This window comes from Phalacrocorax carbo, chromosome 1 (assembly GCF_963921805.1).
Source record: "Phalacrocorax carbo chromosome 1, bPhaCar2.1, whole genome shotgun sequence".
Lineage (NCBI taxonomy): Eukaryota > Metazoa > Chordata > Aves > Suliformes > Phalacrocoracidae > Phalacrocorax > Phalacrocorax carbo.
The window spans coordinates 709,960-985,004 of record NC_087513.1 but is presented as its reverse complement, the minus strand read 5'-3'; the positions used below and the strand labels follow the sequence as shown (position 1 = coordinate 985,004).

Here is a 275,045-nt window from a genome sequence, read left to right as displayed (position 1 = left end):
CCAAAGCTCCGGCCTCGCCGGAGATACTGCGCTGCACAGGGCCAGCATGTCGTTTTTGCACGGCTCCTAAGCAACCTGAGTAAATAGAACATTTCGCAACCTTAACCACAGCGGTTGCTACACTTTCATCTATAATTATCTTTTGCATCAGAGCTCTCAAGAGCAACCGGCCTACCAGATTTTGCAGGATATTTTGCATTCAGCTTCAGTTTGCCTGCCTTTTTTCTTGCATTGCCAGCTAGGATAATATTCCCCAGACAAGAGGAGAAACATAAATACCCTGCAGACTAGAGGAACGTGCAATGCGCTGTAAGCCAAGAAATGTTAGCTCGCCAGCCTCACTTCTGATAGCTGTTTATATTCTGCGCACTTCAGAGCTTTGTTATTTGAACAAGGCCTTGTAACTTGCCCCAAAAGGCAGCCAAATATAATTCTTGGTGTTTGGAAAACCTAACACACAAATTATATTTAGGAAAAGAGCCTATGACTCCAGCAGAACAGACTAAGGCTCTTCCCCTCCTCCCTTCAGTGTTTCTCAGAATTAATGTCAAACTGCAGCTTGGCAATACTGATATGATGTCTGTTCTAGGCACTAGATCACACTTCATTTCTAAGCCAAGAATAGAGCCCAGCATTCTTGGTCATCGACATCCTATTTCTGGTCGTGCAGCCTCCTAGCCAAACGTGTGCCAGATCCCACTCTAGGTGTGAATCTTAGGGAGGATCAGGCTTATTCCTCTGGTTCCAGACCTGGGGAGCTGCGCTCAGGGCCTGAAACCTGAAATGTTCCTTGTGCTGTGGGTCTGAAGACATGAATATCCATACCCTGCCCAGGTCTTCACTGCAGCAGCCTTTGGATTCCTGACAAAAATCTGGTTTTTATGCTTTTTCACTGAACTTCAAACTCAGAATCAAAACTTCCTTAGAACAGGGTTCAGCGCGTCAAAGAAACAAATGAACTAGCTAGTAGTACAGCAGGTCACACAACAAAACACCATCCTGACTGCTTGATGTGTAAATCAAGTTATTTCAGTTAAAGAGTGGCAGCTTTTCAAGTTCAGAGGTGTATGTTAATGACATAGTTTTGGTTGTGAAATACACACTCGCTGTGTAGTAAAAACAGCGAGACGGTGCTCACCAGCCTTGTGGTCCAAAGACCGAAAGTTTGTGTGCGGGACGGAGATGCAAGTACGTGTGCTGATACTGGGGCGCGGGGCTCACCGCCCCGGGGCTGGACGTGGTGGTGGCCTGCAGCCAGGGCTTTAGGTCTGGGTCTGCAACAGCGTCGGTAACAAGCTCACGGTGACAGGCCGTCCTCGTCGGGGGCAGTGGGGCGAATTCTCGTTGTGCCACCTGCGAGAATGAGTTGTACACGTTGCGTGCTTACACGGTTGGGGTTGTTTCTAAATTGTCCGTGTCTGTTGCTGTTAGCGTCAACAATATGCTAAATGACATACAAATTGGCACGACGACAACTTTGCTATCTCAGAGAGCTTGCGGCCGAGCTGCTGTTCGGCCTTTTGACACGGCGCAATGGCAGGCAGACTCAGCTGCTGCATCTCTCTCCAAGACAGGGAGAACTGAGGTCACTGGCCAGAATAGCGGCTCCATCCCAGCGCTTGAGTTACTGTTAATTTAAGCAGAGCTGGCACGGTTGTACCTTGCTCCTTTCTGTTCATTCTGTGTGACTTTTGAAACGATCGGTGGGGAAACCAGGCTGGTAGAAAACACCGTGCAAACGGCAAAGCTTTTCCTTACTCGCAGGCGCTAGGATTTAAAAGTAAATTCACGTTTTTGTAACCGGGCGACGTCACCGTACTAGTTTAGTACAAAATGGTAAAAATCTTTGGGCATTTTACAATAAAACTGTGAAAGAGGCAGCCCTTTTCGGAATATATTTTTGCTGCATTGGAAACTAAGTGATCGTAAGATCATTCAAGTAACCATTGGACTGAACACGGGCAGCATGAATGCCAATGCACAGTTGCCCTGGGAGTGCTAAAGCCGTTGGAAGGACACTAAACCATCATCCTCTTCCTGCGTAGGACAGCTGAAACGTTGGTGAGAGGACCGTGACATGATAATATTTTACATTACTTACATCCCAGGGTGGATTTTAACAATAGCAAAAGACATGAAACCTAAAATTATGGAGTTTTCATATGTGCACAAGTAGGCGAACACTGATTTTTGTATCTGTTTGAACAGGCAAGAGGTCGTACCTGTCTTCAGCATCTGCATGTCAGCACGAGTAGCCGCAGGAGGGACCGACAGTTTGTTCACAGTAGGATATAGCTGCCCTCGTAAAACAACCAGGGTCTCGGACCCGCGGGTTATTTTCCCTGCTTAAGGAGCTCTCCCTGTTCGTGTACCTGCCTGCGTCCTGGCCGGGAGAGGTGAGCTGGCAGCCCGAGCCTGTGCTCGCTGCCAAGCCCAGACAGTTCAGCTGTATTTTTATGTGTTTCATAGGGCTGGAGGAGAAAAGAAGGAAGCTGTTCCAAGGCTGCTACTCTAGAAATCAGCTGGAGAAGGCAGGTCTACAGCCCCGGCCCTCCTGCGCTACGCGGGGAAGTGAACACACTCTGGAGATGGCTGGAAGACTTGGGAATTTGCTTGGACAGCCATCGTTGTGTCCCTGGGAGCCACAACACGCCACGAAAACCGCTTTATAATCTCACTACCCTCCAACAGACAAAGCAGAGAGATGAAACTTCTGAGGTTGTACTATTTTTTTTCTTGTTAATGGCCAACAAGGTGTTAATTACCACATCCAGGAGCCCTTGCCTTGTTGAAAAAACACATATAAACTGGATATTTTGCCTGTTTAATTATGGGTGAAATTTTTGGTGGCATTTCTATGGCAAAAGCCCCAAACCTTATAGTGTAAACAGGGTGGTATAAAACCGTGTAATTTTTCACACGCTGTGCTGGCAAACCCCACCATTTCCCTTGCTGTCACCTCCATCCACGGGGCACGTTTGCCACCAGCGCTGCGCCAGCAGGCGCTTCCACGGCCGATCCCTCCGTCCGTAGGTTCTGAAGCAGACATGCACGCGTTAAACTTTACCCACACGTATTAATATTTGCAGGGTCAAGGCCTAAATAAGACCAGTGAAGAAGGACGTAGCGGTAAATCTAGTGGCAGGAGTTCACTTTGGAATCGAGAGAAGTGGTGGATCGGTTCCTGTCGGGTTCCTGTAGGATGTTGGCACATAGAAAGGAGTTTATTCACGGAGGAAGACAAATCTGGGCAAGGCAACAATGAAATCTACTTAACCCAGCAGCAGGCATGACTAAGAGGTATCTTTCTTCCCGGTCCTGTTTTCTTCTATCTTTTGGGTCGTCCCCTCCTCCCGCCCCCACCACCCTCCCGCCCGTCTCCCCCACGCTGATCCCCACCGCCCAGGACACTCCGTGCCACCCCAGCCCCCAGCCCCACGGCAGCGCCCACCCCCGCCGGCCCCGCGCCCCCCGGTCCCGGGGTCTTGCCCTCCTCCCGGTCTGGGCCTCCGGGGCCGTGAGCCTGAGCAGGGCCGGGGTCCTGCCCGCCCCCCGCCAACAGCCGTCCCGGGGGTCGGGGGGCCCGGGCCCGGTCCCCCCGCCGCACACTGCTGTCCCGGGGCCTGTGGGCTGTCCCCCTCCCCTTCAACCCCTTCCCTGCCGCTGGAGCCGGACCCCCCGGACCCTCCCCGCCCCCACCAACAGCCACCCCGGGGCTCGGGGGTCCGGTGCCCCCACCGCACACCGCCGTCCCGGGGGCTGTGGCGTGTCCCCACGGCCGGGGCCGGACCTCCGGATCCCGCCGCCTTCCCGCCGCCCCCGCCCCCAACCAACAGCCACCCCGGGGCTCGGGGGTCCGGTGCCCCCACCGCACACCGCCGTCCCGGGGTCTGTGGCGTGTCCCCGCTGTCGGGGTCGCTCCCCCGGCCCCCGCCGCCCTCCCGCCGCCGCCCCCGCCCCGGGGCTCCGCCCCGCCGCCCCCGCCCCCGCCCCGGGGCCTGGCCCCGCCCCCGGCCCCGCCCCTCTCCCCCCGCCCGCCCCCCCCGCGCGGCGCTGGGCAGCCCCGGGGCCGCCGCCATTTTGGAGGCAGCCGGAGCGCCCGCAGCTCGCCGCCTCGCCGCCCGCTGTCAGCGCAGCCCCGGCCGCCGCGCCCCGCCTCGGACGCGGCCCATGCCCGCCGGGCCGCCGGTCCTCGCAGCCAGGCAGCGCGCCAGCGGCCTCGCCGCGGGGCGGAGGGCAGGCCCGGACCCCCAGCAGGTGAGACCCGCCGTCGGGCCCGCCGCCCGCCCCGCCGAGCTGTCACCGCCGCCCGCCCGCCCGCCCTCCCTCCTTCCCGCCGGGGCCGGGCCGCGGGCCGCTTCCCCCTTGCAGCGCCGTGGCCGGGGCCTCGGGCCCGGCGGGCCGCGGAGGCGGTGCGCGGCCTGCCGCCCCGCCGGCCCCGCCGCCTCCTTCCCCCGCCGCCGTTTCGGCCTCCTCGGCCGCAGCGACGCCCCCGCCGCACCCCGGTTCCGCGGAGCTGCGGGGCCGCGGCCGGCTGCCCCCGGCTTGTTTTTCCGCTGTTTTTGGGGGGTTTTAGCGAGCCCGGAGCCCCCCCCCCGCAGCTCGGGGGTCCATTTTCGAGCCTTGCTTTCGGCCGTGCTGGAGCCCCACCGTGTCGTTTCACGCCGTATCTGGCTGAAATCGAACTTTCTGCGTGTGTCACAGTTTGTTTTATATATTTTGTTTTTTTGGGGGGGTGGGGTCGGCTGGTGGGGAACGCGGGGACCCGGGTGTCCGTGACCCACGCCTAGCCGGTGGCTCCGTGCCGAAGCAGCCGGGAGAGGTGGTGTTGGCAAGGTCGGAGGCGGGGGTCGGCGTCCCGGGGACCCGCCGCCTTCGGGTGTGCGGGGCCCGAGCCAGGGACCCCGCCGGCCTCGCGTGTGCAGCCGGTGAAAATAAATGTCACTGGGCTGGGGTTATTAACGTGCAGGAACTGGGGTAGGGGTTGCACCCGCGAATGGACTCGCTGCAACACGTAATCTTGCAGAAAAACGACTTCTTGACGAGTCTAACGAGGGCTGCCTGCCTAATTTGAAGGCCTTGTTTTGCACTAGTTAAAAAAAAACCAAAAAAACAACAAACACAACAAACCAGGAACAAACTAGGAAGTGAAAAAGAGAAACTGAGAGAGCTTGGAGGGACCTGAGATATTTTTCATATCTTGATCTCCCACTTAAAAATTAATATTTTGAAAACTGAAGCTTGTTTTCATAATGTACTTTCTCTCTCAAAAAACAAAGGCGAAAGTGGTGATTCCAGTCCTGTCCAGAGCTACACGTTTGAAGCCAAGCATGTAATCACTTACTAGCAGACTTTTGTTATAAAGCACTGTTTTAAGAATGGTGGGAGAAGAAACATTTATGATGTCTCTTGTTAATCTGACGCTTAAAAGCAAACAGTCTGCCAAAATACTTCAGTGGTAAAAAAATCGGGTGGATGGTAATATAGCGATTTCCATAGCAACCAATGGCGATATTGTGGTAAGCAGAGTTAAATTTTGGAATGTGCAACAGGAACACATAATGATCCGTACTGGTTTGAGTGATACCGGTAAACATTTGCCTGGGAGAAGATGACCGAGGATTGGATGAGAACAAAATGGTTTGAAATTGAAGGCTGGCTTTGTTTTTTGTGTCTTCGATATGCAAACATTCCTGGTGACTTTTGTACTTTCTTTGTATTATGCTGCAAATGCAGGGACCTATGACAACGTCCTGTCTAGAAATCGTGGAAGGCTTGTGGCGCTGCAGCAGCTTTCTGGGAAGAGCTCGGTCTGTAGCAGAATGGTATCAGACAGGTGGTGCGGAACACAGCGCTGAGGTTTTTGGGAGGTTCCTGCAAACCTCAGACTGAGAGAGCGACTGATGTCAAGCGTTTGTTCTGGGGATGGCAGGGAGCGCTGGAGCATCCTCCTCTGAGCCTGGTACTCGAAGTCTTGGCTGTGTTGTAGGAGGGACAGGTTGAATGTCTAAGTTCATAGTTTAGAAATTGGAGAGTGTCAAAAATGTGTAACAAAAAGAAAACCATTTTTGAGAGCTCATCTTCTTTTTTTTTTTTTTTTTCCCCTGGTAAGCAAGCATCTTTAGTCTGTGGGCTTAAATTATTTTTAGAATACTCCAGGCCGCTGTCATGAGCAACATAGCCTGTTTTGTGGTGCTTTTCTGTGGGGGAAGGCTCAAGCCCTCACAGCCCCCCTTCTGCAGAGGGGGGGCCAGCAGTGCTTCTGAGTGGGGCTCCCCCAGTCCTTGACTCAGTTTGCTGGTTGGACTGGGAGTCAGCTGGAGTGAATTAAATCCTCGCTGTCCCCAGACAGCGTGATGCTGAGCTAGAAGGAGAAATCATTTAGTTATGCCTCCGTTCCTCTTTGGTGGGGAAATATCCCAGCCGCAGCTGATCGTGCTCTTCCGTGCTGTGCGGAAGGAGCGCTTCATGCGTGTTCTCCCCTGAGTTTCACTGGCTGTGGCTGCGGTGTCCCAGGGACACCAAAACTTGTTTCCTTCCCCGCGATGCAGAAGGGCATTAGTGGTGCAGAAGTATTTCAGCAAAGAAAGGTGTTACGTTTGAGGAGAGCTCGGGGCGGGGGGAACAGGTTGAGCTTTCTTACTCTGTGTTTCTGATGATGAGGTGTGTAGAAGTGTAAGTGCAAAAGCTGTAGATTACATGTTAGGGAAAATGACTTCACATACATAATCAAGTAGTATGTTTTTTTAACACAGTGGCTTGGAGTCTGAAGTGTTAGTGCCTGAAGGGCAGTAGCTAGAACAGCGTAATAAGCTCAGCCATAAAAATGGGCAAACTGGAATGCCAAGAAATAGAAGAGTATCTTGTTATAGTAAATGTTTCTGAAACAATAGTGGAATGACAAGAATAACTGGGAAACTTGAGTGTAAATGACATGGGAAAACGGATGAGGTCAGTGAGTTGAAAGGGAAGCAGGAGCTGGGTAGTTGACAGAACTTTTGAGAACTTTGTAGGGAGGAATATTTGTGGGAGGTCTTCTTTTGCTAGATGTAAAATGATTGAAAAACTAATTGAAGAGAGCAAAGTTAACAGACTGTATTCATGAATGATGCCAGCGCTCCATCTGAGCACTCAAATATGGAGCCACGGTTCAGAGCAGCAGTCTTTTACCCTATAAATAGGGCTGAGACAGTTCTGTTCTTAATTACATTTTATGGGCTGGGGAATCAGTTTGACTGTTTGTTACCTCCTTTTCACAGAAAATCTACAGATGTGAGTGGGTTTATATAAGGATCAGGGAAAGAATGTGGCCTCTGTGTGACCAATAGTAGCAACAAAGGAACTTAAGTGTCTTCTTTGATTCAATATTATTAGAAGCAAAAGTATGTTGTCTTTTCTGTCCACTGCTATGTTTCTAGGGCACTTGTTTCTTTAATTGTGCTTTTCTCTTTCTCTCTCCCTGTCTATATTCCTCCCACCACCCTCCCCTCCCCCGTGATGGACTTCTCTGCTCCTTGTTTTGGTCTGTTAAAACAGTCAGCAGTGCAATAACCAACATTGACATTATTATTACAGGCCTTGGCTATTTTTACTTGCCTGTTAACTCTGGTATGGGGGGAAACTCGGGCAAATAAATACTAGTTATCTTGGAAATGAAGCTTTCTTAGCCAAGGTTAAAAATCTGAGACTGAAAAAGCTTGGATTTTTGTGGAATTGGAATGGCACATGCACCGCGTACGTGGTGTTCGGATCAGGTCTGCAAATGGGAAGTTTGACATCGGTGGCTGAATTAACAGTGACGTTCCATCTCTTTGCTTATTAATGCCATTTAGTCTGAGATAAAGCTGAGAGAGTGCAAGTAGCTGCAGTAACAAATGGCTGCATTGCAATGCCTGAAGCCGAACTAAAATTGTCATCTTTGGCAGGGGTCGCTTCAAACTAAACGCCATGTGGCACTGAGCTTTTGAAAGGAGGTTGTCAGCAAAATTAGGATGAGCTGGCTTAGGAGAACGTCATGTCGAAAGAAATAATTTTAAATGTTAAAATCATTAGCCTGAGCACAGAGGTTCTGCAGCTGTTGAGGTGTGACTGCTGACCGCTACTAATTTTCCCTCTCAATTTCTCGTTCTGTACCTGTTTGCTGCTTCTGTGCGCAGACTGTAAGCTCTCCAGGGCAGTGGCCGTGCCGTCGGCGTGCGTGGTGCCTGGCGCGGGGGCGGCCCGTCCCTGAAGTGGTGCCTCTGGATGTCACTGCGTTGCAGACACCAAACTTCTTACCGTTGTGTCAATGCTGTGTGCTTAAGGACGCAGTCTTATCTCGACAGCAGGGGAAACAGGAAGGGCTGAGAAAATAACATAATGGTTAAATGGCAAAGCTCAAGACATTTATTGGAGACAAACAAGCAGAGCTCAGACCTCCTTACCTAGGCAAAATAAGAAGCTTCCACCAGCTGTTGTTTTGGTAGGTGGCATGGTAGGCAATCGACGTGGTTTGCAAGGAAAACCTTCCAAGTGTGTTGATTACTTGAATTCAAGGTTTGTGTTCAGTTGGCGAAAGTCTCTGCTGTTCTTTCCAGTATGCCTATGCTAGTTATCTTTTTTTTTGTTTTTAAATTTTATTTCTGCAGTTTGCTGCTATTCAGAGCGTTGTGGCCTGCAGTGACACTGATAACTATTAAGTCACTTTGATTCTGATTTTGTTTGGCAGAATTAGGCGCAATAGCAGCAAAGGAGAGACTGGCACTGCTTGCTGGGAGAAGGACAAAAAAATGCAAAGACTACTATAGTGGAGATGGTCTTTCTTGCTGCAACCTACAGGAAGGAAGAAGGAAATAGAACACAAGATATTTCAGTTTCAGTTTTGTCTTTGATATTTTTCTATGGGAGACTTAATTATGTTAGCTGAGAAAACGCATGACAGGTATGCCTTGACATTTTGTGATAAGCAACTTAGATTGTCTTCTGCATAGCAGTTTCTTCCTCTCTTTTCCTCGTAGTCTCACAAAACCTGTGGATTGTTTCAGCTTCTTACTTTCATGTGCAGCGGGGTGGGATGAGAAAGGTGGTGTTTCTTTAGCTGTTTTTCATTTTCTTCCTCCAGAAGATCCTCTGGTATGCCATTGAACATAATTATTTTCTGTTAAGATGGATTTCTTTTTTTTGGAAGGATAATTGAGACTATAAGCTAAACAGGTTGAAAACTGTATCCCGTCTCCCCGAGCCAGAGGGCTAAGGGCGCAGTTCCACAGTGACATCAACGGGCCCGAGTCCAGGTTGCCATGTGTTGGCAGTAATATTTGTGTAACCGTGTGGTACGCCACCGCGGAGAGCTGAGCGGGCTGAACGCTAACCCTGCTTGGAGGGAGTAGTTTTCAGCTGGATCAGCTCCCTCAACCAGCTGGATCTGTAGTTGCATAAGCAAGCGCTGACACAAGGGAGGATGCAAGAACGTGTGACCCAGGAAGGAGAAGAGTAAAAGAGCAGGTCTCTTGCCGGCTGGATTTAAGTGGGGTGTGGTTCCATGTCACTTATCCGGGTTTGCAGTGCAGCACCTTCCTGGTTTGTCCCTCTGCGTTAGCACTGGTCCCGAACTTACAGGGAGCAGGTTTGCCAGAAGCCTGTCCCCAGGGCCCCTGCTCATTTTCTCCTGGTTTGGTTTATTTAACAGGCATGGTAGGAACAGATGAGCACCGCTGCCGGACAGTTTAAATGTGAAGGGATTGGGAATAGTGGGGCTGCAGCAGTGTTAACAAAAGCCACGATCCCGTGTTAGGTTAAATCAAACTAAGCCGAGCGACTAGAATGTCCAGGTCACCCTCAGAGGCCCAGGTCCCATCGCTCGTTCCTGAGCCAGAGTACCCAGCTAATGGCCAACAGATGCGCAATCACCACTCTGTTTGACTAATTGGAAAATACTACATGATGGATTTCAACTTAGTTCTGTTGCATGTTATCCTTTTTCTTTTTTTAATACAGAAGCTTGTTTTTCTTAGTGCTCAGTTGTTTTTTACTACTTCTGCATTCTCCCAGTCCTTTACTATATTACTTTTTAAGATTACGTCATCCATGGTATATCCGAAATTTTATCTTTTTCTATTTTCTTCCATAACTTTCTAAGCTTTTTTTTCTTCCCCTGCCCCCCCGCCCCCATTGTGTTGCAGACTCTGCCTTCACTTTCAAGTGGCTGGAGACCTCTCACCGAAGTTCACATATCTATGCTGTAAATGCCTACATCTGAGGTAATCATTTAGGATTCCTTTTTTAGTCGATGGAGAGAAAGAGATGCCTATTTTCTTTTGATGCAGAAGTCTGAAATAGAGATAAGTTTTGCTGTAGAAGTGCTCATTTCTCTCCTACTGCAAAGGGAGCCTGGGTGACTAATTCAGATTAGTCATCCATAGTATAAATATCTACACGTTAGGTGAGACAGATCCTGTTGCGGAAGACTCTGCTTGCTAGGCAGAGATTCTGATAGGGACCTCCTCACCTCGCTGAGGTTGCCTTCTTGCCCTGATGGGTTGTAAGGGGAATGAGACATGGGATATGTTTTGCGGTGTGCTGGGTTCTTAGCTCTGCTTGATGAATCTTCTTCCTCTTTCATAGCTGACTGACAAGTTTGAGGTTGAAAGCACTGTCTATAAATGATTCAGAATCATATAGCTATCTCTTTAAGACCAATACAAGAAAACATACTTAAGTTTTTGTCATATACGTGACCAGCACAGTTGGTTTTCCAGATTCTGTTTGAGACATACGGGTGCTAGCCAGAGGAGTAGCATTACGTTGTGATCGTCTGCCTCGTGAATAAGCAGTAAGTTCCGTGGTGCAGAAGACAGGATTTCTCCATGTTTCTTCAGTGCTTAGCATGAAGAGGACCCTGAGCTGAGAAGTTGTTTATCGCTGTTTTAGTAACTGTAAATACTGAGTTTTTTAACTTGTACTTTAATTATGGCCAGTCCTAGAGACCGCTACACGTGTCTGAGTTTTGTGAAGACTTGGAGATGAAGTAGCAGAGTAGTTTACAAAAAATACGAAGGGGCTTGAGGGTGCCAAATTTTGCAGAAAGGCGCAGAATGTTTTAGGGATGCAGTGCCAGGAATAAATGCATATTCGACTTCATTGATGTTACACTGTACCCACTGTTTCCTCTTACAAAATAAGCAGCTAATTTCATTACTACTTTTTCCTGTTACTTTTGTCATCTTTGTTCTTAGCTGGCTGTAGTCCCTATAAAGTAACTGCTACAAGTAAGTAGTGTTAATATCTGTAGTGCTTTCAGTGTGGCAGCTTTCATCCGGTGCGTCCATGGCCTCCGCGGTCCTGTTTTTCCCCTCCATTTTACATAGCAGCGCTGCTAAAGAATGTTGTATCTTGCAGAAAACCTCACTGCTTCGACTTCATTTTTCATGAGCGAAATATTTTGACTCCATTGAGGTGAGCTTGTACGCACTGGTTTTTGAAATACCCAGAAGAAAATGTTGGAATGAAGCGGTGTGGTTCCCAAGAACAAAACTGTTTAAGCATTTTTAGTCTTAGAAGAGAACAGCAAGTAAAAATATTCGGTGTACGCTTGGGGTTTGGATATATGCTTGAGTTTTTACAAGGCACTGTGAAGTGAAACCGGATCACCTAGTAGTCACGGTAGACATTTGCCATGCAAGGAAAATGCTGTTGCATAATCATGGTTTGTTGTTAGAGCTGGTGGACTGTGCCCCGGTCATAAATATACTATTTGGGGAAAAGCAGAAACTTTACTAACCCACTCACAATGAAACAGCAGACCCAGTGTTTGGAGAAACAGGAGGATCTCAATGGCCCTTGATAAAAAGAAGCAGTCTTCTGCTGACCTATGTGTTTAATTTCTAATCCAAGGCAGGCAGTTCTTGCTGGAAGGAAATCACTACAGTTTTTGTATATTGGCTGGTTTAAGCTCTGGCTGCCTCATGGGGAAGAGATGGGGGAGACCAGGCAGCGTTGATGGAAGGTCTGTGAAAAATCATGTCGGTGTGTGAAGTAATAAGCCAAAATAACGTTGAAAGTATAATTATTGGAATGGATGCTGTGCCTGAAAATGGCAAAATATTATGTGTGTTAGTGTTAGAGACAATTTTGAGGTATGTGATTAAAGAAAATAGCAGGGCAGAGAAGATAAAAACCATACTGGGTAATCTGCTATATTTAAAAAAAGCCAGGGGAAGTCCAATGATACACGTAGAATTCTACATGTATTTCTTGGTTGCGATTTTTGGTGTGTGTATAACTTGTGAAGCTGTCAGTTGATTAGGCCAGGAGTTAGTGTGGGTGTTTTACCTGTTAAATAAGGGGAAAACACCTGTTTATGCGTAATGCCGGACACCACCTTAGTATGCTGGGAAGTATACTGGTGGAATTGAGGAGACCCTCCCGCGTTTTCTCTTATTCTTCAGCACATTATACTCCCGTAGTCCCACGTGGGGTTTTCTGTACCTGAGACAGCTGATGCTGCCTGCTTTCAGGGACTGAGTGCCGCACGCTGTTCCTCTATAGCGATATTTCTTACTTGAGACCTTTCCCGTACCACTTCTTTGTTCTTACTGGACTGTTAATGCAGCAGCAGAGGGCAACGGAGCATAGGCTCCTGAAGTGGTGTCTGCACCGCGCGGCTGAACGCGATGCAGAGAGCTGTGGAGGAGCTGTAGGGCTGGAAGGAGTCCGTCCCGTTACATCACCTCCAGCTTGGTGCCGGGCTGCTGCCTCTTCTGTTTTCGAAACTTGAGCTGGTGTCTCTGTGCGGCATTGTACTGCACATGTAAATGTACCAGCCTACTGAACTGGGAGGGGCGTCTCTTAATATGGCACTTTCTGTGCTGTTCGGATACAGAAGTGACAAGAACCTGATGATCTTAGAGGTGTTTTCCGTCCTTAATGATTCTATTTAAAATGTCACTATGGTATTTCCCAGCTGGGAGAAAACCCCACACTTTACCTCCAGAAGCTGTAGAAAAGAAAAAGGAACACTCTCGTCTTCAGAAGGGCTTGATAGTCTTCTGTGTTCTTCAGAGTTTGAGAAGTCAGGTTTTCAATTAACTGGGGGGGATTTCACTCGAGCCAAGTTGCTTGTCAGGCCCATCGGGACGCACGGTGGCGAGCGCTTGGCAGTGGAGAGGGCACTTGTCTGCAGCAGCGGGGCAGGCGTTTCTGTTGCTGGCAGTGTGCTTTGCTTGCGACTGAGTTTCTGACTTGGGAATTGTTATTCAAATAGACTTTGAGTGTTATATGCAAATTAATATTTCATGAATGACTCCTTGTAACTGAATATTTAGTTGCAACAGCAAGCAAGCTTGAGTACAAGGTTTTATGATAGAGATGGTCGTTAAGATGATAGCTGCAGGAACAGAGTATCATAATTTGCATTCTCTGAGGTATTTATAGAGACTGAGAGTACTTACTGATGATCTTTTGTGCAAGGCTGATGTTAATTTAGTTTCCCAAAGTTTATACAATCCCTAGAATTCTTTATTAAACTTGGAAAAGTAAATGTAATCCTTTTCAGTTACTTGAAATCACCTTTTCTGTTACAGATTCTGTGCTTTTTATTAGTGGTTTTGGTTATGATTAAGGCTATTCAGTTAGTGTGAACCATTTCTTAGACTTTGTGCTTAAAGCCATAGTGCGACGTGACTTAAGCTGGCCCTACTGCTGAATAGCTGTCCCCTTCTTGTTGCTCATACCTATTCTTTGTCACTTCTCTACCCTCCCTCCTTGCTGGCACAAGCATTTGTGCAGATGCGTTGGGAACCCGCCTGGGAGAGCGATCCAGCCAAACTTTTTTTCTGCTAATATTGTGTGGAAAAGGAGAACAACGTTTTTCTCAGCAGCGCGGGTTTAAATACATGGCAAGCTATGGCCTGACACCATCAGCGCTTAATTCTGGTTTGTGATTTCAAGAGCAGCCTGAGCTTTAGTGTCTGTTTGTCCAGGTAAAGCCTGTTGAACCCTAAAGGGTGGGTCTGAGATTTCCAAATGACTGTTTGCCCTTCAATGTTATTTTATGATGAAGTAAGCTTAGCCTGTAAATATAGTTTAAGTGGTGCTGTGCGGACAAACAGGCTGGTGGTCTGCTGTCATATATAAGATTTTTATTCTGAAGCATCTTAATATCTGTTTTAACTGTAGAACTACATAAACTTTGTGTGGACTGTGTCTACGTGATGTCTTGAAAGATTAAGGAAATTAAAATGTGTATATTGTTTACTATCCTGTTTTAAGGCACTGATTTGTTATGGTTTTGGCAAAGCAGTATTGTGCCTCGTTTCCATGTAGGTTGGTTGGTAGAACAACGCAACATCAGAATATTCTGGTAAAAACTGCAGCGTGCAAGAACTGTAGGGGCATAAACGTAGTTTTGAAGCTTTGAACTTGGACCATGAAAGGCACATAAGCTGATGTTTTTCTTGCTTGTTTGAGAACATCGCGGTACTGATAAAATAGGTGTATCTGAAACGTGCAGTTCTTGATCTTCTTGTAAAGTGCAACAGGAAATCTTAGTTTGCAAATGCTGCTGCTTTGCCACCTAATAGTCTGAGCGGTATGTTGTGTCTTTTGTAATACCACCTTATTCTGTGCGCAGCAAAAATAAAACATCCAGGGTCCAGAGATCAGTGTGGTGCATGACTTTGACAGACTGGGGTTTCTGAAAAATGCTGCTTGTGCGCCCCAGTAAATACCAGCATCATAATTAGTTCTGAAGGGTTTAACTGTGGTGACCCAGGAAGAAATTGAATTTGTTGCTTAAACAATGTGAAGTAAACAGTCTAAGTGGCTTCAAAGCCTTGTTTGTTAATGTAAGCAGTGCAAGTGAATGAGGAGTGGAATGTCTGAGGAGTCCGGCGAGAGATGTGAAGCGACACTTAAAACCCCCCCTGGTTTTGTTTTGCTTGTTTTAACAGTGATTGTGTGCTAGCTTTTTAATATTCAAACCAAGTTGCAAACCTGTTAATCTTTCAAGTGAAGCATGGAAACCCCCCCGGCATTCCTTCTAGATGCTGCTGATGCCTGCTTCCATGGGGGAGCTACGTTAACAGAGAGTAGTAGCTGAAAGTGTTTGACTATTAATCTTCTTAAATTATTCGTAATGGAGTGAAATACACGTTAAAAACGTGGAGATAACGATGCCCTTGTAGATGACAGTTGGACTTGATGATCTTGGAGGTCTTTGCCAACCTTAATGATTCTGTGATTCTATGACTTGAAGCTGGTAGGCTGTGAACTTTAATTCCTTGGGCTGTGTTTAGCTCTGTATGCTTTTGACTGACCTAGAAAAAAAGACCTTTTTTGTGCAGTTAAGTTCATAGCGCATTTGGTATATGTTTCTGGCTACCTTTTTCCTGCATTTTTTGAAGCACTGCAATTTCTTCAGTGTCTGGGTGTGTTGAATTTAATTAAAAATGTACCATTTAAATAAAGAAGCTGTGCAAATTTTGTCCTTAGCATGGGGTAGGGCGTCAATTAGAAGGCTGTTTAACTAGATACTAGATGAGGATAAGGTTGATCATCAAAACAAAGTACTTCTTGATATCATCTCTTTATTAGGGAACTTCAGAAGCATAGAATAATTAGAAGTAGCTCTTAATTTTGTGTGCATATTTGTACAACAGACAGGCCTTCATCATTTTTTGCCTGCAGCAGTTTTTTATTAAAAGAAAAAAACTCAGTGCAACCCCTTACTGCGCTGGTATACCAGCCTCTCCCCTGCAGTACTTGAGATTTACTCTGCGTGTCCAAGGAATGTAAATGTAGATGTCTTTCATTTGCCAGTTAGATGTTGAGAAAAAAAGGAGAAATTCATATCGCTGACCTAGAAGAGGAAAACAAAAGGAGGCTCTTGGCTAACTGGTGAAATACTGTTTTGGTTAAGAATAAATCCTGAGAGTTGTAAGTGTATCTAAGGGTTTCCAAACCAACAGCTCGGGCTAAGCAATCTCTCAAGAAGCTGAAACGCATCTTTAGTTATATGGTAATGTTTGAAGATTAACAGAATCCTCTGTTCAATGTTTCCATCTTCTTCCTTGCATGTTTGCTGTGGCCATGGAGTGATACGAGTGCCTCCTGAGGCTCGGGAGCCCTCAGAGGTGGTGCGCAGTTTCTGAGCAGATTAGGATCCGGGACAGAGATTTTTCTCTACGGTTTTCTGACGGCAGGGGTGGAGAGAGTCACAAGGCAAACCCTGAGCAATGTGGCAGGAGAATGCTGTGGCAAAATGCTGTGCCAGAACGCTGTGAAGAAAAAGTTAGGGGAAAAGGAGCTGGTACCGTGGCAAAAGGAGGAGCGGGAGTTCAGAGCTGGCTGGTGCTGCTGGGCTGCAGGGTGGATTTCGGCACTGCTGCGTAAGGCACGGCTCCCTCCGCCTTGGGGAGCGTGACTGTGGCTGAGTACTCAGTGCTGGATTCGGTAGTGCTGAAACATTGCCGTTCAGATCCTAAATCTTTGCTGAAAATGCCATTAACACTGTGTGTTGTGACTGCTGCTTTATTATACCGTGGGGCTGAGGTACCAGGTTGATGTGGTGTGAAAAATGTCAGTTGGGAGATCGGACCCCTCTCCTCTTTGTTCCAGAGGTGTTTGCCCGTGTCTGGCAGGACGATAACCTGTCGTTCCCTTCTTGAAGCAGCCGAAGCTCGGGAGGCAGAAGCAGATGCCTGCACTGGAGCTCTGGGGTGCGCTCGCTAGACGAAGCCGTTTCTGCTCTGTAACACCTTGACAAACCATTCTGCCATTCGCACGAAGCTTTGCTGGCCTTCTGAAGTGGCCTACGGGCAAAATACTCTTCTCCCCCGAGACGCATCCTTCACCTGTACAAAACAGAGGCTTCTGAGCGTTTGACTGTTCACCTCTGAGGGTTATGAGACTCTGAGGGGGTGGAAGAAGGATGAAGTAATGAAATAATGATAAACTAAGTCAATTTTTTTACTAAGACTGAAACATGGTATAAGATACCAATTTTCACAAGTTTTAAGTATTTAAGTTATCCCAATGCTACGATAATAGCTAACTACAAAGCTAGCTGAGTACAACAGAGACAATTTCTAATTCTGTGTGCTGGGTTGTAGGAGGGAATAAAGGCTATCATGCATTTGTGTTTTATGTTCTTGAGACTGTGTGTACATGTGTGGTCAGAGCTTGGCAGAAATCGCCAAGACCGTAAGAGTTTGATGTCCAGTGGGTTGCGTGTGCTAACTGGGGTGTGCGTGGGCAGTGGCTGGAACCGTCACTGCCTCCAAGGACTCTGGTCTGTTCTGCTTTGCCTTTTATTCAGAGTTTGTAAAAAAGAATCAGGCAAATGAATGAGGGAAGGGAACAAAGAGAATAGTCATGAATGCGAATCCACTTATGTAAAATTTGGATGTTAAAGTAGTTGTTATTTATGCATGTCCTGCAACTTCCAAAGGTGTCCTGAAACTGCAGCGATGCCTCTTGCAGAGTTTCATAGATAACCCTTCATAGATAATGTCCCATGGATTTATTTTCACTAAACCTATAGCCAGCTGTTCCGAGCGAGAATCGGCTCATGGCATGATCTTAATCTGGGAACAGAGAAGGCTGGTTTGGACTCAGGCTGCTGTATTAAGGAAAGCTGCTCGTTTCCTCTTAGTTCCTTAACCTACTGCAGCTATTGCTTGTAACATTGCGTTTTTACACCTAAGGCCTACATTGGTTTGCTACGTGATCGATTATTTATTTCACAAGCTATAACCAAAATCTTGGTTTCTGTGTTTCTCATGGCTTTGTGCTTAGTCTTTCATTGTAGTATTAAGCTACAGTTTCAGCATGGCACCAAAGTTGGAACAGGTTTGCCCAAATGTTTGATCTTGGAAGATTAAAGCTCTGTGTACCAGAAGACAGATTTGTATCTTCCTATTTGACTCTTATGCTTTGGGCTTTATTGCTTGCAACAGACTGTACTTAAAATAATGCCTACCCATGTTAGCATTACTTGTGAAAGCACGTGGAGCATGTCAGATAACACTCCATAATGTCTATTTTTGTTGTTGTTGGGCTGATGTGACACTCTTGTGTATGGGGAGGGGCTGATTTAAAGCCTGCGAAGGCTTGGCTTTCAAAGGGTGTCTGCAGGTGGGTTTCTAAAGAGAAAAATATTCTGCCAGGTAAGAGAGGCTCCTCTGTAATAAGGTTGAATTTTTGATTACCGTCAGAGAGCATGGCTACCAAGGGCAGACATGATACCAGTTTGAATTTGGAGCAGTGCGTTTTAATGAAGTCTAAGTCCTTCCAGCTTACAGATGAGGTGGGATAGAAAGAAGAAGGTTGGTGAAGAGGCGTTCTGCATTTCCTGCCTTTAACTTTCTATTTTTAATTTTGCCTTCTTGTGGCTCCATGGACAGCTACTTCCCAGGAGAAATAGAGCTGGTAGGAAGGAGATACGTGACTGCCTGAAAGGCGGTTTGCCATATAGTGGTGGGCTTCAGCAGCTCCAATGCTTATTAGATATGGCAGGAAATCCCCAGTACTGCTTTAGTTTGTCTGGAGAACCACAGACCTCTTGGGTATAATTTCATAATAATCGGGGGGGGGGAATCTCTCCTCTTGAGCTATAGTATTTATTTACATAGCAAGCTTTTCCTTTTCTCCATTGGGGTTTTTCATCATTCTTCATGCCTTGTGTGAACGTAAGAGGAATCAATACGGATCTTTGATTTAATCCTGGCTATGTTATAAGATGAATGAGGAAATTTTTTATCAGTGTTGTTTTGTCTTGGAAACAAGCACTGAGTGCATTCCTAAAGAGTCTGCAGTCGGATCCTAAAGAGATTGAGAGCGAGCTCTAGAAGTAATTGAGTAGCTCAAGATTCTCTTCCCCTGGCAGGCTGAAACGTAGAATCTGAGCGTTTTGAACCCAAAGGAGAGAAGGCTGCTGTAAGTCATCTGTTACCTATATTGCGGGTGTACTTTAGGAGCACGGCATGGTGCTGGATCCAGGCTCTGCCGGACCGGGGCCTGTAACATCTCCCCTGTAACAGGTTTCTGGCTGTACCGAGGGGTGGGAGAAGTCCAGCTGCAAGCGATGGGGTCATGGAGCTGGCAGATAACAGTGGGATGGTGATGGGACTGGAGGTATTGGTCACAATGAACTGCTGAGACAGTGAGAGGCAGCAGGTAACGGCCAGTAACCTCGTACTGGGGACAGGCGATTGCAGCGGGGTTTGAAGGGATGGCAGCCTGGGGTGTGGATGTGCAAAGAAGCAGCACAGCATTGATAACAAAAGGTTGGAAGCAGTGGAATACAGAATACTGTAACGTAGGTAGTCTGTGTATTGCAAGCAGTTGTCTTTGACAGGTCACAGCAGTTAAACTCTGTTTGGCTGGACAGGGTGCTGGGCCAACTTGTTTAGGCTGTGGTCTTCCTAGAAAAGTTGGACTAGATGATCTCTGAGGTCCCTTCCAACCTGGTATTTTGTGAACCCTCAAGATTCACCACAGTGGTGCGTGCAACAGCAGAAGAAAAGAGGTAGTTGAGTGCTGTTAGCGCGTAGGGCCTTAGCAGCGGGAGAGAGCTTCAGGCATTAAAATACAATGGGAGGATGCTAACATCTAATTCGTGCTCTGTGCGGTGTAGGTTAAAACATCATCGAGATTTACATTGGTCTGACCGGGCTAAAATCCCTTCAAATCCAACAGCTGGTGGTTGGTAGGAGCTGGAGAGAGAATTATTTCAAAGAGATTGTTTGTGTGTCTGGAGCGTATTTTTTCAGTTGTTTTGAACAGATTCACTAACAACTCTTTCCTTGTTTCCGCTCTTAAATGCGTAATACTATTCCGGTCACCTCCAATGCAGAACTGCAGTTCTGAAGCGCTTGCATCTTCAAAAGCTTGAGGTTCCTGCCCACCCCATTTTGAATGATGCACGTTTACCTGTCCTTTAACAAATAACAGCAGATCTTCTGAGAGGATGGAATGAATCACATGGATGCGCTGTATGACACGAAACTGGGAGGAGTGCTCAGTAGACCCGTACAGAGGGACGCCAGCAGACTGATGGGCCAGTGGCGGTCTCATGAAGCTCAGCCAGGGGAACCGCCAAGCCCTGCCCCTAGGGAGGCATAACCCCGTGCACCAGAACAGGCTGGGGCTGAGCAGCTGGGAAGCAGCTCTGCCGTGAATGACCTTGGAGTCTTGGTGGACACAAGGCTGGCCGGGAGCCAGCAGCGTTCCCTTACTGCAACAGTGACCGGCGCAGCCTTCTGGGCTGCGACGTGCGGAGTGTTGCCAGCAGGTCAAGGGAGGTGATCCTTCCCATCTGCCCGGCACTGCTGGGGCCGCATCTGGAGTTGAGTCCAGTGCTGGGCTCCGCAGGATGAGAGACACGGACAGAGTGGAGCGAGTCCAGCAAAGAGCCACAAAGTTGATTAAGTAATTGGAGAATTTGCCACGTGAGGAGAGCTGGGGCTGCTTATCCTAGAGAAGATACAGCTTGAGGGGGATCTCGTTAATGTGCATAAATCCCTCATGGGGGAGTACAGAAGATGGAGCCAGGCTCTCCTCGGGTGTACCCAGGGACAGGACAAGAGGCAGTGGGCACAAGTTGAAATACGATAAACTGAAAGAAAACAGTTTTTTTGCTGTGAGAGTGGTTGAACGCAGGCAGAGGCTGCCCAAAGAGGTGGTGGAGTCTCCATCCTTGGAGCCGTTCAAAACCTGCCTGGACGCGGGCCTGGGCAGCCAGCTCCAGCTGACCCCGCTTTGCAAAGCAGCAGCTTGGGTTGGATGACCTCCGGAGATACCCTTCCGCCTGCTCCATTCTGTGACCGCTGCTGTTACAGGAAACTGCTGGCTCATATCCTTGTTAAGGTAAAAGCTGTTAAACTGTAAACGGTGCTGTGCACGCCTGTCCTTAATTTGCATGAAGCTGCCACATCTTTACTTTGTCTTCAGGAGTCTCTCAAACTGTACTGTGCAGGGCAGCAAGCGCTGGAGGGTTGTTCCATGCCCCAAGACCGCTGTCAGGCTGCAGTCCTCGACAGGGACAGCCTGTTGACTTTATTTGCATTGTTATATTTTGGCACAGGAGTCCGCAATGCTTCTAGACACACGTGTGTTGTGTCCCCTGTCGCAGCGCGAGCCCTGGCACCCGCTGAGGATGGTCTGTGAGCCGGTCAGCGTGGCTGTCACAAGCTCAGGGTTACGCAAACATCAGGGTAAAAGCATCCAGTGCTGTGGGACGCACCACACGCCACAGCTCATAAACCGATGCAGTTTCTCTTTACTTACATCTGCTTGCTCAAAAGGGTCTGAATCATTCTTCTGATCCAGAGTTCCAGAGATTGCAGTCAGTACAGCAGCGCGTGGTTGATGGTATTTTTGCTTTCTGTTTCCTGCCTCGTGCAGAGTTAGCTTTAGCTGTGCTGTCATTTGCCAATCAACTTCTTATCGGTTTCATTTTTGGATTACATTTAATGGACTGGTTCTAGTCCATATGCTTGCTGATTTTCTTTTAAGCTATCTCAGGTGAGAAATACTCTTCCCAGAAAATGGGGAACTGAGTTTTCTCTCTGCATGTGCCCTGACCTGACCATCAGAGGGAAAGTGAAGAAGGCGAGAATGTTGAAAACGGGAACAAGCAGAACAGACCCTTCACCCAGAAGCATCTCGTAATGGGCATGCTGTTTGTCCGGGCTGGTGCTGGACGTTTTTGCATCTACAAATAGCAATAGTGGTGTTTGGCCTCTGTGTCAGCCCTGTCGGGTAGGTGGTGGAGGATGTTCTGCAGCGTTGGGCGAGGTCTGGGCTTGGCACCGTTCTCAGCCTTCCAAAGGCTATGCTTGGCATGGCGGGGGGGCTCTGGCTCTCCAGGGGCTGCTGGGGTGGAAGTGTGCTCTGTGGCTGCTGCGGGCTGGCACGGATGCTTTGAAACTGTCCTCCGAGATGTTACACAAATTTCTATAGAGAACTTGCTTCCAGCAGGAGCATGTGCTTTAAAATACTGCTGGAAGCAAGTGGAAAAGAGCCTTAAAGGAGCTTGTGAACGCTCAAGGGAAAATGCCGAATTTCTGTACAAACTCCATGCGTTCAGGATGGGGGAACGTAGCGAACCTTGACCTTCCACCTGCCAGCTGTGGTACTGGCTCAGTTTCAGTTGCAAACAACATGGAAACACCCTCACTATCCCTGTCCCCCCTGTCCTTTTCCCCTTAACCCAAAATACCCATTTGAGTAATACAAAGACTTTCTTCAGGAATGGAGACTTCCTGGTCGCTGGGCGATGCTTCCTCCTCCGGGCTGTTCTGTGGCGTGGGGGTGATGCTTATGCACTGATCTTTTTAAATCGTGAAAGGCTTTTTAAAATCAGTGATAACAAAAGAATGGGAGAAAGTAAAAATGGGACCGATTATCTTTTTAGTTGGTAAATTTACTTATTGCTGATTCCTTCTGGCAAGTTAGGCTTCCGTGGAAGACTGCCCAGGAGATCTGTAGCGTTTTTGTTGGTGCAGAACATGTTACTGTCGGAGCTTGCCAGACAGATTTCTTCTGGCTGGTTAGTCAGTAACTCTCTTAATAGGTACCAAACAACTCCGTGGTGCTCCTTTTTAAAATTTTTTTTTCTTTTTCATTCCCACCCCCAGCTTCCTATGGACCTGAGGCCTAGGAGCATGCTACTTGTCAGCAGTGTGCTGCCAAAGCCGCCTTGGAGGATTTGGAACCAGACGCTTTTTCCATTTACTCTGCAAAGTTGTTTCTCTGGTAGTACAAAAAGATGTTCTCAGAGTTCTTGTTATGCAAGTTGGATTTCAGAGAAAATGGCCTGCAAATAGGTGTCAGTACAGTTGGGAAGCTCCTTTTTTCGAAAAGCGTTACGCGGGGGTTAAGTGGTAGCGCACATCAGGAGACTTGTAGTTTCACTGATCTCAGAAAGAGCATTGCTCTTGCCACATGCACAGCTGCTGTACCTTCAAAGTACGACTTCTGGAAAGAATGTGCTTCTCTCTCTCTTCTCCCCCCTCCTTCCTTTCCTGTTTGCAACACGGTTTCTGTGCATGCTCTTTATGGTATTTTCGTAATTTTGGTACTGTGCGTGCAACTAACATGGGAACATCCGATGGCATCTTAAAATACTTATGTAGAAGTAAATAAGACATTCCGGCATCTTTCTGTTTAATTCTTAAAAATAAAACCAAGCAAGAATAGGGGTGATACTCTAGAGCTGTAAGTGGTGTAGCATGTTTTTTTCCTCCGAGGAGTTTTTGACTTTCTGTTGGAGGCATCCGTTCACAGCAGCTCATTTGAGCCGTCACTGGAAGCACCTTTCCAGGCAGTGCTTGTCCATTTGTAGCGTGTCCAGTGAGGCTTATTTCCTTTCAGTTGCAGGCTTGACCACTAAATTAGTGTGTGCTGTACCCTGTAAATGCACTTCTGGGGAGGAGTGAAGAGTCGTGAAAATTGACAGTAGCTCCCGAGCTCCCAGGTGTAGCGGTGGTGCGAGCGCGCTCAAATGTTCTAATGCCTCTGCCTCCTTAGGCCAGGTCTTATTTTTTTATAAGTCTTTTAGGACTGGGGAAGTTAAGTCGAGCAGTCTTTGGTTGCTGTCAGTGAACTCAATGCTGCATTACACTGTTCAGATTGCGTTGTCGGTTGGTGAATGTAGAAATACAGTGTGACTGCAGCTTGGTGTCCGTGTATTTGTTTAGACTTAGCCTGGTTTCACAGCAGTTTGCACCTTTCTGGCACTGTTCTTTTTTCCTTCTGAACTCTTGGTGAGGTCCTGGGCACTAAACCAGCCCACAGCCTGCGCTGTTTACTGCCTCACTGGGTTTGTCCTGCCCGCTTGGCACCCGAGACTGGCATGCCAAGGGCTTAGGCGAGCAGTGGTGCTCGTCCAAGGGAAGAGACGTGGCAGTGTGAATTACAGATTGGCTTGAGCTGTTGTAGAGCTGTAATTCAGAAGTGCTCGTTGTAGCTGAAGCAAATAACTGATACAGGATTACATTTTCTGATGTGCCTTTTTCCTCTTGCTGTGACAAATGTAAGGCTTTGTGTGTGCTATTGAACAAATAGGTGGGAGCCACTGACAGCCCTGGTTTTTTTGCAAGTGATGGCAGAGGTGAGAATCGAGGTGAAGAGACCCTGACCGCTGCTGGCAGCAAGGCCTGAAATGTGGAAAATGTGTGAGAGATTATGGTGACATGTACAGAAGCTTCAATACTCCTAGGTTTTATTGGGGTTACTTCTAGACTGCCTAGTGCGCACGCTCTTAAAACTGCATGTTTTCATTGAAATAGATTCTTTTTGTGCCTTGAGTCAGGAGCATGGTAAGTTTTAGGTAGTATTTTTATGCATGTGTGCCTTCTAGAAGTAGATGTTGTCAGCCTTGGGTTCCGTGTGTTTGTTATTTCTTTTTCTAGCAAGGAATTTTGTACGGTGTGGTGACAGTCTTTGTCCTGTCCCCATGGCCTGTGCATAGGTGTTTGTCACAGTGTACCTGAGGAGTTTAGCAAGCTTGGGTTTTAGCACCGCAGGTATGAACAAGTGTTAGTTTTTAATACGTTGTAGATTTTGTACATTAAAACTAAAAATTTAAATTCTTAAGTAGAATTAGTTTAATCTGCTTGCTTTTCCTTACCGCTCTACCGCTGCGTGCACACCTGGTGCAATGCCCGTGACTACTTAACTGTGGTCTGGGGTTGGTTGTAGCTGTACCTGGACTCCCTTCGGTCTGCCTGAGAAGCAGCAACGGGGAGCACGAGGGGAAGGAGGCAGGCCGCTCCGCAGCGGGAGCAGCAGCCAACGGGTTCCCATCGTGGAGCTTTGCAGTAGTTGAACAAATGTTGGCCTCGGATTATGTTGCTGAAGTGCAGAGCTCATCTGTTGTTTTATCTGTTGACTTTAAATCAACTTTTGGTCAGAATAGAGTAGCAGATGACTTATGGTTTTCTGGAACAAGAGCTTGGATAAACCAGGGTGATTCTCAAGGGTGTCTTGTGCCTTTTTCGATATGAGCTGGGTCTGGGGTGATGGCCTTCTGTCTCTTTTCTCCAGTGTTCACGGGAGGAAGACTTTCAGGTGTGCCTGCAGACTTCGTCATGGATGACTTGAGAAGTTACAGTGTGCTCTGACTTTTGGAGGGTGTTCGCTTAACTCTCCTGGAAAGTTGGGCCCTTTTCAGGCAACTTAAGTTGTGCAGTCAAAAAAATCTTGATAACCCAAATGATCAAATTTTCTTGGGAAGGTTTTGGTGATAAAAATACTGAAAATGTAAATTCTTGTGAGGCAACAGCGTGGTGTTATGTATTAAACTGGCAACTTTCCTCAGCTTGTTTAGTTACCGAGTGGCATGACAGATTCTTAAAATGGATTATAGCTGACTTAAAGTATCAGCTTGGGAGTGTGAAAGAGCAGCGCACTACATTGCCAGTAGGAGAAAAACTGGCTGAAATGGCAATGTCCCCTGCCTCGTGTGTCGCTGGGCTGTAGCGTGACGCCTCCGTTGTTGTTAATGCTCGGTAAGAAGCAGCAGGGTGTGTTGTGGGGCCTTCCACTCTGCTGCAGGTGATTTATTGTGGACTCCAGCTTCTTTCCAGCCAGCTCGTTTGGCAATAAAACACTCTCCTTGATTTCTTTCCCTGGTGCCGTTTGGCCGTTCGTTGCCATAAATAACTGCACTAGATAACTAAGGGCATGCTGAAGATTATCTGGTTATGCCTGGCCTCGTGGATGGGGCCTTCTGTGGTCTTCGTTTTCTGACTCAAAAATCCACCAAGACTTCACTTCCATCCTGTGTTGTACTGAAGAGACTGGAAAAGGTTTCATGCAGGCTGTCACCATAACGCGCTGTTTGTGTGGATGGGCCGGCTTCTGTGAAAGATAGTCACAGTGCTTGGCCTGAAGTTTAAAATAGTAACCGGTCTCGGTTACTTCTATAATTACCGGTATCATTTCATGTATCTTATGATTTGCATATCATTTTGCAACTGTCCAGATGGAGGGGAAAATAAATTTGCAGTTGCTCTGAACCTGAATTTATGAAGGATGTGTGTGCGAAGTCTGGGAAATGAGTCGCGGAGGGTGGGGGCAGAAATCGGCGTTTGGGTAGAGGGGAGCAGGCTGTCTGCCCCTACGGTTAGGGTAGAAAATGAATTCCAGGGGGAGTGGAAAAGGCAAATATTTTTTAATCTCTTGAATGGGAGGGTCTATACCTACACTAATTATTTAAAGGAATTCTTCTGTTATCAGACAATAATATTAAAATGCTGATCTAAGATTAAAGTTGTTGCTGACTCTTTAAATGGTATTTCATCCCCTTTATGTGACTGAAGGCCTGCGGTAAAATAGCTGAGGTTGGACTGCAGACAGTACTGCCGCTGCAGAGATACTGTCGATACGGGGAGCGATCTGAAGGGGCTGATAAAACCCAAAATTACTGTTTTGCTCTCTGTGGGAAGTATTAAAAACAAACCAGCTCTTTGCATGAGACACCAGGTAGTCCTCGTTGTTGTTGGAGAGAAATGTGAAGGCAGAGGCCCCTCGCATCTTGTGCTGTCAGTCTGCAGCCTGTGAAGATGCAGGAAGAGGCATCTTGTTTAATCTCCTTCCAAAACTGCCATTGATTACTTCAGATTCAGCAAGGACTGCATTAAGTCTCTAGTGAGGCATGCACCTTTTGCTTCAAAACTACCATCCTTTTTAACAATGTATGATCACTTTGGTTTTGTCCGCAAATGAAATTTTGTTTCTTGGGTTTTTTTTGTTTAATTTCAGCAATTTCTATAAAATGTCAAGTGCTTTGAAACTGTGCAGGGAGCCAAATTCTTTTCTGAAAGTGAGGTGACATGGCAACGGAAGTTGGAGAAAGATTCCCTATAACTTTGTTTACAGCACAGTTTCTGAAAAAACAGCACCATGCCTATGCTCGATGTATAGCAGTACGTGCCAGCAGCCTCTGTTAACCGTACAGGGGTTCTTTGTGTGAGCTGCTGTATTTATTTACTGTTGCAGCTGGTGTCTATGGGAATATTTAACTTCCCATATTACGGTTGAGTCTCAGAAGAGTTGGTGGATGGATGTTTTTGATTTTTTTTAATTTTATTTTTTTGTTTTTGTTGGGAAGTGAGCAGGAAAGGCCAAACATCGTCTAACTGATCTCGGGGCTGCGTGTAGGTTAGCAGCAGGATGCAGGATTTTGTGGACTAAAATTAGAATATCTGGAGTAATAATCTTGGTTGTTTGCTGCTTGTCTTAACTTTGCCATTCTAGCTGAGGATTAGCGTGGCACCCATGCTCAGCAGAATCCTCCCAGGGAGCCTCTTCCTTAGTGCCTATGAATTTCCAAATAAGATATCAACGCTACGCACGAGGCCACGGCTTTTTCAAACCGTCTTGACGCTTGAGTGCCCGCGGGGCGATGCGGATACTAGAGCTGACAGCAACGCCGTGAAGACCTGAGGACAAACATTTGTGGAGAGTGAACTCTTGACAGCTTTCTAGAAGGCGTAAAAAGGATCCTGACTTTTCACCCATCTTTTGGAAAGAATAAAGAAGGGGTTTTTTGTTATTCTCCTTGACAATTTTACTGCTATTCCACCCTTTTATCCCTGAATTCCTGGCAGCGTTATCTTGAGAGAAGTGGGGCTAAGACAGAGTTGATGATCGCAGAAAAGCCCAATTTCAGAAACTTGAAGCAAGTGTTGATGGTATAAAATCCCATGAATGGGCAAGCCTCCGGACTGACTTAATAGCACTTGCATTTCTCACTTGTTGCACTGGAGGGGAAGAGATGGGAAGGATGCCTGCTCTGTACTGGGCTTTTTTTTCCTTTGGATCATGATAATTTTTTTGGTGACTGCTCTTAAAGTAGGTGGGAAGTGGCTGAATGAATTCCAAAATATATGCAAGTGGAGATAAAATTCACTAGAGAGTTTTCTGTGCCTGTTACTGCTTTTATGTAAGCTACCTGCTCCCTTGCTTAGCTCTTTAACTGCAGTGGAGATACCCTGTGGAAATGCTTCCCCCCCCCCTTAGTTTAGATAACTAAAATTCTAACTGTACTAATAAAGTCCTGAGGTATGTTATAGCTTATATAAAAGGTTGAACTTAAGTTAATCTTGCTTGATATTTCTGATCAACCATATGAAAGTAACTAAGGCAGTGGGAAGGCTTTAAATTTCTTTAAAAATAGCTGCTTTTTATATAGTATTATAAAAACGCGCACATCCTTTTTCGATACACTTTCATCCTGCTCCTGACTATTGTGAGGTGCTGCTGGTACATCTGGGGAAGGCAAGTCTTGTTCTTCCCTTGCTAGAATAGCTAGCCAGAGATGCTCTTTTTTACAAGTTAAATATACCTTTTGATTATCATTCTCCTCAATATTTTCCTCTTAAAATGCCTTTTCCAGGTAAACACTCCTCCTAGACTAGTGGTTAACAGAAACTGCGTATGGATTCACTGCAGGGAAGCGGCGTTCCAGCCTCCGGCTGCCTCGCTGCAGCTCGATCACTTCTCCCTGCTTCCCCCGTAGTAGCAGGTAGCAAAGCAGGAGGAGCCCAAGGAGAGTTCTCTGCTTACCAACGACCTCCTTACGCGTGCTCTCTTTTTAACATCTTGCTTTTTTTAAGCAGAGGAGCGCTACAAGAAGCATCCGAGCTCTCCGGGTGCCCGTGCTGCAGGCGTGCTGCTGTCTTGGCGGGATTCAGGCTGACTTCTGCAGGCTCGCAGGGCTGGCTCTGAACGGCCCTTCTCCAGCAGAGGTGTCGGGGAGCCTGTCCCCTCCGGCCTGAGCTAGTGCTGGGCCGCCCTCGGGAGCCTGGGCAGCTGGGCACAGCCAGGGGATGCTGGGCTAGAGCTGCCCGGCTCTGCTGGACCCGGCTCAGCTCCCAGAGAGGGGCTGAGCTGTCAGTGTACAGTGCCAGTCCTTCCCACATAATACCTGCAATGTCTCTGGTTTTCCATTATTATGTACGTTGTCTTGGCATATGCTACCTAAAGTAATAGAGGGGCACGTATAATAGGTTGTGCAGATCCTTCAGCAGCTCGCTTCTCAGGTGGAAATTTCCTGAAGAGGGCTTGGAGGTGCTTGAGAAGCTGGGATATTTTAACGTTTTTGTTTTTCTTGCTTTGCTAAAGTGTAAATGCTCTTCCAAAGGCATTGTAGAGGTTTATATAGTGCATTTTAGACGGCTTGTTAATGAACATTTCTTAGTTATCAGAGTGGATTCCATAAAAAGTCTGTGGAATATCTCTCAAAACCCCACTGTCTTAAGGACTGCAAGGAGAAGCAGTGGTAGGGAAGGTGGGCTCTACTCACAAGATGTTTGAAGAGATGCCTGGAAAAGCTGCGACACGCTTTAGTCTCATAGTGACTTAGAGCTAAACTATACACAAACTGGACTTTCACTCTTGATTGGATTTTAATTTGCATCTTAGAGTTAATATGTTTGGAAGCATGTCTTGCTATATGAAAGACACGCAGCTATTTTTAGTTATTCTGGATATTTGGAAACAAATGCTGGCTAATGAAAGGAGCTGTAAATCAGCAGTCTCTTGAATTCCTTTAGATTTTGCTTGCACTAGATTTCGGGCAAGTCACTTGGGCGTTCTGCCAACGTTCTTTCATAAAGCGAAAGTGGTTCAGTTTTTTTTATCCTGCCTTGTTGGTTCTAACAAGTATTTGAAAGGTTGGCTGGTGCGTGACTGCTTTGAAGCTGGAAATCATTAAGTGGTGCCGCACAGTAGGCTGATCAGCCTCTCGTTCTTTGTACAACTTCGCCGGTTGCTTGCATAATGAAGAGTATTCCGTTTTTTTTCAGGGATATATGATAAGACAGGTAGGCATGACGAAGTAATGACACCACATGGTGGTGTGAAATGCTGAGCTCAGCACGGAGGTGGTAATGTGCAGGTAAGCGTCAGTCGGTGGTGCTTGGCCCTCGGAGGCTCTTCGGAGTGCTGCTGTGGCTTTCCTGCGCCAGAACGTGCGCGCAGGCTGTGCCGTGCCGGCAGGTGCCCCCGCAGAGGAGCACAGGGGTTACTAGGATTCACCAGGCTGGGTCTCTTCACGTCCTGTCTCGGGTAGTGCCCTGTAGCATGGGTGAAAAACTCTTCTTTGTGGAATACGGAGTTTAACGTAAAAGGACAAGAGAACTTCTCCCAGCCCCTCTCCCCGCGTCAGCTACCTATCGACAGCCACTGTGCAGCTGGCTTGTTCTGCACGTCAGGAGGATTTGTGTTTGCTCTTCCAGAGTGTTTCCATCTGCATCTTTGAGCTGCCCAAAGCTTCGTTATCCATTTAAACCAGAGATCTGTAGAATTTTACAAAACTCTTGGCTTTTATGGCATGGCAGTGAATTCTTTTGATTGTCATTCAAAATAATCAGTTTCCTATTGATTGTTTTTAGGCACGTTGCCTTACCAGTACGTGCTTTCACTGCGGGCTTAATGTGGGATGCGTATGCTGGGGGTCTGAGGGATAGGAGCAGGTCTAGCACAGTAGATTCTTACAAATATTTGATTTCCAAAGAATCAGAAATGTGCTGTTGGCACAAGGAAGGTAGTCAGCTCAAATTTAACCCAATTCAACTTCGCATCCCCCAAACTGAAGAGCTGTATCTTACTCTTGGGTTAGCGGGGCGCTAGTCCGTGTTTAGGTGTCTCTGAAGCGGTGTGGTGTTCCCAGAGATGAGAGCTGCTGGGGCACCAGTAAGACTTGGGGTGGTTCGGCTTTTCTGAAGCCACACGTGCTCAGTTATTTCCTTGGGGAACCCGGGAGTGCTTCTGCCTCTGTAGACGGGCTTTTAAAAAGAATTTGCTAACAGCTGCCCAGTCACCTTGCTGCTGCTGTGTCTGTACTGGGGGGAATCACGGCGTGCTCTGTCTGGAGTGTATTTGGAAATTCATAGCCTCGGTTAGGTTACATCTCCTCTGAAATCTGTGAGTACGGGCAGTTTGTTTGATCTGCTGTGTTTATTCTCGCTACCCTATTTCAGGAAATCACTGGAGATACTAGGGGTATTTTGAGGTGGGTGATCTCTCCTGTTAGAGATGAGACGCTTTGTTTTTGACGATATAGGAACCCCTGCGTGGTTTGACTTCAAAACTGAACTTCTGTATGGGCATGCTATGCTAAATTTTTGAACGTGTCTCTGTGTGTAGCTGGTTAACGTGCAGTGAGTTGAGCAAAAAATTTAAAATCACTAGGGGAGAGGCTAGAAAATATAAACTCCTATTTACTTTAGCTACTTTATTGTGCTTTGTTTCAAATTGGTTGTCAGATAAAATGAAGTACCTGCCTCAGAAGAGAATAAGGCTGAAATCTCAGCAGTGTGTGTTCAGAATGGAAGAAAGTCATTTACCACATCATCCAAATCTGCGTTTCAACTGTGGTGAAATACAGCAGATCCAGTTGTCCTACCCCTCTTATTTGGAAATCCATTTAGTAACTACTTCAATTAAAAAATAATTGAGGAAACTGAAGAAAAATTGAGATGGATGTAGCATAAAGACTGAAGGTGACAGGTCTGAGGCTGATGTCAGTCACTTGAGATGTTAAATTCTTACTCTTTTTCAAGTTAGGACAACAGCGTCCCATAGGCTTGTTTCTATCTTCCCGTAATCCGGGAAGGCTGTTTCAGTAAGGTGTGACTTGATCGTGGCCTTAAGATCTGCTGCTGTTAACGCCCTTTGAGTAAGAACAAGATAGGTGCTTGTTCCTGTTCTTCCTGGGTCTCGCTGCATCGGCTCGGTGTTGCAGGAAGCACTGAGGGAGCGCGGGAGCTCTGTGCGTGGAGTCGGCGTGCTCTGCCCACCACCTGCATGCAGACCACGTGGACTTTAAACACGTGCTGGTTTTCGGGCTCAATAAGTCCAGCAGGACTGGCTCGTTGTGGATTTAGGCACAAGCTTAACAGAACTGGGGCTGAGGTACTACTATGTATCTTGTGGAGTCGGGGAGCGAAGCCCGGTTTAGCTTGACCACAAGCACAACAAACAGAAGTGTCAGAACAGCGCAGACGTTTTGATTTTCCATAATAAAGTAGCTTCTAAGTACTAACTGCACTCTGCTAAACTTAGTCATTATTCAGAGGTTTTCTTCTCACCCTTTGCTTTTAAGCAAATATCCGGAACTACAAAATAGAATCAAGCCAGCGTAGCTTTTTCTCAGGCTCTGTCTCGGAGTATTCCTGCTGTGCTCTGACTACATGTGAGGTGTGCACAGAGATTTCTCTCGGAGACAATTCGGTCTGTTTTTTGATCAGCACTTTAATTGTTGGGCCTCAGGTTATGATTTTATACCTATGCCGCACTGTTCTACATCCATTTTATAATCTATAGCGTTAAAAAGACCTTGGAGGACAAACACTGAGGAAAAAAGAGGCATCAAACTTAGACCTTAAATAGGCACGATAAAATCATGTGCACTGTCCATTAGAATTGATGCTTCAGTTTTGGGTGACAAAACCCCACAGGACAAAAGGAGTACCAGCGTTCCGAGAGGGGCTTGGTTAAAACCCAGCTCCGCCAATTGTGGCGGGGTCTCGGCAGGCTAAGCCCAGCTTAGTTGTCTTGCCTGCTTCCCTTCTGCACGTCACCTTCTGCAAGCACTGTGAACTCTCCTCTGGAGGCAAGTGCCTGGCTGCCTCCCTAAGGTGATGGGGGGCCCCAGACCGAAAGTGAAATACGGGTATTGTTGCTGCAATTATTCTTGGAACAAGTGAAAATGACCGTTAGGTTTCCTTGACAACCTATAGGTTTCTTTTGAAGCGATGTCAAGAAAACAAAAGTGCTCTTGAATGAGGTACAAGTCTCACAGCTGAGTCGGAGGGCGGTGAAGGGGAAGGGGCTGTTAACCCCTCTGCTGTCACGACGTGGTGTGACGGTTCATGCTTGCCTGGTGCTACCGAAGGGGTGGGTAACTGAAAGGCCTATGTCTGCTGTGGTGGTGGCTTTGCAAAGAGCCTTAGTCACCTACGGTCCTGCTGAAACTGGTCTTTGGGCTGAAAGGTTATGTGGAAGTTTGCTTAGGGAGAAAAATCTTTGGCCTTCAGTTACCATTGGTTAATAGTAACTTTAAAAAATATTTTTCCAGGATAGCAAGCTTGAGAACAAATTCACACTGGATGAAAATAATTTTCTGAAGCTGGGTGTATTCCAGGAACCGTAACCCAAATGTTTCTCTGTCTGTGGAGATTTCACGTTTGAAATAACTTCTACTGAAGGTATGCACATCTACCTTTCCTTTTTAAGCTCAGTAATGACGGCGTGCTTTATAATGCAGTATTATGTGTTCTGGTGGCTGCTGGTGAGATTGTTCTTGGTGTGTAATACCTGGAGTCACTTGAGAGGGGACTGTAGTGTCACTGGGATGGTCCTGCTGAGGAGATTCAGAGCGGGGGACACACAGTTCAGAAGCTCAGTTTCTCTGCGGTTGGTGAGCCTGCAGTCTAGTCATGACGTATTGGTCAGGCTGCTCCCTAAAACCAGATTTAACTGGTAAGTGCTTCTCAAAACTTGAGGACTAATTTAATGTACGTAATTGATGGGAAGAAGGTGGAACTTCTTTTTTTCTTCCTGGTGGGTACCTGTACTTCTGGGAACTGCTTGTGGCTGTTCCAAGAAGTCACACTATGGAACTGACCCATGGTATGTTTTGTCATTGGGGTAGTGAAAGCGAATAAGCCATGATTACTCACTGCTTTTCGTAAGGTGACAAACTGGAAGCATCCAACAAAGTTACCAAGCAGGCAGTCTAAAGCAAACAAGAGGAACTGCCCTTTCACGCAGCATGTAATCACACTGGGGATTTGCTGCCTTAGGATTATTTGGAGATGGCCGGGCTGCCTGTGGGAGCACTGCGATCCGCCCTGGTGCCGGCAGTGGAGCTGGCCGACTCGGTCATTTTCCCATCAGTAATTCCGTCAGGAAAAGCTTTCTTAATGGCACAGTGGCAAGAGATTTTACATAACGCAGGGCATCCTGGGTTAGTAGGTTATGAATTAAGGGCATTCTTAAAACTCGTAAAAGAAAGAGATCCTTCAGATATTTATAAGCACTGATGAGATCCCCCTCAGCCTTCTCTTCTCCAGGCTGAACAAGCCCAGGTCTCCCAGCCTTTCCTCACAAGGGAGATGCTCCAGCCCCTGATCCCCTTGGCAGCTCTGCGCTGGCCTTGCTCCAGCAGTTCCCTGCCCTTCTTGAACTGGGGGGCCCAGAACTGGATGCAGCCCCGCAGGTGTGGCCTCACTGGGGCAGAGCAGAGGGGGAGGAGAACCTCCCTCGCCCTGCTGGCCACACTCCTTTTCATGCACCCCAGGACACCGCTGGCCCCCTTGGCCCCACGGGCCCGGTGCTGGCTCAGGGTCACCTCGCTGCCCCCCAGCACTGCCAGGACCCTCTCAGCAGAGCCGCTCTCCAGCAGGTCCCCCCCAGCCTGTACCGGTGCATGGGGTTGTTCCTCCCCAGGGGCAGGACCTTGCATTTGCTCATGTTGAATTTCATGAGATTCCCCTTCGCCCAGCTCTCCAGCCTGTCCAGGTCTCGCTGGATGGCAGCACAGCCTTCTGGTGTATCAGCTGCTCTTCCCATCTCGGTATCATCAGTGAACTTGCTGAGGGGACACTCTGTCCCATCGTCCAGGTCATTGATGAATCTGTTGAACAGGACTGGACCCAGCACAGACCCCTGGGGAACGCCACTAGTGACAGGCCTCCATCCAGACTCTGCCCCATTGATCACGACCCTCTGAGCTGTTGCTGAGCCAGTTCTCTGTCCAGCTCACCGTCCTCTCATCCAACCCACGCTTCCTTAGCTCACCTGTGAGGGTGCTGTGGGAGACAGTGTTGAATGCCTTACTGAAGCAAAGATAGACAACATCCACTGCTCTCCCTTCGTTGACCCAGCCAGTCACACCATCCTAGAATGTTCTCAGGTTGGTCAAACAAATCACCCTATGACTCTGTGAAAATTGTTCTGGAAGCCATCTAGGAACTAGAGCATGTGGATGGTACCCAGACATCCATAGTCATCTATGCCAGTGAGAGATACGGAAATAAAAAAAATAGTAGTTGGAAATACTAGTGTAGCCCAGTCTGGTAAATGAGTCATCCTTGAGGTGCAGCTGGCTCAGGACCATCCGATACCTGCTCCTGCTAACCATGGATTTGGGGGAAGTTCAGAACAGTCTAAATGTGGGGTAGGCACTCCCACTTTCTGGCAGTCACCCAGGTTAGCGATTTTTCGGAAACAGCAGTGGCTGTAAAACATTTGAGGGTCCTTTACAAACCTGGCTTTTGTGAACTGGTGTAACCAGCTGAGTTTTTGAGCTCAGCTGAGCCTTGGACTCCATAACCATCCTTGGCAGTAGGTTCCGCAGGGTTTCTTCTTCCCATGCAGAACACAATTAGTGTTTCATTCTGCCTGTTTCTGAGTTGGCTGCTTGATAACTTTGTGAGGTGTCCCTGTTCTTGGGCTTGTAGGAAGCTGTAAATAGCTGTCGGTTCACCTCCTTAATGCCGTGCATGCCTTTCTGTATCTGTTGTCTTTTTTGAGCCGTAGCCATGTATCAAGTCGTTTAATGCATCTTCCATTAGAAGCTGTGCTGTTTCATGTTCTGCTCAGTCTCTCTTAAGAGAAGCTAATTAGAGCAGCTGTACTTGTTTGAGCTCTGCTGTCCCTTCCGAGAGAAGCTAACCAGACCAGTGCTCGAGATGCAAACACACGATAGTCAAATGATGTCATGCCTTCTGTTTACTTGCTTATTCTTTCTGTAATAACTTTTGACATTACTTTTACCTCTTTGGCTGCTGCTCTATTTTGAGATCCTTGAACGGTGGCTCCAAGATAACTTCCAAGTGGCTGTAACGAGCAGGATCTGCTCTATTTGTCTGTTAAAATGTCATGTTTCTTCAGAAGGTTTGCCGTGGGTCACAGAGGAGGGCTGCTTGTTTGCTGTGTCCTGGCTGTGGCACTCAGGTCAGACAAAGCCCTCTGGAAGGAGGGGAGATGGCTCCTTCCTGGGATCATCTGAGCATACTTGGGGGGAGAAGTTCCCAGAACGTGGGATGGAGCAGGCAGAAGAGTGTGAGTGCGTGGAAGTTTAGCACGAAAGGAACTAGCGGTGCGGGACAGCGTGGGATATGTCTCAGATGAGCAAGGGGCAGGTGGACAGCCTGGCTTTGGAGCTGATGGAGAATGGGAGACTTCCTGAGGATCCAGAGGACGCTGCAGACATTGACTGGTCCCAGAAAGCTCCTGCATTAGACCGAACCAAGCCCAGAGGAAAGGATTTGCCAGTCAGGACGTAGTGGGCAGGGGCAAATTGCTTATCCCCTGCTTTTCCTCTTTCAAAAATACAAATTCACCTGAAGTGATGCAGTTGCTGCTCAAGTACCTGTTGGTGATGTTTATAAGCGCTGCAAGTAGTTATTTTCCGAGTGTGCCCATAATAAAGATTTGGGCCGTTCTGTCTGAATGTACTGGGTGGGGAGAGGTCCCTGGTCAGAGCGATGTTGACTGACTCAGCGGTCCTTGTTCAGTGGGGGTTTCTCACGTCCTTAGTACTTTGCTTTTGTCAGCACTGAGTTAAATCTGCAGTTGCATTGACTGGCTACTTACTCGCATGAAATCCTTCTGCAGCTGTTTGCGACAGCTTTTGTAGGTTTAAGCTAAATAATTCTTCTGTCACTAGCAAATGTTGCTACCTTGCTATTCATCTTCCTTCTGAGATCACGTATAAATACATTGAGCAGCGTGGTTTCTTTTGGGACCCTACTTGCTGCCTCTTTCTATTTTTGTTCATTTGCTTTTATTTCTGGTGTTTTAACCACCTGCTGACTCACAAAAGAAAGTGAGCTTTTCTTTAAAGTTATTTAGAAAAGGCTGTGCAAAATACTTCTGCGGGAATTCAGATGAACTATCGATTGTACTGTCCTTCTCTGTCTGTATGTTTTCGTTGTGGGTTTTTAAAATTGTGCAACAGTTGGCTTAAAAAGCTAGTTTTAGGCTTCAAGTTCACCAGGTAAAAGAAAGCGATACTTTATTCCCTGCAATTAGTTGTTCAGTAGCTGCATTTTAAAGGTGTAGAGCTCTTGGGTGAATGCCATCTAGTCCTGGTGACCTGTTGTCATCTGACTTGCAGGTGTGTTCTAAAACTTTCTCAGATACTGCAGTTCGAGAAAATTACCTAGGGTTCTTTTACTTTTGCTTGTGTAGCAAAGCTTAATCATTTATGCTTAGAGGAAATAAAGGAGATTTTTGTATTAAAACTTAGAAAAAAAAAAAAAAACCAACATAAAATAACCTTAAAATCCACGTCTGCCGAGACTAAAGACACAGACTGAATTCAGTAGAACCCAGGAAGACTCTTCAGCTGTGACACAGCTGCTGAAGTTATGTTTGCCCTTTGTATAACAAAAAGGATGTTACAGGAAAGTCAGAAGGATTCAAAAATACTTTCTTTTTGGAAGCAAGTAGGATAATGTACTTCTCTCAGCATTTCCATGTGTTTCCACTTAGTTACTAAGTGGAAAATCTTAAATGTTTCATTTTATCAGGAATGGGTTTAAATAGGCTTACATAAAAATCAGTAAATCATGGCAATTTCCTCCAGTTTCCAGGAGGAGTTGCCTGTGGTCATTGCTGGCCCTCTGTGCTGGTTTTTACTGGTCGAGGAGTACTGAGAGCATCGGAAAAGATTGGAAAATGCTGTGGGCTTTTTGTACGTGTGCCCATGTTCGGTGAGCTCGGGGTAGCCTTTGGTGACTGCGGAACTGACTGCAGTGATGACGCAAATAGAGGATTCAGGTAATAGAGAGTAAGACACAAATTCACCCAGAGCTTTAGGGGAAGAAGGAGGCGCAGTGTATTTTTTCATGGTAGCCAAAGAAGCCTTGCGAGATGCTGTAAGTTTTGTGGTACGTAGAACGACTGCTCTTTTGGTGAATTTTAATCACCTGCTATTTTTACAGACTCCTCCTGACACTCTCTAGAAAAGGTAGAGGCCTTTCTACCAAATGGAGTGGCACTTGGGTGAAGGCTTTAAAAAGATCCCCTGGCCCCCATGCAATTGTTCACTAAAATAAAATCCAGGCCACGAAGTGGAAATCACTGATAAGTGGAGGGACGAGATGAAGTGAGACAGAAGGGGTGAACCCGTCATTACAGGCCTCACAGAGAAGGGAGGCTTCTGACAGTCTACTTGTAGAAGGAATAAGGCAAAAAGTAGTGACTACTTTGAAATGTACATAGTAAGAGGAAATATATACTTTTTTTTTAAGTTTAAGTTTTCAAACCTCTACCCCAGAATCTGTGTGCAGCCAGGGATTGCCTTGTGTGTTCTGCTTCGTGACTGAAGCCTCTGCATACCTTCTAAATATTAAAAAATTCCTGCAGTGCGTTGTTGGCAAATAGCAGGTGTTTGAATGACAGGTTAATTCTACGTGTATCAGATTTAGAAATGCTTGCCATAAAGCAGTTAATCCTCAAAAATGGCAGCATATAGTTACAGAAAACTTGTTTCCTTAAATCCTTGTGGTTTTTTCCTTTAATTAGATCCTCCAGTTCAGAAATAAGATGAGCAACTTTGAGATGTCCGCCTGAAAAAGCAAAAGATATTTCCCTGTTGACATAGGTGAGCTAGACGACATGCCGCGACCTGAGATGCGGCAGATGTTGGGGAAAGGCACTTTCTGTGGTATCTGCTTGTGCCTCATCTGGATTGAAACCTGAATGAGCTGGTGCTTTAGGCAGTAGCACAGGTTTCGAGTACCTACCATTAATTCATTTTAGTAATAATACGGAAAGGATGTGATATTGCACTTGTTCAGAAGAAGGTAGGAAATGTTTCATCTCCCCGTTCCTGTGCGCAGTTACAAGGCTACCAAACCCTGCCTCCTCAGAGTTGTGTGTATTATATTTCTTGCTCACAAAGGATGAGGATGAAAGGATGTGTTGTTGGTTTGAATGCACTGAGGAGAGCAACCACCGCTGACAAAACCGTCCTCCGTGGCTCACACAGGCGAGCACTGTTGTAGCCTAGGCTTAAAGATGAGTTTACTAAAAGTCGCAATAATTAATCTACTTACTGTTTAAAAATATCCAACAAGAAACACCTTTTGCCACCTCTGTTCTGTTTTCTCTCCTGTTCTCCGTCTGCTTAGTAGCCATGGGGTGTTTTATTTTTTTCCATACTCCTAGAGCAAGGATGGTCCTCCTCCGTACGTGTCTGGAAAGCACCCGCCTTCCTTAAAATCTGTTCACTGCCATAAATGAATGAATTCTATCTTCTATACAAAATGTTTGGAACCTGGCTTTTTTTGCTACGAATTGTAATATGAAATTTGTCCTTCTAGTTATTTTTTAAGGGCACAATTTGTCGGAGCTGCCTGCCGGTGGCAGCCTTCAGTGAAATGCCTTGCCCCCTCAGCATGGCAGAGCACACCTAGCTTTCACAAAGTCTTGTTTTTCCAGCTCCAAGCAAGAGCAGAAGAAAGCTCACAAACCAGGGGAATAAATTGAGAATTTTATTTCAGTTGGACACCACAGATGATTTCCGCAGGAGAGCAGAGCACGTCACAAGTTGTAAGACCGTTTCTCCCTGCTACTAGTTTTTCTAGGCTGCAGCTTGCTCCTGCCCAGGCCGGGCTGTCAGACCCTCCTCCTTTGCTCCGTAGCTGTCCTTCAATAACAGTTTTCTAGCACTCTGTGGTATCACAGTGTTGAAGATGCAGAGACAGGGAAAGTGCTACTTATGCATAAAGACTGAAAATATACCTGGATTATTTTGGGTGTAAATCAAAATACGATCTGAAGGAAGCTGTTCAGTAAACGGGTTTGCCCAGACAAAATTACCTGCAGCTGGGTATTTACTGTGCCGCTGGGACTGAATTAGCTGCTTTGAAATAAGCAACTTGGAGCTTTTATTTTACATCTATAAAAAGCCTGAGTCAAAAGCTAAGTGATTCTTTAATGTAATTTGGAGACAGTTGGGAGGTGTTAAAGGTCAGTACCAGTAATTGCTTCACAGCTGATGAAAGCGTTTGGGAAAATGCCGGCCTTGTCCCTTGCAAACGGCTCTGAGCAGCGCGCCTCAGCTGATCGGGAGGCAGGGTTGCTCGACAGGCTTCTGTCAGCTCCGTCCACGTTCCTCTGAGCCGTCCTTCCGTAGAGACGCCTGGTCACCACAGATTGAGCTGTCCATGTAAAACCGAGCTGGGCTTCCAAGCCTGCGGAGCAGCCCGGGCTCCTGCTGGAGCAGGGCGCCTTTTAGCCTCTGCGTTGGCTAGATGTAAGCTGTGTTTGTGCCTGCTGTTTCTTGCTGCCTGTTCCACTGCTGAAGAAAACTTGCAGGCTGGACAACCGTCACCGTAGTGCTTACAATGAGTACGTTTGATTATTTTTTTTTTTTTTTCCCCCAAACACAAGCGCTAGAAACAGCTTTAAAAGAAAAAATATCCGGAGTTATCTTGAGCAGCAAGAATGTGAACCTTGACCCTAACATGTTTATCCTCAAGTTCTCATATTCTGATTTAGCTCTTTTTTACTTGTTGTTTAAGGAAGGAAAGTGAAACTTGAGAAGCTGTGTGACAGGGATTGTTTTGGATGTCTACATGGCTGTAAGCAGCCCGTTGGTATCTCAAACGAACTTTGCCGTGGCTACAAATAAAGCCAGGCTGGTGGTGGGGGATAACAGCTCAGTGAGGAAATACCCAGTTATGGAAAGCTTATTTTAAGCTGTTCACAGCTGTTAATCTCTGTAACATCCCCGTGCAGCTCAGGACTTCCCCAGTTTTACAAAACTGGAAACTTAAATACGGGGAGAATAAGTGAACCATGGTAGGTGGCAGGGACAGGCTTTTTGTAGTGTGAGGTTAGGGGAAAGAGACAATGACATAGTTGGAAAGGAATATTGTTAGTTATCATTCCAAATGAATTTGAATTTTCTAATTTTACAATTTAGTTATGGAGCAGCAAGCGCTTGCACCTCTGTTCTCTTCCTTGAGCTTATCCAGGGAACCTACCCATCATCTTTAAGAAAAAGTTACCACTTTTACCAAATGCTCCTTTTTGTTTGCACCCTTTTGTTTTTAAATAATTTTTATAAAGATACTGGCTATTTTAGTGCAGAGATTAGAGTAAAACAAAGAGACTTAACTCTAACTCCTTATGTACAGAAAAAACTATATTACAGCTTTCCAATTTCATATTTCCTAAAAACCACCTTGCAGAGCAGCTTTCTCTGAATTAATCTGCTATATCCAGCCCGAAGTTTTTAACTTCTGCTCCTTAACTTGTACAATCCTCACGTACTTCCTTAACGATTTTAACTTAACGCAGTGATTGCAAGGCGTGCAACGTAGCCACTGCAGACAGACAAAACTATTTGCTTCCTGCACTCTAACCTTGTGATTGACGTTGTCTTGATACTTTTGCTTTACTCCCTTCTTCTGCTTTTAATAGAGGATTAGTTTTGCAGACGTGGCTGGTGTTGCTTGATGGGTTTGTATTCCATTCCATGTCTGAGAGAGATGGTATGGAGAAAGCGAAGGTGAGGCAACCGTATTTTATAACTGAGCATGGGTGGGAGGAGGAGTGATACGCAGTGAATTCACAACAGCTGGTTTGAAAAGTACTCTTCCAGACAGTTTGAAACTTTGGTATGCTTTAAGGTCAGAGAACACTTCTGACTGCAAGCCCAAACGGGTTTAAAAAGATCAGGTGTATCCATAGGATACATTCACTGATGATTCTCAAACATAGTCAGGTGTGACTTAAGATTATCTGCGGAGAGCTGATAACAGAAGGTTGAGGCAGTTTACCAGAACAAGCTTGCTCTTACCTTGCTTTTGAGCGTTCAGGTCCTCTCCTTCGGGGAGGGGGCTGTTCTCGCTGAAGACTAAAACAGCGTATTGCTTCCTGTGTTGATAGGGTGTCCCGGTGCTAATTCAGGCCTTTTTTTGAGGCAGTGCTTTGCTTTTTCTGAGAAGATCTAAGAAATTAAGAAATCCTGACCAAAGAAGTTACTGTATATCAGGAAAAGATCATAAAAGCCCCTTAATTTACACAAGGGGAGATTGTCATCGGCCAAGGGCTGAGGTTGGAGGCTGAGGCTTGGGTTCTGTTTGGCTTCTTGCCTCCCAGGTTAATAAATGCTTCCCTGCCCTTCTCAGCCCTATATCGAGGGTAGGAAAAAACAAAAACACATCCGGTGTGCCTGGAAACGTAAGCTTCCCTCTCTGGACTAAGTTGATGCAAAGTAGTGGTGGTTTCAAAGTAGGGTAAGCAAAGACTTTGCAGAAGGATAGTTTGGAACTCTGGCAGTACTTGAAGGTGCTTTCAGCACTGGAGACGTGTTCATGAAGCAGGATGAAAGGGTGAATCAAAAGTCCACCCCAAGCTTTTATATATTGACAACCTGGGGGTGGAAATGGGTGATCTTTGTTTGGCAAACTTTTCCCTCCTAACTTCAGAATGGAAAGCTCTTTCACAATGGAAGCTACTGTACTGCTGTTAATGCCAGAATAGGCCCTTTCATCACCTAGACCTAAGGAAAAGCAGTTTATTGAAATGTAACAATTTGAAGGATTTTGCTCTTATTAAAGATACTTGTAAAAACCAGTCCCTGAGTATGTTCTCATCCCTCCAGCACTCTAGGTGAGGCTGCTTCTTCTGACACTCCTGCGCTTGGCCTTGCTGCTTATTGTTACATCCCTGAAACTCCCAGCCCGTTGGAGTCTTGTCATGTTATACTCTAATGCTTTTCTGGGTGTAGAATAAAAACCTTAAATCATAGACTTATAGAATGGTTTGCGGGGGAAGGGACCTTTAGAGCTCATCTAGTCCAACCCCTTGCTGTGAGCGGGGCATCTTCAACTAGATCAGGTTGCTCAGAGCCCCGTCCAGCCTGGCCTTGGATGTTTTTAGGGATGGGGCATCGACCACCCCTCTGGGCAACCTGGGCCAACGTTTCACCACCCTCATTGTAAAAAAAATTTCTTATACTTACATATGCTTTATATTTATATATACCTTATATAAATACTAAGAAGGCTTTGTGAAGGGCAATAGTATCTGTTCCATGACCATAAAGGAGCTGGTAAGTGTTTGTTTAGCAGACTTCTGTAAACCTTAAAGAAATGTTTCTCCATACTGCTTTCTGATGTGTCTTAGTGTTCAATCTGTATCTCCTGACTTCTCTGGCTTTTGTGGAATGCTCAGGCATTGCTCGAGACCTGAAGCCCAAGTCTTCTTCACTTAAAGATGAAGGTCAAATAGTTCGGCAGTTACAGTCAAAGAACGAGAGAAGTAGGATGATCCGATGGTGACAGAGATTCAGCGTCTGTTGTGGACGAAGCAGTTATTCTGTTCCTGTCTAGTTTGTTAACTGTGACTTGTGCCAGGAGGGTGTGAGGGAGGTTAGTGATTATCAGGGAAAGAAGGCAGGAGAAATCACACAACTGTATGGGTACGCTATATTGCTTTTCTGATCAGAAATGTCAGTAACGGATCTTGTTAGAATCTGCTAGAGCTGTGCAGCAGCCTTCCCTTGCGTGGGGACCTGATCAAAGGTGAATACATTCTGAGTCCTCTCAGCAGACTACTTAGTTGTTTCTTACCCGGGTAACTGAAACTCTCCATGAGATGATACCGCATCATAAGGCGTAAGGCCAAGGGTCAAAGTTGTGGAAAAAGTGTGCTTTCTTTGGAGAAGAGAGATGCTCATCAGCCTTGCCACGGAGGTACATATTAATCTAAGCGCACCTGGCTAAATTGGTCTTCCAGATCTCCACAACGGACTAAAAGGTACTGCAGAAGCATGGGGAAAAAGCCCAAATTCCGGCTGGCGGAGGGGTGGCTAGTTGTGTTTACCTCCTTTGTAGGGTTCCCTCCTCTTTGCTGCTGTACAGATGTAGGTGGCTTGCATGTGGTAGTTGTTGGATGTTGGACATGGTCACGATGCTCTTGTTGGCAGGTTTTTGGGAATACCAAGAGGCCACTGAGGCCCTGCTGTTTGGAGCACTGGGACCTCCTCAACGCGAATGCAGGAGTGAATGCAGGAAGCAGTTTGCACTTAAAGGACATAAAGACCAAGCTGAGCTCTCTAAGAAGATTTGGCAATTCTGCAAGAGGAAACAATGCAGACCACAGAATTACTCAGTGTAGATAGGATGTTCCTTCTCCTGCCCTGACCAGCAAGCAGTGCCTTACCCGTTGGGGATGGGGCACAGGCTCTGGAGAGGGCCTCCTCTGCTTTTGTCCCCAGTCAGCTACGGCTGCGCCGTTGGCCGCGATAGTGACCAACTTGCTTGTGGTGAACAGAGTATACTTCGTTTCCTCACCTCTTACTACTGACTTCCCTCACGGGTCTGTTTGCTGCCATTTCCAAAACCGGCTTTTGCAGGAGGGAGTAAAACGTGCCTTTCAGCTGCAGCGAGCCCTCCCGTTCATGCTGGGTGAAAAGGCCCAGGAGAGCCCAGCTTTGTTAGGTGGTTGGGAAGTGGCGTTAACTGTGCCCACCAGAGCCTGACACCAGAGAACAGAACTCTGCTTAATGCTCGATAATTGGAAACGTTTGACGTTGGTGGTTAGCATCCACTTCTCTGTGGTCTGTTGTCCTGGAAATCTGCAACTTTTTTTTTTTTTGCCATTGGATGCCTAAGATACCCTGATTTGATTTAACTTCTGGGTTTTTTTCTTTACTGGTGCGTGCAATGCAATAAATTGCTAGAGAAAGTAGGATATTCTTTCATATTATGTTTTTTTATCTACCTCTTCTGCTGTGCAGTTACCTTGTGTTCTTTAACTTTATTAGTGATTTCTGGTGTTTAATGTTTTAGTATTTAGAAGTTCCTCAGGTTTAAGGAGGTGTCTTAGACAGCAGAAACAGGAAATGGTGTTGAATCTTTGTAAATCACATATCACAAGAAGAAATTGTATTTACCATTTATTGGGCTCATCATACTCAGCAACTCTGTAGCTGTTTTCAGTTTCTCTTAGCCCATTTCCTGTTATTCAGTAGTTGTGTGTCCTTATCAACGTTTTGGAAGAAGGTCAGGGGTGCTTTTTGAGTTACAGAAAGAAGGTGGGTTTATATCCTAATGCCAAAAGAAGGGCTGTACTCATTCTGGGCTCCTGGTACCGTGAGGCGATACCATCGTCGTGGGAGGTGGATCGCTCTGGTTTCTGTTTCCTGTGGTAGGTCCCGTTGGATGAACTGCGGTGTGGTGGTTAATGCTGCTGAAGTTTTTGCAGTAGCTCAGGTTCTTTATGGGGGACATCCCATGTCTTACCAGTGCTTCTCTTCAAGCTCTACGTAGCTTGTAGAGAACAAGTACCTTGTTAGTTCTGATGGCTTACCTACCGTGAAGCAGGTTAAAGAAAATGAATTAGCTAATCATTGCAGAACAGGGCAGTTACTTGTCTAGATTATCAGTTTTTTTTAAAGTAATCATGATTGTTTTTTATTATGTTATAAACATACTAGTTTGTTTCTTGATACAACTCAAAATGGAACATTCCTAGGGGTGTAATTTCTATCATGTAGAACTTGTTTCTGTCCCTCTGTCCTGTTTTTTTAATATATTTTCATGTGTTTCAGCAGTTCTGTTGTGTATTGTAGTAGATTGCACATGCTTCATGCAAAAACAGGTGTACTGAAATCAGCACGTGTGTTGTGCGCGTGCCTGTAGGTATGTGTATGTGTACGCATCCTGCTGCTTCCACAGATGGGGTAGCTGGGTTTCACCATGAGCTCCTCTATTCTGTCTTGTTGGTGCTGCCTGGGTATGGGTAGTGGTGTGCCATTGCCCTCGCCGTTGGCGGCAAGCACCCTGGTGTTGGGTGTGTTGATGGTTGTGTGGAAAGGGGTGTGAAGAATAGTAAGAAGGGCTTCTACAGGTACGTCGGCCAGAAAAGGAGGATTAAAGGAAACCCACAGCTTCCCCCCCAGTAAGTAGGACAGGAACTGGTGACAGCTGATGTGGGGAAGGCTGGGGTGCTCAATAATTTTTCTGCCTCAGTTTTCAATGGTAATCGCTCTTCCCACATCTCTGGAGCCCCTGAACCTCAAGGCATTCCCTCCCGTTGTAAGGGAAGATCAGGTCTGAGACCACCTGAGGAATGTACGTAAGTCCATGGGACCTGACAAGCTCCATCCCAGGACTCTGAGGGAGTTGGCTGATGTGGTTGCCAAGCCACTCTCCATCATATTTGAAAAGTTGCGGCAGTCAGGAGAAGCACCCAGTGACTGGAAAAAGGGAAATGTCAGGCCCTTTTTTAAAAAGGGTAAAAAGGAGGGCCCTGGGAACTATGAATCAGTCTGCCTCGCCTCTGCCTGGTGAGATCATGGAGCAGATCCTCCTGGAAGGTGTAGAAACGTATGGAAGACAGGGAGGTGATGAGGCAGCCGACAGCTTCACCAAGGGCAAATCGTGGCTTTCTACAATCTAGTGGCTTTCTACAATGGAGTGACTGCGTCAGTGGACAAGGGAAGTGCTACAAATGTCATCTGTCTGGACTTCTGTAAGGCCTTTGACACGGCCCTACACAAGATTCTGGCCACTAAATTGGAGAGATACGGGTTTGATGGATGGACTGCTAGATGAGTAAGAAATTGGCTGGATGATCGTGTCCAAAGAGTTACAGTCAATGGCTCAGTGTCCAAGCGGAAACCTGTAATGAGCGGTGTCCCTCAAGGGTCCCTACTGGGACCAGTACTATTTAGTATCTTCATCCGTGACAGCGGGATTGAGTGCACCCTCACCACGTGTGCAGATGACACTAAGCTGAGTGGTGCAGTCGATGTGCTAAAGGGAAGGGATGCCGCAGAGAGGGACCTTCACAGGCTCGAGGAGCGGGCCCATGCGAACCTCATGAGGTTCAACAAGGCCAAGTGCAGGGTCCTGCACCTGTGTCAGGGCAACCCCCGGTATCAGCGCAGGCTGGGGGATGGGGGGATGGAGAGCAGCGCTGCGGAAAATTTGGGGGTGCTGGGGGGGCTGAAAAATCTGGACACGAGCCGGCCATGTGCACTCACAGCCCAGAAGCCAGCCGTGCCCTGGGCTGCATCCCCCAGCGCGGGCAGCAGGGCGAGGGAGGGGGTCCTGCCCCCCTGCCCCGCTCTGTGAGACCCCCCTGCAGCGCCGCCTCCAGCTCGGGGCTCCTCAGCACGGGACAGACACGGGGCTGTGGGAGCGGGGCCAGAGGGGGCACAGAAATGCTCTGAGGGCTGGAGCCCCTCTGCTGCGAGGCCGGGCTGGGAGAGCTGGGGTTGTTCAGCCTGGGGCAGGGGAGGCTGCGGGGAGACCTTACTGTGGCCTCCCAGTGCTTAAAGGGGGGCTGTGGGAAGGGTAGGGGCGACCTCTTTAGCAAGGCCTGTTGTGACAGGACAAGGGGTGAGGTTTTAAACTAAAAGTGGGTAGATGTAGGCTAAACAATAAGGAATGAATCCTTTACTGTGAGGGAATTGAAACACTGGCATAGGATGCTCAGACAGGTGGTCAGTGCCCCATCCCTGGAAGTGTTCAAGGCCAGGTTGGATGGGGCTTTGGGCAACCTGGTCTAGTGGAAGGTGTCCCTTCCCACAGACAAGGTGATCTTTAAAGGTCCCTTCTCACCCAAACCATTTGGTGACTTTGAACTCACTAGCGCTAGGAGCTGCTTGTTCAGCCTTTGCTGTACTTCTCTGCTTCCAGAGACACGGTCATTCAGACCCTATGGACAGTGTTACGGCAGCGTATTGTCTCTCATGCCTGGCTTGTGGCCGTGACAGCTCGTCTGGCTCCTGAGGGTTGTGACTCATTCTGCTCGTCTTTAAGTGGTGTGTATGTCCCTTTGGGTTTTCTCTGTGTGGTACCGTTCCACCCTCAAGCTTGCAGAGATGCCACGTGGATTATAAAACCTCACTTCATTGCCTGGACACCTGCTTTGGCCTGTCTGTTGGTTTCAATACGCCATGAACGAGCATTTCCAGGTCTCATTTGCTGCATTTTACTGAGTAGCCTGTAAGATCAGTGTAGGTGAAAGATTTTTTTGGCTGGAGTGAGGGCAAAGAGTCGTCTCGTGTTGTTGCATGTGGTTTGGGCAGTGTGGTAGGAGAATAACTGCTGCAGGGCAGCCTCCCTTCCCCGTGGCAGAGCTGCACCCAGCCCCATGATGCTGGGAATTGCATCAGCGTCTTCCAGAGGCTCGGTTCCACCAGCGAGGACCGGGAGAGGCTGAACTTCTCAGCAGTTCTCCTCAGCCTTGTTTTAAGAACGAGGTTGGGAAGGGGATCTGCTGGCTCTGTGCTGAGAAAAGAGCTGGCTCCCTTTCCTAAGGACACCTTAACAGCATGACTCCTATAGATTGGACAGATTTTCCTATAGATACATAAATTGTTTTGAAAAACTGTAGAATTGACAGATTTGTAATGGGTTTGAATTTGAAAAGTGAGATTTACGTGTGTATTCCACGTATATGTATGGAATATGTACATATTTGGGTTAACTGTGCACCCAAACATTCTTAATTTAAGGCCTTTTATGGCAGCTTTTCACTCGGTGAATTTATAACTAAGCATAGTTAGTTAAAAATATCTGGAGAACAGTTTGTAACGAACACTCTATACAGCCAAACAGCGTTACTGTCACAGAAATGTCATGTAGGTTGAAAATTCAGATGTCTGTTCCTAACTCAGAAATTCAGTTACTTGAGTGCATTTTCAGTAGCTGCATGGATGGATGGAGAAGCTCTTCCTTGCTGCTGTAATGCTGAATGTTAACTTTTTTTAAAAAAATTAATACAGTGTTGATTTAAACAGCTGAAATTAGAAACTGCTGCGCTTTCTGCCATATTTTGTGCTATTCTTTGGTGGAACTAGTTCCCAAAAGGCTAGGATCAACCTAAACTAGCTAATCCAGCAGTTCGGAAGGTTGTTAGGAAATGGCAGTGGATGGGCCGTGGGGGAGGTCTGGGTAAGCTTTCCTTTTGGACGGGGACCCCCACTTTCTTCCCAGTAACGCTGAGCTTGGGGCCATCACGAATAAAGCCTATAGCCTTGGTATTGGTAAGGAGCTTTACCAGAGATACGATGCTGTAGGTTTGACTAGGAGTGGTTGATGTTTGGAAGGAACTTTATTCATAAAGTGGCCTTCTAGATGTGACGCTTTGTCAGGATCTCAGCTCTGTTTCTGCTGGGCTCGAGGCCATGTGCTTCCCCATAACGTGTATGTGAGCTCTGCTGAAGGTCCAAGGCCAGCGAGTCAACGTGGCGTGCAGGAGGGCTGCGGGAAGACGGAGTTACGAGGAGGCTGTGCTTCGAATGGCCCGACGGTTCGTAGCTTCGATGTTCCCGTCATCGTCAAGTCTTGCAACATTAATACGTTCAAGTAGGGCTTCAACGTACCAGCAGTGCTGTGCCACAAAAGGCAAACTTGCAAAGGTTTTCTCGCTTTCTTCTAAACCTCTGAGATAAAGACATTCAAAGAAAGAATTATGTTGACCTGGAAAAAACCTCTCTGAAATAGGTTATCTGTGACAAATTTTGAAGCACTGAGTGGAGCTCCACAGAGTTTGTTATCAAATTTCATGGCTATTCCAAGAAAAAAACAGCCTTAATTTCATAAGGTAATCCTTTTGCTTTTAGAGATCCTTAAACACACGCACGCGCAAAGAGCCCTTGAACTAAGGTAGGGCAGAAAATGCATGTCAATGTTTTAATTGGTAAAAATAAAAAATTGGCATTTCTTTTAATGTGTTTTATTTAGTAGTTCCTGTAAGCCCTTCAGGAGGAGGTTCAGTGTAAAAGACGCGCTGCAAGGAACCCAGATATTTAAGCATGTAATTAAGAAAATCTGGATTTTTACATAAGCTTTTAAATTGCCCAGCTGTGGTAACGGGAAAGCAGTGCCCCCCTTCTTCGGTAAACCTTCCTGGAGGGGAAAAAAGTGGTGTTATCTGTTTGTTTTTTTTGAACAGGATAATTTCTCTCTTAGATGTAGTTATGCAAGCAGTGGAACTGGCAAAAGATCAGGCGTGGTAACATTTTTGGATGCTGGAAAAAAGCAAAATGAATGGTTGGAGCAAGTGTTCCTGCTGCTGCGGAAATAGTAATGTGGGTTAGGTTAAAAAAAGCGTTGTGATCCTGTTGCACAAAATCACATGCTTACATACAAATAACCTGGGAATGTAGCACACTGGCACCTCATCCGATTTACTTCATTTTATAACGTGTTTTAGTTAATGGTATCATTGCACAGAACATGTAGCCTGTTTGAGCTATGCTTATCGCCTTTGTCAGTGGGGAGTAACAGTTAGCCTCTTTCTTTCTTTAGCGTTAATGATTGTTTTTTTTCTTGCAACCATCGTTGATCCCCGTGGCCTGCAGCACGATGCCGTCCCTTCGTGGTCTCCCATTGCCCTGACCTTCTGCGCAGTGTACAGAGCCGGGGACGAAGGGCTCTGCCTGCGCTGGGCTCCTTCCTTCAGAAGCTCTTTTCTCCCTTTCATTAGGCTTCTGTACGTGTGGCAGAGCCGTGGGGGTTGCGTGAGGATGAGACGGCGGCTGGGGAAGAGTTTAGTCTGGAACACTAGACGGGAGCCAGAAATGAAAGGCTGTACTCAGATTCTCAGATAGTTAAGTGACTTAGCTGCCTTTTGAAGTACAAACGTCTACTGATGAGGAATTGGAGTTATCTTGTACTCTCTGAAGATACTGGAAGTGTTGCTGGGGAAGAATTAAGATTGCTCCTTATTTGCTCCCTGTAGGGAACAGAAAAAGATATGACAATAAAAAAATGAAATGAAAACCAGCAATTTAGATTGTGCCCAGCTAATCTGAGCTCTTTCTTTGGCAGCTGATACTCAAAAGAAATTCACTAAATCTTGTTTCTCTGCAGAGATCATTAAGATATTTGGCACGACAGCCAGAGCAGGATTGTGAAAGGTTATGGCTCGTTGAGGAATCCCGAGGTGAGATGGGCAGAATTAGAAGAGAAGGTATTAAGCAAGAGGAAGACAGCTGGAAGAGTGTCTTAGGGATAGTCTGAGCACTGTCGTATTTTGATATAATCAACGACTCTTCTAAAAGTTGAAGTGTATTGGGGAAGCTAACTGGAAAAAGATAATTAGTAGAGCTCACAGAGAAAAATGGTGATTAACAAAAAAGGAAAGAAAACGCATGGGGCAGGAGTAGGATGAAAATGAGTGATACAAAGTGCAATGCTCTATATTTAGCAAAAATTGTTTGAAGGGGAATATTCTTACTAATATACATGGCAATAGGGAAACCCCATCTGAAACACGACGTGTGATTCTGGTCACACGCCAGACTCCTGCGAAGCGCAGCAGATGCGGGGGGGGACGTCCGAGGGGATGACCGGAGCGGGTTTGGGGGAGCCCTGCTTGGGCAGGGGGTCCCCGAGCACTGCCGGGGAGACTTGGCGGGGGCAGAGGCTGCAGCTGGGGCAGGGTTTGATCACGGTTCACGGAAGGTGACTTCCTAGATTCTGTGGGTCTAGGCTCCATCTCGAGTCCATCTTCAGTAGTTTGTCATTCTTTGTTGTGTGCGGTATCTCAGTTTTACCACTTTGGCAGAGAACGGTATCAGCTTTTTTTTTGTAATTTCGTTGGGATGGTGCAAAATGCCCACTGAAACATCCTGTGAAGGAAGGTGATGGTGAGGAGGGTTTCCTTTCAGCGAGCATTTACGAGGACTTGAGATCCAGAACGTGTAGGAAAAGGAGGCCGTTCCTTCGGTTTCAATTTCTGGCTTTGATTTGTAGTATCCTTTTGCCATTTCTGTTACTGGTGAACACCCAGTCCCAATCCCAGGCCATGGTAAAACATGCAGACCCCTGGTTAAGAGGTGAGTGTGTGGAGACTAAGTATTGTCTGTTTTAGAATGGTCAAGAACAGAATTTGGGCATTATTTTACAGACCAAATTTTAGCTGCCCAGCCGTACACGCTTTAGGTAACAGCAACCCCCAGTCTCTAAGCCGCATTTTTCCCCCCCATAAGGTTAGAGTTCAGAATTTTGGAACTTTCTCCTGATGGTGGCATCCGGTGAACAGCTCTGTACGCTCCCGGCAGCGTGTGCCGGGCTCCTGCGGAGGTTAACGGTCCCGCGGCCTCCCGGCTCTGGAGCTGCAGATGTTACGGCTGCGGACGGCGCTCGCGCGCGCTTTTGTGCGTATGAAACCCAAATACACTCTTCTGCCCCGCAAAAGGCCGCTCACAGTTTTATACTTCTGTGGTGTCTGAGATTAGTAGCGTTTTCTAGCATTCCATAAGGTTCTGTTTATTAGCAGTCCGGCTCTGGGTTTGCTGGTGCTGTTATTGCTCCCAGTGGCCAGTAGCTTGGTTTTTTCTTGGTATTTTGTTTTTTTTTTTTCTTTCTTTTTAAATACTTTCCACTTATGGTCTGCTCTATTTATCTCTAGCTGTTATGTATACATTGGAGGCCTTTCTTCCACTTACATAAATCATTGTTGCAGAGTTTTGGCTGATGAGCATGACTCTGAAATATAAATAATACAAAAAACCCCCAAACCCTTTATGCAAACCGCTTTTAGTGCGGCGGCGTGGCTTCCCTGTCTGTGACCAGCCTTGGTTCTAATCCAGTGAAGCATTTCTGTGTATGAACACAGTCCTTGATTTTCAGTTCAAGCTTCTTGCCGTTAAAGTTAATTCAGCATATATTGTGTCCGTTGTTGATACTATACACCTATAATCTAAGTAACGTTAGTTTTCTGGTGCGAAAAGTGGTTAATTTTGTTGACAGAATTGATTTCTACGAGCTGGCTGGCAGCTGCATTTAGGTATTCTGCTCTGAGTCATAAAGGAGGAATAAATAGCGAAGGTGGGAGATTAACTCACATTCTCTTGCATTACAGCTAGTTGTGTCCCATCAACATGTTCTGGAAGTTTGATTTGAACACAACATCACATGTGGACAAGCTGCTGGATAAAGAAGATGTGACACTTCACGAGCTGATGGATGAAGATGACATCTTACAGGAGTGCAAGGCTCAGAACCGCAAGCTGCTGGACTTCCTTTGCCAGCAGCACTGCATGGAGGAGCTGGTCAACCTCATCACACATGAGCCCCCTGTGGATATGGATGAGAAGGTCCGCTTCAAGTAGGTATTTGTTTGCTGTCCTATACAAAGAAAATTGAGTGAGAGGTCTTGGTGTCGGGAACGCTCTGGGGCGAGGTGGGTGTAACCTTTTCAGTCTTGGGGAAAAGGCTTTCGAGTACTGTGAAATATTTCACGGCATTTTGTTATGTGTAATGTATTTTCAGAAGCTCGTTTCTTTATTTTTACTGGCTTGAGCTTTTCTAAAAAGAAAAAAGCTCTTGCTCTTTGTTCCAAACTTTGCGAGCAAAATAATCAGTATCTCAAAAGCACTTTAGTACGTTTTTATCAGGATTGCAAGCAAAGAGCATTCTGCTCTGAGTTACAAATTCTGAACCTGGCTGGTTTTCAGTAGTCAAGCCCACAAAAGTGTGAGCTGTCCAGGGAATAAAAGATGTGATATTCTCAGTGTGCTGCATATGCAAAACCTGCTGATTTCAGTGTCCTTATAGTCAGGGAGAGGGCCTGACTTTGTGAAGAGCCTCTTCCTTCTGGCGGAGAACTCTGGACATGGTTGGTTCTCACATCAAGCTGTGTTTATACATTTTTAACTAAACGTATACTTGAAAATGTTTACATTTTGGATTTCGGAAGTTTGTTTTTCTTTGTTAAGTTTATGTAAAAATAAAAGCCTGTTCTGTGTATAAATAAATACTGTGGGAATGGATCAGTGTTGGTTATTGCTGCTGTTGCTTGAAATCCACAGAAGAAACTCATATTGTTTAGGCTCATTACTAAGGGAGACGGTTGATAACTAGGTTTAGGTGACTGTTTCCAGGTGAGCGAGTGCTGGGAAATATGTTACGCAGTAACTTTGGATATTATATGGCTGCTTTTGCCAAGCTTCTGCTGTAAAAGGTGAATTACCAGAAGGAACCAGGAGTACTACTTTTATACTGTTGTCTACAAATGCAAATTTTGTGCAGGTTTAAACCAGGGACGGGGCACACAACAGTCCTTTGACTTTTTGTGTTTCCTGTACCGTATCAGAGTAACTGGCTTTCCCTGGGGGGACCGGCGTTGTGCTTCTGCAGCTCTTCATCGCGTTGTTTGCACGGCTGACCTGCGACAAGCTCAAACCCAGAACGCCTGGTCGAAGGTGACGGGCGGTACTTTCCTTAGTGCTGAGAGTTGATGATCAGAGGAGGCGTTGCACAGTGCGAGATGCGGTCCTTTGCTGGCCTCTGGGTGTGTTTTGCTGGAGAGGTGAGGGGTTCCAGCACCGCGCCGGTACTAATGCAGACGTGTCTGGATCGCTGCAGAATACTAACCAGGCCGTGTCTTTAAGTCCTGTTGTTTTTGAGATTTTTGTGGCTGCTCTGAGAAGACAGCTTATGTCTCTTGGTCCCGTGTGCTGAAGGGTGGAAGTGGGAACATTTTTCCTATTGTAACCAAACAGACTAAGAATAAGGAAAGGTGGGGACAAACAAATTTCTCAAGAAGCAAAATCCTTAATGCAAACCAAAATGAAGAGGGGAGCTCAGTATGAGAGTGTTTACTCCGGGCATCCTTGAATTCCACGTGCAGGGTTTATACGCCTCTTCATCAGCTTTTGAAGGTGGCGTGTGGTTGAGGCGGCTCAAGGCCAGGCTGGCTGATGAGGAGGCGCGAGGGTAGTCGGTGGTGGGAAGAGGTCAGCCTCCAGTGTTGCAGTCCCCTGTCCTGGCAAGGTAGGAGGAAGTCTTGTGCTGGGAAGGCCTTCAGTTAGCAGTCTCGTTCACCGATCTCTTCATCAGATGATGGCGTTGCATCCTCTTCCTCTCCTAAGAGCGGACCGTAAGGCGCCTGCTCAAAAAGCAGGTGTGGTGTTGGGAAGTGGGGTTACACACCAGAGAGGTGGGTGAGGCTGGTGACGAGATCTGCGTGGTGACCTGCTCACCAGGACAAACAGAGCTGATCTTCATCAAGTATTTCTTGGGAAGTGCTTCCAGCACCGTCTGTAGAGCAGGCAGAGAAACATTTTCAAAGCATGGTGAGGCACTGGAGAGGGTTTAAGCTCATGAAAATCTGGGGAAGCTTTTGGAATAAATAAAGGCTAAGCAAGAAGAATGGACTCTGTCTAACTCCAAATGGAATCTGATTTTTGGCTCTAAAGAAAAGGTTAAGAAAGTTTTTTAAACTGGAACAGGGGAGAAACTTGATAGGTTTGGAAGGACATGCAGCTCCGAATGATGCGTGCAGTGGAAACAGAATCATCAAAATGCTTTAGTCTTGAAACGTCAGTAGGATGGAAGTTCAGGAGAACTGCAAAGAGGAAAACTCGACAGTAAATCCCATCTAAGCGTAGCATGCGAAACGAAGCAACCAGATGAAGACCCGTAGCAATCAAAGAGGTGTCTAAAGTGTTTGAACTGCAGTGTCTCTTTCTAATGAACTTGTTGACATACTAGGGTGTCTCTCAAACCCACTGAGACCCCGTAGGAGTGAGAGTACCATGTATAGGAAAGGCAGAGTGGACTCTGCTAGTGTAAGAGCGGGCTGTAGGGGATAGAGAGCTGAGTGTCAAGTGAGGTAAGTTAGCTGCAGCATGGAAACCTGACGGGTTGGGATACTGTGCCTAAATGGGAAGGGTGAAGTATTAGCTCTGACTGTGTGAAACTTGGAGTCTGTAAAGGCTGCGAGAGCAGAATGTGCTGTAACAATGAGGGGTTTCATTTATCCCCCTGTTGACAGGATATATATCACAGGGAGGCACAGTGCATGAGTGTTTAGGAATTGTGAATGCCTTTTGCATGGAACAATGAGCCAGAAAAAGGAGAAATAACTCTTGATATACCCTTGGGTGCTCTACGAAATGTAACTGCTGTAAAATCACTTTGTAATAGTAACCATAATGTACTCAGATTTAACATCCTCGTAGGAGCAAAAAAGACATAAACAGCATTATCAAGGGTTTGGGGTTTGTTTTTCTAACTTTTAGGAGAGGAACTACATAAATATGAGGAGGCCAGTTAGGAAGTAAATAGCTCTGTGAAAGGGTGAAAAGCTCACAGCTGGCCTGGAAACATTTTAGTGTCTCGTGGTAAATGCAGAGCTTGTATTACAAGGTTCTTAAAAAAAAATCCTAATGTAGAAAACCGGCTTGGTTAAAAACAAATAACCCCTTCCAGGTAGAAGTACATCCTCACAAAAGGGAAGTTGTGTCCAGATATGGGAAAAAGATACGGTGGCTAGTTAATCTGTGAGACTGGAGAAGGCATTTTGAGCAGCAGTTTGCTAAAGGCAAAACCGCTAATACTCTAAACCCATCAAAATAAGGAGGCCTGAGAACGTGTAGGGCGCGTGGGTGATCCAGGGGTCGAAAGGAAGACAGGGCCGTAGGACCGCAGCAGAAAATCTAATGAAGCTGTCTGTCGGTGCTCACCTCGCAGACTTCTCAGGAGATTCCCAGGTGGTGTCTGTCTGTACAGGGGAACTGTCTCATCTTGGAGCATCTGGGGAGCAAAATCAGTAGAACAGTTGTTAGGATTGGCTGGTATTCACCCGAGCGATTTAAAGTGATTCAGATATGAAATCGCTCACCTGGTCAGCTGTAAAACTGGCGGAATGGAAGCAGCTCATAAGAAGGGTCTGTGAGGCGGTAAATCTGGGTTCTGCGTTGTGCACATCGAAACCGGCGCGGAACAGCATCGTGATTCACGGGCACCCCTCTGAACGCAGGCGCTCAGGCATCGCCGTGCCGCTCTGCGGAGGGGAGGCAGGCTCAGCTCAGCGCTGAGCTCGGTGGGGTCAGTGAAACGCATGGAAAATGGTGATACGCCTGATGTGGTGTAAGCGCGGTCCTGAAAAGATAAGGTCCCTTATCACAGACTGTTGAAAACAAGCTGTCGTGGGATAACGGAGAAGGGCTCTGTCATCCATTAGTAACGGTTTCAAGAGAAGAAATATAGATGAGGGAGAATGGCCAGTTCCAGTTTTCTGGTTCCGCGCTGCTGAGCCCTGTGCTGTTTGATATATTCACACATGAAATAAGAGGGGAGAGGGATTATAAGTGCAGAACGTTGGTAATGCAGAATGACTTGGGTTAGTTAAAAGGCAGGAGGGTTTCATGACGTGTTATGGCCAAGCAGTAATAAAGTCAGTGCTGACTGTAATGACTGGTGGCCTGAGGTACACGCGCGCAGTGGCGGGCTTCAGGTTAGCTTTCACATCGTGGGGGAGGCTTTGGAGCCTCGTGGGCAGTATGCTGGAAGCACTCGCTAAACAGTGAGTGCCAAGCTGTGTTCGTGACGGAAAGCACAAGGCTCTACGCAAAGCGATCCAGCGTACGTACTGGAAAAGTTACTGTTGTCCTCTAACGCTTGTCTTCACCCTTTATATACTACCAGGGCAAGAAGTATTTTCCATCTTAAGGACCAAATGGAACTGTGATGAGTGAAGTAAGGCTTAAATTGGGAAGGTCGGCGTGTGGGATTTCTTCCAAAATAAAAATTCTGTTCCACGAATGTAACAAAACCAAACCGTTAACAATTATTAGGGTAAAGGCGGGCATAGAGTGATGTAGAGTGATGCACTGGAAGGCATAACTGAAGGGAGGAGGCTCCAGCTTGAGCCGTGAATTGAAAAGCCAGGGCCCAGCAGAGCATCCCGCCACTTAGGCCCCCTGTACGTAACTCCGGGTACAGCTAAGGCAAAGCCATGGGAAGAAGTCAGCTGAAGGAAGAGCTGTGGGTCTTTTCACAGAAGAGGTGTAAATGCCAAGAACAGCCACGTGGGATCAACCGAAAAGATATTCTTTTCCTGGTGTCTGGTCCCCGACAGCGGTCGTAGCAGGGTCTTTGCACGATGGCGTGCTCAAACGTGCCGTGCTTGAGACACGGGCGTACTGTGAATTCACGTAACAGCACAGTGGTTTTCCTATCTGTTCCTTTCGTGTGATTGCCAGCAATCCACATGTCCGTCCTGCTGCTCCCATAACTGAGCTGAGGTTTCTGAAGACCTACAATAATTCCTCTATTCCTTCCCTGAGAGGTGGTCATTAGCTTAGGAAGCATTGCCAGAAGTATGAAACCTGCTGCGCCCGGGAAGGTGGGAGATCAAAGCTCGGAGCAGGGGTCCCAGTTTGAGTTCGGGAGGTTCTGTTAAGATTTCTTCTTGATTTTTCCCTTAATGAGGTCTAGAGCAGAAGCCTAACTAATTCCAACGGAGAGAGGAAAACACAGCGTGTAAGTGCTGCAGCCCAGATTCTGTTACGCGCTCGCAGCCCTTCCTGCAAAGGCGGTGGAGACGTGAGAGTCACCTCCCGGTACCTACTCGCCTCGCCATGTCCACAGCGCGCTCTGCCTGGCTTTTGCCTTTGAGACCGAGGCTAGGAAGGAAAAAATCTTGCTGTGTCGTAAAAGGTGGTGTCAGCTACGCTGTCCTACGGAAGTGAAGGGTATTCCCTTTGTGTTGTAGAAACAGTCATATTGCAGGAGTGTTTTGTATTGATCTTGGAGCTGGCTTGTGTGTAAAGCCACAAAAAAGTGGCAGGCCCTGCGTAATTACTGAAGGTGGGGAATCTCTTGGGTTTGTGCCCTACGGAATGGCACAATATTTATTTGGAAGGCGAAAGCGCTAAAAGAACGAACGTGCATTTGCAGCAAGAGTGTTCTGTTATTAATTTAGTTGGCTGTTATTAAAGTATATAGTAAATTCTCCTTTTGCTTTTGGAAAAAAAAAATGACCAGCTCTGCTTACAGAGGGAAAATGCTCGAACTGTGAAGGACAGGGTTTGGTTTTAATCTGTATCGCTTGATAACAAATCAAAACTGCTTTAGGAAGCGTGGATAAGAACTGGCACTCAGCGGGAGGTTCGGTGTTCAGAATTGCTGCTTTGTGCTTAGAACCACTGAAGCACTTGAGCACGCCCTGTCGGGCTTTAAACAATTGGTGGGGTAAGAGTAAATCATGGCTTAAAGTCTAGCTGCCTTTTGACTCTAGGATCGTATATATATCACTGAGACTGTGAAAATAGCGTTAAAGTTTGGTGCTAGGCTGAATTTCACAGCACCAATGGACGGCTCTTTCTGACCACAGTAACCTCAGCGTGGTGGTGAAGAGGTTGTCTTCAAAGGAGTTCTCTTAAGCCCTGTTTAGAGCTGGGCAGTAGCTAGAACATTAAATTAAGGTGCTAACAATGAAATGCTGAAATGAGGTTTTAAAATATAAAAAAAAGCTAGATGAATTTCGGTGTTGTAGCGTGCCCACAAGGCAGCCTCCCGGATGCTTAATTCCTTCATCGCGTGAGTAATGGAGAGACTGAATCAGTGAGGTGTTTGCAAACCAGTGCCATGGAGCCGTGCGTTACGGTGGGCTTTTAGCACAGAATCTCAACCTGAGGAAACTTAGTCTTTCAGCAAAATTAACAGGCCCCCAAAAGCGGCGTTTGCATTGACTTTACATTATTGCTTTGTACGTATGCGCTTTGGTATTTGAGGCTTTGTCTAATTATAAACGTAACCTTCATTATCAACATGTTTATTACCTTTTCTGATCATAAATGTGATCTATTTCTAAAAGCGCCCCTGGAAGAGCAAGAAACAAGGTCAGGAAGAGAAAAGATTTCATTAGCCATCAAATATAATTTCATATTCTGATTTAAGTAAGCAAAACTATTTAAACAAGGCACAGTAAATTTTCTGAAAAACAAGTTAGTTTTACAGCAGACTGTAGACATTACTGAGAAATCGAAACTCAAGAGATTGGCTACGAATTGTTTGTTGTTCAGAGCGTATGTTCATTTGCCAGGAGTTTGGTGTTAGATCTAATGTCCTGTCTCTAAATTCTAGTCCTCTTGGTTTAAAAAAATGTTCATGTTTAATTCAGCTGCAGTAGTGGAAAGAATAATTTACAGAAATGTTACAGAAACATGCTAAAATATGCATCCTTCACGTCAGCCTTCAATTTTGGGTTAATTTTAGTTGTGCAAATGGATTCGTGTTAAAAGATTTTAAGAGATTTTAAGTCTACTGAAACTGATTAAGCATCACGTTTAAAAACCAGACCTAACTGCAATCTGAAGGCAGCTGAGACGCGTAATTCAGTGGTTTAAAAAAAAACACATGATGCGCTACAGGAAACGGTGCTTCCTTAAAATGTGCCATTAATGTAGATGACCCTTGTTTCTCGTGTGGTTTGTTTTCTCTCCCCCCTGCCCCCTCCAGGAAGGGCAGTCCTCCTACCCTCAATTTTATAACTTTAATAAGGGAAGATTTTCTTGAGAGTTTTCATTTCACCTTTAGTCGCTCTGGTTCTGTCCTCCCAGATATCCAAACACAGCCTGTGAACTGCTGACCTCGGACGTGCCGCAGATCAATGACAAGCTAGGAGGGGATGAAGCTCTGCTGAATATCCTCTACGACTTCTTGGATCACGAGCCTCCTTTGAACCCTTTGCTTGCCAGTTTCTTCAGTAAGACTATTGGGAATCTCATTGCAAGAAAAACGGAACAGGTAGTGATTAGATTTGTCCTGATACGTAAGCGCAAATGAATTCGCTAATGTTGTTTGTGTTGTGTGGCGGTGGCGTTGCTACCCTCGTGAACTCATCGTATTCTCAGAGCTGAAAAGTAGCTCGCCGTGCTCTTTAAGGTTGGAGTTGACATGCAGGCTTTGGAAGGTTCTTCAGACTTCCTCAGCTGAGGGAGTTGATGGCTCATTTAGACACTTCTGCACAGAGTTGGTTTCAGATCTGCAGCAGCTGGATTATTCCTGTGCCACAGCTAAAGCTTTATTTTTCGTACAAAAGCATATTGATGCATCCTTTGACCGTTGCCCAGAGTCATCTCGTTACATAAACGATGCCTCAGCCTCATGCCTGTAAAAAGGGTGCTGGAAACCAGAGCTGAACAGCGGTTTAGGAGTACGTGTGTTCCAATACAAAATTGTGTTGTTTTTTTTTAAATGAAGGCTGTCAGAGAGCCTTAGTGGAATGAAAAATTCCAGAACTTCACCAGCTTCTTGACACTTATTTCTGTGGGCTTGAGTTCCTTTGTGGCCCAGAGGAAAGAAAAGATAGCTAAAAAGGTTTGATTTAGTATTGCCTCAAAATGAGAACGTTCATCGCTTCTCATTCTGTGGAGAATTTCTCAACCTAGTAGCCGTTTTGCATCAAGATTGGTCGGTTGAGACAAGGTGAAGCACAGGAGTTGTGTGCCGTGCCTGTATATTGTGCTAACAACTGACGATGACGCTTCTGTTTTCAGGTGATTGCATTTTTAAGGAAAAAAGACCAATTTATTAGCCTGGTGCTAAAGCATATAGATACATCAGCAATGATGGACCTCCTGCTTCGTCTAATCAGCTGTGTGGAGCCCGCGACTCTACGGCAGGAAGTACTGAATGTGAGAACCTACTGCTTTTTTTCTTTACAAGATCGGGAGCAAGGGGGCTTGTTTATTTGTGTCTTAAAGAAACAGAATTATTTTTGTCATTTATTATGAGGGCGGATCCACTCTTCTGAAAACTACTTTTTGTAGTGCTAGAGTCTGCACTAGGGTTACTTTGGGTACTTCAGCCTGTTTGCGGCTTGCACGGCAGAGCGAGCCCGGTTCAGTCACTGGCAGTAAAGGATTTCCAACTCATTTTTCCGTATAGCAACGACTGTTTACTCTAGCTGGTTTTGCTGGAGGGCTTTGACAAAGGAAATCTGTAATCTTTCCCAGTGATCAGAATTTTAGACTGATCGTTTGGGACAGTAATTTGTTTAATTCCATACCGTGTTCAAGGGTGTATGTGATGTTTGGAGATGATATCTCGTGCCTCCTCCTTCCCCTTCCTCTTTAATAGGCTGCCGTTTAAAATATCTCATTGAGACGCTTAGTTTGCTTTACAGGTAGGACAAGTTTTTCTTCCTTCATAGCCCAGTCTGGGTGAGGCTGCATCAGCCCCCCTTTAGTGGGCAGATGTGCAGGACTGGAGGAAAAACCCCTGCTTTAGCTCCCTCTCAGTGAACAAGAGCAGCAGTGTGCTGTATAGAGAACTGCACTCGAGTCTTTGAAGCCCACACCAGGATTTATAAGTTTGGCAAACTTCGTTGCCTAAGTCTTCGTGTCCGGAGCATTGGCCGCAGCGTAGCTGAGCTGGTAAATGTTCTTTGCAGAGACTGACGATAGACGATTGCCGTTGTTCGGTTCCTCCTCTCAGCCTTACGGTGCATTGTACAGGGCACACGCTGGTACAGAGGAGGGAAAAAATACAGGCACAGGTGGATCTTTACAGACTCATCATGGGTGAACGCCCGTGAAAGGACATCTTTGGTTTTTGACAGGAAAGTGAGCAATTCAGTTGGTTAGACATCAAATAATAACAACAAGAAAGGAGATGGGAGGAAGGAGCCTTCAGGAGATGGACTGATGGAGGATAATAATGGTGGAGGATTCACTGGAAGAGAAAGCAGCTTTGCAGGAAAGGTCCAGCCACATCCCAGGCCATGGTGGCCCGAGGGCAAGGGTTGCTGCCCTCTGCTCAGCACTGGTGGGACCCGTCGGGATACTGGGGCCAGGCTGGGGCTCACCAGTGCAGGACAGACGTTGCAGTAGTGCACCATAATGTCATTACCGAGATAAATGCAGTTATTTTTTCTGCTGATGTTAAAATGGCATTTTAACTGAGAAGCATTTCTCCTGGATGGATGGCTTCCATCCAGGAAACTTCCAACTATCCAGGCTTCCAAATATTAACCCCGTACATAAACAGGCAGATCTGGATGGGGTGTAGTTTAACCCCGTCCGATCAGGTTAATTCTGCCTGTTAAGGATTTCACACAATCAAAGAAATTAAAACAAAGTGAAAATACCAGGTGGCACTGGAGGTGCTCCTCAAGGCTTTTTTCCAAACAGTCTTGATGCAAGTATTACCCCCAAGCACTTAAAAATTGGATGGCTTAATGACTTCTGAGAAAAACAGAAAGTAGTAGCAATATTGAAATTTGGGATTGAATGTTTAGAGAAGCCACTTAGCAGCAATTTTGGCAATATATTGAGAAACTTCAGTCTCCAGAAAAGTTAAATTGCAGTCTTGATTTCGGTAGGTATTAGAAATAAAAGTTATACTTCACGGACTGCTTTACCTTTTCATCATATCAGGAAGAAAATACTGCTTGTCAGCTAGTATCTAGAACGATGTGAATGGTGTGCGGTCCCAAAGCAGTCTTCGTGTTTCTCTGGGATGCTGGGCGCCTCAGAGAGGTATCGGGCTCTTTTGAGTTTTAGCAAGAGGAAAAGCGTTATTAATTTTTCAGGAGCTCACACAGCTGCAGTTGGCTGATCTTCCCAGGCTCTCGCTCCTGCCTAGCCAGTCTCCTCCCACTCCTAACTGCTGAGATTCGGGAGAACATGGTCCATCGCGCAGTTTATTGTATGGTAACCATAAGGCTGTGCACCCATTGCAACCCGCCCAGCGGAGCCCGTCAGTCTTGTGATATGGATCTGGGCTGCACTTTTTCACAGAATCCCAGGATGGCGGGGGCTGGAAGGGACCCCTGGAGCTCACCCCGTCCCACCCCTGCTGGAGCAGGCACCCCCAGAGCAGGGGCACAGGGCCGCGTCCAGGCGGGGGGTGAATGTCTCCAGGGAAGGGACCCCACAGCCTCTCTGGGCAGCCTGTGCCCCTGCTCTGGCACCCGCACAGGGAAGGGGTTTGGCCTCATGTTCAGGGGGAACTTCCCGTGTTCCAGCTTGTGCCCGTTGCCCCTTTTAATTTCTGTGCATTTAATTAACTGCTTCTATATTGTGTCTTATAAACTCCCGTGTGTTGTAATCTTCTGTTAAAGTTTCCAGCTGATTGATTGCTCTATCCGTATGTTGACCCTGCCTGCAAACATCATCACTGACAGCACTATATGTTGACGGTCTGTCTTTACATGCCGTATTCAGGGCTTTTTTCCCCTGTCTGCACGTCTTCCTCCACGCAGAAGCTAGCCTTTTGGATAGACGTCCTGTGGCAGAGACTTTTGGCTAGCTGGTTATCGATTACTTTTGTAGCACAGTGCCAGCAATTAAACTTAGTATTTTAAGGTTTCCCTGGTACTGATGTACTCTACTACTGGACGGTGTCTAAGGAGGTCTACTATTACATCAGGGTCTCCAGGTTACGCTCCAGCTACTTCCCAAGTAGTGTATGAATGCCTTCTCTGTTGTATTTGTGTGACTTAGCAAAAGGAGAAAACTGCGCTGTCCAAGTAAAGTCTGAGAAGTCGTGTTTTTCACTAGAAAGTGCCGCTGTTGAGGGTACATCACTCTGGGGTGTGAAAAGAGCGCTTTTCCACTTGGCGTTGCTGTGCTGGCAAAATCCTTCAGTGAACCTCGGTTGGTTCGTTACGGTTCTTGCTGTCCGGAGAGGTACTCTTGTACAGCGCCAGATTTACAAAGACGGTATCTTAAGTTTTAAGTTAAACAGAATTATATTCTGCATAACGAAGCCCCACAGCACCTCTCCTCAGGGATTTGATGTCCACGTTGTTGCTTTGACTCGGTAAGCCCTAATAATGGCACTAGAGTCTTAACTCTGTGGCCTTCCATTTTAGAGATCTTAGGCTGTGATAGCTGGGCAGTGCTGGTGGCTCCATTCGCTGCTCTGTTTTCTGCTGAATGGACCTGCCAAACTGCGTGCTCGAAGCTGCCTTGTCTACCCCTTGCTCAGATCCCGGTAGCCAGGGCGGAGGGTCTCGCTGCGCTAGTGCAAGCGTTTGACTTCCAGTGCTGAGGGAAGCTGGGCCAGCAATTCCACGAGCGCTGTAAGCTGGCATTGCCACAGAGAAGGGCAGTCCTGCTTTCACCCTCTTGCTGCTTGCTCTGCCCATCCAGCTCCTCTTGAACCTTTGCCAGCTGAAGTGTTCGTGTGGCTCTAAGGTGACATGGACTAGGGAATTGATCCAACTGAAAACACCTCCCTTTTATTTCTTTTGCCAAGATTGTTTTCAGCCAGCTCAGTTCCTTGGGTTGCCTTGGGTTTGGGTTTTTGGTGGTTAGTGTGGGGTGTTTGTTTTGTTTTGTTCTGGTTTTGCTTTGGTTGTTGTTTGGGGTTCTTTTTGTGGTGGTTTGTTTTTTTCTCCATGGACTTGTGCAATGGTAGGAGAAAGGAGCAGAAGATAAGTGGATGAGATTGAGCAGAGGGAAGGTGGCAGTGTCATCTTATATGTTCTTAAACTGTTTGCAGAACTAGTTTATGGCATTTTTTCCCTTTCTCTTCCTTGATCTGTAACTAAGGGCCTCAACATGAAAATCTGATAATTCTTTATCCATTCCCTTCTGTTCATGCACGACAGAGGAATGCTTTGTTTGTGTAGCTCGGATTTTGTTGGTTTGGAGAGCTGTGCCATCAGGAAGAAACTTGGCTAGCACACGCTGTTCCTCCATACTTCTGTCCTGAGTTTGACAGAAGCGCCACTGTACAAGGAAACCTCTGGTTTCAGCAGCCCATGGGTAGGTGCGATAGAAGTGAATAATCTGTTGTCTACATAGCATCTTTACAACCCTGTCTCCTCCCTCTTTCTGGACTCTCAGAATTGAAAATACTAGAATAGTCTTCATCAGAAACCTCTAAGGATGTGCTTCCAGCAGGCTTGTCTTTCAGGCACCTACGTTTTGATATCCTTGGAGAAATCTGACATCAAACAGATGGATGACAGCATATTCGCTTTGATCGGTGTCATTTGATCCTGGAATGTCTCTGCGGATTTGTGAAAGAAATAATATCGACTTCAAATAATTTACTTCTTGTGCAGCAAGAAAGCTCACATATAGGTTGCATCTTGAAGCGGGATAGATGGCATCAAGGAAGTCTGTCCTGTGTCTGCGTGTTATTAGGATAAAATCTTACCTAGAAAAATGTGGAGAGGCACAACTGTGGGAAGACTTCCGTGTATGATTTTGCTGGCAAGTACTGGGAACATATGTGAAGCAGATCCAGTTATAGTGGCTATCTCTTCTGCACTTCATCTTCTCATGCTTGCCTTAGTGACAGAAAGTACAGCTTCTGTTGTATCGTCTTCACTGAGGAGAATTAGCCTGTCCTCCTGATTCAGGGGCAGAGGAGAAAACCCGCTCTGGCTCAGCTGGAGTCACAGGGAGCTCACCACAAACCCCACCTTTGGCCTGCAGAGTGGGTTACACCATTCGGCATACCTGACACGGTTTCCTTGGTAATCAAGAGAATGTGATCCCTGTTATTCTGAAGAGAAACCTGCTTGTCCTGGCTGGATCCATCTCCCTGGGTACTGGTGAAGAGCACCCAGGTGTCAACTATGGTTTCTGCAGAAACCCCTTGCCAGCTCAGTACCTCTGTGGTTGAGCTGATCTTCCACTTTTCACCACTTGTAGCCAGGGTGTCGTGTACCCTTTTTGTTAGGCTAATGTGGAAAGTAATCATAGCACAGGAAAAAAACCCTCCTGCATGTCACAGAATCGCAGAATCCCAGACTGGCAGGGGTTGGCAGGGCCCTCTGGAGCTGACCCTGTCCCACCCCCTGCGTGAGCAGGCACCCCCAGAGCAGGGGCACAGGGCCGCGTCCAGGCGGGGGGTGAATGTCTCCAGGGAAGGGACCCCACAGCCTCTCTGGGCAGCCTGTGCCCCTGCTCTGGCACCCGCACAGGGAAGGGGTTTGTCCTCATGTTCAGGGGGAGCTTCCCGTGTTCCAGCTTGTGCCCGTGGCCCCTTGGCCTGGCGTTGGGCACCGCTGAAAAGAGCCCGGCCCCATCCCCCTGACACCCGCCCTTCAGGTATTTATAGGCACTGATGAGATCCCCCCTCAGCCTTCTCTTCTCCAGGCTGAACAAGCCCAGGTCTCTCAGCCTTTCCTCACAAGGGAGATGCTCCAGCCCCTGATCCCCTTGGCAGCTCTGCACTGGGCTTGCTCCAGCAGTTCCCTGCCCTTCTTGAACTGGGGGGGCCCAGAACTGGACGCAGCCCTGCAGGTGTGGCCTCACTGGGGCAGAGCAGAGGGGGAGGAGAACCTCCCTCGCCCTGCTGCCCACATTCCTTTTAATGCATCCCAGGACACCGCTGGCCCCCTTGGCCACAAGGGCACATTTTTGGCGTGTGGTCAGCTTGTTGTCCACCAGCACTGCCAGGTCCTTCTCAACAGAGCCACTTTCCAGTAGCTCAGCCCCAGCCTGTACTGGTGCAGTCATCCCATTTTTTTCTGTTGCTTTCATGGGTAACAAACTGCAAGAATAAAAAGGGTGTAGTCTTCCTGCCGTCTTTACCCTACAGAAATGGTAGCTCCCAGAGCTAAATTAGCCTAACACAGGTATCTTCTTGTAACACAAGTTGTCCTACTGCAAGATTAGTCCTCAGCTGAGGAAGGCTTAATGGGAACACTTCAGTGAAGTGACTATTGATGTTGTGATCCTTGAAAGATCAGACAGCTTGGTCTGTTGATTGTTGCAGAGCCCCTTGTTTGACTACCATCTTCAGTGACAAGGCATGAACTTTCTGCTACTGTAGCTGATAAGGAAGATCCAGGACAAAGTCACACTGTTTTTAGGTATATTTTCAGTATGTTTTAGAAAATAGAATTTTGTTGAAGTCCTAATATAACAGAGTTTCTTAAGCATTGACTCTGCAAGACCTCAGAGATTCTCTTGTAGCATAATGCAGGCTGAAGGCCCCCAGGGAGGTCCGGTTGCCTCTACAGAGCAGGTCCCATTGAAGTAGATTGTTCAAGGCCTTACCCAGATGAGTGTTCAGTGTCTCCAGGAGTGCAGATGTGCCGGGCCCTCTTCCCATATTTGATCACCCTCAAGTGGAGAGTTTTCTTCCTAATACCCAGTTGGAATTTCGCTTGTTGCACCTCATGCCTCCCATCCCTTCACAGCACCTCCGAGAGTGTCCTGGCTCCATCGTCTCCCCCCACCCCAGTCGCAGACCACAATCGGGTCTCCCTTTCGCCGCCTTCTTTCTGGGCTGAGCAAACCCCACCCAGCCTCTCTGACCTCGTGCTCCAGCCCCTACCATCTTGGGGTCTCCACAGGACCTGCTGCACTATTGCGATGTCTGTCCTGCGCTGGTGAGCCCCAGCCTGGCCCCAGTATCTTGACGCGTCTCACTGGTGCTGAAAATGGAGGGGAGCAATCCCTGCTGTCATGCTGCTGGCTGCCCTCGGGCCGCCACAGCCTGGGTTGTGGCTGGGCCTTCTTTGCTGCAGGGGGACGAGGCTGACTCATGGAGTAATGGGACCACGAAGGGCCCTCTCAGCCTTTTCAGCAAGCTGTCCCTGGCTGATGGACTCCCACCCTGTCCTGCTGCGTGGCGTTATTCCGTCCCCCATGCAGGACTTTGCATTCTGCCTTTTTTGAACTTCTGAGGTTCACAGAATCCCAGGTTGGAAGGGACCTCAGGGATCATCTAGTCCAACCTTTCTGGGAAGAGCCCAGCCTAGACAAGATGGCCCAGCACCCTGTCCAGGCGACTCTTGAAGGGTCCAACGTGGCCGAGCCAACCCCTTCCCTGGGGAGATTATTCCAATGGTGACTGTCCTCACTGTGAAAAATTTCCCTCTCGTGTCCAATCGGAATCTCCCCAAGAGCAACTTGTGTCCATCCCCCCTTGTCCTCTCCATGGGACTCCTTGTAAAAAGGGAGTCTCCATCTTCTCTGTAGCTGCCCCTTAAGTGCTGGTACATGGTGATGAGACCCCCTCTGAGCCTCCTTTTCTCAAGGCTGAACAAACCCAGCTCTCCCAGCCTACCCTCGTACGGCAGCTTCCCGGTCCTTGGATCATCAAATGATCTGGGTTCTTCCCAGACCATTTCTCCAGCATGTCTAGGTTCTTCGCCTCCTGCATATCAGCTGCTTCCCCTCAACGCGTTGTTCATGAACCTGCTACGGGTGCATTTTTTTCCCATTTTCCAGGTCTTTAATGAAAACACTTAGCAGTACTGGTCGCCAGTATTGACTCATTTATTTATTTTTTTTACTGGTAACGTCTGCTGTTAGGCCAACCTGGTCCTTGAGCCTAGTAGCAGATTCTGTGGGAGGAACGTCATTGCAGAGAAAGATAAGAGCATGGAGCTTTTTGCTTAGTACTTAACTGGCGTGCAGAATGTCAAGCAGGCGTGGGAGAAGGTCCGCAGGGGTGAGCAGGGCACTCCTGCCTGAGCTCAGACAGCGCAGAGATGGTGGAGCGCTTGGGAGCGGCAGCGAGCGGCTGCCCGAGCAGGCAGGGATCTTGTTAGGAAAGCTAAAGCTCAGCCAGAGTTGAGCCTGGCAAAGGATGTGACGGGCAGCACAGGGACTGATCCAGGGCTTCACCCTGGCAGGGCCCTGTAGTAACTCGTGATACACCGGAGATGCCCCTTGGCAGTGGTATCGGTGCTCGCGTGGCGTCAGGAGGAAGGAGCGGTCATCGAAGGCTGGGTGAGCCTTGGCTCCCCCCACACACCGGGGGAGTCGGAGCTGCTGGCAGGCAGCGTGCTTGTTGGAACAGCAGATCTGGCCGGTGAGCAGGTTATTTGTTCCCTGCAGAAGGGAGTCTCCAGCCACGTGTATCTGCCGCCTCCTCTTCTGTTAGCGCGAGTTTCAGGCTCAGGTGGCTGTGATGACTCCCTTGAGGAAACCTGTTCCTCCTCGCCTGTTACCGCCAAGCATTTTGCCTGTCTAGGTGCACATCTCCTGGTGGTGGTGAAAGAGCTTTCCTCGTGTTGCAGGCGTCCAGCCACTCCCACCTTGGGAGTCTCCATCCTCTAGTTCCTGTGTAGTCTCTGGTATCCCTTCTTCCATGCAGAATTAGGGTCCAGAAAACCCTGACGGTTACCACGGCCTCTGCAAAAAAAAAAAACTGTTAAAATTCTGTTTATCCAGAACATAATAATACATTGTCTCCTCGCCTCCGCCCATAACTCCCATCACCTGGCAGCACAGCGCCTCTGTGAGTGCATCTGCTGTGGGTGAGGACCATTTTGTCCACCAAGGAGAAGCACCGGGTGCTCCCTGCAGCCTGGGGCCTGCTTGGCCATGCCCTCTCCCAGCAGCTCCCCGCGGGTTGAGGCCTCCTGTGTGCCGGGTTCCGTTGCCCCTGCCGGTGGTGGGCATGGTGCCCTCCTGCACGTCACCGCTGAGGTCGCTCTGTTCTCCCAGTCCCAAGCAGCCTCAAGCGGCACCTCCACACCCCCTTCCATGCCCACTGCTTCATTAACTGCCGAGTCCCAGTTCGGCCGGACCAGTTTGCCGTGTCCCACTTGTTCTCTGGTGCCTGAGCATAATGTGGTACAGGTGCTCCCCAGCAGCAGTTGGGCAGAAGCCCAACGCTCCCTAGTCACGAGGCAGCAAACAGGACCCTGGTTTGTTTGCAGACAACAAACAACTGCTACATCAACCACCTCCCGCTTGCTGGCCCTGCGTCTTGCAGTCTTCCTTCTCCTGTAGAATAATTCCAGTTGCACGTACGTGCAGGTTTTCTGTCCGTGAACTCCTTACGAGCGTGTCATTTCTCAGCGAGAGTAAACGGGCTGCTGAGTTGCGCGCGGTCAGAAGAGTTTCAGGTGTGACTCTTCAGGGGGATGCTGAGGGTAGCGCTGTTTGTCCTTCGGTCCAGGTAGGGAAGTCCTGCAAGTGTCACGGCTTTCGTCTGAGTCGTCAGTTATCTCTTCAGTAACAGTCCATCTCTTCAACAGCAGCCTCAGGACAGAGGAATTGATTTCTTCCAGCTTTACCAGGTGCTTCTTAGTTCACCAGATTTTGGTATTGCTCTTCTGATCTTAACAGATTATTTCAGTTGGTGTTTTTCTTTTGAATTTCATATTCTGTGTCCCTCAGTTCCAAGAAAAAGTAATTCCTTTGTTCAGATGAACGGTCCTGCTTCTCTCCCTTCAGTATTTCTCTCTGCAGCCATCCACCTCCCCCCAGAGCCCATGATTATGGCAGTCCAGGCAAAAAGAGCAAACCTCCTGTCCTTGCTTCTGGTGTAACTCCAGTTTGAATTAAAAAGACCCATAGGCTCAACCGGTGGGGGGCTTGGGGGAGGATGTCGGTACAGAATAAAGTTGAAACTGCAGTGGAGGGCTGGGATTTAACTTGCTGTGCTCTGCAAGGGAAAGCAAATACAGTGAATGTAGGAGTGTTAATAAGCAGTTCTCTCCTGGGCTGTGGGAGCCGTAAGGGTAGATGGAACTTCGAGAGGTGAAAGTTCCTCTGCTGACGCAGATTGGCAGGTAGGTTCTGCCACGAAGCAACAAACAGGCTGAAATACCCACTGTACCGTATCTGTGGAGCTTATTATTTGAAGAAAGGAAACTTGGAGGTAAAAATTGATAATTTTGGGTTGGGTTTTTTTTTTTCAATTGAAGTTGTGCAATGTGCTAATGCTGTGGGAATACCCAGACATGGCAGCCAAAACGTGGGCTTGTTAATCACGGTGCTGTGCAAACACGGGGTGTGTAACTGGTGATGCAAAATGAAGCACGCAAATGTAGCACAGAGAAAGGGAGAGGAGGGGTGGGTGATTTTATTGTTACAGAGCCTGCCGGTAGGCATAACCGAGCTGAGCAGCTGTTTTTTACAAGATATAAATGAGAATTTCATTAATCCTGATGAAGCTGTTCTGGCAAATGGCTGGTTGAGAGCTACCTGAGCTGTCAAGTCTTAGGATCTGAAAGAAGCATTTCAGTAGTCATATCCAAGCACGGGGAGATGAGAAAAGATGCTTGTAGACTAAATGAGCGGAGAGGGAACAGACGGTTGCCTTGTTAGAGGGATGGAGATGTATTGAGACGCAGCAGGGATCGGCTCTGCTGTGGTGGCCCCGATCATTTTGATGTTAGGAAACTAGAAACCAATAGAACAATCTGAAGACATGGGTTGGCAGAGAGATTGGTGAGGAAGAGTGTCTTAGGAGCCCAGTTTTTTTGAACTTTCGGGTGTACTGGATGTTGGGACGAAGAAATTGCAGAAATCAGATCTGAACATGTGGTCTTGAATGAAATACTTAGTTTCCCGGCTGTATGCTGGGAAGAGTTTTGGACAATATTAGATTTTTGCAACAATAAGGGGTACCAGAAATGAGACAGTCAGATATTTTAGACTTAGTAGGAAAACAGCAGTATTATTCATGGCAAAAATCACCAAAAAATGGTGGTCTGAATTTTTTTAAGTCAGACGTACGTCATACTCACCTCATTGGAGAGGATGAGATCTGTAGGAGGGTTATTAGAGCAAAGCTGGTAAAGAGTCAGTGTAAGGATTACAGTTGGAGTCATGTGAATAGATAACATAAAAATGAGTGTTCAAGGGGAGAAGATATGCACAGAGCCGCCTCACAGAGAAGTGGAAGGCAGGGGACTGTTGATTTTCTCCATGACTCATCTGAAGAGCGGTGGAAGATGATAACATTGCAGAAACCTCCAGAGCCTTTTTCCTTTTAATTAGCCTTTGGTCAGTCATTTCAAAAGCAACTGAGAGTGCATTAGTTTGACTGATTTGACTGATCACTTTGATTAATGTGAGACACCAGCAGCTTGCCTGGGATGAAGACTGTAGAAACTTGAGTGAAAATGGGTGGGTGGAAGTGTGTTGAGCTTGCAGGTGAAGCTGGGAAGGGAGAAGCTGAAACGTGTGACTTGCAGACGCGTACTTGGTTTGCATGTGGTCAGGAGGGGGAGATAACGTGATAGCTCGCACTAGGGAAAGGAAGTAGTCTGAAGTTGGCAAAGAGGAAGGAGACGAGGTATAACAGCAGCATTGTTATGTCATCTCAAAGTCTGAGAAATTTAGTGTAAACAGTAGTGTGACTGTAAGGATAGGGAAAGGTAGGAGAAGAACGTGTTGGTAATTATGCTAATGCTGCTTCAGATGAGGTAATACTTAGGATGGAGCTGTTCCGTGTTTTCCAAAGGTATTTGGGTTTTTGGTTCCGTGGGCAGGGCGCGCATACTGATGCAATTAAAACGCATCTCTATCTGTGCCTAGGGGAGTTTGTGCCTTGCCTGTGGCTTTGATTATGAAGTAGAAGGAAAGGGCTTCCCCTTCCTGAAAAGCCTGTGTTATGCAAAGCGTCTCGAAGATCCTCTTGTTTTGAATTCTGTGATATCAAACAAGGGTTTTCTTTTCCCCTTCCTTTTCCTCCAGTGGCTTAATGAAGCAAAAATTATTCAGAGACTTGTGGAACTGATCCATTCAAGCCAGGATGAGGATGTGAGTATGACAAGACCAAGTTTTGTCTTTGTGGGGGGTGGGTCCTGTCAGGTCCAGAAGCATCTCTCTGTCTCTTGGATAATGCCCAGGTGACTTACCCTGGGTAAGGGTAAGGAGAGCGAGGGATCTGTATGGGTGGACATCCTGTTCTCTGGTTGCCAAGCTCAATACCAAAATGCTTAGTTGCATTATTAATCTGGTTTTGGCTTATTTTACTGCCAATTTCTTAGTTCATTCTGCTGCTGCATCAGTTTGTCTCAGTATCTGCAGTCGGTGGTAACTTACTTGATCTTAAGTAGGAACCTGCTATTTAAAACTGTTGAAAAACTTTAAATTAACTGGTTCACTGTAATTTTCACTTCTCTTTACACCGTAAGTAGGTATTCAGATGTAAAACCTACAAGATGCAATTCTCTGAGCCCACAAACATGCCGAGTATTAAATTATGAGAGTCCTGTCTTTTTGTGTCACCCCCTGCCCCCCCCCCCCCCCCCTTTTTTTTTTTTCTTTCAATAATTTTCACAAAACATCTGAGCCAGGAGCTCTAGGTCTGGACTTCAGTTTCCTACGCTGTCACGTCACATTTGGGTGTTGGCTGCCATCCCTGATGCTGAGCAGGAAGAGCCCAGGCAGCGTGTTGATCTCCAGCTGGCGGGCTCCGACTTAGGTGGGGATGGGGGCCCTTGCGAACAGATTCCTGCGAGTGCCAGCAGCAAAGTGAACTGGATGGCACGGGATGCCTCTGGTGTAGTCCTAATGCTGGCAATATGATTCCCTCATCTCATCGCAGCAAAAATTGCCACTTCTGAGAGAAAAAGTGGGAAGTAACATGCTGATTTGTATGCCTTCAGCAGTGCTGTCTTACGGCTGAATGCTAAATTACAGCGTAAGATCTTACACGTACAGTAGCTACAGAGAGTCTTTGATAGCCAGAACGAGACAATCGGTTTATCAAAATACTTCTTTAAAGCCTTTTAATACATAGTAAGTAATTAAGTTGTGAAGGGTTTTATCAAGCAAGTTATTTTCCTTCATGCAGGGAACCTCCTGAGTAGTGAGAAGTAAGAATGAAATACTTGTATTTGAAATTTGCAAGTCAGCACGCTTGGTCAGGAAGATAAAAACAATCCTCGCTTTGTGAAATCTTTAACTGCATTTAATTGTTAAGTTCAGGAGGGCCTCCTCTTTGATTTTAAAATCTGTTAATGCTTCTCAGAATTCACATCAATGTTATATTTAACAGAATAATAATCTAGAGCATGGTAGCACTTGTTCTGAAAAATTGGTTTATTCAGTTTCTTGCATTTCCAGCTATGTTAAATTTTCTCTGACAGCCAGAATGAGCCAAGCTGAGACGTTAGCACTGAAATGTGCTCTATGTCGTTGTTTACAGAGGCAATCAAATGCTTCCCAGACCCTGTGTGATATCATAAGATTGAGCAGAGACCAGAGCAATCAACTCCAGGATATACCTGAGCCTGATCCACTTCTCACAGCACTGGAATCGTAAGTACCTGTCAGAGGACTGTTGCTGAACTGATTGCTTCTGAGATTGTCCCTTGCTGATGGCTCTCTAGAAACACAAACTGTGCCTGTCAAACCTTTGCTGAACTCTTGGCGTTTGGGCCAACCATTTAATACTGCTTTTAAATTGTAGCATCACGTAAGTGCTTCTCTTGAGATCTCTGGGTTTTGTAGCTCTGTCTGAAGGCAGGAGGTGGGGGTTAATGATCCCCAAGCTCACAAGGCAATGCTCCCGGGTGTGTTAATACACACTACCAAATAGTGAATTTGGAGAAAGGTGAGCTGCAGTGGCAATAGCTGAGGGAGATCCCACAAAGCCAAATCTTAACATTCCCGTGTTGATGGCATTCCTTGGTGCCAAGCGTGACCGTAGGTGCAAGGCTTCAGTCGCACTTGGCCAGTCAGTGGCTCTTATTCCCCGCTGGAAAACGTGTTGCACTGTATTTCAGATCATCCAAGTTGCTGTTCTTCAAAATTGGGAAGAAAATGCAGTGACAGAAGGAGTTCTCTCACCGTAGTAGCTCGTGTGTCACCATGCACTTGGTACGGGGCATTATCAGCTTGCCTTCCAACCTTTGCTGAGGTCTCCCTGCACACTGAGTGTCCTCTGGCGTGCTGTTTTTGGCTCCTGAGTCAAATATCAGCTGTAGATTTCTTAACTTAATGTTGGGTTGAACATTCTTCCGCAGAGATAAGGTGATGCTGAGATACTGCCCAATGCATCTCACCAAAGACTGCCTGCCTGTAACTTAGACTGAGTTGTTAATCTCCCTCGTTTTAGTCTCCACATTTGGTTGAACCCTGAAAGAAGTAAGCTTTCAATGTCTCCCTAGCCCTCCCTCATTCAAAAAGTCATTCTGTTTATTTGTGGTGCCAGGGCTAGGCGGTGACAGTTCAGATCTCCTCTCTCTGTACCATCCCCTTGAGTTCCTTAATACATTAGAGTTAGTGTCAGCTGCTGCTTTTTCCTCAAAGCCCTGTCGCCTGTGACCGTCGTGAGCTCTCACCAGGCCTCTGAAACACTGCGCAATGCTCTAAGCAGAGATGACGTATCACAATGCAGAGATATAATTGGTTTAATAATTTTCTACCTTCTGGTTGATAATCGCTGCAGGCAAGATTTGTACATAGAGATATTATTGTATTTTTTTAGCCCTGGTAATTTGGCTGGAAAAGTAGAAAATCTCTTTTGGTTCCTAAGTGTTTTGTCACGTTTGCAGATGAACTTGTGTAACCTACTTGAAGGTACTAAAATAATTGTGGGGAGGAGAACCTTGTGAATTCCATCATTTGGGAACTGTTGGGTTGTTCCAAAGACGTGATCTAGTGATAAAGCGGCACTAGTGGGTAGTCGGCAAAAAGAACATTTGTAGTATTTCAGGTTTTTTAAGGTGTGTTTGATAGAAGGTGTTGCGAAGAGGATGTAAGGATGCTTGTGATCCCACCTACCGGTGCTCAGCACTTCTTTTTGGAAGCTGCGGTCGTACGTCCAGGCAACTTGCAGTGAAACTTGGAAGAATTTTTTTATTTGAAGTTTGGTTGGGGATTTTTTTTTTTAATCCAGAGCTAACTACTACTGAGGGAATATATCGATGGGAAACTTGTCCTTTCAAAGAATACTTTTATTAGGAGTTATTTCCCAAATAATGCTAAGTACGAGTTGTGTACCAAAAAATGTTGATTGTTCCAGTTTAGTCTATTCCCTTGGCATGGTTTCTTTGCTCTTTATAATGTAGTTTTGGGTTACTCATGTTAGCGTGTTCACCGCTTCCTATATTTGCTTCAAACCTAAAAACGTTTACTGGAGATTCAACGTGAGATTAAAACCAAATAAGGCCCTTTTAGGCCTAAAGGCGCTGTTTGGACAGAAAAGGGATGAAACAAAGAGATTTGCAGTGAATAATGTAGCATCTATAACTAGGGCTTAAAATTCCTCTTTTACAACTTCTTGCCAAGCCAGAGCTTTCTTAATTTATGTGACTTTGCTGTTCTTTTCTCCTGATTCTGAACGGGCAGTTCGCCCATGAACGTCGGGGCATCTGTTGGGACGGGGGCCGATGTGTGTAGGTGAAGACAGGACATGAGTCGTGCTGCACAGGAGCGCTGAAAAGCCGCGGTCTCTGCAGGTGTGCACAGGATCCTCCGCGGGCTCGACACGCACCTCTGCCCCGCAAGGAAGTGCTCTTCCTTAAATGCTTCATTTCCTTCGCTGCACCTGCAGAAGTAAGGCGGACCTGGCCTTTTGTCCCACGCCCTACCGCAATGTTTTCTACGCGAGCAGCACGGCGTTGGATGTTCAGTGTAGACTGCGTCCCTTCGGCATCTTGTTGAGGCTGTGTCAGCTTTGAGCCCTTTGAAGTTTGGAGATGAGCATCCAGCTTGGCCACTTCACGGGCAAGGCCAGGCCCTTGAACGAGGGTCGTGGTTCGCTGCGGTGGGCCGGGCAGAACGCCGTACTTTCAGAGTTTCTCGGTAGTTTTAGAGTTTCTCAGTGGTTTTGGAGAGCGATGTGGACCCCTGGAAGTTGCCGTGATTACACCAGGGTTATACAAAGCTGCAGTTTGAAGTTTGGCTCATACTTGACTCAGATGGTCTTTAGCTTCTTCCCCCGGCCCTTCGCGCTCCCGCCCAGTCGCCCTTGCTTCCCTGGTGTTCTGTGTCTACGCTTTGCATGTTCTGAAGCACTGCCTGCAGCTTCCGTGAGGTGAATAAAAATGGTTTTGCGCTTTCGAAAAGCCTTTCTAAAAGTCGTTACGCCACTTGGCTGTTTAGAGGAAAAAGTATTTTGAACAAAAGTGATTTTTTGCAAGAGTTACCGTTCTGTCGAAGGTCACATATCTCATTGGTTTTCTTGGCCAGTTTTTCCAGGCGTTACTGGTAACCCTTTTTGATCTTTGGATAACTCTTTTTTAAATCTGTGAATCATGAATTAATGATCAGTTGGTGCAGCAAGAAGGAGCCGTGATCAGGGTTACGGAATAAATATAAAATCTAGATTTCCAATAACTGCTGGCTGTATGCAATAAAAGTGAATTCAGTTAATCATGGTAAACTGTTACTTCTTTTTCCTGACTCTGCCTTTTCTTCTTGTGCTGATGGAGTGTATTTAGATGCTACTTATTAAAATAATTCAATCTCATGCATTATTCATGTATTTTACATTTTTATCTCATATTTTATTTATACAAATGTAAATGAGATTTTTTTCAAATGTTAGAAAATAGCAAAATTTAGACTCTGAACTTGAGTAATACTGTTTTTAGCTGGTCGTGTGACTTAGCAAGTCAAGAAAGGCACTTGCTGAGTGCTGGATTTCGGAGCACCGTCATTGGCAGCCACAGAATTCGCGGGGGAAGGAATCTGACACAGGTGGCAGCAGGCACTGCTGCAGTCACCTACCTGTAGATGAGCAGCAGCACCAGCCTGAACCTCGTGTCCCTCATCTCTATCACTCATTTAGCGTGGCAAATAGTGGAGGGAGGGAAGTGGGCTGTTACCTTCGTGCCAATTATTCTTCAATTCTAAGGCCATGTTCGAGTGTCAGAATAATTTTTAATGCTGGAAAGGCCCGGTGTCGTCATTCATTCTGACTTGAGCAGTCTCGAGCACTTTGCGTGGGGATCCCTCCACCTGGCCCCAAATCTGTCAGTATTTGGGAGGCATCTTATCTTGGTTTAAGGGCTCAAAGAGATGGTGAATTGATTAAAATGTTTCAAGGGCATAACAGCCAAGACTACTAAGAGTGTGCGTATTATTTACAGTTCGCATTTGTTGGCCTCTGTTCCCAGGTCCTGGATCGTCTTCTGCCAGTAGGAAACGATAAGGGTCACCTTACACTGTTTGTCCGTCTTCTGTGACTCCGATGGATAACTTTAGGCTATCAGCTAATGCGTATTGTCTTAAATTGACTGAGTCAATGCTTCACTTGTCTTCCAGTTTGTAACTAAGGGGTATATCCTGTTGATAAAGGAGAACGACAGTTTGGTCTGGAGTGTTTGTAGCCGGGTCCTGCCTTAGTGGAGAGTTAGCAAGTAGAACCATTCTTGTCACCAAGGCTTTAGAGAGGAATGTCTTTATTCTTTCTCCAAAAAAAAAAAAAAAAAAAAAAAATTTGCAGCCTTTTTTTTCCCCAGAAAACCCAGAAGTGGATATTTTGTGATTAAAGCAACTCCCAACCATTTCTAATTCTTACACCGCTAATGTGTGTGTGTTGATCAACAGGCAGGAATGTGTGGAGCAACTCCTGAAGAATATGTTTGATGGAGAACAGACTGAAAATTGCATAGTGAATGGAACACAAGTTCTTCTGACATTGCTGGAAACAAGGCGCTCTGGGTAAGTTAGCACCTTCTTCCCTGGCAAGAGCAATTTTAGGGACTCCAGTCCGGTTTTACTTCAGCAAAAGAGGAATTTTCGTGGCCTAGCGTGAAGTGCTGTCTAGAAATGAGTGCAAGAAGAGCTGTTTAGTTGTTTTGATGCAGTAGCTGCAGCTCATGGCAGCGGTACCAGTCGGCAGCTGGGCGCTTCTGTGGGCTCTTCCAGTTCTCGCGCACGTGTATAGCGAAGTCGTCCGTAACAGCGGATCTTCCAGCGGCACGTGTGCGGAGGGGGGGAGGAAGCGGTACGTCGTGCGTAGTAGCCTCTCTGATGATGTATGCATCTGTATGGCTGTATAGTTTTAGTTTTGTTTTTTAATATTATATCCCCCTTTTATTTCTTTTTATGGAGTTAGAGGAGAGAAAAGGTGAAAGAGAGTTCTGGGGAAGAAGTGAGACACAGAAAATCTTGGTTTCTAAAAAAAGGAAAAAATGAGGAGGAGCGAAGGAGATAATGGCAGACTGGGAGGAGGTGCCGGAGAGGAGGACAGAAAGTGGCACTGGGCAAACCAGTTGCTAGTCAGAAAGTCATGTGCAGAGTTAAACTGAAAGGTCAAGATGCTAATTCTGCTGAGCCTTGTGCCCGGGGTCTCTGAAGGGTTGTGAGTGGGAGGCTGTGGGGTTCCTGTCCAGCCCGTTCCTGCCTTGCTGGAGTTACACTTCATTACTGCAGTGGAAGTGTTTCTTTCATTCCTGTGTGAGGTGCTGCTGTTGGAAGGGGCTAGTAGTAGCTGTTGTACTTCACTGCTCGCCCAGAAAGAGGTATGATTGTGAGCACAGCTTCGTGCCTGCCCCAGGTTTTCATCACTTAGTGTATTTATGCACTTCTTTTTGAACACTTGTGGAAGGTTTACAGTTTTTAACAAATGTTTGTAGGTAACTTCTGCAGTTGTAATTTACTTTTCAGATGTTTGGGAAGTTTTAAAACCAGGAAGCTCTTCAGTAATTTGTCTTTGTCAGCTCTGCAGACAGCGTATTGTCTGTCTTCCCACTCATCTCAGTCACCGTTTTGATTATGTGAATATCATCTTGTAAATGATGTATTAATATTGAGTAGTTATGTAAATATATTCAGTAGCTGGAAGTTACTGTTTTTTCATATTCGTAGTTATTTTCAACAGAAAATTACCGACGCGGTCAGTGTGACTGGAGACCATTTGAAGATTTTGTCAAATCTTAACTGTTGTGCTTTTCTCCTTACAGAGTGGAAGGACTGATGGACTCATACACTCAGGGATTTGAAAGGTCTTACACTGTCAATAGCAGCATCTTACATGGTATTGAACCACGGCTAAAGGATTTCCACCAGCTGCTGCTCAGCCCTCCCAAGGTAAAGCGCCTCACCTGCGTTCCAGGGTTTCCCTTTCCTTATGCACAGGCTTCCTGGATATTCTCTGAAAGCACCATATGCTGCAACATCTTTTCTTTCAAAACGTCTTTTGAAGAAAAATTCATGCATAAAGTTTATAATTGAAGGGCTTAGGGACTAGGCGGGGGGAATCTCGAAAGCCGTTGTATTCAAGTAAAACAGAGAAGTAGAGATACGTTGGGACTGGAGGCTTGTGGAGAGATGGTGAGGGCGCGAAGAGAAGGGAGCTTGTGGTTAGCGGATATTTTGATTTTCATCTTCGGGTTTAGAAGTGCAAGTCTCACAGGTGTTGCAGTGTCCTCTGGGAAGATGGTTTAGGTTTACCTGCGGAGTTACGAAATGAACTAGTTATGTTCCATCAAATCGTTGTGTGTACACCTCCAAGCACGTGCTGGTCTTTGAGGGGACTCACTCTGTTTCTCTGATAGAAAACAGCAATCCTGACTACAATTGGTGTCTTGGAGGAGCCACTGGGGAACGCTCGTCTTCATGGATCTCGTCTAATAGCTGCTCTGCTTCACACGAACACTCCCAGTATTAATCAGGAACTATGCAGACTCAGTACCATGAATTTATTACTTGTGAGTAAGACAGTGTGACACTGAGAACGGGGAGAGGGGGAACAACTTTAAGCTGGGAACGTTCTTCCTTTCCATTTCATCTCTTCAGTGCCAGGTGGTTTGTTTCGTGTGTGCCAGTGCCTAATTATTTTTCTAATCTGCTGAAAGTAGGAACGTCCATCCTCAGAATAGCTCTTGTAATGCAAGTACAGTCGCTTAGTATTGTGAACTGAACCTCGTGCTTCAAACTTATTGTTGCGGCAGTTCAGTAACGTGTGGGCAAAGTAGTCTGGTTATTGAGAAAGCCTGGGTATGGTGTGTGTATCAGCTTGCGTAATACTGAGAGCAGTGAACAGGGACTTGTTCTGAAAGCTGCCAGTATAACCAGGGCAGTCCTTCAGAAAATTATTTCTATACTTAAAAATTAGTCAGTTAATATTTTCCATATGATAGATTCAGCCACAGAGTAGAGAACGCTTTTTTCGGTGTGCCCGTGCTGTCGGCCCTGGCTGTGCGTGAGAGCACTTCCAGTGTGCTCAGCTGAGAGGCAGGCGTACGTTACGGCAGGGCACGTTCAGCTACGGGTGGTGCTGAGGCGTGTAAGTAACGTTAGTGGAATTGCTGATTAACTGGTTGGGCGGTGTTCTAATAGAATTTGATAAGAACGGGAAGATGTATCTAGAGTGAGTTCTTTTGTTTCTCTTTTTTTTTTTCCCCAGGACTTATTTTTTAAATACACATGGAATAACTTTTTGCATTTCCAAGTGGAATTGTCCATAGCAGCTATTCTCTCACACTCTGTGCAAGAGGGAAGAACTACTACTAATGACTTAGAAAGCAGAGAAGAGGTGCTGAATGGAAATGTGGCCACAGAGAACTTAGAGACTCCAGAAAACAATACTGAGAATATCATGGTTACTCATGTAAGTCTGGTTGTGTCACCCGAGACTTTGATTGATTCAGCCTGAATATGCATTAACAACAAAATGGCGTGGCGAACTGTTCAAGAGCATGGAGTTTGTGTGAGTGTCCGGAGAGAACTTGGTTCTGTCAGTTCTGGATGGAAGTTGGAAGTGTGTTTGCTTTTGTACATTTGTTTTTAGCATCCAATTACAAAATAAACGTACCCCCCCGTGTCATTTAATGGGCTTGTGAATCCATTTTTATTTAAATGTTTTAGTAAAGATGCATATAGTAACTACAACTAGCTGACTGCGGTTTAGCTTCCGCATTGTGGCCCTAGCGATGAAAATCTGTTGCGTTTGTAAAATGACAACAAGGTTCTTCATTGCTGCTCATGTGAAGCCCCAAAGCAGGCGGAAGATATTTATAGGTATTGCTGTTTTGCCTGGATCCTCTGAGGAAAAAAAAAAAAGAGAAAGAAGAAACTTGAGCTCTTGGGAAAGATAAGTGCTGAACTTTTCGTGTTCAGTAGGAGTGAAGGAACGAACAAAAGTAACTATAGTTCAGTACAGACTTCCTAAGGCATGAGTCTTACTTTGGCAAGCTTCTGAAATGTTCTTCCTCTCTCTTTTTTCTCCCCTCTAGCTGTTCCAGAAATGCTGCCTAGTGCAAAGGATATTGGATGCATGGGAGGCCAATGACAAAATACAGTAAGGGATTTCGGCTTCAGAAGGCCCTTGTTCTGGGGCTGCAGATTTCAAATATTGCCTTGAAATGTTCTTTCAATTATTTGGACAGTTCACAATGTAATGGTGTCTGAAATTATTTGGATTTGGAATGAGGATTATGTGCATGTTAAAAAGTAAATTCACCCAACAGGCATGTAATTTGAAAGCATAGGGTTGTTTTTTTTTTAAATGTTTATAACATCTCAACCCAAATACACAGTACGGTTCTTTCGTGCTTTCTCAGGGGATTGCCATAGCTTCTTAAGCACACTGAGTGTTAACTTTTTTTAAAAAATGCATAATTATATTCTCCCTAGAGTGAGCAACTCTATGGAAACTGAGGTGGGCAAGCATCTTTGCCCCAGATTTACCCCGCATTTAATATTCTAACTTCATAAACCGCTTGGATTTCACGCTGATTGCAATGATTATAAGAACTAAATAATTAAAAAAAAAAAAACCCTAAAACATATTAAAGCGATATTATCCAGGCTTCTGTTTCTTTGTCCATCTAAATGTTTGATCCTCCCTCGCTATTTTGAGCTCTCTGTGGCTTCAAAGTGCTGCGTAGTGCCACTGTAATTATTTTAGGCTTCCTGTCAGGCCATAATTGGTAGGTTGGGTTCAGTTCAATTTCTTTTTTGGTTGGTTTGGTTTTGTTGTTGGGTTTTTTTGTTTGTTTCCCACCTTGCAACCACTTGGGCTGTTGATAACAAATTTTGCTGATAGTTTCATTGCACAGCTATCATTGTGCTCAGTTTTGTAGGTAACAGAAATATCTGTGGCTGCTGCTTAAGAGTTTTCCTAATTAAATTAGATAGAAACTAGAGCTCATACATATTTCATGCCAAACAGTTCCAGTCACCACACTGGAAAGAATTTTAATGGCAAGAAGAAAAATACTGAGTTAACAGAGAGGTATCTCAGCTGGTGTACTTTAAGAAATTTGAGTTCATTTGAAGATCAGTGCGTGCACTCAGTGAGGGGATGGAGTCAAGCACCAGGAGCCGCAGCGTCAGGGATTCCTACCGGGAGCTTGGGGATTATTTCTTAAAAATCATCAGCAAGAACTGTGGTAATATATTTTCCTGCTGGAACATGGAATTCCTCCATGGGTTCTCTAAGTTTTAGTTATTCCAAACGTTTGTGATAAAGGACTCTGCAACTACTAGAATTTAACTTCTAGGTAACCCAGGTAGTTAATTTTACTGCGGTCCATTCGATCTGCCTAGGTAATTAGAATTTAAAATGAAGTCAGTCGGGTCAGCAATGTGAGTTTATAGGGAACGTCAGTTTACTGAGCACGTCTTTGTTTGCCTTCCCTTCGTGCAAATGTAGTAACCACCAGTTGCAGCATGGTTGATGAAAAGTATATGAAAGTACAGAAATAATTTGGATGTTTGCTGCCTACATTCCAGCAGTGCGTTAAGGACTGCTCAGCTCAGGAATGATGCTGGATCAGTCCTCCCAGAGTACGCGACAAGACGGCAGATACAGCATTGCTTACGCTGCTTTTATTGCCATACCCTTTAAATTTTTGAGAAAGCTGAGCGTTGCACGTTTGTTGAAAACCATGCATTTTTATCGAGAGCAACAGGAGAGCGCTGCTGGTGCTGTCAGGGCTGTGTCCCTTCGCCCCATCTGCCCACGGGTTTTGTCCTCCGGAGCTCTCGTGCAGCCCTTTGGCGGGGTCCTGGTGAAGTGCTGCTGTAACCCCCCTCTGGGTGTGCCTGCGGGGTCCGGGGGTACCCTGTGTTTCCAGTGGTCCCGGCAGGCTCCGGCCTGAGAACGGTGGTGCCGGGGGCGGCTCTGGGCTCGCAGCAGGACTGGTGCAGCCGAGGTGCTGGGCAGTGCCGTGGATCTGCGCCGGGGCTGTTTGTGCTCTCGTTTGCGTGGGGTGCGAAAGAAGTTGCCACGAGCCGCTGTGCAAAAGGCTGCAGCTTGGCACTGGGAGCTCGTTTGCAGGTGTTTGTTTTGTTTGAATAGTTCTAAACCCTGAATTTGGGTCAGAGTTAGTGCTGTTCTTATAGGAGGTACGTACAGATGCAGTTTGTATTGGCTGTCTACTCTGGTTTTTGGTAGGGGAGCATGTGGAGGGGTAAGGCGTTTTTTTTCCCCCAACCCATCTAGTCTCCTCACCTGCACGTGTTCAGCTCCAACATTAGGGGAAAGCCTGAGATCATTTCAGTATAAACTTATCCTTCTTAGAGATTCAGGAGGCGATGGTTACGCTTTTCAAAGGGCGTAGGGATCGTTTAAAAAAAAAAGCTTTAAAATGTAGCTGTGACTGCATGTGGTCAGGAGAGCTGATGCTGTCTGAAGATGTTGCTGTGTTCGACCCGGCGGGTGACCGCTGCCCCAGCGGGGGTAGGGAAGAACCCACACAAGCGCTGCAGAGCAGCTCAAAATGAACGCTGATGTGTTCAGTGTCCTCCTCTCTCCCAAGGAAAAATGGAAGTCTCTGTTACGCATCGGCTCGGTTAGCGTCTCGGAAAGAAAGCTTTGTTTTACAGCTGGAGACGTAACATGAGGTGGAAACTTCTTGTCATCCTGTTTGTAAGGGGTTTATTTTCTTTTACTTTGGTTCTGACACAGCAGTTCAGTTTGTGGCGGCTTGAGTCAGCCTCGCGTGCTCCTTGTGCCACATCAAGAAATAATAATTTCTGAATTGGACTTAAGGATTTGAGGTACTTTAATGTGCAGAATCTTGCAATGAATAGTAGCCTCGTAGGTAGGAATTCTGGGCTTTTTTTCCCGCACCTGCCGGTTTAAAGGCAGAAATGCCATTTCTGAACGTGGTGCTGTGAAATCTCTGACCAGGAATCCGCCAGTAGGGTTCACATTTTCCTTCCCAAATCTCATCAGTCCTTCTCTGGATACTGTGGAAAGCAGAATTAGTTCAGGCTCTTTGTCCCCTGATGTGTAGGTCGCTGCTTTGCTAGCCAGTGAAGCAGAACCAGTGAAGATCAAAGAAAAGCAACTTAGAGACTTGTTGGACTTAGTGTTGACTTCTTAGGTAATTTTTTTTTGTAAGGGGGAAATCTAACGTTTGTAGATCAGTGTCTGCTGTTCTCCTGAATTCATCTGCTAAATGCTTCAATTGCAAGCAAAACTCTAAAGCTTTTGCAGCACCAGTGGTGCAAATTCTTATTGCTGTGAGTTCTTCTTCAGTGGAAATCCTAACCAGATTCTTTAGTTCTGCACTGGTCTTTCAGTGTACCCGATCAGCTTTCTCTTTGTAACTGGCTTAAATTATACCTAGCGCATTCAAACTGGATGAGCAATCTCCACGAAAAAAGGCAGAAAGCTTCATTTGCTCTGGGTAAACTCACCCTGTGTCTGAGCGTGGCTGCGTTACCGAGGCGGCTGGGGCTGCGAGCCCCTGACTCTCGGCGCCCGGTTATAGCGCTACTGGCTGTTTCCTCTTTTCAGGGCGGAAGGTGGGATGAGGCGAGGCAACATGGGCCACCTCACGCGGATAGCCAACGCTGTGGTACAGAATATGGAGAAGGGCCCCATGCAGACTCAAATTAGTGAGTTCATTAAAGGTACGTGCTCCTTTCTGCATTCCCTTTTTTCCCCCCCTCCGTGATTAAATAACCCTTGCAGGCCTTCTGGAAAGACTTCTATTGCACGTATTTTGTGAGGATGCCTTTTATAATGAGAATAATTTTCAGTTAAATATCACAGTTTCCCATAACTTACAAAAATGTCTGGACAACATTTGGTTACTCTTTGCTTTCATACAATTACACTGAAAGTGTTGGAACTTTGTTCTTGCAGCTGGAGGCTGAAGGTATCCTTTTTGTGCTGCTTTTCCTCCAGAATTGTGTGTACCTTTATAGTGCTTAGTTACAGCATTCCAGGGTGGTGCTCGTGAGCGGGGTTTCTACACTTCCTTATTCTGACACCTGTCCGAGAGGAGGAGAGACACCAGAGTAAAGGATCACAGAGGCCCTGCGCCTCCGCTTTGTTGGAGGTATTCACACTGCCGGGCTCTGTCCGTCACGTCTTTGTCAGACTTTGTTTTGAGAACTAGCTCTGTCTGACATTTTTGTGTGAGAGGAAATAAGATTTTCCATCTGCATCTATTAAGGGAAACAAAGAGCACAAACACGACTTGAATTTCCATTGTTGGCATCTAACGAACATATCGAATGGTAACATAGTAACATGGTGCATTGTCATATCTACATGAAAATTGGGGAGTCGTAAGTGTTTTAGTAAAGACTGGAAGTTTCACAAGTCACGGCTGTTTCTCTCCGTTGTTTTACTGTACCGGGCCTGGCTGGGGTGAAGATAACTTCATTCACCGCAGCCGTGCAGCGCCGTGTCTCGGGTTTGCGACTAAAGCGGCGTTGATAACACGCCGCCGCTTGGGCTCTTGCGGAGGAGTGCCGCACAGCGCCAAGGCTCTCTCGTTTGCCCACCCCGGGGGACAGGTGGGGGTGGTCGGGAGGCTGTGGGGGGACGCAGCGGGCAGCAGGCCTGGGCTGATGGAAGGGATATTCCAGGCCTTGTACTCAGCAGTAGAAACTTGGGGAACGGCCTTTCCAAGGCAGCTCCTGCTCAGAGTCTGGCTGAGCATCAGGCTGCTGGGGGGAGGTGGTGAGTGAGTGCCTTTGCATCACTTGGTTTGGGTTTTTTTTCCTCTTTTCTCCACCTGCTAAACTTTCTTCCTCTCAGCCCATGAGTTTTTCTTGCTTTTGGTCTTCCACTCCTCTCCCCTGTCCTGCTGTGGGGTGGAGCGAGCGAGCAGCTGGGTGGGTGCTTTGTCGCTGGCTGCGGCCAACCCCCCACAAACACCATGAAAGAAAAGGAATAAAAAAGTAAAACTTAAGTCAGGTGTGTGCTGGTTTTCAGAAGGTTGTAGCAGAAGTTTTGTATCTTTAGCCCACTGTGATTCCACAAGCGAGTAATATCTTACTGGTTGGCCTAATGAAAGATGTTCCTTTTTCCGCAGAATTTACCATTTGAGGAGTAAAATGTAATTCGCTTTACAGAGCACTTACATAACGCATGCATTACTTAAGTCGTGAGCAGGTGTTTGTGTCTGCTTCAAAACTTCCAGGTAGCCAGCGAGGCTAAATGGCTGGCCTTGATCCCTCTCGTTGAGTTGTGGTAATCGTAACGGTGACCTTTGTATTACAGAGCTACCTGAAGATTGTAGAGGCAGATGGGAGAGTTTTGTAGAAGAGACGCTGACGGAAACAAACCGGAGGAATACAGTGGATCTGGTGAGAACAGTGACACTGCCTGTTTCAGATAGGCCTGCTATCTTCTGGACTTCCTGTAACCAAAAAAAAAAAAAGTGATATTGCTGGGGTTTTTTTTCTTCCTTTGCTTGTTTTTATGAAGTAGGCTCACAGGGGCAGAGTGGCTGTAGAAAACATATTCCGTAATAGTTCTTCAAGCAGCAGCAGCAGCTCTGGTACACATTGGTGAACTTGAGTCCATGTTTCTGTGTTACGCACTGGGACAGTTTCAGCCTTCTGTTTGGTCTTTGATTGTATGTGTGGAACAAAAGTATTTGAGCTTCCTTAGTTTCCACTTGTGCTTACTTTTTTGCGCTTTTTCCCAGGTGAGCACTCACCATCTGCACTCCTCCAGCGAGGACGAAGACATTGAGAGTGCTTTTCCCAATGAACTTTCTCTCCAGCAGGTGAGTTGGCAACGTGCTCTTCCCTCTTCCGGGGAAGTTTGCTTCTCTGATTTGCCCTTAATCCATCCTAGTGGAGCAGCTTCCTAAATTTTACTCTTACTCAGTGTGTTCAGCTCATGTGTTTTTCCAGTGTAGTAACTTACATGGTCTAGACTCCAGCCGGGAATGAATCTGGCTCAGACTGCTTGCAAGTCCCACGTACATGAGGAGCCTCACCTTTCTGTGAGGCACTGCCTATTCCTTGCTCTTTTCCTGGTTCTCCCCACACGAGGGGGCTGGGTGGTCCTGGTGTTGTAGCCCAGCTGCCGTGAGCTGCTGTGTTTCCCAGCCAGCGAGGGAGTGTGCATCACCTACCGGCCGCGGAACTGGAGCTGACGGAGGGCTTCTGCTTCCTCTTGGGCTGTGCACGCTTCTGTTAAAAGCTGAATGAGCCGTACTGAAATGGTAGCAGTAAAGAGCAGTAAACAGTAGCAGTAAGAACAGTAAAAGGCTTGACTTAGGAAGAAACGGAGGTAATTAAGGGTTCATTTACATTTAGCAAAGACCTCGGGATCCTCAAACTCGGAGGCACTCTGCTAAAGCTCCATCAAGTAGATGGAAGCTGCTTTTCAGGGTGAAATATTTAGGCAAGTTGTTCCAGCCTCTTTTGAGGATAAGAACATAAAGAGCATTAGCAGAACATAAGAGCTTCAACCTATTTAGTAGGAAGCTACTTATGGGGAGGGAAAAGACAATCTCAATCTGAAATCTAGGTAGGGATAAAAGTGAGCTGAAAATAGTTTGTAGTTATTCTTCTGTCCAAATACTAACTGGCTACTCTGACTTTGCAAATACCTTTCTTTTCCTCAGCCGATACTTAGAAAGCAGATTTAAAAAGGGAAAATGTCTTTGTAAAGAGAAAAAATTGTTTTGTTTTTGATTGTGACAAGTATCAGTAGAAATATTGGCAGGAGCCTGCAGAGCTCCTCAGGCAGGGACGCAGGTACTTGGTGTCACCGGCAGCGGAGCCACGACAAAGTGCAGCTGCGGGGATGCAGCTGGAGCTGGAGCGGGCTGCCTGCCAGCGTTCGCAATTACCCTCCGAACAGGAGACGTGCTCTGAAAAAAAAAATAAATGCAACGCCTAAGAGCAAGTGTGAGATTTGCTTTGGAGGCAGAAGCAATCCTTTTCATAAATAGAGAATGAGGCATGGATGAGTAGGCAGCAATGTGACCAGAGCAGATCTGGGCAATGACCCTGAGGTGCAAGCTCAAAAGCAGAAGACCCAGGCTGCTGTGGGAAACCAGACGCGTGGCGGGGGAGTGTTGCCCCAAAGACACATGCGGTAATTTTCCCGTTCTCTGAACGTCCGGTTGGAGGCGGCGAGCTTCACAAGTGATTTCTGTTAGCAAAAGGTAAGCTAGAGGATAGCAGTGGGAGTGATCAGAGGTGCAGAACGTGACATAGGAACACAAGCTGAAAGAATTGGGTCCATTTGGTCAGGAGAAGACAGGATTATGTGGAGACGTTATGCCTTATCCTACAAGGAAAAGGGATTCCAAGGAAATGAAAAGCACCTTCTCGATGTCCGTGGCGGGTTTAAGTTGCGGCAAGGTAAATTCCGTACTGCATCAGGGGAAAACAAATGAAAAAAACCCAATACAATGTTCTAATAGAATAATGAAGCCAACGGGTGGTTTCCTAGGAGAATTTGCTAACTCTCCTTGGAAAAAGGTAAGAGCAGATCAGAGCAGCATCCATCCTGGACTTGCAGAAGTCTGTTTGGGGTCCTGCTTTGAGAAAGGGGGTTGAAGTAGATGATTTCTCAAAGTTTGTCCGTTTTTCTGTGATTTTAATGCTTTTTAGAATATGTGTTTTCAGCCAACTTAATTCAATATCTTTGGACACCTTAATGATAGCTCTTTTTGGGTTCTGTTGCTCAGGCCTTCTCCGAGTACCAGATCCAGCAGATGACAGCTAACTTTGTGGATCAATTTGGTTTTAACGATGAGGAATTTGCAGACCAGGATGATAATATCAAGTAAGTCTATAAAACTTGAGGAGGCTTACATTTAGCGTTTAAGCCTCTTCGGATCTAATCTTTCTCCTTCTGGTTCAGGTGTTAAAATGAACCTCCGTTGGTTTGAAACAAGCAGAAGACTGATCAGTGGCTTGGAAAACAGCTGACAATCTTTTCTTTCTGTAGGAGCCCACCCCTGATCTCCAAAGACAGTTGTAGAACCAAGGAAAAGCATTTTTTCACTTTGAAGAGAAGCATTTTAAATAAAACACGCAACTATTATCCAGCCATAACCTAGAATAAATCTAATTGCACAGAAGGCAGAGCGTTAGAGCTAACTCTGGGCAATTATACAGATATTCTCCAGTGGCATTAAGTCCTTATTGAAACGAGGAGTAGAAAGAATAGTGGTCTGATGAAGCCCACATCAAAAAGTAGCCACTAGCTCTCTTAGGAATAAGGAAACAGAGATAAGGCAGGAGCAAATAACAGTTCAGAAAAGGCAGATTTAGGTGGATTTCGTGTTATGTGACTTTCCGAACTCCATGTTCAGAACTGGTGCTGCTTTTATGGAAGAGCCAGTGTAATCACCACCGCAGCTCATCTTCTCACCTTAGAAATCGTAGCTAAGGAAACGACCGGGACCGTAATTATCCGGCTTGTCCAGAATGGTTCAGAAATTGTAACCATTTAGTAGTCATTTATTGACAGAAGTGTCAAACCCAGTGTGTTTCCTGCTCACCAATTTTGCCCGTTCCCTTGAGGCAATGTTCGTCTCAGTCAAAGGAATTATTTGTCATCCAAGGTGACGGGCAGAGTGGGTGGCAGCTCCCGCCGTACGTGCCCTCCGAGGGGTGACACTCATGGGCCGGCAAGTGTTGGGGCTGCTCTGCGAAGAACTGCAGGATCCTGGTGTCCTGGAATTCTGGCGGGAACAGACGCTTTTAGCCCAGGAGGCGCTGGGCATGCCGCACCGCTCCCGCTCTTTGGCTGCTGATGTACCGAGGAGTCTTCTGCTGGTTCTGCTCAGACCGTGTTTTTGGCAGCTCTTGGGGTCTGTGAAAGATCTTAAATGAAATGACAATGTGGAAATAGTTTGCCTGCTTCGGAGTTGCTTTCAAGCGTGAATCAAAGTGGAGAGTCATAAGATCCCTAGGGTCGTAGGAGCTCCATTAAGGTGTTTCCCAAACAGCTGGGAGCTGGATTCTAACCTGGAGAAAGTCGCTGGAGTCCAGCTTTCCTGTCCTTTTTTTCCCGAGCATTGTAGGTGTCCAGAACTTCAATAAGGCAAAAGAGTTTCAGGCTAGAGTAGGAGCTCAACTGAACATGGGTTACTTAGTTCGACACATTTTTTAAAAATAAAATACACTTTTAACTTCTTATCAGATAGCAGCAAATACTGAACTCGCGTACGTGTGTAGGCGGAGGGGAGGAGTTGACTTGTGTGCGGAGCTGCTGAAGGTACCTAATGGCCATTTTAAAATGAATGGGAAGCGGAACAAAGCCCGTAACTGGGATGTGCTGGCCTCCGCTGTGAGGAGGAATATACTGCAGAACTGTTCTGGCATTGAAGATCCCGAGAGCGGTGCCCCCTGTCATCGGTTTTCCAGCTGTTGAAAACTGTTGCAGATATGAATTTGAATATTGTAAGAAGTATTAATGTCCTGGCGGTTTGCATGACAGTATTTTTCACTAACTGAGCAGCCTTCTTTAAAAGAAAATAATGCTGTCCAAACGTAGAGATATGGTGAAAAAACGCTGCGTTGCTCCAAACTGTGCTTGTGGGTTGGAGTTTTTTGGCCTGTAGCACCCTCTGCTGTCCTTACAGTGGACACTCTTAGGTCCAAATCAGAAATTACTGGGTTATTTAATGATTCCTGCAGTGTTCATGCCCTAATCATGCATCGGGGTTGCTGAGCCACTGGTGCACTAAGATTCTCTGAAGTTACTGTAATTGTGTTAAAAGAGGCAGGTGCAATCCCGTGAGGATATTGCTGGCTGTGTGCCGCCGTGCAGAATTCAGTCCCTCTGGGTCTTGTCTCATGCTGGGGAACCCAGCGGAGTTCTTGGGTGAGCGGAGGGCTGGGGTCCCCGAGCAGCTGGCTGCCAGCTCCTGCTCTTTCTAATTAAATGGAGTTTGGGATTTTTTTCTATAAGATTTGGTTCAGCTGGAGAGACCCAGTGAAAAGAATTAAGGTAGCCTGTACTCTGCATAGGTACCGTGAGGGCTGCAAACTAACAGCCAGGCATTGCTGTGGCAGCCGTGAAGCCTCAAAATACCGCATCAACAAGATAACAACAGAGGCTCTTCATTCAGAGCTAAGAATGGAAACCCTACGTGTTTTTTCAAATATTCAAGAATACAGAATAATCTTTCTTCTCAAGGAGTGAATATTCAGGGAACGAAGGCAGAAGGCACCGAGCGGTCCTACAGAGTGTCTCCGGTTAGCCGTCCTTGGTCTTGTGCTGGGGCTGCAGACGTGCTTCGTTACTCTGTGCCATCACTGAAGTTTCTTTCCCTTCTTTTTGCAGCGCTCCCTTTGACAGGATCGCAGAGATAAACTTCAATATAGATGCTGATGACGACAGTGTAAGTGGGTATTTTGGGATATTTAGTAGGATGGATTCCAGCAAGTTAGTTCATGCTTGAATTAACTGTTGTCATTTTGAAAGAAAAAATACTTGGTATGTCATTTCGGTGAATGAAACTGGTAACTGGACTCGTAGCTGGGTCTGGTTAAGGAACTCGGGGCATGACACGTACCCTCGGAGGATCTCCTTATGTTTTATTGTGTTGGTGAGGATCTCCAGAAGTAGTACTCTACACTGGAGGAATCTTTCCCTCTCTCTCTCTGCAGTGTGAATCTATTGTCCTTATTTTCACTTTAATAATCTTACCATACGCAGTCAAGGAAAAAATGCCAACAGAGAGGACTGGCTTTCTCACGGGTCTAAATATCGCCGCGCTGTGTCCTGCCTTCTCTGTTCTATTGACCTAGATCAGTACCCCCCGAGGGGGCGGGACAGTGGCTTAAGAGGTGATTCCAAGCTCATCTCCTGACCGAAGCTTATTTCAGTCAATACTAAGACTTAGGTTTCCTTAGTCTTAAAATACTTTCTTTTTATTTAAACAGTGCTACGGCGAGTATTATTTTCCTTCTCTTCCGGCTGCTCCAGGCAGTGCTCTGTAGGTACAGAAAACTGGTTTTCTTTTTGAATCTGCCAGCTAAGCCTGCAGCCACCAAGAGCTGTTTATATGCTTACCTTAACTCGTTTTTTTCCTGAGTAGACAATTTTTGAGTGCGATGGCATTCTAATGCAGCTGTTGGTTTGGACTGCACCATCTGAAGGACAGCACTTAGTCAGTTTTGAATTGAGAGATCCCAGAAGGCTCAAAAATAAGCAGAGCATTTGTGTATTTACAAGGATAGCGCTCTTTCCCAGTGTCTGAAAACTCATTTCCAGGATGGAAGGCTGTATGTTTTGAAGCGGGGGTTGCGCATGGGTTAAGTATTGTCATATTTGCTTAGAGGCTCCCTGCAGTTCTGTCAGGAAGAACGCCGTCTTTGAGAGAAATTGCACCGGGGCTTGTCAGTCCAAGCGGGGGGCGGTTTGCGTATGTGGCATTGCTTTATTCTCTGAGTTCCAGGCTGGTCAGTTTGCAAATGTATTCTGAAAGGAATTGTTGCCAGCCCTCTTCTACAGTGGCTTCATATCCCTGCCACTTCCGAGGGGTACAGAGAGGGTCACGTAACAGAACAGCTATGAGGCAGCGCGCGGGAGCTCCTGCTATTTTGGAAGCAGTGTAGGCTGAGATGCGGTTGTGTTTCTTCCTTGATCTATCACAGCCTTGCCGCCCCTGAGCGTACTGTGCTGTGATTACTCTTGCACAGCTGAACACCGCTTGTTGCACAACTTGGGATGTAAAATGAAATAAATGCAAACGCCTTCGTGGTATTAGCTGCGTACAAAAGCTGTTCTAGGAACTTCCTCATCATTGAAGTTCTTGTTTCTGTCACCAAAGAATGAATGGAATTTGATTTCTTTTAAATATTATTTTAGCCCAATGCTTCCCTCTTTGAAGCCTGCTGCAATGAACGGATCCAACAGTTTGATGATAACGAGGAGGAAGAAGATATCTGGGAAGAGAAGGAGATAACCTATGCAACCCAAGTTAAATCAAGAACACGGTAAGGTGAAAACAAAAGATCAATTAAAAAAAAATTTTTTTTTTAAATTCTCGCCTCCCCCAATGCTCTGAACCTGTACATTTTATTAAGTGCCTGTTTCATTGTTATTTATGTGCTATGATGCCTTTTTCGGGCATAAAATAGTGTTTTACATATCACACTTCTGCGAAAAGAGGTGGTGGTTTGTCTCGAACGTGGAACAAAGATCGGATTTGAGGGAATGCAATAATGATGGAAACACCTAATTACTGAGTGTGTTATCAAAGATTTTTAAAAAGCACACCCTTAGTTTGAAATACTTAGAACTTACTCTTTTCCTCATATCTGGAGAGGAGGAGGTTGAAAGTATTGTAAGGCTCAGGGCAATAGACAGAATATTCTTTTTCGGGGTGTTAGAAGAAGAAAAGTAAGGTTTTGCATGAGAATGAGTGACCTCCCCTGGTGCATCTCCGGCATTGCAAATCGTTTACAATTTTTCATCCCTTTCACAGACTGGTGGGGGCTGGAAGGGACCTCTGGAGCTCACCCCATCCCACCCCTGCTGGAGCAGGCACCCCCAGAGCAGGGGCACAGGGCCGCGTCCAGGCGGGGGGTGAATGTCTCCAGGGAAGGGACCCCACAGCCTCTCTGGGCAGCCTGTGCCCCTGCTCTGGCACCCGCACAGGGAAGGGGTTTGGCCTCATGTTCAGGTGGAGCTTCCCGTGTTCCAGCTTGTGCCCGTGGCCCCTTGGCCTGGCGTTGGGCACCGCTGAAAAGAGCCCGGCCCCATCCCCCTGACACCCACCCTTCAGGTATTTATAGGCACTGATGAGATCCCCCTCAGCCTTCTCTTCTCCAGGCTGAACAAGCCCAGGTCTCTCAGCCTTTCCTCACCAGGGAGATGCTCCAGCCCCTGATCCCCTTGGCAGCTCTGCGCTGGCCTTGCTCCAGCAGTTCCCTGATATAGTCAGTCGTTAAATAAAGTTACTTCTATAACACTAAGTCTGGAAATACGATGAAATGAGACAGGGAAACTGGCCAAGACTTTAGTGTTTATTTGCCTAGCATCAATAGACTGATTGTCTTGTTCAGACGCAGAATCAACACCACACTAGCGTCCCACCTCTGTGCTACTGTTTTGCCTGCTCCTATCGATCTCCAGCCCTGAGTGTGTCACGGAATCCCAGGTCAGAAGGGACCTCAGGGCTCATCTAGTCCAACCTTTCTGTCACTGCAGCGTATTTCCCGTTACAATGCAGATGCATTTCAACAGGCAGAGCGCTCGGGGACTGCAGTGGGACTTCCCTACCTAGAGGAGTGCCTGCTGGTGCCTGAGCTTTGTGTCCTTCTGGGAGATAAGCCCTGTAAAGGGCGTTCCGCATCACTTGGTCAATTCACAGTTTGTGCTTTCTCCCTGGGGCAGGGAGGGAGCAGCTGAGGCATGAACTGCCTGCTGTAAGGGCTTTTCTAATTCTGAGTTCCGCGATTTAGATTCGGAGCGTCTCAGACCTCAGAGAGTTCGTCAAAAAGTGATCTTGAGAACGGAGATCATGATGGTAGTGTGGACTCGGAAGAAGAGGAGGAGACAGAACAGCAGCCATCGCCTTCCCCAGCAAACAACAAGAATAATATTTCTGAACAGAAAGACTCCGACTCCTCTGAAGGTAAAGAGTTTAAAGTAACGTCATCCCCTCTGAAATGAGTCTGTAATCACCTCTGCAGACTAGCAGTTTGCACACTGCCAGGTTCCTGGGGCTATTCTGTAATTCCTCCTGTGCAGGTGAGAAGTGTGAACTTCCCACGCTGCTTTTTTTTTTTTTTGCCCCTGAAATACTGGTGAGATTGAGCCCTGGCCGGCTTCTTCAGACCAGCAGTGTGAGCCTTCAGTTATGGCCAGACAACCACACAGGTCCAACTACAATAATACTACTAGCCCCTGTAGTACAAATACTGATGAACAAAACTTTAGTGGAGGATTATGATGTTAACTCCGTACACTATATGCTAAGAGCATTATGCAGGCCCTTGCCAAGTATCTCCACGCTCCAGGTACCTGCCTTTTCTGCTTAATTGCCTTCCTAGTTCTACTTTGCACGTTGCAAACCCATTCTTACGATGCCTAGAGGAAGACTGTGGAGGGGCAAGGTTTTCCCACATCACAATGCAAACGGTGCTGTGTAAGTTCATGAGACACACGGTGTCGTCAGCAGAACTAACTCAGGCAGGTGAAATAAAGGAGCAAAAACATTAACGTCCGTTCCTTGTTTGGTGCAAGAGTTTTCCGTTTTAAAAGGTTTCTTGCTATAGGTGATGTCTTCGTAGTGTAACTGCGAGCATAATGCGTGTTTATTCCAGCAGTCAGCTCTCCGCACCCATTTGGCAGTGTCAGATACTTTCTGTTCTTAGTAGGAAGAACCACTATAAATGACACCAGCGGCGACCCATGGATCGTGTACCTCGGTTTAGTTACCCTTCTAGAGACTTTGGTTCAAATTTTGGTTCCATTTTTGGTGGATCTCTCCTCCTCTGTGTTGTTGCATGCAAACAGTTTGCGCAACAAACCTCTGCAGTCCCTTCTCTTTCTTGAGAAAAGGTAATGAAAAATGCTTTTAAAAATTTGTGATTTGTAGGAACAGAAGTATGTTCTAATGCGTAAGGAGTAGACTGGGACTGTAAAAACAAATTATGTTCTTAGTTTTTCTTCTGTGATCTTAAACATTTTAATCCGCGTATCGATTCCTTGCCTGTAAGTGCCACAATTAAGCAGTGAGTGATTGAAAAGGTAGAAAGCCATGCCGCTTAGCTTCTGCAGGAAACTAAGGCCCATGGAGTTCAGCTGAAAATCGCTGGCTCAGAATGAAGACGTTCATAACGTCGTTTTTCTTAATTGATGCTGCTCTCTTTTGGATAACAATAATATGAATCAGAAGAGGGTGTTCAAGCTGATTCCCTGTAACGTGTGAGGCCGGCAGCTTCCTGTAGATTTCGAAGGGCTGCCATTGGATGGTCTTTGGGGTTTTTTGTCTCTGGGATGACTTTGGAACATTTTTGGGATGGCCAAAGATTCTGAAAACTCCCAGGAATTCCAGAGTCCGTTGTTGTGTGTCTGCAGGGTCTGGATGGACAGCTCCATTCGAGCCCGTGAACTCGAAGCCCCCCACACCCTGTGTTGCCATGGATGTTGGATCGAGCGTATGGGATTCAGCAGCCCCAGAGAACACCACGCCAGAGGAGAAAGGATGGGCAAAGTTTACAGACTTCCAGCCTTTCTGTTGGTAAGAGGCACACATTCTTTCAATTTCTGTATAACTTTTGCATGAAAGAATATTTGAAATCTGCTTTGGTGGAGTACATCGACAGTAATCTTTTATTCTTCCCTTTCCCTTCCCCTTGGAGCCCCTTTTGTTTTTTAATGTCATCTGAATATTCTGCATCAGGGCTTCACACTTGCCTTTGCCTTCCAGCGCCGCTAATGGTGTTAGCGTTCATGTCTTACGATATAGGAATACTTTATGTATCATCACTTGCTGCTACACTAAAAGTATAAAATAAGTAAGTTTTTTAGAAGATAAAAATATTTGTGTAAAGAAAGAGTAAGCCCTAATGATTTCTTCTGGTGGGGGTACTTAGAAGCACAGCCAAGATATCTGTACTTCATTCTCAAGGCTTTTCCCCCCTCCACTTTAGCTCTGAATCAGGTCCACGATGCAGTTCTCCTGTTGACACAGAAAGCAGTGATTCAGTTGGAAACCTGAAGCAGAGTCAGGACAAGAACTGTAAGTGAGAATGTTACAAGACAAAACAGATGTATTATTTAAGCTGTTGGAAATTTTGCGTAGCGTGCCAAGTCTACTGGGGAGACCTTCCCTCCAGCGTCGTCTGCCTTTTCTTACTTGAAGGCTCTCTTCTGTACGGAGACCAGTCTGTTAAAACAGTGACTCAGAAATCGTGAATGCTTGTTGGGATAACACTGTTCAGCCAGAAAAGGATGAAATTTAAGTCAGTAAGAGTTGACGTCACAGAAACGATTAATTTATAAATTGTTCAAAAGTCCCATTTTAACTGTATGCTTGATTATAAAATTACTTGCCAAAAATTAAAAGGATAGGGTAAGCTATACTATTAGTAATTGTGCTGAGCCAGTCGGGTAGCTTCAGTCTGATTTAGAATCATAGAATCATCGAATGGTTTGGGTGGGAAGGGGCCTTTCGAGGCCATCCAGTCCAACCCCCTGCAGTGAGCAGGGACATCTTCAACTAGACCAGGTCGCTCAGAGCCCCGTCCAGCCTGGCCTTGGGTGTTTCTAAGGATGGGGCATCTCCCACCTCTCTGGGCAACCTGGGCCACTGTCTCACCACCCTCAGTGTAAAAATTTCCTTATATCAGTCTAAATCTCCCCTCCTTTAATTTAAAACCATCACCCCTTGTCCTGTCACAACAGGCCTTGCTAAAGAGGTCGCCCCCACCCTTCCCACAGCCCCCCTTTAAGCACTGGGAGGCCGCAATAAGGTCTCCCCGCAGCCTCCCCTTCCCCGGCTGCACAACCCCAGCTCTCCCAGCCCGGCCTCGCAGCAGAGGGGCTCCAGCCCCCGGAGCATTTCTGTGCCCCCTCTGGCCCCGCTCCCACAGCCCCGTGTCTGTCCCGTGCTGAGGGCTCCAGCATTTCTTTCCCTCCTCCTTTCTGAGCAAGGAAAAATGAGATTTAACACAGGGTGTTGATGGAACTAAATGAAACTTTTGCCTGCAGTAACCGCTGAAAGGTGGGTAATACTGGAAGGGGTGGCACAGTGCCTTTTTCTGCCCCGTGAGCGGGGCTGGCTCAGTAGAGCACACACCGCGTGAGATGATCGCTTTACGTGTGCGCACGGTTTGAGTCTGCCCAGGTAGTGATCTTCTTCAGTCAGGCACCACGCCTCGCGTCAGGCTGTGTGAGCAGCTGCCAACTTCGGGAAGAAAAACACTTCCTGAGACTGCAGCACTTCTTTGCCACTTCCGTGAGAGGCTTTCCTTGTGTGTGGGACCGAAACCAATGCACACCTCAAAGAGTATGCCTGCTTAAATTACACCCCATCGAGTTGTCAGAGCTGGGGCGCCGTCAGCAGGGAGCCCAGGGACTGCCGTAAGCCCCCGTTCAGAGCTACCACCGTCCAACAAGCGAAGAGCAGAGTCTGCTCTGCTGTTCGTGTGAAACACAGACAGGAGGTGGCAGGTGGAGACCACTGGTTCGTGGGGTTGGGATTTTTTTTCCCCCCTTACTTGCTAAAATAATGTTGCACGCTGCGGGATCTGCACAGAAACTATCATCTCAAAATTTGCAGTAGTTCTAACCACTCCATCTTACACCACCCTGCTTACTCGTGGCCGTCCCTGGGGAGTTGTTCCTGTAGTTTTTGTTCATTTTGCAATGTGAATTCTTTACTTTTTCTCAGTCGACACTGCCTCTCCCTGTGTTTGGAACGTCTGTGTCACGAGGAAAGCGCCGCTGGTGGCCTCAGACAGCAGCTCCTCTGGAGGCTCCGACAGCGAGGAGGAGGAGGATAAAGCTGATATCGTCACCGAAACCATCAGCACAGGCTCGGGCCAGGAAACCATCAAGCTGACTATGGATGCTAAAAACGAGAAGGCTGTTTTCACCAGGTGCGAAAGGAATCTCCTTGGGCCGGGGTCCTGCTCTGCCCTGGTTGCAGCCCCTCGCGTGGCTTGGGGTTAACGTATGACTTCTCCCTCTTAGACACCGTGGTTCCAAATGTCCTTTGTGAGGACGCCTTACAGCTTTCTTGTCGCAGGGGTTTTGTTTTAAGACAATGTTTGTAACGCATTTATTTTAGGAAGCGTGTGTGGCTCGTTTTAGCCACTGAGCCACGTCACAGAAGCATCGCCCGTCTGTCTGTCTGTCTGCACAAGAGATCGGGCCTGGGCTCGAGGCAGGGCTGCCAGGTCAGATCGCACGGAAGAGTCGAGCAAAGCCTCACACGACGGCAAGTGCGAGGTCTGACGTGGAAGCAGTGTGCGGTCTTGCAGGGGGAGCGTTGCAGTGTCTCAAGCTCTCATTTCCCCCTCATTGTCAAGGTAGTACTTTATGGACAAGAAATGGTAAAAAATGAAAAATGCCAGAAGATACAGCGGATCCTGAGACTTGCTAGCTTTCGGGCAGCAATTTGGTTGGAATTGCAACTGCTCGAACCTAGCCTGCTCAAATCATTTGAGAGGGGAGACAGCTTTTCTAAGCAGCAAGCATCTGGTTCACTTTGGTGCATCCAGAAATACTACCCAGTTTTAAGATATTTGGGTTTTTTCTCATACTCCTTTTGAGCATGTAGGGTATGATTTAACTAGCTGGAGTCCCTGAATTTTATGCGTCTGACTCAGGATCAGGTATTTACTACTTAAAATGTTGTGGTTATGTGACTTTTTTGGACAGCCAACGTGAGCTGCTTGGCATGTGTACACACTCCAGCAAACAGCTACTAGGCGTTAAAAAGCAGCGGCTCAGAAAACAAGTGGGGTTTCAGAACTAGGTAAAGGTAGGGGAGGAAGTTAACCAAAGGTATGTTTGCTTGGGCAGCTCTGACCCGAGTTTTTAATAACGTGACTGGTTTTTATTTCTGATGTCTACCTCAAATGGCCTTTACTCTTCATGCCTGACGTGAGTGAGATGCCCGAGATGTCTTTGCCTGCAGTGATTGCACCTGAAGAGCTGTTCGGGTAAATTGAGTTAGTTTGCATGCACAGGGATGGCATGGCCAGGCAGACGGGCTTCCCAGAAAATGAAAGGTGAGGAAAAGAACAACACTGCCTGCTGTGCTAAAAGCAGCATCTCCTTTTCCAGTTTCCATTGCGCTTGAATTACATCTAATTAAATCCATTGGCATGTGTATCTAAAACAGACTCTGTGCTCCAGATGTTCTTCCTCTCTGGATGCGTGGTGTTTGAGTAGAGCAGTATTACACACGTGACTGTCTCGATTCACACTAGCAGTGTAAATCCTCGGCATGTTCCCATGCCTTCCGTTTATTTCCTAGCAGGTAGGCAAATGTTTTCCCTGTTTGGCTGGTTAGGGGGTGTGGGCTATGCTGCTGTTTCGGGCAGTGTAGTTGTGAATGTGTTTTTCTCTCTAAATGAGTGTATATATCTCAGGCACTTCCAATGAGGACAAGGTTTCCAGAACCTGCTTGGTTTCGCATGACTGCAATTCTACAAACCTAATTCCATTTTGGCAAAGAAAGTAAATACTTGAATAACCACAGTCACCACTTCAGAGGTGTCTGTAGCTTTCCACAACTACAACCGTAGCCAAAAATCAAAATAGAAGCTGTGGGAAGACACAAACCTGTTACATAGATGGTGATTTCAGCTGCTCCAGATCTGTTTAGTAGGTTCCTCCCAGTGTATGAATGGCCATATCGACCAGTGATGGTCCAGCGACCTCCCGGTATCCGCAGCTCTCCCAAGCCAATCTGCCTCCTATTGGAGCAGATGCGGTTAAATTCACGTGGCCAGTAGCAACTGTATTCACTTCTTACCATGTTCCTTAATGGTTCCAAGGAAATGAACTGTACTAAAAGTCTAAGGATTTTTCCGATGGAACGTGTGATTCTTGATGGCTTCCTCCAAGCGCTGCCCCAGAAGTGCCGAACTTTCACCACCCCACATTCCTGTTTCTGAGGAAATGGGTCTTTCCTCCCGGCAATACTGAAATCCACAGCGCAGATCTTTAATGCTCCTTGGAGCTACACAAGGACTCTCTAGATTCTGCCATCACTGGGGTCATGAAAGATCCAGATGTTACAGTACGTGCCTTTAATACCCTCCGTGATTGCCATCTTAACTGCTGATGCTTCTCTGCCCGCCCGTACTGCCCTGAAATTTAAACTCTGGAGAGTATTTGTCCTTGTGTGGCTTAGTCGAACGTCCCTCGTGGCAGTTCCGCTTAAAGTAGCCACAGTAGTTTAAAAATCATACACAAAGAAGGCGTTTCGGATGTATTTAGGTAACTTCTCTACTTCAAATTTATTTAGCTAACATCCTCTCCCGTATCTTAATTCTCCATGGTAGTTCCTTGTGGAAAAAAAAAAAGCAGCTTTGCACAAGTTCTCTGACTAAAGAGCTTCCAGTATTGCCAAGTCCTGCAATTCGATAACTGCAGAATGTGGGTGTTAGCCTTGAGAAGGATGCTTTTTACGGTGTACTGAATCTCCTGCTTTTTTGTATGTTGATCTGAATTTTATGTGGAAAATGCCGTGTTCCGCAACTGTACTCTGAACTAGCTTCTGGGATGCTCCTGCACGCTCTCCTGGCAGGAACGCCGCCTGAGGGTACGGGTCCAAAGCTAACTCTTTTGTCTGTTTTTTCAGCGATCTTTACTGTTTTCTTTTTCTTCCTTTCTTTGCTTTTTCTTTTTCTGCCTCTCTTGCCGCCTTTCTCTCTTGCTGTGGGTATTGCTCAGAGTATTTAGACCTGCAGTCAGAGGGTATGTATGACGATGACCTTCTCAGGGTTCCAAACATCCACCTGACAAGTAGTTTCTCCCATTAGTTACTTCATACCGGGCTGGGAAAAGAGCTGTTGGACTGGGAAAGCTCATCTTTTCACAATCAGTTAAAACAGATCCCAGAAATTCTATTTCGAAAACCTGAAACTGAGGTTGCGTGTAGTCCTTTGTGAAACCACGCGCACAGTCAGCGCAGCCGTTGATGAGCCGTTAAAAAGCAAACACGGCCTTTAGCGGTTTCGTGCATCGTGTCCTTGGGCTTCTGCCGTTCCACCTGTTTGTGAGCTCTTTCTGCAAATAGGACTTTTTAAAAATTATTTTAAAAGGAAAGTTCATGCTCTGGTCGGGATGACGATAGGAAAGCCCTGCTGACTGCGGTTTGCTAACGCGCACGCTCCTGGCATCGCTGCCCCGTTAAACGGGGTCATGGTCAAGTCTCTTGAGACTTTCTCACAACAGCACTAACAAACGTTTCGCTTGTATGCTGTAATACCCCATAAAACGATGGTTGGTGTTTTTCCAAAGGCGATTTTTTTACAAAATACTTTTTTTCCCAAAAAAAAAAAAAGTTTTCATGCTGTTTTAAATTGTGGGGTTTTACTAATTATTTTCTAGAGCTCGTCCATTTAAATGAGTTTTCCCGGTCCCTGTGCGAGCTGGCGAGAGTTCGCTGTAATTTCTGGATGAGATCAGAGACAAAAAGAGAAATTCAGTGCAATAAGCACATCTCGTAACTGCTCCATTTGAAGAGGAGTGTGTCACAGCAAGCGTGCAAACTTCCATGTCCAGAGAGGGCCGTTGCCCGATGAGCAGAAACGCCGTCCTGACCTCCCTGAGCGGGAGGGCCAGGGCAGCTCAGCAGGCGCCTGCGGTCTCCAGAGGCTGAAGGCTTTCAGAATTGCAAGCTGTGTGGTATTTGAAAATAGCTCCTGTTACAACATGCACTTATTTAACTTATTTTAATAATTAACAATGCCATTTTAACAAACTTTTGCAAGTTTTCCGCCTCTTTCCCAAGCAGGCGAGCGCGTATTGCGTTTATCTCACAGTACGTGCCATCAGGCCTTACGTTTTGCCAGAAAAAATGTAGTAATAGTCAAGCTGATCCTGAGTGATCCGAGAGGTGTAGTCGTGCCAGTATGTGTCTGGATGAGCGTTCTCGAAGCTGTTCAGAGCAAGCACGAGCTGTGACGGTCTGGGAAATTCCTGCTGAAGTTGTAGAAGCAGTCGATGAACGGGACAGGTGAAACGCGGGGGCTCTGCAGGCGCGGCGGCCCGGGCAGCAGCACGCTGCCGGCGGTCATCGATCCACGCGCGGCAGAACAAGGTCCCGAGGCTCGCATTTCGTGGCGAAAGCAGGATAACGGATGCAAAAGCGCATGCAGCGCGAGCAGCCCTTTTTGTGGGAAATGACTTGCATTCCCGTGTCTGTGTGCTTGATTTTTAATTGTACGACATTAACCCCAGCTTTTGCGTTTCTTGTTTATGATTTTCAAAAGCTGTCCTGAAGTATTTCGCTGCTGAGTTGTTCAAAGAAGGTTTCGAAGCAGCTTCTTAAAAGATGAGCTGCGCTTCAAAATAAGAATAAAAACCCAGCTTTTGCTGTGTCTGGTGTTAGTGGGCTTGGGATGTTTGTAACTTTTAATTTCTCTTTCAGTTTATTAACTTCACCTGAAATGCTTTTTTTCCCCTTTAATCTTTTCTTTTTTCTTTTTTTTTTTTTTTTAATGGTTGAACATGTTACTGTCCCCTTCTCCCCAGAGCCTCCTCGCCCGCCTGGCTTGGATAAGCAACTGAAAAAGAAAGTTTAGAGGGGGGAGGCCGGAATCCATCTGAATAATAGTAGTTGCTGTCTGTTAAACCCAAATCCATTTCTTCCGTACCTGTGTGATACCGATTTTCATTTAGTACATTCTTCAGCTTCGGAGGCAGACACACCGTAGGTGCTGCAGCCGTTTCCTTAGAGCTGAGGTGAAAGTGAGACAACACCAGCAATTTCTGCAACTTCTGCATTACAGTTTCTGTAAAATCCCTGCAAAAGTCTCCTCTTGTTTCTGATCCCACACGGTTCTGGGATGAAAGTGCTTAACATCCCTTCTAACAGCAGTGACAGCCCTAACTTGCTGAAATAGCTCAGAAATAGCAGCTGGCAGTGGTTCCTCCCGTTGCTCCGGGCATGGGGGCCGGAGGGGACCGGGGCTCCGCACCGCGCGGGGGTCCCCAGGGTCCGGGCCAGGGCTTGCGCAGGGCGGCCGTTGGCTGAAAACTGAGCAGTGAGTTCTGGTGCAGCGTCCGCTTACGTGCAGTAGAGAAAATAATCCTCCAGTTTCCCAAGCTGAGTGGGGTGACATTGTCACAGTGGATGTTTTGAGCTCTCCCATCTTGGGATATGTTTTTCTTTTCTGTGCCTGCTGACTGTTCATCTTGCCTGACGTTCAGATTCGCCGTCGCACGTGATGAGCATGAAACATCAGCATGAGAAACGGTTGCCTTGCTTGTGTCTCGTTTTGCTGCCTGATTGCAGAGAGTCGCCGGAATGCTTTGAACAGGCGACGAGGGGAAACGCGCGTGCTGTGGGAAGTGGGGCATGGAGCACGACGCCACCATTTTTGTAGAACTTGGCTGCATGTCAGCGTACGTTTACTCAGAAAGAAACATAAGTGACTAATGTGAGGTCCCATTTCACTGGAAAACTTTTCCACTCAAAGATGAACACTTGGCGCAGTAACTGGCGTTGGTGGGATCTTCTGAGCTGACTTGTTGGCCTTTGTAATGGAAGATCACATGTCAGTTTGGAAGCCGGACCTCCTGTGTGGTGGGACTTCGTCTAATGAACAGCCAACAAATCATCTTCCAGTGTGCTGAGAAGCGTGTGGAGCACGGCTGCCCTTGCATCTCTTGCTTGGTCTTGCGGTCGGTCGTCGCAGAGCCTGGTTTTTAAGGACTTGCTTGTGTGCCGAGCATGAGGCTTCTGTTTAGGGATGCTTTTTATACACATCTTGCTTCTTTGTTTAAGGTACCGATGTTTTTCCTAGTGTGTCTTCACAGTGTTTTGTTGTCTGTGATACTAATTATTTACCAAAGAGACTAGAGGATATCTAAAGTGTATCCCAGGAGCCACAGTAGTGAGCTTCAGAGGTGGGTAGAACTCTAAGGCTGTTTCATTCCTTCTTTCCTGAAATACATAAAGCTCTCCGATCGTTTGGGACTACAGCCCGAATTCTTTGCAGACCCGCTGGCAATGAGGTGTAGATCAGTATTGCCCTTGGCGTCGGGAGGAGCCGCGTTAGGGGCTGTAGCACGCGGGTTTCCATCTGGCAGTGCAACTCAGGGTCAGTTTGGCTAATTTGAACCACCAGCAAAGCTGTTAGAGCTTAATTTGTCTTGCTAGACCCGAAAGGCTCTCAGTAAACAGACCGGCGGAAAGACAGGGTGAGAGCATGATGTGTTTTGCAGTACTGCTCTAAAATGGGTGATAAAAAGAAGGTTGCGTAATGAAACCGGGCAAGAGAGAGGTGTTAAAAAAATTGCGATGCTGAAGTATTTTCTCTATAAATCTACAGGAAGAATTGAATTGTTATCAAAAGTTAAGCGAGCTCCTGATGCTTTCATCTTCCTAACTAGAACAGCATATCACTTTATTTTAACTGGGTATCAGTTTTGATACAGAATGGTTTTGTGACAGCTTTGGTGACTGTTGAAGTGTGAACTTTGAATCCTGTTTGTCGAAGGAGAAATTGCACTTCAAGGACAACAGTTGCGTGGTTAGTTTGAGGAAGCTTTGCATTTGCAGGATTTGGGCGTTGAGCAAAAAAAGAATGAACAACTGTTTTGTAGCACCTCAGGTCCGGAAGGAGGATACATATTCCTTATTTACATGTATTATATTACATGTAGGAAAAGCTGAGAACTCCGTGCTGTCTTTATGGCAGATTTTTCTCTAAGAAGTTGATGCAGTTGCAACTCGTTACTTGAGAGAGCTGCAAGTTTTCAGTAGCCTGTGGAAAGCAAATCTCTGCAGAGCATTCACACGGGTGTGGGATGAGCAGGTCCTGCACCCTGTGCCAGCTCATCCCTGCTGGGCTTCCAGCAGGAGGTGGAACCTTCCCCAGAGGCAGCTAGAAGCCAGAGTTCATTTTCTCAAGTCCCTCGTCTAAAGCAACGTGCGTGCATTTGGGAGAGGTCACTGGAAGCCGCCTCGAACCAGATGCGATACTGTCACGGCTTCCCGTGGCTGCCTTCTCGTCTGGTTGTTGGCAGAAGCAGAAAAGCGGTTCACCTTCCCCAGTGGCGAGGCAATTCCTGTGTACGTGTGTGTGCGCCCATGGATTTTGCACAGACACCAGCGACTTCGCCCAGAGGTCTTGCGGTAGCCTTCCTTGTTTAACGCCCGTACACATCAGTTAACATAAGCGCTTTTCAAGAAGTAGTATTTTGAATACTTCTGAGCTTAAAATTATTGTAATTTATAACATAATTATTCTACGTGAAACCTCCTCCCAGGGAGGTGGTTGAGTCTCCATCCCTGGAGGTATTTAAAAGCAGGGTAGACGTGGTGCTTGAGGGTATGGTTTAGTGGTGGGCTTGGCAGTGATAGGTTAGCGGTTGGACTCGATGATCTTAAGGGTCTTTTCCAACCTTAACGATTCTATGATTCTATGAAACCTGAGTGCTTGGCAGTATGCGTCACCCAGAGGAGATGTGGTGGGACCTGCCTCAGGGAATGTGCTGCCCTAAAAGACAAACCAAGGCGAAAGACGTTTAAGATACGAAATACGTCAGGTAACAAACACATCAGGAGGAGTAAACGAGAATGACCGACTCAGTTCCCCTTCCCTCTCTTTACAATCCCCTGCCATGCTTCAGAGCAGCCTGAGTCCTGTCACTGGAGGGTGTTCCTCTCCTCGGCACCCTCGGGTGACTATGGCCAAAACCCACTGAACTCCCCGCTCCGAAGCCACCTCCGGCAGGAGGTGTTCCTTGCCAGTGCCTGCAATAGCACACCGGCGTTTACCCCGCCGGAGATGCCCAGCTGATCGATCAACTGCTTCCTTCACCTTGCTGGTCACCGGGCAGGAGTAGTCTGCTGCTGCGACAAAGTTCCTTCTGCCTCTAGAGCCCAAGACGATCTTCTTAACGTCCTCCTGCAGAAGCCCTGTTGTGTAAAGGTCAGTAGAGACTGTCCTGTTCAGGGTGCGTTGGGCTCGGCTGTGTCGTACCCGGGGGGAAGCAAGCCTGGGCAGCTCCGCTGAGCGCAGTGTTCACCGGGCACGCAGGTGAGGAGAAACCAGACCAGCCCCTGGGTGGGAAGAGACGTGTCCAACTTACTTTGTGCGAACTCTGTTCTAACCTGCCAGAGGGCACGACGGCTGGGCCTGATAATGCAGGACATATTTTCTAGTCTTTTTTTCTGATCAGACTGAAGAGTTTGGACATTCAGCTTGTGCACTGGGGGTGGTTAGGGGTATCTCGGAAAGCACTGCGGTGCTGTGGGAAGAGAGGAGTCTCTGTTACAAGTGACCTCCAGAGGAGTATTTACAAACTTGGCGGTTAAATTGCAGAATTTGGCTACGATGTTGAACTTGGTGGACATAAAGGGAAATTGTCCTGGCTGGCGTGCTGGCAAGCCCAGTGGGCACGGCTGGAGGTGGCATTCACAAGCTGTTTGTGCTGCCCGTTGTGAAAAAAGACCCAATTCTGGACAGACTTACGCTTGCTGCTGGAAAATTTGTACAAGTCGCTTTGAGTTGGAGCTTAAAAATTCCTCATTCTTTCTGGAGAGGGAAGCATTAGAGTTCTGCTTGCAGAGCTTAACTAGGCAGAGTCTACAGTAGATACGGACGTTGTTGCTGATAACTCTTCTTCCTTAGCCTGCCTTTACCAGCCTCGCGAGAGAACGGCTGTATTCTCTGCAGGGGTGGGCTCCCTGCCCCCAGCCCGGTCAGGGTCTGGAGCTCGTAACCAGGCTGTTTGGGGACCCGGAGGTGAGCCATTTGACTGGCGGCCCTGCCAGCAGGGTTATGCCAGGCTGGCGATCAAGGGGCGCAGCCAGCTGCTAAAAATAAGCTGACCAGAGGAATACTAATGCAAAATATTTATAGGGGCTAAAATTTATTCTAGGCCAGAATTGGATATGGTTGTTAACCGTGCTGCGTGGGTCAGAGCGTTCGGCGTTCCACACAAACTGCTTGTTTTGTTTTACCCCGTTAGTTTGGCCTGTCCGTGTCCTTCCACGGAGGTTTGCGTGTCCAGCGTTGTTTTTCTGTGAGCCTGTTGAAGAGAGATAAATTTCCATGCCCCCTTCCCGGTCAGGGCTTCATAACATCGGAATCCCTGTGTCATGGAAATTGTAGTGATTGAATTTAAGAAGTTTATCTTTGAGCAATTTAAATCTCACGAGCTGCAGTTTCTTGTGTGGGAAGTCATTTTCTAATGACATTTCTGGCAACTCTCATACTCAATTCTCTGCTCTCATCTATCCCCTGCAGTTTCTCTAAGGTATATTTTTCTACTTGTGGTATTTCTTTTTAAGAGCATGTTAGCCCTTCAGGAAGATAAATGTTTTGATCTCATTATTCCTCATTTTTATGTGGTTTTTTTTTTGTTTCAAGAGCACACAGAAAAGTAGCTACAGAAATAGAGTCTTGATCTCAAAAATCTCTGTCACATGTCTTAATTACCAGACTGTGATTATATGTCTGCGTTATAAAGACCCCTGGCAGCTGGTGACAGGATTCCAGCTCAGTCATCTGCTGAACTTTCCTTCCACGTCTGTAGGCGTGCTCTCGGAAAGGAAAATAAATCATTCTTGAAACTGGGACTGAGTTAAAACTGTGAGGAAGATCGTTCACATGCGAGCTTGTCCTCTGCCTTAGAAGGCAAAAAAAGATATTCACAGAAATAACTTTTCCAGTTAGAAATATGGGTCTTTATAATACAAATGTAGAAGATTTGGAGGTTTTGTGCTAGCGATTTTTTTCCTTTTTCAGGATTTGAGCTTCTGTTTTGTCGCAGGGAGACGTCACTGGAAATGTTACAGAATCACAGGCGTGGGAATCTCTCGTCTCATGTGTTACTGAAAGCAAGTTAATTTCGCTGTGTTTGGCTTCTGAACATACCTCTCATGAACATCCACTCAACATTTTTTTTTCTTCCTCAGGATTTTAGGTTCTGTACTTAAGTCTTTTCTAGGTGCAGACACAGGTATCAGGTGCCACTCGGGGAAAGTCTGTAGAGCAGAGCAGCGCGGGCGCTAGCGTTAGATCAGAAATAGACTTTGCCAAAGCCAGCAGTTGGAGGAGCAGCGGGTGTGGAGACCCCTTGGCGGTGTTGGGTGACGGAGAGCAATTCCGGGAGAGGCGAGCTCCTCTGGGCTGCCTCCCCCAGGAGGGCGCCTGCTGAGGCTCCTTCCAGCACGGGCTCTTCTGGGGCCCCGTGTCCTGGTTCTGGCGGCCTGCGGGTGCCCCCAAGGCAAGCCGCCTGCTTTCACGTCGCGGCTCCCAGTGGTAAACGGGACTCTCTGCACCCTCTAAACTTGCAAAGTCTTGGCCGAACGTACTTCATGTTTGCATCTTCTGCTGTTTCCCCGTGTTTGCCCGTAGGAGAGCGCACCTGGGGGAGGTAGTTGCAGAGGGTGGCAAAATGCCTGGTTGGCAGGCGACGGGGATACACGGGGACCTCTTAGGCTGGGTTTTGCTGCAGGAAATGGGAAAGGCTTTCTTGAGGAGCCGCCGGTTTCGGGCCTGTTTGGTGTCTTGTTGATTTTTAGGAAACAGCCTCCAGGATGCGTACGCTGCTTTACGGTTCCAGTTTATTTTCATTTCTTATTTCTTTATGGGATTTTTGTGGCCTGTGCTAGGAGAGGAGGAAGATTTTTTTTCTCTGTTGGAATTTAAGTCCCGTTAATTGACATTTTAACGCGAACTTGAACTCTCCCCACACAGTGATGCAGACTGCATGGTTATTGATAAGCTGGCCATCACTGACATCGGAACGACAAAAGCATCCAAGCCCCTGAACAACGTGGCCCAGCACTCGGAGGAGCACCAGAACACCGCCGCTGTTGTCACGGCTGTCATGGAAACAGCCACAAAAGACAGGTGAGATGGTCAAAACTCTCCGTTACCAGCCTGTGGCAGAGAATCGGATTTTACCGTATCCCCAAACGCGGTTATTCCACCGTCAGCGTAGGGTCCAGGCTACGCGAGTAGTACATCGGGAGTGTCTTGGAGTGCATTTTACTGCCGGTACCGTAGAGCTATTGCTGCGATGTATTGCCCGTATCTTTCACGTTCCCAGAAGCGCTGTCAAATCATCTGTTTTGTTAAAGTAATGGCCCTCTCATTACTTACTGAGGCAGAACAAATACTCAGATAGTGTGGGTTTGTATGTTCAGGTCAACACACGTAGACATTTGCAGTTTAATTATTATGAGGAAACGTGGGAGTGTGTTTTGATAGCTGAAATTGGAAGTAATCTCAAGGAGAAACATTAATAATTTTTGTGAATGTGACAGTTCAGGTGTTTTTACCTGTGGAAACCCATCCTTCTGCACGCCTAGTGCTGTCACCTCCGCAGCCTTGCTCTAGCTCCTGTTTCTGGCCAGAGAGATCTGTATCAGCAACGAAGAGCCTCTGCTCTTCTTGAGCTACAGCGGCCTCTCTGGGGTGTCTCAGTCCTCCTGGAGCTGCTGCTAGGTTGAACCTCAGGCGATGGTGCTTAGCTGAAGCCGCACATCTGCGCTGTCCTCTGGGGCTTTCTTCTGTTAGGTACTTTTGGTGAGAGGAAGAAATTCTAGCCAGCACTTTGAGCTTCACGCAACCGATCCGCTCAGCTCTGCTCCCATTAAAGTCTGCCCTGGCTGTCGGCGCTATTGCGTCTTACATCTCCCCGGCACAGCTACTGCCTAGCGTTTGAGCCCACAATTTACAACCCATCTCACCCTAGCACTAGAATTTGTGTAACGCGTACTGGGGAGGAAGCCGAGTGTCCCCCCGGGCGGTCGTTCTCACCACCGCACCCCAGGTGCTGTCAGGGCCCTGAGTGCACCAGCAGGCACGGGGAGCTGCGCCGGGACCCGCGGGTGGCAGCAAGGTGGGGGGCAAAACCCCGTGGGATCCCATCCAGCGACTGCCATCCACGTCCTCGTCCTGGGGCGAGGTGGGTCCCGGGACAAGCCGCGGACTCGGGTCGGCAGGAAGGCGCAAAGCCGCGCGTACGGTGTAGCTCCGGCAAAGACCTGAACCCGGCTCCCAGGCTGGTGGCGGAGGCTGCCGGGGAGGCTCCGGCCAAGGCTGGTCAGGTCAGAGCCTTCTGGTGGACTCGGGACCCTGACAGTCGCGTTCCAAACTTCCGGTGCAATAAATTAATTAACGCTGTGTGATTGGTGGTCGGAGCCGACTTCTCGGTTTCTGTTTTGATTTTTAAATGGAGTATCTTGTAAAGGACCTGGAGGAGGTTCTCATTAGGAAGCTAATAATGTCTTAGGAGGCAGAAGAAACAAAAATAGAGGAAGGATGGCTCAGATACTCCTGAAGAGGAAAGTTTCCAGCCAGGATGAAAGTAAGACTTAGGAGCGAATGTGTTCCAGTAGTTACATTTCTCTAATACCACTCTTTGGGTTTCTCCTTAGGAAAGAAGAAGTCTTGCCCTGTGCTGAAGCCACATTAAATGGCCCTGCTTGATGAAACAGATGCAATGGGACGTGTGTGATCCAGGCCAGGCTGCTACCTGGTGATGCAATTTGTCAATTATTTTTTTTTTCCATTTTAATTTTATTTTTTAATAAATGCTGCATTGATGAGAGAGCTGGCATTCAGGACCAGACACGCAGTTTCAACACCAACAATCTGTTCTGAAAGACACTTGCATTGTCTAAATGTAGCATTGATCAGTTAGTCATCACAGGAATGATGGGGTTCTTCCCAAGCAAGCCTTCTGCCTAATTTTAGTTCCTTGTCCCCTTCCCTCTCTCCCTTGATTTTGTTTTGTATTTGGGGTTCAGTCCTATTTTCTTAGTGTTATTGCACACAGTATTCAGCTTCTCTTCAGAAAGGTAGCAGGTCTAACGCTGGGACTTGGACAGCGCACAAGAGTCCCGCAGTCGTGTGACCAAAGTTCCTGATGGAGCTGTCCTTGGGCAGCATTTGCACCGCTTTTGTATAGCAATAAAGCCTTATCAGAAACATTTCATAAGAGGAAAAGATGCAAACACTTTAAATGGGATGAAGCAGGGAGGGATTTTATTTTACGTTTTTGTGGGGTGGGAGGGAAGTCGTTGGCATCGTCCCAAGCCAGAGGCCAAGTAGCTAACTTGCCGTAATGCTGGACTGTCTTGAGAAATGGGAAGTCTCTGCATTCCAGTGAACCGCTCAGTGCTCTCTCCTCTGGAGGCCTGGCGGTTCGCTGCGGGATCTCGGGTCGGTTAGCAATTGGTCTCTTCTGTTCGAGCCATCAAAACTCAACTTCCCGGATGTCGTCCGCCGTTGGCTGGAGAGTATGCAAAGAAGGTAGCGTGTTGTTTGCTGGCTAAGAGGATAATGATCCACTGGACTGCTGCCGTGCAGGAGTGAGAGCAGATATGGCACAAACAGGTTATCAGGTGTTCGCTGGCTTTTTGGAGACTAATGTATTTTCAAATTATTATGGAAATCCTTTTCTGTTTGTTTTGTTCTGTTTTTAAAGTTTTTAATGGATGCAGGAACAGCAACACTTTTGCACTTTGTACCTAGTGACAACATTGGAGAGTGAAATGGCCCCAGCACAGGACTCCTGCTGTTACTCCCCAGGTAGTCGGTCACGGAGGAGTTTGGGGGTGGGACACACACACACGTACCGCTGCCTGGGGATAGTAGAGTAAAACAGTACGGAGAAACGGACTGCGCTTCAAACTGCCTGGGAGCAAGGTCAGGTGAAGGTGTGTACTTGACTCTGGAACACAGGATCTTCTGCGTAGGCTGGAGGACCTACTCCTGTAAAGACTGTACTGGTTTCAGACGCAGGTCTGCACTGGGCGGTGCTGGCCTCTGCTTTGAGCTTGTTCCCAGACTGGACTTGTGCACATAGATCATACGGGTGTAGATGTTGGGCCACTTGCAGAAGCAGGCTCGGGCTGGTAACAGCAGATCGCCACAACCAGTGCTCCAGTGCTTATTCTCTACCCCTGTAGCCTAGATACAGAGCTGGGCCTGCTTTTGTGTGTAAGCTGTATGCTGAAATCCACCTGTTAAATGCCGCTTATTTTATTAGTCCAAGACCTAAGCTGGAAAAATCATTCACTTTGGAATAAAAGCATGAAGCTTGACACATAGGTAGCCAAATAGCTTATTTTCAGATGTATTCTCACTTGTGCATAACGAGGGACTTTACCCTGTGAGTATGAAGAAGTACCTCACGCAGATCTGTTGTTACGAGCAAAGGCATCCTAGCCAGACTTCAGTCTTCTAAAAAAAAGAATTATTTTTAACTGTGATATGTATGTAGTGCATATGAGATCTTCTTAACTGTATTGAGAGGTGGGGGGCGGGGGGGCGGGGAGTGAGACGAACAAAATGTTTTCACTGTTAGAGTCAGTCTGTTCTGCTGGATCAGTGTCCGACGGTGACGTACCCGCAGCACGAGGCCACCCTCGTGCGCCCAGAGATAACGTATTCTCCTGTTTGCTCTTAGGGGAGGTTGAGTCGCTTGGCTGGAACACCCGATACGGCGCTTGCGGTGCAGAAAGCGGGGTGAGGTTACCGTGTGCCCCCTGGAAGGTGTGTGCGAGGGGCGCGGGCCACGTGGTTGCCGCTGACATAGCTGTGATTTCCCTCAGCTGCAGTTACTCGGTAGGCAGGTGCTTTCATGGCACAGTACTGTTGTTCTGGAAGTCTTCTCACTCACTTCTTGTAATTTAAAATAAATAATTTAAAGTTACATTGCGCTGGGAGGGAAAAAAAAAAAAATCTCACTTTCTGCTGTGGTTACCCCGCTTGCTGTTTGGAGATCAATCTCGCCGTTAGCCAGGATTACCAGAAATGATTAGTGATTTTGAGTTCCTAATTGGAGACACGTTCAAGTCTTAATTTTCAGAGGATTGGTGCTAGAGGTTTTCTGAAAAATCAGGTTCTCTTTGGGCATTCTTTAAACCCCCAAGAAGGATACTATGAAAACTGAAAAATCATTCGCCGAATACAACATCAGCGCAGCTTATTCCAGCAGCTGGTTGCAGACCACGGCTGGGCTTCGGCCCCGTTGAATGCCAGGGGATGTCAGTAGTTCTCTTCCAGTCTGTTCTCATTCATGGTTCTTGACTGTGGTGCTGGCAGGTTCCACCACGCTACAACTGCGACCAAGTCCCTGTAGGAGCGAGAGGTTAAGGGGAAGTGTCCGTAGCAGGCAGAATTTGACCGTCCTTCCAGCCTGATACGTTTCCAGCCACCTCGTTAAGCAGATAAATGACCTTTGCGTTAGGTTACGTCATAGACGGGTGACCTTACGTCACCTCGAGCCGAGCTGGCCGATGTTGCAAGGGCACCGATCAGCTGCACCCGCCTGAAGCCGTGGTTCGGGGAGCGGGCACCTCCGCCCGAGGGGCGGTACGGGAGAGCTGGCAGCAATAACATCCCGAAACGTTTCGGAGAGGTGCGCGAGGGCGCGCCCGTGCCTTTCCTTGCAGGTTGTGAACCTGTCAGTCGTTAGCTTTCGGCTCTGAGTCTATACGTTTAACTGAAAGCTTTAGTAATAGATTTAAACATATCGGGCAAGCAGATCTAAAGAACACAGGTTAGTTGCGGAGGGGCTCATTACCTCAGCTTATTAATTTGGTTACTTATGTCCAGTTACTTCTGTCATAAGACATTTTACCGGTAGTTAAATAGATTTGTAGAAACGCGCAAGCGCCCTTGCTTTTGTGACAGTGAATGATTCCTCCACAGGTGGGATTTAAGCTCTGAGTCATACCTCATCGCTCGCACACCAGCCCACGAGCTGATCTGGAGGGTGTTCCTCATCCTTGGTATGCTGGAGTTTGCAGCTCAGAACAGATCCAGGGTCAGAGAATGGTTTCCTTGCCTGGCTCAAATAATTTTACAGGAAAAGCACGCGTGCATTTCTTTCTCCTTGTAAGTTTGCGCTTCCCGCCTCTCCGGAGTCGCAGCGGGTGCGTAGAGGTTGGAGGGTCCCACTGCCTGTGGCCTCTCTGAGTCCCCGTTGCTGTGTGAGCCGTCGTCCCCGCCGTCGCAGGCCGCTGCCCCCCGCTCTGCAGGGCGGCTGGGCCCTGACACGGCGCTCTGTTTTCGGGTGGCCGTAAGGCGTAGCGTGCCGCGACGTCGGGGAGCCCTCTCGGCGGGTCGGGCCGCGCCGGGTGCCGTGCCAGCGCCGTGTCTCCGTGGCGGTTGTTCGCGGGGGCACCTCGGGGCACAGGGGCTGCTGGAGGGCTGTGTCGCCTTCTCACCGAGCAAGCCGCGTGCGCTAGGGGCTGTTCGCCAAGGTTGGAGCGGGATGTGTCGTCTACTGAAAATGCATTTGCTTAACCCAGCCGTACCCTTTAAAAAAAACCCCTCGGCTTGCTTAGATACTTCGTCAGAAAGCGATGAAGCCTAAACAGAAGTTATGTTCAGCCCTGTCCTTCCTCATTTATGTGCAGTACTTTGCATCTGTCCATATCGATATGGTATATATAATTTCAGGTTTGAATATGTATACTGGTGAGTGTGTATATAGATATATATCTGCAATATGTATTATTCCATGTATATTTATACACACACGGTTGGATATTGTGAGAAACCTGGTGAAGCAGAGACTCGGAGCACAGCGAGCCTAACTTTTGTATCTATGTACAGCTCCGTGATCAATAGCAAGTCATCGACAAGCATGCGTTGTACAAAGCCAATACCGGCAAGGCATGCCTTACTGGGGAAAATGGTTCTGCTAGAACGTTCTAGTTGCACGGTTTTCCCCAGCAGGGCGCTGATACGGTGGATTACAGGAGAGCAGCGGCTTGTCCCGTGACCCCGCCGTCGCTCCCGGCGCCCCTGTCGCCGCAGAGCCGTGCCTACGTGCGTTCACCCTGCGAGAGGAGGCGGCCTTTCTGCGCAATTAGCAGTTAAAAAGTGATCAGTTTAGCCAACCCTAAGTAATTCTTGAATCGTAGCTCGTTTGTCTCTGGCTGGTTGGGTCGTGGGAAAAACACGCTCCTCTGGGTGACAGGGCTGTTCAAGAGCCCTTCCACCACGGCAGCAGTGATTGTTCTCGGGCGTCCAAACTCCTGTGCTCAGTACCTGGGTATCCAGCTTGCAACCAGAAAACCCTGTGCTGCAGAAAAATCAAGCATAACTAGTGCGGAGCCGTGGGGGTGTGATTCCGTAGCAGATAAAACCTCAGGTGGTTTGGATTAATTACTTCTGTCGCTCACTACAGGCCTTTAATGCGGGCTGCAGGGACGACAGCACCGTGAGTGGGCGGGTGGTTACGGGCCCTCTGCAGGAGCTGGGTCCTGGGTTTGAATTCCCTTGCTGTCCCGAAGAGGCGAGGTCCTCGCTAAAATTATATCCACCAGCTTCAAACTGAGGTTTAGGTGAGCTAGCCCTTCGAAGGAAAGCGATCAGGGAACACGACTGTAGTTTATTCAGCAGTTCCACCGGCCTTCTAACGAAGTTTTCCCACACACAGATATAATTTATTGCTGCTTCTCCTGAGTCATAACAGTTATGGCAGACAAAATCCCGGTTATTCATCTGGATAATACGTCCTCAGCTCAGCCTGATATAAATTTTGTGAGTGTCCCAAGGCTTTGCTGCCCTTATTGCTTTTTAGAGAGCCGCAGCTGGCAAGCAGAATGGAAAACTAGTGGGTGCACAAACATTTTAAAAAAAAGGAAAGGAAAAAAAAAAGGGGGGGAAAAAAACCCCACAACAACAAAACCCCCGCAGTGTTCCCCTCGGCATCTGTTCAGAAAGGCTCGGGCTTCCCGGTGTGCCAGCAGAAAGGTTTGGGGATGGCGCAGCGTGCAAGGTGGATGAAAGCTAAGGGGCGCTCCTAAATAACGTACCTAAAGGGAAAAGGTAAAAAGGGCTCAGTTGTTGTCTGCTGGCATCGCAAAATAATTTTTCCCAAAACTAGCCAGCGAGCTGTAACTGAAATCCGTATTTGTCAGTGGCATAGCTTAGAGCAGCTCTTACTGCCGGGCACTAAAGGTTTACCCCACGCTGTACGCGCCTCGGTGTTTCAGCCTCAGCTTAACCCTTCCAGCCCCGCAGCGCCTCGATGTCCCTCCTGCCCAGTTAGAGCTCTGCCTAGGGACGCGGCCTGGGGCTCTAGAGCCCCGTGCTGCGGCTTTTTGGCTTTTGCACCTCTTTCTTTGCCCTTCTTTTCTGACACTCTTCATCTCCTGCAGTATTTTTGTCAGCATTTACTAGTAAGTTTTGGGTTTGTTGTTTTTTTCCCCCCCAGGCTTCACCTTGCGTTGTGCCAGGCACTGACTTATTGCGGTGCTACTGGGTAAAGCTAGAAGAGCCTCATTTTCTGCAGTTGGTCAGTTTGTCTGGTAGGGGAAATCAGAGTCCCCTAATGTCTGCAAATGTTCAAGACCAAAGTGCTTTGCTGGTCGTGGTGGAAGAGCTGCAACAAATTCTTGCATGGCCAGTATCAGAGTACTTGCAATTTGATGTCCCCTAAGACTTCATGAAAGTCCTGCACCCTGGCTGCCAGATTAATTATACTTGATAAATAAGTCCATTTGATATTTTTGCAATGTAATACTTTACTTTTTTGATGCCGTACAGCAGCTCATCTTGCAGTTTTCAGGCATTTGAAGAAGAGGTGGTCTCCTCGTCCCAAAGGACGTTCACCCTGAATCGTGTTCAGAAATCACAAACAATTGGTTTTGCTGTTGGAAGAGGGTTTGTTGTCATTAGGAAAAGGAGACAAAATGAAACCTGCTGTTTACGACGACGTGATGATTTTCTTTGCTTTGTTTGTTGGGCTTTTTTTTTTCCTGGCATCGGTTCTCTCTGAAATCCTGTCCTGCCCGTACTCCGTTCTGAAAGCGTCTGTATCTCCGGCTCCGAGCTCTCCCAAGGCAAGCGTAATGCACTTACGTGCTCTTTTGCCAAGCCCAGGTTTAAAATGAAACATTTCTAGATGCTTCTCCCTGAAGTGAAATTCAGTTTCTTATCCCAGTCCTTCGACGTTGGGGGTGGGGGGAAACACTGAAAGGGCTGAGCAGTACGATGCACGTTCCTGGTTTAGGAGTGGGGCTGTTGGCCTGCGGTGCAGTAGAGATTTTTCTCTGGTCTGGACACCACAGGCTATTAAAAACCAAACAAACATGTGAAAGGTGCCCCCGTCTTCGAGATCTTCTGGCTTTCTGCTCAGATTGCACGGGGCGGGGGCTTCACTTGGCAAAAAGAAAAGGTTTGGTGCAAAGGAAAGAGCTGAAGGAAAATGGAGAGCTGTGCTCGGGTGTCTTCACGACGCCGTGCCGTTTGGGGCTTACTGTTTGGTGGCTTAAACCAGGACACGTTGCGTTCAGCCCCGTAGACTGGAGATTCACAGTAGCCTCGTAACTGTAAATTGATGATGCTGCTCGCCTCGGAGCGGCTTTCGGAAAGCTGTTACTTCCATCGCAGAGTGCGCGTCACACGAGTGTTAGCTCTGGCTCCTTAACGCGTGTCGTGCTACTGCTTCTTTCTTTGCTAGTCTCGTCCTAACTTGCGCGGTTTCCCTAATTAAAGGATTTGTTTAAGCCTTGTTACCCAAACCACCGTGTAATCCAGAGTACGGCTGTGTATAATATGGTTAATGCTGGGCTTGGAAGGATTTAGTTTTATTTTCAAGAGCAAGATGGGCAGGGAAGAGCTGAAAGCTCTCTGAAAGCTAATTAAACTAAAACCTCGGCTTTGGAGGCTATCAGGTGTATTGACGTTGAGTGCAGCGGTGTGGATCTTTAAAAAAATCCAGGGCTTAGGTATTTGTAGCTGTGCTCTGTTTGATTCGAGAGCTGGCTAATCAGGGTGCAACGGGGTTTGCTCCTTCGTTGAGCTTCATTCGGAGTTTGTGGCGCTTTGCAGTTGCGGCGCGTGCCGGCCCCGTTTCGGCTCAGACCCCCCGAGCCTGGGGTCCGGGAGCCGCAGCTCGAGCGGGGCACCGCTGCCTCTCTGGAGCTGCTGGCCCTGCTGCTGGCCCGCGCACGGGAGGGGGAGCTCCCTGTTTTGCACGTGGATGGGGCACCCTTTGTAAGACGGGCTGGGGCTGGCTTTGTGCAGCTGGGCTTTTCCCCTTCCCTTAATCCTTGTGTCGTCTCGGCCGTTCTCTTGCGGACAGAAGATTGTCAGTTTCTCCGTCAAGGCTAGAAGCGTTTTCTGAGCCAAAAAAGATCCCAGACTCGACAGCCACCCAAACCCGCTCGTAGCTCGCTGAATCTTGGAAAGAGACATTTACGATCAACTATTTCTTGGTCGGGTTGCGCCGGCGTGTTGGCCGAGTTGGAACGCGGTGCCGTGTCCGCCTTGGGCATTCTGAGCTCCGGAGCACATGATTTCCATTATTACTAAATTTAAAAATAACTTGGGATAAAGTTTGAAGTAATAATTTTACCTTTTCCTGACAACTTGCAAAAAAATCCTTCCGGTCAGAGGAGCCGTGTGCGTTCAGCGTCACGGACAGTGCCTTAGCTTGTTTGCAGAGCTGCGCGTCGCGAATTATTGTTATAGCTCTTAGGTAGCAGAGAGGGACACCTTAGAGGTACTTCACGTCTTAAACCACTGTTAGAGTTCAGCTCAGTGAAAGTTTAAGACTCTGGAAAATGGGTTTGATACAATTCCTGTTGATTCCGTAGCGGCTGGGGTTCCCAGCCTCCCAGGGAACGCTGTTTCGTTCGGGGCGAGAAAGCGCGGTTTGGTGGCGGTTTCCCTCAGAGGTAGCTGCCGGCAAAATGCCGGCTGGTCGGGAGTTCCTGGTGAACCCAAGGAGGTGTTTTCTGTGTCCATTTACATACAAACCTTCTGACGGATCCCAGTGCAGAAAATAATCGCTTTGGCTGCTGTGTGTTAGCTTATCTCACCCAGAACTCACTCACCTCGTGACTGGAAGGGCGTCGGGGTGACCAGGCCGACCTCCCTGTTCGCTTTTGTACAAAGAACTCCATGTCCTGTGACTGTTACCCGTCACCTTCCACAGCCGAAGCACGTTGGTGAAATATGCCTAGATGTAAAATGTATTTTTATATTTGATGCTGATCGGGAGAGAAGAACCCTTTTTCTCTCCCTGAAGTTGGGGGGCTTTTATAAAGGACAGATCCTTCCCCATCTATTTTTTATTTTCTCAAATTGTTTGGACAGATGTAAACTATTTAAAACAAAAAAAAAAATCTTTTATTGCGTAATTTTGATGCTCATAGCTAGTTTTTCAGAACTTTATAGGAATTCTAGAAACGCTGTAGAGAATTTCCCACTGCTGGTGGATGCTGAGTAAGCTTGTCTTCTGCAGCAAAGCCTGCCGTTGCAGACGCCGCAGGAGCGTCGCCCGGGCGAGATGGTTACTGGGACGAAACTGGAAGCGTAGTTAAGCAGCGGCACAGCAAACGCCGACTGAAAACCCGTCGTGTGCAGCGCGTTCCTCGCTCGTTCTAAGCCCGCGGAAATCCTCTGCCAAAACGCTGAACGTAGCGTCAGAGCCGAGTCGCCGGCGGCGAGGTCCTGGTCTCGCTCCGTCCCCGGCTAAAGCGCGGACTAGCGCGAGCGTAGGCAGGTCTCTCGGGTGCGGCGCCCGCGCGGGCTTTGATTTACGGAGCAGGTGTTGGAGGGTCGCCTGGGGGCTGCGTGAGAGGAGGGCCGGGCCGTGGCGGCACGCTCAGGGCCGCTCGCGGCGCGGCCGTGACTTTGCACTGGATCCGTAGCTCTTCTCCCGCTCACCTCCTCTTCGGGCTAAGGCTTAGGCACAGATCCGCGCCCAACTTGCCAGGACAATCTGGAAAAACGGCTTTACGCAGAACGCCGCCTCTCCTCGCCCGAGGTGGGATGGCGTCCGTCCCTCGTGCAGCAGGGCGTTCTGTCCATCCGCCGCCTCTCCGGCTGCGCCTGCTCAAACCGTTCAAGGGCCCGCAGGCAAAGCGGCTGCTGTTCTCCGTGGCACCGTGGGGAGCAGGGACGGACCCTCTTCAGGGGCTTTGTCGGTTATCTGAAGCAGCCGGTGGGGGTTGGGATGACACAGGGCACTAAACTTGCCTTAACGTGCAATGATCACACGTAGTTTAACGTTCCGCATTCGTACTCTTTCAGAATCAAATAACGTAAAGAAAACCATTAATTACCTCATGCTATAGATCTATGTAAATTTTGACTGTAACATATGGATCACACAAAAATAGGCATGTTACATGAAAACATTAGGAGTTAAAAAAGGAAGTAGAGTAGTAAATAACGGAGTAAGTTGTTGTAGTTAATTCAGTGTTCAGTTCCTGTGCATGATCTGAAACAGAAACGTTATCTTTGTAAAGAATATCCTCGCAGTCATTTTCAAAACACCATTTTTTTTCTGAGACTTTGAACAGACCTGTCTGTCTGTCTCTCTGTCTGTCTCTCTGTCTGTCTCTCTGTCTGTCTCTCTGTCTGTCTCTCTGTCTGTCTCTCTGTCTGTCTCTCTGTCTGTCTCTCTGTCTGTCTCTCTGTCTGTCTCTCTGTCTGTCTCTCTGTCTGTCTCTCTGTCTGTCTCTCTGTCTGTCTCTCTGTCTGTCTCTCTGTCTGTCTCTCTGTCTGTCTCTCTGTCTGTCTCTCTGTCTGTCTCTCTGTCTGTCTCTCTGTCTGTCTCTCTGTCTGTCTCTCTGTCTGTCTCTCTGTCTGTCTCTCTGTCTGTCTCTCTGTCTGTCTCTCTGTCTGTCTCTCTGTCTGTCTCTCTGTCTGTCTCTCTGTCTGTCTCTCTGTCTGTCTCTCTGTCTGTCTCAAAATAAATCGGCCAAAGCACGGGGCGGGAGGGTTCCTGGGGCCTCCTATTTTTTCCTTTCAGAAACGCATGACGTGTCTCCTCTTACTTCGTAATTAACGCCCATTTACTGTGCCGCATCACGTTACTCCCCTGTGAGCCTCTGAGCTGCTCCTCTCCCTCCGCCAAGAAAAGGCGTTTGTGCCACTTACACGCTCGCCAGCGCCCAGCTGGGACAGAGCTTGGGTTGGGTCTTTTTTTTTTATTGTAACCTCAGTTTGTCTCATTTCTCGCACCTCCACACTTTACCTTTTACGGTACCAACCCACAAGACCATCCTTCCTGGCCCGCCTTCCCCCGAAGTTACCGGTCACGGCGATCGGGGGCAGAGTCGCGGCGCCCTGCAAGTCCGTGTTGCCCTTCGTGCACCGGGGGGGCGAGTGCGGCGTCAGCCGCGGCGCTGACGGGAGCCTCCCGTCGGGTCTGGGCCCGGGATCGCCCGCCGCGCCGCGCCCGGGCTGGCTTTGGCTCCCCCTTCACCCCGGCCTGGCTCCCGCGGCCCCTCGCCCGCTTGCCGTTCCAGCTGATGACCGAGTGCCCTTGAAGGAGCGAACCGTCTCCAGGGCAAACCAATGATCAGCAATAAAAATGCCAGATACAAAAACGCCAGTGCCTTTGTTTTAAGTTCGGAAGGAGTGATCTCTTCTCATTCCAGCTTTGGACCCAAGTCGCGTTTCATCTCCAGGTAGCCAGGAAACAGGGAAAGAGAGCGTGATGCGCAGAAGGATCCCGCGCTGTTATAATAATAATAATTTTCAAGCACCCCGCTGTTGTTCCGAGTGCCTTATATCCACCCAGATCCCGACAAAAGGTGTTGCCGTTCCTTGGGCTCCTCTTCCTCTTACGCCTCCCTAACCTCACGGGCCACCGAGGTGTCCCCCGGCGCGCCCCGCCGAGCTCCCGCGTGAGCCCAGCGAGGTCGTCCTGGGCGGGGGCTGCAGAGGCGACCCCCTCCCTTCCTTCCGTGGGCTTCTGTGCGGGGTCGGGGCGTGAAGGTGATTCGAGGACCGTCGCTACACGGCGGCGTGCGCTGGTAGTGCCGGGGCAGCCGGGAGGCGATGCGGCGCCGCCGGGTCTCCGCGCCAGCCCGCGTGGCCGCGGGTCACGGGAGGGGAGGGGAGGGAAGGTGCCCTTCGGGCGTCGCGCCCCCCGTGCAGCGGGGGCCTGGGCTGCCTCTCGGGACGGGGCGGCGCAAGAACAGGCCCCTTTTTCTAAAGGGTAATAGGAACCGTGGGGCGGCGGCCAGTGCAGCGGAGCGTTTAACGCGGTGAATTTGATGTACATCCTACCGCCTATTCAGAATGTTTTGTTGATACCCAGCTAAAAAATGTACGTTGAATTTGTCCTCCAAGGGTTAGAGAAACTATGCTTGAAAGCGCCTAAGAAATTGATTATACGTCATTTTGTGTTTAAATATAACTAATATTTAATATTAAATATTTTATTATTTAATGTGTAATTTAAATTAAAACCTCGTTTATCAATATGGGCATGTAAATATTTCCCCCTTACGAAATATAAATATTCCTCATCTGAAATCTGTGTTTTGAATGAAAAGCAGTTTTCCTGCGAAACGGTCGCTGAGAAACACTTGAAAAGCTGCGGACAAGCTTTTCCCCTCGTACAGTCGCTCGAACGTCAGCAGCAGCACGATACCGGCGCATCAGGAGCTAGAGGAAACGCCGAAACCTTCGGCGTTCGGTGGGCGCGCGCCGAGGTTGGGCCGGGCTCTGGCCGCTGGGCTCCTCGCGAGCCCGTCCTGCGGGTCGGGGCTGTTGGAGGGTCGTCGTCCGCGGGCGGGATCGTGCGGCGCCGCAGCCCGTCGCGTGACCCGGGCCAGGCCCGCAGCTGCCTTCGCCGTAGATCGGAGCGCCCAAAGGGCGAGCTGGTGCGGTAACGACCGGCTGCGCCAGGAGAGAGGAGAGCGTACGCTCACCTGGGCTGCTCCGCGGGGTCTGCAGCTTGCGAACGGGTGCGTTGGCGGAGCCGCGGCGTCACCGGCGAGACGCGGCTCGTCCTGGGGCGCAGCTGGCCCGACCCGCCGGAGCCCGGCAGCGGGAGCGTTGCTGGCCTGGAGCTGTCGGATGGCTGGTGCGCGGCTCTGCTTCGGAGCCACGAGGCAGGACGAACTTCGGTGCCCTCGGCGGCGGCGGACGAGGCGCCCGCGCCGACGGCTCCAGCCGGAGGGAGCCGAGGGGCTCCCCCGGGCCGGGAAGCGCCTTGTGCTTGGCCAGGCTGGCGTTCCCCGCCCCAGCCAGAGCAGGCGGGGAGCCCCGGCGATGGGTGGAGCGGCCGCCCCTCCTGCAGGCTTTTAATCGCAGAGGCTTCGGACGCGGTGGCTTTGCGGACGTCTAGAACGCGCCCTTAACGCTGGGCCGCGGAACAAAGGCAGTGGTCGGAGCTAGGCTGAGCTCGCTGGCTGGTTTGGGTCCAAGAAGGCGCACGGGGAAAGCGGCACGTGGCCTGTGTCGGGGCGGCCTGGAGACCTCCCGGCCGGTCGGTGCAGGCGGACTTACGGCCAAGTGGTGAATAACGCTTGACCACCCCCACCCCGCTTTGCAGATATTTTTACAGCATCCAGGGGAGCGTTAACTTGTCCTCTTGGTTTCCTCTTTGGCTGAGGACGTAAGCAACCCACGGCTTGTGGGCTTGGGCCGTGAGACAGAAGAGAACAGAAGGGACCTTGTGATTAAAAGAACTATTGGGATTTCAAGGAAGAAAATTATTTCGTCTGCCAGCCTTGCTGGTAATTTAAAGAGCCGATTCACAAGCGAGAAATATACTTCCATTTGCTTGCTGTGCCTGAAATATTTTTCATGTATTTTTATAAATTCAAAGCATCAACTCCCTTCTCCGCTTGCGGAAGGTTGCGCCCAATAAAAGAAAAGGCAGATTTATTTGCGAGGTGGCAGTCGGTGGGACGAGGGCTGCGCTGGCCGGCGGCGGCAGGACGGGCGGGAGCAGGTCCCGGGCAGGGCGCGGGTTTGGTGCAGGAGCTGCTGGCCAGGGCGTGCTGGGTTTGTACGTCCTTGGCTCTGTGTTCCCTTCCTCCGCTCGTCATCTTCAGTTGTTAATGTATATAGGGACTATTTATATATATATATATTTCTAAATTTACCTTAAACCTATTTTTCTCAGAGCTTTTGGGTTTGCATATAACTTCTTGATTAGTAAGCGCGCACCTTCTAAAAAAGCTTAATCATTGGTACAAATAAAAAAGAAATCCAAGGTACTGGGCACAGGGAGGCGGGTTTCTGGAGGGGGGCGTCCCTGGGGCCTCGCTGCCGCCGGGCTGAGGTGCGAGAACGAAATGACTCGGTTTGGGGGTTTCGGTTCAAGCTAAAACGCTCTTGCGCACCTGTTGCCGTCGCCGCGGGGTAGGTGAAGCTGCCGGTCGGACTGAACAAAAGAAGGTGCTCAAGGCTGTTTTTTGTTAGGGCATTTTTCTCGGCGAGGCTCGTGGAGAAGGTGGTCGTTGATTTTTAGCTTCTGTTCCTTGTCTCTGTCTCTGCCTTTTGTATCCCAACCGGGTTTCGACAGTCTTTAAAATTTAGGCGAGCAGCTTCAGTTGAGATGTAAAGTTTTATAAGAACCTTTTTCTCGATCTGGTATTTTGTAAACCTTTTCTTTAACGCAGCCCAAGAACTGGCACTAGAGCAGTTTGGCAGTGCTTAAGACGGTCGTCTCCTCCGTGTGCGTGTGCGTGCACACGCGTACAGACGCGGGGCGGGTAATCTGCATTACTGCACAGGGAAACTGCCGTGCTTCTAATGACATTTTCTACGGTAGGGTGTATCTGCTCAAACAGAAACTTCCTCTTTAGGCTCTGACTTCCCAGACTCGACGGGACGCCATCGTTTAACCAGTTAATTTGCACTTAGCACATTTAAAGCAATCAGAATATTAAATATTCTTTGCCACCTTATCTCGGTCCACGGTCTGTTGAATTGGAGCTCCTGGAGTTGCTTCTCCGGGGCTTTTCCGTAACCTCCGTCGGTTTCTTTTCTGCTTGGCGTTAGGCTGCAGTTTAGACTTGAGGCGACTGGAGGCGTTTGGCTTTTTGACTGTTAGCACACACCACTTATTTAAGGCCTGCCCGCCCTAGAAGATCCACCAGTTGCCACCTTAGGCTAAAGGACCCAAAACGCTTGTTTAAACGAAAAAGAAACCAAAACAGTTGGTCTGCTTTTCTTTTCTTAAATAATTACTTATCTCCAGGAGAACTGGGAGGCTGTAGTGACTGCAGCGAGGCTGGTCAGAGCCTGGGAGCTGGCAGGTCCGTCCGGGCACCTCCTACCGGGCGCAGAGCTCCGGCCGGGGCGCCGGCGGCCGTGCCCTGCTCCTGGGGTTTGCTCTTCGCTGCAGCCGCTCATTTCAGGAGAACACCGTGGAGACGGCCACCGCTGCGGCCCCTGCGGCCCAACCAGGGTAGAGCTGGAGTCTGGGCCGTGGGGGACGAGAGGCGAACCCGTCCTGGGCCCCTGAGAACAGGAGACCCTTTAAATCCGCCGGTCCAAGCCGGGGGAAGGCACTGCGGCCGCGGGCGGAGCGGGGAGGGGGCAGGAATGCATGTGGGAGCTGGATTTTGCAGTGCTCAGTGCCCAGCGTGAGCCCAGATTTTCAGCATAGCTCTGCACCTGCTTTTCTGTGCTCTTCTGACAATCCAGTCGTTTCGTTGCGGTGTCCCGAGAGCCGAGTTTCCCTGAAAATCTGCCGATGACCTGCTGAGCGCTGTCGGGACGTCCAGCTGCTGCGCTCCCCCGAGGAGCGGCTCGGGGGCAGGTTTTGTGTGCGGGCGCCCAGGTGGCCCGGCTGGAAAAGCAAACGCTAGGGGCTGAATCTACGCCTTTAAAAAAAACCAACAACCCGTAAACTGGCGGCCGGTAGGTCAGATGCACTCTGTATAGCAATAAGAAACACTTGCCTGCATAGACGGTGTCCTGGGGCTGCCGCAGCGGCCGTACCGGTGACACCTGAGGGATGAGACCGTGGCTGGTGTGGGGAGGGTCCTCCCCGGGACGCCCGGGGCTGCAGAAATCCCGTTCTAGCTTCATGTGGCCTTTCCTCCAAAGCGGGAAGGGGTGGCAAAGCAGGGTGCCCGCCTGCGTTAATTAATTTAGTGCAATGACATTGGGGAGCCTTTTTTCTCATGATGCCTACTGCCCTTAAATGTTGAAACCGGGTCTTTGTAAGCAATGTCTGTGTATCTATGTGTATATATGAGGGACAAATTTTGACTTACTGCCTTTTTTCCCTGTTTATTTTTCTGAGTAATTCCAGATGTACTTTAGTCTCTCTACTGTCAAAACTTTTATATTGTAAATCTGATGCTGGTGGCTTTTGGTTATTTTGGTTTTTGTTTTTGTAAAAAAGAAAAAAAAAAAAAGAAAAAAAAAGAAAAAAGAAAAAGAACAAAAAAAAGTCTGCATCTCTCTATGTTGTCAGTTTTAGGCTGTAAATTCCAACTATCAATAAAAGCTCAAAATTCACGTGCCAGTGGTGGATTCCTCCATCCTGCAGGCCAGGCTCAGCCCCCGCCGTGCTGCATCCCACCCTCCGCTCGCCAGCTCCGGCCCGGCCACCCCGCACGGGCTGAGCATGGGCCGTGGTCCGGGCGGCGCCGGTGGGAACCTGCAGCTCTTCTGCGCGCACAGCCCGGCGCAGCTGGACCCGCGGCGGGAGGGCGGAGGAGCGCGGGTGGCTTCCTGCAGCCGCCGGCGCGAGCGGAGGTCGGGGTCGCTGGTTTTTATGTCGCCTGTTGCTGTCAAAGGTGAGAGAAGGTAGAAGCGGCTTTGTGGCCTGCGCTGCCTTGGGAGGATCAGGACGGCAACATCATGGCTTTGCTCACCTCACGGCCCGAGCACGAGCGACGTGATCCCCGGGGGAGCGGGGCCGTGGCGGGGCTGCTGACGCTGGATGAAACCCCCGGGGCCTGTGGGCTGTGACGGCCGCCTGGCTGACGGGAGAGGCGCCGAAGTGACGGATGTCCTCCCTGCCACCCGTGACGGGGCTTTCGCTTACCCTGGTTCAGTCTTTGCCAAGGCCTGGCGTGAGTCTGCAAACCACAGGCAGCGCTTGGAGGGCCGTGGCCGTTAGCAGCGGTGCCAGATGTTTGTCTCTGCACGCGGCTGGTGCCATTTTGTTGAATCGCGTTAGCTGCCGTGTGAGAAAAGCTCAGTCCGGTGGCTGCTTGTGCCAAAATCCTCACATCTTCACCCTGAAGAAGCTGCTGGCGGTGCGGGTTGGCTGCGGCAGCAGTCAGCACTGAGGTGCGGCTCCCGCGCCGCGCCGGCTGTGGGCAGGCCTGAAGGCACCACCCTGTTGGCATCCTCTCAGCTTGGCCCGTGGGGGCCTTTGTGGGGACGCTGAAGCCTCCCCACTTTGTTGTGCCCTGGAGGCTTCCGAAGGGTCCCTGTCTCGGGGGCCGTAGCCAGGAGCCGGTTTGAGCATGGCATGAGTCCCTGGTCCTGTTTTTAATGCAGCGGTTAAGGTGGCTGGTCAAGGGGACCCAGACACAGGTTTGGTCCCACGTGCCTCCCGGTCTGGTCCCTCAGTGTGCCCAGTGCTCCCAGCACTGGTCAGTGGCGGAGGAGTGTTGCAACCTGGCACTGCTGGATTTGGGGGTCTTTCCCACTTGCCTTTAACGCCTGCTGCAAAGCAAGGCGGGTGTCAGCGTGCGTCCGCTCAGCAGCTCCCATCCCTGCGGCACGGTGCTGCTGCTGGGCTCTGGGACCAGCGGTTTGCTCAGCAGGGACATGCCTGGTGCGGTTCAGCCGAGCCCAGGGGCCACCCGCCCCGGTGCAGCCTCAGGTACCGCCTTTTTCCCGGGGCAGGGGGTCTGCTGCACGCCCAGAGCCCACACGGGGCCTGACGCGCCTGGGCAGCCCCTCACGGCTGAGCCTCGGTGGCACTGGGCTCACCAGAGGCCCTTAGCGAAGCGTCAGCCTTGGCACTGACACAGGCGCGGGTGGGACAGCGCAGGACAGAGGCCGGTGGTCGCCATGGGGGATGGAGGGACCAGCGCAGCCGCTGCGCGGGCACGGCCCTTGTGCTGTTCCAGCTTCTCCCTGCGGCTCCGTCCCCACAACGCCAGGGACAAGGTGGGTCCCCTTGGGACAGGAGCTGAGCCCAGGCCCTGGGGTTCCCGCAGCGCTGGCCCAGGGCACTGCGGGGCCGCTGCTGGCAGTGGCAGTAAGGCAAAAGGGCATGTGTCATATTAATTTTTTTTATTAAATTCAGTTAGTTTTCTCTTTATATAATAACCTTTTTCCTCTAGGCACAATACAATACAAGGACTCTGTATGTTTGACACAATGTACAGAAACTTCAATAATCTACAACTGCTCAGGTAAGTTACAAAAAAAAAAAAAAAAAAAAACAACAAACAGAACCTCCATGTTACACCAGCTACCTGCCACAGCCATTATTGTACAATAAACCAAAGAGGGGAACCAGGGAGTTAAGACTGTACAAAGAGCTCTGCACTGAAATAAAACATTGTACTCCTTTAAAAACAAGACAGAAGAGCTGGCCGAGCGGTGGGGAGGCGGGAGGGTCGGGCCCCAGCCGGTGCGGTGGCTCGTCCAGGGGCTGTGAGGCCGGTTCCCGTCCAGCAGCCGGACGGCAGCGGGTCCTGAGCGACCTCACGACACCTCTTTGGGCTTCCCGGCAAGCGACCCTGGGGTGGAGCGGGGCCAAACCCACCCCCAACCCTCCGCCCCGTGTTCACACCAGTGCAGGGGATGGCTGAGGTGCTGCAGGATCCTTTTCTGTACCGAGATTCCCCCTTCGCACTGACACTGTGACAGCAACAAGCAGGGAGGTGGCAGCGGGTGGTGGGACACGCGGCCCCCAGCACTGCAGGGCAAAGCTGCCCTTCCGCGGGGCCGAGGGCGCTGGCTGAGACCCCCTCTGCCAGCAGCCTCCGCCTGAGAGCACGGGCAGAGCACAAGCATGGGGACGGGGACGCGGGGAGGGAAGAGCCCTGAGGCGGTGGGGAGAAGAGGGCAGCTCTGTGCGGTGCCCTCCGAGGTGCCCCCTCCTTCCCACGGGAGGGCTTGGGGCGGGGGGAACCTGTGCAAAGAGACCGGGTGGCACCGGCCAGCACCGCAGTGCCCGGCCGTGTCCCAGCCCTGGCAGCGCTGCCGGTGGGACCCTCAGCCAGAGAGGCCCTGGCTGCAGCCGAGCAGGACCCTCATCCTGGGGGAGGCTGGTCTGGGCCCCCCGCCAGGCTGGGGGGGTCAGAGGGGACAGCCCCCAGGACGCCGAGGCGGCCGCAGCAATTGGCACCTCCCGTGGGGAATGTGCCCTATCATGCCAGCAAGCCTGGCCGTGGCGGCAGAGCCTGCGCCCCAGCCAGGACTTGGCCCCCCTTTGCCACAGCCTAAGCAAGCACCGGCCTGCTGGGAGCAGCGTGGCCACGGCCACGTCCCCCCGGAGACACGGAGCCCACCCCCGGCAGCTACAACCAACAGCAGCCGCGCTCATTTGTTCCTGTGGGCGTCTGCCACAGCCGAGGCTCCAGGGCTGGGACGCTCTGCCCGCTGCTGCCGGGGGGCACCGGCTGGGCAGGACGGTCCCAGTGCTCGGGTGAGTCACCGCCACAAACCCCGGCGCCCTGAGCCGCAGCTCCCTGGATCCAGCAAGACGGGAGCAAAGCCCAGGGACACGCTTAGGCCAGCTACGGCGCTACGCGGCAGCGGCACCAGGTCAGGAGGGAGCGGGGCTGGTTCTCCCCTGCGGGTGCTCTGGCAGACATGCAAGCCGTGGGGAGGACGAGGCAGGCAGCTCCTGCGCTCCCCAGCAGCACGGGGCGGGGGCAGGCGAGGTGCACCCTCTCCAGCTGGCTGATGACACCCCTGCTGCCGCAGAGAGCTGGAGCGGGGCCGCCTGGCGCAGGAGGTGCACAGAGGGGACACAGTAATTACAGGGCTCAGACAGGCCTGGGAGGACAGAGCAGGACATGCTCCCACCTGCACCCCCAGCCTGCTTCAACGCAAAGAATTCCTCCACTACAGTCCTACCATAGTGTAACATCCTGATCCTGCCCCCACAGCCGCCTGGGGGGGTGCGTGGCCGCGGTCTCCCCGGCACCACACACCCGCGGCACATGGGAAGGAAGGCCATCTCCTCCGCTCCAGTCAGTCACAGCCCCGGCTCGGACGTGAGCCCTGGGCACTGCCTCTGCTCCACGTGCTGGGGCCCGGGAGACTCTGTGCCTGGAATAGAGGCTCCTCTGAGGCAGCCTCACGCGTCCGACAAGCAGCTCTGGATGCGGTCGATCCACTGCTGGGCTAGCTGCACATCCTGGGCGCAGAAATTGTAAACTCGTTTTGTCGTCTTCAGCTGCGGGGGAGGAGAGAGGAGGTGAGCGGGGCCAGGCAGCACCGCAGCCCCTGGAGCCCGGTGCTGCCGGAGCAAGCGGCTGGGCTCCGCGGCGGGGCCGCGGCTGCCGAGCGCCTGTCCCGAGGCGCAGCTCTGCGCCACACTCACATCGAAGAAGGCTTTCTCGTCCACCGTCTTGGGGGCCCCCATGGTGGGGGTTCCTGGGGTGATGGACTCCACCTCGGCCAGGTCAATAACCCCTTTGCACTCCGTGTCCATCCGGCTGTCGTAGTACCGCAGCTGCAGGGAGAGGTCCCGCACGCGTCAGAGCTCGCGGGAGGGAAGGACAGACGGACGGAGGGACCGACCCTGGGGCCCACCCGCCCCTCGCCCTGCCCTGCCCCTCACTACCTGATGTTTGGTTTTATCCAGCACGAACCAGCGAGGCTTCCACGGTTTCATGAAGGCTCCTTTCTTGTACAGCGACCCCTCGTAGGACCTGCAGGAGCCAGGCAGCGCGTCAGGGCGGGAAGGAGCGAGCGGCTGAGGGGCACCTCGGTCTGTGGCACCCCAGCATCAGCGGGGAGGGGAAGCGGCCGGGGTCCACGCTCTGCAGAACCCCCATGCCTTCCCTCCTTCCAGAGAGGGATCCCCCTCCCAACACCACCGCAGCCCCCGCCGCCCCGAGCCCCCCGCCTGCCTGTTCTCGCTCTCGGACATCTGGAACTGGCTGTAGAGCGTGCTGGTGCTCTTGCGGCCGCCCTGCTTCCCGCTGGAGGGGGTGGAGGTGCTGCTGGTGTCGCTGTCCAGGCTGAGGTTGAGGGTAGAGCCCACCCCACTCTCCTGCAGGTAGACACCCAGCGAGCGGCGGTGGTGGGAGAGGCCGGAGGACATCAGCAGGGAGCTGGGGGTCTGTGGGGAGCAGAGGGTGCGACGTGAGGGGGAGGATGGCCCCGTGCCCCTCGGGCACACCCAGCCCGGGGGCTGAGCGCCAGCACCCCTCCTCAGCCCCAGGCTGCAGGAGCAAACACCCGCTCTGCTCGGGGCACCCATGGGCAAAGCTGAACCCCCCCCTTCACCCCCTCCCCAGACACCGGCACCCGTCACAGCCGCCAGCCTACCCGGCTGCCCTCCTGCCGCGCCTCGGTGCGCTGGGAAGCTTTGACCTTGTCCCACATGTCCTTCCAGCGCTCTGGGACCTGCCCCAGCTCCATCTCCAGGTTGTGCAGCTCCTGCGGGGGGATTCAGGCATCAGCCCAGGAGGGGACAAGAGCCCTGGGACCACCGTCCCTGTCCCGGTGCCTCAGTCGACTCCAACCCTGCCACAACCCTGTCCCACTGTGTGCATGGGGCAGCGTCCCACCCCTGGGGACACCACGGGGAGCCCAGGCCAGGGCCAAACGCAGAAGCAACGTGTGGACGATGCCGCCGCCAGCCGCGCTCACCTCCAGCAGTTTGGAGATGGCGTCGGGCTCCACGTGGCTCCGGTTGTCGTAGCACGGCCAGATGATCTTGCGCTTCGTCTGGGGGGCACTGGTGTCCTGCCGATCCGCCTCCTCCACGTGCTCCGGCTGCCCCTGCGTCAGCTCCCAGTCATAGGAGGGGCCCTCAGAAAGCGTCTCCTCCGTGTAGTAGTCCCAGACCTTCAGGTTGGAAATGTTGCTGTACGGCCTCAGCACCTGCGGAAGAAGCAGGGTTGTGCTCAGGAAGAGCAGCAGCGTCCAGGCAGGACGCGTCCCTGGCCATGCTGCAGGGACGATCTGTCCAGGCGGGAAGTCAGTCCCTCCACAAGGAGCTTTCCCTAAGGGCGATGCTTTCTGACCGCGAACAAGAGGCAGCTGAGGGTGGAAGGCTGTGGGCTGGTCAGGAAAAGGCAATGCTGGGCCAGAGGAAGGCAGAGCTGCTCCCAGCTTTGGCCAAGATGGAGCCCAGACCGAACGAGAGCTCTGGGCAGCTCGGCCGCAGCCTGCCCGCATCGGCAGAGCGCCGACCTGCTGAGGCCGCGCACCAGGAACAGCCGCTTTCTCTCCCTGAGGAAGGTCGTTCCCAGCTTGTGGTGGTGAAGAGCCCAAAAGGAGACCCTGACAGCTCCAGCTCAGGCTCTCCCCTCTGCCCCAGCCCTCTGCAGCCTCCCCTATGCCCCCCCGACTCCTCTGCAGGGGCACGGCTCTCAGGGGCCTGACCCTGCTCGTGCCCCCCGAGGCGGCAGGCACCCTCCCCAGGGCCCTGGTGCCGCAGCCAGGCAAAACCATTCAGGTGGGCTAATGCCGTGGAACAAGGGGCTGCTCGCTCGGCTCCATGGGGGCGAGGAGACCGCGGGGTGCCCTGGAAAGCCCCGTCCGAGCCCTCTGCGGCGCGTGGGGGCTCGGGTTCGGCTGGGTTGAGCCAGGGCAGGAGAACAGCTCTCACCTCCCCATCCTCAGGGGCATACATGTAGTTGAAGAAGATGGGGGCTTTCTTGTTCAGCCGGTCGATGTAATCCCAGATGGACTTGTAGACCTGCTGGCTCTTCCGCTCACCCTTCTCCTCGTAAAGGAGGCCTGCGGAGAAGAGAGGAGGGAAGGGGCATTATTTGGGGCAAGGCACTGGGCCACCATCCGCTGTGGGCCCCACACACTACCCTCACCCAGCTCGATGCGCTCGTAGTCGGAGTCCAGCAGGAACGTCCGGAAACGGTTGGAAACGTAGTGGTAGCTGAGAAACTTCAGGTAGTACTGGCTGAACTCGAACTCCATGGGGAACTGCAGGTGGATCTGCAGGGAACCGCGCGCGTGAGACCTCCCAGGACCCACAGACTGCAGGCCGGCTCTGGACTTGTCCCCCGCCGCACCAGCCCCGGAGCTCGGGGAGCCCCGGGGGTGCAGAGCCGGCAGCCGGCGCGCTCGGAGCTCACCTGATGTACGCAGTCCAGGAACTGCAGGAAGATGGGGGCAAAACCGCTGCTCTGGCCAGCCAGGGTCTGGGCCCCGCGGTGGCTGAAGCGGTGCCCGAAGGAGAGCCATTCCTTCTCCACGAGCAGGCGGAAGCCCTCCAGCGTCCGGTAGTAGGGGTCCGAGAGCAGCTGCACCAAGGAGACCACCTGCAGGGACACGGGGGCTCGAGATGCTCGCGGGGAGACGGCCACGGGCAGCCGTCGCGTTCGGCTGCTGTAGGGCTCCTACCTGCGTGGTGATGTCCCAGCCGTCCTCCAGGCTGACCAGCACAGAGGAGCCCGTGTCCAGGAGCTCCACCACCAACACCGAAATCTGCAGGATCTTGTGGATCTGCCAACATCACAGCCAAGAGTTACGAGGGTGCAGGAAACTCATCTGCTGGACGCTGCGCAAAGCGACCCTTTCTCCTGGAAGCGGGTGAGCCGAACGAAGCAGAGCTTGGGGGTTACGCAGGGCCACGACGCACGACCCCCGTGGTCGGACACTGCGCAGCACCCTTTGTCCGCAACAGCAAGGCCACGGGGGCAGAACCACCACACCACGAGCAGAGCCGTGGGTCCCTCACTCTCTCCAGCAGCCAGAGGGTCCAGCCCTGCAGCAGCCCCGCAGCGGGACCACCTGGGTCACCCCAGCTCCTGCAGGCACTGCCTTGTGCCAACCCCTTTACAGCGTCCTGCTGTCCTGCAGGTCCTGCTGTCCTGCAGGTCCTGCCCTGCTTCCCCAGCTGGCAGCTGGCCCAGACACTCGCAGCTCTCACGGCCAGCACCACCGAGCAGTAGTCTGGACTATTTTATCGCTGTTCCTCATACCAACCTTGCTGCCTTAGTGTCCCCCACTCTGTACCACAGCACAGGAGAGCATCCTGCACCCCCCATTCTCACTTTGCCAGGAGGTAAGAGCACACGTCCTTGAGCGACAGCCAACAGCAAAGGCTTCTAAGGGGACGGAGCAGGGCCCCTCCGGGCTTTGGGTGACAACTGACCTGGGACAGCCACTCGGACTCCTCCAGGGACCGCAAGTAGGGGATGCTGGGGTCAGTGGACGGGACGCCAGGCACGCAGGCCTTCATCAGCTTCTTGAAGCTGGCCTTCACCTGCCGCACGTCGAACACCTCGATGGGAACCACCTCCCAGTGCTGCAGCGGGTCTGGTTTCACCCCCTGAGGGAGGAGAGCATCAGCGCCATCCTGAGGTGCCCCGAGCAGACGCTCCACCGCCCTTGTCCCCCCCGAGGGGGCCGTTGCCAAGCGCTGGGGTTACCTTCAGCTGTGACTTGTCCCCGATGATGTAGAGCGAGGCGCGGTGCTGGCGCAGAAAGCTGGCCTCCGAGGGCGTGCCGTTGTGCTGGGCACCCAGCAGGTCCTTCCCAGCCAGGCGTAACCCAATATCCACGTTCAGGCCGTAGCTGCTCATGCGCCCGCTGGCTCGGATGCTGCCCCACTTGCCTGCAAGACAGCTGGTCGTCAGGGTGGGGGTCCCCGGCTGGCCCGTGGGCTGCGCTGGCGTCTGCATCCCCCCCCAGCTGGGCTGGCGCGGGGGCGAGCAGCTCGCCACGAAAGCGGCGGCTGAGCTGCTGTCACCCTGCAGCCCAGCACCCTGGGAGCACATGCCGGGAAGGTGCTGGGAACCAGGTTTGCTTTTGCTCCTTCCTCCTCGCTGGGTGCTGTAGGATCTCCTGCCTGGTGAATACGGAGACCAACCCCGGCAGCTCTGCGTCCCATCACCCACGCAGCCGCACCACGCTCCTGCCCCAGCACCTGCACCGCCAGGACCCCTTCCCCGCCAGCCAGACCCCGTCCCTGCCACCACCACCCAAGCACCAGCAGGTGTGCAAGGAGCCTAAAGCAAACCTGAGAGGACGTTGCAGGATCAGCCAGGGACAGGCCTGGTACTTACCGCTGGCACCGCGAGCTGGACCAAGCCAGCGACATGCTCAGTGGAGGCGTTAGTGGGCTGAGGTGGGTGTTACTGGGACATTAGTCATGTGAAGGGTGGGAGTGTGTGTGGAGGGGTCAGTCGGTCAGGTTAGCACCCGGGTGGTGGTTAGGTGGCCGGCAGTACCGTACCTCGGGGCGTCTCACGGCCCTTCGCCGACACACACTTGGGGGTGGAGAGAGTGATGACCCTAGCTCTGTGACCGAGCCCTGAGAGCACAGGACGAAAGCAACCTCAGCGAGGGCACCGGGGTGAGGCGGACCCACGTTCTCGCTGGGTGGATGCGGGCTGGGCGGGATGAGGCGCCCGGGGACCCGGACGGAGCGACTGGAGCGATGGGTGGGATGAATGAGGTGGCTCTGGGGTGCTGCAGCAGGTCCCTCCCTCCCTCCCTGCAGCTGCCCCACGGCAGAGAGCTCGGGGGGAGCAAAGGGGAAGCGTCTACTCTACAACAGCTGCCCCGAGCCAGGGGGCCTTCGCGAGGCCCCCACGAGGCAGCGTTCACTCGCACGTCCTCACCTCCGCGGCTAATAGTACCGGGCCCATCGTCCTTCCCTCCCATCACCTGCTTCATGAGCGATCCCAGCTTAGGCTGTCTCTTGTCGGAGAAATCTGTAGCACCAACAAAACGTCAGCTCTCGGCCTCGCTGTGCTGCTGCAGAGGGGCCCTCCCGCCTTGCCTCCCCACAACTGCTCGGGAGGGAGGGGAAGGGGCCAGAGAGAGAAAGCGGCGGCAAGCAGGAGCACCCGGGGCCGGGGCCAGGAGGCCAGCATGCGGGAAACACCTTCCAGCTGGAGCCGCGGTGAAAAGGCGCCTGGCGCAGCAGTGCAAGTGGGGGCTCAACCCTCCCGCAGCTCTGCCCCGGCCCCAGGTGCTTCGCACCGTGGGGGGATCACCCCGGCACTGCTGCAGCCCGGCAGCCCCCCACTCTGCGGCTCCCTCGCCACCACGCCAGGTCTCTCCTCTGCCCCCCTACCACTGCTCTGACCCTCCCTCCTTCAGCCGTGGCTCCAGGCATGTCCCCCCGCACCAGGGGAGAGGCCTTGGAGGGGCTTTCGACAGCCCCTCTCCTTCCCAGGCTTCAGAGAGCCCCTGGCTGGGATCCCCCACGGCCCCTCTGGCCCCCAGTCACCTCTGCAGCAATGATGGGGTGGAATGGCTGGGACAGAGGATGAATGACACCAAAGCGTGGCGGGGCAGCGATGGGCAGCTCTGCCCCGGCAGGGAAGGGCAGGTTGCTCGGAGAGCAGGGGAGGCAGAGACTTACCGAGGCTTCCCGCAACAGACCCCGAGCACCGCCGCCTGCTGCGCTGGGGTGCAGACGGTGCCGAGATCTCAGCTGGTGAGGTCTGTCCCCACCCGGTCCTCAGCGAGCACCCAGATGCGAGCACAGTTTGGGGCTCACAGGTCCAGGGCCGCTGGGTTTCACAAAACCTGTCCCCACCCCCAGCCACGGAGGCCCAGCCAGCACTGGGCGCTCTGGAGAGCGCGCTGGGAAGGCTCTGCTGCCTCCTCTGATGCGGGAGGCCGGGGAGAGCAGATCACCTGGCTGCCCAGGCTCTGTACGGACAGCACGACCCACAGCGGGGGCCCCCACACACAGGAGCACGAGCCCTCCTGCATCCCGGCTGCGCTGCAGCCCGTGACCGAGCTCCTCACCTGAGCTGCTCATGTGCGCCGAGGTGAAGCCGCTGAGCGTGTTGCGCCCGCTGGCGTCGGCGTAGTGCGGCATGGAGTTGATCACGGCCTGCAGGTACTTCTCCTGCTCCAAACTGGTGGAGTCCGTCTGTGAGGGGCCTAGGAGGAGAGGCACGAGCGTCACCGCTCCGGCACGAGACCCAAGGAGGGGTCTGCAGCCCACTGCCGGCGTGGGCGCTGCCGAGGGGCGGAGGGGACGGGCACCTGCGGTGGGGGCGTTCTGGGACTTGAAGAGGCCCACGACGCCCTTGCCGTGCAGCCCCCCCGAGCGCAGCAGCACGGCCTTGGTGCGGGAGTTTCGCCAGCACACCACGGGGAAGCGGTTCTGGCGGTAGCAGCGGGAGATCCGCTGGATCGTGTTGTCCTGGATGCTCTGTGGCACGATGAGCAGCCCAGGGTAGCTGCAGGAGAGAGCGGAGGCTCTGCAGAGCCCAGCGGGGCACAGCACGAGCCCTTACCTCCCCCCTCCCAGCTCCCACAAAGCAGGACAGACCCCCGCTGCCCTCTCCTGACCCTGCAGACCCCCGCCCTCAGCCGCGGCCCCGCTGAGGCTCACCTCCGGCAAATGGCGTACATGCGGTTCACGGTGGAGATGCGGAAGGGCTCGTTCTTGGAGCGGGTGAGGCTGCTGCTGAGGGTGCCCAGCCCCATCCGCTGGTAGTCGCGGCAGCAGGCTCGCTCCACCAGGTGGTTGATGGTCATCTTGTCCGAAGGTTTGATGGTGGTGGTGGGGGTCAAAGTGCTTCTGTCCATCTCTTCGGACACTGTGGAGACAAAGGGGGGGTCTGGGTCCGTCCTCGGCACAGACACGGCATCCCACGAGCAGCTGGTGATGGCTGGAGGCATCTCCCAGCCCAGCAGAGACAGGGCAGGGCAGGAGCTCCTTCACACCACCTTCACCTGACACGGGAGAGCTCAGCTGCCCCATCCAAAGGGCTGGGCTCTGGGCTTTGGGGTGAGAGCCTTTACTTGTGAGGTTAAAAGCACAAAGAAAAATCAGCTGCCTGGGTACAGGCATTAGAGCAGATTTCTTCGGTGCTTTCTCATCGCTCGATACCACTGGAAGATGAGGAACAGCCCAACACAGATCTACCCAGAGCTGCTCCACCACACTGGTCTCATCTCTTCCCTCAGAGGAGAGCAGTCTCCTGGGAGAGGGAGGCAACACGGATGAGACCTCAGCTCCAGTGAGGCTTTCAGCCCGCAACACTTCCACCCAGGCAAAATCACTGTCAGGTGGACACAACCCTTGGTGGCTGCCCTCCACAGGCGGCTTTCCCAGCGCTCCTAATGCATTTCCTAATGCCAGAACTGGAGGACAACGATGGATCTCAAAGGCATCTCTTGTGGGCCTGAACGCAGCCAGTGTTTTTGCTAATAACTTAAATGACGGACACAGGGGAGGCTTGTAACATGTGTGGCAGACCTGGAGCTGAAAAGCGCTGCAAACAAACTGGGGAGCAAACAAAAGGAGCAGAATCCAAAGTATCTCGGTGAACAGAAGGAAAGATCCAAAATCAGCCACGTCCAGTCTGCTGGAGCAGCCACACACACGGCAGGAGGGACTGGTCCCTGCAGACACTGCTCCCCACTGAAACCCTAAATCCCATCCGCCACGTCTTCCCTGACAGGCCTTCCCACCTGGGAAGGTTGTAATCTTCAATGCAGAGGACTCCTGTCCCTTCCAGTCCTTTGTAACTCTCAAACCAGCCAAGCTCTTCTCATGCCTAACCTAACCTGCCCCGCTGCAGCTTAAATATGCGACTTTTCATCTGAGGAGCTGAGGCCACAGACCAAAGAGCTCCCTCCTCTCCGCAGGGCTCGCTAGGTATTGGAATTATGTTGAGTTGCTGACTGGCCACCCCCAGAGAGCTGGCAGCCCGTCGAGAACTGGGAGAGGCGACCACGGTGGCAATCCTCTGCACCAGGGAAGCTCCCACGCCTGCTCCCCCGCAGAGTGACGGCCGAGACCTCTCCCAGCTGGAAGACGCTCCTGCTGCAGCAAACGTCCCGCTCCCCACAGCCTCCCTTCCCTGCTCAGAGCGCTCCCAACCTGAGATGTCATCCTCGATGTCCTCTGGGAAGTGCTGGCTGCTCCGCTGCTCCCACGTGGGCGGCGTGTATTTCTTTCTTGTCACGTTCTGGCGGCCAATTGTTTTCTTGGCATTTTTCACCAGGTTTTTGGAGAGTGTCCTGGAACCAGAGAAGAGGTTGAGGCCAGCTGACACCGCCTCCCACACGTGCACGACCACAGCCCAGCGCGGCCAGAAGAGCAGCCCCTGAAGGGTTAGAGACACCAACACTCAGTGACACCGAGAGCAAAGCAGAGACAGGAGCGTCCCTCACCACCGGCTACAGGTGCGGGGTCAAAGTCACTGTCACCACAGGAGAGGAGACGTCACCTCCGAGCTCCCCGGCAGGGAGGAGCCGATTCGCAGCCGTAGGAGGGCACCGAGCCAGAGGCAGAGCCTACAGCACCTGCCTTCCCCTGGGGGGGACCTGGGTGCCCAGGGAGGCTGGACGGGGCAGCCAGGCAGAGCAGGTGCCCCAGCCTCCTGACCCGAGGGGATGCCGGCCGTGTCCCGGGCTCTAACGCCACCGCCTCCACATGGGAGCATCCACAGGCAGCCACCTGGCTCGTCCCCGGCAGAGGTGGGCTCCAGCTCACGGCAGGGGCCAGGGGATCCACCGCAGGGGTGTTGCCAGCCCGGACAGAGGGCTGCTCTCCCTGGGCAGAGGGGAGGCAGCTTGCAGAAGGTGACCTGCTTGATGCCAGGTAAGGGACAGGGAGAGCGTGGCTGGGCTCGGCCACTCCCAAGGGCAGCCCGGGAAAAGCAGGGCAGGGAGACCTTCCAGGACCCGTGGGTGATTAGGCTGCATGGTCAGGGCAGGCTCTGCACGACAGAGCTCCAGAAGGCAGGAATTCCTGCCCACACGCAGCACCTCGTGCTCATCACCGCCTCGGTGAGCCCTTGGGCTCAAAGGGGAACAAATGAAGGAGATGTGGGACATATATCAGCCAGGAAAGGGGCCGTGTCCAACCCTGTTATCCCCAACCAAGGACAACAGCTACACTGATGCAAAGACTTCTAGAAATTCACCTTTACCAGGACAGGGGCCAAAGTGATACTAGGAGGCGCCTTGTTTTGCTTTGCAAAGCAGACGGTGAGGGAATCCAACTGCTCCCTACATCTACCAAGGAAGGGAAAGCCTTAGGACCGAGGAATAACGCTGCCCTGGGAACAAATGCTCAGGTAGGGAGGCCAGGAGCGGGAGGGTTTTCTAACCGGAGGAACAAGATCTGCAGATAGTGTGGGCCACTGGAAGCAGACTTGGAGGAAGGTGACAAAGCACATCTCGCAAGTTCAGACAGACTTCTGAGACTGTGCGCAGGCCCGGAGCTGGGCCCGGCAGCTCTAGAGGTCTCTGGAGGTTAGTGGTACAGGCACAGCTCCCTCAGCATGTCCTGGGATTGACCAGGGTGCCATGGAGCACCGGGATGACCAACTGAGCGCCTTTGGAGGCCACGGTGCTGCCACGGTGAGAGCGCGCACCCCAAACCTGAACGTCAGAGCGGCAGCCTGGAAAAGGGCATTCCCCAAGTGACAAGCCCACAGCCCAGCTCGCATGCAGAGCAGGTGAGAAGAAACCCTGGGAGCAGTGAAGGCTGCAGCCTGAGCCAATGCCACCTCGCAAGCTCCCGCCCAGGTGAAGGCATCTTACGTGGTTGAATGGCCAAGGTGCCCAAGGGACATGACCCCCACTGTCAGGCCCTGGAACATATCGGTCACCTGCTGGGAGCTGAGTCACAAACACACGGGAGAGATGCTTAGACTCCAGGGCACACCAAGCGCGAACACAGCAGCAACCAGACCCCAGCGCTACAGCATTGCTTAACCTAGCCACCGAGCGCAGGAGCAGGGCTGGCCGCAGGTCAGCACCACGCACAGAGCTTTGCCGCCGCCCCGTAGCGCTCCCCGTCCTCCGGCACAGCAGAGGCTGCTCTCTTGTGCCCACTGGAACCTCTCCCATGAGACGCCTCCTGGGGGCTTGCGCTGTTTTGGCCTGGGCCACGGGGCAGGGAATGCCACTGAAGCGAACAGCCTGCTTCCCAAGTTTGACCGGTCCTCGGCGTGGGGTTAGGAGGCCGCTGCCGGACGTGCAGCACGCCCCCTCCCAAAGACAAATGGAGATCATGCGCAAGGAGAGGTCTGAGCAGGCTCGGCTCAGGAACCCTGACCTCCAGCTCAGGAGCCTGTGCCCCAGCTTTTCTCAGGTGACCCCTGCTCAGCGGCTCTCTGCTGGGTGGGCTGGAGGAGGGAGAGGAGAAGCCCTGCAGTGCCTGAAAGGGTCAAGCGCATCCCACGTGCTGTTCTCCCCATGGCACGGGTACCTGAGCGAGGGGTTCTTCTCCTTGGCCTTGGGCTGCATGGCTTGCTTGGGTGACTGGCCCACGGTGAAGGCGAAGGTGCCACGCACGTGCTGAGGGTAGCGCAGTTTGTGTAGGTGCTTCCTGAAGACCTCAGCGCTGTCTGAGGCCACCTCCTCATCGAAGGCAATCCTCAGCAACTGCAGGAACAGCAGAGAGCAGGCTGACGGCTCCGTCACGGTGTGTTCCGCACAGGGGACTGGGAAGGGCTCTTCCCACAGCACAGGGCAGAGCTCAGGTCCCGCTCAGGAGCTGGGACTGCAACAGGCACAGGCCAGGCTGCCCGGTCCGTCGCTCTGTCCCACACTCCTTCCTCCCGGAGACGGCTCCGTGCCCGGCACTGCTGCTCCTGTGATGTCCCCAGTGCCCCGCCACTGCGGCTCTGAGCATGCAGGACGGGCAGGAAGGAGCAGCTCTCCCTCCAGCACTGCTCTACCTTCACAAGCCTCTCAAAGATGTAAAATACTGAATAACTGCTCACATTGTGACATCTCTCCCTGCTGCGTTTCTCTCCCCAGAACCTGCTACAAGGTTTTGCAGAACCACCTCCCAGGGCGCTGCGTGGGGATGTCTCACACCTTCTCAGGGCTCCAGCAGATACTGCAGCAGTTGGAAAGGAGCCCCCAGGTAATGAGCAATAAGTTGTCCTGCATACAACAGGACTGCAACTGGAGCACCTCTCCTGCGAGGACAGTCTGGAAGAGCTGGGAGAAGAGAAGGCTCCGGGAAGACCTTATAGCAGCCTTCCAGTATTTAAATGGTGCCTACAGGAGGGATGGGGAGAGACTCTAGCAGGGAGTGTAGTGATAGGACATGGGGTAATAGTTTTAAACTGAAAGAGGGTAGATTTAGTTTAGATATAAGGAAGAAATTCTTCACTCTGAGGGTGTTGAGGCACTGGAAGAGGTTACCCAGAGAAACTGTGGATGCCCCATCCCTGGAAGTGTTCAAGGCCAGGTTGGACGGGGCTTTGATCAACCCAGTCTAGTGGGAAGTGTCCCTGCCCATGGCAGTGGGGTTGGAACTGGATGATCTTTAAGGTCCCTTCCAACCCAAACCATTCTCTGACTCTGTGGACCACAGCCTCCTTCTTCCTCTGCAAGGGGGCCTCCAGCTCCATCCCTCCAGGTGCACTGTCACCTAAAACTACCCGCGAACCATGTCAGGCTGGGAGCGAGTGCCTCGTCCCAAGGGATGGTGCCAGCCATGGCCACGCGCCTGCGGGGTCTCGCCAGCTACGTGCCCCTCAGCTGAGGCAGTGCAACACAAAGGAGCAGCCTCACCTGGAATGTGCACGAGCGCAGCTGCAAGCCCTCCTGGATGAAACGATCCACCGTGGTGTCGACATTGATCTTCTTCTCTTTGGTCAGTGAGGCGATGGGGAAGGATCGGATCACCACCTGCTCCCCCACTGGGCACAAGCATGGGAACAGGTTAGCCACATCCCAGTGCCTCAGCCCACCACGAGGCCAGGCCACACTGGACCACCCTTGGTAGCCAGCACCAGAGACCCCCGTAGGATAAGGCAGCCAGAAACAAGATAGACATACTACAGCCAGCTCATGGCGGCGTGTAGATGATGAGTAGGATGGGCATGAGTAATTTATCATCTACCAAAGGTGGAGAGCAAGAGCAACCACCCCTTTTGTAGCACTGGGAGCAAGCCCCAAGCTTGTGGCACTTGCAGCAACCCCCAGCAAGGCCCAGTGCTGGCTGGTTGCTCACCCAAGGCAACCACTGGAGGCCCTTATCATCAGCTCCTGCAGCAAGACGAGCTCCAGGAGAGCTACCAGCCACCTCCTCCCTGGGCGCTGCCAGTCCCTGAAGACAGATGTGGTGCACACGAGGCCCTTACCCAGCGGGTCCGTGGGAGTGCCTTTGAAGATGATGCGGTAAGTGGTGAGGAAAATGGCTCCTTCTGCGGGGAGGAGAGGTGGACCACCAATATTCCCTCCAGCAGCTTCTTTCCGTCCATCAGGCATGAGGTACACACGGAGCCCCTCCATCACACACTCCTCGCCCACCAACAGGTTGGGGCGCAGCAGCTTTGGCTACAGCGGTGTACAATAGGAAGCTCAGGCCCATGTAGACTGAGGAAGGGGACTTGATAGCCCCACACAGCACCAGAACCTCCCCCCACACTGCAGCGGGCCAGGTCCCTACCTTCTGGATGGCAGGAAGCCTCTTGCTCTCTCTGTGCACGGCATCCAGTGTCTCTATGTGCATCTGCACAATATCTGTGGACAAACATGAAGTTGGAGACTGCAAGCAAAGCCCTGCCCTAGACACCACCCATCGGGCTGCCAACCCGCCCTGTAGCACTGAGCATGCCTTCTCTCGGCCTCCCCACTGCTTCTTGCAGAACCATCTCTTGAGCAGGCCCCTGAGCTGGTCTGGAAGAATCCCCAGTGAGATCACGGGGCCACCCATTCCCCAGCACCGCTGCAACACGTATTACCAGGGATCATGACATGCAGCCCCTTGAGGTGCTCGTTGGTGACTCCACTCTCCGTGCAGACTTTGTCCACAAAGCGGTTGATGAATCGCACCACGTAGTTGGCCACGTCGGAACTCTCTGCATCCTCAAATCCACTTTCTGTGTCATAGCTCTCAGCCACGCTGCCAGCGATGCTGCCGTAACAGGAGTAGGGAAGAGTTAACCCAGACCACCTCTCTCTTCTGCTGTAACCCATGCCAGGCAGAGCCCAAGGGAGCTTCCACTCCTGATATGAACGCAGGAGAGCTTCCACTCTTGATATGAGACACCCTGGGGCACTACAACCTGCCTCAATCCTGACGGCAGCTGAATGACCCAGATGCCCCAGGAACGGCACCAAGGAGCTCCCACCCCCCAGTTCAGGTTGCCCTGGTGGCCCTGCAGCACGGTCCAGCCCCGCTTACCTGTTGGTGACGAAGCTGTTGCTGACACTCTCCACGTCCCCCAGCCCAGAGCTGCGTAGCAGGCGGTTCTTGCTGGTGTCGAGAGGCAGCAGCAGGTAGCTCATGCGGTTGGCGTAGTGGATGGCCTGGCTAAAAACAGTGCTCTCCTCCTTCTGGATCAGCTCCTGCTGTTTCTCTCGGCTCATGGTGGGCCAGAGCCTCAGCTGCTCCGATGCTATCTCCAGGGCAGACTTGGCTTCCTGTGGCTCCTCTGTGCTCTCCTGAAGGAGTTGGAAGATGTCAGTCGTCTGCATGGGCAGGAGACCTGCCAGCGCCCACCCCACTGCTCCCACAGGAGTCTCCCAGAACCAGGATGCAGTCCCTCAGGCTGGTTCAGCAACCTTCTCAGCCCGTGGACCTTCGGGGAGAGCTGCTTCTGCGCAGCGGCTCTCCAGGGACACTGGCACCATTGTCACCTCCTCACCTCATCCGTGTGGTTCTCCTCGTTGTTGTCCAGGTACAAGGCTCGGATGTGGTTCTGCACATCGCAGTAGAACATAGCCTCCCAGAACTGGATGTTGGTCCACACCACGTGCTCCTGCACACAGCTGTAGGCAAACTGCGTGATGCCCGGGCTCAGTTTCTGAGGAAGCAGAAGGTGGAAGAGAGTTTCATACAAACACAGCCTTCGTGCCAAGCTCTCCTCTCCAGGTAAGCCCCGCTCTAGCCTGTTGCTGGGAAAGGCATCACACCCTTGGGCTGGCAGGAGGGACACTTGCATCACAGCTCCTCCGAGCATTCCTTGCAAACTCTTCTCACGCTTGCCCAGCACCCACTCACAGCCCCACAGGGCCTCATGCCACCGATGCTTTATGGCAGCCAGAATTCTACATCAGCCCAGCTTGACCGACAGATCAAGCTGGCACTTCAGAGCAGCACCCTAGTTTCTGAGCACCCTTCCCACAGGTGTTCCTGCCATCCTGAGAGCCTCAGGCTCAGAGACCGGCGCAGCCAGCCTGGCCAACCTTGTGAGCGGTTGGGAGCTCCTGAACAGGACCCTCTTCTATTCTGAGAAGCACCATGGGGACAACCTGCCCTCAGCACGGCTGCAGCGCCGGCTCTCAGTCCTTCAGCCTGCCAGCCTCTGTGGCCTCCAAGGAGTTCTGAGTCTGCGAGGGCTGTACACGGGGTACTGCAAATACTCACTCTGCAGAAAGCGGTGACCAGTGGCAAGAGAGCGGCTGCAATCCCATGCTCGTCCATGGCAGTGCAGTCCTGGGGAAAAGAGCAGAGGTTACAAGAGGATTCACTGCAAGACCCTCAGACCTACCCCAGTCCCTGCATCATGCTGTCTCCCCACAAAAGGAGACAAGCTCCTTCCTAAGAGACGCGCTCTCCCCAGCCCTCTCCTACCTGCAAACAGCAGTTCATCATGCGGATTATGAAATCAAACTGCTGGTGATCCAGCACCGCCCGGTTCTGCTGCACATGCAGGTTCAGCTCCTGGGTCAGGCAGTGCCTGGCTGCTCGGCCCTTCATGGCACGCAGCACAGCAGGGAACAACTGCAGAGGAAAGAAGAAGTCACAGTGTAGAAAGACGGGGCCCAGCAGAGCTCAGACGGTGAGTTCAAGGGCAGCCCACAATGAGGAGGTGCAGGAGGGGCTTCACATTCTGACTGTGCTGGCTGACACCAGGGTGTTTACAGGCAGCTCCTCCGCACTCAGACATGGGGGCAAACCAGAGCAAAACCCCACATCTGGCCAGCCGGATCACAGCCCTGGTGGGGGAGGACCCCAACCTTGTTATCTCCATGGGACAGACCCTGGTGGGCACTGGGAGATGCAGAAGCAGTGCTAAGCTGATGCAGTGGAGTGATCAACCAAAAGCCCAGGGGCACGACAAGGAGGAAGGGTGTTGAGAGAACGTGTGAGCATATGGGACCAGAGCTGACCAGCAAAGGTCTGGTCATGGGCAGGGAATGTCCCCCCCAGCCTGCCACGGAGGAGAGGCAGAGCAACCCCCCCTCTCCTCCCCTCAACTACTGGCTCCTCAAAGAGCCACTCTCACCTTTTTGGCTTCTAACATCTTGTTCTCAAAGACGTAGGAGATGCAGTTCCTGACCACCTCCAGGCGACGGGCGCTGTTGGCCAGGGCATTGCCGTTGCGCTCCATGATGGCAGCTGGGGAAGAGAGAGTCGCCTGTTAGTTCAACCAGGGCAGGGCTTTCACCCCTGGGTGGGGGGAAATGGGTGACCCCTCCCCTGCTCCGCGTGGGCAGGGCTCTAGGCTCTAAGAGCTCATGATGGAGAAACACCACAGGGTCTTCAGCCGTCCCCTCGTGCTGGCTGATAGACGCCAGGGAGCTCTAAGCAGCCCAAAGGGCAGAAGCTAAGGGGGACGGTGCTGCTGCTTCTCCAAGACAGCAGCACTACCCATGTTTTGCTCACGTGGGACCCTCGGATGTGCCGTAGTGTGAAAATCAGCCAGCTACACCACGGTAAAGCTCCTCCTGAGCAGGGTTTCTCACTGCAGGGAAAGGCCCCCTGCACACACGTACCCATGGGGGGTCCCGATGGCACCATGCATTTCTTCTCTGCCTTCACAGCCGGAGGAGCCGTCTGCAGCTTGGCAGTGGCCTGGTCGATGATCCACTGCACTGTCCCCTCATCCAAACGGGGAAAAGGCTTCTGGTGGAGGCGCAGGTGACAGCCTTCCGTGGGCTTCTGCACCTTGTGCATGGTCACTGCGGGGTACGGGTTCTCCTGGCACAGCAGAGAGAGATTCTTTTCAGGCACACAGCCATCACACACCTCCTCTAGGACAGGAGCCACAGCGAAGCATCCTTCAGCAACCTCTGCTGCTCCGAGGCCAAACACTCTCCCAGCTGGTATCTACAGCCCCCAGAAACCTGCAGCCCTGAGGCAGGCTGTCTGGGCAGCCGTGCCGGCACGCTCTGCTCCCAGGAGCCGCAAGGGCAGCTCGTTTTGGCCCTGAGCAGAGCAACGAGCAAAGCACCATCCAGAAGCTCTGTCAGGAGACATGTGAGGGCCCCACAGGCGCTGCTCTGCTTTCTGAAGACCTTTGCTGGCCTGCCCTGGATCGGACCACAAGTGCAGCGGCTACCCTGGAGAAAAGGCAGGGAGTGCCTGACGCCCAGGCCACCTGAAACCGAGGAATCCCACTCCTGCGAGCAGCCAGACACTTCTGGGCCCATCAGCCAGTGCCCTACCACACCTGACAGAGCAGGGTGGGACAGGATCAGGCACTGCGAGCATCACTTCCAGCAAGAGCTTACGGAGGGAGGACAGGCTGACCGCGACTCCGACCCGGGCTCTCCCTGCCCCATACCCTCCTCTGACCAGGTTCCCCCTCCTGTGCCAAGCCTCCAGGACTCACGTTTTTGTAAAGTTTCTCTGCCAGCTCCTTGATGTGCCGCAGTATTTTCTGCTTGTTCCCCTCTTCTGCACGCATGCGCTTCACTTCATAAGCCACAAGCTGGGAGAACAAGAGATGGGTGAGAGGAGCAGCTGCCTGCTAGGCAGGATCCAGCCACCGTTCCCATACGCCCGCTCCATCCCCCAGCGCAACGCTGCAGCCGGGGCGTCACGGCAGATCCCCGGCTCGGTCCCTCGAGGGGCAGGGACACGTGGGACAGCCGGGCAGGGGGGTGCTGCTCCCAAACTGCCGCTTACCTCATCAAACAGGTCGATCGAGCGGTACGGGGCCCCCCGCTCGGTCACGAAGCCAGCGAATGCCATGCCCTCCAGCACCTTGGTGAGGAAGTCATCCTCCATCAGCCCCCTCTGCCCAAGGAAGGCTGCCTGGAAGAGGGGAGAGTGCGCGCTGTCAGCAGCGCTGTCCAGGCATCAGTCATCCCGGCCGACGCTGTTGCCGCAGCGAAGGACAGGCGCCCGTGGGGCAGTAGGACCATGCCACCTCCTTCGCCGTCCCACACGGGCGCGGGGACAGGGTTTGCACAGAAACCCGTGCCTCTGGCCCGCAGCAGCGCGAGGCGCATTTGCAGCAGGACGTGCTGGTGGCAAGCGAAGAGCACCAGCATCAGCGCCGGTGTGCACCCCGGGGAAAGCAGGGGCACAGCGGCCGCAGGCTCCTTCTGGCAGCTGTGATGAGGACCTCATCCTGAACGCTTGTTCACCCCACCTCTTCCCCAAACGTGGCTTTGAAGGAGCCTCTCACCAGCGCCACAGAAGGAGCCCAAAGCACCAGGTTTCCTGTGTCTGCAGAAAGCCCTTAGGACTCTCCCCTTGGCAGATGAGCGTGGGAGCTCATCCCACCCGAGAATCGCCGGCTGTGGCACACCACGTGCCTTCAGGAGCAGCCGGCTGGGAACAGCTTTTGCTCCTCCAAACACCCTCGCCCGCTCGCTGCACACTGACTCACTGAGTGGGGCAGGACGAGGGTGCTACGGCAGGGACCCCTCACCCACAGCGGACCTCCGGACCGCTGTGCCACCTACGCTCGCCCTCCTCACCGCTCCGCGGAGGAGCTGGACCAGCCCCTTCCCAGGGGAAGGGACCGAGAGGCGCGGAGCTCGGTGCTGGAGCCACGGGCACTGCACCTGAACGCAGGCTGCTGAGCCCCGTGGCCCTAAACCCGCTGCGAGAGAGGCACAGATGTTGCTGTGACCAAAGCAGCTAAATAAGTGAAACTCAGGCTACTTCATACTGTCGCTGTGCAGAATGATTTTATGAAATGGAAGTTCATTACACTTTATTCATTTTATAGCAGTTGTATGAAAGGGCGTTTTCTCATGTTTACTGCACATTTATGATTTTATAGAACTACTGAATATGGACGGGGATCTCTACTGAGCATAAAAATATAGCTCAAAACCCTTATGAACACGCTGCTGACTCCGAATGTCAGAGACCAGAGCACATTTTACAGCGCAGAGCAGCACTGGCGATGCACGAGCCCAGGGCACGCACGGCACATGCTTGCTCACGTGCGCTCTCCTGGCACGCTTTTGCGGGTACGAGGTGTGGCCCCCTGGACCTCGGGGCGGCCTGGGCAGAGCGGGAAGGTGCAGGCAGCAGCAGGGCTCCTGCCTGCCTGTCCGCAGCGACCTCGAGCATGCAGCAGGGAGGGCACAGCTGCAGCGGGGCTGCAGGATGCATGACATGGCTGCGCCGAGCTGCAACGCTCGAGTCCCTCTGCTCTCGGTCACCATCCATTGCCTTCTCCTGCATTAGGTCTCCGTCATGGATGACCAAACCCTTCAAGCTTTTCCCTGCTCTCCCTGCCCTGCCAGCCTTCCTGGTACAGCTAACACTCCAGAAGCGCTGGGGAAGGCAGGCCCTGCCTCCTTCCTCTCCCCAGATCTTAAGAAAATCCCCAGCTCCAAGCCAGGACGTGAGGGACACCTTCTGTGAGCCCCAAAGGCTGCTTGGCACCAGGCACACGGGACGCCAGCTGCAGCACATCTGCCCACACTGGCATAAACAGGGAAGCGCTATCTGACCCCCAGGACCTTGGGATAGTCAAGGACAAACAAGGGATGCAGGTGGACCCAGGAATGATGTAGGAGAGGTCACTTATGGAGACACAGAACTGTCTTCTAGATGCAGCTGTACTTGTGCAAACCTCTTCAAAGAACAACTCATCCCAGCCTCTGCCCAACCCACCTGGAAAAGAGTTTGAAGAAAATAATTCTGCCGCGTGGAGAGGAGGCCGTAGAGCAGAGGGAGCCGAGCCACTGCAGAAACACGCTCCCTGCCCTCCCTCGCTGGCCAGGCCCCAGAGGCTTCCTCCCTTCCCCATCACCCCGCTCCCAGCAGCAGCTCCTTCCCTCTCCGGGCGCTGCCTCCCCTGCTGAGCCCAGAGCCAGGCTGGCGGACCCGGCGGCCAGCGGTGCCTGCCAGCCCCTGCACGCGTGTGCCCTCACCTTGTGGAATCGGATGACCGGCTCGGGATGGATGCGGATGATGTGCAGACACCAGCGATAGCCCTGAAGCAGCTGTGCAAACAAGCGGAGGAAGACGGCACGGATCTCCTTATCCTGCGAAGAGGGAAGGACAGCGTGGTCACAGCGTGGTCAGGCAGAGGGTGCAGGCGAGCCAGCACGCAGGGACAGGAGTTTACACCCAGCACAGAGGCGAGGGGTTCAAACCACGTGTCAGGGTCAGCGTCTGCTGAGCAGGGCAGGAAACTCAGCACGGATTCCAGGGTAAAAGGGACACGGCAGACTGGATTCACTGTTCTGCCCCCACCTCACTTCACAGCATCCCCGACGCTGCACACAGAGGAAAGGGAGCTCCCTCAGCCCCAGGGTTTGCTGAAGTGCCCAAACGTTTGGCATCTGGCTCCAGCCCCTGCTCCAGCACGGCAGCAAGCCTGGCAGCCCCCGTCCATGGGCCAGCTACTGAAACAGCACCGCTGGCTTCCAGGCCATGGCTTGGAGCTGTGGCCTCAGTGTCCTGGCAGTTTTGTGCTTTGCCTCTTAACCTCAGCAACACCAAGATGGAGACAGGCCTGAAATCGTGCCTGTCCACTCCATGCCCAAGAAATGGGGTGCCCAGCAGGGATAGCAGTCTCACAGGAGGGGTCCCCCTTCCTCCCCGCTCCACTCACCTGCATTTTGAGAGAAGAGGCAGAAATTGTTGAAGGGGGGAATGCAAGATCTGCCACCTCCAGCTCTGGGTCCAAGACCTGCACAGACAGAATCACAGAATGACAGAATGGCAGGGGCTCGGAGGGACCTCTGGAGCTCATCCCGTCCCACCCCTGCTGGAGCAGGCACCCCCAGAGCAGGGGCACAGGGCCACGTCCAGGCGGGGGGTGAATGTCTCCAGGGAAGGGACCCCACGGCCTCTCTGGGCAGCCTGTGCCCCTGCTCTGGCACCCGCACAGGGAAGGGGTTTGTCCTCATGTTCAGGGGGAACTTCCCGTGTTCCAGCTTGTGCCCGTGGCCTCTTGGCCTGGCGTTGGGCACCGCTGGAAAGAGCCCAGCCCCATCCCCCTGACACCCGCCCTTCAGATATTTCTAAGTATTGACAAGTCAAGGCACAAAGCATGCTCAGCACTGGCCCAGGGGGATCTCTACCTTCACAGCCGGAAAAAGCGAAGCATCATTCCCCAGAGACCCAACAGCACCCACAGAAAAGGTCTGAGGGGCTTGGAAACAAACCTACAGGGCTTGAACCACCAGGTGTCAGAAAATACTGTGTTGTGCAAGAGAAGCCTCAAGGCCTGACCCTTCCTCGTGAACCCCTGTGCAGACCCCGGGGATGGCTCGGAGGGCAGTGGGGAAGGGGGAGCCTCTCCAGCCACGGTCGAGGAGCAGAAGCTGAGGCGTGCAGTATTTGCCTGGCGCGGCCGTCCTGGGCACACTCTCGCATGGCCGGCGGTCTCCGGGAACACGCAAGCGGCCAGAAGAGCTTCAGGGCTGCAGCTGCTTCCTGCCCACAGGCTGGGAGCCAGCGCCTGATTCCCAGAAACCTTTGGCAGGAGAACCCCCCTCCGGCACTGCCACGCACCAGAGGCCATCAGGATCAGGAAAGGTCTCCTGTGACACGGTCAGCAGGACCCCGAGATATGGACCTCTGCTCTCAGAGGAGTCCCTGCTGCTCCATCCCCAGCTCCCCTTGGAAATGTGCACCACTCCCGAGGCGCTCGCACCCTGCGGACGGGGGAAAGGCTGCAGCACTCACCATGGAGAGGGCTTCCTGGGTCTGCTGGAGCAGAGGTTCAGGGAGCAGGGAGATATGTACACACTCGGGGACATTCACTGTCCCTCCGTCCAGGTCTGCGATAACGACATCCAGCTGGAAGTGGAAGGGCAGGCATGAGACAAGGCCAGGCTTTCCAAGACCCTCCCCACCACCTCCCTCTGGGTGACGGAGAGCTAGCAAGGGGGTAAGCCCAGCCCAGGAGGGGGGCTTGGGAACAGTGTCTGTCTCCTCTCCATCTTCTGCGAGCACTCTAGCCCTCAGCAGCTATTTCCTCTTATCCATTGTCACCAAACCCAAGCATTTGCCAATATGCAAGCTACAAAGCTTGTGTATCATCACTCCCTGCAACAAAGGTGGCAGGGCGAGGACAGCCTGGCAGGAGAGGGACGCAGCTTTGCTCAGCAGGCACCTGCTGTGACTGTGGCATCAGACTCCTCGACACCCTGTCAGCCTGGCTGAGGCGTCACACGCTGGCCCCGGCCCAGCATTGAGGCCATCCTGCTTAACCAGAGCGGCACGCTGCAGTTTGCTCAGAAGGCTGCACGAAAGCTTGTTTCAGTTTAGATCAGACTCATTATGCTTTGATTTAATTCAGTTTCTGAACTGAAGCCTGAAGTGCCAACACAGCCTCTCTGCCCAGCAGTGCCAGCTGAGTTTCAAGATCAAATCCTCGGCTAACCCCAGCCGTCGGTGTGCAGGCTCTGCAGCCCACAGCCCCGATGTCGCGTGGCCCAGCCAGCCCCGCTTGGCTTGTGCGGCACGGCTGGATCGCAGCCCGGGCTGGCCAGCCTGAACAAGCAGAGCCTGTGCGAGCCGGCGTGGTCAGCCTGCTGCCCTGAGCACCCTCAGGACAACGTTTGCTGCTATCTGAGACTGCTGGCACACGACCCCTGCTTCTTCCTTGGACCGCTTCTGCTCCCGGCACAAGGGACGGGGTACACGGCATCTCACCAGCTCCTGCGTCTCCGACTGGAAGATGGAGTGGACTCCGATAATGAAGGGTGTTGGCGTGCTCAGTACCTCAAGGAGCTGTGCAGGCAAGATGGGCACATACGTGAAACTGCAACCAAAAAAAGAGCATCACTGCAGCCAGTCGAGCCCTGCTCTCTGCGCAAGCACCGTCCTCGACACCAGCTGACCAGCCCCACCTCTGGAGGTTGTGGGGCGACTACGTCCCCCGGAAGGCAGGCTTCCCCCCGGCACCCCCAGCCCTTCAGACAGTACGTGCCCTATGTACTACGTACGTGCAGCCTACAGCTGCGCAAGCTTTCTGAAGGCTCGTGGACACTGACCATGATCACTCTCTGGCCCTGGAGTTATGATCTAAGTCTGACCAAGGGAAAGGTTTCCAGCAGAGCAATTTAACTCCCAAAGAAAGCTTTCTTTAGAATACAAATAGCCTTTCTGCAGCCTGGGGGTATGGCAGGCCAGCGTGGAAACAGTGCGACAGGAGCTGGCAGCAACAATGGCCTGTCTATCTCAACTGTCCTGCTTGGGAGATGTGCAAACAGCCCCAGTGGCGGCCAGTCTGCGAGCCAGCATCCCCTTCCCTGGCCGGGCCCCGCGGGTCAACAGCACCACCGGCTCCCCGGGGCTGGGGCGAGCGGGGTGCCAGCCATCCCGCAGGAGTCACCGCGGCGGCCTGGCCACCACCACCGGCACCTTAACAAAAGCCCTATGTGCGCATGCCCCTTTCGAGGGAGGGCAGAATTTGCACCTCTGCTTTCTGGAAGCTTCTCAGTGTCCAGCCCTGCCCCCACCCCATTCAGCAAGACCTTGTGCCCAGGGCTGGGACTGCCAGCAGAAATGGTGCACTGGCACTCTGTCCTCTGCGTGGGCTGCAAAGCAGCTGAGAGAAGGGAAAGGGGTCGGCTTCTGGAGAGATAAGCACTGCTGGCCTCTCCTATGTGCACCACGGGGTGCTCACGCACCGCCGGGCCACATCCCCCAGCCTGAGGGGCTTGCTTCCCTCTGTCAAGGGTTGCCACGGCTAGGAATAGTGCATGCCAGCAGCTCCCGGAGCTACAGACACTGCTGGTAATGCCTCGTTCCCTGCTTCCAGTGTGAGAGCCCCAGTCTTGCCCTACAGAGGAGGAAGGCAGGGGTGGAAGGTCCACACCCCTTCACTGCTGTGCGCTCACTCTGGAATTACGTTGCTGTACAAAGGCTTCAGGAAGGGGGCTTTCAGCACATCCGAGACCCGTGGGCATTCACCCGCCCCTTTGCCAGCCCAAAACACAGCTAGTTACCATTAACAGTAGCTAAGGAACCAGGAGGAAGCGAGGGCATGAGGCACGGGGAGGCCGGACAGCAGCATGGGCTCGGCAGGCGGCTGCACCCTCGCTGGCCCTAGGCTGCTGTCGGAGCACTGAGGGGCTCGAGGAGCGGTGGGGTTCCCTCACCTGTACTTGAGGGGGAACATAAGTGCGAGAAGAGCCCGGCAGGCGTCGGTCAGCCTCTGGTAACTGCTGGAGAGAAACAGGATCTTGTGCTCAGTAAGGGCTGCACAGAAGAGGTACAGCACGTTGGTGATACCTGGGGAGAGAAGGAGAAGAGCGCTCAGAAATGAGGGTTCCCCTCTCACACCCCACCAGAGACCACTAAACCCCACCTGAGCTGGACCCCACCTCCACGATCTGCACAACAGATGAGTTCAACATACTCCCAAAAAGCCACTCTGGGTCACCCGGGTATGTGCTCCCCCAGGGGAAGCCCCTCTTCCGAGAGATGCTCAGCAGCTCTGCCGAGCTGCCAGTGTCCTTTAATCGGAGGCACAAGGCTAACGGCAGCACCCCTCCGGGCACCCGTTCCTGCCACCCAGGCCGTTTCTCACGAGATCTGGCCACACATCTGCACCCCAGCCGGGGAGAGCTGCCAGTCTCCTGCCCTCCTGGGAACAGGAAGGCAGAGCGGGGCCGAGAAGGGCTCAGTCTGGGGTGGCTGCAGCTGGAAGAGAGCCCTGAGCCAACAAGCCAGGCTCAGGAGTGCGGTGGGAAGCAACGTGCAGGGAACTCCAGCCCAGGACTCAGCCAGCTGGCTTTGGCACCGGACCCGATGAGAAGGAGGTGTGGGGAGAAGTCTCACCGAGCTGGCGGAAGAGCAGGGCCACGCTGCAGCTGCTGACGGGAAGCGAGTCATTGATGGGTGTCTGGATCACCTGCCTGTCCCCTGCTCCCAGAGAGATCGTCCTCTGCAAGAGAAAACAGACCCGGTCACTGGGCATCCATCCAAGCAAGGGGCGAGCACAAGGATCGAGGGCAAGCCAGCTGCCTCTCCAAGCCAGAAGCAGCCCGAATCCCCCCAGCACACAGGGCCAGGGTGACTGTGCCCTCGGCACAAGCCTCGTCCCCAACGGGGCAGCGTGTCCTACTGCGGCACACCACCTCGCAGCAGCACGGCTGGAGCACAGCCGCTGCAGGAAGAGGGAAGAGCACCCTGCAACAACACACGTCGCGTGCTTGGCTGGGGCCACGGGCTAAGGGGACGAATGAGACCTGCTGAAAGAGCAGGCAGTCCCGGCCAGCATGAGCAACTCCTTGATGGCTGGCAGAAGGCAGCAGCCAGCCCCAAGACCCGCACTGTGATGCAGTACATGGGGCTCTCCAGGACCTCCCAGCCGGAGGGGAACAGTTCGCCTGTGCCGTGCCCAGCCAGCACTGCCAGGCAAGGGAGCAGCACCAGCTCTGCAGCCTCTCCCGCTGGACAGCGTGCCTCTCCCAGGCGGCATGAGCAGGCCCTGATGGCTCCTGGTAGAAGGGCTGGGGACAGACAGACTGCACAGTCTCATTGCTTCTTCTCCAGTACAATTTTTTTCCCAGACCTAAGCTCATTCCCAGCAGCACGGGGAAGCCTACATGTCTCCACCCTCTCTCCAGGCTGCAGGGACTGGGGCAGGACCAGATCACTGGCCCTCTTCTCCTCTTTCTACACCTCTCTAGGGAAAACACTCCTCTGCAATAGCAGGTTTCACCATGCAACCCACCTCCTCGCTCAGCCCCCTGCAGCCACAAGAGCTCACGCCACCACAACAGCCCAGAAGTCTGCTTCCGAACGCCGCCGTGCTGGCAGAGCAGCACAAGCACCCCTGACCTGGTCATCCACAGCAGGCCACCGTGTTTTCACAACCCCCAGGAGAGCGCACTCACGGAGAGGCAAACAGCGCGCAGCCAGTCTGCTGCGGTGCAGGAGCGCAACCCCCTCCCCAGAGCCCAGGCACGCGTTCCCGGCTGCCCGTCAGTGCAGCACACGCAGACGCACGCACACCCGAGGGTGCTCTGACCGAGACGAACAGTGCCTGGGCCTCCACTGCTGCACCAGCTGCAGCGTGTGCCACCCTCAAACACAAGAGAGGTTGCTATCGAGGAGTCAGACCCAATGAAAGAAAAGGCGTGCGTACCGCTGCTTCGTCGTCCGCGTCAGGCTGAGATAGAGACAGACAGAGATAGCACAGTCAGTTAGAAACACATAAAGACAGCGAGACAACAGGGCAGACGAACACAGGCAGAGGCCAACAACAAGCAGGGACCAACAGTCTTGGAGAGGAGTGATGCACACACACACAAAGCAAAAGCAATGGCCACTGCACTGGAAAAGAGCGTTTGGACACAGCAGGAGAACAGGTGAAGCACAGGAGGGGAAGTGCCACCAACAAACTGCCCTCCCTGTAGCACACTACTTGTTCCCACAGCACGGATCAATCCTGCAAGAACTGGGAGGTGACGTATAATCATGCCAAAAAGCACTGTTCAATGAGCCACAGCGGCTTGAGGAGCCGCCCTGGTCCGAGCAGCCTCTCCGCTCCCATACTGCCGCTTACAGATCCCACCGGGGAGGAACCAGATGGAGTCGGACAGATCTGGGCAGACCCTGCAGGAGTGCTCTGGCTCTCACCCTCAGCCAGAGCGAACCCAGGGTGCTTGGCACAGTCACAGCTCCCTGGGTGTGGGCAGCACCCTGCTTGCTTCTCCGGAGGACTCGGGTACGAGTGACATACAGCCCTCTCCTGCAGACACCACAGCTGGGCCCTCGCAGGACCTGCATCGCTCTGCATTACCAGAGAAAGCACCAAACCCCTGAAAAAGCCTGCACAGATACACAGGTTCAAGACAGCAGCCTCCCCTCGAGGTCACGGGCCGCAGTGGTGGAAGAAACCTCTGTCTCCAGGCACCAGGGACCTGTGGTGCTGCCCCAGCCTTGCAAAGGCTCCTCCACTTGGGTGCAGTCTGGGTGCGAGAGAATTAAATGTATTTGTTGCTGGGGGAAGCAGAGCTCAGCTCAGAGTGAAGCCGCCGCAGGAGACACGTGCACATCCACAGTTACGTTCCAGGTGTTAGCATGGCAGAAGAGCTCCAAGGGGTTATGCTGCTGTCTCCAAAGACCTCCTGCCAGGGGGTCGGCTGGGCTTTCTCCACTTCTGTCATCTCCAAGTCAGCTTCAATTAGCCCTTCAGTACCCATCTGCTGCTCACGTGAGCGAGCCTGAGCCCAGCTGGCCTTCCTAGAGCAGGAGGAGGAGCGCTAGAGGAACACATGGCTCAGAGGGGAAAACGGGAGGCTTATCTCTGATGGCCTCAGTTCTGGGCACAAGCGAGGCTGTTGCTCCTCGAGCCCTGTCCGTCAGAAATGCTGGCCATATACAGGCACAAGCCAGCGCTGTGAGGAGACAGCTCCAAGCTGCTCGTCTGGCGAACGTCAGCCTTGCTTGGCCCATCGCCCCAGAGCTGACTCGTCCCCATTCTCACAGATGGCCCGTGACCACTTGGCTCTGGAGCAGCTCTCCAGGCAGTCAGACAGGCCTGAGTGGAAGAGCAAGACCTCCCTGATGCAGGAGCAACCAGAGACCATGGCAATTGTTTGCACAGATCGATCGGTGACTGCGTAAGCCAGCTGGTGGTCAAGTGACTCAGTACTCCCTCCCGGAGGGAGCAAGGAGCCAAGACCAAGCTGCCTAGTCATGGCAAGCCGTAGCTAAGTGAAGCAGCAAGATCTCCTCAGCTGATCTACGCGCTGAGCGGCTCCAAATCACAGAGGTTTGCTGTTTCTACTCTTAAGCACTTGGGAAGGCACTGCTGGCACTAGCTGAGCACTTGCCAGTAGCAGTGCACTGCGGCAGCTCCTCGATAGCCAGTACACTGAGCCAGACTGCCCATGAGTCAAATCAGCCTTGCTCAGCTCACCCCAGCACAGCAAAACCGGAATTCAGCTGAGCAAAACATCCCTGCTTCTATCAGAGCTGCTTAGGAGGCAGAAGCACAGGGAGGAGAGAGGGAAGGGGCAGATTACCCACCTGAGCTCCCCCGGTGATGGGGATGGTACACGTCAGGAGGTTCCCAATGACGTTCTCCAGGGACACACTCAGTCCATCCACGTAGATAGTATAGATCAAACCCAGGCTGTTCTGGAGAGGAAAGGACAGCACAGCTGAGCATCAGGGCGGGAAGCAGACACTTACAGGTGTTGTTGGGGAGGCTCCAGTTTGGAGCACCATTGCATGGCGGGGATCCCCAGTGCTTGCCACCAGACAGACACACCTTGTGACAGTCAACTCCTGGCTGCAGTGCTCCAGCTCTTCCCCCTCAGCCCTCTCACAGCGAGTCCTCATCAGCAGGACAGGAAATCTAGCAAGTGCTCGGTTTGCTTCCAGCCATCCAACCTCCCCACCCCAGCACCGACCCCGCCAGAGCCGTCCCCAGACATGCCCCCTGGGCCAGAGCTCAGCAGGAGCCGCGCGAAGGGGGCACAAAAGTTCCACGGCCAGAGGCGAGTGGAAACAGCTGGACTTCTCCAGCACCCCCAAGCACTCCCAGTCCCTGCAAATTTATATCAAATCTCACAAAAACCCCAAGTAAGGGATGGGAAGGAGACCCACTTCTCCACCAAGGGCTGGCCAAGACGCCTGGCCGGGCCCCGCTCCGCTCACTGCCTGCCCGGTGTTGGGACAACACCCTTAACAACAGGCTTTAACTCTTGGTCAGCCCTGAAGCGGTCGGGCAGTTGGACCAGTTGATCGTTGCAGGTCCCTTCTAACTGAAATATTCTATTCTATTCTACTCAGGAAGCAACACCAGCTCCAGCACAGAGGGAGCTGGGGGGCACAAGCACAGGGCAGCGTTCAACACAAGCTATAATACACAGACAGATAAGGAATTTGAGGAATTTGTCTTCAAGGCACCCTCTGGGTGGGTTTTTTTTTTAACTCAAACCATCTCCCCATGTCAGTGAGGAAAAGAGAAAACACAAATACTAGGGCTTTGGAGGGAAGGCGCCAGGCAGGCTACTGCACGCTGGAATAGCTGAGTGAAGAGCAAGCTCACGCTCCTGCACGTCCCTGAGCACCCGCTGCTGTGCCGGACGCTCCACGGAGGAAGCAGGAGGAGATCTGAGAGAAGGCACAGTCTCACGAGGTGCCAGAAGGGAGATCTGGGGTACCCTGCCCTCTTCCCAAGGGCTGGAGACCGGCCCAGCTCCAGGGGGCACGGCAGCTACGGCCCCACGGCTGCTGGCCGGCGGTGCAGGCTCCTGGCGTAACGTGTACGGCTTGGCCTCTCCCTGAGCAAGAGGCAGATCCTCAGTCCAGCATCATGCTGACCAAGAGGACCAACAGGTCGAGGTCCTGGGCTACACAGAGACCTAATCAGAGAAGAGAAGGAGCCGCAACAACCCGAGTCTTGTGCTGGGGAAGTAAGAGGCTGGGCTTCCTATTTAGCCAGAGAAATCCATCCGTTCAGCCAAAGGGCAAAGGCAGTCAGAGGTGGGTGGCACTTGCTGCTGCGGAGCAGAGATCCCGCTCCCGCAGTCACCACGCTCAGAGACCTGCTGGGGACACCCAGGGACCTTCCTGGGTTCGTGTCACAGCTCAGGGGGAAATGACCCGAGGCCCTGAACAACAGGACTGTAGTGCTCTTGTCACTCATCTGTTCCTCAGAAATCACTAAGGTGGAGAATTCAAGCAACTGAGCAATGAAATCGGGCAGCCAAACATGCAATGCAAGCGTTACTGGGCCTCCTAACAAAACCAGCCAGGGAAGATGAGAGGCCAGGTATGCAAAGACTGAAACAATCAGTCTTTGAATCAGAGCAGCTCTGGCAAGAAACGTCTGTCTTTTGGAACCAGTTTGCTGACCCGCTTTCCTCCAGAGTCATCCCCAAGCACGACCACCTTTTGCTCAGCAGGAGAGCGGCAGATGCTGCAGCCCGGCTGACCTCGCTCTGCTCTCCCAGGCTTGAAAAAATGAACAGCTCCTGCGTTTTAGAGAATTCCAGCTCCACAGAAGGCCAGGTGTGGTAAAACCCATCCCAGGTGTGAGGACAACCAACAAGGCAACTGCTTGCCACGGGGGGAGAGGGCTGGCAGTCCAGGCTCACTTCTGCTCGCATGCTCCCTTGCTGGAAAGGAGTTGCTCTTTTACCACCACCTATCAGCCAAGCCAGGCCTGACTTAGGCTCAGACAACTTTCCCAATAAAATACCCAATACAGACTTTCTTACTGCGAGAGTGGGTGAACGCTGGCACAGGCTTCCCAGGGAAGTTGTACAGCCTCCGTCCTTGGAGATAATTCAAAACCCAACTGGATGATATCCTGGACAACCTGCTCCAGCTGACCCTGCTCGAGCAGGGGTTGGACCAGAGACTTCCAGAGGTGCCTCCAACCTCTGTTCTGTGGTTTGGGGCTGTGAGTCTGCAAAGCCCAGAGTTTCTGCTGTTTGAAGCAGCTGCAAGCTGGAGAATGGAGTGATTTTCCCACCCCCCACCAGCTGTTAATGCCTTGAGCACTGAACACCCTGAGGGAACACCACGTGCTACCATTCACGGAGCGGGCTGGGAACACGAGGTTCTAGAACAGGGCAGAACTCAGAAGTGATATCCTTGCGGTGGGAGGGGAAAAAGGAAGGACACAGCCCGGCCTGTTGGAAAACGCTGCCCTCCTGCAAGCCCAGCACCCAGGCAAGCTAGCGGAGAGCCCACCGTAAATGCCTGGGGGATTCCTCCTTCGGGCCAAGAGGAGCCGCGTGGCAGCCCACCCGCTCGGTCTGGAGGAGGCTGCCCACACCCCGCCCGCCCCAGCCACGGAGCTGCGGACACAATACACACGGAGGCAGGCTGTAAGCACGCCAGCTTGCAGCCTGTGCCCTCCCAAACCTTTCACAAACACATAATGCAGCACATTTAAAGAAAATAAAGGTGGCAAAGACAAATGGTCCCACAGGAACAGGCTGTTCTTCACGGTTTTTCTGTTAACAAAACTGGGTCAAGGCCACCAGCTGCCCAGCGCGGCCGAGGCTTTGCCTTCTGTCCTGCAGCCAGCCGTTCAGGCTCAGCGCGCAGCTTGCGGAGCTGGACCAGGATGCAAGGAGCGGGCTGGGGACGGGCCGCTCTCCCCCGGGGTGCTGCGCCAGGGTGCTCCTGCAGCTCCTGTTCCTGGCTGTGACTACGCGGCTCCCGGTTGCTGCCAGAGCCAGAAGGGCTTTGCTAACATTGCTCTCCTCTCCCTCCCGAGCCGGGGCCCTGCACCCCTGCCCCAGCGCCTTTCGGACTTACCCTGAACACCTCTGCATGGTCCAGCCGCGACACCAGCACCAAGCTTTTGGGAGCGAAGAGCTGCGCGGGTTGAACGGGAGACGATGGCTCCTCTTCCTCCTCCTCCCCCTCACCATTCCTGGGGTGGCTCTGGGGCTAGGGAGACACACATCAGCCAAGTCCCAGGGTTAGAAAAAGGATGCTCTTCCCTCTCCCAAACCTCTGACCCCAGGGCTTGGATTCCTCTACAAGGGAAAAGCAGGAACCACTGGCCAAAGCCGAAGGCAGCCAGATGCTTCCCAGACGGTGCTGCCGCCCACCCTCCCCAAGCCGCCTCCGCAGGCGGGACCCCAGCAGCCCGCGGTACCTGTGCGCTCTCGACAGCCTCCCAGAAGGTGAAGCAGGCGCAGTAGTGCCGCTCCGAGTTGATGTCCGTCAGCACAGCCACGAAGAAGGTGGGGGGGTTCCTCTCCGTGAAGAGCTGCCAGCCGCTGGGCTGGCAGAACTGCAAGAGAGGGCCGGGGGGGCGGTCAGAGGGCCCGACCTGCCCGTGCCGCTGCCCTCGCTCCCCGGCATCGCTCGGGCAGCGGGAGCTGGGAGCTCTGGTGGGCTGGACGACGCGAAAGCAAACCGCCAGGTACCAACACCACCAGGTACCGGCTCCTGGGGACAGAGGGTGGTGTGGCAGCACATCCCCTACAGCGTATGCAGGGAGAGGGCTGTGCCGCCTTCCCCAGCACGTGCTGCAGCACACGCAGCCACCACGGTCCAGGATGGGGAGAACTGGCCAGAGCCTCCCATCCCCTCTCGGGGGGAAAACTGGGCAGGTGCCTTCCCCTCCTCTCCGCAGGGACAGCAGGAGCCATTGGAGAAGCCTGAGCTGGGCACCCTCTGCCACCCTGCACCCATCTGAGAGCCCCCGGCACAGGGGCTGCGAGGAGCCAGGCTGCGCCATGCGAGGCGGCTACCTGCAGCCTGCGTCGAGCCTGCGAGGCTTGCCAGGCTCTGCCAAGCCCCTGCAGCCCACCGAGGTGCCGGGCGGCCGCACGCAGGCACGGCACAAAGTCTGGGACAGAAAGGCGATGCGTCCCTGGGGCAAGCTCCCGGCAGGGCAGGGCTGCCCCCAGGCACGGGCGTCTGCTCCGGGAGGTGGCACTCCTCCCGCGGGGCAGGCAGCTGGAAAACACCGGCCCAGGTTGCACCGATGCCCCGCTGCAGCCAGCTCCAAACACAGTTTTACCAGTTTCTGGGGACTTTCCAAACACCCTCCCAGGGCCAGTGGGTAATTCCAGCCAGCGGCCCCAGGACTCCCCCTGAGTTTCAAAGTCTCAAGGGATTTTTCTTGATTTCCTCAGCATCTGCATTTGGCTGCTGAGGAGCTGTGGAAAATTCCCAAAACTTTTGGGCCCTCCATGAGGCAGCTCCCCAGAGCGGGACACCTCGGCTCCTTCTAGGGCCGTGGCTCGATGAACTCTGAAGACAAGGTGACTTGAACAAAACCCAGGATGAGCATGAAGTGGCAACAGGGCCAGACCGGCAGAAAGGGCTGACACGCCGCAAAGCTGCAGGAATCGCTGCTCCAGCCCAAAACCTTGTGAATCGAAGCTGGTTTCAACCCGGTGAAGTTTCCCAGCTGTTCGCCGCCCTCCGTGCCCACCCTCACTCCACGTGCACACACACTCTCTGCTGCACAGAGCCTCCTCTCCTCCCTTGGGCAGCTCGGTGCGGCCGCAGCTGGGAGAGCCGGGCATCAGCCGCAGCGCAAGAGCTCGGCTTTCTTCAGCGGCCCAGGGATGGCAGCGGGAAGGAGGGGAGGCAAAAGCACTTGTGCCGCTGCTTCCCTGACTCTGCCACGTCTGTCCCTGCAAACCTGCGTCCCAGGGCCTCTCCTTTCTGGGGTCATTTTCAAACCGGGCTGCCTCCTGCCCGGCTCCTCTGCCAGCGTGCAGGAGGAAGGTATGGCTCAGCAGCCGTCAGGGTAAGCACACAGCGTCACCCTCCCAACAAGAGGGTTCCTCTCCTCACGGGGCTCTGCAATGAACCTGTAGCTCACCGCTCTGCAAACATTTCCCGGACGTTGCAGAAATGACGAGAGCAAAGCACACAAAGCTGCTGCCCTCGAGGAGTTTGCTGCTGGTCCCACCCAGCGCTCCCCCACTGTTGCATCTCAGTGCAAAGCAATGCACTCCACAACCACAGTGTCAAACCTTCCCTGCAGAGACAGGTATGTACAAGCCAGATGTCGGGGGTCAAGTGTGCTCATCCAGGGGCCTAAGAAATGGAAGTCTGTAAGCCCTGGACTGCTCCTCCAGAAGGGAACCCCAGGAGGACATCGACGACACCACCAGTGGCGGGCACGGGCTCTGCTCCGCTCCCCGCTCATGCCGTCTTCCATCCCAGAGGCAATTACACCGCTGCTAAATGGGCGCAGGGAAACGAGGGCGCGACACAAACACGAACATACCTGAGCCTCTTCACTCGGGATTACACAAACTCAGGCCGAGGCATGGCTCCACCACCTCCTGCCCCCGGCACACGAGCTCGGCGAGGACCACCAGAGCCCTCGGTCCCACCGCGGGAGGTGCAGGAGGCTCCTGGCACCCACCTGGGCTCCAAGCACCAAGCTGTTCTGGCACTCTTCCCAAGTCACAGGATAAGAAGTCAGCTTCTTAAAAATAGCACCTGCTGAGAGCATGGGTCACTTCAAACCGCAGCAGGTGACGCCGTGGATTGGGTCACATCGCCGGGGTATGTGGCTGTGCCCCAGCTACGCCCCAGAGCTGCTTGCAGCCCGGTTTGATTGAACTCAGTGCACCCAGTTTGATTGCACTCAATGCTCCTCAGCCAATTTATCCTGCAGAAGTCAACATAAAGCAGCCACATGTTCGTAAAGCAGCAGGCATGCAGACGTCTGACCGCCACAGCCATTGCCTCATCTCAAGCTAGATCCTCTAGAAAGGACACACATCCTCCATGAAACGGGCGTAGGTTGGCTGGTGATTAGAACAAGTGTCCTCCATAGAATCACAGCATCATAGAATCATTAAGGTTGGAAAAGACCTCTAGGATCATCAAGTCCAACCCCCAACCCAACACGACCATGCCTCCTAAACCATGCCCTGAAGTACCACATCTACACGTCTTTTAAGTACCCCCAGGGACGGTGACTCCCCCACCTCTCTGGGCAGCCTGTGCCAGGGCCTGACCACTCCTTCAATGAAGACATTTTCCCTCACACCCAACCTAAACCTCCCCTGACGCAGCTTGAGGCCGTTCCCTCTCGCCCTGTCCCTGGTGACTTGGGAGCAGAGACCGACCCCCCCTCACTCCAGCCCCTCTCAGGCAGCTGCAGAGAGCGAGAAGGGCTCCCCTCAGCCTCCTCTTCTCCAGGCTAAACCCCCCCCAGCTCCCTCTCCTCTCCAGCCCCTCCTCCCCAAACCTGCAGCATTGCCTGGGGTTGGTGTGACCCAAGGGCAGGACCTGGCCCTGGGCCTTGTTAAACCTCACCCAGCTGAGCTTGGCCCATGGATCCAGCCTGCCCAGGTCCCTCTGCAGAGCCTTCCTACCCTCCAGCAGATCGACACTCCCGCCCAGCTTGGTGTCACCTGCAAACTCACCGAGGGCACACTCGACCCCCTTGTCCAGGTCATTGATTAAAGATATTTAACAGAACTGGCCCCAACACTGAGCCCAACACTGGGGAACCCCACTCGTGGCCAGCCGCCAACTGGATTCAGCTCCGATCACCACAGCTCTCGGGGCTTGGGCAGCCAGTGTTTTACCCAGCGAAGGGGCCACCCGTCCAAGCCATGAGCCTCTGGCTTCTCCAGGAGGATGCTGTGGGAGACGGTGTCAAAGGCTTTGCTAAAGTCCAGGCAGACACATCCACAGCCTTTCCCTCATCCACCAGGTGGGTCACCCTGTCATAGAAAGAGACCAGGCTGGTCAGGCAAGAGAAAGAGATGAGGCTGGTCAGGCAGGACCTGCCTTTCATGAAGCCGTGCTGGCTGGGCCCGATCCCCTGGCTGTCCTGCATATGCTTGATCAGCTCACTCAAGACGAACCGCTCCATGACCCTCCCCAGTACCGAGGTCAGGCTGACAGGCCTGTAGTTCCCCGGATCCTCCTTCCAGCCCTTCTTGTAGATCAGCACATTGGCAAGCCTCCAGTCATCTGGGACCTCCCCTGCTAACCAGGGCTGCTGGTCAGTGATGAAGAGTGGCTTGGCAACGGCCTCTGCCAGCTCCCTCAGTGCTCTCGGGTGGATCCATCTGGCCCCAGACCCTTGTGAGTGTCCAGGTGGAGCAGCAGGTCGTAGACTGCTTCCTCCTGGATTATGGGGAGTTGTTCTGCTCCCCATCCCTGTTCCAGCTCAGGGGGGTGAATACCCTGGGGATAACTGGTCTGGCTATTAATGACTGAGGCAAAGAAGGCATTTAATACCTCAGCCTTCTCCTCATCGTCAGTTGCAGTGTTTCCCTCCGCATCCAACAGAGGATGGAGATTCTCTTTTGTTGTTGATATATTTATAAAAACATTTTTTTGTTCTCCCTTACAGCAGTGGCCAGGTTGAGTTCTAGCTGGGCTTTTGCTTGCCTAATTTTCTCCCTGCAAGGCCTCTGTACTCTTCTTTTGTTACCTGCCCCTTCTTCCAAAAGCAGTAGACTCTCTAGAAGCAGCCCAACCATGGCCAGTGGTGGTACCATGGCGCTCTGTAATACTGAAGGTGCCACAGTTAAAGGAAGACGAACCTACAGGCCCCCACGCAGAACTAAAGTTCTACGCGGATCTGCGTGAGCAAGCGTGAGCTCTTCTGCCCGTGCCTTGCCCGACCTCAGATCCGCGCTGGGCGGATGCCCCCCGCACTCGCTCCCCACGCCGCCCGGCAGACCCAGCGCTCCCGGAGGCCTGCCCTCGGGCGCGGTACGGCCCACCCGCGCAGCGCAGGAACACGGCACACGCTGCCGGCTCCCACGCGGCCGCTGGGGCGTGCAGGGGCTGCTCCGCACTGCGAGCGCTGCGGCGGCGGCGGCCTCTCCTTGCGGCACATCTCAGCGCCGCCGGGTGCCCACGGAGAACAGGAGCGAGCTGCAGACGGCCAGAAGAGAAGAAAGTCTTGGTTCTTAGATGAGGGGGGTGTTGATGGAAGCAACTGACCCGAAGGAGGTACTGCAGCTCCCCTACAGACGGGTGCTGGTGGATGCCCCAGCCAGGCTGCACCTAAGCCTCTCCAGAGCAAGAGCCCTTCGTTTGTTTAGAAAAATCCCACAGGAAGGCAGAGCTGCGTGCCGGGCTCTGCAGACACTGCCTAGAGCAGTTTTAGCAACAAAACCAGCCTCTCATGACAACATGTGTGTGTCTGTCTGGCAAGCCTTGTTTTCCACAGCACTGCATGGATCAGAGCTGCTTTACCACCTTTCCTTCTTCCCCCAGTTACATCACAGGCCTTTCCCAAGCTTGCAGGGATCGATTTTGCAAGGATCTAGCCTATGATGCCCCAAGATGTCCTCCTGATCATTTATTTCCACCCTGGAAAGCTTTGGGAGGCAACGCATCCCTGCAGCAGAGCCAGCTGCCAGGCAGGAGGAATGACATGTGGAGCCACTGGTCACCAGTGCCCCACTGGATAAGGAGCTCCACTCCTGATCAAACCCACGGCAGAGCACAGCAGCAGCTCTCCTCTCTCCTGAGCATTGCCGGAACGGCCGCTGGCTGCGTGGGCTCAGCTGTCAGCTGCCGACCTCGGGTTCCTCCACGTCAGAGGTGAAGAAAAGATCTGTTGGTCAAGACAGACGCAGCAGAAGAGGCTCTGCTCAGCTACCGTTGCCTTACACAAGCAAAGCAACGAAGGCAGCTTTTCTGCCAGCAGCAGAGTGCCTCACCATCCCCTGGAAGCAGAGACTGTGGCCTGCAGACCCTGCCCCACCAAGCTCCCCCGGCCGGGGCCAGGACACAGCGTTCTCCTGCAAGAACCTCTGCCCAAGCGCTCCCGGCAGCCAGGGAGCAAACCTCATACAAACCTGTGCTCACCCTCACCAAACAGGATACTGAAGCCGCAAACACGCGGGCAATTACCTGGCTGGTTGGATCGCACTCTTTTATGCCAGGGAGCAGCAAAAACCCTAACGCTCTCCAGTGCCCAGGCGCCAGGAGGGAGCGCTGCCGTATGCTGGCTCGGGTGCCGCCGCATGCTGGCAGAGGTGAGACGTGTCTGGGGGCTTGGACGCACCCAGTAAGGCAAGATGACACGGTCTGCCATACGCAAGAACCATCCACGAGCGGCCTTAAGACGTGGGAAACACCGCGCTGTGTTAAGCAGACCTGTGGGACTGTGGTACAGAAGGACGTAAGGACCAGCGCTGCGGGGCGATCTGGAAGGGAGAGAAGGAATTGCACAAACCCTCGCCAGAGCAGAAGTAACCGGCGGGCGTAGCACACACTTCAGTCACCGGTTTTAGCAAGAATCTCCGTTCCCGGAGCGCACACCTGGCTCGGTACCACCGCAGGCACTGCAACCAGTAACCCTCGGAAGCGAGAGCTGTTGGTCACAGTCTGAAGCAGGGCTCCCTGCTGCGGTTTCACCTGCAGTAATACCCCAGTTCTCCCAGTTGCCCCAGGGCCTGGAGATCCTGCTCCCCCAGTCTGCCTGCACCAGGCTGGCGAGGGCAGCCAGTGCAACCCACCGAGGGCTCGAGGGCTGCCAAAGCCCTTGCTCTGGCAAGGTTCTGGCCTGGGAAGGGAGGGATGTGGCAATAGAGGAGACATGTTCACATCCTGTGTCTCTCTCCAGAGGAACTTCCATCCATTAGAACAGAATATTTTTGTTTAGAAATGCTGTCAGACAGCACACAAGGGCAGAAGCTACAAATTCCTGCTCCCTACACCCACCAGAAAACTTTCCCCCCAAAAAAAGCTGTTGAAAAGAAGCACAGCAGTGACTGCAGTGTAATGTACAACCCAAAATCCCCTGGGTGGGCTCCATCTGATTTTTCAGAAGCTGCCTTAGTTTCAGCCGTGTGCTGTTCACCCAGGATGCCTCCTGACAGCTTGTGGGAAGCCTCAGAGCCACCACTGGCTCCCAACAGGACGGGGCTCCAATTGTTTAAATTCCAGGGATTTTTTGGCTGGACAGTTTGGCCCTTGGGAAAAAAGCAGCTTTCCTCTTTCCTGGGACAGTTCCCAAGTCCCCTGCAGACAACCAGGAAATACTAACCAGAAAAATAATTTATATTTTTTGCCTCAGACAAAACAGCACATAAGAGTCCGAAATTGCGCTGCAGTTACGGTGAGCGCGCGGTAGGAAGCCGAGCCGGCCACCGCCGCTGATCCCGGTGACTGGCCACGCGTCTGGCAGGCCCGCGGCTCGACCCGGCGGCTGCAGCGGTGGCTGCCGAAGCCAAGCGCCCGGGATGGGGCAGAGGGACGAGGACGGGGATGAGACGTGTCCAGCTCTGACGCCCTCCGCTCCACAAGCTGTTGCTCCCGGCCGGGTGAGAGGAGCACACCGGCAGCCCTCTGCAAGTGCCAGCAGAGCCCCACGGTCTTTGGTTAAGCCTGACACAGGAGCTTTGGAGGGCACACGACACAGGGTGTCCTGATCAGCCTCCAAGAGCCACAGCTCACGTGGAAGCTCTCCAGCACCAGCACACATGGAGGTGGAGGTGACTGCTGGCTCTGAACGAGGCCACGAAATGTGGGAGGCAGCTGAGAGCAGAACTGAGTCCCGACAGGCGAGGAGGGGCGGCCACAGATCCACCACTCAGAAAATGAGCATTAAATAGCACAGGGAACTCACACAGGCCAGGGAATGAGAAGCCAGCTGGGCCACCACCCTCCTCAGTACCCAGAGCCCTGCACGTGGACAGCACAAGGCAGAGATCCAACGAACAGTGTCCTCAACACCCATTACACACTTGCTCTAAGGAAATAAGCTCCCAAGGCCAAGGCCATCCTCCCAGCGAAGCCCACCAGGCGCCCAGGACTCCCCCAGCCAAAACCTTCTCAGAGATGCACAAACCCCCTTCGACGAGTCCTGCTGGCAGGTGACTCGGGCCAGCCCCGTCCGAACAGGGAGGTGCAAACCCTCTGCGCACACCAGCGCAGGCAGAAAGGGCTGGCTGCTCCTGGCTCCTCTGCTCTGGGAGAGGACGGGGGGCTCTGGGCTGGGCAGCGTCCCCGCCACCGACCATCGCACACCAGCCTCGCAGGCGCCGACACCTCCCAGCACAGCAAAGGTAATTGCAAGGCCTCGAGGAGTGGGGTCAGGATAGTCCCAGCACCGTGAGGCTTGTCAGGCAGTGAAGCAACCTCTCATCTCTCTTCAGGTTTTGTACCCCACTGTACTTCAGCTGGAAGCTGGGAAGAACTGGGGAGGGGAGGAGTAGAGCAGCTTAGAAGGGGGCTCAGTTTAGCGGTGAAAAGGGGTCTGGCCAACGGGCAGCCCAGCCCACTCGCTTTCGCCGGCAGCGGAGCACCAGCTCCTCTCCTTCAGAGCTCCTCAGCAGCAGCACCAACGCAGCAGGGAAGGGTTTGAGAAGAACTACTCAAATTTAGCAACCGAGGAGAACAATCCTATTATCCTTGATTAGTTAAAAGCTGGTTTCTGACGAACCCACGCAGTGCCAAATTAGACTGGGTGTGTCGCTTTATGGGTATGACCCAGCAATGATCGCAACCTCAGAGGACTCACAACAGCAGGCGAATGCGTCCGGAGGGCTGGGGAAGGGATCCAGGGCCCAGAACCCTCCTCGCCAAGCAGATACAAACAGAGCACACCCAGGCCTGCCGGAGGGAGAGCCGCCACCGCCGGCCCGAGGAGGGGAGCGGTTTGCTCGGCGAGCGCTTCGGGGAGGCCTGACAATGGCAGGGCCCTGCTATTCGTGACGGGGCTATTTATACTGCTGCTGCATCCGTGCAGCTCCTCTAGGAAGCGTTCCAGCGTCCCGAGCAGCTGATCCGCGAGGAGGAGGGGGAGCAAAGCGGCCAGGAGAGGGGCCAGCCCCAGGCAGGGCACGCAGCAGCGACCGCCTCTGGACAGCTCTGCTGCAGCCTGGCTGGGAGGTGGCACGCTGGATCCTGCCGCTTTCCAGAGCTGGAGCTGCGTTGGGGGGCACGGGGGAACCCTTCTGTCGTGGGCTCCCCCGGTCAGACCCTGCAACGCCCAGTGAGATGCGTGCACGCCATGCCGCGGTGTCACCTGCCCTGCACGCCGGTCACACTTCCGCGGGGCCCCGCTCCCAAGGGACAGCACACTCACCAGCTCGATGCCTTGGGGAAAGGGGTTGTCCTCCCAGTCCTTCTCCGGGAAGCGCTGGAGTATCTGTCCCTGTCCATCCCCGCTCCCTGCAGAGACAAGAGGGGGATTAGAGGGCAGGCAGCAGGTACCCAGCCGGCATTTCAGCCTCCAGTAACGCCAGGCTGGAAGCAACAGCGGGATGCTCTGGCGCTGTGTCGGTCCTCCATGGACAGGGGCAGCACCGAAGAGACCCCGGCCCCTTCCACAAACACAGCTGCACGGCAGCACTGCCCCTGCCAGAGGGAAACGCAGCGATTTTAATAGAGTCATGAGCAAAGAGCTCACAAACTCATTACCTAAAGGAACCTAACAGGCAAAGCAGAAGTGCAGCAGGTCTCTGGTCAAGTTTAAGTTTCCTTCCTTGCGTTGCTAGCACAAGGTCATACACGCAGATTTTGAACCGTAATTCACTGCTCGTTATCTACAGCTTGGCACTTGGCATTTTCCCCAAACAATGGTACCATACTGCTCGGTTTTACTTTCGGGTTCCCCTGGAGCCACCGTTTCTCTGTCGCTTTACAGCACCTGGAGGCTGCGCCGCTGCCGGGGGGAGCACTCCCACCCACGCGTGCCCACCAGCCCACACCAACCCACGTAAAAAAACCTGCTCTTGACCTAGATAATGATCTGATCTAGCTGGCCACGCAAGCATGTGAACTGGCACACCGGGGAGCGGGTCAGCTCTTCTGAGAGTAGCAGCTGGCTCTTGGGACAGCCTGAAGCAACAGCTAAACCACCCCTGAAGCTCGGGTGCCTCCTCACAGCCTGCAAGGCTGGGATGCGCTCCTACGCTGGCCACGTCCTTTCAGCAGCAAAGCTGCACGCAGTAAAACCCTGCTCCAGTGGATCAGGCTGGAGTCTGGGAATCAGAAATCCTGAGAAGGACTTTGCTTTCCACAGGCTAGGCACAGCCACGAAGGGAAGCAGCCCTGTAAAGAAGGACCACCTCAGTCCCTTGCAGAGCTGCCGAGGGATTACTGCATCGTCCCGGGGGACGACCGCCTCTCCCATCCCTTACAGTAACACCTTGCCGCCTTTGGGAGCACGGGCACCTCCGGCCTCCCTCCGGCACAGCCGCATTGTGGCCCTGGGGCTGCTGACGGGGCCAGGTAGCAGGAGGAGCCTCACCAGAAGGCGCGCACCAGCGAAGGGCTATTTTCGGCAGCTAGCCCCGCTTCCACCGCTCTGCTTACCACCAGCCAGCCACAGCTGAATTTAGCAGAACGAGGCATCAGAAAAGATACCACTTATAGTCTGAGGACCAAAATGGAAAGGTCAGTGCCAAGCTGTGAAGAAAATAGTGTCAACCGTCATGTCAACCAGATCTCCCCCCGGCTGGCCTCGCCCCCACGCTCAGACACCACCTCCCCCCGGCCGGGTCCCACGTGCCGCTGACAGCACCGGCCTCTGCAAGGTGCTCACGGCGTTGAGTAAGACCTGCCTCCTCTGAGCACAAACAGCCCAACTCAGGCTCCGCAGGCAGGAAAAACCCTTTTAGGCGCACACGAACAGGTCTCCGACGGCCTGCCCCGGCGAGCTCTCTCAGACCCGTGCCCTCCACGACGGCTTGCTCCAGCAGCCTGGCCACAAGCGCAAGCGTCTTCACCCGCACTCTCGTGGTCGCAAGGGCAATAAGTAAAAGATCATCCTCAACACAAACGTAAAAATCACTCCAGGAGTTTTTTAGAGCAAGGGGAAACTTGGCCCCCTGGGTTTTCTCAAACAGAAACACTGCCACACTATCTAGCGACCTGTGGGCTTGGTACATCCTGATTTTAGCTACTGTCACCAAGCAGCCTGACTTACGAATTCTGGCCAGCCAGGCTGCCAGGCGCTTTCCTCAGCTACTCCTTACGCAGCTTGATCCTTGCCTTCCTACTTCCCATCATTCAACACACGCAGCATCCAAGCTGCTCGCCAGCCATATCGGGCTGCCGATCAGCGTGCCCCTTCCTGCGGAGGAGAGCCAGAGCAGCCCCGCCGATTCTTCTGCTGTCCACGGCCGAGATGCCTGGGAAAACACGTGTGCCTGCGAACATCGGCCTTCACACAGCTGCTTCGCTTCGCGTCTTCCTTCCTGCCTCCTCCTGCCACTGCGCTGCAAAAAGGCCAGTGCGACTTAAGGTGACACCTGGTCGCTGTTCCTGGGGCAGCCTGTTACGGTCTAAATTAGCGTTAAGCTATATTTGGAAGTTTATGAGATGTTATCATAATACAGGAAATTCTAAATAAGCAAAAAGTTAAACACTCAGCTGACACAACACAACCAGATGACCTTAACTCTCGGGCAGGCCAGCAGCGGTGAGCGCTGGCACGCCAGGGTCGCTCTCCGGGAACGGCCGGTTCTCAGCCCGGCGGGGTCATGGCCAAGCGAGAGACTCCCCGTCGCTCCACTCACTCTCAGTGTATCTTAAGTGACGTGACAAGAGAAGCCCGGAGTGAATGTCCTGGAGAAAGACTAAGCCAGGACTCCACCTCCCGGGACCCCAGGCCATGTTTCCAGAGTGATTCCAGTCCCCCGCAGAGGGGGTCTCCGCCTTCCCTGGAAAACTCACCCAGCAACTGCCCACCGGCTCACGGGGAAAGAGCAGCAGGCTGGCGCTGCCGTACTGCACGGGGCACAGCAGCCGGCGCTGCCGCTCGTCTGGCCAAGGCAGAACCCAACCGTGCGGCATCTTCTCCAGCCGCTTCAGGAGCTGGACCTTCTCTGTGGAGGCTGCTGCGACGACGGAGTGAAGAGCGTCACAGGAGAAGTGAATTTCCATGTGCTTTTTAGGCAAAGGATCTTGTTTGGAATGAGTCCTTTTCCGACACTCACACTTGAAGCCCTCTGCTCTTAACAGCAAAGGTTACTGAAAGCACGGGAGGGTGTTTCACCAAGCAGCACGGTGCAACCCCAACAGTCAGTCTCAAGAAATCAGTCCTCCTGCAGGCTCAGACACGACTCCCACACCCCTGAACCTCGAAAATTCGGGATGATGTAATACAGGGGAATGAGGAACTTGCAAGTCCTCAACACACGAGCAAGAGATGCTTCAGAATCCCAGACTGGCGGGGGCTGGAACGGCCCCCTGGAGCTCACCCCGTCCCACCCCTGCTGGAGCAGGCACCCCCAGAGCAGGGGCACAGGGCCGCATCCAGGCGGGGGGTGAATGTCTCCAGGGAAGGGACCCCACAGCCTCTCTGGGCAGCCTGTGCCCCTGCTCTGGCACCCGCACAGGGAAGGGGTTTGGCCTCATGTTCAGGTGGAGCTTCCCGTGTTCCAGCTTGTGCCCGTGGCCCCTTGGCCTGGCGTTGGGCACCGCTGAAAAGAGCCCGGCCCCATCCCCCTGACACCCGCCCTTCGGGTATTTATAAGCACTGATGAGATCCCCCCTCAGCCTTCTCCTCTCCAGGCTGAACAAGCCCAGGTCTCTCAGCCTTTCCTCACAAGGGAGATGCTCCAGCCCCTGATCCCCTTGGCAGCTCTGCGCTGGCCTTGCTCCAGCAGTTCCCTGTCCTTCTTGAACTGGGGGGCCCAGACCTGGACCCTTCAGCCTCCCTTCACTCCTGGCTCCCAGCACCGAGGCTGGGGGCTGCCTGGCTCTGCCGGGAGAGCGCAGGGGAATCATTTCAAACATGGAACTGTTTTGGCAGCTCATCCCCGGTGCTGACACAACTGCAGCATTGCTTTGAAGTGTCATTAGCAGAGGCTTCCAAGAGCTGCCCAGTATCCCAAAGCAGAAATGATTTTAAAAGTTTAGCTCTTTCAAAGCATCATCAAGTTCTTCGTGCACCAGAGCACTGACCCACTGACCGTAGTTATTGAGGTGACTTCTGGCAAAACAGTATTAACCCACAAGGCACGAAGCCATGAAACACAAGCTGCAAGGGGACCTGAAGCTTCTGCCAAGAGCACTTACTGCTAAGATCTGCAGTAAGCGATGCAACATCCCCCAGCCATGCCTGCAAGCCTGCTCCATCGGACGTAAATCAGGCAGCAGCCCTGGGCTACAGAGCAGGTTGCTGATGGTGTTCTTGGAACAAGCAACGATCCACACAAGCCTCGCAGGGATGCGAGCGGTATCAAACAGTGGTGGGGCAACCACCCCGCAACCAGCACGAGCTATTGCACCAACCGGCGTTGTGGTCTGACTAACCTGCCAGCACATCCCTCGGCAACGCGCCGTTCTACCTGCGAAGCGGGGTGGTGGCTCCTGGCGCGAGGGCACGGGAGCGCAGCCGCCCAGGGAGAAACAGGGCATCGCACAGGGTCTGGAAGGAAACAAGCGCTCTCTTTAGAGAAGCCCCGTGCATGAGATTCTCACCCAAAACGTGCAGGCTGTATTTATTACACACCAGCACCTGACTACCCAGGAAGGCTGGAATTAAAAACCAAAACCGCTGTGTTCAGCTGCCATGACAAACTGTAATGAGATGGGGTCAGGGACGATGTGGTGTGCAGAGCGAGGTCCGGGAGGCTCTGGCAGGCTCCACGCTCCCCCTCTGCGGCTTTCCAGGGCGACGGGGAGCAGCACACCCTCGCTGCAGTCCATCAAAGCTGAGCCCAAGCCAGATCACGCTTCAGCACCTGGCTGCATGACGCCTGTGACAAGGAAGCAAAGGCAGGAAGCTCCCCCGGTTCACGCCTGCCCAGCAAACAGGAAAGGTCTGCCAGGGGCGAGGGAGCGAGCAGTCCAAGGCTGCAATCTCTACGAAGCTTCGGCAAGCATCGCGGCTCCCCGGGCACGCCCAGCCGCTCAGCTGCAGGCTGCGCCTCCGACCGGCAGGCAGACGGCGCGCTGCGGGACAGAGCGCCGCAAACGCTGCGGTCTGAGCTGCAGGTGCACAGCAGCCCGCGCGGATCGCACGGGGGCTGCAGGCAACCCTCAGATCCCAATCCCCAGCCCACAAAACTATCAAACAAGCTACTGCAGTTCTTCCAGTCATCACAAAGAGCTGTGTCCCCCCTTCCTCATACTTCCACTTCTCTTCCTCCATATGATGCAATTCACTTTTTAGGGAAAAGTAACTCAACAGCTTGAAATTGTGTGGGCTTTTCCCCTTTTTAGTCAATAACTTTCAGCTCTCCCAAGCGGAGACGGACAGGAGACGAGCTGCAGCCACAACGGCTGCTGGAGGACATCTCAGCAGGATCCTGGGCTGGCCAGCAGACCCGTCCTCACGGGGACGGACACCTGCCTGCAGCCCCACGGCTCCCACCGAGCTCTCCGAGCTGCACGGTTCTCCTCTCAGGCATGCCAACCAGGAAATACAATTTTATTTTCCACTCTAACAACCAAACCTGTTTCACTTTCAGATATAACCATTACAGGCCAAGTCATCGCTGGCTCTTAGTTCCCCTGCTCTGCCCATCACGGCTCGCCCCAAAAGAGCAGTTCCAGAGGCAGGGTCCAGAGAAACACCTTCTTCTCGCTTCTTTCATTCTCAGTATGAGAGAGGCACCTTTGAGATCTTCCCTAGCTGTGTGATCTTCACACCTAGGCTTCTGTGTTCAGCCCACTGGCCTCAAAGCTTCCAACAAGAAGACTTATGCTGACCTGATGAGAAAGACAGGACCACCGCTTAGCGCTCCTGTTAACCGGGAGTCAGCACCTGCAGGAGTGGAGAAGCTGGGATATTCTACCCCATGGGCACCAGCTCCTCCTTCCAGGGGCACGGGGGCAAGCTTTGGGGATTTATAAAACAACAGAGAGAGAGAAAGGCAGAAATAGGGATTCAGAGCCAAGCCCAGCAAAGCCATCCTCGTCCTAGAGACTGAAGTCCTCCCCCCGTCCCACAAAACCCACCGCACCAGCGGGCACGGCAGCCCCAGAACAACACGAAGGACAATGACTGCACTGTTCCCTCATTACATATTTATGAAAGGAGCACGAAGAATGGCTTTTCTATGGAGGAAAACAAAAGGGCTGTGTGCGGGGCTGGCGGGGCTGGGTCTGGCCCATTCCTCCCGGCCACCCCATGGCTGCCACCCTCCCGGGCACCCCGAGCCCTCCCCTGGGGAAAACCCACCCACCCCAAACCAACCAAGCAGACTGCCTTCGTCCCTGCACACCGGCCACGAGCAACATCCCTCTGGCATGGGAGGAGATGCTCCTGCCCCCGCCAGACCATGCCATGCCATCCCGGCAGCGCCGGCCGCGGCTGGCAGCACCGCGGGGGCCGTCCACCCGTGCGGACACCCCGGGGGGCTCAGCTCACCCCCGCAGCCGGCTGGGGAGAGAGCTCGTTCTACTGCCACATGCATGAAGTGGCACTTACTGGACCCCCACTGTCCCCCCCAGCTCCCCCAGAAGACCAAGTCCCTGCTGCAGGCAGGGCTGCCTCTTCTGTCTGCACGCGGAGGCCAGCAAGGCAGACGAGTAAGTAATCCAGACAAAGAAGTAATCCACACGTTCTCCTTCGCTTCACGTTTTAGTGCAACTTCACCGGAGAAGAAACTTGGGGAGAGACAAAGCTCGGCCCTGTCCCAGACTGCGGGAACACCAGATGCCTGCGCAGCAGCCGAGCCACCGGCACCTCGCGCACGGCCACGGACCGGAGGCAGATTTGAACCAGATGCAGAACGTGCACCCAGCAGCAAGTCTGCAGGCCGGGAGCAGGATGACACACAACCTTTCGGCTCTTACAAAGGTCCCCTTGATGGTATTATTTAAGGCAAAAGTATCTAGAAAGAGACAAAGTCACACCCAGAACACCAACTCCTGCCCTGAGTATATTTAAAAAAAAAAAAAGAAATAGGGAAAAAATGAACTCATTCTGTTTAATGATCGCTTTGGTGATGTCTGAGGACATGTTTGACATCTGTAAACACAAGATGATAAAGATCAGAAGGACAAACAGTTTGGGATGGGACTGAATGCAGAACCGGTGGCAAAGCAAACTCTACACGCAACTGCGATCACAACACGACCAACTCTTTACTGGGAGAGTTCCCTCCAATGATGGAACACCTCCCAAAGGCAGGCAAAATATTCCATTCTTGGGTCACTCACTCTCAGATAAAACATCCTTGAGGAGAGTCAGTGGGACCATCGCTGCCCGGCCGGCGCGGGGTGGTGAGGACCCGCTGGTGTCTTCCCAGCACAGCGCTTCCACTGAAAGTCACCACTCTCGGAGGTTCTTCTGGATGAGCCACTTGGTAATGAGATGTTTATAGAAGAGCTAAAATTAAAGCCCCTGAAGAACTGGACGGCGTTGTTCTCCCTCACAGGGCTCTTCACCTTTCTATTTTCACGCCATTCCTTCCCCGGGCCCCCGCTCCCATCCCCGAGCTGTCATTACCGTCTTCAAACCTGTTCTTACTCACGGTCAAATTTAAGGCTGAGAAGTGTCGGCGAGACACCCCATCACCCACCGGGCAGCGGGTGTGTGGCACCGGCCCAGCGAGCAGGCAGAGCAGGCAGGGAGGGCAGAGCAGGCAGCCCCAGGAGCAGGCAGGGTGGGCAGAGCAGGCAGCCCCAGGAGCGGGCAGGGTGGGCAGAGCAGGCAGCCCCAGGAGCGGGCAGGGCAGGCAGAGCAGGCAGCCCCAGGAGCAGGCAGGGTGGGCAGAGCAGGCAGCCCCAGGAGCGGGCAGAGTGGGCAGAGCAGGCAGCCCCAGGAGCGGGCAGGGCAGGCAGAGCAGGCAGCCCCAGGAGCGGGCAGGGCGGGCAGAGCAGGCAGCCCCAGGAGCGGGCAGGGCGGGCAGAGCAGGCAGCCCCAGGAGCGGGCAGAGCAGGCAGCCCCAGGAGCGGGCAGAGCAGGCAGCCCCAGGAGCGGGCAGGGCAGGCAGCCCCAGGAGCGGGCAGGGCAGGCAGAGCAGGCAGCCCCAGGAGCGGGCAGGGTGGGCAGAGCAGGCAGCCCCAGGAGCGGGCAGAGCAGGCAGCCCCAGGAGCGGGCAGAGCAGGCAGCCCCAGGAGCGGGCAGGGCAGGCAGAGCAGGCAGCCCCAGGAGCGGGCAGGGTGGGCAGAGCAGGCAGCCCCAGGAGCGGGCAGGGCGGGCAGAGCAGGCAGCCCCAGGAGCGGGCAGGGCAGGCAGAGCAGGCAGCCCCAGGAGCGGGCAGGGTGGGCAGAGCAGGCAGCCCCAGGAGCGGGCAGAGCAGGCAGCCCCAGGAGCGGGCAGGGCAGGCAGAGCAGGCAGCCCCAGGAGCGGGCAGGGCGGGCAGAGCAGGCAGCCCCAGGAGCGGGCAGAGCAGGCAGCCCCAGGAGCGGGCAGGGTGGGCAGAGCAGGCAGCCCCAGGAGCGGGCAGGGTGGGCAGAGCAGGCAGCCCCAGGAGCGGGCAGGGCGGGCAGAGCAGGCAGCCCCAGGAGCGGGCAGGGCAGGCAGAGCAGGCAGCCCCAGGAGCGGGCAGAGCAGGCAGCCCCAGGAGCGGGCAGAGCAGGCAGAGCAGGCAGCCCCAGGAGCAGGCAGGGTGGGCAGAGCAGGCAGCCCCAGGAGCGGGCAGAGCAGGCAGAGCAGGCAGAGCAGGCAGCCCCAGGAGCGGGCAGAGCAGGCAGAGCAGGCAGCCCCAGGAGCAGGCAGAGCGGGCAGAGCAGGCAGCCCCAGGAGCGGGCAGGGTGGGCAGAGCAGGCAGCCCCAGGAGCGGGCAGGGCAGGCAGAGCAGGCAGCCCCAGGAGCGGGCAGGGCAGGCAGAGCAGGCAGCCCCAGGAGCGGGCAGAGCAGGCAGAGCAGGCAGCCCCAGGAGCGGGCAGAGCGGGCAGAGCAGGCAGCCCCAGGAGCGGGCAGGGCAGGCAGAGCAGGCAGCCCCAGGAGCGGGCAGAGCAGGCAGAGCAGGCAGCCCCAGGAGCGGGCAGGGTGGGCAGAGCAGGCAGCCCCAGGAGCGGGCAGGGTGGGCAGAGCAGGCAGCCCCAGGAGCGGGCAGAGCAGGCAGAGCAGGCAGCCCCAGGAGCGGGCAGGGCAGGCAGAGCAGGCAGCCCCAGGAGCGGGCAGGGTGGGCAGAGCAGGCAGCCCCAGGAGCGGGCAGAGCGGGCAGAGCAGGCAGCCCCAGGAGCGGGCACAGCGGGCAGAGCAGGCAGCCCCAGGAGCGGGCAGGGTGGGCAGAGCAGGCAGCCCCAGGAGCGGGCAGAGCAGGCAGCCCCAGGAGCGGGCAGGGTGGGCAGAGCAGGCAGCCCCAGGAGCGGGCAGGGCAGGCAGAGCAGGCAGCCCCAGGAGCGGGCAGAGCAGGCAGAGCAGGCAGCCCCAGGAGCGGGCAGGGCGGGCAGAGCAGGCAGCCCCAGGAGCGGGCAGGGCAGGCAGAGCAGGCAGCCCCAGGAGCGGGCAGGGCAGGCAGAGCAGGCAGCCCCAGGAGCGGGCAGGGTGGGCAGAGCAGGCAGCCCCAGGAGCGGGCAGGGCGGGCAGAGCAGGCAGCCCCAGGAGCGGGCAGAGCAGGCAGAGCAGGCAGCCCCAGGAGCGGGCAGGGTGGGCAGAGCAGGCAGCCCCAGGAGCGGGCAGAGCAGGCAGCCCCAGGAGCGGGCAGAGCAGGCAGCCCCAGGAGCGGGCAGGGTGGGCAGAGCAGGCAGCCCCAGGAGCGGGCAGAGCAGGCAGAGCAGGCAGCCCCAGGAGCGGGCAGGGTGGGCAGAGCAGGCAGCCCCAGGAGCGGGCAGAGCAGGCAGAGCAGGCAGCCCCAGGAGCGGGCAGAGTGGGCAGAGCAGGCAGCCCCAGGAGCGGGCAGAGCAGGCAGAGCAGGCAGCCCCAGGAGCGGGCAGAGCGGGCAGAGCAGGCAGCCCCAGGAGCGGGCAGGGCGGGCAGAGCAGGCAGCCCCAGGAGCGGGCAGGGCGGGCAGAGCAGGCAGCCCCAGGAGCGGGCAGAGTGGGCAGAGCAGGCAGCCCCAGGAGCGGGCAGGGTGGGCAGAGCAGGCAGCCCCAGGAGCGGGCAGAGCAGGCAGCCCCAGGAGCGGGCAGGGCGGGCAGAGCAGGCAGCCCCAGGAGCGGGCAGGGTGGGCAGAGCAGGCAGCCCCAGGAGCGGGCAGGGCGGGCAGAGCAGGCAGCCCCAGGAGCGGGCAGGGTGGGCAGAGCAGGCAGCCCCAGGAGCGGGCAGAGCAGGCAGAGCAGGCAGCCCCAGGAGCGGGCAGGGCAGGCAGAGCAGGCAGCCCCAGGAGCGGGCAGGGCAGGCAGAGCAGGCAGCCCCAGGAGCGGGCAGGGTGGGCAGAGCAGGCAGCCCCAGGAGCGGGCAGGGCGGGCAGAGCAGGCAGCCCCAGGAGCGGGCAGAGCAGGCAGAGCAGGCAGCCCCAGGAGCGGGCAGGGTGGGCAGAGCAGGCAGCCCCAGGAGCGGGCAGAGCAGGCAGAGCAGGCAGCCCCAGGAGCGGGCAGGGCGGGCAGAGCAGGCAGCCCCAGGAGCGGGCAGGGCGGGCAGAGCAGGCAGCCCCAGGAGCGGGCAGAGTGGGCAGAGCAGGCAGCCCCAGGAGCGGGCAGGGTGGGCAGAGCAGGCAGCCCCAGGAGCGGGCAGAGCAGGCAGCCCCAGGAGCGGGCAGGGCGGGCAGAGCAGGCAGCCCCAGGAGCGGGCAGGGTGGGCAGAGCAGGCAGCCCCAGGAGCGGGCAGGGCAGGCAGAGCAGGCAGCCCCAGGAGCGGGCAGAGCAGGCAGAGCAGGCAGCCCCAGGAGCGGGCAGGGCGGGCAGAGCAGGCAGCCCCAGGAGCGGGCAGAGAGTGGCCCAGAGGCAACTGGGGACCGGACCTGCCCCGGGGCAGCACCACACTGCAGGGAGGTAAGGCGGCAGCACCAGGAGCTGCGAGGTGCAGACTCACTGGGGTCAGACATGTGGGCAAACCCCTGCAGGCCATGGACTCGTGGCTGACAACCCAGGGAGCCCCCATGGGCCTGCGGTGACATGGAGCTGGTCGCTCTCCCACCACCCCAGCGCCCCGTGGAAAGGTCTGCTCAACCTCCCAACAAGGTGGAAGCCGCTGCTCTTGCCCAAGCATGATGCTTTCAGGACGACACTCGGCTGCCTCAACACATGCCCCAGAGCAAACAGCTGAACGAGCCAGGAAAGATCCGGGAATATGGGACCGGTCCAGTGCAGGAGGGAGCATCTCGGCTGGACCTCCCTTTCAGAATGAAATAAATCATCCTGCGCAGGGAGCTGGAGACAAAGATTTACTGCCGTCTACAAAACAAACCGCAGATTTGGAGACGAGGCACGGTTCATGCTGATATGGAGTGTCGCTCCTTTATAAAGCTTTACTGTTCCTTGAGCTGATGCCAAGAGGAGAGCTGTATTTATCTTTAGAAACATTAAGGCATAAGAGGAAGTAATTAAAAAAAAAAAAAATCTGCCTGTTTCCGAGAGCTCGTCCCAGGAAAGTGCTGTTCGGGGCCCGGAGGGTTACTGGCAGGGAGACAGAGATAAGCGTTTTACAGCTGCCTGCCACTTGGTTCACCCATAGCCATTTCTGGAAATGCTCCCTGCCACTGCTAACAGGAAGCCCTTCATAAATACCTTGGGCTTGACACGACCAGCAGAGCCTCCACACAAACAGAGGGCCCCCAGCCCACCCGAACCACCACGCAACAGCGTGCCTTGTTCACCCCCGGCTGCTGCAGAGAGCACCCGCTCCTCCCAGCCCACGTGGGGACGCGGCGGCCCCTTCGCAGGAGCCCTCCACGAGAACGGTGCCAAGCCACGACGGCCCAGGAGCTGCGTTAAGGCATAAACACGCTGCAAAATCACGAGCTGCAACGTGACGGTGCCAGCCGCTTGGACGGAGAAGGAGAGATGGGCGTCACAGGGGTTCCTCCAAACCAGGAGGGGCCCAGAGGGATGCGGAGCTACGGAAGCTGCTGGGAGCAGCATCCTCCGCCCAGCACCGGCAACTGATAAACGCTCATGTGAACTTTGGGTTTTATTCTCTCTTGAGGGAGGAACTGGCTCCAAACACCAGGTCCTGGCTGCTCGAGCTGTGTGCTCCACCTGAAGCAGAGGCGACGGCCTCACACCCTGAGGCAGGGGAGGCATGGGCTGACCAGACACAGACCCCCATCCCACTCCTGGAAATGCTGCGAGGCTCTCCCTTAGCCTAACCTCACTGAAAATAGCTTTGCCCAGCTTATACTTTGCAGGCAGGTTAGATTTGCAACTGAACTCCCAAATCTCTGTGAACCACAGCTTGAAAGCCACCATTTTAGTGAATGTTACTGGAGAATCCGGTTTGTCAAAAAGCAAGACAAAGTTGTATCCCAGCCCCGCGCTTGTGCTGCAGGGGGAATCCCCACCCAGCATCAACTCTCCAACCCCGAGCCTCTGCAAACGCCTGTCTGGAAGGGCCGAGAGCAGCAGCAAAGAGTCAGACCTTACCAAGGGGCCTGCAGAGGACTCTCAGTCCTCAACCAGGGGAAACGATTCCCGACACTGACTGCCCCACTCCGGCCCTCTCCATTCACCGCGGCCTCACTGAGGTGGAAATAGTGATCTCTTGTGCAAGCAAAGCACTCTGAACGATGAGATTGCCCTACACAGGGCGTCTTACAACTTCAGATTCAGTTATCTGAAAGAATAGAAAAAAACATCGTTCTCAATCTCCCAACTGCTATCGGGCATTTGAAGATTGTCTCAAGTGCCGCTTCCTCAGCGGAGCATCCTCGGAGCAGGAGGACAGCTTTGCCGAGGGCACAGCGCAGCAGGCACGCCGCGGGCAGCGAGCGCGGGCAGGGACGCCGCAGGCAGCTCTCATGGCGACACGCTCACCGGACCGAGATACACCGAGAAGGCTTTCATCTCCTCCACGCACTGCCGCCGGTGCTCGCACGGCTGGGCTGAGCCCTTGCTGCGCCGGCTCAAGCGCAGCTCAGCCGTCTGCAGTTGTGGGAAGGAGCTCTGCCTGATCCAGGCCGCTACTGGAACGGACTCGAGCTGTTTGCTGACGGGGGCCTGGTAACGCCGCACGCAGACCGAACGCTGAGCACGCCACTGCTCCTCCAGCTTCAGGGCTGTGAGATACTGGGCACCGCTGAGCAGCTGGAGGGACAGCACAGGATAACGGGGACGGTTTCAGAAAGCACCACTTCCTTGGCAATGCGCACGCTTGTGGGCCTCCAGCGAATTCCTGGCACCGGGTGAGCCTCGCTGCTTTGGGTGCCCCGCTAGCGCTGCCTCGCAGACGCTAAAGGTGGAGAAAGGTTTCGGAGCAGCGTGGAGAGGAGAGCACGGCACAGCTGCTGGGAGTCAGTGACGGCTTCAGCCGGGGGGGTACAGGAACTCTGGAAGGGAGGAACTTCTCTTCTCCAGTGATTTACCATAACAGGTATTTTCAGTGCAGAACAGCTGATGTTTGGGGGATACAAATCTCGTGATTTACCTGTGCTTCTGATCAAACACTCCACGATCCAAATCAGAGCAGAGCTGCCCTCACAGCACGCATGAACTGAGAGCGCTGCTCCCCAGCCAGTGCACTCGTGTCCGAGCTGGGGCAGCGGCGGGGGGCCCTGTCTGCTCAAAAACTACGCCCCCTCCAAGTGGCAATCATTAAGAAATCCACTAACAAGCCTTGCCAGCGCAGCATTAAGTTTGACCCTCACCCTTCCCCGGCACAGAGCAGCATGAACTCAGAAAGAGGAAGCGACAGTACATGCCAGCATCATCTTAATTATCTTTTTTACCCCACTTCCTCCTCGCCCTGGAGAGGCTGCGGTGCGATGCTCGGTGCTGAAGAGCGGGTGCAGCAGCCCGATGAGCTCAGCGGAGCTGCAAGGGCTGATCGGCGGCGCAGGATGCTCCATCCACCCCCTTGCCCGCCCTCCCCAGCACCCGCGGATCGACGCCCGGAGCAGGGGCTGCGCAGGGTACATCACTCCTGCCCACGCGCCTTGTCGTGGGAGCTGTGGCATTAACTTGCAATATAGGAGCAGCATGAGCATCAAAACAGGTCACAAAAGCCTGCATTAGACAGATTGTGGCTGTCTGGAGGTGAAGAGGTTGTACATCCCAGTAGATGCAGGGTTATACTTACATGAAACAGGCCCAAAACTGAGTGTCTCCTTTCCAACACAGACTAAGCAACAAGATTTTTAGCCTGATGTAGTGTCAGCATGCACAGCTCCCAAGCACACTGCTGTCACGGTGTACGGAGTCATAATGCGAGAGGAGACCTCACTATGTATAACCTAATCCAGTCCTTCCATGTCTACAGCCAGCCACACATGTTCCAAAGCCCCGTGTCTGAAATGGTTATCAGATCCCACAATTAACCAAAGGTTTTTCTGAGGAACAGGCGTGGTGTTTGGATGCAGCCCAGGGCTCAGGCTGATCCCAGCAGCCAGGCAGCACCGCTGGCTGCAAGCACATCCCTGGCTCAGCCAGAGAGCAGGCTCACGGCACGGGACGTGCCCGTCACAAGCCCCACAGTCCAGACCTCCTTCCTGCAACAAAAATAACGCCTCGCTGGGCTAGATGGGACGGCACTGAGAGCCGTGGCTAGTGCAGCACCCAGGGCGGACGCTGCTGCTCAAATCCTCCTCGCGGGAGGGGACCCAGCGCCCACCGGGAGCTCTGCGCTAGAAAAGGACTGTGTCTTGGTGCAGGGATGGGGGCTGGTTTTCCCTGCCCCAATTTTAGCATCCCTTCCTCTGTGCCAGCGCGGCCAGGGACAGGGCTCCTGCCGGCCAGCCCGACCGCGGCCAGCGGAACCGTCCCGCCGAGCTGCACCTCGGTAATCCCCGGCGGTCACATGCCGGCACAGAGCAAACAGCGCGGCCCACGCACGGCTCCGCGGGCGCGTGGCGAGGCACGGGGAGAGCTGCTAAAAGTGTTCTGGGGAGGAACCTGTTCTATTTTTTCCTGATGCCAAATTCCAGTTACTTCCCAGGGGAGCTATTAGCCGGCTCCACTGGCACCCTGTCCCGATAATTACAGGGCCACGCCACCAACATTTACCCAGGGCCTAAAAACAGCACGTGCTGCGCCGATGGCTTCTCCAGCCCCGCCACAGCCCGGCAGCGGGGACCCGCCGGTCCCTCCAGAAACCCGCTCTGGCCATGCAGACAGGACACGGTGGCTGGGCACACCCCAGCTCAGGGAGCAGCCGTGGGGACGCGCCGCACCTCTGCGACCCACCGTTATTTTCAGTCTTAAAGTTTGGGATGTTATGGCAGCACAGGCTTTCCGAGTGCTCCAGCCCACGGTGCACAGAGGCCTCGGGGAGAATCACAGAAAGCAGCTTATTCACTTCAAAAATGACATGGGAGCTGTGCACATCTCGAAACACAGCACAACATTCCCTTCCAGCTGAGCCACGCGGGGCATGGACAGACGTGCCGACTTGCCAGGTCCTTGGCCCAGGATCACAGTTCCAGGGCATCGAAGGGCATCTCTGGCAGGAGTAATTCAGCACTGGACAGTAAATGTGAAGTTTTAACGAAGGAGGGTCCAAGTGCTTCAGTGTGGCTAAAAACTCAGTGTGAGACACCCTCTAGTCACACGTTTGTGATGAACACCATGGCGCAGACATTACGGCTCTCCCACTCATCACGAGGATCCCCGCCTGTGCATTCAACTGAGCTCCATTTGCTTTCCACCCTCGCTGCCGAGGTCCCTCGCACAGGGCTGCATCCCTGGCCGTGCCCTTCCCACACAGCTCTGCCACCGCCTCTGCCACGTCACTGCCCCAGCCAGCCGGGCCCCAAGGATCCCACTGCAGCTCCTCGTGCCTTCGCCAGGGCAGGCGGCACGTGCTGTCGGGGCACAAAAGCCACCACTGGTACAACAGCCACCCCAGCACAGAGCTTTGGCCCCACGACATTGCTCCGGGCAGGAGGGGCTCATCCTGTTTGGCTCAGCGTTGTAACAACCCGACTGCCACCAGGTCCCATCCGTGCAGGTCACACGTGCCCCGTCATGCCCACGGCTGGCTGCATGGCACAGGCTCTGGGAAAATCAATGAATCCCAGACTGGTGGGGGCTGGCAGGGACCTCTGGAGCTCACCCCGTCCCACCCCCTGCGTGAGCAGGCACACCCAGAGCAGGGGCACAGGGCCGCGTCCAGGCGGGGGGTGAATGTCTCCAGGGAAGGGACCCCACAGCCTCTCTGGGCAGCCTGTGCCCCTGCTCTGACACACGCACAGCAAAGGGGTTTGGCCTCATGTTCAGGGGGAACTTCCCGTGTTCCAGCTTGTGCCCGTGGCCCCTTGGCCTGGCGTTGGGCACCGCTGAAAAGAGCCCGGCCCCATCCCCCTGACACCCACCCTTCAGATATTTATAAGCATTGATGAGATCCCCCCTCAGCCTTCTCCTCTCCAGGCTGAACAAACCCAGGTCTCTCAGCCTTTCCTCACAAGGGACATGCTCCAGCCCCTGATCCCCTTGGCAGCTCTGCGCTGGCCTTGCTCCAGCAGTTCCCTGCCCTTCTTGAACTGGGGAGTCCAGAACTGGACGCAGCCCCCCAGATGTGGCCTCACTGGGGCAGAGCAGAGGGGGAGGAGAACCTCCCTCACCCTGCTGGCCACACTCCTTTTAATGCACCCCAGGACACCGCTGGCCCCCTTGGCCCCAAGGGCCCGGTGCTGGCTCAGGGTCACCTCGCTGCCCCCCAGCACTGCCAGGGCCTTCTCAGCAGAGCCGCTCTCCAGCAGGTCCCCCCCAGCCTGGGTTGGTGGAGAGGCTCTGCACTGTCACCTCCCTCTCCCAGGACACCGGCACTGGCTTCCTGCAGGGCCGTGCTTCCAGCATCGCCCTCGCTCTCAGCCTGCAGAGCAAAAGCGGAAAGCAGCCTCTGAGCTTCCCAAATGCCTGGCGGGGAGGGGACACCAGCCTCAGGCGGCTGGCTGACAAGAGAGGCGGGACGGCACAGAGCTGCACCCTGCTCCTCGGCAAACCCGCACCACCCTGAAGCCAGAACCTGACGGGCAGCGGTGCCCGAGCACCTGCGGGATGGCCTTGGCGTAAGCCCATCTACATTCCACTCTAGGGTGATCCTAAACTGGAACAGCCCTCGCCTCCCAAAATCCTCCGTGAATCCCGGCACACTGTCCGGGAACGTCAGGCACACGCAGCTGGTGACCTGCCCCGGGACCCGCACCTCCTCCCAGCACCATCGTGGAAATGACGACCGAAACCACGCTGCTGCTGCAGCCACCGCCGGCGGGGTTCGGCTCACCGCATCCAGCGCCACGGGGGTCAGGAGCTGCTTGAGAACGGGGCAGCTGAGTGCTGTGGGCCAGACAAATAACGCTGCCAGGAATCCACGGGAAGGAAAACTCCCCTTGCAGGCCACGGGCAGCAGGAATGGCAACGTAAACAGCGAGTGCGAACAGCCCTCACGTCATGCTGGATCCCTTTCGAGGCACGCTGCAGACAACCATCGATGGGGCGAGGACAGGCAGGGCAGGAGCTGCCCTGAACCCCCATCAGCTACCCCTGCTCAGCACAGGGCAGCCTGCCACGCACACTGGTAAGAGCAGGAGGGGACAGACATGCACCCCTTGACGTCTCACCTGCCCATGCCATCCCCAGCCCTCCCGGATGGAGGCTGCGAGCTCCCGCACACGAAGCCCACAAGCAGAGGGGAACAGCAGCCCCTCGCTTCCCCAGCCCAGCAGGCACGGCTCGCTCTCCTCGCCAAGAGCAGGGGCTTGCGGGAAGCCCACAGCTGCGGAGCGGGGTTTATAGCACGGATGGGCTTTCCCCACCAAAACACCCGTCGGCACTCTGCTTTCTGATGGCAGGTCAGCCTCGCCCAGCATCACGTACGGCGACGAATTTTCACTGTTCTGAACTCTGACCTAAGCACAGGCTTCTCCCACTGCATTAGCTAAATTTTTGTGTTTTGAGACAAACCTGCTTTCACTACTTTATTCCACTCCCTGATGCTCTCCAGAGCTACAGTACCCAGAAGCACACAGCACCGAAGCATCACCACACCGATCACAGACTTGCAGTGCTGATCAAGACGCTTCTACATCTTTCCAGCGTCAAACCCAAAGGCGAGGGTTTCTGTTTAGTGCTGAGGACTGAGAAATGAGCCAAACTTGCCCCATGCACACGGACCAGCAGGACCTGCCCCTCACCGCTGGACTGCACATGTCCTGCTGCTGCACCTCTACAGCCTGACCCACGGCCAACTCCAGACAAGCATCGCCATCCACCAAAGCCACTTGTTAATTACTGCCCCTCCTGCAATCAGCGCATTTCAGTCCCTTCGCTAACCAGTTCAGAATACACTGGAAAGCAGGCAAGGACAGAGGGAAAAACACCCCAACAAGCAAGGGGAGAAGACTGTTCTTCATTGGGTCACACGTGAACACCCCAAGTCCCCCCTTTTCAAGCATGCCAGGGAAGAAGGAGGCATGATCTAAGCACTAGCTCAGTTTGCCTCAACCCTACAGAGATCATCTACACCCAGAGTCTGCAAGGATCGACATCTCCCACAACTGCAGAAGGAGCTTTTGTTCTGGTGCTGCAGGGAGGAACAACGGGGCCAGAGCTGCCATCAGACTGGGGAGCACGGCACCTTCGGTGGGGGGGAGGGTGGAAAACCGCGCTGAGAGTGACAGCACTGAGGACTGCCAGAATATGATATACAGAAACTAGAACCAAGGTCAGCTTCCACAGGTGCCTGAGCTGGAGTCGGCAGTGCCAGTACTACAAAGCGACTTGCTTTGAGTGTTGAAATGGGAGGAAATGTCGTACTTGTTACTAACCCTGCTAGAAAGCACTGCCATCAGCACACCGACCGGTCTGGTACAACGCACGGACGAGCACATCGACCTTACTGAACAGCTGCTGTCCACAGCACGACTCGCCATCGGAAAGGCTCTTCCAGAGACCTCTGTGCTCAGTCCACCCTGTGGCACTTTGGCTGCCCTGAAGCGATTGTGCAAGGCAGCGATCACTCCGTCAGCTCTCCAACTCCAACCAGAAGGACCCAAGTTGGAAAATAACTTAGCCAGGCAGTGCAGGATGAACTCCCAGGCAGCTGTAATTGCACAAGTCAGATATAGCCTCCCACCAGACTCCTCCATGTGTGCCTGGTGGGGAGCAGCACCTTATTTCGGGGTCGGGAGGTCCAGTGCATGGTTGAGGCAGCGGGTGCTCACGGACTGTGCAGGGCTGCGCTGGCTGAGGCTGCTGCAGGTGGGACAGCAAGCGGCCACGGTGAAGAATCATCCTGTGTCGGCCAGCACAGCCTCGGGGTCAGCGCGGGCAGGCCAATACATCGGTCGAGATTGCTCGGCAGGACGGGTCTCAAGTTACGGGACTTACAGGCAGCAAAGGCCAGGAGCTGTGCAAAGCGAGTGCTCAGGCCCAGTGCTAACAGGAGACTGGGGTGCGACAGACATCACCTGCCTTGCTGAAAGCAGGACGGGAACCACTATCCCACTGGCATCTGCTGCACAAGACACAGGAAGAAACTCCCCTGCCACCAGCCCACCCAGAGGAGAGCAACCAAGGACCGTGGTTTTCCCTAAGCGGGAATTGATTTGACTGATCCAGTTCTTCCCCCGGCCCCCCAGCCTGGTAACAACAGTCAAGCTCCATTCCTCCCCATCCATTCCTCCTCTTCCCACACCGAGAACTGCCCCAGCTGAGAAACGCTGGGACGCTGTGCAAACTGACCATCACCAGAGCCACAATCAAAGAGGACACGACTCTCACGGTCCACGGGGGAGGAAAGCTAAGGAATCACTAGGGTCTGCCGCTTCCACCAGCAACGCAGCCACCTGCTTCACAGCTCCTCTTCCGAACCTCCACGCCACAGACTTTCTCTGCAATGCAAACCCTTCCCGAGAGCCGCTGCTGGGACAGGGTGCAAGGAGCACAACGGCAGCTCACTGACAAGGGCAGGAGAGCAGCCAGCGGCTCAGCAGCTTGCCCAAGATGCCCGGGCAGTCAGCCTTATCCCCAGGCTTCCAGCTCTGTGTGCAGGCAGGAGCACCTCCATGAAGAAGGACCCGCCTCGGGGGGCTGAATCACCCAGAGGCTGCCCGGAGCGGCCGGGCAGCGGGAAGGAGGGAGCCCGGGCAGAGCAGAGGGTTATGGAGAAGTGAAGCAGCGCGGTTCTGCAGGAACCTCTCAGTATGAGCCAGGCAGCCCAGCCTGGGGGAGGAAGGGGCTGATGCTAACAAGAATTGAAAACACCATCAATTACACACTGCTCTAGAATGGGGAACTAACATTTCCCCTCCAGCCTTCAGCTTCTGCATTGGCAGTTCCTCAGTGAACGGGGCATGCTTTCTGAAGCAGGTAGAGCCCTCCCGGTGCAGCAGCTCCTGTGCCACAGAGCGACGGGCAGCCCCCTGCCCCCAGGGCTGGCCAAGCCAGGCTGACTTTGCAGCCTCGGTGCAGTAATTCTCTGGAAGAGGAACCTTCCTCTCACCCAGGGTCGGGATGGCCGTTCCCTTCCACCCCACAAACACGCCGCCGCGCAGGGACGGGACGCAGCAGCGAGAGGCACGTGCCCTGGCCGGGGGCGCGGGTCTCTACCCCTCGCAGCTCAGGGGCGGCAGGCAGCTCGCCGCCTTTAATCCCTTTGTAATTAGCAGACAAGCAGGGAGACAGTCGCTGCAGTGAGCGAATCCGAGCACCGCGGTGTGCCAGCCAGCGCTGAGCTCTGCGAGGGAGATTACCAGGATTAACGTGTCCACAGCAGCTCCTGCTACGAGCTACCTACAGACACCACCGACACCCAGGCGGGGCTCGTCCTGGGTCCTCCCAAACCCACCCAGCGTTACATAAATGACCTCACCCTCCACACACAAGAGATTATCTAGAAAGCCTTTAAGAGGCAGGCGTGCCTCCTGAGGTCACCGGAGCCGAGCGGGAAGGACAAGGGCACCGCACCGAGTGCCTCCTGCGGGCGCCCTTCCCCGGAGCTGGTCCCGGCCCGATCCCACTGCCAGGTCAGAGCCGCCGATGCCCCTCGGCTCCGGCTGTGCCAGAAGCGGGAACCGGCATTTCTTGGCCCGCTCCTCGAGATCAGCAGAACACGCAGCTCTTCTCGGCTTTATCCCGGGCACAGGCCAGCAATCCTGTAGAAGGTGACTGCTCTCTGCTTGGGGAATTCAAACGGATGCCCCATGCTCAGCTGGCACACTGGATCCCAGTAACCCCAGCAGGAACAGCCTCCTCCCTTTACAGACTGCACACCAGCAGAATGACCGATTTCAGCCCCAAAGGAGAAGCTTCTGGGCATGCTGAAGCACATCCATCACCTCTGTCAGTGCAGGAGATGCAGTATTTGATGGGTAAGGCAAGGAAACACAGTCCAATCTAATTCTTAGGAGCAAGGAAACAAAATTTTCCTCCTCTACCCAAAATCAACAGACCCGAGGCACAGGGCAGGCAGCAGAGCGTGTCATTCTTTCCCGGTCAGGCTGCCCACAGCTGCAGAACTGTGTGCCTCCCTGAAAGTGGATCCTGGGGACCAGAGGACGAGGCTAGAGGAGTTTCCATGTGGTTTGAGGAGCTCCCCCATCTCCACAAGCCTAAAATTCCCCATGTCCTGAAAGAATTCAAATTAAAACGTAAGACAATTCAGAACTGATTCTGAAGGTGAGGGAAGACAGGAAAGCCTAACAGGAGTAAGCAAGGTCGTAACAGATTAAGACCTGCCTGCTGAGGGGCTGAAGTCACAACTGAAAGTTTGGAGGAATGACCACGAAGCCAACACATCGGCAAGAGCGGGGACAGCAGAGCCGCTCAGCGCGAACACGGGTCAAGCGGATGCTCGGAGACGCCGTGCTCTGCAAGCGAGTCCCGGCCGCCCTCGGGGTGGGGGACATCTCCTGCGACTTTCGCTGAACCGCAGCGCTGAGTCCAGGAGGAAAGCTGGGCTTCCTCCAAAGAACCCGCAGCCAGCTCAGCACCAAGAGCTCCCGCCACGCAGCTCCGCACCCCGGCGTGAGGGCTGGCAGGGCTCGGGTCTGACCGGGCCCTGCCTCGGCGACGGCATGAGCCAACAGCCTGTACCACTCTGCCAGACGCACAATCCAGAAGCTCAGGGAACAGCAGTAACGTCGCCTTTTCGTTTCTAAAGGCAGGAAGACCTGGCCCAGCCTCAGCACTGTGCGTGAGCATGGACACGAACGCCTGGACTCCAAGCCAAGGGCTGCATTTTCTACCTATGACAGAGCTTAACCCTTAAGAATAGGAGAAATAAACCACTGCTGCGATGGCTGATGGTTCTGGCAGAGATGAACTCCCCATCCTGTAAAGAGCAGAGGAGGAATGGAGCCGAAGCAGAAGCGCCCGTCACTAAGACGCCTGCCCTACAGCCTGCTCTCTGCCTACAGCCACAAAGGTGGAGCTTCCAGCCTTGCGATAACTGCTCAGACTCAAAACAGCAGCTGTTCATCTTTGCTGCTGTTTTGCTGAAAAAATTAAGCAAGAAAATGTTACACAGACAGGAGACTGAACCAAGGTCCAACTCATCACCGCCGCTCTCCTCTTCCCCACAGCATCCCACCGTGCACCGCAACGCCGGCGGTGAGCAGGGGCCGCTCGCCAGTCGGCGTACACGAGTGCTGCGATGGATGGGAGGCAGCAGCGTGCTTCATCCAGACCTAACTCAGGTCGGTTTGCCCCTGCAGTTGAGACTAAGCTGCAGCGTGTCCAGCAACCCATTTCTTAACTATAAAAAAAAAAAATATGGCTTCAACGCCAGCATTGAAAAGTCCTGAAGGCTCTCGGGGTTCCCTCAGCACCCGAAGATGCTGTGACCATGCAGGCCAGGCAAGACCCTGGTCCCTGCTTGCAGATCTCCCACCTCACCTCAAGGCCACCGACCTCCAGGGCAGCTCCAGGACCCGTCACCGCTGTCGCTCTGCTCCCACACGTCCCTCTGGCCTTTCCCATGTCACACAAGTTTTTCACCTGTTTCTCCTCACTAAGCCCGTTCCACCCCTCAAGACAAAGACTTCCATGAGGGCAACTAAATGCAAAACGAAGCAATTAATATCTTCCGAACTCCCCTTTCACCCAAGCTTTAGGAAGCACTGTCAACACTTGAGGACACGGAGTTACTAACCCGTCTCCAGTGGCACCAGGCACGTTATCGGCTCTGAGTTAAGGACCTTTTGGCCTGTTTGTAACATACTACCCAAGTTCTAGGCCATCCAAATTGAAATTATTTTTAAAAAGGAAAGAAGTGATCACAGGCCTCTTAGCTCAACACTGCAATGCCTAAGTTCTCAGAAATAGTTAATCTTAAATTTTAAAGTTACGGCAGTTTTGCCATTAGTTTATACGCAAGCCTGAACTACTTGGCAGCGTCCCTCCCACGCGTACTGTATTTGTGTCTAATGGCCAATTATCTGAGCCATCAGTGGCTTTAGGTCAACGTTATAAACTCTTGCAGCTGAGAGGGGAGAGGGGAGCTGTGGGCACGAGCACTGTACCATTTCTCCCCATTTTTAGTAATGCCCTGTCAATGAAAAATGACTACACTTAATCCACGATCCGGACTGCCCAGCTGTGCTCAACATCCACGCTGGCAGCTTCCAAGGAGTCCAAAGGATGCCCTGCCTCCCAGGAACGCCGACGCCATCCGTCCACGCCGACCCAGCGGCCGGGGGCTGCTGCACCCTGCTGCAAGGCGGGGTCTCAGCCAAGGGCCCGTCGGTGCCCGGACGCCCGAGCCCCCAGCGTTGCTCCGTTTGCACCGAGTGCCTCGGTTCCTGCAGCCAGGACGCGGCGCCTGCAGCCCACACCAACCCCGGCTCCTCACCCAGGCCCCGAGGCAGAGCAGCAGACCCCGCTCAGCACAGGGCTGTTCCAGCTCCCTGCTGCGAGGGGCTGCGGATGGGGAGAGCCATCGGCGCGCGGTGCCACCCTAACCCTGGCCTTGGGCACGACAGCACGGCTCAGGCTCCCCAGCCCTTCGTTTGAAGTCTTTGGGTGGCCGTGAGTCTGCACAGCAAATAAACAACGTGAGAAAGGAAGCACTGTGCTCCTACGGCATTTTATTATCCTTTTCTCTCAGCAGAGAGCCTAAATCACGGTGCAGATCTGCCCTCCAAACAGCTTGCACTTTAACTGCAGAGAGAGGCTGTCGAGGCCCTTTTTCCCCAGAAAGGAAGAGAAAGCCCCTCCAACACTTTCCCAAGCTTCATCAAAGCGCAGAAAACAAACTTTCAGCAACAAGGTAAGCTTACGGTGACAGAGGGAAGCTTGGTTTAATCCGACCAAGACATGAGTGGGCACACAGGGCTGGGAGACAAGCCCCACAGGCAGCCCCCCCAGACTGCCGCAGACCCACCACGCACAGGGGCAGCCAGAGCCGGAGCAGGGAGCTCACACGCCTGCACAGGACTCAGCTTCGTAACACACAGCGTTGCTCGAAACCAGGAGGAAACTCGGTTCGAAAACCACAGGGAATGGGAAGCACGCTCAGCTGACTTGGAGGGCAGCTGCACTGCACCCGAACATCACTGCTGACAAACTCTCTTACCACATTTGCTTCCCTAAATCAGATTTCACAATTCATCCCAAGAGATTCGAGGAAAATAAATTGTCCCCAAGATGATTCCAGTAAAGGCAGGTCACAGAGGGATTTGCTCACGACAGACTCAAAATCCCCATGTTCAAGCATTTTGGCCGTTTATAAAGAGACTCTCACCCTGGAGGGGACCAGAGTCCCATTACAGAGAATATTTTCATCAACTGGACGGTCACCAGAGGGGAAAATGTCCAAAATCAAGACCAAATCCACCTAAAATAAGAGATGAAGTAGATTAACTGGATAGGAAGAAAAACCTCCTACAGCAACTCCTTGAAACAGACCCCCTGCCCCATCACCGCCTCGTTCCCTGTGCCCAGCTCAGCTTTGGGCTTTATTTTGTTGCCATCAGCACAGAAACTCCTCCCGTCATGAAGGAATAGACCTGGTTTGCAGGCAGGTTTCAGCCTCTTCCTCTGACACGTCTGAAGGTTTCTGTGCAAAAAGGGATTTCTGTATAGCCAGGTTTACCAGCAGTGGGGAAACTGTGTCTGCAAGGCAGAGGTCTCGCTGGCTGTCCCCAGGTTACGTGGCTGCTTCAGGAGGAGCACACCAAGCCACCGCCACATCTTCCTCCTCCTGAGAGCGCTCCCGGCCCTAGGCTCTCACCCCAAGCACTGTCCCACCAACACCATCCTCCCCGGCACCATCCTCGGAGCTCCCCACTGCTCAGAGCACCGTGCCGGGGTGCCAGGGCCACCCCAGCTCCCTGCTTTCCCCCGCACACTGCCTGCACCGGGCCCCGGGTCTGCCGGGGAGGATGCTCTGCACGCCTCCTCCCCAGCACCCAGCCCTGAGAAACAGCACGGGCTCGATAAGGAGGTGGAAGATTTAAGAGAAAAGCTCGGTCAGTCTGGGAACCTGCTTTAATCCATCAGCTTTTAGCACTATCAGTAAAGCAAGCGCTTTTGGCTGGAGGCTGCACGTGTTGTCCACCCGAGAGCCTGCAGAGCCTGCTGCCTGCACGCCGAGGTTACTCGAACCCCGCACGCAGCCCACTGAACCACAGCAGCGGTCAGCCCCGTCTGGAGCAGGAGCTGGGGCGAGCCCACCAGCTCCCCATCCCTCCCTCCAGACCCAGGGAGTCCACATTTTCCAGCAAGCGCTTCTGGGATGCGATCCAAGACCAGTGTGCAATCTTCCTACTCCCCCCACCTCCCCCAGAGCCCCCTCCTCATCCTCCTCTTGCCCAAGGCCAGGCCCAAAGCGGGGCGAGGAGATGGTTTTTGCTTTCGGGGCGGTGTGCGATGACACTCCCAGTGTGAGACTCGTGGGGGCTGGCCCCCCATTCGCGGATGCTGCTGGGCCGGGGAGCTCCCATCCAGCCACGCCAGTGCCTGGAAAATTCCACGAACCCCAAAGCCCTCATGGGCTGAGACAAAGCAGCGGAGCCAAGCAAAATAATCACGCTGCAAATTATTTCAGTGAAAGAGAAAGGGAGGGCTGCAATAGGAAACGCTCTCAGGCCAGCCAACGGGAAGGACAGCGTGGTCCCCCAGGGATGAGGCCACCAGCAGCTACGCTGGTGTTGGTGTGCCGGCACGGCTCCCGGCCCTTCCCACACCTAAAGCAGCAGGCAAGGCTGCCAGACCAGGTAGTCGATGGCATCCAAGTTTGCACAGCGATGCGAGATGCAGCAGCGCGCAGTAACGCCAGTAACGTAACAAGCAGAATTCTCCCGGACCCTGGGAAATCCCTTTTTGGCATCTGAATTGCTCCGTTGCAGTTTTGGGTCTGAGTGAGCAGCACCAACCGGACGGGTGCAGCCCTGTCCTCGCGCGAGCGCTGCCTACGGGCACTACACGCATTTTGGGCTTCCCTCACCTCAGCTAGTAGCCACCAGCTCATTCCGAGCTGCACGGGTGCATTACAGGCCTTCCTCGAGGCTGCACAGAAAACAAGGAGGGCGTGCACAGCACAGGCCCCTGCCGGACGCCGTCCCGGAGCAGCCCGCCTGCCGTCCCGCTTTGGCTGTGGCCAAACAGCCACAGCCCGGAGCTTCCCACCGTCAGCGGCGCTGATGGGGGTGCAGAGGAAACCGAAGCAAACGCAGCTAGGCTGGCTCCGGGGGAACGAAGCAAAAAGAACAGCGAGTGGAAAAATAACTTTTGTCCTTAATGCAACAAGGGGTAAAGAAAACAAGAGTGGAACATTCACGCTGCAGGAAAACAAAACAACCAAACAACCTAAAAACAACACATAAAATAAACCAACAAACCAACCGCCCTGTAGGCCCACGTTAACCCTTCATCAAGGCAGCACCGCTTAACCAATGCAAGCGCTGCACACCTAGCCACAGGCACAGACACACACCACACGTGCCCAGTGTCAGGAGAAAATAGCAGTTTTAAGAGACTGTGAAAACCACCTCCGCTTGCCCCGGACACCGACTGCTATGCCAGTTCTCTTGGGCAGGAGCCGGCCCCAAGGATGAAGCTGGAGGCAGGGAGCCCGAGGCAGCACGGCTGCTGCGGTCGAGGCCAGCCCCGGCCCCGCAGCCCTCCTGCTTCCTGCACCCGGCTCCTGCCCGCAGCACCGGCACCTCCTGCACGGGATGGCTTCTCCCCGGGCTGGAGAAGCCAGAGCTCGAGTCACAACACCCTTTAAAAGCTGCAGGTTGCTAAAAAATTAATCTTCCCCAACCTCTCCACCTGAAGGAATTGATTTTAAGTAGATGTAGGACTGCTTTGCCCTGATGAAAACTGCAGCAGAGAGGGGCTGAAGGCGAGGGGCGGGGGCAGCAGCTCTGAGCAGGCTGGGAGACCTCACCGTGGCTCCCTGGGGAGGGAAGCACAAGCCACCCCCTCTGCTGCTGGAGCCCGACGCCGGCCGGGCTGCCGGGTGCGTGGGCCAGGCACTCCCAGCGCCGCCGGGGAAGCGCCCGCAGCCCAAGAAGGGAAAATGCAGCGCATTAAGAGCGAGCAGCATCGCGGTGCGCGCATCTGTGCTGGCGAGCAAAATCAAATCCACGCTGCACGAAGCCACCGCAGGCACGGCTCCCCTCCCAAACGGGAAACTGCCACCTGCCAGAGCGAGGAGCAGCCCCAGTGAGGGCACGGCACGGCAGGCGTTCAGCCGGAGCCCCTTCTCCACAACAAGCTCACTCGAGCGTGCATCCTGCCACACAACAGGACAGTGCTTTGGGGCAGGCCTGCTCGTCCCCCTGGGGCTAAGCTCACCCCTCTGCCGCTGCTCAGAGTTAGGCTGAGGATTTGCAGTTACCCACAGCCACACTGGCAAAGCCTTCGCTGGCTGACGCTTCGGAAGCAGCGCTGACCGCTGCGCTGCTGAACCCTCCTTTCTGAGACGCTGACAGAAGTCAGGGGACGGGAGACTCGTACGCAGGGACGCTGGGGATCCTCCACTACTTCCAGTAAAGGAAACCACAGCGCAGTCCCCTCTGCCGGTGCAGCTGAAGGGAAAAACAGAGAAATTAGATTGCTATATTCTCCCGCAGCTCTAGACAGAGGTGGCAAAAATACCCTTTACTGCAGCCATTTTTCAACCAAGCCTTAAATGCTTCAAGAGAACTTATTTCAGGTTATCACAGGAACGCCCCGTACAAGAAGGCTGCGGCTCTGCTCCCAGCCTTCGCACTCAGCTCTGCAGGAACTTTTCCCTACATCGCATTTGGTGCCTCCAAGACCCTGGGCCCTTCCTGAACCCGAGGCAACACAGAAGAGGCGGCCGATCTCCCTGGACTCTGCGGGGGAGACTTGGCATTTGCAATGACATCCTGAGATCCACAAATAAAAGGTCTTGAGAAACACAGCAGACTAAATCCCCCAACCATCTCTCCAACGTGGACTCATGCAGCTCCCCACCGGCTGCTCCAGGGCTGGACAGGAGCGGCTCACTGGCACAGGGCCACGAGGGCAGGCAGGAGCCCCATAACCCAGCCAGGGATGGGGAACCCCAGCCGAGACTGTGGGACACGCCGTGGGGTGCAGCGGCAGAGCATTTGGGGGCTGCACAAGACATGCTGGGGGGGCTTGGGGAGGGACCAAGGGAAGGGAAAGGGAGTAGAGAGGAAGTCTGGGGAAAAGGGAGTGTGGGGAAGCAGGGATGAGGAGATGAAAGGGGCCAGCTGCTGGTGCATGAGTCCCATGGCCAACCCAACTGGCTCTCCTGCCCTCTCCTACGCCCCACTGCCACCCCTGTCCCACGTGGGGGGCTCTGCTGCGTGCACATGGAGGCTCAAGTGCCAGCACCTGGCATCAGGCCATGGGTGACGGGCCACGAGTGACAGCCCCCATGTCGGTGCGGCCACGAGCAAAGGTCAGGCCAGAGCAGCCCACGAGGAGGACAGTGGGTGGGGAGGCAGGTCCACAAGGGCTCCAGAGCCAGGCAACCAGAGGGTCCAGGCCAGCTGCTGAGACCATATGGCGTGGGGTCGTGGAAGACCCACTTGCACATGCATGTGTGTCCGTGTGCAGGAGGCACCTGGGAAAGCCAGGACCCGGCTGCAGCTGCTGGATGGACTGGGTGTTTATGACCAGCTCCTGGAGCTGGAGCGGGGCGGGGGGACACAGAGAGCTAGCAGAGGGGGCAGTTCCTCTTGGTGCATCCAGGGCTGGCACTGCTCTTTCACATCCCCTCCTGAGACCAGCCACAGCCACCTTCACACCAATCAGGTGAGTACAGACCTATATAAGGGAAGGCAGCTGAAGGACTGCATGCTACTCAGAAAACCCCAGCTTCCCGTTCAGTCCCCTTCAACCCACAAAAGACTTTTTTTTTTTTTCAGACTGACAACAGCAAACAATAGCAGGAACAGGACTTTAGTCAGCGGTGCAACGAGACAGGCGAGAGCAAGGCGGGAGCAGCGTGCGAGCTCGGCGCGTCCCCCAGGCTCAGGTGGCACAGCTGGAGGGTGCGGGCTCCTCTCCACCAGCAGCCCAAGACCAGCGTGCAGGGAACACGCTCCTGTGGTCTCCCCAGATACTTCCCTACTCCTTGATGCTTCATCGTGAGTCTCAGGATCGGCAAGGTTGATAAATTCCTAACCCAAAAGTACTGGCAGCTGATTTACAGCAAACAAGCTACTATGGCAAGGTGGCATTGCTCCTCACAAGCTGCCACGTGTCAGCACGAGGGAACAAGCTGCTGTGATGATGTTCATTGTTCTGTAAAGTGGGAAATAAAGCAGGAATAAAGTCTAGTGTGCATCCACCCCACCCTTATTTTTATTTTTTGGAAGTACAACAATGCAGCTCACTGATTGCCTCTTCTCAGGAGAAATGCTAACTTTATCCTGTTTGGAAAGTATCTTTTTTTGCTCAAGAAAGCTCCATCCTGGAGCAGGAGAAGCTGCTGTAGGACATACGGGCACAGCCAACAGGAAACCACAGTAGTCAGAAATCCCCAGGGACAAGACCAAAACCTGCCAGGATCCTGAGGAAAGGGAAACGCTACGGACAGGGGGAGCTCCAGGGGTGAGAGGTCCCTACTTTCTGCCCACAGAAGCAAAGAGCAACCAAACGCATGACAGCTTCACCACAGAACCCTTCCAGAAATCTAAACACCACCGTGCTTCAGAGGCAGCCTGCTGTAGTCTCCAGCAAATAGGACATTTCACCGCAGAGTCCCCGGCAGCGCCAGGGAAAGCGCGCTGCCATCAGAAGGGGCCCTCCGCGAAAGCCAGAGATCTCCGCCCTGATGCAGCCAGCTCTCCTGGGTAGGTCTGCACCGGCTTGGGTCGGGAGAGACTCCCGAAGCCAAGCTCCCATCACCGCTGCCTGCAGGCTGGTTCAACGGAGCACAACCTGTACCTGCTCTGGATCTACCTGAGCTGGAAAGCACAAGCTGGTCATTACACGGTGCTCAGGCTGGAGCTGGCGCGGTGTGGAAGGGGATCCCCGGTGCCAGCGGGTTCACCTATGGATCTGCTCCTGCTGGGCTCCGAGCCTTGCTGACACAGGCACTGACATCCTATTCTGTTAGCTGTTATTTCCACAGCACCAATTCAAAAGCCCTCTGGAGATTAGGGGAAGATTTAGAGTCCATTCTCCTTAAAAACCCTTTTGACCTGGTTGTGCTATTCCCAGACGAGCAACCCCGTGAGTCAGGACATTCAGTTTCTGTCTGCTCACCCTCTCCTTTCACCCCAAACTGGGTCTGTGTTTCCAAGCAGGAACCCACACTCATAACACCACTTTAACAGCCCCAGCCTTGAAACGGGCTTCGTCAGCTCACAGCTGGAGCTGGGGTTGTGAAGGGCCCTTTCTGAGGTTCTCAGTGACGTCGTTCTGCTGGGGCTGAAGAGGCTGTGACCATAGCAGGGGCCCACTAGAGCCCCGCTCCCCCCCTCCAAGGGTCAGTTCCTGACCAGGGCTGGTGCCGGGCTGACCACATCCAGCATGGGGTGGCCACGGCACAGAGCACGCCAAGGCTCCCTCCCACGCGTCCTCCACGCCAGCACCATCTCGCTGTGGGTTCACCTCAGCCGGTGGAATCACCAAGCACCGTGCCACACTTCGCTGCTGGGAAACACGGGTAAATCTGGGGTTTACTTTAACGCCTGGTAGTCTCTCCATCTGGCAGAAGATCTGCAAATCCCACAGCAGCCTTGCCCACCCCATCGAAGCCCAGGAGTGCATGCTGCGCTGCTGGCGGGGTCGCACGGGACAGGTCCTCTGGTCTGTCACTGCAGCTGGGGACATATCAGCAAGGTCACCCAATGCTGCTGCCTCGGAGGAGCCTAATGTCCCTCCTCTACCTCCTCGGCTCTGTGCTGTCCAGTGGGGCACGATGCGCCTTCTTCCCTTCCCACCCTGTCTGCTTTAAACTTGTCTCACCATCCATCCTTCCCCACCATTTTTGGGCTCCCCGTCCTCGTTCTCACCACAGTGCTGTGCTTCCCGTACAACCCATCCACCCACCGGCAGAACATAAGCTGAGTGGGCGTGCTGCTCGCTCCTCTGCCCTGCAAGGCTCCTGCAGAGAAGGCAGGGCAACGCCGGCAGCCACTCGCCAAGGCGCTGCCCTCCCCACCGGTACCTGCTGCCCACGCTCCCCAAGCCGCATCTTGGCGCACGAGGTTGTCATCAGCACTGCCCACATCCCACAGGTCAAACTTCACGGGGCGATGATAAAGGAAGTCCAACAGTCAACATCCATCCAAAGCGAAAGCCCAGCACAACTGAGCACTGGAAAGCAGGAGGAGAAACCACACGCTCTCGGAGCGTCCTGGGACTTGTAAATTTGAATGCTGGAGGAGAATTTCCTGCAGTCACGGCCCTGTGCTGCTCCCACCATTGCACCCAGCTCAGGGGGAACACCAGCAATAAGCACTTTGAGACGAGACACAGAGTATTTCCTACCCTCAGCCTCGGGCACCGCTCCCACCCACCGCCCTTCAGCCCCTCGCAAGGCTCTGCAGCGGCTCCTCACCTCCCAGCCCAGCAAGCCGGGCAGCCGCTCTGCGAGGGTCTGCAGGGCTGGAGATGAACTGCTGTGCTGGGGTAGTCTGAATTAAACGAAAGCAATGCAAATACCCTATTTTAATATTATTTTAAATCTGTAAAGAAGATCAGAAGTGTTTACGCTTGTCCCTTATTACCCTCCTGCAGGGAAAAGGCTGGGCTGAGCGTGGAGCGCAGCACAGCGTGCTCGGCACCATGGGTGAGCTGCCGGGCCAGCAACCTCCCCGTCCAGGGGGATAAGTTACACCTATACGTACTAAAGCAGTTCCGCGGCTTATCACACAGAGCAAAATGCTGGATGTGCCATTTACCATTTTCTAATGTCTGTTCAAAGGCTTTATTATTTGGGATTTCTGCCCAGCTGCCTACCAACAGTGGGATCCAACCACGATGCACACATACACACATATATTATACACACATATATTAAAAATGAAGCCTTCCTCAAGCCCTGCAGGATTGCTTTCACTAACTTTGAGATGATTATTGAACTGTGATCTCTTGAGAATATTTTGGGGCCCGTGCAAGAATCAGCATTTGTCCAAGCATTCGACTTCAGCACGCTCGTTTCAGATGGAAAGCTGCTGGTGCACAAAGGAACGGGGCCCAGGAGAAAACAGACTGAAGAACAAATACGACGTTAACTGACACGTGTGTGCTGCTGATGGGCAAAGAGCTACTCGAGAACCTCGCTGGTGCTTTTCTCTTTTGTCCTGTTATGGGGAACAGAGAGGGGAAGAGGAAGACAGGGACGAAGGGTGACGGCCGTAGCCCTGGCTGAAGAGGAAAGCTGACGACATTCTAGGAGCAACGCTGAGTTTTCCATGTCGCCTTCCCGGGGTCTCCGTCCCCCTCTTGGTGGGCAGTGCTCTGCTGTGCCCACACACAGATGATCTCTGCGGGGTGGCCTGAAGAACACCACCAGATCAAATCCATCAGCCACAAACAGCTGCACGCTAAACTTCATCACGTTGACTAAATCGAGCATTTATTAGGATCCAGCTGGTAGACATCACCCTCCCCCTAGGATATATTCCCTAAACTATCAGGATTATTTCCTTGGAGGAGAGCGATTATCCATCTTCTCCAGCTGTACAAGTAGAAATACATGAAATTGGTCCTAGAACTGGGCCAAACATCTGAAAATAATGGTTGCAGACAAAACTCCCAAGACGAATTCACGCACACCGCACACACGGGGCAGCTCGCCGCTCGCACCGGCGCAGCAGCTCTGCTGCCCAGGCACGACACGCGTTTCCACAGCGTTACTCACTTTCTCATTATAACCATTCCCATCTTCTGCGGTGAAGCTCTGAACAGGCAGTGTTGGCCTTCAGGCGACTGCTGATTTTCCTACTCCCCTGAGCGTGTCTCCTAAACCCCCATCACCCCAAGCCGCTGCCTCGGTGCTGCAGGGACACCCAAAGAGCCTGGGAAAGGGGAGCAGGATTCAGGGATCGACAAAACAGTGAGGGGAGCACTGAAGGGGGAAAATAATGAGAATACTGTTGTCCATTGCCAAACCATACATGTTATCCAAAGAGGAAAACAATGGAAATGCTTTCAGGAAAATCCTCCATTTGAACCAGGAGCGCTTCAGGTCCGCAGCACTCCCACGCTGGAACTGGAAGTCAGATGGTATTCAATTCTGTAGCTACCCTTTAAGGCCACGATGCATCTGCTTTCCATGGGCAGACAAAACTAGGATGAAAGTTCTGACTGTTTTTAGGGGAGGCGTGGTTGTTTGGGGGTTTGTTTTTTGGGGTTTGGGGTTTTTTTTTCTTTTAGTAACCCCACAAGGGTATCTATCCCCCTTGAGCTACAGCCAGTGCTCGCACTGGATCGTGGCTACAGACAGCCCTTCATCTCCCAAGCTGAAATTACCTCCTCGGTCACAACACCCAACCCCACATCACTCGAGGCAGTCACACCACCCTCCCACCGCCGTGAGAAACACTTCCTTTCAGTCACAGGCGCTTTCTGGACCTGCATTCCCAGGATGTTTACTTCTCACCTTCCACTTTACATGGACTCGCAAACACTTGATACACCCACGAGCTATGAAGAAAGAAACGGCAGGCTTTACAGTGAAAGCCAGAAAGCCCTGGCCGGAGGAGCGCAGGCAGCACCGCTGCCCCACACCTACCCCTCACCCTGCCGCAGCCTGGCGCGCGATCATGGCTCCTCTCGCCGCTTGGCAGGACTTCGCCGCTCTCAGCTGCTCGATGACTGAACAGCCGCAGCTTTCCACGGCACTTCCAACCGCATCCTTCACTGGGAACAGATTGCTCTGAGCAAATGATTCAGAGGACCAAAGCCCCTCTACTTTCATGAAACACTGTCTCGTGACTTCACCCAAACACGCCTGCAGCATCTGAATTCCTAGAGGAGCAGTACTTGCAGAGCCCTCTATACATTCTTGTGTGTCAGATGACAGACCGTATTTATTCTCCTTGGCCTGATGCCACCCGGGATTTTTCACGTCCAGAAGAAAGTGCCAAGATATGCCCACAGGTACATGGATGCTTATGAAGGGCCTTTATGAGAAAGTAGCCACTTTGTCATGGGCAAAACCTCTTCTGAAAAGGCTAAGACCATAATGAAGGAGGAGTTATGACACTTGCCTTGAGGGGGTTTGCCTAACTTCTGTATTGATTATATATGGTCTGGACCACCTTACTATTAGACCCTTTACTGCACCTCTGAGCGAGTCAGACGATAGCCACGCACCTCTGAAGGGGTGGTCTACAACACTCAGTCCATTCTTGCCAAAAATTTCTTTCTCTAGGGTTTATTTTTATTTGTCCTCTAACAGGTCTGGTGCAGCCTTCCTCTGCTTCAAGGCCTGGAGGAGCCAGCGTCACCCAGCCCTCTTCTGCACCCGCCTCCAGGGCTGCACTCTGAGCAGGCGGGTGCAAAAACCCAAAACCCAGCGGTGTCGTTCTGTACACTGCCAAGAACGGGAGAAAGCAGCATTAACACCATTAATAAGAATTACATTAAATGCCCTCTCAAGCATCCGTCTCCATAAAACCTACTTCAGGAGATGGCTATTTCAAATGGCTAGCTGCTCCACGGCCTTGAATTCTGGCCTCATGTTTCTCCCTCAGAGGCATTAGTTGAGAAAGTCCCATAAATAAAGCCCTGTTGCAGGGACAGCTGCCCAGAAGGAGCAGCATGGATTTTCTCCACTGCCAGCACCCGCAGGCTTGGATCTACGCTTCAGCACCCTCAGAAACACCCACCACCACGCCAGAGCAAAGCTCCCGCCGCGGCACAGCCTGCAGACGGCCGCTGCCACGCGATGCGCAGCCGTGACGGAAGGAGGAAAGTTCCCCTGCTAACAACACGAGTCCCCTGCCTGCAGACAGCCCTGCCGCTGCAGCCTGGCGCGGCTGGCGCTGAAAGTCCACATCTCACCCGCTTCTCAAACGTCACGTTAAACTGGGAGACTGCAGGTGGGGACTGAGCTCCTGCACGTTTGAACAGCCGGAGTCGGTCCTGGGTGAAGTCCTCCGAACGAAGCAGCTCAAGCAGCAGTTGGAGCTGCTCCGTGAACACCTCGTCCTGACGAGACACCGGTCCAAACCCCAAGTTCGTGCATTAGCATTTAAAAAAAAAAGAATGTACAAAATCCTGGTCTGCTCGATGGGGAGGAATTTCCAAGAGATGCAACATTCTTAAAAGGCACTTCTATAAAACAAGATTTGTCAAGAAAACTTAAGGTCAAAAGAAGAGCATCAACATTCCCACCCTCTACATGACAGTGATGTTAAAGTGACCTCCACCCCCAGGACTTATAGAGGAAGTAACAAAACGGGGATGTAAAAGAAAGTGAAGGTTAAAACAGCGAAGATGCAGATCATTATGTGAAACGAGCAAAGCAGCCTCCAAACGCAGCCAAAAACCAGTCCAAACAGAGAGGAAAATAAAAAGTTAAGTGAAAACATGGACCAGAGTCAAGACAGCTGAGAGAAGCTTGGAGAGCCTGAAGCCAAAGCCAGAGCAAGTTTAATTTACTGAACTGGTGGCAGAAATCCCCCACCAAGAGAGTCACATGCTGTCGGGCCTCTCAGAAGAATGGAGTGGGCTTAGGAGAGACAGGTCACAGCTTCTGGGCACACCAGGTCTGTTTGCAGCACCGCTGTCCCCCTCTCCTCCAGCTGCCTAGAGCTGTGCCGCCACGGCACCCGGGCAGAGCTTTTGTTTTTCGGCCGTGCTTTGCAGCACGGACACGCAGGCCAGTCCAGCACGGCCTCTGCTGTACGGAACATTTTCAAGCCCTCAGTGGGGACTTTACGCTTTCTCATCCAGGGAGATGCGCTCGTCACGCTGAGCTGTCAAGGAAAGCAGCACTAGAACGGACTGGAAAATTAAAAACGCATGCAGCGACCAAAACCAGCAGGGCTTATCCTAGAAATTAAGTAACAAAAGCATGAAAGACCTGCCCGATGCATAAGAATAGCTTTTTGTTCCCAGCTCACTTTTAAATAAATAAAATTACAAATAAAGGTGTTCCTCTGACTCAGAACCACAGGACAATCCAGAAGATGACACCGACAGACAAGCGCTGGCTGCAGAACACGCACCTCAAATTCTGATACGCTCCAAGAAACTTCAAGAGAGGAAATCTTCCTTGGCTTGGCTGTACTCCAGTCAAGTTCAAGAGGTTCACTTATATCCGTGGTGCGCAACGAGGGCTTGCAGCCCAGCAGGGGCTTCCCGCTGAGACGACACCTGCCTGTCTCACCTCTCCCGGTCCTGCCAGCCCCCACCACGGAACCCCTCAGCCGCCAGCTCCGCACCCATGGGAACAGCAGCGAGCTGCCGCAGCCGGTGCACCATCGCCTGACCCACCCCAACACCAGCATTTTGGGAGAGTCTTTCTGAATCAATCCCCTTCCCCAGCGGGCAGCAGACAGGAACAGCACAGATACGTGGCTGGAGAAGGCCAAGGAGAGAGGGCGCGGGTAAAGCAGCCAGGCTGGGAGCACTCCCGAGAAGCTCCCGAGAGGGGGCTGGGAGCAGCGCAAGCTCTGGGACAGGATTAGACCCATCACTCGATGGGTGTGCTCTGCTGCTGCATAGCTTGCTCTGCGTGCTCTGACAGCATGCTCTGCTGACTCTGGCCAGGAACGGGCACAGCAGACACAACGCTAATGGCTCGGCACGCGACTTGGACTGCTATAGCCCCGACCGCCAAGTCCCTCCAACACCCCTCACGCCCAGACGCACGCCGCACAGCCCTGCAGCTGTGCCCAGCATTTCCCCTGCACCCCCAGGCTCACAGCTCCAACTACACCGATGTTGGGCTCAGTAGTAAAACAAACGGAACATGGCAGGGATGGGGCCCCTGCGCTCGGCCCTGGGGAGGCCCCACCTCGAATGCTGGGCTCAGGTTTGGGCCCCTCGGGACAAGAAGGGCCTGGAGGGGCTGGAGCATGTCCAGAGAAGGGCAGCGGGGCTGGGGCAGGGTCTGGAGCACAAGTGTGCTGGGGGGCGGCTGAGGGGGCTGGGGGGGTTTAGCCTGGAGAAGGGGGGGCTGAGGGGAGCCCTTCTCGCTCTCTGCAGCTGCCTGAGAGGGGCTGGAGTGAGGGGGGGGTCAGTCTCTGCTCCCAAGTCACCAGTGACAGGACGAGAGGAAACGGCCTCAAGCTGCATCAGGGGAGGTTTAGGTTGGAGATTAGGAAACATTTCTTCCCTGCAAGAGCGGTCAGGCACTGGCACAGGCTGCCCAGAGAGGTGGGGGTGTCACTGTCCCTGGGGGGGTTCAAACAACATGTAGATGCGGCACTTGGGGACATGGTTTAGGAGACCTGTGTTGGGTCATGGGTTGGACTTGATGATCCTAGAGGTCTTTTCCAACCTTAATAATTCTATGATTCTAAATGCAAAGTTGATATAACAGTATTCCAGGTGTCAGAGATGGAAGAAGCCTGCTGAAGCAGTCCTCCTCAAGCCAAGCTCCTCCGGTCCAAGAGGCAGCTCCGTGGCTAGGAACAAGGTCTCAGATGCCTGTGGCACAGACACACTTACGGCAACCTTCCTCCAGGCACGACACAGAACAGACACAGAACCTTGGAATTTCAGCCCAACGCCTTGTAAAACATAGTGGGCTACATCAGACCGAATGGCTCTTACACACTCAGATACTTGCATGTCGTCCTAGTTACTGCTTAGCCAGCTTAAACATATTTTAACCTTGTCACGCCAGGCGTACAAGCCTGGCTGAACCCAGCGCCCTTCCAGAAATGAGGACCCCAAGCTGAGCACGACAGCGGAGGCGCCGTCCCGGCACAAGGAGTGCAGCAGTCCCGGCTCCAGGGATGCGGGAAGCCCAAACCTCAGCCATGTGCTGTGCCTGTTCCCCCTCCCCAAACAATCCAGGCTGCTCCCACCTGCCAGAGAGCGGGGCTCTGCCCTGCTCCCTCAGAAAAGTCTCCCATCATCATTACAGAAAACTTAATTTTGTTCTAGAGCGAATCATGGCAAGAGCTGAGCAGGTCTCCAAATTATTTTTGTGCTTTAAGATACTGGCAAGTCCCTTCCCTCAATTTCATATCAGCTGCAAATGTTGACAACATATGGTTCTCTCCCAGCTCATTAAGGGAGGCTATAATTAACATCTACTCCAAAACCTGCTACAGCGGTGCCATACTACCCCTCTCTCCCCTGTGCAGTTTTGCATAACTGGTTGTTTACACCCTTCAGCTTCCAGCTCACAAACGCACCAGCGCTCCCCTCGCTGCCGCTTTCCCCTGCACAGCGACAGCCGCATCCCTCGCCCAAGCGACCGCATGCGCCTGGGGAGACGCGGTCCTCAACCCCTCCTCGGTCTGCAAACACCCGCTGCTCGATTGCGTACCCGTGCTCAGCACACCTCTGCCAGGGTGACGTCTATGATTTCGCTTCAGGATTCAAATACCCCTCAAACGGAGAAGGGCACGATCACCCCTCACCTTTTAGGGGAGAAAAGCACTGCCCGTGCCCACAGCCTGCAGCAAACTCCACGGCCTCCCCGTTATCACAGCCCATACAGCTCGCTGATCTTGGCTGAACCACGTCATCGTCCACGCAGCTATTGGCCCAGGGAACGAGGCTGCCTTTTCGTTACCCAACTTAACATCTCAAATAGATCTAACAACCAGGAACCACAACGCTAAGACGAGGTGCCCAAGCTTTGTCTCCAGCATGGGCCACACAGGTGCACACGAAGCGCGGAGGAGCTGCCACAGCCTCCCCAGAAGCTTCCTCCGGTGTGTCTGAGCCAGCCTATGCAGTGAGGCAGCACCCTCTTTCCTAAGCCTTCCTAATGTCACCGTGGGTATTCTCATTCACATAAATACCCAACGCTAGACATGGCACGTAAGCTCATTGCCTCACTGATAACTCAAAGGAGTCACTCCCGCAGATAATTACTGCGTAAATCAGCGCGAGGCTCATTCTTCTTGTTAGGAAGGTAAACTGGGGCAGTCTATCTTTGGTACACCACACTTCACCACGCATGCTGCCTGGCCTCCCTCCTAACTAGGTCTGCTACATTCACATTTATCTCACAGAATCCCAGAATGGTGGGGGTTGGAAGGGACCCCTGGAGCTCACCCTGTCCCACCCCCTGCTGGAGCAGGCACCCCCAGAGCAGGGGCACAGGGCCGCGTCCAGGCGGGGGGTGAATGTCTCCAGGGAAGGGACCCCACAGCCTCTCTGGGCAGCCTGTGCCCCTGCTCTGGCACCCGCACAGGGAAGGGGTTTGGCCTCATGTTCAGGGGGAACTTCCCGTGTTAGAGCTTGTGCCCGTGGCCCCTTGGCCTGGCGTTGGGCACCACTGAGAAGAGCCCGGCCCCATCGCCCTGACACCCACCCTTCAGATATTTATAGGCACTGATGAGATCCCCCCTCAGCCTTCTCTTCTCCAGGCTGAACAAGCCCAGGTCTCTCAGCCTTTCCTCACAAGGGAGATGCTCCAGCCCCTGATCACCTTGGTAGCTCTGCGCTGGACTTGCTCGAGCAGTTCCCTGCCCTTCTTAAACTCCTTCTCATTCAGAAGCTTCTCCCTCCCTGTTCCTCATCATCTGCCTCTCCAAAGGAACCCCTGCAGCACCAGCCCAGCCACTGACCAAGTCCAAAATGCCACCCAACGTGCCGCTTTCTCACTGGTAACATTCATCCTACACATCTCAGATGATGCGTGAATTCACGAGAACCACAGATTCGCTCGTTTCTAAATACAACTCATGACACATCCCCTCGCTGGTTCCACTGCTGCCACCGTGGCCGCTCCTCCAGAAGAAGCTGAAGCAAACAATTGTCCTCTGGCTTCACCCCGCTCAGCGTTGAACAGAGATGCTGTGTTCAAAGGCGAGCGCGGGACAGTATCCCCACTCTCTGCTCAGCAGCGGACGCAGCAGCAGCTGTGCCGACCAACTCTCCCACCCCTCTGCTCCCACAGCCCGTCAGGGCAACCCCGAGCCGCACCGGAGTGGCGGCCGGCACGATGGAGGCCGCCGGAGGAGGAGAGGAGACATGCGCGCTCTGCACCGTGTTATCTGCCTGGGGTTCAAGCTCCTCTCGCTCGCCTTGGGAAGGTGCGTTTCCAAGTTCACCATTAGAATGACACAGCTGGAAACCTGGCAGGTGAAGATGGAGGTAACCAGCACCAACCACCGCAATCGTGCTCATGCACTGGGACACACAACCGTCCTGGAGCAGTACGCGCCACGAGCTCGAGCATAAACACGAGCATGTTTATGCTGCAACAGCTGCTGGGGCGTCACAGCCACAGGGGTACCTGTTCCCAGCACCCTGCCTTGAAAACACCCACCGGTCCCCCGCGTACCCGGCACACCCCAGCGGCCCAGCCAGGCAGTCTTGCGTGTAATTCCCTGCAGGCTTTTCCAGGTCTCGATTAACAGACGCACATCTCTGTTCTCAAAACATTACATGCATGACTGCAGGTATCTAAAACAAAACCAAAGCAAGCAATATTAGGGTAAGGCCCCTAAAAGGAGGTCAGAAGTCTTTTCACACTCTAGAAGAGCAATGTTATCAAAGTTTCGGAGCGGAGCTGACTCGGAGGCTGCTGGGAGGACCGGTGCACACATGGCTGGACGGTGCTGCCCGCAGAGGCGGCGTATGCAGGCAGAAGGACAGGGACTCGCCCCGGGGTCTGCAGGAGGTGCTCCCCTCCGGCCAGAGAGCTGAGACCCAGTAGTACATCACAGCGGTGATCCCCCAGATGAGAGCTGTCCGAGTCCAGGGCAGGGCGAATGGCACCTCCAGAAGGGCACTGGTCCTTCCCTCTGGGCTTCAATGCCAGAGCGGCCCATGTTTGGAAAGGCTGCGACTCCACCAGACCGAAAAGCGCAGTTATCTAGGCAATCAACACATTTCAGAGACCTCTGGTTTGCGGAGGAAGATGCCCTACAGAGAAGAGGCAAGCAGCCTGCCTAGCTTTCTGCTCCACTTCCTACAGCTACCCACAACACAAAAACACGTCTAATGAAGAGAGACAGACACACCCATTTTTTACCTCCCCAAAAAACTTCCTGCTTCATCATCTTGATCAAAAAGCATTCAGAAACATAAAAATAACGTTCAAGACTATCCAAGTCTCAGTTACAAGGCAGCAGCAGCTGCCAAACATGCAGGCCGTTCCCTGCAAACCGACACGTGGCACTTTTGAGCCACACCACAAACAAAACCCGATTTGAATCGGTGCAAGAGAAAGGCCTTTGCTCCTGGGAGACGAAGGGCCCTCACATGCTGCTCCTCCAGACACTCCCGACCTCCATCACCTGCCCCTTCTCACCAGGAACTGCTGCCACCTTTACCAAACCCTCCATGACTCCCCATTTACCAGTTTCAAAACTGGAAGGGATGACACGCTTTGGATTTTGGAAAGACACATTCCTAGAAGCAGGATGATCCCTGCCCTGAGGCGCTTGCAGGCCCTCAGATGTCTGGTTTGACATAACAAGAGTATTTAGTGGTCAAAAGCGTTACAGCCACATAGAGGAAGAGACAAGCAGCCTGGCCCCGGAAGGCTTCATGCCACAGTCATAGTGAGAGGTGGAGAAAAATCTCCCCCGGCTCAGCAGTACTGCCCCACCGCTCCTCTGGCTCCCCGGGGCGTCTCGGGGTAACCAAACCGGGGGGTTTTCACAGTGACCATCTCCTCCTGCCCCGGTCCCGCAGCGGGAGCTCCCATGGGCACACAGCTGGGCAGCCTGGGGAACTCCAGGGCACATTTCTACCTCGGGCCAAGTCTTTTTTGTTTGTGTTTTTAGCATGCACAAAACCGCAGCTGTTTTTCAAGCCTAGCATCCCGGCACTAGAAATGGGAAAATGAAACTTGCTGCAAACAAAGTCTTCAGATTCCTGCTCAAACTGAGATAAAGGCGAGCTCAAGCGAGAGAAATGAAAAAGAAATTTGCAAAATTCTCACTGGCAGTAAACAAAATATTACTAACAGTTAAAGAATCTGCTTGCAACATATGTTTTAAAAGACTGATGCTTCCTCCTCGTGTTCACCCACTGTCCCAAAGCCGTGACACAGGTGTTGCACGGCCGCGCAAACAGCAGCTACCCTCCCAGCGACGGTCACAGCAACAGGAGCTTCTGGCAGGGAAATCCAGCAGGCCATGCAACAGCCTCCTCACAAAAGGGGAGAAAAGGCTAGATCAGAGCATTAAAACCTTCGTGCTCATTGATCCTGCACGGGTATTGCTCCAGGGCCAAAATGACTCATCCCACAACTGACATAATACATTTATTCCCCCATGAAAGAGGAGGATCACCCAAGGCGGGGTAGAGAGAATTTTCCATCTAGTCTGAAGCGACATCACAGGTTTACATCTTGCGAAGGCGAGCCCGTGGAAAGCTTTACACCGAGGTGCTTCTTGTGCCATATTTAGACCGTTTCAAGGCATCATCCCACTCAGTGACCTTTGGGAAACAGAGCTGCCAACTGCACGAGACAGCCGCAGGGTCTCCAGCCACCCCAGCACCCCCAGCAGAGGCTGCCACTGCGCGTCGACCAAACCAAGCTCCAACAGCCACAGGAAACAGCCACAGAAAGAGGTACGGGGTAGGGAGAAGTGGTGGCGGGGAGAGAAGAGAGACCTCGCCGCTCCTGCGCAGACCGCAGCGGTGGAGAACAGGCACCAAGCAAGGCCCGACACCAGCCAGCGCCCCACGGGTGCAGCTGCAGCTCGTGCACAGGCTGGTGACGAGCTCACTGGACCTTGCAAGCGCAAGGTTTCAGAAGCCACAAGATGATCACCCAGCAGTGCCCACGCGGGCACGAGCGTGCCCGTGATGGCAGCAGAAGGCAGGCTGCAGCTCTGCTGCTAGGACGGTGGGAGCCTTCACACCTACGTGCTACCAGCGCCGCGCTGCTGGCCTGACGAGTGGGATGGACATACGCAGCCATGAAGAAACAGCAGCAGAGTCCACCCGGCACAAACGGCGGGTTTCAGGGCCTGCTGCCTGACGAATCTTACAGCACCCGCAGCATTAATGTTTTCTGATCTACAGTAGTGCCTCAAGGAAACTGGAAGTGCTGAGACCTATCGAAGACAGGGCACTGCTGGACTAAACCCACAGCCCTCTCCATCAGACCTGGCGCTGGCTGAAGGAAGATCTAATCCCATGTCAGTGTTAGGCATCTGACTCCCTGGTTTCTGATCTGCAGCAGGCAGAGCTGCTCTTCCTGGGCGAAAGTTCAAAGAGAATGAGACAAGTATTAATAGAGCATCTGGGATCAGAGGAGCTGCAGTTCCCAGACCGACCGGTGTGGCTGGGATGCTGTGGCATGGGGGTTGGCGGCTGCCTGGACCAGGGTGACCCCCTTTGACAGGCATCCACGCCGATCACTGCAATATTCTCTCATTTCAAGCAGCCAGGTAACTGGACAGAACACAGGCAGCTTTGCACGTGGCAGGTACAGGGATTACATCCTCTCTTTCTAAGGTCCCCTCTGCAAATATTTGTATACCAAACAGGGCTCACTGTTAGCAACCACTGGAGGCATTTCAACGTATGGGGTTTTTTTTGCTAGATGCATGCATTACAAGAACCCAGACTGAGTCAAACCGATGAGTCACTTGGCCAGGTCCATGCACGACACAGCAAAGCGTATTTTTACTGTCAGTTAGAAAAGCCTCCCACTAGCGAGGGCTGCATGGACATCTTGCAGCAGCAGACAGCTTGGCACTCTTAGGCTGAATATCAACTCAAAACACAGGTGGGACAGTAGCAGGACAAGCCGTGAGAGCTCTCATCTGCCCAGCGCGTTTACTTCAGCTTCCCCGGCTTTCAGCATTAGCTCCTCTCTCCAGGCTCCCGCTGCGAGGTGAAAGCCCAAGAGGCAGAGGAGCTGCGAGCACCTCGGAGGAGCACAGGACGCATCACGCCTGCGTCCTCGTTCCTCCGACCATCTGCAACGGGGCCTGCGCCGCTAGAAACTGCGTCAAAGACTTCACGGAAAGAGACAGCACCAAGCACGGAGGCAGCTTCCTCTCAACCACCTCTCATCCACCCTCACCTCCCACAGAAGCTCTAAACCAAAACTAACATGCCCAAACCCCAGCCCCGAAGGCGGGAGCAGCAAGTCATCCCGAAGGGGCTAAACACAACAGCACAACACCCCGTTCTGCACAACTGCAACGAAATACGGAAAATGCTGCAACCGCCCCAGCTCAGTCGGGGCCTTAGAGCGGCCTCGCCGGCCTCCACACTAGCCCCTCACCCCTCATGGAAAACCAGCACCCCTCCCGGGCTGTCCGGGCCCTGGGAAGCAGCAGCACTCCAGTTTTTGGATCAGAAACACCAGGGTTGGGGAGGGCTGGAAAGCTGCAAATTCGGACACAGCTAGAAACAGCAGCAGACTGTCAATGGCTCATTCAGAAACGCATGTCTTCTAAATCCCCCTGGTTTTGTTTGTTTGTTGGTTGTCTAAATCCCCACAGGGAAGGGGCCATGCCTCACTCAGTGTGCCGTATAGAAAACTCTAAGATAAGGCCTTCATCCATGCTAAACATGCTTTGAAATTGAGCTGTTCTGGACTCTCAGGCCACAGGGGACACACAGAGAAAAACCTCTCAGATCCCGAGGCAAAAAGCAGCCAGACCCTGGTTTAGCAATGCAGTCATTTGTCTGCATCAACGATAAGAGCCAAGAGATTTAAAAACATCCATTTACAGAGAATAATGTGAGCAATCATGACACAATATGACAAACTCTCACATATGAAAAGACCCATTTCCCACTGCCGGGGCACATTTAGCTCCACACATTTACCCGGAGCCCCGGAAGCGTGCAGCCCCTCTCCTGACACAAGCGCAGGGGTGCCGGAGCTGGCTCGGTGCACAGCGGCCGTGGCTGCAGCCACAACTGACCAGGGCACACGGGCATCAGTGTCCGGCAGCCGCAGCTCCTGGTGAGACAGCTCGGCTCGCTGTAGCGTGTCAGCGCTCTGCTTCCCTGGAAGCAATCCCTGCAACCCAGCAGCTCAGCACACCAGCATGGCTTGCAAAACTGGGGGAAAAGCGGCTGGATGGCTGCCTGAGTGCCGGCCCAGCCGGCAGTCACACTGCCCAGCCAGAGGATCTCACGCCGGACCACAGAGACACCAGTTTCACAGCCAGACAGCATGTTTCTTGAAAGAGTTAACGGTCCTTTTTCTCATCCTTCCAGACGAGCAGAACACCAGCAGAGACGATGCATCGTGACTCTGCACCACCAGCCTGCGTGAGCTGGGGAGGGCCAGGCCCCTTCAGGAAGGTAACGCTCTGCACCGGCAGCAGATGCCGACTGTAAAGGCCAGCAAACGCTGCAGACACGCCAGCCTCCACCATCGCAGCACCCAGCGAGCCCCACGCCTGCTCCGCCAAACCCCGCTTGCTGCCCCGCTCCAGACCTCGAGCCGGCCTCTCTCACTTTCGGTTTTGTTCCCAAAAAAGTGCGCCGCGCCATGTTAACACCTTACGAGGCCAGGCTGAGAGAGCTGGGTTTGTTCATCCTGGAGGAGGGAAGGCTGCAGGCAGACCTTTTTGCAGCCTTTCAGTACGTCAAGGGGAACTATAAGAAAGATGGGGACAGACTTTTTAGCAGGGCCTCTCGCTACAGGACAAGGGGGAACGGTGTTAAACTAAAAGAGGGGAGATTTAGACTAGATGTAAGGAAAAAATTCTTTGCTGTGAGGGTGGTGAGACACTGGCACAGGTTGCCCAGAGGGGTGGGAGATGCCCCATCTCTGGAAACATCCAAGGCCAGGCTGGACGGGGCTCTGAGCAACCTGATCTAGTTGAAGATGTCCCTGCTCACGGCAGGGGGTTGGACTAGATGACCTTTAAAGGTCCCTTCCCACCCAAACCATTCTGTGATTCTACTTCTGGAGACAATGCAGAGCTACCTCAGGTCCCACCACCCTAGCAGACCTTGCGCCTTCACCACCCCCAGCTGCCAGCCCATTCCTGCCCGACCATTAACCCTACTGGCACACGAACTCCTCAGCAGCACCTTGCTGCATGCACGCGTCCAGCTGCAGGCAGAGCAGAGCCCCCTCCCTGCCCGCACGAAGGGTCCCATCCAGCCCCCCAGGCTGCTGTGCGGGGTCCCCTGGTTTCCTTACAGCTGGCAGGGAGGTGCTGGCACGGCACAGCCGTGGCAGAGCAGCCTGCCACCCAGGCTACAGCTCCACCGAGACTAACCCAACCTGTAAAGCAATTAGTCACTCGCAGATGAGAGCGGCGTGCCCTTCCTCCAAACATTATCTAAGCTCCCTGAAGGGAGGGGGACTGTGCAAACAGGACAGTACGCAGGGAATAAGCGTTGCCATATTGATCCCAAAAATCAAATAACTGGCATCAGTCAATCTTTACACCCTTAGCGGACAGATCCTCAGGCAGCTCGCGAGGGCTTGGCACACCACTCAGACATGTGCCTTGCTTCAAACCCCCCCATCTCACAGCTCAGGAGAGCGCTCGGGCACCTGCAAACCAGGATGCGAAAGGGCAGCTTTAGCTGCCGCTGGCCACAACAGACATTTACAGGCTACTGGTCAGCCCTGGCTCCTGGGTACCTCATCCCATGGAAGCAGTGGAAGCTCCCCACGGTGTTCCAGACATGCCTCCTCCCCACCCCGCAGCTTTGCCGTGCTCAAGGAAGACTACCCCAACACAGGTGCCCAATTCTCTGCCGTGCCAGCAGCAAAAAGCCCACCCGAGTTGTACAAATCAGAGCGGATCACAGCCACTTCTTACCACAGAGAAACACCCTGGGCTGTGGAGTGACCCTCACAGGCCCCGAGGCAGCACTGAGGCCTCCGTCCGCGGTCACGGGGAAGCGGCAGCCCTGCAGACCTCCAGCGGCTCTGCTGAGCCAAAACACAACTTAAGAAAGGCCTGCAACTTCCAGCTACATTGCTAATTGAAACAGGACTCTGGTCTAAAAGCACTCTGCTGGGAGCAGAGCTAGTAACACGGTAACTACGCCTTCTGGTTCGAGGGCCTGTCAAACCCAAGGCCGGCAGCTGAGGTCAGGTAGCTTCAGGCCAGACACTGACACGGTTTCACCGGCACAGCCACCACCGGACAAGTGCCGCAGCTGGTGGCAGCTTTTTGTACTACCAAAACCTGCCAAAGGTCTCCGAGTCAAGGTGGGATGCTTTCCCAAGCTCTGTACTCGCTTGTGTTTGGGCTAGTTCAGCTCGGTTCCGTGGCCTGTATGCTATGGATGAGATTTAAAGTAAAAAAAGTGAACGTTTAAGTGAGAGGAATACAATTCATTAATCACAAGCTCCTTCCTTTCTAATGCCCCGCTGCAATTAATCACTGCACCTCAGAGCATTGTCCATCTTCCCCCGACAAGCCTCAGAGGACAGCAGGAAGATGCGTGGCATGCATCATTCTCTTCTGAAACTCAGGTTTTCACATCTCAAGACAAGGAACGCGAGACTAAAGTGCTCACCTGCTCCAAAAGCCCTGCCGTACCCAACCAGTCACTAACCGCTACAAACCACAACCAGTTCTGTGCAAATACCAGCCACAGCCCCACGAGGGAGGCTGAGATGAGCAAGGAGGTGCAGAAGGAAACGCTCAGAGGCCCCAGAGGCAGCGCTCAGAAGCAAGGTGAAGATGGTACAACTGCAAAGCATTGCCCCAGCCCTCCATTTGTTCCCAAGTGGTGCTGCCCTGGGCAGCCCACCTCCTGCAGCTCTCCCAGGCAGAGCCCAACCCGATGGCACTGAGGGGAGAGAGCAAATCCCTCCCACTCCGATGTCACAGGATGCTGGGACACCAGGGGAAGATGCCCACAATAATCACAACAACGAAACGCCCCGTACGTGATCAGACACTACTCAGAAAACACTGAAATTCTTATCCAGGCTGCCTGCTCTCCGGCCCAAATGCCTTCCCGAAGCCAGACCTTTAGCGCAGCTGCACACCACGCTGCCCAGAGCCCCCACCTTCCGCAGGGGAGACCCCGGCTCGCTCTGGAACAGGACAGACAGCAGGCCAGTGGCGCGTGGGGCCCGCACCGAGCGATGCAAACGCTCGCATCCACGCTGCCGTGCAGCTGCTCTGAACGTTAACCAAGCGCTCAGCCTCAGCAGCTTCCCGTGACAATGAAAGCCGCGGTTTAACAGGCACCGCGTGGAAGAGGATTCCCTCTCGTCAGCTCTGCGCGCACACTCAAAACAATTCCAGCCAACAGCCTCTTCTTTCCATGGGTATGCAATTTGGGGAATAGATGCTCTCAGTGCACGTTCTGCAAGAAAGTCCTTATTTTAGGTGAACTTCAGCTCATTTATAACGCCAACAAAGCTCATTTTCACCGCGACCAGTTGAGTGCGAGAGGGCAGAAGAAAGCATCACAGAAAGAGCCCCAGACACACAAACTCCCAGGACCGAGACGACCGACCCCAGCGCCTCACCATGCGCACAGGCGCAGGCCCAGGACAGATGGGCGAGGTCTTTAAGTAGACCCGTGGGTCGGGGGCCCCCGAGGCAGCAGTGACAGAGAAAAGCCAGCCAGGCCCCAGCCAGGGCACGATGGCCCGTCCGAGGGGGTTCTGGCCTGCTGGGGGCGGGGGAGCTGGGCTCGGAGCAGCGCCACGCCACATCCCAGCGAGTGGAGGGCAGACACCCCCCACCCCAAACCAAGGCCAGCTGCCGCATCCGGAGGGGTGACGGCTCGGTGATGGGGGGGGGGGGGGCACCCCTAAAGTGACAGAAACCGTAATTAAGCAGAACCACACACGGACGTTTGTGGCTGCTGGTGAAGGGGCAAAGGCGGGTCAGGCCCGGGGACGGGGCGGCTGGAGCTGCCCACACACACACACGTACCGGTGCTGCCCCCCAGCCTTGCTGCCGGCGGTGAGGGAGCGGTCCGAGAGGTGCCCTCCCGGTGCTGCCCGGCCCTGCTCGCCGCCCCGCACCCCGGGCCGCCCCACGGAGCGGGCGGACACCCCGCCGGGCCCGCACGGTTGAAGGGCCCCGGCCGCTCCACCCCGGTACCGACCGCGGTCCCGCCCGCGGGCCCAGCCAGGCGCTCGCCACGTCGCACGGGCGCGGCCGGTCCCCGCACGCCCGTCCCCGCGGCCCGCTGTGTACCCCCGTGTCCCCCCTGCCGCGTCCCCCCGCCGTGCCCGCCCCCCACGCCCCTCCCCCGCAGCGGCTGACAGCCGTGGCGCCCCCGCCGGCCCCGCGCCGCTCCGCTCCGCCACTCACCGCGCTTGCCGGGGTCGTAGCCCACGAGGACGAAGTAGTCGGCCAGGCGGGCCATGGCGGGGCGGCGGCCGCCGGCCGCCCTCACAGCCGCCCCCCCGCCGCCGCCGCCGCCGTTGTCGCCGCGCTGCCCGCTCGCCCGCGCTCCCCGCGCCCCGCCGCCATCTTGGCCCCCGCGCGCGGCCCGGCCCGGCCCGACCGCACTGCGCCTGCGCCGCCGCCGCGGCGGGGGGCGGGGAGACGCTCCCCATTGGGCGCGGCGGGAGGGGAGGGGCGGGGCCCGGCGGTGCGGGGGCGGGGCGACGAGGGGGCGGGGCCGCGGCTCGGGGTTCCCCGGGGGGCGGGGGGGGGGGCGCGTATGTACGGGGGGATGCCGGGTGTGCGGGGGGATGCCGGGTGTGCGGGGGAATGCCGGGTGGGCGGGGACCCCGGGGTCACGGATGTGCGGGGAGCCCCGGTGTGCGGGGGCATGGGTGTGCGGGGAGTCCCAGCGTGCACAGCCAGGCGTGCGTGGGGACCTGCGGGGACCCACGGTGTGCGCAAACACGCGTGTCCGGGGCCCCTCTGGATGTGCACGACCCCCCCACGTGTGCACAGCCACGCGTGTCCGGGGACCCCTGGCGGCACGCTCACGGGTGTGCAGGGACCCCTGGTGTGCACGGCACCCCCGCGCATGCACAGCCACGCATGTCCGGGGAACCGCCGGGTGTGCAAGGCCCACCCCGACGCACGGCTCCCTCCCTAGTGTGCAAGGCCTCTCCCCAGTGTGCACGCTCCGCCCCGAAGTGTGCATGGCCCCCCCACTGTGCACCGCCCCCCGGTGTGCACGGACACACACCCCCGTGTGTACCACCCCCACGGACACCCTCCCTCCCGGTGTGTACGACTCCCAGGTGTGCACAGCCCCCCCGGCGTGTGTGTGTACCCCCACGCGGTGTGCCCAGCCCCTGTGCACACACGGCAGTGTGTAACCCCCCCCATGCGCCTGCACCCCCATTTTGCACAGTCCCTCGGGGAGCAGTACAACCCCCAGGGCGCCCAGGGGTGTACAGCTCCCCCGCGTGTGCACAATCCCCCCACGATGCACAGCCCCCACCAGTGCGGGTCCCTCCTGGGGCACTGAGTCCGTCCTGGCTGTCCCTGGCCCCGGCAGCTCCCACAGCCCCGATGCCCACACCCTTGTGCCCCGGCACAAGCACAGCTGCAGGGACAGGGCCAGGGGGATGCAGCGTGCCGGGGGTGCCAGCGGCAGCATGCCCTGGCACAGCCCCATGGTGCCACCGGCCCAAGAGCCAAAGTGCCGGCCGCAGCAGCAGCCCCTACTTGCAGCGTGGCCATCCCGTCCCGTCCCGTCTCATCCTGCAGCCGCCGCCGCGCCAGGAGCATCCCTGTGCCGGGGCGCATGGCCGGGGGTCCCGGGGCAAGGCCCGCTGCATGGCTGCCTGTGGCCGTGAGCCTCCCGCGGTGAGTGGGGTTGGCGGGTGCACGCCGCAGCATGGCCGCTGCCGGAGCGGGGAATGATTCATCGGAGAAAATCCCCGTTCCCACTCCCACGCAGGAGCGGGACGTGGGGTGCGTGCGGGATGGGGGGGCAGCTCGGCATTGCCTGGCCTCGGCCCCTGAGCCAGGCACACGCTGCCCCGCTGGCCGCTGGCCGCTGGCGAGGGAAGGCAGGAGCGGGTCAGCCCTGCCTGCAGGCAGCTGCCAGCCCAGCAGAGTCCAGCTCTGCCAAATCCGGCGGGTGGCAGCGGCCTCAGGAGCTCCCCAGGCCCCCCGGCCCCTCAGGGGTCTCCTCACCCCTTGGTCAGACCCCTGTGCACCCAGGGGAGCAGCAGCAGCAGGGTACCAGGAGTATCCGAGGGCAGAGGGGACAGGGCAAAGGCCCGCAAAACAGAGAGATGGGAGGTAGAACTGTGGATGTAGAAGAAATACCCTGCCAATCCCCCCGGGCAGGGGGATGCCAGGGCTGAGCCAGATCCTGCGGGTCCCCACGGGTGCAGGGGCTGGATCCCACGGGACCCCACAGGCAGGGGGTGCAGGGGCTGGGTGGGCTTCGGCAGATGGCCTTTCCCCCTCACCAGAGTCCCTGGTGTCCCCCCAGGCTGGAGGGGTGGCCGGGGTGCAGGGTTCAGCTGGCCCCAGCAGCCCCCCACGGAGCGGGGTCCCCTCCGCACCCCCACTCCCCATTTGGCATGGGCATGATGCAATCCCGCACGGCCCTTGCACTTCCCACCGCCCCGGCATCACCAGCCGCCGCGTGCCAGGGCACGTGCAGCTCTGTGCCGAGGGCACCCTCCTGGTCCCCACCTTCCCACCCCGGGCACCGCCGCAGCGTCCCACCAGAGCCCCACCACCAGGACAGGCACCGCGCCAGCTGGGCCACCCCCAGTGCCACCACCGCTCCTGCCGGGGCTTGTGCCACGCCAGTGACAGGCGCTGCCCTCCCCTAGGGCAAATTGGGATGCACCCTGGTTTATAATGGGGGGGTGTCTGTGTTTGCCGTCAAGCCGGCATTGCTCAGCCATCAGCCCCTTTCTGGGGCTTGCGCTGGGTCTGTCATGACTCTGCCAGCCCCAGGGGCTCCAACATTACTGTGCCGAGGGCTGCCTCCCCGATCCGCAGGGCTGGCACCGGGGCGGCTGCCCCCACATCCCTGCATCCCTGTGTCCCCAGGCATGGTGCTGCCATGGGCAAACCCTCCTGCTCCGCTGGCGGTGCCAGCCGTGCCGGGGCTGCGGGGCTGGTGGCACCCGCTGGTGCTGGAGCTGCAGCCAGATGCCGGCCCAGACCCAGCAAGGTCACCCCTGTGACAGATCAGGGGGAGACACAGGTCAGGTGACGCTCAGTGAGGCTGGGGCTCCGGGTGCGATCCTCTGGGACGGTGACGTGTGGCAGAGGGATGCACCGAGGCAGCCGCCTGGCCACCAGCAGGGTGGCACCCCGGGGACGGCCCTGGGGACAGGCAGCGGGGAGCTCCCGCAGAGGGTGACGGCAGGGACGTGGGACCAGAGCGGTGCCGCAGGGTAGGAACGGGGAAATGGGGCTGAGATGTGCACGGGGCGCGTCTTGCCCTGGGCCAGGGTGGAAGGGGTGCGGGGCTGCCGGTGGCGATCGGCACCAGCAGGGATTGGTGCTGGCCGTGTGGGCTGTGGTCTTGCCCACCCACGGGGCTGCGGTGGCAGCAGGTGGAGCGGGAGCAGCGGCTGCACAGGACCCGCGGTGGCAGCAGCAGCAGCAGCGGACACAGGGAGCCCTGCGGCACAGGGCACGGGTGCAGGGTCAGGCACGGGGGCACGTGCGCAGGGGACCCAAGGCACATGCGGACCCCCGCCGCCGCTACATGCCTGGGACCCTCCCAGGGTTGGGCTGTGAGCTGCTTCCAGCACAGCTGTAAGTCCTGGGTGTTCGGGACTTTGTGCGCAGCCCCGGCTCCCTGCCTGCAGTACCCCCGGGGGCGGCTGTGGCCCCGGCTCCACAGGGCAGGAGCAGCCCACCCGCCCCAACACCCCAGTGCCTCGAGCCATGGCTTCGGGGCCGGATCCTGTGGTGAGGCACACCCGGCTGGGTGCTCGCTGTGGGACCACCTCAGTGGGGGTGACACCAGTCCCGGACCATCCCCACTGAGACGTGGGCCCCCAGCCCTGCTGCACCCATGGATGCCACATGGCCATGGGCTCCCTGTGGCCCCATAGCCCCTGCTGCTAGAGGGAGGGAGGTCCAGGAGGTGAACAGGGTGCTGGGGTCCCTGTCCCTGTGGCAGAGGGTCCCCAGGCTGCACCCCTGCCTGAGGGTCTGGGTCCTAGAGCTGCCCCCCCAGCTCCCCCATGGGGAACAGCAAAGCCAGGAGCCGGTGCCAGGGGAGGGACAGATCCTGGCCACAGTCCTGTCCATCCCTGGCAATCTGCCACTCAGGGCAGCCTCAGCCAGAGGCTGTGCCCATGTCCCCGAGCCCACGTGCAGTGGGACCCCCCAGCGCCCAGCAAGCATCCCACCACTGCCTGCCCTGCACCCCTCAGCTGGCTCTCATCTCACCAACGGTGCTTTGTGCCCCTCTCCCCGCTTTCCCTGGGACTGGTCCCTTCTGCAAGAATGCTGGTTACACTGGGGACCCTGGGAACACTGGGGATGCTGGGGACACTCCCCATGTTTGCAGGGCCGAAGGATGAGTCTCTCCCCTCTCCCAGCTATTCCTGGCTGTTTCCCCTGGCACAGTGCTGAGCACCATCACAGCAGCTCTGCCACTGTTTTCCTGGCCAGGGTCATGGACCCAGAGCCCGTGGCTCTGTGGGAGCAGCATTTCCCCAGCACGTCCCTCGGCAATTACTAGCAGTGATTCAGTCTGACGGTGTTGCTCGTCCCTGGCACCCTGCGCTCCTGCCGCTCCCCGCACCCCCATGCCATCAGCAAACCCCCTCACCTTGCTTTCCATGACACTTCCCCAGCTTGGCGAGCAGCGGAGCAGGGATGCTCCATCACAGCCCGAGCTGACCCCCTTCTCCTAGGACGAGCCAGGGGGGCTCTGCCCTGTGCCCCCTTTTCAAACACCAGCACCCAAAACCTTCATCTGGGTTTAAAACCCCTCGGGAAGAGCCAAGTGAATGCGGGTTTGGACATCCCTGTGCCATGACTCTGCCGTTCCCAGCCCTGAGCGACCAGAGGATTTTGGTCAGGGGGAGCAGGGGTGGCTGCCTGGGGAGGGAAACAGTGATGGGACACCCACTGTGCCCGCCTGCAACGGACCCTGGTGTGTCCCCACCCATGCCACACCAGGCAGGGAGCACTCTGGAAATGCTGCGGGGACACAGCAAACCCTGGGGACCTCAGCAAACCCCAGGGACCTTGGGGCCGGGTGTCCTCCCACACCCTCAGGGGGCTCAGCACCACCCCCAGCCCTGTTGCAGGGGGGGATTACAGGGCCAGGGGTCCCGGCCATGCCTGCACTGCTGGCAGGCTCTGCCCGGCTGCTGCTTGGGCCCACAGCCCCCGGGCGGAGGGGGGATGCAGGCAGGGGGCCGGGAGGGCGCAGGCACCAGGAGCAGGCAGGGCAGCAGATGGAGTTGGGAGTGGGGATGAGATGCTGTGCATGACGACATGGGTGCTCAGGGGAGGTGGGCTCGGGGGGTGGACACCTCTCAGGTGGCGGAGCCCTCAACCCGGGGCACCTCCGTCTGAGCTGGGTGACGAGCCGTGAGCGGCCAGGTTTCAGTGGGGCGTTTGCCGCCGTTCCCTCCCTGGCCCAGGCCGCTGGCAGGCTTCCATGTGGTTCCTCAGGAGAACTCTCCAAATTCCCAGTTTAGAGGGGGATTCCCCAGCAAGCCCTCCCCAGCACATCACACACCCCGCTGTGCCCTCGTGGCTCCCCTCCATTGCCCCACGTGTGGGGGTCAGCCGTCTTGCGGGGGGCTCTGCCGTGGGGAGGGTGTGAAGCCACGACGTGGGGTGCAGCGCAGCACCCAGGCAAGGGCCAGGAGGAGCCCTGGGTGCCCTGGCACAAGCACAGGTGATTCAGTGTGGCCACAGCAGGGTGCCGCCCGTTCCCGCACCCATCGCTCCCGGCCCGGCAGCTGCGGTAAATGCGTGTTTACCTTCCTGCTTGCCTGCGTCATGCGTGGCTGTGGCGCTGCCGGCCCGGGCAGGGGCCCTGTGGCTCTGGCCCCCTGCCCAGGGCAGCCCCCATCACTCCCACGCTCTGCTGACCCCCCAGCAATGCTGCCACCCTGGAGAACTGGGGAGCCCAGGGGATGTGGCCACAGGGGTCCCAGCAGGGCTCAGGGATGGGGTACCAGCCCCTCGGCACGCAGCCCTCACCCAGGGGACTGCTGGGCAGAGACGGTGCAGGGACCTTGCTCTGCCTCTTCCCCCCACCCCTCCTGGGACGCAGCGAGTGCTCATGGGCTGTCCCGCGGGTGCAGCCCACCTCGCTCTTTTCCACGCACCTGCTCCCAAAAGTGCTTTTTGGTGAGCAGGAGATGTGAGCTGGGCCACAGCCAGTGCTCTCAGCTCCTGACCCCCCCCAGGCCTCAGCCAGGAGGCAATTAAGCTAATTGAAACTTAGCAATTGATTCCCATGGCTGGAAGCCAGGCTGCCTCGGAGCGGGAGAGGGGGAGAGGGCAAGTGCTGCCCGAGCCGGGGCAGTGGCAGCTCTGGCGTGGCTGAGCACGGGTGCTGGGTTACCCGAGGCAGCGATGAGCTCTGCCAGGATGGCTGCTGGCCAGATCCAGCTCATCTGGGCAGTGAAGCAGGACCTGGGGTCCTTCCTGGCACCCAGGAGCGTTGGTCCTCCAGGGAGGGCAGGGAGAAGGGTTCTGCCCTTGCTGAGGGAGCCCAGGGGCTCTGCTGTGCCTCTGCTGAGTGCTCGGGGCAGCAGGAGCGTCCGCGGCAGGTGCTGGTTGAGAGACCCGCTTCTCCTCCTGCTCCTGCTCCTGTGCTCCACAGCAGCGCCTGGAGCGGCAGAGCCGAGCTGTGCTGGGGGTCCCACCCGAGCCCCAGCCTCCTGCTCACTCCTTGCCCCCTACCCCACCACATGGGAAGGAGTGACCAGCCAGTGAGGGCCGCTCCCCCCCAGGAACCCACATTAAACAAACACTAATTAGCCAGAGCTCCCTCCTCTCGCCCAGGCTCACGGCGGTGCTGCTGACCCCAATGACTCTGGTTTGTCCCTGGGGTCCAGACAGGGACCTGCCTGGGGATCACCCCCCGCCTGGACCCCCAGCACGGCACAGCACGGCACTGCCTGGGGTTTGCTTTGGAGTGCCGGCAACATGCCAGAGCCATGGCGGGGCTCAGCCCTGGAGACCACAGGGTGACGTCCCACCGGGGCACGGCCCGTGGGATGCTGCGGTGGAGGTGAGCTCTGGGCAGGGGTTCAGTGCATCAGTGGCCCGCGGCAGCGTGTGCCGTGCCGGGGCTCTGCTGCCTTGTTTTCGTGCCGGGTTTCTCTCTCTCTTTGGGATAATCCAGCAACAAACAAGCGGAAGAGCCCAGCACGCCGCAAAAATTCCCCCCGGGAGACGTGCGGAGAGCCAGGGGCCATGGCGCTGGGGGAAAGCTTTGCCACTTCGGGCCAGGGCTGTACCCACAGCCCTGCTTGGGGGTCGTCTGTCCCTGCTGCCCCCCACCCCATCCCCACTGCCCCACGATCAGGTGCTGCCACAAATCCCCCTGCACTGGGACCGGGTGTTTGAAGCCTTTGTGTCCTGATAATGCGGAAGAATCCCAGCGATTCAGAGCACGCAGAGGCCCCCGGCCCCTCGGCGTGGGGAGGCTGCGGTGGGGGGAGCAGGATGGGGAGGGGGGACAGGCATCCCCACCCCGGACCCCGGACCCCGGCTCAGACACCCTGGGGTGCTGGGGGCTCCTCACCCCATCCCCGTCCCAGCAGCATGGGCACCATGGATACACAGACCCCCGTCCCACTGCGGGGGTGGGGGTGTTTCCCAGCGAGGAGCTCTGGTGGGGACCACTCCCCTGCTGAGATCTGGCTGCCCGGCTCGAGGAGCAACACCCCGGGAGCACCCTGAGCCCCAGCGCCCGCCACCCCCCGTGCCCGCCGGGCACCGCTGGCAGCAGCTCCCCGCCGCCCCCGGTTTCGGCAAGCTGCTTCCCCGGCGGGGGAACGCCGGGACTGGTCTGACCTCTGCGGATTACATTCCTTAATTGTTTTAAAAGGCCCCATGTGATGTTTAAAAACATTAACCTAACTTAGCCCTGGGAGAAGGTGCGTGCAGGCGCACGTCCCCGGAGAGCAGCTCCAGCCCCGCTCCCGATGCTGGCTGCAGCGCCGGGGGGGTGCCAGGGTGCTGCCCCCCGAGGGCACAGCGTGGGGAAGAGGTGGGGCAGGAGGGGCTGCCCGAGCTGGAAGCGCTGGGCTGCACTGGGCTTCCACACACAGCCCTGTGAAGGGAAGGGAGGCAGGATGTGGCCCTGGCCCTCCAGCCTGGGTTTGCCCCCCAAGCGTGGGAAGCAGCAAGCGGAGAAAGGGGGCTCTGCCATCCCCCTCCCCGAGCTCCTCGGTGCAGCCGTGGGATGCAGGGCATGGGATGCGGGGTGTCAGGGTGCCCCTGGGGATGGGCCCCGCTCCCCGGGGTGCTGCACGGCGCTGGGCAGGAGGCACACGACGGGGCTTGGCAAGGCTGAGCGTGGTGCGACGTGGCGTGGCATGGCTGCAGGGGCCTGGCAGGGCCCAGCACCGCCCGGCCTGGACCTTGCTGCCGCGGCAGGACCCCGAACCCTGGGGTGCAGGTGCTGGGGTGGGGGGTACCCCAACCCCCCACATCAGCCCCAGCCCATTCCCCCAGATGGGTCCCCCAGCCCCATCCCATACCAGTCTCCCCCAGGATGTGTCCCTCAGCCCCATCCCATCCCGTCCCAGTCCCCCCCAGGGTGGGTCCCCCAGCCCCCCAGGATCGCTCCCCCAGCCCCATCCCGTCTCAGTCCCCCCCAGGATGGGTCCCTCAGCCCCCCCAGCTCCCCGAGGACTGCTCCCCCAGCCCCCGCCCATCCCAGTCCCCCCCAGGATGGGTCACCCAGCCCCTTCCCATTCCAGCCTCCCAGAACCGTTCCCCCATCCCATCCCAGCCCCTCCCAGGATGGGACCCCCATCCCCACCACACTCCATCCCGGCCCCGCTCGGGGCGGTGCGGGGGGAGCAGGGCCGAGGGGGGCCGGTGCGGGGCCGCCCCCGCCCGTGGCTCCTCCCGCGGCAGCTCGGCTCCTCCTCGCCCGCCGCGCCGCGCCGAGCCCGGCGATATTTAACCTGGGCCGGGGCGGGGAGCGGCAGCGCCGAGCGGGGCACGGACCCGGACCGGAGCCAGCCCCGACCCCCGGCCCAGGTACGGCTGGGGTTCCCCGGCGACCCCGTACCGCTCCCGGGCTGCGGGCCGGGCTGGGGCAGGGGGACACCGGGGGCGGCGGGGGGCTGGAGCCGAGCCCGTCTCTTCTCCCCGCAGCCGTTGCCCCGGCCCCACCATGAGAGCTCCGGCGCCGGTTGCGCTGGGTTGCATCAGCTTGGTGCTGTGTCTGCTGGAGCTGCCCGCCTGCCTGCCCCTGCCCGGCGGCCGTGCGCCCAAGCGCAGGTGAGCCCGCACCCCCGCGGGACCCCGCACCCCTGCCTGCACCCCCGCACCCCCGCGGGACCCCGCACCCCTGCCTGCACCCCCGAACCCCCGCGGGACCCCGCACCCCTGCCTGCACCCCCGAACCCCCGCGGGACCCCGCACCCCTGCCTGTACCCTTGCATGCCCTGCCTGCCCCTGCCCGGCGGCCGTGCGCCCAAGCGCAGGTGAGCCCGCACCCCCGAACCCCCGCGGGACCCCGCACCCCTGCCTGCACCCTTGCATGCCCTGCCTGCCCCTGCCCGGCTGCCGCGCGCCCAAGCGCAGGTGACCCCACAGCCCTGCCCACATCCCCGACTCTCCCCCTCCGGGACCCTGCACCCCTGCCTGCACCCCCGGGACCCCGCACCCCTGCCTGCTCCTGCCCAGCGGCCGCGCGTCCAAGCGCAGGTGACCCCGTACTCCCGACCCTCCTCCTCAGATCCCGCGCCCCTGACTCCCCCCGGGACTCCGCACGCCCGCCCGCACCCCCGACCCTGCCCCGGCACCCCGCACCCCTTCCCGCCCCTGCCCAGCGGCTGTGCGCCCAAGCGCAGCTGAGCCCGCACCCCTGACCCCCCACTCCAACCCCGGGCCCCCGCAAACCTGCCCGCCCCTGCCTGGCGGCTGTGCGCCCAAGTGCAGGTGAGCGCGCACCCCTCACCCCCCACCCTGGGGCCCCGCACCCCTTCCCGCACCCTTGACACATGTCCTTCCCCCCCCCGGCACTTCTGCCTGGACCCCTGCCTGCGCAGGCCGCCTCTCTGACCCCGCCCGGGACGCAGCCCCGCACGCCCGGGGGGCTCCGCGCCCCTGCCCCGGCCTCCACCGCTCTCCCCGTGTCCGTCTGTCCCGCCGGCCGCTCCCCCCGGCTCCCCTCAGGGCTCGGGCAGGGCCCAGCCTGGCAGCATGTCCGTCTGTGTGTCTGTCCTGCCGTCCCCGCACTGAAGCCCCTCGTGCTGGCAGCAGAGTACCCGGGGGGGGTGGGGGGGCGATGTCCTGGAGGGTGTGGGCAGGCGAGTATACCTCTGGTGCCATCTCCCACCTGGACCCCAACTGTGTCTTCGCTGCGTGTCCCATGCCCGTCCCTGCATCTGGGACCTGGGGGACAAGGTGGTGGGAGCAGGGGTGAGGGGTCCAGGGTCCCCGGCCCCCACGCAGCATCCCGTCCCGGTGGAAATGAGGGAACGGTGCTGGGAGGGGGCAGGATACGGACAGGGCTGCCGGGATGCGGCGTGCCGGGGATGGCGAGGTTGGGAGGGTGCGGGGGCCAGCACGGTACCCGTGTGTGTGCACAAGGCAGGTGGGGCACACGGGTGTGCAAGGGTGGGCTGAGGCTTTGGTACATGCTGGGATGGAGAACCCACGCTGTGCCCATCCCAAGGCGTGTGCGGCTGCGTGTGTGTGCATGGTGAGGGGTGCCCGGGGGGCCGGGGCCTCCTGTCTGGACCCCCTTTGGCGGGAGGCATCTTGGGCTGGGACAGAGCCTCCCGTGTGTGCAGGTGTGCACGCGTGTGTGTATGCACGGCCTCTCCGGGTGTGCATGTTGCTGCTTGAGGAGCGGGTTTGGGCCGTGCCCAGCGCCGTGGGAAGCCTGCGTCTGGCTCCGGAGGGATCTGCGAGCGGCTCCTGCCTGCCTGCCCGGCGCCGCAGGCAGCCCTCAGCGCGGCTACCGGGGGTGTGGGACGGGGGGGCCCTGCCCGGGCCGTGCGTGGGGCCACATCCCGCTGCGGGGATGGGTGGGGGGCCAGGGCGCCCCGACCGCAGGCATGGGCTGGGCAGCTCCTGCCACGGCTGCAGGATGGCATGGCCACAGCGTGTCCTGCCATGGGCCGGGGCACGGGGGTCCTCAGGATGGGGGCCCTGAGCTATGGGGGTCCCAGGGGGGAGCTCTGCTGCTGTGGGGGATGTCCCCAGGCTGGACCCCACCAAACGGGTGCCCAGGGCCCAGGTGTGGGTGCCCGCAGCAGGAGAGCGTGCATTCCAGCTCTGTGCTGGTGCAAAGGCCATGGGAACAGGGTGGGCAGAAGCAGGGGGAAGCCAGAGGGGTGTAAGAGCCACTTGGGGGGACTGCGGAGGGGTGCTGGTGCAGCCGGCAGCAGCCCTGGGGTCGGTGGGTGCCCCATAGTGTGTCTGGCGAGGCTCTCAAAGCCCCAGGACCAGGCATGGAAGCCGGAGCAGCAGCAATCCTGCAGGATCCCATGCACAGCCGGACACACAGGGAGCTCAGCTGGGGCGGGTGCACGCCGTGCCGGGGCCAGCTGGGGCGAAGCCGGGGCAGAAGCCAAGCGTGGGGAGGGAGGGGAACTCCGCAGCCAGCAGCCATCCCGAAGGATGCCAGCATGGGGCTTGGGGGGGCCCGCAGTGCCGGCACCGCCTGGAAGAGGGCCGGCCAGGAAAGTCCCGCATGCCACGGCCCGGGCAGCACCGGGACGGAAAGGCTGAGGCTGCCGGTGTTTCCGGGCACCAGCCGCCTCCTGTAAACACGGGAAGGGGCAGTGGGTACTCGTCAGCCCCCCCCCAGCGCTTCCCATCTCTGCAGAGCCAGAGGAATTTGGCCTCTGTCCCCGCTCCCACAGCTCGTGGCCAAGTGGTGTCCGGCCTCAACCCGGCTGTGCCGCGATGAGCCCTCTGGCACCCAGCTTCCCTGCGGCCCTGGGGGGCTGGGGGGCAGCGTCGGTGCAGTGCGAGGCCGGGGCTGCGTGTGCGCCGGACACCTGCACCTGGGTCATGCCGTGGGTGTGCATGCAAACCAGGCTGGGGATCAGTGCGTGTGGGCACTGTGGGCATACCTGTGCGTGTGCAGGGGCTATAGCATGTGTGTGCACCGGGACACGCATGTGCCTGTGTGTACAGGGGTTAGAGCATGTGTGCATGCATGTGCATGCTGCGACGTGTGCACAGGGGTCACGGCGTGTGTCTGTATGCATGCCGGGCCGTGGGTGTGCTGTGTTAGGGAGTGTGCATGCGTGTGCGCACGCTGGGACATGCGTGTGCCCATCTGCAGACAGGGGTTACCCTGTGTGCTCGCGGGTAGTGAAGGGGGTGTGCGTGTGGGGTTGTGTGTGCGGGTTCAGGGGGACGTGGGGGCTCTGGCCGGGGGGTGCTGTGGTGGGTGCCACAGCACATGCCCATATGGGCAGCAGAGGGGCTCCTGGGCAGCGCTGCCCCAGCCACGTGCCACCCCCACCGCCACGTGTCACCCCTGCAGCCACCTGGGTGCCACGGATTCCTTCCAGGCAGTGACCTGGGGCGGCTGCGGGTGGCAGAGTCCCAGGGCCACCACGGTGGGTGCCTCCTGCTGTTGGGGGGTCACCAGTTCCTCCACAGCAGGAGGCCGACCTTGGCTGTGCTGGAGCTGGCAGCGCTGGGGGGTCCCTGTTTGTGCACCCTGGGGGGATCCTTGTGGGGACACAGCAGGGTCAGTGCCCCTGGGAGCTTGGGGACCCCACGTGGCCCCAGTGGTGCCTGTGCTTGTGGGCTGGCAGCAGGCTCGGCGTGGGGCTGGCAGGGGTGCCTGGACAGGCTGCCAGCAGCGGTGACAGGGTGGCATGAGGGGGGCCACAGTATCCCCCCTGCCCAGGGAGTTCAGCAGGACTGGGGGGGGGGGGTGCCAGGGGTGTCTCAGCCCCACTGGTCTGGGGTGGGAAGGGTCTGGGGCCACGCAGCAGCCTTGGCTGTGGCAGGCAGGTCCTACCAGCCCTGCCACCGTGGCACAACACAGGAGCATGGAGTACGTGTGTGGCTGCAGGTAGCAGCTCCCCTTCCCTGGCTGCCGCTGCCGCCTCCTCCTCCTCTGCCCTGGGCAGAGTGGCCAGGAGGTGTAGGCAGGGTGCTGTGGCTCTGCCTGCTGCTGCCCACTGAGTGTTGTCCCCTCCTCCTGACCCCGCTGCCACTCTTTTGCAGGGAGCCCCCAGACCGGAGACCCTCCCTGACCCCACTCCTCGGAGACCCCCCAGGACCGCAGGCCCCGGCTCTGCTGCAGCCCGCCAGTGGCCCACGGCACAGACCGCTCATCCCCCGGCATGGCTCCAAGTTCGTCCCGTGCCACGGCCCCCGGCTCGCCCCCCGGCACGGTGCCCGCATGGCCCCCCGGCACAGACTGCTCATCCCGCGGTGCCGCCCGAAGCTCATGCCCCGGCAGAGACCCCGGCACGGTGCTCGCCTGGTCCCCCAGCACCCGCGGGGCCGCCGGCATGCGTCGGGGCGGCTGCAGCACATGCAGCTGCTGCGGGTGGGCTGCGTGCTGGGCACCTGCCAGGTGCAGAACCTGAGCCACCGCCTCTGGCAGCTGATGGGCCAGTCAGGCCGCCAGGACTCGTCCCCCATGAACCCCAACAGCCCCCACAGCTACGGGTGAGGGGGGGGCGGGGGGAGTCACCGCACTGGACCGCCTGGCCCTGCGCCCCCCCACCCTGCCCCGCGGGACCCCCCCCACTAAAGCGCTTCCACAGTCAGACGTGGCTGGGCTCCCTCTGCACCTTTCTGGGGATGCTCGCTGCCCCCCCCCCGAGCAGAGCCCGGCTCCGGCCACAAGCCCCACCAGGGACACAGGGCCTGTGGGAACATCCCCACAGAGGGGCTCCCGCCCCATCCCGGAGCCCTGTGGAGTGAAGAGGACTGGGCAGCCGGTGGCCGGTAGCGGCCCGCCCAGCTGGGGCTGCTGACGGCGGGTCCAAGGGGCGGCGGGGGATCCTGCTGACTGCAGCAGCGTCGGCGCCTTGTGCAAGAGCGCGGGGCTGAGCCCCTGGCCACGCTCCCGCCTGACTCAGCAGCTCGGCACCCTGCTGTGGCACACGTGGCCACGGGTGGGGTGACCCCTGCTGCAGCACCCCCATGGCACCCCTCTCGCCCCCACCCCAGACCCCTCCTGTGCCTGTCTGGGGCGGCATGGCTACATGGGTGGGGGTTCTGCATGGCCACGGTGCAGGGACCCCGCTGCAGCCCAGCTCCCCCAGCCTGGGTGAGGGCACATGGCAGTCCCCTGCACTTTCCCCATTTGGGGGTCCCAGGTTGGGCTCAGCACCTCGGGGGGTCACTTTCCAGGGCAGAGGCTGGGGTGCCTGGGGGGTCCTGTCCTCCCCAGGTGCTGTCCTCTGACACCCTGCCTCCCCCCATACTGCCCACCGCTCTGCAGCAAGACGGGGGCTGGTGGGTGCCGGGATGGTGAGCTGTCCCCAAGCACAGGGGGCAAAGGAAAGGCCCCCATGGTGCACAGAGGGGAAGGGCCCCATGGGCTCAGTGGGGGATGGGATGGGGACCCCCACAGACACCCCAGGTATGTCTGTCACCCTGTGCTGTGACACCCCCGTGGGATGGGGATGAGTGGCTCCAGTCACCAGGCTGGCACCAGCCTGGGAAGTTGCCAGGACCACCCCACTGCCCCCCACCCCAACCTGGGTCACCCCTTGGCCCTGGTGTAGGGATGGGTGGTTGGGGGTGGGGCACGGATCCAGCCCTCCATGGGGAGCCCAGCCTGTCAGCACATTGATCCTTCCTGCCGCGAGCACCCTCCTCCATCCCAGGAGCACCCCCATCCCCCCTGGGTGCAGCTACCCCCCTGCCCCAGGAGCACCCTCATTCTCCCCCATAAGCACCCCTGTGCCCCCACCCCAAGCACCCTCATCCTTCCTGGGAGCAACTTCATCAGCCCCCTCAGGAGCATGCCAGCCCCCCAGAACACCCACAGGAGCACCCAGGCTTCAGCAACACTGGGAGAGGGTGGGGGGGAGCACCTAGGGGTCCCGGCCCTTGCTCGAGCCATCTGATGGGCTGGGACAGGGACAGGACCGGGAACGGGGTGTCCCATGGCCATCATGTGAGGTTCCTGGGCTGGGGGTCCCCTCCCTGGTGCAGGGAGGGACTGACCCTGGCATTGCCCAGAGCTCTGCCTGCAGCCCCCTGGGCCCAGCGCTGCCAAGGGACGGAGCGTCCCACGGACACGGGTGGCCGCAGCCCAAGGCGGTGCTGCTGTGGGACACGCGGGGACCCCAGGCCTTTGCCCCCCTCCCTTGGATGCTCCCCAGGCCGCAGAGGGGCCGTGCTGAGCCCCGCGGGTTCCAGGGCCTCATCCTGCCCCGCAGTGGCACCGGAGCTGGCCCAGGTGGGCACCGCGACACAGAGCACCCCTGTTCTCTCTTCCAGTGAAAAAACTCGTTTTGTGCAGAATAAAGTGTGCGAGGAGGAGTCACATGTGGTGCCGGGACGGGCAGCATCCCACGGGAATGGGGCACGGAATGGGCGGGGGGGCGTGAGGGGCTGCCTTAGGCAGGGCGCGGGCACCCGCGTCCCACGGCCACGGCGACCGGCACCAGCCGCTTCCCCCAGCGCAGTGGGGCCGGGGGCATCTGGGCATGAGGAGGAGGAGGAGGAAGAAGCCAAAGGGGAGACATATCTCAGGGGCTCCTGAGGGAGGGTGCAGGGACCGTGCTGGGGTGGGGGGCTGCACCTCCGGTGCCCGCGGCTGCCGGGCACGGCAGGGCTGGCAGGGCCCGTGGGCTCCGTGCCCGCCGCTGCCTCTGCCCTGGCGCAGCGGAACCACGGGGGAACGAGCGTGGCCCGGCCGCAGCCCGGCGCGGCTCTGCCCTGCCGGCCGCGATGCCCCCCAGCCCCCCGGCCCGCTCGCTGCCGGGGTCCTGCTCCGCCTGCTTTCACCATCCGCAGTCCCCAAACTGCGCTCCGCGAGGCGCGGGGGCAGCCGGGGGCCGCCGGGGGCAGCCGGGGGGCAGCCGGGGGGCAGCCGGGGGCCGCCGGGGGCAGCCGGGGGGCAGCCGGGGGCCGCCGGGGGCAGCCGGGGGGCAGCCGGGGGGCAGCCGGGGGCAGCCGGGGGCAGCCGGGGGGCAGCCGGGGGGCAGCCGGGGGCCGCCGGGGGCAGCCGGGGGGCAGCCGGGGGGCAGCCGGGGGCAGCCGGGGCCGCCCCACCCGGGCGCGGATCCCGCGGGAGCGCTCGTGGCCGCAGGGCCACCGGCGCCTGGGTGGCGATTGCCACACCAGGGTAGCGCCCCCCAAGCTGCTTCCCGCAGCCCCCAGCCCCACCGCACGGCTGCCCGTGGCTCTGCCCGGCCCCCTCCCCAGCCCCGACGCCCCTTCACTTGCTCCCTTGCGGCCCCTCGCTGTGCCGTCGGGGTGCCGGGTCCGGTCCCGCTCCCTGTGGCCCGACGAGGGTCGAGCCGTGGCCACGTCCCGTGGGGTCACCGCGGCTGGCACGAGCAGAGGGGCGGGGGGCGTCCCTTTGCCCCCGCAAGGAGCCCGGCAGCCCGGGGCCACCGTCAGCTGCTGGCGGGGCCACCCATGGCCGGGGCTCCCAAGCTCGGGGGGGCTGCGGTGTGGGATCCCCAGCTCGGGGGCCGGGCCAGGCTCCCCACCAGCCCCTGCCCGCCCTCGGGGAGCTGCATCCCCCCGAGCCCGGCGCCGTGGGCTCAAACATTAACCGCAGGCAGGTTAACTGGTGACCGATTGCCCCCGGGCCGGCGGGCGCAGGCTGGGCCGCCCCCGTGCCGCCCCCGCGGGGATAAAGCCGGGGGTCCCGGCGGCCATCCCAGAGCCCGTGCGCCCACGTCCCTCGCCACGGCCGGCATGAGGAGCCTCCAGGCGGTGAGTACGGGCAGGCGGGACCCAGCACCCCACACCTCCTGGGTCGGACCCGTCTGCCTCGCCCCCCATGTTGGGGTCAGACCCCTGCATGTCGCCCCGCACCGCAGGGCTAGCCCCCTCATGCATCGCCCCCCACCTGGGGCTCGGACCCCACTTCCATCTCCCCACGCGTGGGGGTGCAGCTCCTCCCAGGCACACACAAGATGGCACGTCCAATCCCCGGGGCTGTGGGGCACAGCCCCACAAGCATCGCCCCCCGTGCGGTCTGTGCTGACAGGCAACAGCCCCTGGTGCAGGGTGGGGGCCCCCACAGCTCAGCGCAGGGGCTGTTACCTTTGGGGGTGTGGCGGAGGAGGTCCCCCGGGACCCTCAGCCATACTGTCCCTGCGGTGGGGCTGCCAGCTCCGTGTGGGACCCACCCCCATGGGGACAACACCCCACGGGATCCCAGCCCCTCTTTGGCCCAGCCCCGCTGCAGGCGACACCCTGCAGCCGGGGGAAAAGGGGTCCCTGCAGCGAGCCGGGGGGCTGCCCTCATCCCCCGGGGACAGGCAGGCAGGCAGTGCCCGTCCCCGGGGGGCTGCAGGGCGTCGTGCAGCACCCACGGCCTCAGCTGCACCCACGGGCCTCGCCCCGGGGGCTGCGAGGGGCCGAGGCAGCGACTCCTGGGAGCTGCTGCCCTAAACCAGCGGCACCCCGGGCCAGGCCCCCCGCCCCAGGCAGAGCGGGCGGCTCCCCCCGGCCCCCTGCTCCGCCCCGCAACGGGGCAGCAGAGCAGCACTGTGTGGCGGTGTGCGGTGCTGTGCGGTGCTGTGCGGTGCTGTGCAAGGCTGTGCGGTGCTGTGCGGTGCTGTGCAGCTCCCTACGGTGCTGTGCAAGGCTGTGCGGTGCTGTGCGGTGCTGTGCGGCGCTGTGCGGTGCTGTGCGGTGCTGTGCAAGGCTGTGCGGTGCTGTGCGGTGCTGTGCGGTGCTGTGCAGCTCCCTACGGTGCTGTGCAAGGCTGTGCGGTGCTGTGCGGTGCTGTGCGGCGCTGTGCGGTGCTGTGCGGTGCTGTGCAAGGCTGTGCGGTGCTGTGCGGTGCTGTGCGGTGCTGTGCAGCTCCCTACGGTGCTGTGCAAGGCTGTGCGGTGCTGTGCGGTGCTGTGCGGTGCTGTGCGGTGCTGTGCAGCTCCCTACGGTGCTGTGCAAGGCTGTGCGGTGCTGTGCGGTGCTGTGCGGTGCTGTGCGGTGCTGTGTGATGCCGTGCAGTGATGTGCAACTCTGTATGGTGCTGTGCGGTGCTGTGCGGTGCTGTGCAGCTTCCTAAGGTGCTGTGCGGTGCTGTGCAGCTCCCTACGGTGCTGTGGAAGGCTGTGCGGTGCTGTGCAGCTCCGTACGGCGCTGTGCAAGGCTGTGCGGTGCTGTGCGGTGCTGTGCGGTGCTGTGCGGTGCTCTGCAGCTCCGTACGGCGCTGTGCAAGGCTGTGCAGTGATGTACAATGCTATGCAATGCTGTGCAACCCTGTGCGGTGCTGTGCAGCGCTATGTGGTGCTGTGCGATGCTGTGCGATGCTGTGCGATGCCGTGCAATGCCGTGCATTCAGGGCTTTCCTTTGGAGATGGGGCATCTCCTCAACCTTCCAGGAACACGCTGTCCCCGGGTGTTTTCACCCTCTGTCCCACGGCTGCCGGGCCAGGTGCAGGATCCGGCCCTGCAGACCGAGCCCGGCCTCTCTCGCCGCAGGAAGCCAGCCCCTCCGAGGGGCCCGAGTCCGGCAAGGCCAAAGCCGAGTACCGAAACTACACGGTGAGTCTGGCTTGGCTGGTCGTGCTGCCACTGGCACAGGAGGTGACCCCGAGGTGGGGTGGAGGGGGCACTGCACTGGGCAGGGAGCTGGGGGGTCCTGCGGTACAAGGCTGGGTGTCAGGGGGTGCTGCGGTACAAGGCTGGGTTCTGGAGGGGTCCTGCAGTACGAGGCTGGGTGCTGGGGGGTCCTGCAGTACAAGGCTGGGTGTTGGGGGGTCCTGTGGTACAAGGCTGGGTTCTGGGGGGGTCCTGTGTCATGACGTTGGGTGCTGGGGGTCCTGTGGCATGAGGCCATGCGTGCTGGGGGGCCCAGCTGAGCACCATCAGCCGCACAGGGGGGTCTCATCCTGCTGCTGGGAGAGGGGCCCAGAGGGACCTCTGCTGCCCCAGGCCGGGAGGGGTGCCAGGGAGGGTCCCCCCACCCAGCCAGGGTCCCCCTGGAGCCTGATGCTGTGCCACAGGAGGGGAAGCTGCTGGACCGCGTCTACAACACCTACCTGCTGATGCACACCCACCAGACCGTCGACTTCGTCCGGAAGAAGGTGTGAGACCCCCCCAGGATGAACCGGACCCTGCAGTGGAGGGGTGCCACAGTCCCCCCTGCACCCCACGCTGCAGGTCCAGCCCTGGTGCCCTCCTTGGGGGAGCACGGTGGCTGTGGGGAGGGTCCCGGGGGGTCCTGGGGGTTGGCCATGCCCAGCGCCCGCCGTGCCTGCAGAGCGCCGAGTACGGGCCCTGCTCCCTGCGCAAGATGAGCGTCATGGAGGCACTGGAGCTGCTGGACCAGCTGGTGGACGAGTCGGACCCCGACGTGGATTTCCCCAACTCCTACCATGCTTACCAAACCGCTGAGGGCATCCGCCGGGCCCACCCCGACAAAGGCAGGGCCACCGTCCCCCCCCACGGCTGACGCGGAGCCCGCGTGGGGCCCCGTCTTGCAGGGGGGTGACGGCCCCGCTTGCCCCCAGACTGGTTCCACCTCGTGGGGTTGCTGCACGACCTGGGGAAGGTCCTGGCGCTCTTCGGGGAGCCCCAGGTGAGTGGGACGGCGGGGAGAGGCCAGGCCAGGGTATGGGGACCCTCCCCAGGCCGGCAGGATGCCTCTTCGCACCCCTCTGCAGTGGGCCGTGGTGGGGGACACCTTCCCTGTGGGCTGCAAGGTGCAGAAGTCTGTGGTCTTCAGAGACTCCACTTTCCACGACAACCCCGACACCAGAGACCCCCTGTACAGGTGAGGCCAGACCCCCGGCAGGGCGCCATTGGGGGGCCATGCGCCCCAGCCCATGCTGCAACCAGGGATGGGGCTGGGGCGCCGCGAGTGGTCCGGCCCCGAGCCCCAGACCTGGCTCCATCCCCAGCACTGAGTACGGGATGTACCAGCCTCACTGTGGCCTGGAGAACGTCCTCATGTCTTGGGGCCACGACGGTAAGGGCCGGGTGGGGGGGTCTGGCTGGGATCCCTTCCGCAGGGCAGGACCCTCAGCCCCTGAATGGCTGCACCTTGGGGCACCGACGCACCCGGGGCGGCTGCACCCGGACCCCCCGGCCTCCTTCACTGGGCGTTGTGGGCCTGCAGCCCTTTGCACGGGGCTGGAGGCAGCAGCTTTCGGGGGGCCCATCCCACGTGGGGGCCCAGCCCTGGCCGCTCGGGCCCGTTCCCACACACCCCATCTCTCCCCAGAGTACATGTACAGAGTCATGAAGTGCAACCGCTTCGCCCTGCCGAAGGAGGTGAGGGCTGTGGGGCGGGGGGCTGTGGGGCAGGGACCCACTGTGCGGAGAGCGGGAGGGACACCCCAGCCTGGCACCTCCTTGTCCCCCCAGGCTTTCTACATGGTCCGCTTCCACTCCTTCTACCCCTGGCACACGCATGGCGACTACCGGCACCTCTGCACCGAGGAGGACCTCCGCATGCTGCCCTGGGTCAGGGAGCTCAAGTGCGTGCCTGGGGGGGCCCAGGGAGGGGTGGGGGGCAGCAGGAACCCCCCAGCACTGACCAGCCCTGGTTCCTGCAGCAAGTTCGACCTCTACACCAAGCAGGAGGAGCTGCCGGACGTGCAGCAGCTTCGGGGCTACTACCAGTCCCTGATCGACAAATACTGTCCTGGGCAGCTCTGCTGGTGAGCAGAGACCCCTGCCCACCCCACCGGGACACGCGCTGGCCTGCACCGCAGCACCCCACGCTCTATCGCAGCCCCATGGCGCAGCTGCCTCACCGCGGGGGGCAGCGGGGGTATACAATAAACCTGCTTGTCACGCACCCCCAGCACCAGTCGCACCCTGGGCAGCCCCCAGCCCCGCTGGGGCAGGGATCGGGGGAGATGCAGGGGGACTGGTGCCGTCCCCTCACCCCAGGGGGGACACAAGGGCAAAGGCCAGGGCAGGGCCCCAGGGAGACCCATAGGGCTGGAATGTCAAAGGCTTTATTTAGAAAATTATAGGAAACCTCTGCGCTCCCCAACGAGCCCACGGGAAGCACGTTACAGCCGGAGCCCTCGCACCAGGGCAGGGGACTCTGGGGGCGCAGGCAGCACCCCAAACCGCCCCAAGCACAGCCCCAGGGCAGCTGCGGGGCCTGGGCAGGATAACCGGGAGGTTACACCTGTGGTGTTGCCCCGCTGCGGCTGCCCAGAGCCGCTCCCGCCCACGCGGAGCATCGCCTCGCCGCAGCCCGGCACGGCCCAGGATGGGGCGAGGGGGGCGGCGTGGCCCAGGGGCAGCGGGCAGAGGCGAGGGAGCCGCCCTGCGCCGCTGTCAGCGAGCAATGACTGTGCTGCGTGCCAAGGCACTGGCCGGGGAGAGAGCAGTGGGCTCACCCCGGGGCAGGCGGCACGAGGGCAGGGGTGGGGGCGTGCCTGGACCCCCACCCGGGACCCCCAGCCCGGGGAGGCAGGCAGGGGCAGGCAGCCAGGAAGGGGGGAGGCGGCAGCACCCTCAGTCCATGGGTGGAAGACGGGGCCCGGGCTGGCGGCTCCAGGCATTACTTCTTCTTCTTGGTGCTGCGGGGGCCATCGCTGTGGCCATCGGCCGCCCCCCGCGCCCGGCCCTCACCTTTCTCCTCCGCCTCTTTGGCTTCCTTCCTCCGCACCTGCCCATTCTTCTCGCCACCCCCTCGGTCCGCAGGCTCCCCGCGCCGGGGGCCTTTGTGGCGGGCGGGGGGTGCAGCCCCCCGGGGCCGGCGGCCCAGGGCTTGCAGGAGGCAGACGGTGGCTGCTACAAGGTACAGGGACCAGAGGACGGCAGGGCCGGAGAAGGGGTGGCTGAGCTGGCGGAGGGACTGCAGCAGCCGGGGCAGGAAGGCATCTGTCGAGCGCTTCAGCAGCGTCTTGTCCTGCAGGGCAAGGGAGGGGGGTCAGGGCTGCCCCCAGACCCTGCCAGGGGCTGGGAGTGGGGAGGTGGCCGCAGCGAGAGGCCCTACCTTCAGTCCGTGCTGGCTGAGCAGGTTCTCCAGTGTGGGGTCACCCAGGGAGACAGTGGGGAAGAACTCCTGGACGTGCTGCCGCCGCCACCATGGTGCAGGGCCCTCGCTACGGGATGGGAGACCTCAGCGCCCAGCCCGCTGCCCCACAGCCCAGGGGGGAGCGGGCCAGGCTCCTGCCTCCCCCACGCAGCCCCGGTAGCGCCCCAGCCTTGCCAAAGCAGAGTCGGGGCGCTGAGGAGCTGCAGGCGCATGCTAAGTTAATGAATCAATTCATAAAAAGCGTCTCCCAGATGCAGCCCCCTGCCGAGCTGCTGGAGCGCAGCCAGCACCCAGGACTGCGCCGTCTGCACATCGATGCAGCATCACACCAGCGCCGGGGAGCGGAGCGTGGCCGCAGAGCGGGTGCAGGTGCTGGTGTGCCTGTCCCGGCCCCACTCACCCGCCCTCGGCGCTGCTGGTGAACCAGTACTTGTAGAGCTGGGCACGGATGTAGACAGGGGGCTCGGCGCTGAAGGGGTACTGGGACTCGTCGACCTGCACCAGGTGGATCACTGCCAGAGACATGGCGTTAGCCCACCCTTGCTGTAGGGACACCCCGAATGGCTGCAGGGCTGGAGCCCAACGGCCCCCAATCCCCAGATAAGGGCCTGGAGCACAGACCCACCACAGGGGACCAGCGACAGCCCCCAGCCAGGGCGGCCACAGCCCTGCCGGCGGCCTTAGGGTCTCAGCCCCAGCAGCCCTCCTCCATCCCTGCCACTGCATAGGACAGAGGTCCCTGCAACCACCAGGTGTGGGGCCTCAGGCTGCCTCTGCTGGGGAGCCCCTGGCACAACCCACCCCCCAGCCCCCAGCCCCACTCACCGTCCTTCTTGCCCTGCAGCAGGCGGTAGACAAAGCTGGTGAACCAGGGGCTGCTGCTGTGGTGGGCCAGGGCCGCGAACCACATCTGCCAGTCGAGGCGAGGCTGGTGCGGGATAACCACGGGGGGAGCCATGCTGACGTTCCCGGGCTTGTACATGAACTCAATCTCCTGTGGGCAGGGAGCAGAGTGGGCTGGGGGGCCTCCAGCAGCAGTGACCAACACAATGGGCTCTGCTGTCCCAGGGCAGAAGCTCCCAGACCCACCTCCCTCACCCCCTGGGGTTAGCAGCTCCCTCAAGAGGGACAAAGCCCACATGGGATGCCAGGTGCCCCGGAGGGGACCAAGCCAGTGGGACAGGGGTGCTTGGCTCCACCAGACTCTCTTCCTCAGTGGCTGTCCCCAGCCACCCCACCCGACTGGCTGAGTTCAGCCCTTCTCCCCCATAGCCGCTTCGGCACCAAACACGATTGTTGAACTTAATTCAACACAGCCAAGTGCCGGGTCCTGCCCTTGGGTCACACCAACCCCAACAACGCCCCAGGCCTGGGGCAGAGGGGCTGGGAAGTGCCTGGCGGAGAAGGCCCTGGGGGTGCTGGCTGACAGCCGGCTGGGCATGAGCCAGCAGTGCCCGGGTGGCCAAGGAGGCCACCAGCCCCCGGGCTTGTGTCAGCACTGGTGTGGCCAGCAGGGGCCGGGCAGGGATGGGGCCCCTGTGCTCGGCCCTGGGGAGGCCCCACCTCGAATGCTGGGCTCAGGTTTGGGCCCCTCGGGACAAGAAGGGCCTGGAGGGGCTGGAGCGCGTCCAGAGAAGGGCAGCGGGGCTGGGGCAGGGTCTGGAGCACAAGTGTGCTGGGGGGCGGCTGGGGGAGCTGGGGGGGTTTAGCCTGGAGAAGGGGGGGCTGAGGGGAGCCCTTCTCGCTCTCTGCAGCTGCCTGAGAGGGGCTGGAGTGAGGGGGGGGCTGGTCTCTGCTCCCAAGTCACCAGTGATGTGATGAGAGGAAACGGCCTCAAGCTGCGTCAGGGGAGGTTTAGGTTGGCGATTAGAAAAAATTCCTTCACCAAAAGGGTTGTCAAGCACTGGCACAGGCTGCCCAGAGAGGTGGGGCAGTCACCATTCCTGGGGGTGTTCAAACAACATGTAGACGTGGCACTTGGAGACATGGTTTAGCGGTGGACTTGGCAGTGTTGGCTTAACGGTTGGACTCGATGGTCTTAAGGGTCTGTCCCAACCTCAAAGACTCTGATTCTATGAACCGGTGCTCACCGTCCAGGTCTGCTTGTCGTAGCTGCCCTCCAGCACCACCTCGGGCCGCCCCCCAACGCCTGTCATCCTGCGGAAGAGCCCGTAGGAGTTCACCACCTGGAAGCGTTCAACCGCGCTGAACATCTGGTGGATGCCGGGCCACAGCTTGCCGTTGGACTCGTAGTCGATGTAGGTGAAGGGCACCTGAGGAGCGGCAGAGAGCGGCTCTGTCGCCACGGCTGGGCTCGGCTTGAGCGCCCCAGGCTGTCTCCCGCTCCCCGTACCCTGAGACACACGCATGCTCCGCTGCCCCGTCCTCCCCAGCCGCCTCCCAGCCGCTCACCAAGCTGATGGCAAACATCCCCATGGTTGCTGTGGCGAAGACGGCCCACTGCAGCGTGGCCCAGAGCTTCCAGAAGCAGCCACGGACACAGGCACACCTGCGGGGCGGGGAGGAGACGGGTCAGAGCTGCACAGCCCCCCAGGCTGGGGCTCTGGCTGCGAGCTGCAGGGTTCAGAGTCACCCACACTGCACCCAAAGCAGTGGAGGGCTCAGCCCTGCTCCAAAACTGCAGAGAAAACACCCTTGTAACTCACCCAGCACACCCGAGCCGGGCCCCCACCCCATGCGGCCCCGGGTCCAGCCCTCCGCCTGGCTTTGCATGCCAGCAAGATCCAACATCCCTCCACGCATGAATCATGCCCTCGGGGGTGGCACTGCAGAGCTGCGAGGCCCAGGGGGACCCCAGCAACCCCGTCACCCACCTGTACATGGCAGAGAGGATCTCCCAGGAGAGCGAGAGGAAGCCCAGACCCACCAGTGGCAGGGTCACCGCCCGCAGCCACATCGTGAACTCATGGTAGGTGAAGGCTGGAGCGAAGGAAAACCCTTGGGGTCAGAGAGGAGCTTCTCCTGCCCCGGGGGACACAGGGGGGATAACGGGAAGGCAGCCCCCGTGGGCATGGCAGTGACGTACCCACTTTGGAGTCCAGCAGCCTCTTCTCCCAGTTGATCTCCAGGCCAAAGTACTGGATGCTCCAGTAGAGCAGGAAGCTGTAGGTGCTCAGCTCCAGCAGGGTGGAGAGGACGGCCCGCAGGCTGGGGGGCCAGGCTGTGGCAGAGCAGGGCTGCTGAACGCCGGGGGCTCGGCAAGCCTGACCCACCGCTGCACAGAGGGGTGCGACCTGTGCCCCGGGAGCCCACGCAGGGAGAGGGCATGCGGGCAGCGCTCAGAGCGCATCCCTGCACCCAGCACAACGCGCTGCTTCACGGCGGCCCCGGCTTGAGTGCCCCTGGCCACAGACCCCCACGCCGGAGCGGGCAAAGCAGCCATGCTGGCAGCAGCTCTCACAACGCCCAGCCAGAACGCCGCCTCTTGCTGCCGTCCCCGGGCAGGGTTGGTCAGCGACGGTGGCCTGTCCCTTCCCTACCCCAGGCACAGCGGAGAGGGGACCCCACCTCCCCAAACAGAGCACCCTGGGACTCACTGCTGGCGTGCCTCCTCCTGCTGCGCCCCAGCCAGTGCCCCACATGCTCCTCGTCCAGTAGGGAGAAGGCCAGGACGATGGTGAGCATGTTGAAGAAGTTGTAGTTACCCGTGAGGATGATGAGGACCTGCAGCAGGACCTGGGGAAGAGCGAAGGCAGTGCTGGGTCATCGCAGAGGACATCAGACCCCCACCACCAGCAGCACCAGCCCCCAGCTCCCAGGGGAGTCTTGCCTGCCAGGGCCCGCAGACTGAGAAGCCTGTCCTGCCTGCAGACCAAGACAGTGCCCCTGCCCATGAGGAGCCCCACAGCACCCGGCAGCAGGAGGGGCTGGAGCAGGGACCCCGCTCTGCCCACCCACCTGGCTGTAGAAGGCGAAGAGCCGGAGGCGGCGGATGGGTGCAAAGAAGAGGAGCGGGACAGCGATCTCTATGATGTAGGTGGCCACCACACTGAACTTCTGGAACCAGACGGGCAGCTGGTGGGCGAACCAGGCGCCCGGTGTGGGGATGCACTGGGTCTCGTAGTGATAGGTGAGAGCTGGGGGGACAGGAGGGGTCAGGGGTGCAGACAGGGGTGCAAGAACATGGCTTGGAGCAGGCCGAGCCAACAGAGCCTTGCCCAGAGCCCCGCAGATGCCTACGGGGCACGGGAGGCACGGCCCGAAGCTTGGGGCAATGCCCTGCTGCCCCTGCCTGGTGGGGGTGCCCCAAAGCCCATAGCACCCCGTGACACCCCTCACCTGTGAGCCCCCACCAGGTGGGGCAGCGGCTGGTCAGCTTCACCACACCGGAGGCGAACATCAGCCGGAAGAGAAGCCAGCGCACCAGCCAGAAGGTGACGCCGTCGTGGGGGCGCCAGGCCGTGGACCGCCACTTCAGCAGGTGCAGGGGGGCCACCAGCACTGCCAGGAAACCCGCTTCCAGCAGGAGGCTGTCCCTGCGGGGAACACCGCTGTCCCTCACCACCACCCCGGGCCGCAGAGCCCTCAGGATGGCCAGCTCTGCCCCGCGGTGCTGGCACTGAGACCCCCGGGGTGCCGAGGGGCTGGCAGCCTGCTGCCGCTTCCCGAGGGGATGTGGCCCTCCCCAACGTGGGGCTTGGGCAAGCAGAGCCCAGCAGAGCCCCCCAGCCTCGGAAGGGCTGACTTACCACTGGAAGTAGAGGAAGACCTGTCCCACCTGTGGGGAGGGGGAACAGAGGTGAGCAGGGTGGGCCGGAGCTGCAGGTTTGGCCCCCCAGGCCCTTCCCCACACCCACCCCACAGAGAGGTGGCAGAATGGCCATGGGGCGGCTGCAGATCCACTCCCCAGCTCCCTCCCGTCTTCTTTCCCACCCCTGGCCAAAGCCAAGGAGCAGAGCAGCAGACTCAACTCGCTGCCGAGAGCGGCAGCGCCAGGTGCCTCAGTGCTGCCTGGGTGCTCGCTGCCTGCCCTGCCTGCGGCTGGGTCCAGAGCGGCGCTGGGCAGCAGAGCAGGCTGCAGGCCCGGCCCGGCAGAGCGCTGGAGGGGAGGGAGGCTGGAGCTGGGGAGCAGCAGGGACTTTCTCTCCAGCATCACCTTAAAAGGGAGCGAGGAGAGGAAGGCCCGGCAGCACACGGGGCCGGGAGCCACACACACCACGCTGCCCGAACACCATGGCACCCTCGCAGTCATGCCAGGAGACAGAGTCCCCATGGGCAAAAGGCACCCAGGGCTCCCTGGCCCTGCGTGGCAGCGGGTGCCACTTCCTCTCCCTGCCAAGGCAGTGAGTCACTCCGGAGCCCCAGCTCCCACCCTGCCTCTCCTCGGGCCCAAAGCACGGGCCGCGCAGCTCGGCAGGGCTGCTGGTGCGAGGGGAGCCGCTCACAACGGCTCCCCGTGGGGCATGGCCACGCACAGTGCTGGGGGGACGGGGTAACAGTGCTGCAGCACAGCCCCCCAGCACAGAAGCCCCACTCCCATGGCTGGCCGCTCGCCTTCCTGGCCTCCCAACACCATTCCCTGCAGGCACCGGTGCTGGGCTTAGCTGGAGCCCTGGCAGGAGGAACTGGCGAGGAATGCCAGCAGCGCCAGCCGCCTTCCTGCAGGATAGGAGCTGCCCAACCCGGGAGGGGTTTCCAAGCACAGGCAGCTTTTTCCACTTCAGTTGCTCTGGTTTCAGAGGGAAGAGAAACCCTCCTCCCCTGCTGCCTGCGCTAGTGGGCTCTGATTCACCCGAATTCCTCGGCACGAAGCCACCCGCGAGCACAAATGGCTCAGGAGAGCGGGTTTGTGGCTGTGGGGCACAGAGCTCTTATGCAGCCAGGCAGGGACACGGGGAAGGGCCTGGTGCTTGGGGAAAGGACCTGGGGAGAATTTGGCGAGGCCGTGGGTGGGCAGGGGAGAGAGCTGCTTCTGCAGCGGTGCAGAAATCGGCTTTGCAGGCAAGTGTTGGAGGGTTTTATACCAGGAAAGGCACTGAGAACCAGAGCAGCGATGGGGGGCAGGATGTCCCCACACGACTGAGGGAGCTGCCAGCACCTTAGCCAAGCTCTGTGGGGGAAGCTGAGCGCGCCGGAGCTTGTAGGACCATACTAACAGAAGAATGTCACTCCCCCACTCCTCAGTCCCAGCTCTGACCTCCCCACTCACCGTGAGCCACCGCCCGGTCCCACTGATCTCATACCTGGTAGAGCGAGAGATAGAGCACCCTGAGCAAGGCGAAGAGCAGGCTGTCCCGCAGGGGCTCGAACAGCAACGCGCCAAAGGAGGCGAGCACGCCGAGGAGGCAGAGCAGCTCCATGCCCATCTCCGTATCCAAACCCAGGCGGGGACTGAGCCACAACAGGGTGGGAAAATCCCGTAGTTGCTCCCACAGTCCCTTCCCGGTGAGGCGCAGCACTCTGCGAGCCGGTAGGATGCCATCCCTCCCGTACAGCCCTGGAAAGGGGATGGTGACGGTGGGGGATGAAGCCTCCCCAGCCCCATACATGTGGGGCAGCAGAACTAGGAGCCCCCCGCCAACGCCTCGAGAAGCGGGCAGGGGAGGCTCCAGCTGGTTCTCCCTCCTTACTGGTTTCCCAGTTTCCTCATGAAACTGGGAAAAGAACAGCAGTGGGAAGAGCCCACGTGGAGCCCAGCGGCTGCCAGACCCAGGCTGGCCACGTAGAAGGAAAATGAAGGCCCTGCCTGTTGCGGGATCAGTGCGGGCAGGGCTCGGTGGTGGTGCTGGGGGGGGTGAGGGTCTGCCAGCCACCCTGCCCCGGTGCGGCCTACCCGCCCCGGTGCGGCCTACCCGGCCCCCACAGCCCAGCCCCAAGCGGACCCCGGTCCCCTCCCCTCCCCTCCCCTCCCCTCCCACCGTACCGGGGATCTGGACGTAGAGCGAGGCGAAGGCGGCGAGGTAAACGGCAGCCAACCCGGCCAGAAACAGCGACCGCGGCCGCCGCGGCGGCTCCCCCATGGCGGCGGCACCGGCACCGCCACCGGCACCGCGCCCGCTGCGCGGCGACGTCAGCGCGCACGGAGCGTCACCGCGCCCCGCCCCGCCCCGCCCCGCGCGTCACCTCGGGCGGGAAGCACAAAATGGCGGCGGTGCCCGGTGAGCGGGGACGGGGGGTCGGGGTCGGGGTCGGCGTCAGGGGAGGGGGATCGGGATCGGACTGGGCCCCGCCCGGTCCCGGAGCCCCGGCTGCCAGGTGCCAGCCCGCTGGCGTTGTGCTCTCCTGTGAAGCTGAGGGGAGACCTCATCCCTCTCCACAGCTGCCTGAAGGCAGGTCGGTCTCTTCTCCCAGTAACAAGCGACAGGACGAGAGGAAACGTCCTCAAGGTGCACCGGGGGAGGTTTAGATTGGATATTAGTCCATAAAGTCCTGGACTTTAGCGAAGCCTTTGACACTGTCTTCCCACAGTATCCTCCTGCAGAAGGCAGAGGCTCATGGCTTAGGCGGGTGTGCTCTTTGCTGGGTAAAACACTGGCTGGTGGCCGAGCCCAGAGAGTTGGGGTGATCGGAGCTAAGCCCAGCTAGTGGCTGGTCGCAAGCAGGGTTCCCCAGGGCTCAGTGTTGGGGCCAGTCTTGTTTAATGTCTTTATCAATGATCTGGATAGAGGGACTGCGTGCGCCCTCGGTGAGTTTGCAGATGACACCAAGCTGGGCGGGAGTGTTGATCTGCTGGAGGGCAGGAAGGCTCTGCAGAGGGACCTGGGCAGGCTGGATCGATGGGCCGAGCTCAGCTGGGTGAGGTTTAACAAGGCCCAGTGCCGGGTCCTGCCCTTGGGTCACACCGACCCCAGGCAGCGCCCCAGGCCTGGGGCAGAGGGGCTGGGAAGTGCCCGGCGGAGAAGGCCCTGGGGGTGCTGGCTGACAGCCGGCTGGGCATGAGCCAGCAGTGCCCGGGTGGCCAAGGAGGCCACCAGCCCCCGGGCTTGTGTCAGCGCTGGTGTGGCCAGCAGGAGCCGGGCAGGGATGGGGCCCCTGTGCTCGGCCCTGGGGAGGCCCCACCTCGAATGCTGGGCTCAGGTTTGGGCCCCTCGGGACAAGAAGGGCCTGGAGGGGCTGGAGTGTGTCCAGAGAAGGGCAGCGGGGCTGGGGCAGGGTCTGGAGCACAAGTGTGCTGGGGGGCGGCTGAGGGGGCTGGGGGGGTTTAGCCTGGAGAAGGGGGGGCTGAGGGGAGCCCTTCTCGCTCTCTGCAGCTGCCTGAGAGGGGCTGGAGTGAGGGGGGGGCTGGTCTCTGCTCCCAAGTCACCGGTGATGGGACGAGAGGAAACGGCCTCAAGCTGCGTCAGGGGAGGTTTAGGTTGGAGATTAGGAAAAAATTCCTTCACCAAAAGGGTTGTCAAGCACTGGCACAGGCTGCCCAGAGAGGTGGGGCAGTCACCATTCCTGGGGGCATTCAAACACCATGTAGACGTGGCACTTGGTGACATGGTTTATGAGGCCTGGTAGTGTTGGGTTGGCGGTTGGACTTGATGGTCTTAAGGGTCTTTTCCAACCTTAATGATTCTATGTTTACCGAAAATTTGTGTTTCTGTTGTGGTGTGGTTGACTGTAGGTTTCTACGCTAACTGGCTATTGCAAGATGTCAGCAGTGCACAGCCCTAGGTGACCTGCCACCCTCAGATGTCACCTGCAGGATCATCCAGTGAGAAACAGGTGGTTTAAGCCTGTTTAAACGACGCCGAGGTCTGCCTGGCCGCTGAGCAGTCAGGGAGCTGCCACCATGGAGGACGTGGAGTCACGCTTTGTGCACCTCCTGCAGCCCATCCGCGACCTCACCAAGAACTGGGAGGTGGATGTGGCCAGCCAGCTTGGGGAGTACTTGGAGGAGGTAAGGGGGGGCCCTGTGTCCCCTGCGCTGGGTTGGGGAGGTTGGGGTGATGCCCTTTGGCCCTGCCTGCACTCCTGTAGCCCCCTGTTGCACTCTTGCCTCTCCCCTCTCGCTGTGCTACCCTCAAATCCAGCCTGCGAATCAGTGTTTCGTTTTCTTCCTTTTGCATGTTTCACAGCTGGATCAAATCTGCATTTCCTTTGACAATGGCAAAACCACCATGAACTTTGCAGAAGCGGCCCTGCTGATCCAGGGCTCTGCCTGCATCTACAGTAGGAAGGTGAGGAAGCCAGCGGCGACTGCTGCATCCTGGCCCTGGTCCGGTCGCCCTACCCGTTCAGCAGTCCCTCAACTGGTGGTCCTGAGGCTGAGCTCCACGGGGGCTGCTCTGGGGAATGGGTTCTGAAAGGCTTGAGCATAATAATGACTCACAGATAGGAAAGGATAGAGATTGACAATTCTCAAATTCAATCACTTTATCCGTGTTGGGCTTGGCAGCCTGGGAAGGAGCAAGAATTTTGCTGTTCAGCACTTTTCTCCTCTAGAGGGCAGAATACGAAAACTCTGATTCCCCAAATCTGGCCTGAGAATGGCTCAGTGAAAAGAACGAGATTATCAAGGAATCAAGCTCTTGCTGCCTGAAGATAAGGGGAGGGCGGTGGTTCATCCTGGCATCAGCCGGAGTAGCTTTTCTGGGAGCTGCTTTCTCCTTCTCCAAGAGGCTGGTCCCTGTCTTGCAGGTGGAGTATCTCTACTCACTGGTCTACCAGACGCTCGACCTCATCTCCAATAAAAAGTAAGTGGAGTCCCTGCCCTGGTGAGGCAGCTTTGCCAGGATCAGGGCTGCCGCCTTCCAGCGCGCCTTTGCTGCCTTGGCAGAACGCACTGCCGTGCGCTTCTGCCTCGCTGCTCTCGCCCTCTGCGTTGCAGTAAGGCCCGAGCCCTTCCCCAGGCAGCGGGGAAAGCGTTCCGGCAGAGGTTTGGCAGCTCCTGCCTCGAGAGCGTGTGAGCTCTGTGCCCTCTTTTGGGGATGAGGCTGGGGCTTGCCCCACCCACAGCGAGAGCCTGTGGGAAGGCCTGTGATCCCGCCTCAGCTCTGAGCTGGAGAAAACCTGTCGCAGTCAGTCAGTCTCGAGCCCTGTAAAAAGTTCTTTGAAGCAGAAGGACTTTTGTGGCTGCAGGAAAGCCCCATGGTGGGACTTGCTTCTGCCCAGAAGGCCCGGGGCGACGCTCATCCCCACACACTCCCCCAGTGGCATCATCCTGCGGTTTTCTGCCTTTGCTGTTGTGTAAGGAGGAGGCAGCGCCCAGTGTCCCGCAGCGTAAATCTTAGTGGGCAAGAAACTGTCCTGTGTGGCAAAGCAGCCTGTGATTTGTTTTCCCCCATACTGCTGGAAGCGGGGCTCTGCCCTTGCGGCTGCAGTTCTCAAGCTGCTTTGTGTAACTTGCTGGCTGCCGCCCGGCGCCACCTCTAAATATGCTCTCCGCTGAGGAGAGGTCAGCTAACAGCACCCTCCCATCTGTGCTCAGGCTGGGGATTTGGGGAGAGAGGAGGTTTTTGTGCTGCACCTCGCTCCAAAGTGACGCTTGGCTCCAACCACGCAAATAAGCTTCCTGAAGTGACGGTCCTGCCTCGCTTTGCCCAGCCGTGAACTCCACTCCTAGGAAATACCGCTTTTTCTTTGGGAAGGTCAAGGCAGAGGACTGGGAAGATCCTCTGCTTGGGCTGGAGCAACCTCTGGCTGCTGCGGAGGTTTCCGAAACTCTCTGACAATTTTAGTCTGTGCTGTGGGATTGAAGTGAAACATTCCCTCCTCTTTCTGTAACAGCCTCTCAGCTGGAACTGCAGGATGTTTTTGCTCCAGATAGGATTTGTGGGGCTGGCTGGATCCCCCTTCCCACAAACCCCAGTTCCTTTTCAGCCCCCACCGCCTTCCTGGGCAGGCGCAGAGGAGCACCAAGAGCGTGTTACCTCGCTCTTGCCAGGGGAGCGTGCTGACAGCACGGCTGGCCAGCGGTGCTGACGGTCACATCGTCGCCTCTCCGTGCTCCCGCTTAGAGACGCCGCAGCGGGGTTGGAGGGGACCTGCTGCTGCTTCGCCTCCAGCCCTTCGCTGCTGCCCCACGTGGATCCTGACCGTGTGTTTTGCTCCCTGACTCAGGCGGGAAAAACAGCCCAGCTCCGTGGGGCCTGATGGCAAAGACGCCGACGCGACCTTTGGGGCTGAGGAGAAGGAGGAGGTGAGAGGGGCCCCGGCGTGGGGAGCAGAGCGCTCGGTGGCTTGTGTGTGTGGCCAGAGCTGGTTTCAGCTGCTGGCAAAAGCTGCAGCTCCGCTGCCTCTGCCGCTGGGTCTGTCCTGGCGCCGTGGGAGTGCCCCGTGTCCGCCCCCCAGCTCTGGTTGGGGCCTCTCAGTGGCGGTGCGGCCCGGCAGGCCAAGCCGGCGTGACCACTGGTGGGGGTCTCTCTGCAGTTCCTCTCCCTGGACGACATCGAGGACAGCAGCCAGGCGAGCGTGGACATGAAGAAGGAACATCAGCCCAACGTAAGAGATGGCGTTCTCCTTTTCCGTCCCACTCTGCGTCGGGGTTTCCCGGGATGAATCCCACAGGCTCTGTGGGGGCAGTGCTGCTCAGGCAGCGCTGTGCCATGCCAGGCGCCTTCCCTGGGGTCCATCCTGCCCTGCCACCCTCATGCTGCCTTGCCTTTGCAGGCTGTGAACATTGTTCCCTTGACTCCGATGTCTTTGGTCCCCCTGGAAGAGGCCGAGAAGAGAGACAACCCTCTGTTTAGGTGACAGCCCCCCTCGCTGTGCCCCTCAGCCACCCCTGCAGGTTTAGCTGGGCCCCTGCCATTACTGTAGCAGGATCAGGCTTTCCCTGTGCCTTATCCCAGGAAGTAGTGATTTCCCAGTTCAAACTGGAAGGTAGAATAATCCCACCGGATCCGGAGAGCTGTGGGGCGTGGAGTCTTCTGGTGAAGGCAGGGCAGGAGGGTCCCCAGGTGAGGGACAAGCCAGGGATGAGCTGGGAAACCCAGCGGGACTGTGCTGGGCCGGCAGAACTGAGAATAGCTGGGGCTGATCCCCCCTGGAGCAGGGGGGCTTTGGTTTTGGGGACACCACTGCAGGGCTCCCCCTGAGGCAGGCCAGTGCCCCCCTCCCTGGGCTCCCAGCAGGACAGGGCAGAGCCTGGTCTTGGGGTCCCCTGACGGGTCTTTGCCCTCAGCCGGAAAGGGGAGATGCTCGGAAGCCGGAAGGATTTTCGTATGAACACCTGCACCCCTCATGCCACTGGAGCTTTCCTGCTGGAGCTGGCAGGCCTCTCCCCCACCTGCCTGCAGCAGCGGCAGTGTGAGAGGAGCCCCAGCAGAGCGGCAGGTACGGGGGGCTTGGGGCGCAGATCGCCTCCCAGGGTGGCAGGGCCCCTGGCTGCCAGAGACAGTCGGCTGCTGGGTGAGGGCAGGGTGCTGACACCGGCCGCTGCCCCCTGCCCACTCCCTGGCTGTGTGGGGCGGCTGCCTGCGGCTGTCAGCCTCGCTGGGGCCGGCGGAAAGGGGCAGCGCTGGCAGCTGGGGCTGCAGCGGGCAGCGGCGGTGCGGGGGCCCGGCTGGGGTGGCTGGTGACTTCTTGCTGCTGTTGCCTCAGCAGGAGTGCCGTCCTGCGTCCTCGGCAGCCCGAGGGAGAGTGTGAGCATTGGTGGGGCTCCCATCCAGGCGCTGAGCTTCTCTGAAGACGGAGGTGAGATGCGCGTGGCTGGCAGGCTGAGGGGAGACCTGGCTGTTTGTCCTTGCCACCTGTGTGTCTGGCTGGGCCGGGCAGAGCTGTGTGTGTTCAAGTGGCTGCTGCTGCGTGGGGCGCTCCTGTCCTCCGCTGTATCGCGGCAGTCTGGTCTTCCCGGCAGCTTCACTAGCCCCTTGGCCGTGGCAAGTGAAGCTCCCTGGGGAACACCATGGCAGATGGGGTGGAAATGGGGAATCCTAGGGGCTCTGCGGTGTTTGACCATTTATCTCCCCTGCTGGGTGCTGCAGGGCCAGACGATGACAACAGCAGAGGGGACGACGTGGAAATGGCTCCAGTTGCTAATGAACACATCGAGGCGCAGAGGGTAGGCATGGGCAGGGGCTTGTGGGGGCAGTGCCACCGTCCTGCTCCTATCCCGGCACCCGGCTGCCCCTGCTGTGCTGCCTGGTGCTGCGGGAAGCTCACCGGCTCGTTCTGTGTCTGCCAGAATGCGCCCCGGCCGAAGGGGTACATGCTGCGGGAGCGAGCCCCTGCTGAGGAACCCAAAGCCCACATCAAGGTAGGGAGGCCCAGAGCTGGGCAGCCGCTCTGAGTCTGCGGGGGACACCCCTGCCCTCCCTGCCATGCTCATGCCAACAGTGGGGTCACCCGCCGAGCCGGGTGGCTCCTGTGCGCCCACCCTGGGGTGCCACAGAACTCATCCGGGAGCAGAGTGGCCCAGAGCTTTGCCGCCTCCATCTGTGCTCACTCCTCCCCCAGGAGATGCTGGATCCATGGCAAAGCCTCGACCCCTTCGGTGACTCTGAGGACAAACCGTTTAAGAAAGGTATTTGAGGTGGAGCTGGGGAAGAGGGGCGGCTCCTGGGTTCTGATTTGCCCTGGACAGGTCGGGGCCTGGCTGCGCAGGGGCAGCAAGGCTTGGCTTTCCAGCCGCTTGTCCTTCAGTGTCCCCAGAGCTACAGTGGGCCTTTCCCAGCCTCGTGATGGGCAGAGAGGCCTGGGAGAGGGGCAGCTGCCCCGTCCTGGGCCCTGGGGGGTGGCTGGGCCGTGCCTGGAGCAGGGGCACGGGACTCTCCCTGTGGCACCTGCTGCAGGGCTGCTGATCTCTGCCTGCCTCCAGGGAGGCCCTTCCTGGTGCCGCACGGCCTGGACGACGTGGTTGGTGGCAAGCGGAAGAGGAAGGGATCGAGGAAGCTCCAGGACTTCATGAAATGGTTCTCTGCAGCCTGTGAGTATCGTAGCCATGGCGTTTCCTGCAGGGTCTGGCCATGATCCGGCCAGTCTCTTGGCAGGACCCTCCTCTGCCTCACCCAAACCCCTCCACCATGGGCACTCCAGTCTTGGCTGGCCCTGTTCAGCTGCGGCTTCGGTCCTGCAGCCGGTGTCTCTGCTCTGGTCTCGGCCTTGCTGGAGCTGCCCAGGCAACTCCATCCCGTTTGCTGAGTGGGATGCAAATCACCCTCGCTGGCCCAGGACCTCCTCACCCGGGCTTGTACCCTAACTGAGGCACTGAGGAGAAAGGGGCAGTTGACCCGAGGCAGAAGCAGCTGCCCGGGGCTCCACCTCAGCAGGGCATTGGCAGGACATGTTTACAGCTGGTGCAGGGCGAGAGTTGAGTAACAGTGGCCTAAATATAAGGGGGGGTGTCATACTGCGGTGGGTTGGAGCGCAGGTCCCCCCACTTCCATGCCTCTGAGGTGTCCTCTATGCTGTGCCAAGCCCCTCACTCCCTCTCCAAAGGCCTGGGGGCTGCAGCTCTTGGTGGCTCTTCCCGACATGGCTGGGACGCCTCTGGGGGAAGGTGGTGGCTCTGGAGGTGACAACTGGCTTGTCGCACACCGCGAGGGTAGTGGAAGTGGTTGGCGGTGCTGTCACCAGGGGGTGCCTGGCACCACCAGCCCTCACACGCCTGTTCTCCCTGCCAGCTTCCTGGGGAGTGTTTGTGGGGTTGGCACCTTTGACCACTCCTGACTTGGATCCTCTCTGGTTCCCCTAGACAACAACGTTCCCGACAGCAGGAAACCCAAGAGGAAAGGGCCGACATTTGCAGGTGAGCAGGGCATGTTGGAGAGGTGCCGTTTTGCTCCCAGCCTGCAGCTCTCACTGCCCCTCGGTAACTGGGGCTGAGCAGAGGCAAAGGTGCTGCCCCGGCACCGCGGTGCTGCCGTGCTCCATGCTGCAAGGCCTCCCTGAGGGGCTTTGGGCTGGAAAACAGCAGGGTGTCTCACCGGGGAGCTGGGATGGAGGCAACTACCCAGGAGGGAAAGGGCTCCCTGCGGCAGGGCTGTGCTGGGGGAGTGCGGGGCAGGGGCACGGGTGGCAGCAGCAGGGTCGGGGCTGGAGAAGGATGTCCTATCTGAGGAATTGCAGGAGGGTGACTTTGGGCGCCACAGGACATGAAGGGTATAAAGCTACTGGAGAATGTCCAGAGAAGGGCCAAAAAGTTGTTGAAGGGTTTAGAGGGGAAACCGTACGAGGAGCGGCTGGAGTCCCTTGGTCTGTTCAGCTGGAGCAGAGGAGGCCGAGGGCAGCCCTCATGGCGCTCTGCAGCTCCCTCCCTCGGGCAGGAGGAGGGGCAGGGCTGGTCTCTGCTCTCTGGTGACCAGTGATGGGACCCGAGGGGACGGCAGGGAGATGTGCCAGGGGAGGGTTAGGCTGGGCATTAGGGAAAGGTTCTTCCCCCCGAGGGTGGTGGAGCCCTGGAACAGGCTCCCCAGGGAGGCATCACGGCACCAGCCCGGCGATGTTCCAGAAGCACTTGGACAAGGCCCTCAGAGACACGGTGTGAATTGGGGGTGTCCTGTGCAGGGACAGGAGCTGGGCTCGATGGTCCTTGTGGGTCCCTCCCAGCTCAGGGCATTACATGATTCTATTTTATGAGGGGGAAGGGCAGGCACTCGAAGGCGGGGGGGTGGTGGTGGTGGAGGGGCCAAAGGGGAGCACCCCCTGGGCCTGGCACACCCTCTCTCTGCAGATCTGGAGGTGCTGTACTGGAAGCAGCTGAAGGAGCGGATGGCGGCGCAGAGGAAGTTGCAGGGCCAGGCGGTGAGCGGGCATGGCCCCAGGCAGGGCCAGGGGGAGCTGGGCCCACCGGGACCCCCACCTGCCCTCGTGCAGGGGCGGCAGCGGGGGCACCCTGGAGCAGGGGGACTCAGGCCTGTTCCCTACCAGGGTCCGCTGCGGACGCTGCCGGCGCCACTGCCGTGCGAAGAGGAGCTGGATCTGCTGGAGGAGGAACGCGGGGCTGACTGCTATGAAGGAGCAGGTACTTCTGTACCTCAGCCCGCCCTGTCCCCCAGCTGGGGGTCCCCTCCCACCATGGAGGGGCTGGTGGCCCTGGGTGAGCTGGGGCTGGTGGGTCCTGGGGGGCACTGAGCAGGTTTCCCTTCCCAGTAGATGATTTCGTGGAGCATGAGGACATACAGCCTGAGGTCCAGGAGGAGCTGGGTGAAAGAGCCACAGGTGAGTGAGCTCTGGCGGTGGAGTGGGCAAACCCTACAGCCTCAGTGACCTGCTGCCCCCCACCCCAAACACCCCCATATGTCCATCTGTCCGTCCTCGGGCACGTCCCCTGTCCTGCACAGCGGGATGGTGTGGTGTCACCACTGGTGACGCTCTGCCCTCCCCACAGACCCCCATGACCTGGACTCACTGGGCTATGAGGAGCTGGTGCGCAGGAATGTGGTAGGTGCCCCTCGGGGTGGCGGTGTGGGGCTGGGGGCTGTGGCCTGGGGTGGGCACGAGGAGAGGGAGGTGGCGGGAGGTCTGGGTGCCTCTGCTCCCCTCTTTCCTCTCCCCTCTCCCCCCAGGAGCTGTTCATCGCCAACTCCCAGAAGTACATGCAGGAGACGGCGCTGTCCCAGCACATCCGCCGCTGGGAGGAGCAGATGGGGCCACTGCTGCAGGAGCAGGCAGGGACCGGGCTTGGGGGGCCGGCGGCAGCCCCCCTCTCCCCATGGCTGAGCCCCCCTCTCTGCCCCTGCAGGAGGAGCGAGCCCCCTTCGACATCCACAGCTATGGGGACATGCTGGTGAGCAGCTGCGGGCGCCTGGGGGAATGGCACTCCTTCGCCAGCCTGGTGGCAGGGCAGCCCCCCTTCGAGGTGTGCCGCTACATGCTGGCCTCCCTCCAACTGGTAAGCACAGGCAGGGGGGCACCAGGGGCACCCCAGCTCGGCCGGGCCCCTCCCTGCAGCCCACCCACCACTCCCCTCCTTCTCCCTAGGCCAACGACTACATGGTGGAGCTGGCACAGAGCCCGGGGCTGGACACAGGGCTGGACACGGCACGGCTGCGGCTCCTCACCCATGAGCGGGCGCAGGATCGCTTCCGCGCCTTCCAGCTCCCCTCCGCCTGCTCCTCAGCGGGGGAAACCTCCCAGGTATCCCCTTCCCCAGCCCCCCAGAACCCTGAGAATTAAACTCTGACTCCAGTAAAGGCTCTGTGGTGGCGGGGAGCCGTGTTGGGAGGGTGCAGGAGGCAGTTTTCAGGGGTGTGGGCGCCTTTATTGCCTTCAGTTGAGGAGTGGCTCGTAGGTCTCCATGTGGCGGCGGACGCTCTGGGCAATCTGGGCGTCTGTCTTGCTGCGGCCGTAGTAGTCGAGGAAGAGGCCGTCGGGGGCCAGGAGGTAGATGAGGACGGTGTGGTCCACGATGTAGTCGCCGTCCTCGTCCTTGGGGCCGGCGCTGGCGTAGACGCGGTAGGCACGGCTGGCGGCCCGCACCTCCTCGGGGGTGCCGGTGAGCCCCAGCAGGCGTGGGTGGAAGTCACGGACGTAGCGGCCCACGGCCTCCACGTCGTCACGCTCGGGGTCGACGGTGATGAAGAGGGGCTGGAGGGGAGGCAGGCCAGGCTCGCGCTCCAGCAGGGCCACGGCACGGCTCAGCTTTGCCAGCTCCTCCGGGCACACGTCGGGACAGTGGGTGAAGCCGAAGTAGAGCAGCACCCACTGCCCGCGGAAGTCGGCCTTGCACCGCTGCCGCCCGGCCTGGTCCAGCAGCTGGAAGTCGCCCTGGCCCAGGGCCAGCTCCCGCAGCTCCGCCTGCCGCCGCGCCCGCTGCCGCCGCGCCTTCTCCTCCCGCAGGTACAGCCACGCCGCCCCCACCGTCGCCCCCACCGCGCCCACCACCACCAGACGCTGCCCCAGGGGCAGCCCCCTGCCCCCCGATGTCCCCCCCGGCACCTGCAGGCTGCGCTGGGGGGCGGGGACAGGCGGGCGGGGCAGTGGGCAGGGCAGCGGGCGGGGCAGGCGGCGGGTGGGCAGCAGGGCCCGGAACATGGCGGGGCTGCAAACGGAGCCGTGAGGGGGAGCTGTCCCTTTTGACCCCCAGCCCCTGGTCACCTTTGACCACCAGTCACCCTTTGACCCCACAGCCCAGCCTCCCAGTGCCCTTTGACCCCCCACCCCCAGTGCCATCTGACCCCTGCCCCAGCCCCCCAGTGCCCTTTCACCCCCAGCCACCTTTTGACCCCACAGCCCAGCCCCCCAGTGCTCTTTGTCGCCCCCCACCCCTCCTGCTGCCCTTTGACCCCCACCCCATCTGTCTGGCTGCTCTTCGACCCCTCAACCTGTCACCGCTGACCCCGCACCCCAGCCCCCAGTGCCCCTTGACCCCTCACCCCACCCGCTGCCCTTTGACCCCAGCCCTGCACCCCTGCCGCCCTCTGACCCCAGCCCTGCCCCACCCACTGCCCTTTCACCCCTCAACCCACCCCTCCTGCCGCTCTCCCAGCCCCCCGCTAACCTTTGCCCTCTGACCCCGGGCCCCGTCCCGCCTGCACCGCCCGGTGCGCGCCGCGCCGGCACAGCCGGAAGCGGAAGACGGGGCGGGCGCATGCGCACTGAGGGCCACCGGGCGGCTGCTGCTGTGCGCCTGCGCGTCCCGCCGCTCCTCCGCCAGGGGCCGCCCGGCCGTGACCGTGACCGTGACCCCGGGTCAGGCGGCGGCTCCCGGGGCCGGGAGAGCGGCGTCAGCGGCCGGGGGCGGCCCCGGGGGGGGTCCCGGGGGGCAGGATGGCCTCAGCCAGGCGGGGTGGGGGGGCGCCGGGGGGCGCCGCCGCCAGGCGCAGGGCGGCCTGCAGGGCCTGGCGGGGTCCCGCCCCCAGGGCTCCCCCTCCCGGGGCCCCGTCGTGGTGCAGCCGCAGCCAGGGCTCGCCTGCGGGCAGGGCCGGCCGTGGGTGGGGGGTCGCGGGGTCTCCCCGCCACCCCACCCGCTGTGTCCTCCCTCTCCCCCCGTTACCTTCCCGCAGGCGCTGCCCCACGTCCACCAGCACCTCGGCGCCCACGCGGAGGTTGATGGGGTCCCCGGCCCGCTCCCGGCCGGCCCCCAGCTCGTGCAGGACGCGGGCCAGCGGCAGGGCCTCCACCCGCTGCACCCAGCCTGCCGGGGGGCACGGGGGTGGGCGGGGGGCCGGGACCCCCGGGGAGAGCTCCCGAAATGGGCGCCGCGGGCAGGGGCTGCCCCAGATATAGGGGGTGTGGGGCAGGGGGTATAGGGAGGGACCTGGGGGTGTTGGGGTACCCCACATATAGGGGGTGTGGGGCAGCAGAGGTAGGCAGGGACTCTGGGGCCATTGGGGAGCCCCAGATATGGTGCACCTTGGGCGGGGGGGACAGGGAGGGATCCAGGGAGCCCCAGATATAGGGGGTTTGGGACAGGGGGTGCATGCAGGGGCCCCGGGGTGGGGAGATATGCCAGGGGAGCCCTGAGCATCGGAGCGGGCAGGAGGGGCTGGGTCAGCCCTGGGAAGGGTCAGGGGGGTGCAGGACGGGAGGCACAGGGACCCCAGAGTACTCGGGGCTGGGGGAGCCCTTGGCCTCCCAGAGGTGTGTGGGCGTGGGGGGAGTGTGGGGTGAGGGCAAGGGGTGTTGCGGGTTGGGGGCTGCCTACGTACCCCCATCCCCACTCACCTCCGCAGGGCGCAGGCAGCTCCTCACAGAGCCTCGCCTGCCCGAGGACCTGGCGGCGCTGAGCGGGGGTCCCACTGCAGAGGCGGTGGGCGGTGTCGGGGGGCACCCCCTGCGCCCCCAGCATGGCCTCGAAGGTGCGCAGGGCCGAGCCGTCGTCCAGCGCCCGGCCCAGCCGCTCGCTGGCCTGTTCCGCTGCCCCGGCCAGCCCGCACTGCCACAGCAGCAGCCCACCTGCAGGGCACGGGCTGGGACCCCTGCTCATGGGGTCACCACCCCACCCCTGCCACCACCCTCCCGCACCTCTGCCCGGGGCATGGGGGTTGGGAGAGCTCTGGGGACGCCCCTGAGGGGCTGAGAGGGGGCTGGGAGCACTGGGGGGTTGGCATCATGGGGTAGGGTGTTGAGGGGGATGGAGGGCCAGGCAGGGGGGCAGATCTGGGGAAGGGGATGTGGGACAGGACCCTGGGGGCACAGGGGCTGGGGGATGGGCAGGGTGGCAGATACGGGGACGGGGGCATGGGACAGGACCCCGGGGGGATGGGCAGGGGGGCAGATCTGGAGAAGGGGAAGGGGACATGGGACACAGCCTTGGGGGCGCAGGGACAGGGGGATGGGCAGGGGGGCAGATTTGAGGATGGGGACATGGGACAGGACCCCGGGGGGACAGGGGCAGGGCTGCCTGGGGTGGGGGTAATGCAGGGGGACCCCCCAGGCTGTGGGGTAGCAGGGCACTCGTTGGGGGCCCCAGGCCATGCCGCGTCCCCATCCCCGTCGCGTGGCTGACCCAGGGTGGTGACCAGCTCGCGCAGGTCGGGGGGCCCCCCCCCATCCAGGCACTCCAGGGCCTCCAGCACCTCCAGCGAGTTGCCCACGCAGCGGCCCACGGGCTCGTCCATGCGGCTCAGCACGGCCGCCGTGCGGATGCCCAGCCGCTCGCCCACCGCCACCTGTGTGGGGTCACCAGTGGGCAGGGGCTGTCCCCGGGGGCCGAGGGGGGTGCGGGGGGGGGTGGCCGGGGGCTCACCAGGCTCTGGGCCAGCTCCCGCGCGCTCTCCTGCGTGGGGTACAGGGCCGCGCTCCCAAACTTGACGTCCAGCACCAGCGCCGAGAGCTGCTCTGCTGCCTTCTTGCTCAGGATGGAGGCTGGGCCAGGGGAGCCTCGTTGGCACCCACTGCCCCTTCCCCGCTGCAGGCCCCCTCCCCAGCCGCTCAAGGAGCTGGGGACCCCCCCGGCCCCCTGTACCGGTGATGAGGGGCAGGCTGTCAACGGTGGCAGTGACGTCCCGCAGGCTGTACAGCACCCGGTCAGCCGGCGCCAGCTCCTCGCTCTGCCCCACGATGCAGCAGCCCACCCGCTCCAGGATGCTCCGCATCTGCAGGGCCGTCGGTGTGCTGCATCCCCCCGGCGTCCCGCACCCCCTGGCATCCCACCTCCCAACCACGTCCCACACCCCCCAGCCTCCCGTGCACCTCAGCATCCCGCACCCCTCAACATCCTGCACCGCTCTTCATCCCACCTCCCCTCAGCATCGCTCATCCCCCAGCATCCCGCACCCCTCAGCATCCCGCATCCCCCGGCATCCCTCATCCCCCAGCATCCCGCACCCCCCTGTATCCTGCCTCCACCCGGCATCCTGCACCCCCCAGCATCCCACATCCCTCAACATCCTGCACCCCTCTGTATCCTTGCCTCCCCTCAGCATCCTGCACACCTCGGCATCCCGCACCCCCTTGCATCCTGCCTCCCCTCAGCATCCCGCTCCCCTCAGCATCCTGCACCCCCCTGCATCCCCCCTTCCCTTGGCATCCCGCACCCCCCAGCATCCCACACCCCTCAACATCCCACAACCCCCGCATCCTGCCTGCCCTCAGCATCCCTCATCCCACTGGGATCCCACCTCCCATTGGCATCCCATGTCCCATCGGAGCCCCATGTCCCATCGGACTCCTGCATCCCACCACCACCCACACCCCTCCACCCCGCCGGTCCCCTCCAGCCCGCTGTGCCGGTGGGGTGCCGGTGGGGTGGCCGCATCCCAGTCCCCATCCCTCACCTGCTCGGGGCTCTGGGAGACGCAGAAGCCGGGGATGGCCTCCAGCTTGTCCAGCGTGCCCCCGGTGTGGCCCAGGCCCCGGCCACTGATCATGGGCACCTGCGGGTGCGGGCAGGTGGGTGCAGGGAGCTGGGGACCCTCGCCCTGCCCCGCCGGCCCCCGCCCAGTGCCCCCCGCTCACCTTGCAGCCACAGGCGGCCAGGGCGGGGGCCAGGGCCAGGCTGACCTTGTCCCCCACGCCGCCCGTTGAGTGCTTGTCCACCACCAGCCCCTGCCAGGCGGGGGGCCATGCCAGTGTCCGGCCCGAGGCTGCCATGGCCCGCGACAGCGCCAGCGTCTCTGCCGCGTCCATGCCACGCAGCCGGATGGCCATCAGCATGGCACCTGGGGGGCGCAGCAGTGGGGTGACCCCCCCGGTCCCCTCCCCAGGACCCCACCCGAGGGCCCTGCAGCCCTGACATCCCCATCCCACCCCGCTCCAAGGGTTTCTTTCGTCCCACCGGGGCGGTCCCCGGCTGCATCCCCCTGCCACGACCCCTTGCCGCGTCCCCGGGGCTGAACTTGCCGTCCCACCCGCCGCTTTCTGCCGGGCCCCCACAGCCCACTGCTGCCAGGGGCCTCCGCCCTGCCACGTCTCCCTGTGTGTCACGCTCCGCCGGCCTTTGCCATGACCCCGTGCCAGGTCCCCTGGCAATGCGCGTGTCTCCCCCAGCTCCATCCCGGCCATGCCTCCCCCGTGTTCCCCACCACGTCCCTGCGCCGCAGCCCCCACTGTGCCCCCGGCAGTGTCCCCTGCCACGTCCCGCTCCCACGACCCCCACTTCTGCCTCCCGCCCATCCCCGTCCCCTCAATGTGTCCCCCACCCTGCCGTGCGCCCACCGATCTGGCCCTGCTGCGCGGTGCCCTCCGTCACACCGCGCACGAAGCTCTGGATCTCCTCTTCCTCCAGCCGCTCGCCATCCCGCTTCTTGCGGATGAGGGCCGGGAGGGAAGCGTGGGCAGCCATCCCTGTCTCCTCGCAGCCAGCCTTGCCTGGCCCCGTGCCTGTGGTGAGGAGGCGTCTCCCGCACTGGACTCTGTCCTCAGGGCAGCGAGTGAAGGAGAGGCTGGAGTGGGTGGGTGGCAGCGGGCCCCCTCCTCGGTCCCCCAATTCCCCATGGGGCAGCCCCAGGTGATGCCCAGGGTCTCTGCATGGCCACCCCTGCCTTGCACCTGCACAGCCTTCGGCATCCCCTCCCGCAGCACCCACAGCACCCGTGGCACATGTGGCACCCATGGTGCCCTCAGCACGGGGGGTGTCCCACGGCACTTTGCCAGTGAGAGACCCCTCCCTGGCCAGTGCCCCCCATGCAGCTCCGAGGTCCTGCGTGGCGTCCAGGTGACAATGTGTCTCCCCAGCCCCGGGGCGGGGGACAGGGCAGGGGTCTGGGCAGGCGCCCGCCGAGGGGCTGAGTGAGGGCTCTGGTGCCACCAGAGCGGCCGAGTACCCGACACGGGGGCCCGTGGCCAGAGCCAGGCCCGGGCAGCAGCGGGACAGGCACGGCGGGGGTCACTGGGGGAGGTGTGGGTGGCAGTGCTGGTGCTGCCGCAGGGCTGTGGCACGGTGGGCAGAGCGCCAGCACCCGGCAGTACCGTGGGACGGTGGCAACAGCCCTGCCCTGGCTGAGGTTCACTGCCATCCTCTGCCCTTTGTCTGGCTGGGACTGGGAGCGGGACGGGGAGTGCCAGTGGCAGAGCCCCACTGCTTGGGGGGCACGGCCGGGCAGGCGGGGATGGGATGGGATGGGATGGGGAAGGGGACAGCATGGCCAGACAGAAAGAGCCAGCTGGGTGCACTGGGCAGGGAGAGGGCCGGTACCCGCATGGGCAGCGCATCCACCGTCCCTGACATGCACCGCCCTGGCCATGGGGCTGTGGGGCCAGAGCTCAGCGCTGCTTCCCCCCTCCGTGGCCAGGGTTGCCTCTGAGGAGAGAAGGGCATGGGCCGGGAAAGGGCAGCTTGTGGGGGGCCAGCGGTCCCCAACCCCCCCGGGATGTCCAAGGTGTCCGGGTGGTGCTGCCCAACCCGGGGCGGAGCGGGATGTGGCAGCCCCGGCCGGGCGACGCGGCGGACACGAGGAGAGCCGGAGAGCAACTGTGGCTGAAGGCATCAATCTTTTGGCATCGGCCGTTGCCCGCGGCCCCGCGGCGGCCCCGCGCCCCCCTAGTCGGGCACATCCACGATGAGGGGAGTCAGGTACTCCGAGTGCCGGATCCCGAAGGTCAGCCCCTGCTGCCGGCCCTGCTGGGTGGGAGAGGCGGCGGCGGTGAGGGCCAGGGGTCTCACGGCTGGGACCCCCAACCCACCCTGCCCGTGCTGGGGGGACTGCGGTCACCCCCTCACCTGCTCGGGGCTGTAGGCGCCGGGTCCCGGCTTGGTGGTGTTGTCCCCGGGGAGGGGGTTGCGCGCCAGCATGCTGTACTGCGGCGCCCGCCGCTTGTAGACGTCGGCGTCCACCACGCGGTAGCTGCAGGGCCCCGGCGTCTGCGGGCAGAGGGTGCGGTGACGTGCCCCCCGGCCCCTCAGCCCCCCAGCCCCCCAGCCCCCCACACCTCACCTTGCACAGGTCCTCGTAGAAGGCGCCGACGTTGCTGCGCCCCGGAATGGAGTAGTTGGGGGCCGAGCTCTTGCTCACCACGCGGGGACCCAGCATGGGGGGCAGCCCATAGGCAGCAGGGCCTGGGGGGAGCGGGGCTCAGGCGGGCCCTGCTGGGGGGCTGGGGTGCAGTGGGGCGGGGTGGGGTTTACCCCCTTGGGGGAGGTGGGGAGGGAGGGGTCAGACAGGGGTGATGGGGGGGGGCTTCGCCTGGGGGAGGTGGGGGGGCTCAGTCCAGGGATGATGGGGGGCTCAGTCCAGGGGTGATGGGAGGCCCAGTCCAGGGGTGATGGGGGGTCCCAGCCTGGGGATGATGGGGGGGCTCAGCCCAGGGGTGATGGGGGGTCCCAGCCCAGGGACGATGGGGGGGCCCAGCCTGGGGATGATGGGGGGCTCAGACCAGGGACAATGGGGGAGCCCAGCCCAGGGGTGATGGGGGGCTCAGTCCAGCCTGGTGGGGTGATGGGGGGCCCAGCGCAGCCCCCGTCTCTCCTACCCGGCGTCTGGTGGCTGGTGCCGTGCCTGGTGCGCGAGCGGAGGGAGCAGGCGGGCGCGGAGGGGAAGGCCAACCTGCCGGCCCTCTCCGGGGAGTAGCAGCCTGGGGGGAGCAGGGGGGGGTCTGGGCCATGAGCACGGCTGGGGGGTGGTCCCCGGCCCTGCCGCCCCCTGGGATTCCCAGCCCCCTCCTCACCTGGCCCAGGGGTGCGGATGGGCGGCAGGTCACGGGGGCGGCCATAGATGGAGAAAGCGGGGGTCCCGTCCTTGCCCTTGGCGGTGGTCCCGGGGGGCAGCATGTATGCTGGTCCCGGGGAGCGGTCCTCCTGCCGCCCCCCTGTGCGCACCCCGAAGCTGTAAGCGGGAGCACGGCCGCGGGAGGGGTCGTGCAGATGGTAGCCTGTGAGGGTAGGGGGCTCAGTGGCATGCGGGACCCCCAGCCCCCCGGCTCCCCGATGTATCACCGGCACCACAGCCCCCCCAGCCCCCTGTGGCCCCAACTCACCGACGTTGGTGGGGAGCCCGTACTTGGGTCCGGGGCTACTGTAGAGAGCCGCGATGGGGCCCCGTGGGCGGTGGGGCCTCCAGCTGCCCACCCAGACGTTGGCCGACATGGTGGGCCCTGTGGGAGCAAGCGCAGCCCCTCAGCCCCGACACCCCGACCCCTGTCCCGCTGCCCTCCGGTGCCAGCCATGGGGTCCCCTCCGAGGGGGTGGGGGTCTGCCGCCTGGGCACCAGCAGCTGTCTGCGGGCAAGCAGCTGGCAGCATGGTGGCACCCGGGGAGCTCTGGGGGTCTGCACCCACCACCCCCCCTGCTCAGCACCCCGGGGAGAACAGCCTTGACAGTCCCAGGGGAGAAACCCCAGCACCCCAGGGGTGCAGTCCCCAGCACCCCAGGGGTACAGCCCCTCAGCAGCCCAGGGAAGTAGCTCCAGCACCCCATAGATACAGCCCCCAGCACCCCGTATATACAGCCCCCAATACCACATGGATGCAGCCCCTGCGACCCCAGGGGTGCACCCCCAGCCTCCGGGGGCGGAGGTCCTGGCAGGGCTGGGCCCCCTTACCCTGAGCAGTGCCGAGTTCTGGCCGGGCTCTCCTCCCCCAGTTACTATGGCAGCTGCACAACAAACTGTGCTGGGAAGCCAGGGGACAGGGATGGGGACGAGGGGACGGGGGGACGAGGGACATGGGGACATGGGGACGGGGACTTGGGGATGTGGGGACTTGGGGACAGGGACAGGACAGGGATGCGCAGGCAGGGCATGGGCACATGGGGGACGCAGGCAGCTGCTGCAGGAGTCATCTGTAGGACAGACAGGTACCAGAGGCACAGGGGTCCCATGGAGCCACAGGGGGTCTGTGGGGTTGGGGGGTTATGCTGGGGGCAATGGGTATCCCACATGGGCCATGGGGGGGGCCATAGTGGTCCCATGCGGGCTATGGGGGTCCCATGGGGGTCCTAAAGGAAGCACCAGGGTTCCACAAGAGCTGTGGGGGATCCCGCAGGGGCCATGGGATCCCGCTGTGACGATGGGGATCCGCTTGGGTCCGTGGGGGTTCTCCCTAAGTCCATGGGGGACTCTTGGGGATCGCAGAGGTCCCACATGGAACATGGGATCCCTCTGGGACCACAGGAGCCCCGCTGGGGTGATGGGGACCTTCCGGAGGCCGTGGGCGTCCCAAGGGGGCTACGGGGGTCCCAGGGGGTGTGCTGCAGGGCTCGCTCCGCCAGCCCCAGCCCTCCTCCAGCAGTTCTCCCTGCCTGGGGTCGCCTGGACACTGTCCCTCTCCCCATCCTGGGCCCCGTCCCTGCACCCCAGGGTGATCGGTGGCCGGGTGACCCTGGCACCCCGTGAACACGGGGATGCTTGGGTCCCTCCGTCCCCAGCCCCACGGCGCTGTGGGTCAGCATGGGAGCCCAATCCGGGCAGCGAGGACAAATGATGCGCAGACCAGGGTGGGTTCAGGGACCTTTACTGCGGCTGGTGGCCATAGTGGGCAGGGGGACAGGTAGGGATGGCAGGCAGGGGGGGTGGGCAGGGGGGTCGGGCAGAGGTGGTGGGTGGGAGGGGTCAGGGAGGGAGGCTGGTGGGGGTGTCCAGTGGGGGGCACAGGCAGGGAGGGCGGCGGGGCTGGCACTGGGGGGCTGCCCCCGGTTCTAGGCGGCGGACTTGCAGATGAAGGGTTTTCTGTCGGCGCAGGCGTCACTGTACCACGTCATGAAATCTGGAAGGGAAAGAAGCCGTGAGACCCCGGCACCCCTGTCACGGCCCCCCTGCGGCCCCGCTGCCGGGAGCGCAGCCAGCCCCGGGGCTCACAGGCTGCGTGTGTGTGTGTGTGTGTGTTTGTGCAGGTGCAGAGCACACGTGTGTGCAAGGTGTGTGTGTGTGCGTGTGCGTTGTGCAGAGGTGTGCGCGCAGCGTGCGTGTGCATGCAGTGTGCACCCATGCACACGTGTGCCACACATGTGCACAGGGCGCGTATGCCTGTGTGGGCGCCTGCACAGCACGCGTGTGCGTGTGTCCGTGTGTGCACAGTGTCCGTGTGTGCGTGCACACCCGGGTGCCACCCACCACCGAGGGCTGCCCCAGCCATGAGCTGGCAGGCGCCGTGGGGGTCAGCCTGTGCTGTGGGTGACCAGGGCTGCCGGTGGCGAGGGACACCAGTGGCCAAGGATGCTGGTGGCCGGAGACCCTGATGGCCAGAGATACCGGTAACTGGGGACCCTCATGGTGGGAGATGCTGGTGGCGGGGGATGCTGGTGGCTGGGACCACCTGATGGCCGGGTCCCCAGTGCCACTGGTGTGGCCGTGCTCACCAGCGGAGTCCTGCAGCGCGACGCAGGCTCTCCTCCTGGAGCTGGGCTGCCGGTGCCAGGAGCCATAGTCCACCTCTGAGCTGTCCGACCACTGCCAGCGGCGGCTCTGCGGCAGGGAATGACTCCGTGACCCCCAGCTCGTGCCACCAGACCAGTTTGGGGCTGCTGGGAGCGGGTCCCGGGGGTCCCGGGAGGGTCCCAGCTCTGTCCCGGGGCCGCACTCACCCCCAGGGGACGGTGGAGGCCGATCCAGATGCCATCGTCCCTGGCCTCCTCCTCCTCACTGTCATTGCCGGAGCGGGAGGAGAGCAGGGTGGCGATGGCCTGGTGCTCCTCCGCGCTGTGCACCGAGGCCAGGTGGGTGCCCGCCCCGAAGCGCTGGCAAAAGGCCTGCGGCGGGGACGGGAGGGTGACACCGGACCCTCTCCCCAGTCCCAGTCCCAGTCCCCGATCCCAACCCCCGGCGCCCGACCGCCGTCTCCGCGGAGGATGAGGATGGCAGGACCGGGGCTGCCGGCGCGTGGGCACACGCGGTGCCCGGCACAGCTGGATGCTCTCCCTTGGCACAGCGTGGCCATGGTGCCACCGTGGTGGCAGCTGGTCCCGCACAGGGCCAGGACCTCCTCGGAGAGGACCACCCCCATCCCGGGTGGCACCGGCACCCCAAAGCACAGCCCCAGCAGGGACCACCGAAGCCCGCCTCCCTGCTGAGTGCCACGGGACACTGTGGCCATGGGGTGCCCCATGGGAGGTCACCCCCAAACCCTCATCCCCTTGCTCCCCTGACCGCCTCACCTCTGCCCTTCTCCAGCTCAGCTCCCGGGGGAAGAAGCCGTAGCACCCCTCCTCGGAGGGCACCCAGCCCCAGGCGCAGGTGGCCAGCTCCTGCCCTGTGGGGAAGGCGGGGGGTCAGGCAGCGGGGAGGAGCGGGGGGCGCCGCCGTGTCCCCCCACCCCGGCACTCACCGCGCAGCCAGGGGACGAGCAGCAGGCAGCCCAGCAGGCCGAGCCTCAGCGTCCTCGTCGGTCCCATCTGTCCCTTCCCTGCGGAGGGACGGCAGCAGGATGGGGGGTGTTCAGCTCCCTGCTGAACCCCCCCTCCATGGGTGCCTGAGCCCCCTGCCTGGCTCTCCTGCTGCCAGGCTGAGCCGTGGGGGGTGCAGGAATGCGGTGAGCAGGGGTGCAAAAGAGAGGGATTCAGGGTACAGGGTTACAGGGATGCAAGGGTGCAGGGTGTGGGGTGCAGGGCATGTGGATGCAGGGAGTCAGGGTGCAGGGCGAGGGAGGGTGTGGGTGCGGGGTTGCAGGGTGCAGGGTTACAGGGATGCAGGGGTACAGGATGCAGAGTGTTAGGTGCAGGGGTGTGGCGTGCAGGGATGCAGGAGGCATGATGTGTGGTGTAGCAGTGCTGGGATGCAGGGCACAGGGGTGCAGGCAGCCAGGGGTGCAAGATGCAGGGTGCACAGACACAGGGTGGGGCATGCAGAGGTGCAGGGATGCTGGGGTGCAGGGATGCAGGTTGCAGGAGTGCAGGGTTACAGGGATGCAGGGTGCAGAGTGTTATGTGCAAGGTTGCAGGGTGTGGGGTGCAGGGTACAAGGGTGCAGGCACACAGGGATGCAGGGGTGCAGGGTGCAGGGTACAAGGGTGCAGGCACACAGGTGCAGGGATGCAGGGTGCAGGGATGCAGGGTGCAGGCACACAGGGATGCAGGGTGCAGGGTACAAGGGTGCAGGCACACAGGGGTGCAGGCACACAGGTGCAGGGATGCAGGGTGCAGGGATGCAGGGTGCAGGCACACAGGGATGCAGGGTGCAGGGTACAAGGGTGCAGGCACACAGGGGTGCAGGCACACAGGGGTGCAGGGATGCAGGGTGCAGGGATGCAGGGTGCAGGCACACAGGGATGCAGGGATGCAGGGTGCAGGGTACAAGGGTGCAGGCACACAGGGGTGCAGGGTGCAGGCACACAGGGGTGCAGGGATGCCAGGCACAGGGTGCAGGTTCTCCTGGGCTGCTCTGGCTGCAGGCTGAGGCGGGGGATGCCCTGCAGCCAGGGCACCCTGACACAGGAGAGCAGCCCCTTCCCTGCAGTGCAGCAGGGACTCACCTGCGTCCCCTCAGGAGCTCGGCACGGCAGCGGGCGCTGGCTCGGACCCTCCGGGGAGCTGGGCAGCAGCCCCGGGGGATTTTATCCCCGGGCAGGCAGGGAGGGGTGGGTAGCGAAGCACTCTGTGAGCCACCCAAAATGTCATCCCTGCCCCAAAGCAAACAGGGCCGACGCAGCCGGGCCCCATCGACGCACGCGGGCGGCTCAGCGACGCGTGGCCCCCGCTGCTCCCTTTGATGGGGCGCCCGCGGTAGGGAGGCCCCGGCTCTGCTTTCGTCGTCACCCCGCGAAGGGGCATCTGCGCTCAGGTGCCAGCGCCGAGGCCGGGGGGTGAGTCTGGTCGAGATGAAAAGAGCTTCCCCGGCCCCACGTGCCCTGTTTTCACTCGGGAGCAGCAGGAGCAGCATGTCCCCCAGCACCCGCTCACGCGGCCCCAAAGCCACCGCGGCCACGTGCTGGCACCCGGGCGGCGTCAGCGCCCCAGCCCCAGGCACATGCAAAGAAGGGTGCTGGCGTGCTGCCGCACCAGTGCAGGCTGCCCCGGCACGGGGAGGAACAGCCAGAGCTCGGGCTGCAGGGGCTGCTCGGGGGGTACCTGCCCAGCTGGGCAACAGGGCTCGGAGGGCCCCCACAGACAGGGGGGCAGGGGGTGCCCAGATCCATCCCAGGACAGAGGCAGGGGGTGCCCGGATCCATCCCAGGACTGAGGGCAGGGGGTGCCCGGATCCATCCCAGGACAGAGGGCAGGGGGTGCCCAGATCCATCCCAGGACAGAGGCAGGGGGTGCCCGGATCCATCCCAGGACAGAGGGCAGGGGGTGCCCAGATCCATCCCAGGACAGAGGGCAGGGGGTGCCCAGATCCATCCCAGGACAGAGGGCAGGGGGTGCCCGGATCCATCCCAGGACAGAGGGCAGGGGGTGCCCGGATCCATCCCAGGACAGAGGGCAGGGGGTGCCCGGATCCATCGCAGGACTGAGGGCAGGGGGTGCCCGGATCCATCCCAGGACAGAGGGCAGGGGGTGCCCGGATCCATCCCAGCACAGAGGCAGGGGGTGCCCAGATCCATCCCAGGACTGAGGGCAGGCGGTGCCCGGATCCATCCCAGGACAGAGGGCAGGGGGTGCCCGGATCCATCCCAGCACAGAGGGCAGGGGGTGCCCGGATCCAGCCCAGGACAGAGGGCAGGGGGTGCCCGGATCCATCCCAGGACAGGGGCAGGGGGTGCCCGGATCCATCCCAGGACAGAGGGCAGGGGGTGCCCGGATCCATCCCAGGACAGGGGGCAGGGGGTGCCCAGATCCATCCCAGGACAGAGGGCAGGGGGTGCCCAGAT

At 55.7% G+C, this 275,045-nt stretch overlaps 10 protein-coding genes across 22 annotated transcripts; 4 read left to right on the top strand and 6 right to left on the bottom strand.

The window, feature by feature from the left end:
* The first annotated feature begins 4,054 nt into the window (after positions 1 to 4,054).
* PPP6R2 (protein phosphatase 6 regulatory subunit 2) lies at positions 4,055 to 112,783 on the top strand. 4 transcript variants are annotated; one of them, XM_064441429.1, is made up of 25 exons: positions 4,055 to 4,257; positions 10,161 to 10,238; positions 33,068 to 33,197; positions 52,846 to 53,091; positions 60,335 to 60,521; positions 61,274 to 61,411; positions 73,130 to 73,195; positions 74,589 to 74,701; positions 78,941 to 79,054; positions 80,299 to 80,425; positions 80,893 to 81,045; positions 81,744 to 81,947; positions 82,573 to 82,637; positions 86,088 to 86,203; positions 87,807 to 87,892; positions 88,237 to 88,317; positions 90,241 to 90,338; positions 92,850 to 92,907; positions 94,380 to 94,507; positions 95,978 to 96,150; positions 97,599 to 97,761; positions 98,174 to 98,262; positions 99,916 to 100,123; positions 110,921 to 111,076; positions 112,609 to 112,783. In XM_064441429.1, exons 4-25 carry the CDS (start codon positions 52,865 to 52,867, stop codon positions 112,658 to 112,660), a joined length of 2,802 nt encoding a protein of 933 aa, XP_064297499.1. In that variant the 5' UTR covers positions 4,055 to 4,257; positions 10,161 to 10,238; positions 33,068 to 33,197; positions 52,846 to 52,864; the 3' UTR covers positions 112,661 to 112,783. The 4 variants fall into 4 exon arrangements, with proteins under 4 accessions (XP_064297499.1, XP_064297492.1, XP_064297520.1 ...); XM_064441422.1 differs by lacking the exon at positions 10,161 to 10,238; XM_064441450.1 differs by lacking the exons at positions 10,161 to 10,238; positions 33,068 to 33,197.
* Positions 112,784 to 130,147: 17,364 nt separating this feature from the next.
* SBF1 (SET binding factor 1) lies at positions 130,148 to 222,353 on the bottom strand. Of its 7 annotated transcripts, XM_064441363.1 has the most exons (43): positions 222,173 to 222,353; positions 172,600 to 172,685; positions 163,711 to 163,848; positions 163,365 to 163,499; positions 160,113 to 160,223; positions 156,912 to 157,017; positions 156,230 to 156,362; positions 154,779 to 154,887; positions 153,807 to 153,920; positions 152,728 to 152,805; positions 152,042 to 152,155; positions 149,829 to 149,957; positions 149,533 to 149,631; positions 148,694 to 148,898; positions 148,204 to 148,316; positions 147,549 to 147,698; positions 147,342 to 147,410; positions 146,620 to 146,778; positions 146,157 to 146,416; positions 145,714 to 145,886; positions 145,419 to 145,492; positions 145,111 to 145,306; positions 144,539 to 144,666; positions 143,220 to 143,395; positions 142,550 to 142,627; positions 140,880 to 141,019; positions 139,383 to 139,590; positions 139,031 to 139,227; positions 138,788 to 138,925; positions 137,647 to 137,739; positions 137,259 to 137,336; positions 136,453 to 136,637; positions 136,176 to 136,352; positions 135,422 to 135,523; positions 135,154 to 135,339; positions 134,887 to 135,013; positions 134,670 to 134,800; positions 133,706 to 133,939; positions 133,382 to 133,492; positions 132,961 to 133,172; positions 132,672 to 132,759; positions 132,429 to 132,560; positions 130,148 to 132,281 (listed from the first exon to the last, which is right to left on the bottom strand). In XM_064441363.1, the coding sequence occupies exons 1-43, from the start codon at positions 222,225 to 222,227 to the stop codon at positions 132,183 to 132,185; spliced, it is 5,826 nt and encodes a 1,941-aa protein (XP_064297433.1). In that variant the 5' UTR covers positions 222,228 to 222,353; the 3' UTR covers positions 130,148 to 132,182. The 7 variants fall into 7 exon arrangements, with proteins under 7 accessions (XP_064297433.1, XP_064297451.1, XP_064297459.1 ...); XM_064441381.1 differs by lacking the exon at positions 137,259 to 137,336; XM_064441389.1 differs by lacking the exon at positions 137,647 to 137,739.
* Positions 222,354 to 230,889: 8,536 nt separating this feature from the next.
* On the top strand, positions 230,890 to 235,719 carry ADM2 (adrenomedullin 2). Of its 2 annotated transcripts, XM_064441329.1 has the most exons (3): positions 230,890 to 231,001; positions 231,119 to 231,244; positions 235,169 to 235,719. In XM_064441329.1, the coding sequence occupies exons 2-3, from the start codon at positions 231,138 to 231,140 to the stop codon at positions 235,620 to 235,622; spliced, it is 561 nt and encodes a 186-aa protein (XP_064297399.1). In that variant the 5' UTR covers positions 230,890 to 231,001; positions 231,119 to 231,137; the 3' UTR covers positions 235,623 to 235,719. The 2 variants fall into 2 exon arrangements, with proteins under 2 accessions (XP_064297399.1, XP_064297408.1); XM_064441338.1 differs by lacking the exons at positions 230,890 to 231,001; positions 231,119 to 231,244 and adding an exon at positions 231,391 to 231,450.
* Positions 235,720 to 238,730: 3,011 nt separating this feature from the next.
* Positions 238,731 to 242,900, top strand: MIOX (myo-inositol oxygenase). Its single transcript, XM_064441240.1, has 10 exons — positions 238,731 to 238,855; positions 240,578 to 240,640; positions 241,102 to 241,182; positions 241,359 to 241,521; positions 241,609 to 241,676; positions 241,762 to 241,871; positions 241,999 to 242,066; positions 242,322 to 242,371; positions 242,465 to 242,577; positions 242,656 to 242,900. Exons 1-10 carry the CDS (start codon positions 238,838 to 238,840, stop codon positions 242,762 to 242,764), a joined length of 843 nt encoding a protein of 280 aa, XP_064297310.1. The 5' UTR covers positions 238,731 to 238,837; the 3' UTR covers positions 242,765 to 242,900.
* A 147-nt stretch (positions 242,901 to 243,047) lies between these two features.
* LMF2 (lipase maturation factor 2) lies at positions 243,048 to 251,143 on the bottom strand. The gene is made up of 14 exons (XM_064441176.1): positions 250,984 to 251,143; positions 250,304 to 250,557; positions 248,810 to 248,838; positions 248,400 to 248,596; positions 248,019 to 248,197; positions 247,658 to 247,796; positions 247,147 to 247,281; positions 246,935 to 247,040; positions 246,513 to 246,609; positions 246,191 to 246,373; positions 244,926 to 245,094; positions 244,501 to 244,612; positions 244,059 to 244,167; positions 243,048 to 243,971 (listed from the first exon to the last, which is right to left on the bottom strand). The coding sequence occupies exons 1-14, from the start codon at positions 251,078 to 251,080 to the stop codon at positions 243,621 to 243,623; spliced, it is 2,157 nt and encodes a 718-aa protein (XP_064297246.1). The 5' UTR covers positions 251,081 to 251,143; the 3' UTR covers positions 243,048 to 243,620.
* Positions 251,144 to 251,158: 15 nt separating this feature from the next.
* Positions 251,159 to 261,121, top strand: NCAPH2 (non-SMC condensin II complex subunit H2). Of its 3 annotated transcripts, XM_064441196.1 has the most exons (21): positions 251,159 to 251,218; positions 252,670 to 252,945; positions 253,124 to 253,225; positions 253,686 to 253,741; positions 255,108 to 255,186; positions 255,417 to 255,488; positions 255,657 to 255,736; positions 256,171 to 256,322; positions 256,590 to 256,682; positions 256,973 to 257,049; positions 257,173 to 257,244; positions 257,445 to 257,511; positions 257,806 to 257,913; positions 258,682 to 258,735; positions 259,660 to 259,730; positions 259,857 to 259,950; positions 260,079 to 260,147; positions 260,317 to 260,369; positions 260,495 to 260,596; positions 260,671 to 260,820; positions 260,910 to 261,121. In XM_064441196.1, exons 2-21 carry the CDS (start codon positions 252,838 to 252,840, stop codon positions 261,102 to 261,104), a joined length of 1,854 nt encoding a protein of 617 aa, XP_064297266.1. In that variant the 5' UTR covers positions 251,159 to 251,218; positions 252,670 to 252,837; the 3' UTR covers positions 261,105 to 261,121. The 3 variants fall into 3 exon arrangements, 1 of the variants encoding a protein (XP_064297266.1); XR_010371197.1 differs by having other exon boundaries at positions 256,593 to 256,682; positions 260,495 to 260,820; positions 260,910 to 261,003; XR_010371198.1 differs by having other exon boundaries at positions 260,082 to 260,147; positions 260,495 to 260,820; positions 260,910 to 261,003.
* A 46-nt stretch (positions 261,122 to 261,167) lies between these two features.
* Positions 261,168 to 262,595, bottom strand: LOC135311558 (protein SCO2 homolog, mitochondrial). The gene is made up of 2 exons (XM_064441252.1): positions 262,429 to 262,595; positions 261,168 to 261,969 (listed from the first exon to the last, which is right to left on the bottom strand). The coding sequence occupies exons 1-2, from the start codon at positions 262,518 to 262,520 to the stop codon at positions 261,198 to 261,200; spliced, it is 864 nt and encodes a 287-aa protein (XP_064297322.1). The 5' UTR covers positions 262,521 to 262,595; the 3' UTR covers positions 261,168 to 261,197.
* A 58-nt stretch (positions 262,596 to 262,653) lies between these two features.
* On the bottom strand, positions 262,654 to 266,690 carry TYMP (thymidine phosphorylase). The gene is made up of 9 exons (XM_064441212.1): positions 266,529 to 266,690; positions 265,830 to 266,032; positions 265,649 to 265,747; positions 264,838 to 264,967; positions 264,619 to 264,737; positions 264,379 to 264,541; positions 263,595 to 263,825; positions 262,924 to 263,064; positions 262,654 to 262,839 (listed from the first exon to the last, which is right to left on the bottom strand). The coding sequence occupies exons 1-9, from the start codon at positions 266,653 to 266,655 to the stop codon at positions 262,655 to 262,657; spliced, it is 1,398 nt and encodes a 465-aa protein (XP_064297282.1). The 5' UTR covers positions 266,656 to 266,690; the 3' UTR covers position 262,654.
* Positions 266,691 to 267,852: 1,162 nt separating this feature from the next.
* Positions 267,853 to 269,394, bottom strand: CIMAP1B (ciliary microtubule associated protein 1B). The gene is made up of 6 exons (XM_064441265.1): positions 269,286 to 269,394; positions 268,977 to 269,180; positions 268,782 to 268,883; positions 268,247 to 268,368; positions 268,033 to 268,173; positions 267,853 to 267,933 (listed from the first exon to the last, which is right to left on the bottom strand). The coding sequence occupies exons 1-6, from the start codon at positions 269,392 to 269,394 to the stop codon at positions 267,853 to 267,855; spliced, it is 759 nt and encodes a 252-aa protein (XP_064297335.1).
* A 1,360-nt stretch (positions 269,395 to 270,754) lies between these two features.
* LOC135311566 (struthiocalcin-2-like) lies at positions 270,755 to 273,844 on the bottom strand. The gene is made up of 6 exons (XM_064441352.1): positions 273,711 to 273,844; positions 272,568 to 272,645; positions 272,398 to 272,492; positions 271,828 to 271,992; positions 271,603 to 271,708; positions 270,755 to 271,010 (listed from the first exon to the last, which is right to left on the bottom strand). Exons 2-6 carry the CDS (start codon positions 272,632 to 272,634, stop codon positions 270,943 to 270,945), a joined length of 501 nt encoding a protein of 166 aa, XP_064297422.1. The 5' UTR covers positions 272,635 to 272,645; positions 273,711 to 273,844; the 3' UTR covers positions 270,755 to 270,942.
* Positions 273,845 to 275,045: the final 1,201 nt, after the last annotated feature.

Excerpts from the sequence above, each read along its gene's own strand:
- PPP6R2 (XM_064441450.1), top strand. The coding sequence starts at position 52,865 with ATGTTCTGGAAGTTTGATTTGAACACAACATCACATGTGGACAAGCTG. Across the intron at positions 61,412-73,129 it reads TACGGCAGGAAGTACTGAAT|TGGCTTAATGAAGCAAAAAT; the intron begins GTGAGAACCTAC and ends CTTTTCCTCCAG. Across the intron at positions 111,077-112,608 it reads GAAACAGCCACAAAAGACAG|GAAAGAAGAAGTCTTGCCCT; the intron begins GTGAGATGGTCA and ends GTTTCTCCTTAG.
- LMF2 (XM_064441176.1), bottom strand. The coding sequence starts at position 251,080 with ATGGGGGAGCCGCCGCGGCGGCCGCGGTCGCTGTTTCTGGCCGGGTTG. Across the intron at positions 247,041-247,146 it reads GCTGCTGGACTCCAAAGTGG|CCTTCACCTACCATGAGTTC; the intron begins GTACGTCACTGC and ends CCTTCGCTCCAG. Across the intron at positions 244,168-244,500 it reads ACCAGCAGCGCCGAGGGCGG|CGAGGGCCCTGCACCATGGT; the intron begins GTGAGTGGGGCC and ends CCCATCCCGTAG.
- LOC135311566 (XM_064441352.1), bottom strand. The coding sequence starts at position 272,634 with ATGGGACCGACGAGGACGCTGAGGCTCGGCCTGCTGGGCTGCCTGCTG. Across the intron at positions 271,709-271,827 it reads GCCTCCACCGTCCCCTGGGG|AGCCGCCGCTGGCAGTGGTC; the intron begins GTGAGTGCGGCC and ends TCCCTGCCGCAG. Across the intron at positions 271,011-271,602 it reads CGCGCTGCAGGACTCCGCTG|ATTTCATGACGTGGTACAGT; the intron begins GTGAGCACGGCC and ends TTTCCCTTCCAG.
- SBF1 (XM_064441363.1), bottom strand. The coding sequence starts at position 222,227 with ATGGCCCGCCTGGCCGACTACTTCGTCCTCGTGGGCTACGACCCCGGC. Across the intron at positions 157,018-160,112 it reads CCATCACCGGGGGAGCTCAG|AGGACGATCTCTCTGGGAGC; the intron begins GTGGGTAATCTG and ends TTTCTCTTGCAG. Across the intron at positions 132,760-132,960 it reads ATGTCCGAGAGCGAGAACAG|GTCCTACGAGGGGTCGCTGT; the intron begins GCAGGCGGGGGG and ends TGGCTCCTGCAG.
- ADM2 (XM_064441329.1), top strand. The coding sequence starts at position 231,138 with ATGAGAGCTCCGGCGCCGGTTGCGCTGGGTTGCATCAGCTTGGTGCTG. Across the intron at positions 231,245-235,168 it reads GGCCGTGCGCCCAAGCGCAG|GGAGCCCCCAGACCGGAGAC; the intron begins GTGAGCCCGCAC and ends ACTCTTTTGCAG.
- MIOX (XM_064441240.1), top strand. Across the intron at positions 241,522-241,608 it reads CCGGGCCCACCCCGACAAAG|ACTGGTTCCACCTCGTGGGG; the intron begins GCAGGGCCACCG and ends GCTTGCCCCCAG. Across the intron at positions 242,067-242,321 it reads CATGTCTTGGGGCCACGACG|AGTACATGTACAGAGTCATG; the intron begins GTAAGGGCCGGG and ends ATCTCTCCCCAG.
- CIMAP1B (XM_064441265.1), bottom strand. The coding sequence starts at position 269,394 with ATGTCGGCCAACGTCTGGGTGGGCAGCTGGAGGCCCCACCGCCCACGG. Across the intron at positions 269,181-269,285 it reads CGGGCTCCCCACCAACGTCG|GCTACCATCTGCACGACCCC; the intron begins GTGAGTTGGGGC and ends CTACCCTCACAG. Across the intron at positions 268,369-268,781 it reads CACCAGCCACCAGACGCCGG|GCCCTGCTGCCTATGGGCTG; the intron begins GTAGGAGAGACG and ends CGCTCCCCCCAG.
- LOC135311558 (XM_064441252.1), bottom strand. The coding sequence starts at position 262,520 with ATGCGCCCGCCCCGTCTTCCGCTTCCGGCTGTGCCGGCGCGGCGCGCA. Across the intron at positions 261,970-262,428 it reads CCCGGGGTCAGAGGGCAAAG|CCCCGCCATGTTCCGGGCCC; the intron begins GTTAGCGGGGGG and ends CTCCGTTTGCAG.
- TYMP (XM_064441212.1), bottom strand. The coding sequence starts at position 266,655 with ATGGCTGCCCACGCTTCCCTCCCGGCCCTCATCCGCAAGAAGCGGGAT. Across the intron at positions 266,033-266,528 it reads CGCGCAGCAGGGCCAGATCG|GTGCCATGCTGATGGCCATC; the intron begins GTGGGCGCACGG and ends TGCGCCCCCCAG. Across the intron at positions 264,542-264,618 it reads GGGAGCTGGCCCAGAGCCTG|GTGGCGGTGGGCGAGCGGCT; the intron begins GTGAGCCCCCGG and ends GACCCCACACAG.
- NCAPH2 (XM_064441196.1), top strand. The coding sequence starts at position 252,838 with ATGGAGGACGTGGAGTCACGCTTTGTGCACCTCCTGCAGCCCATCCGC. Across the intron at positions 257,914-258,681 it reads GAAATGGTTCTCTGCAGCCT|ACAACAACGTTCCCGACAGC; the intron begins GTGAGTATCGTA and ends TGGTTCCCCTAG. Across the intron at positions 259,731-259,856 it reads GGAAGTTGCAGGGCCAGGCG|GGTCCGCTGCGGACGCTGCC; the intron begins GTGAGCGGGCAT and ends GTTCCCTACCAG.